General features: G+C 39.4%; 2 protein-coding genes across 8 annotated transcripts in view; both read left to right on the top strand.

The window, feature by feature from the left end:
- The first annotated feature begins 78,430 nt into the window (after positions 1 to 78,430).
- DEG7 (DegP protease 7) lies at positions 78,431 to 274,669 on the top strand. 5 transcript variants are annotated; one of them, XM_090014208.1, is made up of 26 exons: positions 78,431 to 78,986; positions 88,691 to 88,761; positions 91,889 to 92,023; positions 114,005 to 114,063; positions 116,043 to 116,079; positions 136,215 to 136,340; positions 161,113 to 161,202; positions 161,465 to 161,530; positions 161,715 to 161,771; positions 161,902 to 161,967; positions 169,958 to 170,065; positions 170,257 to 170,337; positions 184,506 to 184,555; positions 187,264 to 187,429; positions 188,893 to 189,208; positions 189,290 to 189,414; positions 194,250 to 194,432; positions 194,504 to 194,609; positions 198,603 to 198,773; positions 198,880 to 198,959; positions 199,483 to 199,611; positions 199,729 to 199,956; positions 270,829 to 271,044; positions 271,140 to 271,297; positions 273,359 to 273,470; positions 274,149 to 274,669. In XM_090014208.1, exons 1-26 carry the CDS (start codon positions 78,698 to 78,700, stop codon positions 274,311 to 274,313), a joined length of 3,390 nt encoding a protein of 1,129 aa, XP_089870334.1. In that variant the 5' UTR covers positions 78,431 to 78,697; the 3' UTR covers positions 274,314 to 274,669. The 5 variants fall into 5 exon arrangements, 4 of the variants coding, with proteins under 4 accessions (XP_089870334.1, XP_089870333.1, XP_089870335.1 ...); XM_090014207.1 differs by having other exon boundaries at positions 188,893 to 189,414; positions 199,501 to 199,611; XM_090014210.1 differs by having other exon boundaries at positions 78,439 to 78,986; positions 188,893 to 189,414.
- A 12,446-nt stretch (positions 274,670 to 287,115) lies between these two features.
- Positions 287,116 to 288,358, top strand: part of LOC149831905 (protein WVD2-like 7) — a 21,835-nt gene continuing 20,592 nt past the window's right edge. For 2 of the 3 annotated variants that reach the window (XM_090014214.1, XM_090014213.1), the window contains exon 1: positions 287,116 to 287,499. The gene's annotated coding sequence lies outside the window, so the exon portion shown is untranslated. The remainder of the gene's footprint in view (positions 287,500 to 288,358) is intronic. The other variant, XM_090014212.1, reaches the window with a different exon arrangement.

The raw sequence follows: 288,358 nt of genomic DNA, 5'->3' as shown, positions 1-288,358 counted from the left end.
AAAACATATATGCATGCTTGACTCACTATGACATTTTTTTGACAACCTTAGAACACAGATCTGCATGATTGAATCACTATGAATTTTTTTATCAGCCTTAGAACAAATATATAAATGATTGAATCAGTATGAACTTTTTTTGACAGACTTAGAACACATATATGCATGATTGAATCACTATAAAGTTTTTTTGACAACCTTAGAACACATATATGCATGATTGAATCACTATGAAATTTTTTTGACTGCCTTAGAACACATATATGCATGATTGAATCACTATGAAACTTTTTTGACAACCTTAGAATACATATAAACATGATTTCATCACTATGATTTTTTTTTTACAACCTCTGAATTCTGTTAATGTCCTTCACTTTATTGCTAGTCTATGTGTCATTCAGCCATGTTACTTTGATTGTCTTAGATTAGGTGCATTGCATATAATTTATTTCATTATATTTTGTTTATCAATACTAACATTTTGGTTCTCTTGTAGGATGCTGGAGATAATCAGTGTAGAGGAGTTGATGGTGGCATGGATGGAGGGGCAGATCGAGACAATGAAGAGGATGATGCTCTGCATCTTGGCGAGGATTAGCTTCATATATTGAATTTGTTCCACGTACTTGCTGTTTCAAACAAAACTCTTTGTATATGTTCACTTATAACTAATTAGAACTTGGCAAGGATTATACTGGATTGTTAAATTTGTTTCACTTATAACTTTTGTTAAATTTGTTTCACTTATAACTTGTGTTAAATTTGTTTCACCTACTTTGTATATGTATTTTTTATGTGTACTTTGTTTTTTCTACACAAGTTATATAAATTGTATGAAGAGAAATTTTTTCTCGATATTTATATTTCAAACAAAATTGTTTTATTTTTTTTATTTTGCAACGGATTAGCGATGGATATTGTCCATCGCTAATATTCAGCGATGGATTTTTAAAAAAAAAATCAGTCGCAAAATGGTGATGGTAGTTGGCGATGAATAATATTCGTCGCAAATTTAGCAACGAATTAGGGACAGATATTTATTTGTCTCAAAAACTGGATTAGCCGATGTTTTGCGATGGAATGTAATTGGCAACGGATATATATTAGAGACGGATACATATTCGTCGTTAAATTTTTGTGATGGATTAGCAACGGATCATGCCATTCGCTAATCTGTCACAAATTAGCGACAAAAATAGTGACAAATTAGTTCTGTCGCTAATTAGCAACCAAAAAATTGCAAGAGACGCTATCCATCGCTAAACAGTTCAGCGAGGGATTTGCGACGGCTTAGCGTCGGATAGTGTCCGTCGTTAATCCGCAAAATTCTTGTAGTGTGAGATTAATTTTGGCTAATACCCCCCATTGGTTTTAGGGGTTAATAGTTTTGAGGGATGTCTGACCCAACTCTGAGTTTAATACATGATTATACATTAAAATACATGGCTTAAAAACAGTGTATAAAACATCCAAGCTGGGTTTGTTGAGTTGGATCCAGATATACCAAAATGGGTTGGATATCAAACCCAGCAGTAGCAACCATCAAAAGCAGACCACACATGGGTCAGGTCGACCAGCCCATTAGGCCTAGTTAGAAAGTTTCTGGTAAATGAGCTGAACAAGATGAGCTTTAGGTATTCAAGCTTGGCTTATGCTTGCGAGGAGCCGAGCCAGGCTCGAGCTCATGACAAGCCCAAGCTAACAGAGCTGAGCTCAAGTTGGATCATTGGAAAAAAAACATTTTTTCAAAGCTGCAAGTAATAGGATTGGGATTATTGAGCCAAGTTTGGAGCTAACTCTTTTACAAAATAAAATCAATATTTCAAAGTGTAAGTAATAGGGTTGGATCTTACTGTTTGCAAGCCAAGCACTTCAACCATGTATTTCACCCTGTACTCTAGTGGTATAAATATATCTAAAATATAGATATTAGTACTTAACGAGCTTATACAAGCTGAGCCAAGACGAGCAACGATTGATCGCATTTGGCATGCCGAGCATATTTCACAAGTTCAAATCAGCTCATTGTGTGCCGTCTACACCAGCCAAGCTGCAAATGTCTCTGTCTCATTCCCCTGTCCTAATACTTACTAGTGGTGGTGAAAATGTGGTGAAAATGAAATGGTCTTTCAAGTCTTAATCAGAGAAGGATGTTTAGGCCATTTGGTAACTTGACCACAAGGGCTCGGCTCATCTGGTAGGGGCAACTTGTGAATGCCACTGAGTTAACAAGATGTCACAAGTTCAAAACCATGGTAGTGTCCCTTACTGCAAGGTCAAAGCTGGGTGTACTCCCAAGTTGGCAGGGGACCTCAAGGTTTTTATCAACTGGAGGTCAGTCAATGTGCGATCAGTGATTGGTTTTCTTGGATACTTCAAAATAATAATAATAAGAGTGACTTATAGAATGATTTAACCATATGTCAGCCACCTAACCTAACCAATTTCAGTTGGACTAATGGCTAATTCTGTGTATTTTGTTTTTTTTTTATAGGCAATCTGGGGTTAGGCAGACCCCAACCGGTTATACAATCATACCATTGGGTTTTGAACTTGCAACGTCCCAACACAAGGTGACGTGCATTCACTCCTCCTACCAGGCAACCAGAGCCCCCGTTGGTAAATCCTGTCTATTACTGCTAAAGGCAATCCGAATTTTTAGTGCCAGAAACGAATTAGAATGGGAGACCGGGTTTGTCGGCCCAACTCTCAAAACTATCTAGTGATATTTATAGAGAAAAAGAATCACAGGGCTCTTGCACTCCCTTCCCTTGTGAGCTTTGGTGATTTCCCTGCTCTGTGAGCAATCAATCCCTTGCCCACCAAAGTAGTCACAGTGAAAAAGGAACAACCATGTCTAGCAGACCAGACTGCATAGAGGAAGATGCTTCCAAGCTTGAAGAAGGATACAGTAGAGCTGCAGAGACATCCCAGAAGAAGGATTGCCTAAAATACCGATCTGTATATCTATTTATTTATGGGGTATGTTCCTTAGTGTCATGTTTATAGATCTTTTCAGTTTAGCAATCATCGTCATAATCACCATTACCACCGTCATCATCATCACCATCATCAGATATTGTTCCATCTACAAGGGGTTTGGCTTTGTCAGACTTATTTCTTCCATCTAAGGCCAAACCTTGAACCATGTTTGGATTATGTCCTACTGTAAAAAAATAGAAAGAAAAACACTTGATGAAGTCCTAGAAACATTAGACCTTCAACAGTGGCGAAGGTAATTTGGATCTTTCTGGAGTTGGTATTTTAGCAAGAAGTTTGAAACTGGATATTTTGGGTTTTAAGTGGCAATAGGTGTCATTCTGTGATACTTGAATTGGTAGAGTTGCACTTTCTTAGGGGTCTTGGGAACCCTCTTCGATTTTTTTCTAATAAAAAAGAGAGATACTAATCACTGTAATTGAAAAAAAAAAGAATGGCATTAAGTAAATCAAAACTCATCGTATCTATGGCTTTCTTTGCTTTAAAAATATAAAATTTCTGCATTCTCAACTTTCAAGATTAACAAAAAAAATAACAGTTTCAGTTCAAACATAAATTAGAAAGATTGTTAACCTTTACCTAGATTTATCATATACATTTGAAGGCTGAGTATCACACATTCTGCAATGAAGATCATCGTCACCAGTTTGTCTAAGTGGTTCCACATCATTGTAATGATTCTCTTATCATTAATTGTTGCTGATAGTGAGATGTTCGCCAGATGAGTAAGCTCAATAATTAGTGGATGAGATAGATGCACATTATCCACATGATTTTCAACACTCCATTTTTGTACATCACTTTCGGCCATGTCTTGTAGATCACTTTGAGCTGCCACTTGATGTTTAACTATGCATCATCCAACTTCTTGTTTAACTTCACAAACATTGTTAATTCGTGTAGCTTTACTAGCAACTAAATGTTGCCCCTATATAATATTGATTGTACATTATCGTTGTCTAAGATATGTATCCATATATCTTTACCATCTCATTTTAGAGTGCACATATATTGAAGGACCATTAACTCTTCTGTATGTCAATTTTTTTGATATATCAATGCTACAAATTCCTTATAGTTGTTATTTTTACATACCATTATAGATCTCCAAAGTGATTGCTCAGTGCTACATTAATTTACAAATATTATTTCATCAACCATTATAAATGCCTAAACCAACTGCACAACATATCACTCAGTTAACAACTCTTAAAACCAATAACCCACAATAAACCATAATACCCCCACAACCCCTATTCAATGTTTGGGCACAATCAACCCCAACCACATCTAACTAATTGAATGCATCATAGCCCTAATCAAATAGAGATAAATATTGACAAAATCATTGAATATTAACAAGAAAAAAAAGGTAACTATATGCGAAAATCTTTAAAGATCGTAAACCCTAAATGATAAATATAAAAAAAAAAAACATATCACAACCTTAATAGCTAATCAGATAAGTGAATGAGAAAGATACCACAACCTTGCACGAGGTGGAACAAACATCTTTCACATGAATCACTAGAAGGGTTGAGGTTCTAGAGGGAGGAGAAGGATTAGGGTTATTGCTCTTTCTAGATACAAACAAAAAAAATGAAAAAACCTAAACGTGTATTTATATGAGACAGAATTTTGCAAAAAAAAGTAATTGCGCAATACAGGTACAATTAAAATAAGAAATTTTACAATATTAGACTTTTGCAATTTTTCATAATTTTGCAATACTTCATTTGATACTCGTCTGCAATTCACAATTATTAGACTTTTGCAAATTTTTTTATTTTCGTTGGTGATTGTGAAACTTGTCACGAGTTTCGTAAATTGTTTGAAATTTCATAATATTTTTTGGAATTGTCAAACATAGTTTTGTTGACGAGTTCCGTGAGTGTATTATTTTAGTATCATGAAGTACAAAAATCAAAATTTTGCACTTGCGAAGGATAAAAGCATAAAAAAAATTTAAAAACCTACGATATTGTTCATTCACCTGATTTGGTAAATTGTAAGGCATTTTAAATTGTAAGGCATTTTTGAAAATACATCATTTTTGAGATACAACACCGTTGTTTCAGTCATTTTAGGTTAAAAAGAATATCCCACGTAGTTAAAGAAATAAGCTTCTTTTTTCATTAAGTCAAACCAGCCAACATAAAGACATCACAAAAACTAACGATTGATATATTTGATTGACCATGTATGACTTTCTATTATGCTCGTAAATTGTGTCTAACAAATATATATTCGACTGACGGCCATGTACGACCTTTTAATCGTCTAAACGGATCTTTATATTGGTAGCGGTAACCATCTATAAAATAGTTAATGTTTCAACCACTCAAAAATTAATTACTTTTTCTATACATTATTTATGTTTGCATTCTTTTATTCTTTAACCGATTTTTAATGAACTCATCTCTCTCTCTCTAAAAAAGAAAAATGCAGTTAAGAGATGGTTATATGCAGCAGGCTTACCATATTATGAATTAACGAGGGAATGCTTGTCTAAACAAGAAAAATTGATTTCATAGAGCCAGTTTTCTCTTTCTTTCAACCAAACATGGCAGAAGATGAGCACACATGCCAAAACTTACGAGCAAAAACATGAACAAAGAACAGTTGTAGTACATGAGACAAGTTGTAGGAGCAATAATGGTGAGTGACGTAGCAAACAAAGTCCCAAAAATTAAACAATTGCTTGTCACACCACAACAAAGCAGTAGATTAGCGACGACCACATTCCGTCGCTATGCCTGTTAGCGACGGATTAGAGACGACGAGGCGACAGTATGCTTACGTCGTGAATTTTTTGACGCTAACTGGCAACGGAATAAATTCGTCGCCAGGTCCATCGCTAATTGCGACGGACTAACGAGCGCTTTATTCCGTCGCCAATCCGCTGGTACTAAACGGTGACCTCAGCTTGGCGACGGATTTACGTCTGTAGCTAAGACGTTGCTAGATTTATATACATACCGACGGATGTTTTCGTCGCAAAAATGAAAAAAAAAATAAAAAAATTTATTTGAAAATTAAATACCGAGAACGATACAATTTATATTTCCTGTAAATAAAAAACAAACTACACTAAAAAATTCCATATAAAAGGAATCTACAACAATTAATCATTCCACCTTAAAATTAACAAGTTTAATTATTTACAATTCAATAATTACAATTAGGAAACATAAAAAAATAGAACTTCTTCAACATAGTTCTCTAATCATCGCCAAGATTTTGTGTGTCTTCTTGTTCATTGCCTTTATCTGTCCCTTCAGCTCCGCTACGCTGATTATCGCTAGCAGCCTACACAAGAAAAGAATAGTCAACATTGATAAACAAAATATAATGAAATAAATTACACACTATATGTGATTCTATCATGTGCTCATGTGTGTTCTAAGGCAATAAAAAAACTCTATATGTGACTCTATCATGCTCATATGTGCTCTAAGGCAGGCAAAAAGTTATATATGTGATTCTATCATGCTCATATGTGTGCTAAGGCAGTCAAAAAATTGAATATGTGATTATAGCATGTTCATATGTGTTCTAAGGCAGCTAGAAAAACTCTATATGTGATTCTACCATGCTCAGATGTGCTTTAAGGCAGGCAAAAAGCTATATATGTGATTCGATCATGCTCGTATGTGTGCTAAGGCAGTCAAAAAATTGAATATGTGATTATAGTATGCTCATATGTGCTCTAAGGCAGGCAAAGCAAAAAAAATTATATGTGATTCTATCATAAATGATATATGTTCTAAGGCAGTAAAAAAACTCTATATGTGATTTTGGCATGCTCATATGTGTTTTAAGGTAGTCAAAAAACTGAATATGTGATTATAACATGCTCATATGTGTTCTTAGGCAGTCAAAAAACTAAATATGTGATTATAGCATGCTCATATGTGTTCTAAGGCAGTCAAAAAAACTTTATATGTGATTCTATCATGCTCATATGTGTTCTTAGGCAGTCACAAAACTGAATATGTGATTATAGCATGCTCATATGTGCTCTAAGGTAGGCAAAAAACTTTATATGTGATTATAGCATGCTCATATGTGCTCTAAGGCAATAAAAAAACTCTATATGTGATTATAGCATGCTCATATGTGCTCTAAGGCAATAAAAAAACTCTATATGTGATTCTAGCATGCTCATATGTGCTCTAAGACAAGCAAAAAGTTATATATGGGATTCTATCATGCTCATATGTGTGCTAAGGCTGTCAAAAAACTGAATATGTGATTATATCTGAGAGGGATCTGCAATCGAAGATCCCCTATTCAGCACAATACTGGTGATCTCATCTCAAAGAAAGGGGGCGACGGTGTCATAGAAGTAGCCATTCATTGTGTCCTTAATGATCTGGCATACATCATCATCGAAAAGAATAGGCTGCTGCTTGGAGCTTATGTCGACGAAAGTAGCCTGTGAGCCATAACTGGAAGAAACAATAACTGGTGAAGTGTTCAGATTACTCCCAAACCCGAACACGCGACCTTTTTTGGGTTCACCTGCTGCAGTCACTCATGCTGCAGGATCAAATAATGGATCCTGAGTAGCGTCATCACCATTTCGCTCTACCATTTGTTGCTTATATGCCTCCTACAAAATAATGTTTAAAGTATGCATTAATAATTAATGATAACATTATGATAACTTGCATATTGCAATGATTATTAATAGAATAAATACATATCGTTGTCGTTCTCGCCTTCTCTGATACGAAGACTCTCGTGGTCTTTCGTTTATGTGTTTCAACAAACACATTCTTATATGGTACAATGCCACCTTTTTCTGCTTCCTACGAAGTTAAAGGACAAAAGATTTAGTACACAAGTTTGCAACAATACTTATAAAATTAATATTATATATTGATGAGTTACCATTTTCTTCAGGTGGCTCCCAAATGTCTTAGATCCATCTATGTGTAGATGGGCTTCGGGCATTTTCACTCGATTTTGTGCAGCCTTCACAGAGCGATTTCTAAATGCATCTCTTACCCACTTATCGCATATTTCATTTCAGTAATCTCTTCTGATAGTAATAGGGTCATGGCCCTTCCACTGTAGTGGATCATCCACTACGCCAGATGCTCTTTTTTTTGCAGTCTTCATAGTGTTCAGCATGTCTGCAAATCGATTGGCAGTCACCTTCCGCCACACCTTCCTTGCATCATTTTCTTCAACCGTAGTTGCGAAGCGATTCGAAGCCTGTAAATATTTTCAGAAAGTTAGTAGACATTACTTAAAAAAATTAAATATGAAACACATTAACTATGAGGAACAACTGTATACCGTGAATGAGGACCACAATTTGTCTAACACCTCCTTTGGGTAGTCTTTCCATTGAGCAATCAGTCCTGCTAAATGTTGAAAAAGTGAATTCATAATCTCCCGTACTACTTCTTGTGGCTCAAACCTCGTGCTGCACATGAATTGTTACACAGTAAATATCAATATAAAATATTTATAAGATATGCAATAATTGAAAACGAAATACTTACGGTCGCTTATCGATATACACTATTCGAATGAGTCTTCTTGTGCCAGACTGAGAAGACCCTGCTTCTTGTGTGATCAACTGGTGTAGGTGGGTTGTGTATAGGCGAAACATCATCTGTAAAAAAATACGTTAGAAGTTCTCAGAATGCGCATTTGAACTAATCAAGCATCCAATTAGTTAATCAATATACCTATCACAGGAGCCCGTGAAGATGAAGGTTGGGCCTGGCTACTACTGGATGAACGACCATTGTAACCTCCATGAACCATATTCTAACAAATAACATATGTCATACAATACATTCAAATAATTCACATCAAGTATTACAATACATTCAAGTCATTTGCATCAAGTATTACAATAATTCAAATCATTCATATCAGGTACTGTAATGCATTCAAGTCATTCACATCAAGCATTGCAATGCATTCAAATCATACGCATCAAGTATTACAATGCATTCAAATAATTCAAATCATTCACATCAAGTATTGCAATAATTCAAATCATTCATTGCATAAATTACAATACATTCAAATAATTCAAATCATTCACATCAAGTATTGCAATGCATTCGAATCATTCGTATCAAGTATTATAATACATTCAAATAATTCAAATCATTCACATCAAGTATTGCAATGCATTCGAATCATTCGTATCAAGTATTACAATGCATTCAAATAATTCGTATCAAGTATTACAATATATTCAAATAAAATTTTTAATCATTCACATCAAGTGTTGCAATACAACTCATGCATTCACATCAAGTATTACAATACATTCAAATAATTCAAATCATTCACATCAAGTATTGCAATGCATTCGAATCATTCGTATCAAGTATTACAATACATTCAAATAAAATTTTTAATCATTCACACCAAGTATTGCAATACAACTCATTCATTCACATCAAGTATTACAATACATTCAAATAATTCAAATCATTCACATCAAGTACTGCAATGCATTTAAATAGAGTTTTGTAGTACAAGATTTTGCTCACTAGCTTGAGAATTCTTCCTCGTCACTAGTTTGACTTTCTTCTTCTTCTTTTTCTTCTTCTTCTTCTTCTTCTTCTTCTTCTTCTTCTTCATTGTTTGCCCATCCACTTGGTACATCATTTGGATCACATTCCTCTATGAATGTTTTATCGGCCAATAGAGATATGACATGCATATCATGCACAACATCGTGACCATAAGCGAAGTCATAGACATCATCTGATTGATAGTAATCGTTGTCTTCAGCTAACTCATCTTCCTGTAACTGATCATACTCGGGGTATAGTTTGGACTTCACCTTGCAAACTGCCCACCATTCATTTCTATTTAACTTTTTTATACTCGGATATGAAGTATAATAAACTTGTTGAGTTTGTGAGGCTAATATGAATGGTTCATATGTTCCAAACCTGGATTTATGATTCACCTCCACAATGCCTGAAGCTTTGTCGAGTCTTGTTGCAGTTGGATCAAACCAATAACACTTGAATAAAGTTACCCTGTTATTTATGCCTAAGTAAGTCAACTCCATTATTTCCTCTATAACACCATAGTAATCATGTTTATTTTCACCGTAGTTGTTACCCTTGACACACACGCCACTATTTATCGTTGATTTGTTTATACTGTAATCTTTTGTATGGAATCGATAACCATTTATGATGTACCCGTTGTATCATTGCACAACTTTAGTCGGACCATTTTCTAAATCACATATTCCTTGATCTTTAACATCACCATGGCGGACCTACGCACAGACATAAACAATGATTGTGATCACGATCAATTAAGTAACTTAGTGTTGTTTATAAGTACAAAATTTATGTTAGCTTCTTTACCAATTGTTTCAACCACTCCACAAACTTAGTTTCACGTTCTTTTGTACTTCTGCATCAATGAGATGTGAAACTTCTATTTGCAACTCCAGATCAAATCGCCAGCAAACCACAAATACTTATATTACTGAGCCATGTATCCACATATAGAACATAAAAGAATTTATAATTGTGTTGCATCTACATATACTTACTCGATGTATGGGTCGATCGCTGAGCAATTAAAAAGAATATAGATGTGTGTTGTGTCTTGCTCTCGATCTGTCAATAGCCTTGATCGGCAACTACCAAATGCATGCCCAAGTGGTTGAAATATCGACAGCTTGTCAGCTACAGTTACTTGTTCTCCATCATCGTTACGGGGCGGACATGTGTAACGTGTTGGAATATGAGGTTCGAAGTACATAGATGAGAAATTTGAAATCTCTTCTAAAGTGTACGCCTCACAAATAGAGCCTTCTACTCTTGCTTTATTACGAACCTTTTTTTTTAGGTCGAATATGCATCTGACAAGAATATACATTTCAAATTTTAAATATCTGTCATTAAAGAGACAAATATAAAAAAACATATACCTTTCAAATGGGTACATCCATCGATATTGCACAGGGCCACCAACCCTTAGTTCATATGGCAGATGTATGATCAAATGTTCCATAACATCGAAAAATGCTGGCGGAAATATCTTTTCTAGCAGACAAACAGTGGTGATGACAGAGTCCTCGAGATTCTTTACATCTGATACTACGACCTCTGATGCACATAATGTTCTGAAAAATCCGCTCAACTCAGACAATACCCCCCATATAGGTTTGTCTAACATATTATGGAATGCTATGGGTATCAATCGTTGCATAAAGATATGACAATTATGGTTCTTCAACCCATATAACCGTCCATCGTCAATCTTCACAGCCCGAGCAATGTAAGAGACATATCCATCTGGAAATCTCAGTTGTCTCAACCATTGACATACATGTTTTATTTGATCAGGTCTGAGCACGTACTTTGCCTTTGGTTTCAGTACTTTGCCATTATACTCTTTGAGTTCCAATTTTGGTCTTTTACATATTAATTTTAAATCCATACGGGCCTTCGGATTATCCTTCATTTTTCCTTTAACATTCATTACTGTATTGAACACATTATCAAACACATTTTTCTCCACATGCATCACATCCAAATTATGTCGTATCAATAGGGTTGGCCAATACGATAGTTCTCAAAAAATAGATTTCTTCGTCCAATTGTGATCCTTCCCAAATCCACGGAAGGGTGTAAGACATCGGGCATCTGTTAATACATCTGGAAAATATCGCAATCTTCTTAGAATCTCTATGCCAGACAATCTTGAGAATGGACCTTCCATTTTAGTTGTGTCCGCTTTAAACGCATTCTTTTGTCGTCGGAATGGATGGTCGCTGGGTAGAAATCGACGATGGCACTCAAACCAGCAAGACTTCCTTTCATGCCTCAATCTAAAAGCTTTGAAATCCTCCATGCAGTACGGACAAGCCAACCTTCCATGTGTGCTCCAACTAGATAGCATACCATATGCAGGGAAGTCACTGATTGTCCATAGAACAACAACCTTCATGTTGAAATTTTGTTTTTTGTGGGCATCATACGTGGTAACACCGTCATCCCACAATACTTAGTTCATTAATCAATGACCTTAGATATACATCAAGATTTTGGCCAGGTGAGGTCAGACCAGGGATCAACAGAGACAAGAAAAAATTTGAACGTTTCATACACAAGCTTGGTGGAAGGTTGTATGGAGTTACAAATACTCGCCAGCATGAGTATAGAGTTGATCTACCCCCAAATGGATTAAATCCATCTGTATAGAGACCGAGTCTAACATTTCGCACTTCCATTGCGAAGTTTTGATGAGTACGATCAAAGTGCTTCCAAACTTCAGCGTCAACAGGATGTGATGTTGTTTTCATCGTGTCGAACTTTATTTGCATGTCAACTCATGTGTTTAGCTGTCCTTGAAGATATATACAATCGCTGCAATCTAGGAGTGATAGGAAAGTAGCGGAGCGACTTGTATGAAACTTCCTTTGATCTTGTGCTACCATTGCCTCTTGTCTTTGGCTTGAACCGAGGATGCCCACATGACAGGCATGATATGTTATTTTCCTACTCCTTGAAATACAACATGCAGTGATTTGGACAAGCATCAATCTTTTTTTAACCCATACCTAGAGTGTTGACCATAACTTTCGCACAATAGAAATTTTGTGGCAATTTCTCATTTTTGGGCAACATACTCTTCACAATCATGCACAAACGGTCAAAACATGATTGATTCAAATTATACTCGGACTTCAAAATCATTAGTTGAAGAACTGCAAACAAGATAATGTGACTCTCACAACCGTTCCAAAGTGGCTCATCAACATCTCTAAGTAAATCATAAAATCTACTAGCTGCATCGTTTGGTGATTCTTCATCTACGGCAATTCTTATATCACTAGAACTCATAGCAGAACCCAGTTTTGTTCCTGCGGCATCAAATATCAAATCCGTATATGGATTATCATGCACCACATTCACCCATGCATCAAAATCGTTTCTAAATTCTTCTCCATGAAACATCCAGTTCTGATAATCAGTCACAAAACCCTTCATGTATAGGTGATGTCTAACGCTATGAGGTTCTACAAATCGATTATTCTTACAAATCTTACAGGGACACCTAATCTGACCTGTGAGATCCACTGTACTGATACTTGTCATTGCAAATTCAATAAAACTGTCAACACCATCCATATATTTATGCGATAACTCATTGTCCACTATCCTACGGTACATCCATTCACGGTTTGCAGTCATTTTCTTATGATGTTACGAATAATAGCCTAACGAATTAAAAGAGAACAATCAGAATGCTACGATGACGAACATATCAAATTTATCATGCAATATATTTTGTCATACAATAACAAGAATTTTGATACATGCATTGATAACTTAATATTTTCATGTGCAAACTATTAATGACACAATACAATCATTTGAAACATGCTTTTATTATACAATTTCACATGAAAGTCATAATCAAATTGAAAGTAACTACATGCAAGCACGAATACAATTACATCAAACATTGCAATACATCGTAATCATTCATATCAAACAAATGACAAACATGTACCTGCAACAAACACACTTCAAAATCTCACTAACTACTACCATGCCTAGCATGGACTCCGTACTCAAAAAATAAGAACACTTCAATATTCATATATTAAAATCATGCTCAGCATGATCTCCGAACTCCAACGAAGCAACCCTAAATATCAACAACTAAGTGAGTGTGTGAACAATAAAGTATTGCATCTAATAAATTAAATAACATGTGATACACTTGCATCACTTACTCACCACGGGTATTTAGCCGATCTGCATTGTTTTTGACACTTACTTACCACAGGTGGCTGAGCACGAGCTGGTTCCGTTGAAAAATCTGCATAAAAAACACTATTTTAAAATGAAGTCACCACGAAAAAAAAAGTTGTTCTGGCAAGGGGTCGACTCCTCTGCTGTTCCGGCAGGGGGTTGACCCCGAGCCTTTCCGCCAATGAGTCGACCCCCTGCCGGAACAGCAGAGGGTCGCCCCCCTGCCTGAGCAGGAAAGACTTGACCCCCTGCCTGTTACTGCAGGTGGTTAAACCCCCTGCCGGGGTCGACCCCCCTGCCCGGGCCAACCCCCTGCCGGGGTCGACCCCCCTGCCCGAACCAACCCCCTGCCGGGGTCGACCCCCGCCGAAAAGGCAGGGGGTTAACCCCCTGCTGTTCCGGCAGGGGGTTTAACTCCTGCCGGAAAGGCAGGGGTCCCCTGTCGGAAATGGCAGGGGGTTAACCCCCTGCCGAAAAACGCAGGGGGTTAACCCCCTGCCGGAAAACGCAGGGGGTTAACCCCCATGTTTTCACGTAGGGGTGTGAACACCCCAAATTTTTCAAAATTTTGTAAAAATGACCCTTTTGCCTCTGACCTCCGCCCTCTGAATAATCGGGTAAATCCTTAACCAAAAAATTTCATTCATTCCTTGGATTCGTTAGAATTCGGACCCAAAGTCTTAGCTCTGACCCAGCTTTGATCCGAATCGGATCAAAACCCCTCTTTGAGAAAAATTTCAAAAATAAAAACCTGAATTCTCAGAAAATTCTCTTTTGTAAATATTTTACAAAAACACAAAAAAAAATTAGTTTAATCTTTGGTTTCTCATAAAACTTTAGGATTCTATTCTAAAAACGCCAAAAAAAATAAAAAAACCAAGAGAAAATACAATATATATATAGAAAAAAGAAAAGAACAAAGAAATGAAAGAAGAAAATACAAAAAAAGTGAAAAGCACCCTTTTGAAAAATCGAAATTTGTTAAGGATCCCTCTTTATGAAAAATCTCGAAAATGAGAGGGCCCCTTTTGCAAAATCTTTTTTTTTATTAGGGTTTGGGAACCCTTCATAAAAATCGGAAAAGGGAGACGGCGCCTCTCTCTCCCTCTACCTCTCTCTCTATCGTTCGCTTGATCCGGAACTTCTCCATCGATCGATCGATCGCCCTTCGATTGATGATCGCCCTTCATCTTCAACTGTCTCCCCTTCTCGAATCACCTCCTTCTTCCTTAAAAGGGCACGCAGGGAAACCTCCTTCGGCACCGCCTTCACCCCCGCACCCCTCTTTTCTTCATAAATCGACTGCTTTCATTCCACCGATTCTCTCCTTTCTCTCTTCTCTCTTCTTTTTCTCTCTTTTATTTTTCTCCCTTCAAAAAGGAGGAAAATAGAGGTTGGAAAAGGAAAAGAGAAGGAAGAGAGAGAATATTATAAAGAGGAAAAATTTTGCGATGATCACAGATTTGGCGACCGAGATGGGACTCGTCTTCGTTCGGTCGAATTTGATGCTTTTTCTTTTGCTTTGATATCATCTAAGTCTTTATTCTTCAAATGTCAGCTTCATTTTCATGCAAACCTTAGGAGCCCAGACTCTGTCCTAAGCTGACATCATTGCATATAGGATTTAAGTATGGTTTGGTAGGACCATATTGAGTAGATTATTCCATGCTCACATTAGACTTAGGTCTGAAATACAACTCTCCTTAATTTTATGGATTGAATGCAAAACAATGTATGCAAGTGTATGCTTCTCCTCATTTTAATCTATCTCTTTAGGACTTGCATTAGAGCCTTCTGATTTCTTGCATGTTGCACATATTTTGAAAACCTTCTTACCTATATTGTCCCGGTCTTCACGTTGTTGGGCTGTCTCACTGAACCATAGTTCGGGAGAGAGCCTCACAACTGGACCACTCATTTGGGTTCGCGCCCCCCTACCACGTACCTAAGGGCCATAGTCTGAGGTATATCGGTAGGTGCTCAAGGATGTTGGGAAGCCATTACCTTAGAACCGTAGGAATATTTCTATGACACGTACTTCGAGCTTCGGCTTGAATATATCGGCGTATCTTGATTGGAATCAGATGATCCGAACCCTAGAGTTAGGATTAAGGTCCTACAAGCCATTTTAAAATATTGTATTTAGAGTCAGCCTCTAGGGAGTGTTGTTTGTGCATTCTTGTTTGTATATCTATGATTGTATGATATTCCCTATATTTTTTAAAACCCTGGGTATATATTATTCAAAATTCCCTCTTTATTTTAAAAACCCAGGTGTATTTTCCTTTTTCTTAATTTCTTCTAATTCTTTTTTTTTATCCTGCCTGCAATTCTTCAAAATTTTGAAACCCTTTTCTATATTCTATTCCTTACCCTCATTTACAATAAAACATCTTTGTCAGGAGATGTCCTTTTCAAAATTAAACTTTTGTTCATATTTTACTTGTTTATCTTTTTTTCGGAAAAACAATGCGGTTGTCGCAAATTTTGGTGACAACCCGATCCCTCGTAATGGGATATTTTCATTGTCAAATTGTGATTTCATCCTTCATTAAAATTTCCTTCCTAAGTCTTTTTCTAAAAACCCTCCATTTATTCACAGTGAAAACGTCAACGTTTCATCATGGTTCAAACGAGAGCGAGAAGAAGGGCAGCTCAGCAGCACAATGACAGCGAAGTGGAAGAAATAAACTCTTCCAGATTGACTCGAAAACATAATTCAGAGAAAGATGATGTTGACCCAGCAATGTATAAGATCTTTCAAAAGATGATGGCAAAGATGATGTCTGAGCAAGGAGGGGCAAGTTCAAAAAAGACATCCTCTAAGAGCAAGACCAAGAGAAAGCCAGTGAAGAAGCATGTCAGGATTAACAAGAAGAGGGCCCAACAGGACAGCACATCTGAGGGCACAGAATCAGCAGAAGAAGATTCCGAAGAAGAACAATTTGTGTTCATCCCAAAACATCTGCGACAGCCCAAGAAAGTGGCAGAAGAACCTGAATCAGTCAACAAACCTAAAGATGGAGTCTCGGCAGAAGATTCAGTTCAAGCATTAACTAAAATGGTCAAAGATCTGCAGACTCGAGATAAGGGGAAAAGGGTATATACCAGACAAGACTTCTACCTTGGTTTAGATGGGGACAACAGCTTGGAAGATTTCCCCCGAAAGTTTATTAAGTTTGATGGGTCCGGCAACCCAAAGGCCCATCTCGCAATGTTCTTCGCCGAATGTGCCAGGTTCAGTGAAGACAATCGGGCCCTCTTCTTATGCTTTCCTCGTAGTTTGGAGGGCGTAGCAGCTAAGTGGTACGCAGAGCACATCAACCCTGTCGAGCTGCGAGATTTCGATAAAGTTGTCAACCTGTTTGTAGAGAGATTCATGTTCAATACTGAGGCACCGCCAACCCTCAATCACTTATGCAATTTGAGGCAGGATGACAACAAAAAGGCCATAGATTTTATCCGTAGGTGGAGAGATACCTGCAACAAGATGAGAACCCCCGTCTCAGAAGAACATGCCCTTCAACTCATTCTCAATAACTTCTCTCAACCCCTGAAAAGCCTCATTTTCCCATACCCTTCCAAGTCATTTATTGAGTTGACTGAGCGAGTTGAATGGCTCGAAATGGGAATAGATAACGGAGTCTATGATGGCACCACTATGGCAAGGGGCAATCAAGATGCAAAGAAGAAAGCCCATTTCACTCTTTCCGTTGGTCCCTCATCCGACAACAAGGGTAACAAGGATGATCATGTTAGCAATTCAGAAGGATTCAGGGGTCAAAAAGGAAGGTCTTCTAGCAACAATAAGCCTTCCCAACCTAATTCTCAGCAGCGGGAAAAGAATCAGGAAAAACCAAAGCGCAAAGACTGGGGTCCTGACCGCGAATTCATCCCTTTAGAGCAGACACTCGATGAGGTTCTGGAATATATGCTCACAAAGAATATGATTCGTCTGCCAAAAGCTGGCGATCCTTCAGTAGTCTTGGGCAGCTTCAAGGAACAATTTTGCAAGTATCATCGAGCAGTGGGGCACGACACAGAGCATTGCTTCGTTCTGAAAAATATCGTCCAGTACTGCATCGATAAACACCTTCTGATAGAGGAGAAAACTGAAGAGCATCCTACCGTCCTGGCATAACCTCTTTCAGATCGATCAAAAGGCTGATGACACTAGAGTCTTTTCTGTTATCCTCCATTTTCTTTATCGAGCCATCCTGTAAGGACAAGTCAGCCTGAGTCTTTTGCGACCTTTTGGTCAAAGATGCTTGTAAATATTTCAGTCTTTTCTATCAGTTTTGCTTATAAATGAAATGTCAATTTCCTTTCTTTGAGGTTCAATTCTTATTTCTTTTTGCAATATTGGGGCACCTTTTATTGTTTAAATTTTCATTTACACTTTAAGGTATTCTTTTGCCACCAAATTCTTATTCTTTTCAAAAAAAAAAAACGGGACAATCCTGACATCATTCATGAGAGAAATGATATTACCTATGAGGGTCTTTCAAAAATCATGAAAATTTTAGTTCAAAATATTTTTATTACAACCTTTTTTGAAGATCAACCCTTGCGTTGATCATATTTTCTGAAAAATTGATTTCGAATTATCGCATTTCAAAGATCAACCCTTGTGTTGATCATATTTTCCAAAGAATTGACTTCGAATCATTACATTCAAAGCTCAACCTTTGTGTTGATCGTATTTTTCTAAAAAATAGTCTTGAACCATTACATTCAAAGATCAACCCTTGTGTTGATCTCATTTTCCAAAATTTGATTTCATTACATTCAAAGATCAACCCTCGTGTTGATCATATTTTGCTACAAATTGATTTTGAATCATTGCATTTCAAAGATCAACCCTTGTGTTGATCATATTAATTTAGAATTATTGCATTTCAAAGATCGAACCATGTGTTGATCATATTTTCTAAAAATTTGGTTTTTCAAACCATTACACTTCAAAGATCAATCCTGGTATTGATTATGTTTTCTAAAAAGTTGATTTCAAATCATTGCATTCAAAGATCAATCCTAGGTGTTGATTATGTTTTCTAAAAAAATTGATTTCAAATCATTGCATTCAAAGATCAATCCTAGGTGTTGATTATGTTTTCTAAAAATTGATTTCAAATCATTGCATTCAAAGCTCAACCCTTGTGTTGATCATATTTTCTAAAAAATTGATTTTGAATCATTGCATTCAGATATCAACCCGCGTGTTGATCATATTTTCTACAAATTGGTTTTTCAGATCATTGCTTCAAAAAATTAACCCTCATGATGATCTCTCATGAATGATCCCCTTTCAAAGATTAGCTCTCGCAGATAATCTTTCTTTCCAAAAATGATTTTCTCATATTCTTCTCTCATTTTGAAGATCCCACATGCAAGCAGGATCAAATCTTTCTCAACTTTTTCAAATTTTCATTTATCAAATATTCTTTTCAGTCTTATCAGTTTTATTCATCTTTATCAAATCTTTATTTTATTCATTCATTTTTATTAATTCTTCTTGTCAAATTCTTATTTCAAAATCTTACCCTTTCAGGTTAAGGGATAAACCTAATGCCTCTTTCCCATGAGGTATTTCTTTTTCCTTCTTTTCTTTCTTTCTCCACCCCCCTTCAGGTTAAGGGATAAACCTGAAACCTCATCCTACGAGGTCTTTATTTCTTCAAAACAAGGAATAGTCTTGAATGTCTTTCCTCCTCTTTTAAAGCTTCATTAATCTCTGTCAAATCTCTTCTTTATCAAATTTTCAAGCTTTGCTGATTCTTTTGATTCTTTATCAAACCTTTTATCAATTCTTGAAAAATTTTTATTTTTGTTCTCATTCAGGATAAGGGGTTAATCCTGAAAAACCAGGCCACATACAGCTTAACTATGATGGTCTATTTCAATCCACAAGTTGAATCCTTTCTTTTTAAATTGAGATATTTAGTTTGAATTCCCATAAAATCAAAAGCCCGTAGGTTGAACCCCTGTCAAACCAATATGACTCGTAGGTCACATCCCTTCTCAAACCAAAATTCTTTCTTAACCCGTCGATCCTTAGGTTGAAACCCTACTGATCAGCGAGCTTTAGGTTGAAGTCCTACTGATTCGCAGTCCTTAGGTGGAAATCCCTTAGGACCTTCCTTCAATCTTTAGGCTGAACCCCTACTGATCAGCGAAGTTTAGGTTGAAGACCTTCTGATTCGCAGTCCTTAGGTTGAAATCCTTTAGGACAATTTCTTTCGATCTTTAGGCTGAACCCCTACTGATCAGCGAACTTTAGGTTGAAGTCCTACTGATTCGCAGTCCTTAGGTTGAAACCCCTTAGGACCATTGTTTCGATCTTTAGGCTGAACCCCTACTGATCAGCGAACTTTAGGTTGAAGTCCTACTGATTCGCAGTCCTTAGGTTGAAATCCTTTAGGACCTTTTCTTCCGATCTTTAGGCTGAACCCCTACTGATCAGCGAACTTTAGGTTGAAGGCCTACTGATTCGCAGTCCTTAGGTTGAAATCCTTTAGGACCATTTCTTTCGATCTTTAGGCTGAACCCCTACTGATCAGCGAGCTTTAGGTTGAAGTCCTACTGATTCGCAGTCCTTAGGTTGAAACCCTTTAGGACCTTTCTTTTGATCTTTAGGCTGAACCCCTACTGATCAGCAAGCTTTAGGCTGAAGTCCTACTGATTCGCAGTCCTTAGGTTGAAATCCTTTAGGACCTTTTCTTCCGATCTTTAGGCTGAACCCCTACTGATCAGCGAGCTTTAGGTTGAAATCCTACTGATTCGCAGTCCTTAGGTTGAAATCCTTTAGGACCATTCCTTTCATTGATCTTTAGGCTGAACTTCTACTGATCCGCGATCTTTAGTTCGAACACCTACTAATTCGCAGGTCTCATTTTGAATCCCCTTCAAATCATTTATAAATCAATATGTAGGTTGAATTCCTACCAATCTATATTCTTTTGCAGTTCCTAGGTTGAATTTCTATTTAACCAAAAATTCATTTTTCAAAAGAATCAATCTGAAGGATAATGTCCTGCTGACCTATATTCTTTTTCCTATTAAACAAAATTCATTTTTTTTTTTGTAGGCTGAATTCCTACTGATCTATATTCTTCTGTTGAAATCCTCTTAAACCAACATTCATTTTTCAAAAAATCCAATTTGAAGGTTGAATTCCTACTGATCCATATTTTTTTTGTTGTTCTTAGGTTGAAATCCTATTGAACCATATTCATTCTTTCGAAAATTCAGTCTATAGATAAATTCTTATTAGTCACAATTTCTTTTACAAAATTCTTGGGTTCAAATTCCTATTAAATTAAAATTCATTTTTGTCCAAAAAATTTCAATCTATAGGATGAATCCCTACGGATCCTGTATTCTTTACGGCTCTTAGGTTGAGTCCCTGTTGAGCCAATGTTGTGTGATAAAACCAGTATTTTCATGTTATTTCCTCCAAAATTTCAGCTAAAGGATGCATCAAAATCTTATTGAGTAACATTATGCCAATTTGCTAGAAACAGTTGTTGACTCCAATATTCTTGCTACAAAAAAAAAAAAAAAAGAATTTCCTTAGATTACCTCCTGTATTTCCTTCCAAAAGGGTGAAACTCTTTGCGAAAAAGAGGTAAAATTCAAATCTTTTTCCTGTTGATGAATCAAAAGGATGTAAGAAATGTCCTCGATATGATCAATGAAAGAAATCTTCAATGATGTTGAAAAGCCAAAAGCGAATTGATATTGATCTTGGCTATGACACATGTTTAAAAATGACTTTCTGGCAATCAGGCAGTGGAGATATCTTGAGCTATAAGAAGAATCCACTCAACCCATATCTTCTCATTTCGTTTAAAAGTTGCAATCAAATATCCGCAAAAGGGATCTCTCAATTGTCGTCAAGATGAAGGCGAATTAAGCGAGTGGACCTCCGGGGCCAAAGAAGATTCGAAACATCTTCAAGATGACGGAGTTTGTGACGGATCCTTCCAGGGAAAGTTCAGATCACCGTTAAGATGAAGGCGAGTGTGATGAACCTACCTACAAACCCTAAAAGATATTTGATTCCAGCTATTATCTAAAGACCTTTTGAGCCAACATCATCAATAGAATCCCTGAGATAAAAAAAGGATCGGAGCATCTACAAGATGAAGGAGTTTGTGACGTGCCCTTCCCTAAAAAAAAGAGAGAAAAGTCAGGAACATCCAAATGAAGGATGATGTAAAAAGCCCGAGAAAAGTGCAATGACTCAAAAAGAGTGCAAGAGAATCATCATGGGAAAACACCCAGATACCAAACTGCCAAAGTTGCCAGAAGTCATCTTTTCTCATGCAAAATTCCTTTTTCAATATCTTTTCACTACTTTTTCTATGAAATTGAGAATATTTCTTCTCTTCTCATATCAGGGAAATGGATAGCTTCCTTGAAGAAAATCATCAGCACTAAAGATTTGAATCTGACTCTTAGAACGGAGGAGTTAACCTCATTTGGGGGAAATACTCTAGGTAAAAGAGGGAATATCTTTTGCACATACATGCACATTTCCAAGCATTTGAATCTACTACGATTTTATCTTGTTGGCAAAATTTTCTAGCTATTTCAAGAATAAAATAAACATTCAATATCTATTCTGATGCAACCTAGCGTTGTTTATATCTTCCAGAAGAGTTGCCACATTCAGTTGAAGTATCCCTTCCTGTCCCATCGCAGTTTCTTCAGTCAAGGATTCCGTATGGTGTTCTCACTCAGGTTAAGGGTCAAAACCTGAATTTTCTGCGAGAGGTCATTGATTTCAAAAAGTTATTTCAGTCTCAGCAATGAGACGCCCAATTTCATACCCTTTTTCAAAGCTTTATGGAACCCTATATTTTCCTCCTCTCATAAAATCCCTTTCGGATTTGTTCATTCAAGTTTCGAAGGTCCCATTATGGTTTCTCCATTTGAGAAATCCGTATGGTAGATTTCCTATTCAGGTTAAGAGTTAACTCAGAACCTCGCATCGCGAGGTATTTTCCTTTCAGGTTTGGGTTAAACCTGAGTCTTGTTCCTACAAAATTCCTCGTTTTAACAAGATGATTTCTTCCAGTCCCATCATGGCTCCTCCCATCAAGGAACCCATACTTCATACATTCATCCAAGGAAGGATCATACTCGGGATTCATTTCACAAGGCATTTTCCAAAATGTCCCATCAAGGTCCTCGTGTATCCCTTTCCTCAGTTCAAATTCATCTTGATATATTTTTGTCCCATCCAGGTTAAGGGCTAAACCTGAATCATTCCAAAAAGTATATCTTACTTGATCAAAATTCTTATTCCACCATTTCGAGATTTTTCACCCAAAGTCCCATCACGATTTCCTCATTCTCTACTCAATCGTATCATTTTCGGGAATTTCATCTCCCCAAAACCATTCAGGATAAGGTTTTAGCCATATTTTCAAAATTAATTCTTCCACACCCAGTTCAGATCTGCTGACTGGGCATTTTCAAAATTTGGAGTGTTATCTTTGCCACTAAGCTCGGCTTTCAACCGGCTTACTAGCAAAGAGGGGCATCTGTGAACACCCCAAATTTTTCAAAATTTTGTAAAAATGACCCTTTTGCCCCTGACCTCCGCCATATGAATAATCGGGTAAATCCTTAACCAAAAATTTTCATTCATCCCTTGGATTCATTAGAATTCGGACCCAAAGTCTTAGCTCTCACCCAGCTTTGATCCGAATTGGATCAAAACCCCTCTTTGAGAAAAATTTCAAAAATAAAAACCCGAATTCTCAGAAAATTCTCTTTTGTAAATATTTTACAAAAACACAAAAAAAAAATAGTTTAATCTTTGGTTTCTCATAAAACTTTAGGATTCTATTCTAAAAACGCCAAAAAAAAATAGAAAAACCAAGAGAAAATACAATATATATATATAGAAAAAAGAAAACAACAAAGAAATCAAAGAAGAAAATACAAAAAAAGTGAAAAGCACCCTTTTGAAAAATCGAAATTTGTTAAGGATCCCTCTTTATGAAAAATCTCGAAAATGAGAGGGCCCCTTTTGCAAAATCTTTTTTTTTATTAGGGTTTGGGAACCCTTCATAAAAATCGGAAAAGGGAGACGGCGCCTCTCTCTCCCTCTACCTCTCTCTCTCGTTCGCTTGATCCGGAACTTCTACATCGATCGATCGATCGCCCTTCGATTGATGATCGCCCTTCATCTTCAACTGTCTCCCCTTCTCGAATCACCTCCTTCTTCCTTAAAAGGGCACGCAGAGAAACCTCCTTCGGCACCGCCTTCACCCCTGCATCCCTCTTTTCTTCATACATCGACTGCTTTCATTCCACCGTTTCTCTCCTTTCTCTCTTCTCCCTTCTTTTTCTCTCTTTTATTTTTCTCTCTTCAAAAAGGAGGAAAATAGAGGTTGGAAAAGGAAAAGAGAAGGAAGAGAGAGAATATTATAAAGAGGAAAAATTTTGTGATTTTGATGAATGTAGAAGGTGGTATGGTGTTACTGTGGTAGATAGCGCCATTCGCAGGGAATGAATCGATATTGACCTTTATACACATCAATATATGAATGTAATAGTCATATGTATTTGAGATCAATTGATAATGAGAACATCAACTCAATAAAAAATAAAAAATCAAGTAGATGAGATGGGTAAATGACTCGTACCTGATCGCTGCAACTTGACTTGCAATTTGGCCCTGGTAAAAAGGTTTGGTCAGATTGATAGCATAATGAATTTAATCTGCATAATATCTTCATGGGTTGGCTGAAATTACAGCAACTTTTGAAGTGCTGTGAAGGGGAAAAGTAAAGGTGGTTGGTGGTTGGCAGTAAAGGGTATATGCCATAAGTATAGGAAACGCAGGTAACAGGGTGATAAGAACAAAGAAAAAGAGGAAAGAAAATTATACCACTTTCCTATTGTTGTGCTAAATTCTGCAACTTCCTTATATACCAGTCTTCAAAATTGGATATCAGAATAACAAATAGATCTTATCTTTCAATTATCAATGAAATATGTAGAAAAGAAAAAAGAAGGTGTACACGATAAATTAGAATGAAGCAATATCAATTCACAATAAGTAGGTATACATTAATGCAAAATTGATGAAATTGGGTCAAGTAACTGTAAAAAAAAATCAGAACATAGTCATATTACCTGTAGGCATATGCATATACCCTGTCAATAACAGCCGTTGGATAACTGTTTTCATCGCAAAATTTTTCCCCTCCCTTGCGAGAGAAAACGAATTTCGCGAGTCAAACTCGACCAAAGTTTTAAAATGGTTTTGAAAATTAACTCGCCTCAGTTTTGAAAATTTGCGAAAAAATTCTGTAGAATGGGATCCGCCTGTCGGTACGAGGTTCAACCGTTCCTGGCGCCTTTACCAGGGGTGATTGAACCAAGGATCAATTACGTGCTTTAACTTGACTCAAATATCTAAATTATGCTCTATTTTCCTAGAATGCAAAAAGAATCAGGCTTGTGTTATGAAATTTTGAAAAATGCAAGTTTGAGAAAATATAATATTTGCTTTGGAAAATTGAAATGCATTTAGAAAAGGACTGGAAAATGCTTGAAAATGGAATTTCTGGGAAAATCATTTATTGGAAATCAAAATTTTGCATTGGAAAGTGATTTCTCAGGAAAATTCGTACTTTAGAAAATCGATTTTGAAATTTGGAATTGCTTTTCTGAGAAAATGGATTTGAGAATTTTGAGAAAATCTAAAAAATTCATTGGAAAATGACTTTTGAAATGGAAAATGAATTCTCAGGAAAACTGGAAAATATGATAAAATCGACTTCTGAAAACTTGGGATTTTGAAATTTGAGAATTTGAAAACATAGGAAAATCTTGATTTGAACTTGGGAAATGCTTTGAAATGTCATTTGAAAACTTAGGATTTTGAGAAAATCAGATCCTGAGAAAGACTTGGAAATTCTTGAGAAAACTGAATTTTTTTTAAATTGAAATTGGAAAATGAATTTGAAAACAATGCAATTTGAATAATATGAATGAATGAATATGAATTTGAAAAGGGAATTTCATTGAGGAATTGAGAAATCCTTTTGAAGTTTTAAAAAAAATGCAGTGCATTTTTTAAGTTAGCCTAAGTGTGTAGGCTGAATGAGGCTAATATGAAGATCATAAATCTTGGTTTTCTTCGTATTCTCACTATGGCCATAAATACGAATCCCACCGAGTTTATAAACTCCATAAGAGCTTGTGCACGTGTCATTCGTGTAATCCATAGTGAATTTGAAATAATGTGCATGAATCATACATCACATATTGAAATTTGCATAAATTAAACTATATGCAATGCAACCCAATTCTAAGCAGAAAAGTAACTCTTATTCCAAATTATTACATTTGAGGTTACATTAAATTGAAATAAAAAAAATAAAAGCTAAGTCTTCTTCTTGAATGTTCCTGCAAAACTAGAAAACAAGGTTAGCACAAAAATGTAGGTTTTTCTGAATTTATCCGAAAATATGGGAAATTATCGGATATTATTCATATATAAACCCAAATTCATACCCCCTTTGATATAAACATGATAAATAATGAATAAATTTCGAAAATAAACTTGAAAATTCGAAGTTGGGTTCAACATGACCAAAATACCCCTGATGACCTTGAAATCAGGGTTTTCTGAAAGAATTTTTATAAATTTTGGAATTTTGAAAATCAAATGAAATAAATCAAACATAATATGATAAAATATAATGATATGAATGAAATGTTGAAGAATTAGAAATTGAAATTTCGAAATTTAGGTCAAAATGACCAAAATACCCCGATAACAAGACTATAGCCTTGAAACCAGGGTTTTCTGAAATAAATTTTGCAAAATTGGAAAATATGAAATGCAAAGGAGATTGAAATTAACCCTAATATGATTATACATGCTTATGTACATGATAAAAACCCTAAAATGGCGAAAATATCATAAATATCAAATTTAACCTGATTTTTGCCTGATTTTCGCTTCTGAATTTAAAGATAAACTAACACATGGAGAAAATGAACTTAGAATTGAACCAAATTTGGCATGGACACCTAAAATAACCCTATAAACATAATGGAGCTCGAAAATCTAATTTTTTTATATTTTTAAATACGGAAATTCAAATAAAAACCCTAAATTTTGTGATTTTTGCCTAAAATGTTGATTCTAAAGGGGATTTAGGATATCAAATTTCCATAAAAATTTCCCAAATTTCATGGGGTGCCAGAGGACAGTAAGTCAAGGATTTTTGACTTTAACACTTTCTGGTTTTGACCTACGGTCGGAGCTGTACCACTCCGGCAAGTCGGATCGGAATCCGGCGACTCTAGGATTTAGGGGAAACAGACAAGTTTCGGTAGAAAACATGGGGGAAATGGTAGACTGATGGTAAAAAAGCTGAAATTATGGGCAAATGTCCCTGACAAACAGAGAAAGATTTCCTATTTTTACAGAATTGGGATTCGGGTTACGGTTTGGAAAAGGGCATGTTGTTATCAGAGACCCAAATCTCTGGAATTTCGGGATATTGAAATCTGTCAGACAGAAATGCAAATTTTGGAAAAAATACTGAAACAGTTTAAAAAATTCCCAAATTTTGGGCAATGACAGAACACTATGTGAGGAACAACTTTCATGTTAAAAGTGTTTGCGTACGGGCTATGGATTGAACGGATTTGGTGAATTAAGGTCTGTCTATACCCTGACGGAGGAAAATCAAGATTTTCCCAGGGGTCTGAGAAATTCGATTTTTTACACAGAGTAAAACTAACTGGAAAAACTTCAAAATTTTCCGATCATCAGTAGATTCAATTATGAATCTACTGTGATTTTTGGAGGACAATCCAAATCCCCCAAAAGGGTGGTGTCGGAGATGCTTTTCTGCTAAAACAGGAACTAGAAGTCCTGGAGATGTAAAATCACAGTTCGGGATTTGATTTATTAGAAGAGGTTACGAAATCCAAACGAATCTAGGTTTTTGGCAGGGAAACGCAGACAAGTAATATAACTATCTTAAATTTTTTAGAATTTTATGAACAAAAAAGAATGCATGAAATAATGATGGGACTAGATGTCTAAAACCAAGAATTACAAACCAATAACTTTATTTCAATGAGACGAACTAAATAAATAAAATACGTACAAACTGTTAAAGTAGGACTTAAACAACGACTAAAACATGGAGTCTACGCATTAAAATATCAAGTAAGATCTCAGAGAGGTATGAATAATATTTTTTTTTTTGCTATATAAAAAAAAATGAAATGAAGGATCCGGTCCATGGATTGGACGGATCTCTTTCATTTAATTGCATTGAAACACAAAAACCCATCAAATGCATATTCATCCAAATAAATCCAGGATTAAATCATGGACTTCTATCTCGAAACTGATTTCTTCAAAGAAAATGGCTATAGGATTTTTTATTTTTTATTTTATAGAGAGCAAGCACAAGGAGAAGAGGAAGTACCTTGGATCGGTTGAAGCAAAGACTAAAGAGGGTTTTCCTTGGTGTTTGCTGGGATTGACCGAAGGCGGAGCTGGAGCCGTTGATGGAGTTGGAGATGATGGACCAGCTGGTGGTGGCTGCACGTTGTGGATGGCTGAAGCAACGTTGATGGTTGCAGGAGGTTGAAGATGGTGGCTGCCTTGGTGCAGCTGAAGGTGGTGGCTGCCTTGGTGCAGCTGAAGGTGCAACAAGGTGGGCTGCTAGAAGGCTGGGAGTTGCAGCCAAGGATAGCTGCAGCCAAAAGAGAGAGAGAGAGAGAGAGAGAGAGAGAGAGAGAGGGAGGCGTTGAATCTTTTTTTGGGCAGCCGTAGGTTCCTCCTTTTCCCTTTTGATAACTTAGGTTTTAATAAAATTAAAACCTAAGTTTCTCATAATAATCAATGACCTTTTTGGGCAGCCTTACGTGAATGGCTTGGGAAGAAAAAAGAAGGAAGGAAGGAAGGAAGAAAGGGAAGAAGAAAAGAAAGGGAAGAAAAGAAAGGGAAGAAAGAAGAAAAAGAAAAGGAAAGAAAGGAAGAAGAAAGGGAAAGAGAAAGGGAAAAAGAAAAAGGAAAGGAAGGAAAGGAGAGGGGGCTGGAGGTTTGGGTGACCACCTTGTGGGTCCCACCTTAGGAAGAATAACATAATAAAAAAAATAAATAAATAAAATAAATTAAAACAAACAACAAAAAATAAAGAAAAAGATAATTTTTTTTTCTTTTCTTATAAATTAAAACAAGAGAATGCAAATGGATGGGCCATCTCAGAGCGGGTCCAAATTTTGATTTTGAAATTCATTTTGACGATTAGAGGGGTAAAAAAGTCTTTTCAAAAAGTTTCCAGATGAAACGAGCTATTTTTGGCAGTTTTTGAAACGAGCTCGGATTTTGAAGCTCAATACTCCGTTGCGAAGCAAATCCAGTGTACAATTTGAAAATTTGATTTTAAAAAGAAATCCAGATTGTTTTTCTCGAGAAAATATTTCCAAACGAAACGAGCTATTTTTGGCAGTTTTTGAAACGAGCTCGGATTTTGAAGTTCAATAGCTCATTGTGAAGCAAATCCAGTGTAAAATTTGAAATTTTGATTTTGAAAGAAATCCAGATTATTTTTCTTGAGAAAATATTTCCAAATTTAGACTCTCGGGGTGAAAATGTCAATTTTGGAAACCCGAGGTTTGAAATTGATTTCTGAAAACTTTTAAAACTCAATCTGGATTGAAATTTATAAAACTAGAGTTCTGGACTTCGAAAATAAAATGAAATGTGATGAAATGTTATGAAATGCTGAGAAATGATATGAAATGATGAGAAATGACATGAAATGTTATGCGAAATTGTAAGACCCGCAATTTTTCAGTATCTTTCTGAAGAAATTCACGAGGCATTTTCAAGTAAAAATAACATCTGAACCCGAAATACAAATCAGATCGATTTGTACGAACCAGTTATACTTGAGATATTCGTCGCTTTGCGAATATATGCTCAAACACTCTAGAAGCCATAACCTCTTAACTAAACAAAAACAAAGGATTTCCTCGAGCCAACTTTCTTAGTTACGTCAATACGAAGAGAATGGCGTACTCAGAATTTTTCGGAAAAAAATCGCCGAAAACCCGAAATTCTTGCGGGACCCACGGAAATATTGGTGGGACCCACAGAAATATTCCTCAAAAAATATCTTGTGGGACCCACAAAATATCCTATGGAAATATCTAGTGGGCCCCACCTCAAAAGGAACCTCCTGGAATTAAAATAAAGCTCAGGGGCAAAAGGGGGATAAGAATTCCCAAGAGGAGGTGGGCTTGGGCTATAAATAGCCCTCCCCACTCTCTCTCTTCTCATAAAAATCGACCCCCCCTCTCTCTCTTGCCTTCTCTCTCTCTCCTAAACCTCCCCTACCTAGCCTAGCCCACCTGAGCCCACCTGACCTGGTCTGAGCCTGCCTGACTTAGCCTGAGCCTGCCTGACCTGGTCCTAACCCACCTGACCTGGGTCTGAACCCACTTGACCTGGTCCAAACCCAGTTGACTTGACTTGAACCTAGTTGGGTTTAAAGTCAAAGTCAAAGTCCTTTTTTGTCCAGATTCCGGTTTGGATTTCTGAACCCAGACTTAGCCTACTTGAGCTGAGTTTGAACCTGCTGAACCCAGTTGACTTGGATTGAACCCTGTTAGGTTCAAACCACTTAGGTTGAGTAGCTTGACCTGCTCTACCTCTTTCTCAACTAAGTCAGCTTCATCTGACTTAGTCTGACCTCTCGAAGGAAGGCTCGAAGCCAAAGAAGCAACCCGGAGCCGTTTCTTCCACGATTTGAAGTAAGTTCGCTTCGTTGATCCATCTCTCTCAAGTATTTGACTGTTTGTATATAGAATATACTTTCTGAAGTAGTATCTTGCTTTAGTTCTTGGTTGAGCCCTCTAGGACACTTCGGTGTTCACGCGCTCGCCTCGTAACTATCGTCGGATATATATGTTCGAATACGCAGTATATGCGTTCTTCAAAATAGTATCTCACCCTAGTTCTTGGTTGAGCCCTCTAGGACACTTCGGTGTTCACTCGCTCGCCTCGTAACTATCGTTGGATACAGATCTAGGTGTATATCTGCTGATACTGCCGACGCGTCTTATATCGCACAGGCCATGTAATTTACCTTTGCCGTCGCGTCGTATGATGCCAAGGCTCCCTGCTTTCTGTACTTCCGATTACTGCACTTCCGATTATGCATTTACTTACGCCGTCGCGTCGAACGATGCCAAGGCTCCTGCTTTCTGCAATGTCTTTACTTACGCCGTCGCGTCGAACGATGCCAAGGCTTCTGCTTTGTTATATATGTAGAATATTTCGTTCAGTTACACACCCTGAACAATAGTATATGCATTTCTTTACGCCGCCGCTGTATAAAGCACAGGCTTCTGCTTATATTACATATATGGCGCGTAAGTGAGCGTTTAAACGGAGATCAACTCCAAAATCGCCCATGCGATTCCCTTACCGCTCCTCGTACAAGATTCTGCTTGACGAATGAAGCCCCTATTGGAAAGGCTTCGCCTTTTGGCAAAATGCTCTTTACGTAAAGACTAAATCAATTACGTATGGCCTAGCTATGGCCCAAGGTTCCTGCAACCTTGATGGATGCAAAGTACGCACAACGGTGCGCATCCATTTCCCGAGTTAAGCGTAGCGATTTCCCACCAAAGAGGGGAGATGCCGCTGAAATGGATAAAAGAAACGCACGCTTTCTCCGTAAAAGAGAGGAAGTGCTGCTGAAATTCCTGAAGGAGCTAAGAATGGCTCAGAAAGAACGTAGCAGAAGTGCTACCCAGTTATGAAACGCCTTCTACAATGTAGAAAGGTTCGTCGCACCACTGCCGGTAGAGCAGAGAAGGTGTTGACAGAATGGTTGGCAGAAGAGCTGCCAAAACCAGTTAAGTGGCACAATGATGTCCTTTGTTGGAACGATGTCAGAATGACTCGTCTCCCTGACACCTGCAAGGGCATCATACTTGTAAGAGCCGTTGCGCCAAAGTAGTGGTAGCGCCTTGACGAGGTCCTGAGCTCGTTGCGTAAAAATACGCCGAGTAGCCGATCCGTAGAGATCGAGTCATGTGCATGCTCATTGAGAATTATCAGACAACCAGACTCGTAAGGGCCGCTGAGCCGGAGTGTGTTGTTTCCACCGAAAGAGGTGAAGTGCTCGTCGAGGCCGAAGTGCTAAGAGCAGAGTTAAGCATGCATATGAATAAAACCTTTGTTCCACGGTGAAAACCGTGTGGTTGATTGGGGTCGGGTACATACTTCTCAAAGGCTGCCCTATAGGCATGCAATGTTCGTCAAGTAATTGTAAGACCGGCAGGCCCCTTTCAGAATTTCTCACCGAGGAAGACGGTGATGGCGCACCCTTGAGTGACATATATTTCACCCGAACCTGATAGAGTTCATTGATGGCCTTCGTCACTCAGAGGTATGGAGGTCGTGGTTATCCTTAAATATCTAAGGATTGAACCCAACTACTGCAGTAGCAGAATGCATTCGGATACCTAGTAAGGATCTCTTCCGGTATGCTGTACCGTCCTACTAGGGGGATGGGGTCAACAGGCCTCTGGGGTATCTAAAATACATAGAATAATCAACCCCCAGATCGTCGCGTTGTCGCCCAGATATGAGTCCCCTAAGCCCAGGGGGAGGTGCAATTATCGAAACAAAGCATTAGCTTAGGTACAGCGCTACTTTGAATGTATGAGTGGATGACGTTGTTGAGTCAGTCCTGCATAACCTTTGTGAAGGTGTCATGGTCGGTATACTACTGGACCGATTGGGAAAGAACCCCATTGATATCCGTACGACTAAGTGAAGCTCGGAGAGCTGTCCTTAGATTCGTAGGATACGGATGTGCCAAGCATAAAGGCTTGAGCTAGACATCCATTCGTGACTCTGAGGAAGTCAAGGCTAAGTCGTAGAGACTTGAGAGGTTATTCTAACTCACAGCCCTGAATAGGCTTATGCGAAGTCATGACGACTTGCGTGGATGTTCAACTCATAGCCCTAATGAGGCTTGTGCGATATACGCTAAGTCATGGAGGCTTGAGCGTCGTATTACGAACTGCGACCCTGAGTGGTCTATGCATTTACTTGAGTTGAATAGATAGGTGTTTGCCTACTTACCAGACCATCAGTGGTTCTGACCCCGTTTAATGGGGATTTCAGGTGTTGAACCTGCGTGGCGATATGCGGAGCAAGGCGGCATCAAGTTCCAGGGTTTCTCTAGACAGAGTTGTACTGCTTCTTTTTTATTGAACCTTCACTGCTTTTCTAAGCAGTAATGTTGTAATAAACATGTGCTTTCGATAAAATGGAACACTTTGGTGGTCAATGAGTTGCTTGGCCACATACCTGCAACGTGCTCGGAGTTTTCTAAAACTGACGACTCATTATCGTCTTATTCCGCTGCTAAAAGCTTTTCTAAGTTCCGCTGCAATGAAAAAAAAAAAGAAATTCATGAAAATTTTAACTTAGCTTTGTTTTGGAAATCCGGGGCGTTACAGAATTGGTATCAGAGCATGAGTCTGAGAAACCTGGTTCAAGATCCGTCGTGTTTGCGGTATCGCACTGTAAGTATAAATCTTATACTTTCCCTAATTTGGGTGTATTTATGTGAATAGATAAAATGACTCCTAGGACGAGGAGAACCATGCCGAGCGAGGAGTCCCATACGCAGGGCTTCCTGCTGGAGACACTCAACAGGCTTGTGTCTGCCATTCGTGAATCAAGGCAAGCACCAGCCCCACCTCGCAATGAGAACCTTGGAGGAATAACATATGAAAGGTTCCTCAAACTCGACCCACCTGTTTTCGTTGGCAGCGCCGATCCAGAGCTTGCAGAAAGCTGGATCGAGGAAACAGAGCGGGCATTCCTGGTATTGGGAGTACCAGAGGATAGAAAGACTAACTTCGGCACATATAGGCTGAAGGATAATGCACGAAAGTGGTGGGATACCACTAAGCTTATCCAGTTCTCACAAGTCGAAGTCATTCCTTGGACTGACTTTCGGAGAACTTTCTTGGATAATTACTTTCCGATACACTCCAGAAATAAGAAGAAGATGGAGTTTCTGGAATTGGAGCAAGGTGTTATGAGTCTGATGGACTATACCACTAAATTTCAAAACCCTGAACGATATTGCTCCACGTTATTCGATACTGACCAAGAAAGGGCCGATAAATATATAAATGGATTGCAAGAAGGGTTGCGATCTCGTGTAATAACAAGTATGCCCTCGACTTTTCAAGCTGCTGTGGCAGCATCTTCAAAGATTAGCGAGGATTGGGCGCGATCTAAGGTGATCATAGCAAAGAGGCCCATAGTTGATGGTGGGAATAATAAGAGGACGTTTCCCGGTGGCCAGGAATCACGACCAGCTTTTTATAAGAGGGATTTTCGGGAGAACAACTTCACTCCACCGACCGAGCAGCCATTACAAATGGTAGAAGCCAATCAGCCCTACCGACAGTCTAATTTTCGATGCCCGAGGTGTAGCTCAGATCACCCCGGAGGGGTTTGTCCTCGCGATACAGGGGGTTGCCTGTATTGCGGCAAACCAGGGCATCGTGTAACAGAATGCCGCAAGAAGGCCTCAGATCTTCAACGAAGAAATATGGGATCTGGAGGACCCTCTCAACAAATACAACAACAACGACTGCCACTACCCAGGATAGAGCAGAAACCTGTGGCAGGTCGTGTCTATGCGGTGACAGCCGAACAACTCACGGATAATGATCGTATCAAGGAATCTGAATACCTTGATAGATAGAGTTGTGTTGGGTAAGAAGCAATTGAAAGACAAGATCCAATGATCGCTTGAGACAAGTGGCTTATGACCTTGTGTACGGTCATCTGGATAGATATGTATCCTTGCTCTGTAAAGTAATTTTGGATTTGTCAAATAAAAATCTTAAGTGCTTATGCCCAAAATTTATGGCTATAGACCCCATGATTGAAAAATTAAGTTTGCGTAATTAGAACGTTAAAAGTTACTTAATAAAATAAACCATCGAGGAATTGTTCCCAAGAAGAGAGTCCTGTGAGGTTTTACATATTCAAGATCAGATCGTCTAGCCAGAGTGAGCCTGTGAGGGTATACAGCTCCGTGCGAGTGTATATGTTCCAAAACCAGTAGCTTGGCTAGTATGATTCTGTGAGGGTGTACTGATCCAATATCAGGTAAGTCTGATGAAGGCGAACCTGTGAGGAGGTACGTTTCCAATACCAGGTAGTCTGACAGGGGACTTATTCCAATATGGTTAATCTCTAGAAGAATGATCTATGTGTATGGAATAGTTACACAAGATGGCTATATTGATAGCCGGTTGGAAGAACATTGATTCAACAAAACTATCGTGGTTGTAGCATAATTTGAACTCAGATATGAGAAGCATACCTCAATTGATCGAGAATCATGATATGAGGTTATGATTGAAATAAATATGATGTTGAACAAAGTGAATAACATTATGAATCTAACATATGGGAGAAATATCCCGAGTTACGCACTTAATACACTTAACTGAATTTCGCGGACGAAATTCCTTTAAGGGGGTAATGATGTAAGACCCACAATTTTTCAGTATCTTTCTGAAGAAATTCACGAGGCATTTTCAAGTAAAAATAACATCTGAACCCGAAATACAAATCAGATCGATTTGTACGAACCAGTTATACTTGAGATATTCGTCGCTTTGCGAATATATGCTCAAACACTCTAGAAGCCATAACCTCTTAACTAAACAAAAACAAAGGATTTCCTCGAGCCAACTTTCTTAGTTACGTCAATACGAAGAGAATGGCGTACTCAGAATTTTTCGGAAAAAAATCGCCGAAAACACGAAATTCTTGCGGGACCCACGGAAATATTGGTGGGACCCACAGAAATATTCCTCAGAAAATATCTTGTGGGACCCACAAAATATCCTATGGAAATATCTAGTGGGCCCCACCTCAAAAGGAACCTCCTGGAATTAAAATAAAGCTCAGGGGCAAAAGGGGGATAAGAATTCCCAAGAGGAGGTGGGCTTGGGCTATAAATAGCCCTCCCCACTCTCTCTCTTCTCATAAAAATCGACCCCCCCTCTCTCTCTTGCCTTCTCTCTCTCTCCTAAACCTCCCCTACCTAGCCTAGCCCACCTGAGCCCACCTGACCTGGTCTGAGCCTGCCTGACTTAGCCTGAGCCTGCCTGACCTGGTCCTAACCCACCTGACCTGGGTCTGAACCCACTTGACCTGGTCCAAACCCAGTTGACTTGACTTGAACCTAGTTGGGTTTAAAGTCAAAGTCAAAGTCCTTTTTGGTCCAGATTCCGGTTTGGATTTCTGAACCCAGACTTAGCCTACTTGAGCTGAGTTCGAACCTGCTGAACCCAGTTGACTTGGATTGAACCCTGTTAGGTTCAAACCACTTAGGTTGAGTAGCTTGACCTGCTCTACCTCTTTCTCAACTAAGTCAGCTTCATCTGACTTAGTCTGACCTCTCGAAGGAAGGCTCGAAGCCAAAGAAGCAACCCGGAGCCGTTTCTTCCACGATTTGAAGTAAGTTCGCTTCGTTGATCCATCTCTCTCAAGTATTTGACTGTTTGTATATAGAATATACTTTCTGAAGTAGTATCTTGCTTTAGTTCTTGGTTGAGCCCTCTAGGACACTTCGGTGTTCACGCGCTCGCCTCGTAACTATCGTCGGATATATATGTTCGAATACGCAGTATATGCGTTCTTCAAAATAGTATCTCACCCTAGTTCTTGGTTGAGCCCTCTAGGACACTTCGGTGTTCACTCGCTCGCCTCGTAACTATCGTTGGATACAGATCTAGGTGTATATCTGCTGATACTGCCGACGCGTCTTATATCGCACAGGCCATGTAATTTACCTTTGCCGTCGCGTCGTATGATGCCAAGGCTCCCTGCTTTCTGTACTTCCGATTACTGCACTTCCGATTATGCATTTACTTACGCCGTCGCGTCGAACGATGCCAAGGCTCCTGCTTTCTGCAATGTCTTTACTTACGCCGTCGCGTCGAACGATGCCAAGGCTTCTGCTTTGTTATATATGTAGAATATTTCGTTCAGTTACACACCCTGAACAATAGTATATGCATTTCTTTACGCCGCCGCTGTATAAAGCACAGGCTTCTGCTTATATTACATATATGGCGCGTAAGTGAGCGTTTAAACGGAGATCAACTCCAAAATCGCCCATGCGATTCCCTTACCGCTCCTCGTACAAGATTCTGCTTGACGAATGAAGCCCCTATTGGAAAGGCTTCGCCTTTTGGCAAAATGCTCTTTACGTAAAGACTAAATCAATTACGTATGGCCTAGCTATGGCCCAAGGTTCCTGCAACCTTGATGGATGCAAAGTACGCACAACGGTGCGCATCCATTTCCCGAGTTAAGCGTAGCGATTTCCCACCAAAGAGGGGAGATGCCGCTGAAATGGATAAAAGAAACGCACGCTTTCTCCGTAAAAGAGAGGAAGTGCTGCTGAAATTCCTGAAGGAGCTAAGAATGGCTCAGAAAGAACGTAGCAGAAGTGCTACCCAGTTATGAAACGCCTTCTACAATGTAGAAAGGTTCGTCGCACCACTGCCGGTAGAGCAGAGAAGGTGTTGACAGAATGGTTGGCAGAAGAGCTGCCAAAACCAGTTAAGTGGCACAATGATGTCCTTTGTTGGAACGATGTCAGAATGACTCGTCTCCCTGACACCTGCAAGGGCATCATACTTGTAAGAGCCGTTGCGCCAAAGTAGTGGTAGCGCCTTGACGAGGTCCTGAGCTCGTTGCGTAAAAATACGCCGAGTAGCCGATCCGTAGAGATCGAGTCATGTGCATGCTCATTGAGAATTATCAGACAACCAGACTCGTAAGGGCCGCTGAGCCGGAGTGTGTTGTTTCCACCGAAAGAGGTGAAGTGCTCGTCGAGGCCGAAGTGCTAAGAGCAGAGTTAAGCATGCATATGAATAAAACCTTTGTTCCACGGTGAAAACCGTGTGGTTGATTGGGGTCGGGTACATACTTCTCAAAGGCTGCCCTATAGGCATGCAATGTTCGTCAAGTAATTGTAAGACCGGCAGGCCCCTTTCAGAATTTCTCACCGAGGAAGACGGTGATGGCGCACCCTTGAGTGACATATATTTCACCCGAACCTGATAGAGTTCATTGATGGCCTTCGTCACTCAGAGGTATGGAGGTCGTGGTTATCCTTAAATATCTAAGGATTGAACCCAACTACTGCAGTAGCAGAATGCATTCGGATACCTAGTAAGGATCTCTTCCGGTATGCTGTACCGTCCTACTAGGGGGATGGGGTCAACAGGCCTCTGGGGTATCTAAAATACATAGAATAATCAACCCCCAGATCGTCGCGTTGTCGCCCAGATATGAGTCCCCTAAGCCCAGGGGGAGGTGCAATTATCGAAACAAAGCATTAGCTTAGGTACAGCGCTACTTTGAATGTATGAGTGGATGACGTTGTTGAGTCAGTCCTGCATAACCTTTGTGAAGGTGTCATGGTCGGTATACTACTGGACCGATTGGGAAAGAACCCCATTGATATCCGTACGACTAAGTGAAGCTCGGAGAGCTGTCCTTAGATTCGTAGGATACGGATGTGCCAAGCATAAAGGCTTGAGCTAGACATCCATTCGTGACTCTGAGGAAGTCAAGGCTAAGTCGTAGAGACTTGAGAGGTTATTCTAACTCACAGCCCTGAATAGGCTTATGCGAAGTCATGACGACTTGCGTGGATGTTCAACTCATAGCCCTAATGAGGCTTGTGCGATATACGCTAAGTCATGGAGGCTTGAGCGTCGTATTACGAACTGCGACCCTGAGTGGTCTATGCATTTACTTGAGTTGAATAGATAGGTGTTTGCCTACTTACCAGACCATCAGTGGTTCTGACCCCGTTTAATGGGGATTTCAGGTGTTGAACCTGCGTGGCGATATGCGGAGCAAGGCGGCATCAAGTTCCAGGGTTTCTCTAGACAGAGTTGTACTGCTTCTTTTTTATTGAACCTTCACTGCTTTTCTAAGCAGTAATGTTGTAATAAACATGTGCTTTCGATAAAATGGAACACTTTGGTGGTCAATGAGTTGCTTGGCCACATACCTGCAACGTGCTCGGAGTTTTCTAAAACTGACGACTCATTATCGTCTTATTCCGCTGCTAAAAGCTTTTCTAAGTTCCGCTGCAATGAAAAAAAAAAAGAAATTCATGAAAATTTTAACTTAGCTTTGTTTTGGAAATCCGGGGCGTTACAGAATTGGTATCAGAGCATGAGTCTGAGAAACCTGGTTCAAGATCCGTCGTGTTTGCGGTATCGCACTGTAAGTATAAATCTTATACTTTCCCTAATTTGGGTGTATTTATGTGAATAGATAAAATGACTCCTAGGACGAGGAGAACCATGCCGAGCGAGGAGTCCCATACGCAGGGCTTCCTGCTGGAGACACTCAACAGGCTTGTGTCTGCCATTCGTGAATCAAGGCAAGCACCAGCCCCACCTCGCAATGAGAACCTTGGAGGAATAACATATGAAAGGTTCCTCAAACTCGACCCACCTGTTTTCGTTGGCAGCGCCGATCCAGAGCTTGCAGAAAGCTGGATCGAGGAAACAGAGCGGGCATTCCTGGTATTGGGAGTACCAGAGGATAGAAAGACTAACTTCGGCACATATAGGCTGAAGGATAATGCACGAAAGTGGTGGGATACCACTAAGCTTATCCAGTTCTCACAAGTCGAAGTCATTCCTTGGACTGACTTTCGGAGAACTTTCTTGGATAATTACTTTCCGATACACTCCAGAAATAAGAAGAAGATGGAGTTTCTGGAATTGGAGCAAGGTGTTATGAGTCTGATGGACTATACCACTAAATTTCAAAACCCTGAACGATATTGCTCCACGTTATTCGATACTGACCAAGAAAGGGCCGATAAATATATAAATGGATTGCAAGAAGGGTTGCGATCTCGTGTAATAACAAGTATGCCCTCGACTTTTCAAGCTGCTGTGGCAGCATCTTCAAAGATTAGCGAGGATTGGGCGCGATCTAAGGTGATCATAGCAAAGAGGCCCATAGTTGATGGTGGGAATAATAAGAGGACGTTTCCCGGTGGCCAGGAATCACGACCAGCTTTTTATAAGAGGGATTTTCGGGAGAACAACTTCACTCCACCGACCGAGCAGCCATTACAAATGGTAGAAGCCAATCAGCCCTACCGACAGTCTAATTTTCGATGCCCGAGGTGTAGCTCAGATCACCCCGGAGGGGTTTGTCCTCGCGATACAGGGGGTTGCCTGTATTGCGGCAAACCAGGGCATCGTGTAACAGAATGCCGCAAGAAGGCCTCAGATCTTCAACGAAGAAATATGGGATCTGGAGGACCCTCTCAACAAATACAACAACAACGACTGCCACTACCCAGGATAGAGCAGAAACCTGTGGCAGGTCGTGTCTATGCGGTGACAGCCGAACAACTCACGGATAATGATCGTATCAAGGAATCTGAATACCTTGATAGATAGAGTTGTGTTGGGTAAGAAGCAATTGAAAGACAAGATCCAATGATCGCTTGAGACAAGTGGCTTATGACCTTGTGTACGGTCATCTGGATAGATATGTATCCTTGCTCTGTAAAGTAATTTTGGATTTGTCAAATAAAAATCTTAAGTGCTTATGCCCAAAATTTATGGCTATAGACCCCATGATTGAAAAATTAAGTTTGCGTAATTAGAACGTTAAAAGTTACTTAATAAAATAAACCATCGAGGAATTGTTCCCAAGAAGAGAGTCCTGTGAGGTTTTACATATTCAAGATCAGATCGTCTAGCCAGAGTGAGCCTGTGAGGGTATACAGCTCCGTGCGAGTGTATATGTTCCAAAACCAGTAGCTTGGCTAGTATGATTCTGTGAGGGTGTACTGATCCAATATCAGGTAAGTCTGATGAAGGCGAACCTGTGAGGAGGTACGTTTCCAATACCAGGTAGTCTGACAGGGGACTTATTCCAATATGGTTAATCTCTAGAAGAATGATCTATGTGTATGGAATAGTTACACAAGATGGCTATATTGATAGCCGGTTGGAAGAACATTGATTCAACAAAACTATCGTGGTTGTAGCATAATTTGAACTCAGATATGAGAAGCATACCTCAATTGATCGAGAATCATGATATGAGGTTATGATTGAAATAAATATGATGTTGAACAAAGTGAATAACATTATGAATCTAACATATGGGAGAAATATCCCGAGTTACGCACTTAATACACTTAACTGAATTTCGCGGACGAAATTCCTTTAAGGGGGTAATGATGTAAGACCCACAATTTTTCAGTATCTTTCTGAAGAAATTCACGAGGCATTTTCAAGTAAAAATAACATCTGAACCCGAAATACAAATCAGATCGATTTGTACGAACCAGTTATACTTGAGATATTCGTCGCTTTGCGAATATATGCTCAAACACTCTAGAAGCCATAACCTCTTAACTAAACAAAAACAAAGGATTTCCTCGAGCCAACTTTCTTAGTTACGTCAATACGAAGAGAATGGCGTACTCAGAATTTTTCGGAAAAAAATCGCCGAAAACACGAAATTCTTGCGGGACCCACGGAAATATTGGTGGGACCCACAGAAATATTCCTCAGAAAATATCTTGTGGGACCCACAAAATATCCTATGGAAATATCTAGTGGGCCCCACCTCAAAAGGAACCTCCTGGAATTAAAATAAAGCTCAGGGGCAAAAGGGGGATAAGAATTCCCAAGAGGAGGTGGGCTTGGGCTATAAATAGCCCTCCCCACTCTCTCTCTTCTCATAAAAATCGACCCCCCCTCTCTCTCTTGCCTTCTCTCTCTCTCCTAAACCTCCCCTACCTAGCCTAGCCCACCTGAGCCCACCTGACCTGGTCTGAGCCTGCCTGACTTAGCCTGAGCCTGCCTGACCTGGTCCTAACCCACCTGACCTGGGTCTGAACCCACTTGACCTGGTCCAAACCCAGTTGACTTGACTTGAACCTAGTTGGGTTTAAAGTCAAAGTCAAAGTCCTTTTTGGTCCAGATTCCGGTTTGGATTTCTGAACCCAGACTTAGCCTACTTGAGCTGAGTTCGAACCTGCTGAACCCAGTTGACTTGGATTGAACCCTGTTAGGTTCAAACCACTTAGGTTGAGTAGCTTGACCTGCTCTACCTCTTTCTCAACTAAGTCAGCTTCATCTGACTTAGTCTGACCTCTCGAAGGAAGGCTCGAAGCCAAAGAAGCAACCCGGAGCCGTTTCTTCCACGATTTGAAGTAAGTTCGCTTCGTTGATCCATCTCTCTCAAGTATTTGACTGTTTGTATATAGAATATACTTTCTGAAGTAGTATCTTGCTTTAGTTCTTGGTTGAGCCCTCTAGGACACTTCGGTGTTCACGCGCTCGCCTCGTAACTATCGTCGGATATATATGTTCGAATACGCAGTATATGCGTTCTTCAAAATAGTATCTCACCCTAGTTCTTGGTTGAGCCCTCTAGGACACTTCGGTGTTCACTCGCTCGCCTCGTAACTATCGTTGGATACAGATCTAGGTGTATATCTGCTGATACTGCCGACGCGTCTTATATCGCACAGGCCATGTAATTTACCTTTGCCGTCGCGTCGTATGATGCCAAGGCTCCCTGCTTTCTGTACTTCCGATTACTGCACTTCCGATTATGCATTTACTTACGCCGTCGCGTCGAACGATGCCAAGGCTCCTGCTTTCTGCAATGTCTTTACTTACGCCGTCGCGTCGAACGATGCCAAGGCTTCTGCTTTGTTATATATGTAGAATATTTCGTTCAGTTACACACCCTGAACAATAGTATATGCATTTCTTTACGCCGCCGCTGTATAAAGCACAGGCTTCTGCTTATATTACATATATGGCGCGTAAGTGAGCGTTCAAACGGAGATCAACTCCAAAATCGCCCATGCGATTCCCTTACCGCTCCTCGTACAAGATTCTGCTTGACGAATGAAGCCCCTATTGGAAAGGCTTCGCCTTTTGGCAAAATGCTCTTTACGTAAAGACTAAATCAATTACGTATGGCCTAGCTATGGCCCAAGGTTCCTGCAACCTTGATGGATGCAAAGTACGCACAACGGTGCGCATCCATTTCCCGAGTTAAGCGTAGCGATTTCCCACCAAAGAGGGGAGATGCCGCTGAAATGGATAAAAGAAACGCACGCTTTCTCCGTAAAAGAGAGGAAGTGCTGCTGAAATTCCTGAAGGAGCTAAGAATGGCTCAGAAAGAACGTAGCAGAAGTGCTACCCAGTTATGAAACGCCTTCTACAATGTAGAAAGGTTCGTCGCACCACTGCCGGTAGAGCAGAGAAGGTGTTGACAGAATGGTTGGCAGAAGAGCTGCCAAAACCAGTTAAGTGGCACAATGATGTCCTTTGTTGGAACGATGTCAGAATGACTCGTCTCCCTGACACCTGCAAGGGCATCATACTTGTAAGAGCCGTTGCGCCAAAGTAGTGGTAGCGCCTTGACGAGGTCCTGAGCTCGTTGCGTAAAAATACGCCGAGTAGCCGATCCGTAGAGATCGAGTCATGTGCATGCTCATTGAGAATTATCAGACAACCAGACTCGTAAGGGCCGCTGAGCCGGAGTGTGTTGTTTCCACCGAAAGAGGTGAAGTGCTCGTCGAGGCCGAAGTGCTAAGAGCAGAGTTAAGCATGCATATGAATAAAACCTTTGTTCCACGGTGAAAACCGTGTGGTTGATTGGGGTCGGGTACATACTTCTCAAAGGCTGCCCTATAGGCATGCAATGTTCGTCAAGTAATTGTAAGACCGGCAGGCCCCTTTCAGAATTTCTCACCGAGGAAGACGGTGATGGCGCAGCCTTGAGTGACATATATTTCACCCGAACCTGATAGAGTTCATTGATGGCCTTCGTCACTCAGAGGTATGGAGGTCGTGGTTATCCTTAAATATCTAAGGATTGAACCCAACTACTGCAGTAGCAGAATGCATTCGGATACCTAGTAAGGATCTCTTCCGGTATGCTGTACCGTCCTACTAGGGGGATGGGGTCAACAGGCCTCTGGGGTATCTAAAATACATAGAATAATCAACCCCCAGATCGTCGCGTTGTCGCCCAGATATGAGTCCCCTAAGCCCAGGGGGAGGTGCAATTATCGAAACAAAGCATTAGCTTAGGTACAGCGCTACTTTGAATGTATGAGTGGATGACGTTGTTGAGTCAGTCCTGCATAACCTTTGTGAAGGTGTCATGGTCGGTATACTACTGGACCGATTGGGAAAGAACCCCATTGATATCCGTACGACTAAGTGAAGCTCGGAGAGCTGTCCTTAGATTCGTAGGATACGGATGTGCCAAGCATAAAGGCTTGAGCTAGACATCCATTCGTGACTCTGAGGAAGTCAAGGCTAAGTCGTAGAGACTTGAGAGGTTATTCTAACTCACAGCCCTGAATAGGCTTATGCGAAGTCATGACGACTTGCGTGGATGTTCAACTCATAGCCCTAATGAGGCTTGTGCGATATACGCTAAGTCATGGAGGCTTGAGCGTCGTATTACGAACTGCGACCCTGAGTGGTCTATGCATTTACTTGAGTTGAATAGATAGGTGTTTGCCTACTTACCAGACCATCAGTGGTTCTGACCCCGTTTAATGGGGATTTCAGGTGTTGAACCTGCGTGGCGATATGCGGAGCAAGGCGGCATCAAGTTCCAGGGTTTCTCTAGACAGAGTTGTACTGCTTCCTTTTTATTGAACCTTCACTGCTTTTCTAAGCAGTAATGTTGTAATAAACATGTGCTTTCGATAAAATGGAACACTTTGGTGGTCAATGAGTTGCTTGGCCACATACCTGCAACGTGCTCGGAGTTTTCTAAAACTGACGACTCATTATCGTCTTATTCCGCTGCTAAAAGCTTTTCTAAGTTCCGCTGCAATGAAGAAAAAAAAAGAAATTCATGAAAATTTTAACTTAGCTTTGTTTTGGAAATCCGGGGCGTTACAGAAATGCTAACCTTGAATAAAGAATTTTGGATGTCAGACCCCGATTGACACTTGTATCAGTTTAAAAAACATTAAAATTGATAAAATTTGCAAAATAGCTCAAGAAATGGTTTTTGGGACTCTACTGGGTCACAATGACACTGAAAATTGGGGTTCGAGCTGGATTGAACTGAGATGAGATAGATTAAGCTGGGTTTTAGAGTTTCAGAACTCAAATAAACTGACCAGGCACTGACTCAACCGACCTTTCCGACTGAATTTTCAAGAAAAGCTGTCATTTTTAGAGAAATGGTACAGAATGGTCACTGGAGTGAAGTGAATTATGAACTTGAGCTGACTTTGAGCTGAAACAAAGGTCAGTAATACTGAGGTGAACTAAAATCGAGGCTCAAAAACTAGCTCAACTGACTAAACTTGGCTCAATTTCAGCTAAAAGAGCTGAAATGGACTAAAATGGGCTCCTGGACACTTAGAAATGATTTTGAACTGAAACTGGAGCGCTTGAACTCCTGGTGAGCTCAAGTTAGACTCTGAGGAATATGACTGACTTGGAGACAATTGGCTTGGATTTGAGTGAGAAATGAGCTCATTTCTGAAGAAATGATCCCATTTTGGCAGGAATGGTCAGAAATGAAAATGGTTTATTCATTATGAGCTCAGATGAGCTTGAGATGACTGATATTCTAATTGTCTTAAACTGACCAATGAGCTTGGTTGACTCCGACTGACTCGGGTCTGGGATGACCTAGGGGTAAAATGGTAATTTTCCTAATGAAAATGGGTAAAATGGTGATTTTCTGAAACTGACTCGGGGTTTGACTCCTACACTGACCTAACAGGGTTGGCACTACACGAGGAGGGTTGTTTGAGAATGGGTGAGGAAAATTTGGGGTGTTTACAGATGCTCCTCTTTGCTACTAAGCCGGCTTGAAGACGGGCTTAGTGGCAAAGAAAAACACACCAAATTTTGGCCATAAAAATGCCCCAGTTTGAAGGATCTGACTAGGTATGAAGAAATTAGCCCTGATGAAAATGGTAGATATGAAGTAAAGAATAAAGAAGAAAATTTTACTTCAAAAGGAAGTGAGATTCAGGTTTTGCCCTTAACCTGGATGGGACAAAAAAATACCTCATGTAGAAACGAAGCTCAGGTTTAACCCTTAACCTGACCGGGGAATGAAATACCTCATCAAAGGAGGCTCAGGTTTGTACCCTTATCCTGATTGGGAGGAAAATGAAATACCTCATCAAAGGAGGCTCAGGTTTATACCCTTATCCTGACTGGGCAGAAAATGAAATACCTCATCAAAGGAGGCTCAGGTTTGTACCCTTATCTTGATTGGGCGGAAAATGAAATACCTCATCAAATGAGGCTCAGGTTTATACCCTTATCCTGATTGGGCAGAAAATAAAATACATCATCAAAGGAGGCTCAGGTTTGTACCCTTATTCTGATTGGGCAGAAAATGAAATGGATTCCTCGAAGGAAGAAACCATGATGGAACCTTCGGATTTCCGCACAATGAATCCGATAGGGGTTTTGCAAAAGGATGAAATTGGGGTCCCTAAAGCTTGAAAAGGGGTTTGATTTTGGGCGCCTCATTGCTGAGACTAAATAACTTTTGAAATTGGTGACCTTTTGCGAGAAAATGATTGGTGGCTTAACCTCAAGCCGAAAGTGGACTGTCTATGGTGGGACAGTGGGGACACAGGGAAGTGTGCGAATCTGAGAGCCCAGGCGCTCAGATTATACCAACAGAAGGGAAGGAATCTTGAAAACTCTCGTTATCAAGTCCTTAAAAGGGATAACAACTGATGTCAGGATGCGCCAAAGATGAACCTCAAGCTCTCGCTTCACGCCAGGATAGCTAGAAAATATTGTCAAAATATTAAAATTTATTGTTGATTCAAAATAATTTAAAATGATGCACATTGTTTTGTAAATATTCCCTCTTTTCTACCTGAAGTATTACCTCCAACTGGGCGTAACTTCGTAGAATCCAGATTCGAATTCAAATTTCTTGCAATTGACTTTCTTTCAAGGAGGCTATCAATTTCCTTGATATGAATAGAAAAGAGAGTATTCTTGATATTGTGAAAGCAATTGGTGAAGGAATATTGATAATAGAATTTTACAAATTTTAAAGAAGATTCTTGACAGATTCGGCAGTCTGATATCCTGGGATTCTTTTCTCATGATGATCTTTCTGCCCGCTTTTTTTTTTCTTTTTTTTTGGTAGAATTAGAGCTCTCTTAGGCTTTTGGGATTTTATTACATCATCCTTCATTTTGGAGATGTCCTGACTTTTCTCTCTCTCTCTCTCTTTTGGAAGGGTACGTCACAAACTCCTTCATCTTGGAGATATTTCGATCCTTCTTTTTCTCTCAGGGATTATATCGACGGTTATTGGCTCATTGGTTGGAAATCTCTTGATGATAGCAGAAATTAAATATCTTTTATGGTTTGTCGAGAGGCTCATCGCAGTCGCCTTCATCTTGACGGTGCTCTGAACTTTCCCTGGAAGGATTCGTCACAAACTCTGTCATCTTGGAGATGATTCAAATCTTCTTTGGCCCCGGGGGTCTACTCGCCTAATTCGCCTTCATCTTGACGACAATTGAGAGATCCCTTTTGCAGATATTTAATTGCAGCTTAGGTGATTGAGGAGATATAGGGATTTAATGGATTTTTCTGTATCACCCAGGATATTTCGACTGCTTTATTTTCCAAGAATGATATTTAAAAATGTACCATTTACTGCAATCAATACCGATCACTTATGGCTTTGCAACAACATTGAATTTCCTTTTGCTGGCCATATCGAGGATTTATTCTTCATCCTTTTGGTTGGCCAATAGAAAGAATTTGAATTTTGAATCCTTTTTCACGAAAGCTTTGACCTTTCGGAAATAATACTGAAGGTATTCTGAGGTAATGTTTTTGTGCAATAAAAAATTTTGAAATCAACAAATATTTAATGACAAATTGGCAAGATTTTCTTGAAATCCTTTGTGGAAGCGAGTATTTGAAGAACAACGCAACGCATCCATGACAGAAATTTTCTTCTCCTTTCCCCAAAGGAGAAGATTCAGAAATTGGAAATATGAATTACTCCTCTCTTCCCTGAAGAGGAGGTGTTTGCAAAACGAACTTTCGAAAAAAAATCAAGCTTTCGTCAAAACTTCCTAATATTAGGCTTCTCTTATGGAAAGGGGGCCGATAATGGTGAGGTCGGGGAATTGGTCATGAAGGAGCGAGTCCATCACACTCTCCCCGAAAAGAGGGTCCTTCATGATGAAATGGCCTAGTATGAAATTATGATTACAAGGAAAGCGAACTTCCGTCGAAGCTCTCCCTGAACTAAGGGTTCCTTGTATGAAATTGGAAATTTGTTTTGCAAACGGTTCACAAAGACACGAGTCCCTTCAAACTCTCCCTGAAAAGGGGCTAGGTGAACAAAGGATAGCATGTGAAAAGAACGAGCTCCCTTGAACTCTCCCTATAAAAAGGGTCTCTCGCAAGAGAAAATGATTGAAATTGATATTGAGTGACCAAAAGGTCGAAATTGGAATTTGGAAAATTTGAAATTTTGAAATTTGAAATTTGATATTTGAAATTAGAAATTTGGAATTTGGAATTTGGAATTTGGAAATTGAAAATTGATTGACCCGAAGGTCGAAATTGGAATTAATTGACCCAAAGGTCGAAATTGAAATTGGTTGACTCAAAGGTCGAAATTAGAAATTTGGAAATTGGATGGCCTGAGGGCCAAAATTGGTAATTGAAATTTGAAGTTTGATGAATGATCAGCACAAAGACTGAACCCGAGAGGTTGACTGATACGACCCACCAGTGAGACACTAACACAAGTGCTCAATCTTGAAAGAACACCAGCAAGAATACCGGGTTTTGAAAATATGTCAACATAGACATTGGATTTTAAAAATATATCAGTTCGAGCACTGGATTTTGGAAGTGTACCAGTTTGAGCACTGAATTTCAAAATTGTACCAGTTCAAGCACTGAGTTTTGAAAATATACCTTGTTTTTAATTTGAAATTTGAATTTTTAAAAGAGACCTATGCTCTTAAAGTATTTGGGAATTGTAACGAGAATGATTGTCGGGGTCTCAGGATTATCCCTTATCCTGAATGGGTAGCGAACTTGATGCAAATGCATGCCAATGAATGCAGATGTATGCAAATATGATAATGATATAAATGAATGCACATGCGTGCAAAATGAGAGATTTGTTTATCCTGCCTGCATACAAGATATTTGTAGATAAAAACAAAATTTTAAAAATGCCCCAGTATAACTGGGAAAGGAGAATTTAACCATTATTGAACAAAATTTGGAGGAATTACAAAGAATAAGACATGGTTTAAGTATAGAATTTTTTCAAATGCCGAGCATTGATGTGATCTGGTAATTCCACTATGTCGGCATTGATGAGTCGATATGAATTACAAGGTAGTTCCTCTTTAACAACATAGGGACCTTCCCAATTTGGTGACCACTTTCCACCTGGGCGGTGCTTGAGATAAGTCGTTGATCTGAGCACTAGATCATTGACTTGAAATTTTCTTTCAATGACTGATTTTGCATATTGTCTGACTATCCTCTGACGATATGATTGAGCGTACTCTGTTGCTCTGAGTCTTCTTTCATCTAGCAAATCAAGCTGTACTAGTCGCTGTTGTTGATACTGATCAAGAGGTAATTCGAGAAGTGATGCAAATTTCAGAGTAGGTTTCTGAACATGTAGAGGCAATACTACTTCGGTTCCGTAGACAAGTTCTGACGGAGTAGCATTAGTTGGAGTTCGAATGATGGTTCGATACGCCCACAATGCATCATGAATCTTCTCATGTAGTCACGGCCTGTTTCCAAAGTTCGCTCCAGGATTCGAATCAAAATCTTATTGGTGGCCTCTGCTTGGCCATTTCCTTGAGGATAATAAGGAGCGGAGAAATGATGATGAATTTTGAACTTCAAACAGAAAGTCCTCATTCTCTCATTCTTGAAATGTCTGCCATTATCTGACACAATATCATGTGGTATGCCGAAACGACATAGGATATTCTTATGGATGAATAAGACCACATGTCGACCTTCTACTGTGCGTAGAGTGACTGCTTCTACCCATTTAGTAAGATATTCTGTTGCAGCAAGAAAATATTTATGGCCATTTGAAGCAGAAGGAGTAATGGGGTCAACATCAAAAGCCCACATAGAAAATGGCCATGGCGAGACGACAGATTGCAAATATATCGCTGGCGCATGAATGAAAGGTGCATGCATCTGGCATTGAACGCACTTCTTCACAAAACGATAACAATCTTGTTGCATAGTTCTCCAGTAATAGCCTGCTCGGATGATTTGTTTGACAAGAGTTTGGTAGCCAACATGACCACCGCAGATACCTTCATGTGCTTCTTGCACAACTTCTTTGGCTTCTTCTTCGTCCAAACATCTGGAATATTCAGAGCTGAATCCACGACAATAAAGGACGTCAGCAAGAATAAAATATCGAGCAGACATGCGCTGAATTGCTCGCCGCTCTTTCTTTGAGAGTTCTGGAGGAAATTCGCCAGTTTCAATGAAATTCTTGATGTCATGATACCAGGGCTTCTTCTTTTGCTCAGCCTGGTTTATCTGCTCTACTGGGAAGAAAGCAGGTTGATCAAGTCTGCCAATTTCAAAGGAGCGACAAGATTCTTCGTTCTTGAAAGACATGATGGATCCCAGATTGGCTAAATTGTCTGCAATTTGATTGAAGTCTCTCTTGACATGGAAAAGTTGGAATTCTTCGAAATTGCTAACAAGAGCTGAGACGATCTTCTGATAAGGAAGTTTTGATCCTTCACTTGCCATTCAGCTAAGACTTGATTGACGATGAGCAAAGAGTCGCCATAAGCATGCACTCTTTTGACATTGAAGTCTTGTAGAATTTTCAGACCTTGTATCAAAACTTCATACTCGGCCATATTATGAGTGCACTGAAAGTCTAATTTGAGAGAAAAGGGGATCATCTCCTTCTCAGGTGTGATCAACAGAATCCCGATTCCTATGCCTGCCATATTCTTGGAACCGTCAAAGAATAAATTCCAAATTGGGGATTGTTGAATATTGCAGATCCGCTCATCGAGGAAATCATCCTCGACTTTAACATCCTCTGCTAGAGGAAAATCTGCTAATTGATCTGCAATTGCTTGGCCCTTGATAGATTGCTGAGAGACATATTTCAAATCGTATTGCATCAATAGAACCTGCCATTTGGCAATCCGTCCACTGAGGAAGGGTTGCTCTAGAATATACTTAAGAGGATTTAATTTGGATAGGATCTTGACTTCAGATGTCAACAGATAGTGTCTCAATTTCTGACACATCCAAACCAGAGCTAGACATGTCTTCTCTATCTGAGAGTATTTCTTCTCATAATCAATGAAGGTTTTGCTCACATAGTAAATGGCATGCTCTATCATACTGCCTTCTTCGTATTGCGCCAAGAATCCGCCACAAGCAACTTGATTAACTGAAATGTATAGTAGTAGGGGTTTCTCCAATTCTGGCGGCTTTAAAACAGGAGGATTGAGCAAATATTTCTTGATGCGTTCAAACGATTGCTGACACTCTGGTCCCTATTCGAATTTTACTCCTTTTCTGAGCAAATGATTGAAAGGCTCACATCTCATGGCCAAATTGGATATGAATCGCCGAATTGATTGCATGTGTCCCTGAAGGCTACGCAATTCTTTCAAATTAGTCGGGGGAGACATGTCAATGATAGCTTTGGCCTTAGCGGGATCAACTTCTATCCCCTTTTTGATGACTAGAAAGCCTTACAATTTGCCAGATTCGACTCCAAAAACACATTTTTGTGGATTGAGTCTTAGCTTGTAAAGAATGAGCTGCTTGAAAATGTGATTGAGAGCTTCGATGTGATCTTCCTCTTCTTTGGACTTTACCAGAATATCATCGACATAGGCATCCATGATTTTGTGCATCTGATCATGGAAAATGACGGCCATAGCACGCTGATAAGTGGCTCCAGCATTCTTAAGCCCAAATGGCATGACTGTATAACAAAAAGTGCCCCAAGGAGTAGTGAAAGATGTCTTGGACTGATCACGAGCGGCCAACTTGATCTAATTATATCCAGAATATCCATCCACAAAAGAGAACATAGTGTGACCTGCTGTGCTATCAATCAAAAGATCAATATTAGGAAGTGAATAATCATCCTTAGGAGTCGCTTTATTGAGATCTCTGAAGTCGATGCAAATTCGAACTTTACCATTTTTCTTGGGAACAACAACATTATTTGCTAGCCAATCTGGATAGTCAATGGTTCGAATGAACCCTGCTTTGAGTAGGTCTTCTAGACCTTCCTTAACTTGTTATTCCACTCGAGGATCCATCTTTCTCAGTTTCTGCTTAACCGGCTTGACATTTGGTTTTAGGATGAGACGATGCTCAACCAATTTGGTATCTAGACCTGGCATGTCCTCATACGTCCACGCGAACACTTCTTCATGTTGCTTGAGAAAACGGGTGAGCCTTTCTTTCTCTTCCGGGCTCAAACTGCTGTCAATCTTGAGAATTTTAGGATTGTCTTCTGATCCAATATTGATATCCTCAGTCGGATCCTGAACTAAGGATGATGGCTCATCTTGTTTCTGAATTGCTGCAAATTCTGGTAATTCTTGAAGAGCTGAATCAAATTTTGCAGGTTCTTCTGACTGCTTTGTAATTTGACTACATTCTGCTCTTATTTTAATCTGATGAATCACTGTTGGCTTTGAAAAGGCCTCTGGATTAAGAACGAGCTTCTTGATAGATCGGGAAGACATTCTGAAAATTGGAGAATAAATCGATTCAGGAAAATCGCCTTTCATAAAACAAATTACTTTTGTTAAGAAAATAATTTGAAAGATAAAAGAGCAAAATAATGGCAAATTTTCAAAGATTTGATAACGAGAAGTAAAGAGACAAATGGCATCCAGATAAACAAAGGAAATTTGCAACTTTATTGAAAGATTGAATTGAGGACAATGATTGAAATGAAACGGGATATTATCCTAAATGTGAAAACAAAAGAATAGAAATGAAAGGCAAGCAGATGCCCTTAGTGCGTCCCTTTGATAAAGATAGTGCCCTTCTGAGATCTTCTGCCACTAAAGCCCAATCCGGCCCTTTGAGGATAGTGCTGAGGAATTACTGGCTCAAGACGACCATTCCCATTTTTTCCCAGGCCTTGAAAAGGCTGATAACCATGCTTTACTAACAGATCAAATCCCTTTTTGGCCTTCATAAATTGGGAGAACAGTGGATGATCTTTGAATGTACTATAGTCAATTCGTCCTCCAATCTTGAAAAACTGTGGGCCTCTCCATCGAGTCATGGCCACTGTATGTGCTCGCTGTTCACCCGTCTGCAGTATTCCCGAATTTTCTTCAAAGCTGACCTCATTAATGCCCCTAATGCTAGGGATATCAGTAGTGAAAGTGGGCCTAGGAACCATGGGTTGTGCAAGCCTCTTCTTCGAATCCTCGCCCAAGACTGTTGTGATCATTCCACCTTTTGACCACTTGACACACTGATGCAGAGTAGACGGCACCGCGTTCGTGTTGTGAATCCACGGTCGTCCCAACAACAGATTATACGTTGGGGGTACATTGACCACATGAAAGAGGACAGAGTGGACCGAGTAGTCAATGAAAATTTTCAAGAAAATTTTCCCTTTAGCTGTCTGGCCATGATTATCAAACCCGTAGATGGTGATCGGGTCTGGGATATATTCCTCTTCTTTGATGCCTAAAGCTTTGGCTGTCATTTCTGGGCATATATTGAGGTTGTTGCCTCCATCTATCCGCACATGAGGAACAGTCATTCCTCTGGTTCGAATCACAACATACAAAGCGTTGTTGTGAAACACATGCGGCTTGGAAAGATCTTCATCTGAGAAAGTGATTGGAGCATTTGTCATGGCCTGATTGACTATCTGGGCCATGTCTTCAGGAGTTATGCTCGGTTTCACTTTGATTTTCCGCAACAGATCATTCAACACCTGCTGGTGTTTGGTGGAGGCTTGAGCTAAGTCCAAAATTGAGACATTGGATAATGCAGTTATCGGCTGTGGTGTGGATGTCTCATTTTTCTCCGGGGCGGGCTTAATAAAGTGTTTGGGGAGCCATGGCATTCTTTTAGCCACCTCAGGAGATACCCCAGCGGATTTGTCAGATACTTTCATTTTTCCAAAGGCTGCAATGAGGTCCATCTTCTGAGCTTTGAACTGAGCCTGTTGCAGCACAAGGACCTGATGTTGGACTTGTATATCCTTTTTAGAGCATGGCCTGATATGCTCCTGTGGCTGAAAAGGCTGTTCAGAATTGACCGTTGTAGAATGATGGGGAAAGGGTTTCTTCAGAATATCCATATTTTCATCTTCGACACCCTCTACCAGAAGATTCTTATCGATGAGATCCTGAACAATATTCTTGAGAACGAAGCAGTTCTCAGTATTATGTCCCACTGTTCTGTGAAATTTACAGAACTGATCTTTGAATTTTCCCATGGGAACAGGGGGATCGGCCAGCCTAGGCAGTTTGACCATCTCTTTGGTCAACATATACTCGAGCACAGTCTCGAGGGATTGGTCTAGTGGAGTGAATTTCCTGTCATAACTCCACCCTTCATGCTTTACTTTTTCTCGGGGCTTCGGTCTCTGTTCTAATTGAAGTGGCTTATTGTATTGAGGCACTGACTTGCCTTTCTGATCGTTCTTGTTGGAACTTCCTGCCTCATAACAGAAATCTTTGTTCTGCCCCTTACAGTGGTTCCAATTATTATTTCTGACAGAATGAGCGAAGTGAGTCTTCTTCTTCTGCTCATTCTGGTCGTTGTTCTTGGTGAAAGTGAAGCCTTCGTAGAAACCATTTTCCATGCTCAACTCGAGCCATTCGGCTCGCTCTGTCAGTTCAATGAATGTCCTTGATGGTGCAGTAGAGATGAGGCCGCTGAGAGGCAGTGAGAAGTTGCTTAGAATTAAGGATAGAGCATGCCCCTCTGATATGGGGTCTCTCATTTTATTGCAAGCTGACCTCCAGCGGTGAATAAAATCTCTTGCCTTTTCGTTTTCTCTCTGTTTGAGGCCACAGAGATGACTGAGGGTGGGAAGTGCCTCAGCATTGAAGAGGAATCGCTCGATGAACATGTTCACCACTTTATCAAATTCTTTCAATTCAATTGGATTTACAAGCTCCGAGTACCATTTAGCTGCGGTTCCCTCCAGACTGCGAGGGAAACATAGAAAAAGTGCCCGGTTGTCTCACTTGAATCTGAAGCATTCAGAGAAGAACATGGCGAGATGAGCTTTGGGATCGCCAGAACCATCGAATTTGATAAACTTTCTGGGGAGATTCTCGAGATTGTCATCCCCATCCAAACCATCATAGAAGTCTTCGCTGGTGAAGACTTTCTTGCCCTTGTCGCGGGCCTGCAGGTCTCGAAGCATTCTGACCACATCTTTGAACTGCGGGTGGTCAGAGTCATTGACAGACTGCTCTTTGAATTTGTGGGCTGACCCCTGCCCCTGAGTAGATTTGCGAAATGCCTGATGGGTCTCAAACTCTTCATCTGTGCCTTCTGTTGATTCTTCTTCATCAGTTGTATCAACATGTTGGACATGTTTCTTAGACATTTTCACCTCCTTCTTGACTGCATGACCCTTAGCCTTTGGCTTGACTTGGGTCTTCTTTATACTAGCTTCCGCTTGCTCTGCCAACAATTTGGCCATCATCTTCTTAAACATGGCATACATTTGAGGATCAATGTCATCCTCAACCTGTTGCCCCTGATTTTTGCCTGAGCGCGGGGAATCCATTTCTTCGTCTGAAGATGTCGAATATGCGATTCCCTCGACTGGTGCAGTCTTCTTCCCTGACCTTGTTTGAACCATTGACTGTCACGAATGCTCTCTGCAGGGCAAAATCGATGGTTAGGCTTTTGAGAGAGATTTTGATTGGAAGAAAATATTCGCTGAGAATTTTGGTAGACAATTTGAAAGAATATCCCATTACTAGGGATTGAGTCGTTGCTGGGATTATGACAATTGCGTTGTCATTCCTTTGCAAAGAAAATAAACAACTGAAAATCAAGCCTTGTTACCTAGGCGAGGTCGTCAAACCAAGAATTGAAGAATTTGCAAGATTTTTATTTATTGAAAGAAAACATTATTGCATCAATAATAAACTTGAGAAAGAGGGGGCGGACAGACAATTTGCCACCACTCTTTATAACTAGCAGAGACACAAGGACCGAGAAAAAGCGGAAGAGTAACAAAAGAGTCCCAGCCATATCTAGCAGAATGGTATGCTCCGGACCACTGTGCTGATGTAAGGTCGAACTTTGGCACGATTCCTGATAGCAGCCGCATCTCTATGTGCTTCTGTCTCTGAGAAAACTGTTGAACACACCGCTCCGGATGATAGTAAGCACAGAAGAATGGACCAAGCAACTTGAATCTCTTGCCATATGCATAGGTGTATCTGGGAGGCGATAATTCTCGATCAAAATAGTCTCACACCACTTCTTCTTCCTGCAGATAGTCGATCAGGAATCGGTACCGCGCAACTGGATGGAGCTCCTTGCCGTTGTATCTGAATGAACTAGCTCTGGTCGGTACATGCTGAAGGAACCAAGATTGAAGAGCATAAGTACATCCATCGACTAAGATGGACTCTCCAAGTGTGAAGCGGGTCAGTCCTCTGTATAGAAAAGCAAGCGCGGCCATGGCTATCGAGAGACGGCTGGTCTGTCGACTTCCCCATCTTCTCAAAAGTTGAACTATTCTGACATCCACATAATTTTGTCCATCTAGAAAGAAAGCAAGTCCCACAGTACACAAAACCATTGCATGCTGAATTCTCTCTCGAGCTGTTCTGGACAACGAGCTGACTTCTGCGAATTCTCCATACTGTCGGTAGATCTCGATCAGACTCACATATTCATTCTCATTTTCTTCAATCAGTGGCCAAGACTTGTGCCCTGTCATGCGAGCTACGGCATCTTTGGGGTCCAGACCCTTGACATTGATCAGAAACTGCTGCTCTAACGGATCTCCAGGCTGACCGGCTGGCTCAAGCAGTCCCATATTCTCTGAAAATTCATCCATCAGTAGTGTCATCTCGCCCCACGGGAACCAGAACGTGCAAGTGAGCGGATTCCACCGCTCTGCCAGTGCATGAATCAGATTGCCGTTGACTGTCAACTTTCCCACTGCAGATGCCAATTCCAACCCGCAATCGCTCAAGTGGTCCAAAAATATACGAGAGAAGTTTTTGAACCAGACATAGTACCACCGGGGGAAGAAGAGTCCGGTGCTAAGATATCGATGCTCAGAAAGACTTTGTCGCACCTCATAGGAGATGTGACCCTCAGGAAAAACAGAATCAAGCTGACTGGATGCCATTGGACTGAAAGACAAGAAGACTGAAATTAGACTTTGGAAAAATACAAGAAATTTGAAAATTGCAGGCAGGATAAAATGAAAGCTGGAAATTCGAAATCCAGAGGAACGAAAGAATGGAAAATCTCCTGGAGTTTTGAAGAAAAGGTGGATAAATTCGAAAAATTGTCCAGGGTTTTTGAGAAAAAGGAGATATTTCATAAAAGATGAAAAATGAGGTATTTTGGAAAATTGTTCGGTATTTTGGAAAAACTGAAAAAATAAGGGGAAAATGAATATCATACATTCAATTACAAACAATTATGCACATACAGCAATCCCTAAGAAGCCAACTCTAAATGCATTGATTTTGAAAGGGCTTTAGGACCCTAATCCTGACTCTAGGCTCAGATCAACTGTGTCCAATCATGCTATGCCGATATACTCGAGCCGAGGCTCGATGTACGTGGCATAAAACTCATCTCTGGGTCTAGGCTTGTGTTTTCCCAACATTCTTGAGCGCCTGCCGATATACGTTGGACTATGGCCCTTGGTACGTGGCAGGGGGGCATTAGCTCAAATAAGTGGCCCAGTTGTGAGGCTCTGTCCCGAACTATGGTTCTGGAAGAGAGCCCAGCAACGTGAAGACCGGGTAGACATAGGTGGGGTGGTTTTTGAAATATGATCACATGCAGGCAAACAGAGGACTCTAAGTCCTAAAGAGATAGAATTTTGAAAATTTTTGAAGAAGCAAACATTGTTTTCATACAAGTCCTAGATTGAGGAGTGTTGTATTTCAGACCTAAGTCTAAGTGAGCATGCATAATTCTCCTCAATATGGTCCTACCAAACCATGCCTCGTCTACATGCAATCCATGTCAGCTGGGTTCAAGTCTAGGCTCCTAGGTTCACATGATATCATGAATTAAAGCTGGCATTTCATAGAACATAATTTTGACAATTGGGCTAAGTTAAAGCACATAATTGATCAGGCGAGGACAGGTCCCATCACGGTCGCCAAACCTGTTTTCATCGCAAAAATTTTCTCCTCCCTTGCTAGAGAAAATGAATTTCGCGAGTCAAACTCGACCAAAGTTTTAAAATGGTTTTGAAAATTAACTCGCCTCCGTTTTGAAAATTTGCGGGAAAATTCCTTGGAATGGGATCCGCCTGTCGGTACGAGGTTCAACCGTTCCTGGCGCCTTTACCATGGGTGATTGAACCAAGGATCAATTATGTGCTTTAACTTGACTCAAATATCTACATTATGCTCTATTTTCCTAGAATGCAAAAAGAATCAGGCTTGTGCTATGAAATTTTGAAAAATGCAAGTTTGAGAAAATATAATGTTTGCTTTGGAAAATTGAAATGCATTTAGAAAAGGACTGGAAAATGCTTGAAAATGGAATTTCTGGGAAAATCATTTATTGGAAATCAGAATTTTGCATTGGAAAGTGATTTCTCAGGAAAATTTGAACTTTAGAAAATCGATTTTGAAATTTGGAATTGCTTTTCTGAGAAAATGGATTTGAGAATTCTGAGAAAATCTAAGAAATTCATTAGAAAATGACTTTTGAAATGGAAAATGAATTCTCAGGAAAACTGGAAAATATGAGAAAATCGATTTCTGAAAACTTGGGATTTTGAAATTTGAGAATTTGAAAACATAGGAAAATCTTGATTTGAACTTGGAAAATGCTTTGAAATGTCATTTGAAAACTTAGGATTTTGAGAAAATCAGATCCTGAGAAAGACTTGGAAATTCTTGAGAAAACTGAATTTTTTTGAAATTGAAATTGGAAAATGAATTTGAAAACAATGCAATTTGAATAATATGAATGAATGAATATGAATTTGAAAAGGGAATTTCATTGAGGAATTGAGAAATCCTTTTGAAGTTTTAAAAAAAATGCAGTGCATTTTTGAAGTTAGCCTAAGTGTGTAGGCTGAATGTGGCTAATATGAAGATCATAAATCTTGGTTTTCTTCGTATTCTGACTATGGCCATAAATACGAATCCCACCGAGTTTATAAACTCCATAAGAGCTTGTGCACGTGCCATTCGTGTAATCCATAGTGAATTTGAAATAATGTGCATGAATCATACATCACATATTGAAATTTGCATAAATTAAACTATATGCAATGCAACCCAATTCTAAGCAGAAAAGTAACTCTTATTCCAAATTATTACATTTGAGATTACATTGAATTGAAATAAAAAAAATAAAAGCTAAGTCTTCTTCTTGAATGTTCCTGCAAAACTAGAAAACAAGGTTAGCACAAAAATGTAGGTTTTTCTGAATTTATCCGAAAATATGGGAAATTATCGGATATTATTCATATATAAACCCAAATTCATACCCCCTTTGATATAAACATGATAAATAATGAATAAATTTCGAAAATAAACTTGAAAATTCGAAGTTAGGTTCAACATGACCAAAATACCCCTGATGACCTTGAAATCAGGGTTTTCTGAAAGAATTTTTATAAATTTTGGAATTTTGAAAATCAAATGAAATAAATCAAACATAATATGATAAAATATGATGATATGAATGAAATGTTGGAGAATTAGAAATTGAAATTTCGAATTTTAGGTCAAAATAACCAAAATACCCCCGATAACAAGACTATGGCCTTGAAACCAGGGTTTTCTGAAATAAATTTTGCAAAATTGGAAAATATGAAATGCAAAGGAGATTGAAATTAACCCTAATATGATTTTACATGCTTATGTACATGATAAAAACCCTAAAATGGCGAAAATATCATAAATATCAAATTTAACCTGATTTTCGCCTGATTTTCGCTTCTGAATTTAAAGATAAACTAACACATGGAGAAAATGAACTTGGAATTGAACCAAATTTGGCATGGACACCTAAAATAACCCTATAAACATAATGGAGCTTGAAAATCTATTTTTTTATATTTTTAAATATAGAAATTCAAATAAAAACCCTAAATTTTGTGATTTTTGCCTAAAATGTTGATTCTAAAGGGGATTTAGGATATCAAATTTCCATAAAAATTTCCCAAATTTCATGGGGTGCCAGAGGACAGTAAGGCAAGGATTTTTGCCTTTAACACTTTCTGGTTTTGACCTACGTCCGGAGCTGTACCACTCCGGCAAGTCGGATCAGAATCCGGCGACTCTAGGATTTAGGGGAAACAGACAGGTTTCGGTAGAAAACATGGGGAAAATGGTAGACTGAGGGTAAAAAAGCTGAAATTATGGGCAAATGTCCCTGACAAACAGAGAAAGATTTCCTATTTTTACAGAATTGGGATTCGGGTTACGGTTTGGAAAAGGGCATGCTGTTATCAGAGACCCAAATCTCTGGAATTTCGGGATATTGAAATCTGTCAGACAGAAATGCAAATTTTGGAAAAAATACTGAAACAGTTTAAAAAATTCCCAAATTTTGGGCAATGACAGAACACTATGTGAGGAACAACTTTCATGTTGAAAGTGTTTGCGTACGGGCTATGGATTGAACGGATTTGGTGAATTAAGGTCTGTCTATACCCTGGCAGATCGAGATTTTCCCAGGGGTCTGAGAAATTCGATTTTTTACACAGAGTAAAACTAACTGGAAAAACTTCAAAATTTTCCGATCATCAGTAGATTCAATTATGAATCTACTGTGATTTTTGGAGGACAATCCAAATCCCCCAAAAGGGTGGTGTCGGAGGTGCTTTTCTGCTAAAACAGGAACTAGAAGTCCTGGAGATGTAAAATCACAGTTCGGGATTTGATTTATTAGAAGGGGTTACAAAATCCAAACGAATCTAGGTTTTTGGCAGAGAAACGCAGACAAGTAATATAACTATCCTAAATTTTTTAAAATTTTATGAACAAAAAAGAATGCATGAAATAATGATGGGACTAGATGTCTAAAACCAAGAATTACAAACCAATAACTTTATTTCAATGAGACTAACTAAATAAATAAAATACGTACAAACTGTTAAAGTAGGACTTAAACAATGACTAAAACATGGAGTCTACGCATTAAAATATCAAGAAAGATCTCAGAGAGGTATGAATAATATTTTTTTTTTGCTATATAAAAAAAAAATGAAATGAAGGATCCGGTCCATGGATTGGACGGATCTCTTTCTTTTAATTGCATTGAAACACAAAAACCCATCAAATGCATATTCATCCAAATAAATCCAGGATTAAATCATGGACTTCTATCTCGAAACTGATTTCTTCAAAGAAAATGGCTATAGGATTTTTTATTTTTTATTTTATAGAGAGCAAGCACAAGGAGAAGAGGAAGTACCTTGGATCGGTTGAAGCAAAGACTAAAGAGGGTTTTCCTTGGTGTTTGCTGGGATTGACCGAAGGCGGAGCTGGAGCCGTTGATGGAGTTGGAGATGATGGACCAACTGGTGGTGGCTGCACGTTGTGGATGGCTGAAGCAACGTTGATGGTTGCAGGAGGTTGAAGATGGTGGCTGCCTTGGTGCAGCTGAAGGTGGTGGCTGCCTTGGTGCAGCTGAAGGTGCAGCAAGGTGGGCTGCTAGAAGGCTGGGAGTTGCAGCCAAGGATAGCTGCAGCCAAAAAAGAGAGAGAGAGAGAGAGAGATGGAGAAAGAGAGAGGGAGGCGTTGAATCCTTTTTTTGGGCAGCCGTAGGTTCCTCCTTTTCCCTTTTGATAACTTAGGTTTTAATAAAATTAAAACCTAAGTTTCTCATAATAATCAATGACCTTTTTGGGCAGCCTTAAGTGAATGGCTGGGAAAAAAAAGAAGGAAGGAAGGAAGAAAGGGAAGAAGAAAAGAAAGGGAAGAAAGAAGAAAAAGAAAAGGAAAGAAAGGAAGAAGAAAGGAAAAGAGAAAGGGAAAAAGAAAAAGGAAATGAAGGAAAGGAGAGGGGGCTGGAGGTTTGGGTGACCACCTTGTGGGTCCCACCTTAGAAAGAATAACATAATAAAAAAAATAAATAAATAAAATAAATTAAAACAAACAACAAAAAATAAAGAAAAAGATATTTTTCTTTCTTTTCTTATAAATTAAAACAAGAGAATGCAAATGGATGGGCCATCTCAGAGCGGGTCCAAATTTTGATTTTGAAATTCATTTTGACGATTAGAGGGGTAAAATAGTCTTTTCAGAAAGTTTCCAGACGAAATGAGCTATTTTTGGCAGTTTTTGAAACGAGCTCGGATTTTGAAGTTCAATACTCCATTGCGAAGCAAATCCAGTGTAGAATTTGAAAATTTGATTTTAAAAGAAATCCAGATTGTTTTTCTTGAGAAAATATTTCCAAACGAAACGAGCTATTTTTGGCAGTTTTTGAAACGAGCTCGGATTTTGAAGTTCAATAGCTCATTGCGAAGCAAATCCAGTGTAAAATTTGAAAATTTGATTTTGAAAGAAATCCAGATTATTTTTCTTGAGAAAATATTTCCAAATTTAGACTCCCGGGGTGAAAATGTCAATTTTGGAAACCCGAGGTTTGAAATTGATTTCTAAAAACTTTTAAAACTCAATCTGGATTGAAATTTATAAAATTGGAGTTCTGGACTTTGAAAATGAAATGAAATGTGATGAAATGTTATGAAATGCTGAGAAATGATATGAAATGATGAGAAATGACATGAAATGTTATGCGAAATGCTAACCTTGAATAAAGAATTTTGGATGTCAAACCCCGATTGACACTTGTATCAGTTTAAAAAACATTAAAATTGATAAAATTTGCAAAATAGCTCAAGAAATGGTTTTTGGGACTCTACTGGGTCACAATGACACTGAAATTTGGGGTTCGAGCTGGATTGAACTGAGATGAGATAGATTAAGCTGGGTTTTAGAGTTTCAGAACTCAAATGAACTGACCAGGCACTGACTCAACCGACTTTTCCGACTGAATTTTCAAGAAAAGCTGTCATTTTTAGAGAAATGATACAGAATGGTCACTGGAGTGAAGTGAATTATGAACTTGAGCTGGCTTTGAGCTGAAACAAAGGTCAGTAATACTGAGGTGAACTAAAATCGAGGCTCAAAAACTAGCTCAACTGACTAAACTTGGCTCAATTTCAGCTAAAAGAGCTGAAATGGACTAAAATGGGCTCCTGGACACTTAGAAATGATTTCGAACTGAAACTGGAGCGCTTGAACTCCTGGTGAGCTCAAGTTAGACTCTGAGGAATATGACTGACTATGAATGACTGACTTGGAGACAATTGGCTTGGATTTGAGTGAGAAATGAGCTCATTTCTGAAGAAATAATCCCATTTTGGCAGGAATGGTCAGAAATGAAAATGGTTTATTCATTATGAGCTCAGATGAGCTTGAGATGACTGATATTCTAACTGTCTTAAACCGATCAATGAGCTTGGTTGACTCCGACTGACTCGGGTCCGGGATGACCTAGGGGTAAAATGGTAATTTTCCTAATGAAAATGGGTAAAATGATGATTTTCTGAAACTGACTCGGGGTTTGACTCCTACACTGACCTAACAGGGTTGGCACTACACGAGGAGCATTGTTTGAGAATGGATGAAGAAAATTTGGGGTGTTTACAATAACATATGAAATCTAATGTATTTATTAGATCTACTGGAGCTTTCATCATAGTGGAAGAGCTTTATAGCTCAAGTCTGTAGCATGAAATCCTTCAAATATCCAAAGATTACAGACGGAACATTCAAGTTTGGGAGAGCATCAAACTGTTATGTGATCATACTCTGGTCTTCAAAATTTCATAGATAATCTGCACGGTGGAAGATGCTTTTGCAATATTCTGACCATCGTAAATACTAATTTGAAAGGGTTCAAAAATACATAACAGTGGGCAAGACGAATGGTGATCTAAAGAAGAATTTCAAAGATGGGTTTAGCCTGAATAATAGGTGAACACAAATGGCAATCAGCATATTGGGAATAATGAATAACAGTGAAAGTGATGTGAGGTATTTCTTTTTCCTGATGCCTCTTTCCCATGAGGTATTTCTTTTTCCTTCTTTTCTTTCTTTCTCCATTCCCCTTCAGGTTAAGGGATAAACCTGAAACCTCATCCTACGAGGTCCTTATTTCTTCAAAACAAGGAATAGTCTTGAATGTCTTTCCTCCTCTTTTAAAGCTTCATTAATCTCTGCCAAATCTCTTCTTTATCAAATTTTCAAGCTTTGCTGATTCTTTTGATTCTTTATCAAACCTTTTATCAATTCTTGCCAAAATTTTATTTCTTCCCCATTCAGGATAAGGGGTTAATCCTAAAAACCAGGCCATATACAGCTTAACTATGATGGTCTATTTCAATCCACAAGTTGAATCCTTTCTTTAGGTTGAATTCCTATAAAATCAAAAGCTCGTAGGTTGAACCCCTGTCAAAACAATATGACTCGTAGGTTACATCCCTTCTCAAACCAAAATTCTTTCTTAACCCTTTCGATCTTTGGGCTGAACCCCTACTGATCAGCGAACTTTAGGTTGAAGTCCTACTGATTCGCAGTCCTTAGGTTGAAATCCTTTAAGACCTTTTCTTCCGATCTTTAGGCTGAACCCCTACTGATCAGCGAGCTTTAGGTTGAAGTCCAACTGATTCGCAGACCTTAGGTTGAAATCCTTTAGGACCATTTCTTTCGATCTTTAGGCTGAACCCCTACTGATCAGCGAACTTTAGGTTGAAGTCCTACTGATTCGCAGTCCTTAGGCTGAAACCCTTTAGGACCATTCCTTCCCTCGATCTTTAGGTTGAATCCCTACTGATCAGCAAGCTTTAGGTTGAAGTCCTACTGATTCGCAGTCCTTAGGTTGAAATCCTTTAGGACCTTTTATTTCGATCTTTAGGCTGAACCCCTACTGATCAGCGAGCTTTAGGTTGAAGTCCTACTAATTCGCAGTCCTTAGGTTGAAATCCTTTAGGACATTTTCTTTCGATCTTTAGGCTGAACCCCTACTGATCAGCGAACTTTAGGTTGAAGTCCTACTGATTCGCAGTCCTTAGGTTGAAATCATTTAGGACCATTTCTTTCGATCTTTAGGTTGAACCCCTACTGATCAGCGAGCTTTAGGTTGAAGTCCTACTGATTCGCAGTCCTTAGGTTGAAATCCTTTAGGACCTTTTCTTTCAATCTTTAGGCTGAACCCCTACTGATCAGCGAACTTTAGGTTGAAGTCCTACTGATTCGCAGTCCTTAGGCTGAAACCCTTTAGGACCATTCCTTCCCTCGATCTTTAGGCTGAACCCCTACTGATCAGCGAACTTTAGGTTGAAGTCCTACTGATTCGTCGTCCTTAGGCTGAAACCCTTTAGGACCATTCCTTCCCTCGATCTTTAGGCTGAACCCCTATTGATCAGCGAGCTTTAGGTTGAAGTCCTACTGATTCGCAGTCCTTAGGTTGAAATCCTTTAGGACCTTTTCTTTCGATCTTTAGGCTGAACCCCTACTGATCAGCGAACTTTAGGTTGAAGTCCTACTGATTCGCAGTCCTTAGGCTGAAACCCTTTAGGACCATTCCTTCCCTCGATCTTTAGGTTGAACCCCTATTGATCAGCGAGCTTCATGTTGAAGTCCTACTAATTCACAGTCCTTAGGTTGAAATCCTTTAGGACCTTTTCTTTCGATCTTTAGGCTGAACCCCTACTGATCAGCGAACTTTAGGTTGAAGTCCTACTGATTCGCAGTCCTTAGGTGAAATCCTCTAGGACCATTTCTTTCGATCTTTAGGCTGAACCCTTACTAATCAGCGAACTTTAGGTTGAAGTCCTACTGATTCGCAGTCCTTAGGTTGAAATCCTTTAGGACCTTTTCTTTCGATCTTTAGGCTGAACCCTTACTGATCAGCGAGCTTTAGGTTGAAGTCCTACTGATTCGCAGTCCTTAGGTTGAAATCCTTTAGGACCATCACTTTCATTGATCTTTAGGTTGAACTCCTACTGATCCGCGATCTTTAGGTCGAACTCCTACTAATTCGTAGTTCTCATTTTTAATCCCCTTCAGATCATTCATAAGTCAATTTGTAGGTTGAATTCCTACTAATCTCTATTTTTCCGCAGTTCTTAGGTCGAATTCGTATTGACCCAAATTCATCTTTTAAAAAGTAAATCTATAGGTTGAAATCCCACTGATCCATATTTTTTGCAGGTTCTTAGGTCAAATCCCTACTGAACCAAAATTCATTTCTATCCAAAATTTCAGTCTGTTGGATGAATTCCTACCAATCCATATTCTTTTGCAGTTCTTAGGTTGCACTCCTATTAAACCAGAATTCATCTTTCCAAATTTTAATCTGAAGATTGAATTCCTACTAACCCATGTTCTTTTACGGTTCTTAGGCTGAACTCCTATCGAACCTCATTTATTCTTCAAAAAGTAAATCTGTAGTTTGAATTCCTACTAATGTGTATTCTTTGGCGGTTCTTAGGTTGAATTCCTATTGAACAAAATTCTTTTTTTTTTGGAGGCTGAATTCCTACTGATCTATATTCTTTTGTTGAAATCCTATTAAACCAACATTCATTTTTCAAAAATCCAATTTGTAGGTTGAATTCCTACTTATCCATATTTCTTTTGTTGTTCTTAGGCTGAAATCCTATTGAACCATATTCATTCTTTCGAAAATTCAGTCTATAGATAAATTCTTATTAGTCACAAATTCTTTTACAAAATTCTTGGGTTGAAATTCCTATTAAATTAAAATTCATTTTTTTCCAAAATTTCAATCTGTAGGATGAATCCCTACGGATCCAATATCCTTTGCGACTCTTAGGTTGAGTCCCTGTTGAGCCAATGTTGTGTGATAAAACCAATATTTTCATGTTATTTCCTCCAAAATTTCAGCTAAAAGATGTATCAAAATCTATATTGAGTGATTATTTCACAAAGAATTCATGAAAACTTTGCCAATTTGCTAAAAGCATTTGTTGATTTCAATATTCTTACTACACAAAAAGAATTTCCTCAGATTACCTCTACTATTTCCTTTCAAAAGGTGAAACTTTTTTGCGAAAAAAGAGGTAAAATTCAAATCTTTTCCTGTTGATCAACCAAAAGGATGTAAGAAATGTCTTCGATATGATCAATGAAAGAAATCTTCAATGATGTTGAAAAGCCAGAAGTGAATTGATATTGATCTTGGCTATGGCACATGTTTAGAAATGACTTTCTGGCGATCAGGTAGTGGAAATTTATTGAGCTATAAAAAGAATCCACTCAACCCATATCTTCTCATTTGTTTAAAAGTTGCAATCAAATATCCGCAAAAGGGATCTCTCAATTGTCGTCAAGATGAAGGAGAATTAAGCGAGTAGACCCCCAGGGCCAAAGAAGATTTGAAACATCTCCAAGATGACGGAGTTTGTGACGGATCCTTCCAGGGAAAGTTTAGATCACCATCGAGATGAAGGCGAGGGTGATGAACCTACCGACAAACCCTAAAAGATATTTGATTTCAGCTATCATCTAAAGACCTTTTGAGCCAATATCATATATAATCCCTGAGAGAAAGAAGGATCGGAGCATCTCCAAGATGAAGGAGTTTGTGACGTACCCTTACCTAAAAAAAAGAGAAAAGTCAGGAACATCCAAATGAAGGATGATGTAAAAAGCCTGAGAAAAGTGCAATGACTCAAAAAGAGTGCAAGAGGATCATCATGGGAAAACACCCAGATACCAAACTGCCAAAGTTGCCAGAAGTCATCTTTTCTCATGCAAAATTCCTTTATCAATATCTTTTCACTACTTGTTTCTATGAAATTGAGAATATTTCTTCTTTTCTCATATCAGGGAAATGGATAGCTTCCTTGAAGAAAATCATCAGCGCTAAAGATTTGAATCTGACTCTTAGAACGGAGGAATTAACCTCATTTGGGGGAAATACTCTAGGTAAAAGAGGGAATATCTTTTGCACATACATGCACATTTCCAAGCATTTGAATCTACTACGATTTTATCTTGTTGGCAAAATTTTCTAGCTATTTCAAGAATAAAATAAACATTCAATATCCTTTCTGATGCAACCTAGCGTTGTTTATATCTTCCAGAAGAGTTGCCACATTCAGTTGAAGTATCTCTTCCTGTCTCATCGCAGTTTCTTCAGTCAAGGATTCCGTATGGTGTTCTCACTCAGGTTAAGGGTCAAAACCTGAATTTTCTGCGAGAGGTCATTGATTTCAAAAAGTTATTTCAGTCTCAGCAATGAGACGCCCAATTTCATACCCTTTTTCAAAGCTTTATGGAACCCTATATTTTCCTCCTCTCATAAGATCCCTTTCGGATTTGTTCGTTCAAGTTTCGAAGGTCCCATTATGGTTTCTTCATTTGAGAAATCCGTATGGTAGATTTCCTATTCAGGTTAAGAGTTAACTCGGAACCTCGCATTGCGAGGTATTTTCCTTTCAGGTTTGGGTTAAACCTGAGTCTTGTTCCTACAAAATTCCTCGTTTTAACAAGATGATTTCTTCCAGTCCCATCATGGCTCTTCTCATTGAGGAATCCATGCTTTGTATATCCATTCAATAAAGGATTTTACTTGAGCTTCGTCTCACGAGGCATTTTTCAAAAATGTCCCATCCAGGTTAAGGGCTAAACCTGAATCATTCCAAAAAAGAGTATCTCGTCTCACCCATGAGACCTGATCAAAATTCTCATTTCCCACCATTTCAGAATTTTCGTCTAAAGTCCCATCACGATTTCCTCATTTCTATTATTACATCATTTACGAGGATTTTGTCTCCCCAAAAAACCATTCAGGATAAGGTTTTCAAAACTGAGAAGCCATGTTTCTAAAATAATTCTTCCACACCCAGTTCAAATCTGCTGACTGGGGCATTTTTTTTAAAAATTTTGGAGTGTTATCTTTGCCACTAAGCTCGGCTTTCAACCGGCTTAGTAGCAAAGAGGGGCATCTGTGAACACCCCAAATTTTTTAAAGATTTGTAAAATAACCTTTTTTCCCCTGATTCAATTTTTTGAGAAAATCAAAACAATTTCAAAACTAAATTTCCGTCATTCTTCAGATTTTCTGAATTAAAATCCATATTGGTATATTCGAAATCAACTCCGGATCCAAAACCAGTGCTTTAAATCCATATTTCCTCAAAATTCAGATCCAAACCCATTTCTAAAGAAATTTTCTCAAAATAGCTTTTAAATTCTCAGAAAAATTCTCTTTTGTAAATATTTTTGCAAAAACACAAAAAAAATAGTTTTAATCTTTATTTTTCTCACAGATTTTAGGATTTTATTATAAAAATACAAAAAATTTAAAAAAAGATAACGCAAAAACCAAAAAATTGAGAAAATTATGAGAAAACCCAAAGGAGTGTAAAAATCGATTTTTTTCTTTTTTTCCTAAAGACCTCGGAAGCCCCTTTTTTGTAAAAATTTTAAAACCGAAGGGGGTCTTTTGCAAGTAGGTTTTAGGGTTTTTCCTTCGTAAAGAAAAGAGAAAAGGATGGCCGCCCCTCTCCCATTTTTTCTTTCTTCACTCTCTCTCTCTCCCGGTTTTTTTTTTTTTCTTCACGAAACCCTCCTTCGCAAACCCTCATCCTCAGCCTCCATTTTTTTCTCCCGAACCACTCATCTCCAACGGCCACAAACCCTAACAAACTTCTCGAATCTCCTTCTCTCTCTTTAAAAGAGGGCACGAAGGAGAAGCTTGGACCACCGCCTTCACCCCCGCACCCCTCTTTTCTTCATACATCGATTGCTTTCATTCCACCGATTCTCTCCTTCTTCTTGACGATTTTCCTTCTTCGTTCCTTTAGCAGTAGATGGATTCCCCTCAAGCAACGAGAGATTGACAACAGTTACAACATTAATGTTGATCGATTGCCTCAGCAACTAGGAGTCTCTGCGAATCAGGAACTCCCAACAACTGGAAGTCGATCAGCCATTGCAGAAGCATCTCTTTCTACTGACCAGAGTACAGACCGTGATAGCAGAGAATATTGAAAGAACAAACCCATCCATCTGCAATCGGATTTTCATCAAATCACGATAGCATCTAGTTTCTCTCTTCCACATCCACAACCGGGCGTTCGTTTCTGATCTATCCAATATCACTCGTTCATCGAAGAGCCATTTTCACTTTGAGTAATATCAATCGGTCCTTCACCTCTCTGGAGCCTCTTCTTGCAGCAAAAAGAAGATCGACCCTTCCTGCATTATAGCTACGGTCAGTAATTCCCTTTTTTTTTTTACCGCTGATCTTCTCGATTTCATTCCTTTATTTTTTATTCCCCAACAAAAGCACCACTAGTGGTGTCGATCTGCTTATGGCAAGATCGATCCACATACGTGCAACAATAAGTGGAATCTCTGGTTCCCATATTTTCTTTCACTTTCTTTTATTTTACTTTGCTTTATTTTCACTGATTTGCTTTAACTTCATGCATTTATTTCCTGTGGGATTCACGGTGTAATTCTTGTTCTCTCTTCTCTTGTTTACTGTTATCAGCATAATATGTATAATACTAATGTACTCTGAGATGCTATCAGTCATTCAGAAATGGCTGAAACACCATTCACTGTGCACCTTTTGTTCCTTTCTAAACAATATAGCTCACTTCTCTTTTATTTTCATATGGCGTGGCTTGATTTTGCAATACTTCTATCCATTTTCTGAAGCACATCCCCACCCTTTCTGAAATTCATGGTTTAACTGATCCAATCTGCAGGATATTAAGCGGGGGTCATTTTGCTATCTGTTGAAACAACAGAAATCAATTCATATTTCTCGTAATTTTGTGCTAGCGTCTGATTATCTTAAATTTTTTTTTACTGCTGATAGCATCACCACATTGACGCAATCATAGTGGCTACTATGCTGGGCGTTCCTTAGATGTCATCTTAGTTAGCCTTATTACAGGCTAGATTCTCATCTACAAGCATGTTCAAGAATATCGATTGATCGTTGATACATTATGTTATGCTTTATTCTATCCATGTGTCTACCTTTCCCTACTGTAGCAGGCCTTTATTGCATGATTCCTGTCTTATTTACCTTTGTTGATATTATAAGTTCGGCTTGCATCTTTTTTTTTATTTACTTTATTTTAGTATTTTTTGCACCATCTTCCATTAGTGCAGTCAGTGAGAATGTAAAAAAAAAAATTTTTGAAGAGTATCATACGTGAGACCCCTTTAGGAGTCCACGTATCTTCAGTGCTTCAGTCAAATCTCTGTGAGATGTTGTCTGTTGAAAAAAAAAAACTAGATGTAAAATAATGAGGCCAAATATGGAACTAGGCTTAATGATTGTTGGAGTTAGCGGATCATCCCTGGATCCACGCCATAGTTTGGTCACTGGTTATGGAAAGAGGCATGGTAAAAACCGATCCCACCATTCTCTATGTAAGAAATTCTGCAGAAAATCTAGTTTCGATTGTAAAAAGAGGAGAAGGTAATTCCTCTTATGCTCAAATAAGCTGATAAGTCACCAAGGCATCAGTTTCTGCCTCGTCATGGAGGCCATGTCGTGTTAACTTCTGCAACATAAAAGTGTCTGAAGAAATCGATTGCTTCACTCTGCAATTCAAGTTTGGTTGCAAGGCAAAGCTGGAGATAACTTGAAAGCCAGTTTGTCCTAAGCTACCCTGTTTGCTTATGAATTTCAACAAAATTCATCAGTCTGAGGCACATTTTCATGGGCTTACATCCCAGCTTGCCCCTACATCTCAATTTACATTTTCAGCAAGAGTTTCTATTTCTCTTTATTGGAGCATCTAAAGTACTCTCTGTAAGATACACAGGTATGTTCCAACTGCAACATAAATTTACTGATTCTTTCTTAAATTCGCATTTCATTTTTTTTTCTATACATGTTTTGCTTGTGATTAAGCCAATGATGAATCAACACCATAATACCTACGTAGCTTCATATCATTGTACTTGTTAACTACTTTCATTATCACCTGCACATTATATTGCCATTTTAAACCTCTGCTAGAATACAGAGTGCCCTGTAGCTAGGCATATCATCCATTTGGATAGATAACCTAGGTTCAGTTGGACTCCAGACATTACATTACATCTGTATTTCCTGTTTTACCTTTTATCTCTTGTTTCACATTCACCTATCTTATTTGATCTCTGCTGAATTTACTGATTGGTTGATTTTATACCCTTAGTCAATAGTTGCAATGCTCATATGATTCCTGGTATATACAACATACCAAACCTCACCTCTACCTGTGCGCTTCCATACACTTAGGCATTTCACTCTATTCATTCCGTTTCTTTATATATATATATATCATATTGTCAGCCCATTTACACACTGCCCTTCGTTTTGCCATATCTTACCACCCTATCATCCTTTATCACTCATGCACCACCTGTACGTTACACATGTCATTTCCTGCATCACTCATTGGCTACCATTCACCTTCACAACCTATCCCTTTTAGAATTTTTTTCACCAACACTTGCTTCACTGCACACTTCATTTTCTGTTGTATATTCTCTAACCATCCATGTTTCAGCACACTTCAGTCATCCTTCACCTGGTTATGTCATTCCACACCCATAGCAGTCCCCATGACTGCTATACCCCACTTGTCTCACAAAAGCCACCAACACCCATAGCCTCACACCTTCTTTCTTGTAGCTCAGCCTTCGCTGCTGCTATCATCCACTTCATTCTATGCCCTGTTATACCATTTCCCTGCACTTACCCTACATGGCCCTCACCACCTTACTATGGTTGTCTCCAGCCTGTTTCCATCACACCCCATATACCCTTTCTATTTTATTTCATCACCTCATACCGACTTTTTCCATTAAAAATAGGGTATGGTGTATATATATTTCATTTGGTTAAAATATTACATTGGATATATTCATTCCTCCATCCGGAATGATACTCTCATAGCATTTTCAGATCTTCTTTCATATGTCATATTTGCCCTGAGCTAACTTAAATCTTGCAGGAATTAGGGAGAGAAGACTACATTTTTTTTTCTTCTTTTCTTTCCTTTCTTAGTTCAAGAATTTGAATTTCAATTCCATGTAAAACTTGTAATAGTTAGATCTAAATGAGAATTTACATTTCCAGTCCTAGATTAGAATGTATGAGCATGTATATATGCCAAACATTGCTTGTTTCATATTATTTTCTTTTTCATTTCAAAATCTCACAATGGTGAAACACGAATGGCACGTGCACCATTTTGTAAGAGGTAATTGATACTAAGTTGATGATCCACATCAATGGCCATAGTCAGGGTGTGGACAAAACTTAGCATTTTTATCTTTTACAAAATAATACCGGATCCACACTGGATCCATTTTCAAAGTTCATCATATTTCCCTAAAATATTTTCTTCTTTTATCAGAATTTAACTTAAAATTAACTCAAAATATATACCAATGGCTATAGTCAGGGTATATTGAAGGTTAATTTCATTTTAAATTCTATAAAAGCACCAAATGTATTTTATTCTTCTTTTGAATTTAAATATAGATCATTATATAATACATTCAATGACCATAGTCAAGGATGTATTATATCTTCAATCTTGTTCTAATTCATTTAAAGAGTGGAATAGCTTTTCGAAATCCAATTTCAAAAATTCTTCAAATTCATTCATCATATAGGATAGAATTGCATCATATTTTCAAAATTCTTTTTCAAAAATCCAAGTGATCTTGAATATCTCTCTTCAAATTTCTACTTCATCAAATTCTATCTCATTTTCAAAGTCCAATTTGACTCTGAAAATTAAAATTCATTTTATATTCAAAACTCCATTCAATTTCAAAGTTCAATTTAACTTTGAGATCTCTTTTATCTTCTAAAATCTAAATTCAAGTCCAATTTAAACTTTGAAATTCATTTATATATTCAAGATTCAAATTCTAAATTTCATTTTTCAAGTTCAAATCAAAACTTGGAAATCATTGATTCATCCTCTGAATTTAACAAACTCCAAAAACATTTTAGGATCCAGGATTCAACATTCATATCGGATCTCAGACTTCAGATCCAATTTCATCCTAGGACCCAGAATCCAATTCTACTCTGGATCTCAAATTACAGATCCAAATTCCATTCTAGGATCTAGAATCCAATCTACTTTGGATCTCAGATTCAGATCCAAATTCCATTCTAGGAACCAGAACCCAACTCTGCTTTGGATCTCTGACTTCGGATCCAAATCCTCCTTAGGATCCACAACCCAATTCTACTTCGGATCTCAGACTTCAGATCCAAAATCCATTTCTAGGTTTCATTATCCAATTCCATCTCAGACCTCCAATTCTTAAATCCAATTCACATTTTCAAACTCTAATCCAAATTTTGATCTCGATTTAAAATCCAGACTTTGGATTCAAATTCTATCTCGAATTCCCAACTTTCAAATCAATCTTACTTCTCAATCCTACCTTAATTTCTCACATTTTATTCTGATTTCAAAGCTTCAAAAGCTAGAATTCAATTCAATTTTCAAATACTCATCCAAAATTCTAAATTCAAAGTCCATTTATGACGTTGAAAATTCCTTTCTTCTTCTTTTATCTCAAACTTCAAAATCATCTCTTTCTAAATCCAGATTCATATTCCCAAGCTCTTGATTATTCTAAAACTTAGAACTTTAATTTTAAGTTCTAAGTTAAAATCATTTTTTCACTTTATCAGATTTCATCTCAGAAACACTTGGAAATTCTTCAAAGCGTTTTTTCAAAAAGAGCATACATCTCTGCATTTGCACAAGCATGATTCATTGTGCATTTAGACTTAGAATGATTTCTTAGATAATTTCTTAGCAAAGCAAAAAGGCATAAAATTCGACCCTTGGTTCGATTACCTCTGGTAAAGGCGCGAGGAATAGTCGAATCTCGTACCGATGAGCGGATCCCGTCTCCAAGTTTTCCCGCAAATATTTCAAAAACGGAGGTGAGTTATTTCAAAATTAAGGTCAAGTGAGACCCGCAAGATAATTCCTCTTCTCTCTTCTCTCCTTTCTCTCTTCTCTCTTCTTTTTCTCTCTTTTATTTTTCTCCCTTCAAAAAGGAGGAAAATAGAGGTTGGAAAAGGAAAAGAGAAGGAAGAGAGAGAATATTATAAAGAGGAAAAATTTTGCGATGATCACAAGGGGGTTAACCCCCATGTTTTCACGCAGGGGGTTAACCCTCTACGTTTTCGGCAGGGGGGTTGACCCCCGACAGGAACAGCAGGAGGTACCGACGGATGGTGGGACCGATGGACGGTGGGACCAGCAGACGGTGGGACCGTCGAACGACAGGAGTGAGACCGGCGAACGGCGGGAGCAGCGAAAGAATAAAAGGAAAAACTGTCTGGGATTAGGGTTATTCGAAACTTAGCGAAGGAAAAACTGTCTGGGATTACGTTGGCTTAGCGACGAAAGTAATCCGTCGCTAACTTTCGAATAACCCTAATCCCATGCAGCTTTTCCTTTTCTTCTTTCGCTGCTCCTGCCATTCGCCGCTCCCGCCGTTCGCCGGTCCCGCTCCCGCCGGTCCCACCGTCCGCCGGTCCCACCGTCCGCCGGTCCCAACGTTCGCCGCCCGGAGAAAGGTAAAGGACGCCCCCATGCCGTTTCCGGCAGGGGGTTAACGCCCTCCCGGTTTACGCAGGGGGTTAACCCCCTGCCGTTTCCGGCAGGGGGTTAACCCCCGTTTTCACGCAGGGGGTTAACCCCCTGCCGTTTCCGGCAGGGGGTTAACCCCCTCCCGGTTCACACAGGGGGTTAACCCCCTACCATCCCCCGTTTTCACGTAGGGGGTTAACCCCCTGTCGGAAATGGCAGGGGGTTAACCCCCTCCTGGTTCACGCAGGGGGTTAACCCCCTGCCGGAAAACACAAGGGATTAACCCCCTACGTCCCCTGCCGTTTCCGGCAGGGGGTTAACCCCCTGCGTTTCTTGCAGAGGGCTAACACCCTGCGTTTTTCGGCAAGGGACCCTTGCCCCCTGCCTTTCCGGCAGGGGGTCGACCCGGGCAGGGGGTCGACCCCGATAAGGGGTTAACCACCTGCCGTAACAGGCTGGGGGTCGACCCGCTGCCCGAACAGGGGGTCAGTTAACTCCCTACGTTCTGTAAGGGGGGTTAACCTCCTATGTTCCGTAAGGGAGTTGACCCCTTGCCAGAACAGTTTTTTTTTCGTGGTGACTTCATTTTAAAACAGTGTTTTTTTGTGCAGATTTTTCAATGGAACTCGCTTGTGCCCCGCCACCTGTGGTAAGTAAGTAACAAAAACAATGCAAATCGGGTAAATACCCGTGGTGAGTAAGTGATGCAAGCGCATCACATGTTATTTAATTTATTGAATGTAACACTTTATTGTTCACACACTCACTTAGTTGTTGATATCTAGGACTGCTTTATTGGAGTTCGGAGATCATGCTGAGCATGATTTTAATGTATGAATATAGAAGTGTTCTTATTTTTGGAGTACGGAGTCCATGCTAGGCATTGTAGTAGTTAGTGGGATATTGAAGTGTGTTTGCTGCAGGTACATGTTTGACATTTGTTTGATTGACGACGGAATATAGTGCTCGTTAGTCCGTCGCCAGTAGCGACGGACCTGGCGACGGAATAATTCCGTCGCCACTTAGCGTCGAAATATTCGCGACGTAAGCATACTGTCGCCTTGTTGTCGCTAATCCGTCGCTACCCATGTTAGCGACGAATTAGCGACGGAATGTGGTCGTCGCTAATCTACTGCTTTGTTGTAGTGTGAGGGTTTTGCAAGAGAAAAAGGAGTTGGATTCGAAAAATTCTGGACTTGGATCTAACGTGCTAAATATGGTGAAAAGGATCGCTTTTGAAGCCATCAAGTGCAGCCAATTGTTTAACAGAAGACTGTATACATGAAAACAATACACCACCTTGGACCAACCAGGGCTTAGTTTTTTTAGCAACTACTGCACGTCACCTTGTGTTGGGAAGTTGCAAGTTCAAAACCCAATGGTATTGTTGTATAACTGGTAGGGGTCTGTCTAAACCCAGCTTGCCATTAAAAAAAAAAAGATACCACCGTGGGGTCGCCCTGCATGGTCAGTAGCTTCTAGAGGTGGGCCATGTAAAGGAGGATGGTCGTGGGGTTCCACTCGGGGTTTTCCTACCTTCGGCCAGAGTTCTTTGTCATAAAAACAAAACAATAAGACAAGTTATTTTAAAAGAAAGACAAAAAAATGTTTATTTTGTATTAAGTGTCGGTAATTAAAATACATGCTTATAGAGCAAGCGCTTAAATATAATAATCCAAAGACTTCACATTATATGCAGCATCGCTGCATGGTAGGCATGCAGCGACTTGACTTATTTAAATATATGCACAACCAAACTAAAACCAACTTGACTTGTTAAAATGTATACAAAACCTAATATACAACCCACCCTGATGACTTGTTCGGGTCCGAAATAAAATTACCATACCCCAAACCGAAAGTGAAAGTAGTTCATACGAGTTTCAGGCTGGGGCCCATCTTCAAATGCTACTCCAAATTGGAACTTTGGAGCACAATGAAACCTGCCCTGAATCCATATGAATCAACCCACTTACACCCACACATTTTGGATCCATAACGCGGCAAAGATCTGTAGTCAGACCCAAAAATAAATTAGACTAGATCCATGATTTCAGAACTGAATCCCAGGGAATTACATATCAGAGAAGAAACGTTGAGTCTATGATGTAAACGGATGGATCTAGGCAATTCCCAAATCCGACTTATGGGTGTACTTAATCAGATGCGAGTTTGGATTGAGGGTCCGAAGTCAAAAAGCTGGTAATACCGAAACCAATCCAACTAGCTAATCTGATATATTTATGTAACTAATCAGGTCAGATAATCTGCCATAGTATGATTCGGTTTAGACTTTAGTCTCATATTTGGATTCAGATAATCTGCATACTGAATCCGAATCCGAATCCGATTATTAATTGGATCCTGTTTGCTTTACCGAATCAGACAAATCTGATTCGGATCTGGATTCGGTATAGTGTATCCGTTGACATCTACCATTGACTAACTTGAAAAACCTGAAGTAAACACTGTTTACCAAAGGTATCCTCATCCATTTACATAAACCCAAACAGGAAACTGTAAACATAAAATCATTACGGGATCAGAAAAGAGGAAGATAGTAATTAGCGGATTGGAATTTTTTAAATCACTCAAGCGCTAAAAGAGCACGATTTCAGTGGAAAACCAAACGAGGTTTCGGCTTCCATTCAAGAGAGCGAGCTCTTTCCCTCCTCACTGCCTCCGGTTCCCGGCCGGAATTCTGCGAGAACGATTTTACGGCCACTGGAAGGAAGTTGCAGCGGAAGGAAACCCTAGACTTGGGGAAAAATCTTTCCTCTTCCCCTTCCCTCGTATTCCGATCGCTAAAACCCTAGAGTTAGTCGTTCGTTCCTTGAGAATTTGTACGTCGTTCAACGAATCGAGGGATCCAGCTGAAGGGATGGGGGACCAGTTGGAGCGGTTGGGTTCGGAGGTGGCGGCCAGCGTCGAGTCGAGCATCATCAAGGGGGAATTGGGCATGGAGATCGAGCCCCCGTTCCAGCAGAACCTGGCGACGGCCGAGGATTGGAGGCGGGCCCTCAGCAAGGTCGTCCCCGCCGTCGTCGTGCTCCGGACGATGGCGCCCCGGGCATTCGATACGGAGTCCGCAGGCTCGAGCTATGCAACCGGGTTCGTCGTCGATAAGCAGCGCGGTATCATCCTCACCAATCGTCATGTTGTCAAGCCAGGTATATCTCATTCGCCTGTCTTCTTTGTAAAGTATCAACCTAGTGTTTTTTCCATGTTACATGATGACTATGGTAGTTATCGTTGTCAATTTCGTTGTCTTTCTTATTGTTGCCATCATGACCACTATCAAATTCGGCGTTTTTGCTTATATATAACTTTACTAAATCGAAAAAAGTACACTTTATGAGTATAGTTGGTAACCAAGATGATGAAAGCTAATATAGTGACAGGAATATTTCTTCCATTTCACAAATTATGCTAGAATGCTGGTCAAACTGTCCAAATAATCGATTTCATCAGCGTTTTTGCATGAATTTTCTTGATGAAGAGTGAAGAGTCAGATAAATAGGTAGGAGATGCACAAACCGCAGTCCTTTGTATACGCCAGGAATCCACTAATCTTTTACTATTTATTTTCTCGACACAACTTAGTTCTGATTAATTTGGACACAAATAATTCATCTTGTTTATATTGCTTGTGCTGTTGACCCCTAAGGGGTTGGTTGGATTGGTGGGGGTTCGTTGGATTAGAAGAAGACAACCAATTTTCCTTTGCACTTATCTTTGGTCTTCTTTTTTTCACCTTACTCAACTTGTTCTTCTTTCTATCAACCATCGTTGTAACCTTTAACATGCCCAGTCTCATTTCTCAACGCGCCTCAAATAATTTACACAACGATCTTTTGCTCTATCAACATCGAACATTCTTTGTTCGTGGGACTCCAGTATTTTCATACACAAGTCTTTGTCCGCACGACAAACTTGCCGTCAACTCACATTCGGAACCAGTATGCTGCAACTCTCATCCAGAGCTAGCAAACACGTTCTTGTAGGAACCAAATTAACGAGTCACGAACATCGACTTTTTCTACACACAATGCACAAAGGATTTTCCAAACTAAGAGACCAAAACAACGAACATTCTGCTCAAGATGACTACTCTGCTAACCCATAATCTCGGGAGAGAACATAAAAGTTCAATTGAGTCTCCTATCTCAAAGGTGTAAATCCATCCAGCCGAATCCAACATGCATTCTCTTCATGTATAAGGCAAACACCACGCTCCACCTGCGAGTGTAACACACAACTGATAAGGATCTTTAGCTTATATATATTATCTTAGCCAACTGAATAACAACATTACACTTTTGCTTACCATCAACAATATGACCCATACCACTTTGCCAACAATTTGCTTTCGCGCTCGGTCAACCATACTTCAGCTGCACAAATTTGCATAAACAGGACAAACCATCATGACTTTCATCAGTGTCATACTCAACGAATAAAAAGGTCTCCGTGAATCTTTTTGCTCTAATGCCAATTTGTCACGAGCATAGAATTTTTTGCAACCCTGCGTTGCATCAAACTGCCCAGTCTAGCTAGCCTAACGGCCAAAGGTTGCGCACCAACACTTTTTTATGTGCTGAATCATTTCATTGGCCCTGCGTACCACCTCGTGCACAACTGTCTAGCAGAAGCTGATCAAGCGCATCTCCAAATGAGTATTCTATTTGGCCCATGCCACTTATGTGGATAGCCGTTCCATACCGGCTAGCAAGTGCACAAATGCCTTAGCCTTGTGTGCCATGGAGCGTATTGCAACTCCATGGGCACGCCTTAGCATCACTCGTCACAGAAATGACAAGACTTTGTGACCCCCAGTTCGAATACCAATTGATGATTGTATGTTATAGCGAAGAGCACCACCCAGACTCGTTCGTCGGCTCCTAGGCATTCGCTCGCCTAGCCTCGAGTCACCATACTCGGTTGGAACCACCTAAGGTGATTCTTGGAGGAATTACCCCTAACCCACACGCACTCCCGAGTCACCATACTCGGTTGAAACCACCTAAGGTGATTCCTGGAGGAATTACTCCTAACCCACACGCACTCCCGTGCATCCAAACACTATGCGTGAAAAACTCATTCAAGTTGAGAGGTCCTTAACCAAATCCCTAAAAGCAACATCCTCTGATCCGCTGACACTAATTAACCAAACAATGCTCCACGTCTGAGCCGCCAGACATCGTTGTACCAATAACGATACCGTTGCCTATCGCATGCCATGCTACGACCGCACATTATCGATAAAGCTAACACATACCGCACGTTCCTACACTCGATGCATTTTCCACTTAGTAGAGCTCCGCACTGCACATGCCCTATTCCGAAGGCTCAGTTCGGGAAAAACAAACTCTCTCTCTATAACTAACATCAGTAAATTTGGGTTTCAGCCACTAGTTTTCAATAATGTGTTAGAATCTGCACCTTCAAGCCTTGGAGATCTGCCTTCAACCTGAAAATACAAATTAGGGAGAAGAGAAGAGAGAAGAGGGAGAGAGAAAGAAAAGGGATGCTGAATGGGAAAATAGGGTACATGATATCGATACCCTCTTTGCTGTATGTATTTATAATAAAACAACACAGAAATTACAAGTATGCCACATTCGTTTGGATCTGTTCGGATATGGATCCTGAAATCGGATCCATATCCAATACAGATATAAATCTAACATCCCCCCTCAAGTTGTGCATGATATTTCATCATGCCCAACTTGTTCTTCAAATACCAAAACTGTGATCCAGTAAGTCCTTTGGTGAAAAGATCAGCAACTTGTTCAGAAGTATGTATATACGCAGGGGAGATTTCCTCATCTTCTATTTTCTGACGGATGAAATGTTGATCAATCTCAATGTGTTTGGTACGACTGTGAAGGATGGGATTGAATGAGATTTTGATGGCACTTTGGTTGTCAACAAGCATGTTAGACTGAGCAATAGGAAGAGACAATTCCCCAAGAAGATGACGAAGCCAAGTAGCATCGGCTGTGCCAGCAGCCATGGCCCTATATTCAGCTTCTGTGCTGGATTTGGCAATGGCGCGTTGTCTGCGACTACTCCAACACACAAGATTAGAATTAAGAAAGACACAATAGCCAGAAACAGAGCGGCGTTCATCAAGATCGCTTCCCCAATCAGCATCAGTGTATGTAGAGATAATATGGCCATCCACAGTAGGAGAGACGCGTTTATAAGTAAGTCCATCGCCAATGGTCCCCTTGAGGTAACGTAAGATACGCTTGACAGCTTCCATATGAGCATCTGTGGGAGCATTCATAAACTGGGAAACCTGATTGACGGCATATACAATGTCGGGACGAGTGAATGTTAAATATTGAAGTTTCCCAACAATACTGCGATAAAAAGTAGGAACAGGATATGGAGGACTGCCATCTGAAACGTTCAACTTTGTATGCAAAACACTGGGTGTGTTAGTGGGCTTACAATCAGTCATACCAGAGGATGTAAGAATATCAAGGGCATATTTGTGCTGAGAGAGGGTAAGGGAATCCTTAGTCCTGTCTAATTCAACCCCCAAAAAGTATCTGAGGTCCCCAAGGTCTTTCATTTTGAAATGTTGTTCTAACACTTCTTTGATCTGGACAATATGAGAAGAAGTATTACCCGTGAGAATAATGTCGTCCACATATATCAATAACCAAGTAGTGATCCCTCCTTTGTGATAGATAAAAAGAGAATGGTCAAGGGCGCTCTTCTGAAAACCAGCTTCTTGAATGTGAAGAGAGAACCTTTCAAACCATGAACGAGAAGCCTGTTTTAACCCATATAATGACTTGTGCAACTTGCACACCCATAAATTAGGATCACTAGTAGCATATCCTGGTGGCTGTTCCATGTAAACATCCTCTTTGAGAAAACCATGAAGAAAAGCATTTTTGACATCAAGTTGATGTAATGACCATCCAAAAGTAACTGCAAGAGAGAGAATAACCCGGATTGTACTCATCTTAACAACAGGGCTGAAAGTCTCATCATAATCTTCCCCATGTTGTTGAGTGAAACCTCTGGCTACAAGACGAGCTTTATACCTATCAATACTTCCATCTGGTTTATATTTGATTTTATAAACCCATTTGGATCCAACAATATTCTTATCCTTTGGTCGAGGAACGACTTCCCATGTTTGACATTCATTCAAGGCTTCCATTTCTTCATTCATGGCTTCAATCCAACGGGAATTGTGAGAGGCCTGAGAATAACACTTTGGTTCAGTCTGTTTATGCAAACTGGTCATAAAAAGTTGAAAATCCAAAGTGAAAGAGTCATAGCTTATCCATCTATCCACGGGATGTCTTGCTCGAGTGGACCTTCGTGAATGAGAAGGAACAATGGCAGAGTCAATGGTAGGGGCAGGAGTGCGACGAGAATAAACCAAGCCAGAGAACCTGTCTAAAGGAGGATCATCCATCTGAGCATCAGACATGTCTGCTTCATTATGAGTACTATCCATCTGGGCATCAGACATATCTGCTTCAATGTGAGTACTGTCAGAAGAAACTGGAAAAACAGTCGGTTGAATTCCACCACTTAAGATATTTGAACACAGCCATGGATCATATAGTCTAGATGCTGAATCATGAACGGCCTTGGATGAAGTATGAAATTGCAATCTGAGTTCATCAAAAACGACATGTCTTGAAACATGTATACGACCTATAAGGGGATTATAGCATCTATAGCCTCGATAATGATCCGCATAACCCACAAACTGACACATTATAGCTCGTGTCTGAAATTTGTTCCGGATGCTGGAATCAACATGAACATAGCAAATGCATCCAAAAACCCGAAGCTCATCATATTTAGGATGCTCATTATTCAAAAGAAAGAAAGGAGATTTCCCAGCGAGAAGAGCTAGAGGCAGTCGATTTATAACATAAACAGCTGTGTGAAATGCCTCAGTCCATAGAGTCATAGAGAGATCAGTGTCATGAAGCATGCTTAAGGCAGTCTCTACAATGTGTCGGTGCTTGCGTTCTGCAATGCCATTTTGCTGTGGTGTGTGTGGACAGGATATCTGTCTAGTGATGCCATGATTCAGCAAGTATTCGGTAAATTCAGATGATAAATATTCACCACCACCATCACATTGAAAATGCACTATGTTGGATGAAAATTTATTTTGGATGAGGGCATGAAATTGGGTAAATAGATGAAACACTTCAGATTTGTGTTTTATGAAATGTATCCATGTATAGCGAGAAAAGGAATCAACGAAAATGACATAGTATCTACTGCCAGAAGGAGATGAGACAGGAGCTGGTCCCCAAACATCGGAGTATATCGTTTCAAACAATTTAGAAGCTCTTTTATTTATGGAATTAAAAGGAAGAGCATGACTCTTACAGAGTTGACAACTTGAGCACATGCCTGACTCACTAACAGATTTCAAACTGGATTTGTGTAACAATCCATTATTAACAAGACTGGCAATAAAAGAATGACTACAATGGCCTAATCGATTATGCCAAATGGTCGGCATATCAACTTGAGTCAAATTGACTTCATTCGGATCAACTGAAGGAGAAACAAGCGGACTGGACTTGGACACTGGAGGAGCTTCCTTAAGGACGTACATGTTGCCTTCACGAATTCCTTCAGCGAATATCGTCTTGGTGAGAGGGTCCTTGACAAAAACAGAGGAAGGAGTGAATTCAACTGATGTGGAAGAGTCATCAATGAGTTTAGATACTGAAATGATGTTTTTCTTAACATTAGGAACAACTAAAACATTTTGTAAAGGAAGAGAAGTATTTGGCAAAGACACATGTGCATTTCCAATGTGAGTGATTTTGTGATGGGTGCCGTCACCTGTAACTACAGAACCTCTTGCTAAGTATGGAGAAACACTAGATAGTTTACCTGCATCATCAGTCACATGAGCGGCAGCACCGGAGTCCACATACCATACACCATCATTGTTTTGCTTGAGATTCAGATTAGAAATCGCCGTCATTAGGAGTTGTTGAGCATCAGGTGTGAAGGAGGAGGAAGACGATCTAGGAATGGCAGAGGGGTTTGGCCTGTGATCACGTCGACCTCCCTTAGATTTGTTCTGAGGATTGTGCCAACATTCAGATTTAACATGTCCTCTCTTGTTGCAATAAAAACATGTAGGGATGCGCTTCGGCAAGTTAACATGAGTGCTGCCCTGAGGAGTAGGGAGAATACCCTTTCCTTGTCCAGATGTATGACCCAAGATGTGTGCCCGCTGCCCTGACGTACCATGTGTAGAGGTGACTAAAATACTAGCCGAAGTAGGAATAGAAGCATCATGCCTGTGAACTCTACTAGCCTCATGCTGAATCAGTTTTGCCTTTAAGTCTTCAAAAGAGGGTAAGACAGGGAGAACCTCTAGGGCAGTGCAAAATATATCAAACTCTGACCCTAGACCACTAAGGGCCTGCTGGACTTTATCCTTGTCTGAAATAGGATGACCTATAACAGCAAGTTGATCGCTTACATTTTTAATTTCATAAAGATACTCAAGTACAGATCTAGAGCCTCTATTGATACTTTGAAATTGACGCTTCAATTGAAGATATCTAGCTTCTGAAACTTGAGAGTATGTCTTTGCAAGTGTATTCCATAGTTGTAAAGCCGAGATATCATCATCAATGCCTGCAAGTACTTCTTCAGAGAGAGTAGAAGTAATATAAGCCACTAAAGCCTGGTCATGTGCCATCCATACAGCATATGCTGGGTTAGGGATATTATCTGTAGCGGTCCCTGAACTGGTAGCCTCCTTTGTTTCACCCAAGATGAATTCAGGCGGGACTAGGGTGGAGCCATCAATGTGACCATACAGACAATGGCTCTTAATGAAAGGGACTATCTGACGTTTCCACGTCAAATAGTTGGAATGGGTTAACTTTTGGGAAATGAGTTGGGAAAGAAAACTCGAAGAGAGGGTAGACATTATGATGCTGATATAATATTGCCCTTAAAAAAAAATAATACTCGGCCAAAAAAAAAAATGAGAAGTTCAATACTCAGCAGACGTGGACAGGCAAGGATGCTCGACTGCTAATGCTCAACTGGAGTGAGATAGTCAATGCTCAGCAGTCATTGACAGGTAAAAATACTTGACTGCGTGTCCACAGATGCTCGGTGGAACGAGGTTTGATCGTGATGTTGCTCGGTGAAATGAGATCTGATTGGCAGCTGCAAAGAAGAAAAACCAGCGAACCAGCGAGGTCTGATTGACAGGCGTGAAGACTATCTGATCGTGATCAGTCGTGGCTCGGTGGAGCGAGGTTTAATCGTGATCAATCGTGGCTGAGAGGCTGAAGAATGCTCGCTCGATCGCAACAGGCGTGAAGACTCGCTGCTCGATCGCGACGGGCGTGAAGGCTCGCTTGATCCTGCAGAATACTCGTTCGATCGTGAAGAGGACTTGCTCTATCGTGACAGGCGTGAATACAGGGAAAAGATCGATCACGGATGCTCTGATACCATGTTAGAATCTGCACCTTCAAGCCTTGGAGATCTGCCTTCAACCTGAAAATACAAATTAGGGAGAAGAGAAGAGAGAAGAGGGAGAGAGAAAGAAAAGGGATGCTGAATGGGAAAATAGGGTACATGATATCGATACCCTCTTTGCTGTATGTATTTATAATAAAACAACACAGAAATTACAAGTATGCCACATTCGTTTGGATCTGTTCGGATATGGATCCTGAAATCGGATCCATATCCAATACAGATATAAATCTAACATAATGATCACATCAATCACATGATGATTATTGCATACAACAACAACAACGCCTTCATCCCAAACAATTAGGGTCGGCGATATGAACCAAAAAGAAAATCATTTTGGGTCCTCCACATGAATTCTTCTCCTCCAATCATTTCTATCCAATGTCATGTCCTCGGTGACATTCAAAGCATTCATATCCTTTCTTATCATCTCCATCCAAGTCTTCTTAGGCCTACCCCGACCTCTTTTAGCTAATATATTTTCCCATTTCTCCATCCTTTTAACCGAAGCATCATTAGGCCTTTGCCGAATATGCCCAAACCATCGTAAACGATTCTCACTCATCTTATTTTCAATGGATGCAACGCCTACCTTGTTACGTATTTCCTCGTTCCGAATCTTATCCTTTAGTGTCTTTCCACACATCCATCGAAGCATACGCATCTCAGTTATACTCATTTTTTGAATATGATGTCTCTTGGCAGCCCAACATTCCGTACCATATAGTAAAGCAGGTCTAATTGTCGTCCTATAAAACTTCCCCTTCAACCGCAATGGCATTCTACGATCGCACAATACTTCAGTTGCACTTTTCCATTTCATCCACCCAACCTTAATCCTATGATTTACATCTCCATCAATTTCTTGATTCTTTTGAATTATAGATCCCAAATATTTGAAACAGTCATCCACCGTTATTTCTTGCTCACCAAGCTTCACTATACTCTCCTCACTACTTCGTTGCTTACTAAACTGACATTCCATATATTCTGTCTTACTCTTACTCAATGTAAAACCTCTTGCTTCCAAAGTCTGTCTCCATAATTCTAACTTAGCATTAACCCCAGCTCTAGACTCATCAATCAAAACAATATCATCAGCAAACAACATACACCACGACACATTTTCTTGAATTGATCTCGTAAGTTCATCTATCACTATAGCAAAAAGTAAAGGGCTAAATGCAGATCCTTGATGTAACCCAACCGTTATAGGAAAATTGTTTGTCACCCCTCCACAAGTGCGGACATTGGTTACTACTCTTTCGTACATATCTTTAATTATATTAATGTACTTGAGAGAGATACCTTTCTTCATCATTGTCCATCAGAGAACATCCCTAGGTACTCTATCGTATGCCTTTTCCAAATCAATAAAAACCACATGCAAATCTTTGTTCCCCTCTCTATATCTCTTAATAAGTTGTCTAAGAAGATGTATAGCTTCCATAGTTGATCTTCCAGGCATAAAACCAAATTGATTCTCCGATATCATATCAACCTTCCTCAACCTATACTCAATCACCCTCTCTCAAACTTTTATAGTATGACTCATGAGTTTTATACCACGATAGTTTGTGCAATCTTGTATATCACCCTTATTCTTATAGAGAGACACTAAAGTACTCTTCCTCCACTCATTAGGCATCTTATTTGTCCGCCAAATCTTGTTAAAAAGATCTGCCAACCATACTAAACCTTTCTCACCCAAGCATTTCCAAGCCTCGATAGGTATACCATCCGGGCCAACTGCCTTTTTGGATTGCATTTTCTTCAAAGCCTCTGCAATTTCTTGCTTTTGAATCTTGCGCATGAAGTCACGATTCATCTCATGATTGCATGCACATTCATTATTGCTTTTAACACTTCCATATGACACATTTTGTACTGCCTGTGTAGGATATCAAACTAAATTATTATCATTTGATTAAGCTCATAGCAATCCTTTTTGGAAACCTTGCCCGTGTCCTAGAAACTGTAAAATTACTTCGATCTTTTTTCTGGATTAAGAAGTGTGTTTCCATTTCTTAGGTGTCAGCTTCTTTGAAGTTTATCACATTTTTCATAATGAACTTTATAAGCTCTTATGCACTTTAACTTTTTAGCATGTTGTTTTTTGAACTGTAGCTGAAACATGCCAAAGATATGATCTTTCTGTGATCATTAATGTAAACAGTTCTCATAGTCTGAACTTTCTTGCAAGTATTGGCATCCTTTCTAGCCCTTTGTAGTTGCACTTTAGTTGTTTGCAGCTCTCTGGAGAAAAAGCAGTTCTGACTATCGTACTTGCATGGATATATTTTCTTTACTTGCTTTGTATAATTGACTGTTGTTGATTCTGTTATTCTGGTAGGACCTGTGGTTGCAGAAGCTATGTTTGTCAACAGGGAAGAAATTCCTGTTCACCCTATTTATCGAGATCCTGTAAGCCTTTCTTTTGCTTGACATTTTTTTACTCATAATGTTTCATCATAAAAGAATACTAGCAACATGCGCAACCATAATACAATAAATTGAGCAGTTATCCCATGTTAAAATGAGCAGTTATTTTGACTCGAGGTTCATTTTTTAATCATCCATCACAAAGTTGACCATTATGTGCGTGCTCTTGCATGATGCTTTATTCACTTATAGCATAAAATACTAATGCCATCTTTCGCTATTTCTTATGGCTATTAGTTACGCATCTCTTCCAATACCTTAGAATGGTGACTTTGTTCTATGCATCTTCTATTCCATTGTCAAATTGATAAGCTGGCTGATAAACAAGTAATCCCATGAGGCCAATTTAATTGGTTAATCACTAGAATGGTCTTCTTTCGATGATCTTAACTAGAATTACAATGACAACACAATGCTGTTTTCCTTAATGATGCTGGGAACTAATCTGGTTAATCTTTTTTAGTTGTAATATTTTCTTGCATGATGTTTGCATTATTACAACAGAAACCACTATGCAGTCTGCATGTATGTTTCTTTTTTTAAGTTTTGTCTTACATGACTAAGAATAATTTCTTCAATAAGAAAACCTTAGGAGGTGGGCATATGGTTGGTTTAGACGAGGAGCCCCTAGGAGCGTGAAACATAATATTTCTTTTGGATGATGGATAGAAAGTATGCTCTGTCTAGCTTCTGGATGTGGTCATACCTTTACAACTCATGTTCCTCATCTTGGTTTGTCCAATATTGGTTATTGTGACCTCTTGCTTACAATTACGTAAGTTGTTTCCTACACCTTATTGCCTACTAACATCAAATGCGGGTACCATCCTTAGTTGTCAAAGGCGATAGGCGGAGCCTAGGCGGACTAGTCAGTACCCCAATTAAAAAAAAAACTACACAAAAATATGTAAACAAACAGTTAAAATTAATAACAAACATGTATACAACATAAAATCAATCAACAATAAGCAATAGATAAAGCAATAAACACACACACACACACACACACACACACATATATATATATATATATATATGAAACACACAAACACAGAATATTTATAATATACATATTATAATAACTAAAATACAAAATATATAATATATAATAATAAGTGTGTGTGTGTGCATGTGAAGTGTGAACTGTGAAAAAGATAACAAAACAAATTATATATGAATTACACACACACACACACACACACACATATATATATATATATATATATATATATATATATATATATATATATATATATACACATGCGTGCATCAACATCTGTTTGTGTGCATGTGAAGTGTGAACTGTGAAAAAGATAAGAAAACAGATTATATATGAATTACACACTTACATGTATATATAGCTCAGAAATATGACTCAGAAACAGTCAACCAGAAATATAAGTTATATCACTCAGAAACAGTCAACCAGAAATATAACTCAGAAACAGTAAAAAAAATTATATATGAATTACACACACAAAAATAAATAACTCAGAAACAACCAACCAGAAATATAACTCATAAATGTAACTCAGAAACAGTCAACCAAAAATATCTCAGAAACAGTCAAACTGATTATATATGAATTACACACACAGAAATATCTATATAAATGAAATACACAGACACAAAATATATATAATATACATATTATAATAACTGAAATACAATAAAAAACAAGAAGACTGAGAGATAGGAAGAAAAAAAAAACAGATAGAAGAAGAAAATAAGTAAAAAAGAAAAGAGAAGAAGTAAAAAACAGGGAAAAGCACAAAAAAAAAGAAAGAAAGGAAAAAACAGGAAGAAGAAGAAAAAAAAAGAGAAGAAAAAAAACAGGAAGGAGAGAGAGAGAGAGAGAGAGAGAGAGAGAGAGAGAGAGAGAGAGAGAGAGAGAGAGAGAGAGAGCAATAATAAGCAGCAGCCTAAGCGAGCTAGGCGACTCCTAGGTGGTAAAATAGGGCCCCACTGCCGAAATTCAAAAGCCCAGGCGGTGGGGATGGGGCTAGGCTGCCTAGGCGCCACCTTTGACAATCAAGGTACCATCTAAGTCACACGGACTCGACTAGGGAGGCGCCGCACCCAATTGGACATGCCCCGACATGGGTGCGGACACGGGCGCGGCTTAGGACACTGTCCGGACTCGGTCAACGAATCGAGGCCGAGTCCATCCTCATTTTGGACTCGGTCAACGTTGACCGAGTCTATATTCGTTCATTTTTAAGGTGAAAAAACTAAAAAAAATGATTTTCTATTATATTTTTTAATATATATATATATATATAAAGTGACTATGCTGTGCACTGTGCACTGTGACTGTGCTGTGACCATAGGCGGAGCTGGGGGGGGGGCGCAGAACTGGGCTGTAGCCCAGTCCTAGCCCAGCCCTGACTGCAGCAAATAGTTTGATTTGTCCATATGAAATAGATTTTTATTAATAATTGTAGCCATTTTTTATTTTATCTCAAAAAATTTTTTTTTTGGGGCACTGCCCCCAAACCCCAGACTATCACACCATTTTTTTTTTTGCACTCACATGAATCCTAGCTATGCCCCTGGCTGTGCACAGTCTGTGCACTTATATATATATATATATATATATATATATATATATATATATATATATATATATATATATATATAAATAGCCGAGTCCCCGTGTCCAAAATTTTTAAAATTGCTTCGCACCCGTGTCTCACCCCCACCCGCACCCATGTGACATAGGGTACCATCCAGTTTTGACTTTCTAATTTCCTTTTCAAACATAATTTGTTTTATTGTGTGATGGGAATGCGAGTTTTATGTTTAGTTTTTGAACTAAACACAGTTTTGTCAGGTAAGCAACCTTGAATGCCTTTAACATGCATAGTAACATGATAACATCATATTTGTTTACCACATGAGCACACTCATACTCTTTTCTTATGTTTGCTTCTATCAAGGAGGAAGCAAACTGGTATTAGCTTCAAGATGTATTCTCTTTTAGTTTGAAGTTCTTGGATTATTACATTATAGGCATGGTTTGCATATATGAGCATTTGCATTCTTACTATCTACATTGCACAACTAACAGCGAATCATGCTTATATTGCATTTATGTCCAACCTTTCAGATTCATGATTTTGGCTTCTTCCGGTATGACCCTTCTGGAATAAAATTCTTAAGTTATAAGGAGATTCCTCTTTGCCCAGAAGCTGCATGTGTTGGACTGGAGATTCGAGTTGTGGGCAATGATAGTGGGGAGAAGGTGCATAACCTAAACTATTCAAATAGCTCTTTCAAAATTGGTTTCCTTCACATATGTGTGTGTGTGTGTGTGGACACATGCATGTTTCCTGTACTGTATGAATGATCACCTATGTGGACTCTGAAGAAGTGCATGATGACCAAGAGAAAAAAATCGAATTATAATCATCTTGTGTCCCATATAAGCTTCTATATAAAGTGGTGCAACATAAAGTTGTATAGACTTAGCTTGAAAAAACACAAACTGCTTCAGTATTCTCTTACTCTTTGTTATATGAGCACTTGGATCAAGTTTATACCAATAAATATGAATTGTATTGGCACACAAGATGCATTGATGATATCAACAAATAAATTGTGATCTATCATAGACTGAACTAATAAGCAACAAGGCTGGTAGGCTGTGTCATTAGCTGTAGCACAAGATTACGTCTCTTAAGTAAACACAAAAAGGTGCTGGACCATGCAACATTTCTCCTATTGGTTTTTGAGGCTAACTCCCTATAGGTTACTCAAATAGGCCCTATGTGAAGAGAATTTGGAATAATAAGTTGACAGCTGGTGCTTTGGCAAATGGCTTTCTCCTAAATGATAGAGACAAAAGAAATGATTGACCTACATTAGTGCTGGGCCTTCAAGAATGGGTGAATGTCTGGTCAGAAGGTTTCAGTAGGTTCACAGATAAAGACTTCCACAATTGTGGTTTAGCATAAATTCTTTTGCTTTTAGAGTAAGAGCTTATATTTCAAGCAGTTTATTTTGGCCAATAAATCTGTTTGCCATTTTATCATACTCTAGCGTTTTCACATCTAGTGCTAATACCATAACTTATTTGGACTGTCTGAGTTGATACTGAAACCTAAAGATCAAATGGGTTGGATATGAGTTAGGTCATTCTTGAACTCATACTTTGTCAGAATTTTGAAGAGTGGTCCCTTTGGTATTCCAATCCAACTTGGATCTCATAACAGAGTATCAGATCCAATTAGGCTCTGAGAGTCTGAATCTTCATGGGGAATTGTTAAGTTGTATATATATATATATATATATATATATATATATATATATATATATATATATATATATATATATATATATATATATAATACCCATTAGGGGTATTTTGGTCTTTTCTATTTATGTATTAGGCTGTGTAATTAGGGGCACTTTAGTCTTTTTTGTGTATATTTTTTATTACTTTTTCTCTCTTTTATTTTTGTATTGTCGGCATAATGGTAAAATACCATTATAGCCGTCGGGAACATCCCAACAACTCTTTATGTAACAACTCAAAAAAAAATTTGTATTGATTCGGGCCGGACCCAACCCGGACCACCGCCTCTCACTGTCATTAAAGACAGTGAGGCAGGCGGGAGGAGGGTTACGAAACCCCCTCACCGCCTTTCCCCTCTGCTCTCTCGTCTCTCTCCCTTACCCTCTCGCTCGTCCACTGTCACAGACACCGGCGACCCCCGACAACCCGCCGCCACCAACGTCGGCGACCTCCCGTCTCCTGCGAGCTTCTCTCCGGTAGCCTCCCCAGGTATGCTCCTCCTCCTCCCCTTCTTCTCCTCTTTCGTCCGTATTTCTCTCTCTCTTTCCCCCTCGTTTCTCGGTTGCGCAGGGAGGGTGGCCAAGCCGCCTCCCTGCTGCCTTAAATCACAGGGGAGGGGCAAAGCTCCCTTCCTACGACTCTTTTTAGCGAGGGAGGGGCGGAGCCCCTCCCTGTGCCGTGGTTGGTAAGGGTGGGGCCGAGCCCCTCCCGATACCCTCTTGTTGCAGGGGAGGGGCCCAACTCCTCCCTGCACCCTTGTAAGTAGGGGAGGGGCTTAGTCCCCTCCCTGCTTCTTATTACGGCAGGGGAGGGGGTCGGCCCCCTCCCTGTTTCTTGTTATGGCAGGGGGAGGGGGTCGAGCCCCTCCCTGCTCCTTGTTTCGGCAGGGGAGGGGCCGAGCCCCCTCCCTGTGCCTCTTCGCTCTTTAGGCGGGGGCATCGCCCCTGCCTCTGCTGTTTTTCGACAGGCAGGGGAAAGCCCCCTCACCTCGTTCTTCCCTATCATCAGGCAGGGGCTTCGCCTCCTGCCTGTTCGCATTTCATTAGGCAGGGGCCGAGCCCCTGCTTCTGTGCATGTTCGACAGGTAGGGGCGAAGCCCCCTGCTGAAAAGAAGTCATCATTATGTATATGCAGGACCCGACCCGATCTATATACTGGATCGGGTCCAGACCCAATCAATGTATAATATAAATTACAATGTTATTAAGGGGTATTTCTGTACCCTAGAATTACATACTCAATATATATATTAATAGACTGAAAGGCGCAACCACAAGGGTCTGACGCACTTTCTCTAGAATCTCTCTCTCTCTCTCTCTCTATATCTCGGTGACAGGTCTGTGTAGAGATCAAGGACCCCTTTCTCACATGGTATCAGAGCAGCGTGACGTCTGGGAGTGAAGAGCTGCCTCGTTTTCATCCTATCAACGTGAAAGTCGACAGGCGTGTGGATCTGACCAACTCTGGGTGTGCAAGCTCAATCTTGGTTTCACTGTGACAAACCTCGATTTTGGTTTCACGGTGACAGGCACGTGAATCTGTGAAAAACTCGACCTCTTGTGTTTCTCGGTCACAGGTCGTTCTTCTCTCTTTGTCAACTTATTCACCTTTAATCTGAAATCATACATCTGTTTTTACTTCAGATCACTGTGGTTCTTCTGTTTTTCTACAATTTGTGCTTCTGAAATCTCTGTTAACCTCTGCTGTTTCGTGGGTTCTGAAATCACTTTTGATTGCATTTTCTAAAATCGCATTATTCTTTTTCTGTTTTTCTCTTTCTGTTTGCCGAAGTACAACCACGTGAAATTGATCCAACACGTGAACCTGTTTCTCCTGCTTTTCTGTTAGCCGAGACATGTTTCTACTATCTATTAGCCGAGTGCTCTGTTAGCCGAATCCAACCACGTGAAATTGATTACCTTTCTGTTATCGAAGTCCAGCCACGTGATTTTGATCAAACACGTGAAGCTGATTAGCCAAGCCCTTTATTTTGTCTCTCATACCTAAGTGTCAGTTCATGTTTTCTCTTAAATGGATTTCACTCACGCACAGTCATGTCTGCCTTCCAGCTTTCTCGGTCAACTAGTCTCTGAAAAACTGAATAACTCAAATTTCTTAACCTGGAAAAGACAGATCATCCCATTTATAAAGAGTCGGGACCTCTCTGGTCATCTGGATGGATCGGTTCCACCGCCTCCAGAATTCATTTCGCAGGAAAAAGCGGATGATAAAGGAGAACAATCTATTGTTTTTCACAAGAATCCAGAATATGTTGCTTGGATGAAGAGGGATCAATCGCTAGTGACATACATCACTTCAACTCTCTCACAGGAGGTCCTTGTTGCCCTTCCTGATGATTGTTCGGCCAAGGAACTGTGGGGCAAGTTAGTTCAAACATATTCATAAATTTCTGAGGCAAGAATTATGTTTCTTAAGCGAGAGTTTCATATGTTGAAGAAAGATTCCATGTCTATTATGGAATACCTGAACAAAATGAAAGGCATCACAGACCATCTGGCTATTGTTGGGTGTCTTGTCAGTGAAAAAGATAAAGTGCAACAAACCTTGAGTGGATTGGGGCCAGACTATCATGTTATGACGACAACCTTACTATGTTTACCAGAACCTCCAAAGTTTGAAGATCTTCGTGCGAAATTATTGCAATATGAAATGACTCTGAAAGGATCTTCTGAAGATTCTCATGGACATTCAGTAACCCAAGATGTGCTAGCTACAAGAATGAGTTATGGTCGAGGACGAGGAAGTTTCTTTCGAGGAAAGGGAGGCCAATGGAGAAATACCTATGGAGGTCGTGGTATACTTCCAACACCCAATATACAAAGACAAAGACCCATTCCCACCTGTTTTCTATGCAATAAGAAAGGACACATTAAAGCAAATTGTTGGTTTAATCCTCAAAACAAAGGGAAAGCCCCACAAGCAGAGGCTAGGAAGGATGGAGAAGTAAAGGAGTTGCTGTTGGCAGCCTTGGCAGGATTGAATATGAAGCAAAATGACAAAGGCATTTGGTATGTCGACTCCGGAGCAACTACTCACGTCACGAGTGATGTAGGTAAACTCTTGACTCTTACTTCTTATGTTGGTAAGAATAGCATAGTCACAGGAGATGGATCTCATCACTCTATCTCACATATTAGAAATGCCATTATACCCATGTCAAAGTCCTCTCTTAATCTTCCAAGTGTCATCCATGCACCTAATATTCAAAAGAACATTGTTTCTGTCTCAAAACTTGTTGATGATGTTAATGCTTCAGTTGAATTTACTCCTTCTTCTGTTTATGTCAAGGATCTTCGCACGAGGAAGACATTCGCTGAAGGAAAACGATGGGGCAACATGTACATCTTTCAAGAAGATTCTTCCTCTATTCATTCCGACTATTCATCCTTGAAGCCTCACCAACGTCAATTTTTTGATCCTGATTTTGTGTTTACTATTTCTGAATGTAATAAGCCAAGACTTTGGCATAGTCGTCTTGGCCATTGTGGTCGCCATTTTATTGAAAAACTTGTCTTGAATAATCTCATTCCTAAGTCCAGTCTGAGTTCAGAGGTCATTGATACAAAGTGTTCTAGTTGTCATTTATGTAAGAGTCATGTTTTACCATTCACTTTCATTAATAAAAGAGCTTCAAGGCCATTTGAGGTCATTTGTTCAGATGTCTGGGGTCCTGCCCCAATTACTTCTCTTTCTGGCAGTAAATATTATCTTATTTTCATTGATAGTTACTCGCGTTATACTTGGATATTTTTTATGAATCACAAATCAGAAGTCTTTGGATTGTTCCAGAGATTTCATTATTTTGTTCAAACTCATTTCTCTACCAACATTCTCAATTTCCAGTGTGATGGAGGAGGTGAATTCTCCTCGAGTGACTTTGTTAGTTTCCTTCAACATAATGTGATAAAGAGAAGAGTGTCTTGCCCGCATACACCTCAACAAAATGAGATTTCTGAGAGGAAGCATCAACACATTGTTGAGACTGCAATCAGCATGATGCACGGGAGAAATCTCCCTGTATCATTATGGACTGAGGCTTTTCACTCCACAATTCATGTGATAAATCGTCTGCCCATGAGTATTTTAGAAAATAAGTTACCATATTTCTCTCTATTTGGCATACAACCTGATTATCATGAATTACGTGTGTTTGGGTCTGTTTGCTATGTTCACATTGACAACTCACTAAGGCACAAGTTCCAAGATAAAGCCTTAAAATCAGGTTTATAGGATATGCAGAAGACTACAAAAGGTATAGGTGTTAGAAAGTGACTTTGAATATTTTAGGTTCGATAATGAACCCATACACATGCACATTAAGTGCGAATATACCCACTTAAGGGAACAACACAAGCACATCAAGTGCTAATACATAAACCCATAAAAGGGATAAATATGACTTAAAGTCATAAGTTGAATATTATTGAAGAAATAGGAAGAAGAGGGTAAAAACCCTATACAATGGAGCATAACCTCCTCCAAGGAGTGAAGGAATTACAAGGGGGAGACCCCTATTTATAACACAAGAGAGGAGCCACATAGGGGGCTCCCAAAGGAGTCGTTGGGAGCCCCCAACGACTCTTTGGGGAGCCTCCCTAGGTGGCGCAAACCACAAAAAAAAAAGAAAAATAAAAAGAAAAATTACAAAACATATTCCAAATGGAATATGCGTAAAATTGTGAAATGTCTAAACTACCCCTATGCCTATAAATAGAGAAATATATATTTTATATATATAATTAGGATAATACATATGCATATATACCATATATGAATATGTATTATCCTTTATATATATAAAATATATATAATATTACAAAGGTTGAATGATACATTTTCCTATAACGGTTGGGTTACATCAAGGATCTGCTTTAAGCCCTTTCCTATTTGCTATAGTGATGGATGAGCTTACGAGATCAATTCAAGAAAATGTGCCGTGGTGTATGTTGTTTGCTGATGATATTGTTTTGATTGATGAGTTTAGAGCTGGGGTTAATGCTAAGTTAGAATTATGGAGACAGACATTGAAAGCAAGATGTTTTAAGTTGAGTAAGAGTAAGACAGAATACATGGAATGTCGATTTAGTAAGCAACGAAATAGAGATGAGAGTGTAGTGAAGCTTGGTGAGCAAGAAATACCGGTGGATGATTCTTTCAAATATTTGGGATCTATATGGAGAAATTGATGAAGATGTAAATCATAGGATAAAGGTTGGGTGGATGAAATGGAAGAGTGCAACTGGAGTGTTGTGCGATCGTAGAATGCCATTGCGGTTGAAGGGAAAGTTTTATAGGACGACTATTAGGCCCGCTTTACTATATGGTACGGAATGTTGGGCTGCCAAGAGACATCATATTCAAAAAATGAGTGTAGCTGAGATGCGTATGCTGAGATGGATGTGTGGAAATATAATAAAAGATAAGATTCGGAACGAGGAGATACGTAAGAAGGTAGGCGTTGCACCCATTGAAAATAAGATGAGAGAGAATCGTTTACGGTGGTTTGGACATATTCGACGAATGCCTAATGATGCTCCAGTTAGAAGGATGGAGAAATAAGAAAATATATTAGTTAAAAAAGGTCGGGGTAGGCCTAGGAAGACATGGATGGAGGTGATAGGAAATGATATGAATGCTTTGAACCTCACCGAGGACATGGCATTGGATAGAAATGAATGGAGGAGAAGGATTCATGTGGAAGACTCAGAATGATTTTCTTTGTTGGTTCATATCACCGACCTCAATTGTTTTGGGATGAAGGCGTAGTTGTTGTTTGTTGTTGTTGTTGTTTGAATGATACATTTTAACACCCCCCCTCAAACTTTGCGTGGGGGAACAAAAAGATTGAAGAAAGCAGGAGGAAGATTCTCAAGGCTTCAAGAGCCTTCCGTACGAATGCCATTGCAAATGTCTTCCTCCAACGTCTTTAACGATGAACACCTTCCATGATCTATCCACGGTACTTCTTTTCCTCTTATCTTCAAGATCCTGAGGAACAACAACAAAGAACAAGTAAAAAATATCTTTGCACTTTACTCAAATGGAACATTCCTAACAAGGTGCAAAAATTTATGCATAATAGGATAATTACTTTAGCATGAAAAAAAAAATTTAGAAAACCAAAGTTTCAAAAATCAAATATCATGTTAAATAGTGAGCGGAAACGAATTACAAGAATTCATAATGCATTCATAAGGTCCAATATTGGACAAATACAACCCCATAATGAGAAATAACAAAATGGTCCACTAAGTGACACCACAATAAGCCTACGAAGAGGCATAAGCTACATATACGAAGAGGCATAAGCTACATAAGCTACATATGCTTTATAGAAAGTGATTTTGAATATTTTAGGTTCGATAATGAACCCATACACATGCACATTAAGTGCGAATATTCCCACTTAAGGGAACAACACAAGCACATCAAGTGCTAATACATAAACCCATAAAAGGGATAAATATGACTTAAAGTCATAAGTTGAATATTATTGAAGAAATAGGAAGAAGAGGATAAAAACCCTATACAATGGAGCATAAGCTCCTCCAAGGATTGAAGGAATTACAAGGGGGAGACCCCTATTTATAACATAAGAGAAGAGCCACATAGGGGGATCCCAAAGGAGTCGTTGGGAGCCCCCAACGGTCACATTTTTCCTTCACTCCTTGGAGGAGCTTATGCTCCATTGTATAGGGTTTTTACCCTCTTCTTCCTATTTCTTCAATAATATAGGGGTCTCCCAAAGGAGTCGTTGGGAGCCCCCAACGGTCACATTTGTGACCGTTGGGGGCTCCCCTCCCTAGGTGGCGCAAACCACAAAAAAGAGAAAAATAAAAAGAAAAATAAAAGGAAAAATTACAAAACATATTCCAAATGAAATATGCGTAAAACTGTGAAATGTCTAAACTACCCCTATGCCTATAAATAGAGAAATATATATTTTATATATATAATTAGGATAATACATATGCATATATACCATATATGAATATGTATTATCCTTTATATATATAAAATATATATAATATTACAAAGGCTGAATGATACATTTTAACAATAGGTGCTATGATCCCCTGAGTAAGCGTGTCAAAATATCGAGAAATGTAGTTTTCGATGAAATAAACTTTGATGATCAGCCTGTTAATTCAAGCTTTCATGCTGATAACTCAAGCCCCAGCGTTGAGGTATACTACCCATGGTTAAATTCAAAACTCTTTTCCAATGGTAAAGCAGACTGTCCAGCAAACTGTAGTCAAAAGGAAACACATGAGGAATCAGCCAATGAAACTCAAACGGAACAGACTGTTACACAGGACTTGGAGCCAACAAGGTATAAGGGTGTTGTGTACACCCGACGAGAGAAAGAGCCCTCATTCATTCCTTGTACAAGTACAAATCCATCTGATCCCGCTTCATAGATGATGGATATCAGAAGATCCTCACGGATTTGACATCCGCTTGACAAGTGGGTACGTTATAAAAATTTTTCATTGGATTTTCAGTTATTCTTGACATCCATAAGTAAAGAGGATGAGCCCCTCATGTTCTATCAAGCTGCGAGCTCTAGAAGATGGGTAGAAGCAATGAATGAAGAAATGAAGGCCTTACATGAATGTGGGACATGGGAGATTGTACCTAGACCACTAAACGGAAATGTTGTTGGGTCAAAATGGGTGTGTACAAGATAAAGTATAAACTAGATGGGAGCATCGAAAGGTACAAGGCTAGACTTGTAGCCAAGGGATTCACATAAGAGGAAGGACAAGACTTTGATGAAACCTTTAGTCCTGTAGTTAAAATGGGGACCATTCGCATCGTGTTGAGTCTAGCCATTGGACATGGATGGATATTGAGCCAGCTGGATGTAAAAAATGCATTTCTGCACGGGGATTTAAAAGAGGAGATCTACATGGAACAACCCACTGGATATGCAGAACGAGACACCAAAAAATATGTATGCAAGTTAAAGAGAGCACTCTACGGTTTGAAACAAGCTTCTCGTTCTTGGTTCGACAATTTTTCTCTAGAGATACAAAAGCATGGCTTCTCTCGGTCCCTTCTGGATCACTCATTATTTATTCACAATGAACAAGGCGTCACTACTCTTCTATTGATATATGTAGATGACATCATCATCACAGGGAACTGTAAAAGTCACATTGAGTAGGTGAAGAAGTTATTAAATCAGACATTTAAGATGAAAGATTTGGGAGAGCTGCGATATTTTCTTGGGGTAGAAGTTGATAAAAGAAGTGATACACTCACACTTACTCAACACAAATACACGTTGGACATTCTCAGCAGCGCAGGCATGACAGATTGTAAGCCGTTAACAACTCCAAGTGTCATTCATCTGAATCTGAGTTCAAAGGAAGGGGATATATATGGAGATCCCACTAAGTATCGCAGTTTAGTTGGCATGTTGCAATACCTGACTTTTACTAGACCTGATATAGTGTACTCGGTTAATCAGGTGTCCCAGTTTATGCATGAACCTCGTATGTCACATATGGAGGCAGTCAAACGAATACTTCGTTACCTGAAGGGTACAGTTGGTGATGGGCTGGTATACAAGAAAAGAGAATTAGATCCAGGCGGGGGCCATGAGATCGTCATTTATGCTGATGCTGATTGGGCGGGTGATCCAGATGAACGACGATCAGTATCCGGTTATTGCAACTTCATTGGATCAAACTTGGTATCCTGAAGCAGTAGAAAACAAAAGGCGATTGCTAGGTCAAGCACTGAGGCTGAATACAGATCGATGGCTGCTGCTACGACTGAGGCTACATGGATAAGACACCTTCTGACAGAAATGGGAGAACCGATCGCTCGGTCACTGCTACTGTGTGACAATCAAAGTGCCATCAACATGTCCTTCAATCCCATCCATCATAGTCGAGCAAAGCATATTGAAATAGATCATCATTTTCTTAGGAAAAAGGTTGAAGATAAAGAGATTGAGCCCATGTATGTGCCAACTGAAGAACAAGTTGCTGACATTCTCACTAAAGGGTTGACAAATGACAGATTTTGGTTTCTGAAAGGCAAGTTGTTCATGGTTCAGGACCATGCACAACTTGAGGGAGGCTGAAAAGAAGTCGTCATTATGTATATGCAGGACCCGACCCGATCTATATACTGGATCGGGTCCAGACCCAATCAATGTATAATGTAAATAACAATGTTATTAAGGGGTATTTCTGTACCCTAGAATTACATACTCAATATATTAATAGACTGAAAGGCGCAGCCACAAGGGTCTGACGCCTTTTCTCTAGAATCTCTCTCTCTCTATCTCGGTGACAGGTCTGTGTAGAGATCAAGGACCCCTTTCTCACACCTGCCTCTCTTTTACTTCGTCAGGCAGGGGCGCAACCCTGCCTGCCCTCTCTTTCTGAGGGCAGGGGTACAACCCCTTGCCTCCTCGTATTTTGCTGACAACAGGTCAGCAGGGGCTCGCAGCCCCTGCTTCTTGCGCTCATAGCAGGTATGCAAGGGCACGATGCCCCTACTTCTGCTTCCTTTGCGTTAGGTCAGTCGCAATGACTCCGACATTCTGTTTTGGTGTTAGCGTGCTAAGATTGTCGCTTTTGCAGCTCGTACGACGGATCCCGCTCGCACTCCGCGACCCGAGCCGTCCATCGCGTACAGCCTCAGACGTCAGCAATTTCGCAACTCTCCAAGGTAGAGGAAGATTGCACGAAGGACTTGGATAATTGAATTAAGTTCAATTAAACTAAAAATGATCATTAAATAAATATCTATACAAATATATATATATATATATATATATATATATATATATATATATATATATTTATACGAGTATGCACTTAACTCAAGGACGCGGTTTCGCGATCCTTGCCCTTTACTTTCTGTCGTGTCTTTTACCTTCTGTCAGTCTTTACTTGCCGTCACGCATCACGTCGAGCTTTTTCGTTGCACTCCTGCTTACAGTTTTTAACTTTTTACTTGCTGTTGCGCGTTGTGCCGAGGTTTTGCGTTGCACTTCTGCTTACCGTCTTTACCTTGCCGTCGCGCTTTGCGCTTAAGCTCTTGCTTTTGCAAATGTGTTGTTATTGCCTTGCTATTGCAGATGACGTGCAAGTTTTCGCTCTTTGCGTATACCTTAAAGGCATCCTCGTGGAGGATGCAAGGGGCATTCACCACTCTCTCTCTTGCGATGAGAGTTGAGTTGGGAGCTAGCGTTATATCCTCGTCTAAGGAGAGCGATACCTCGCAAGAATCCTGACTCTTCGAGTACGCAGTCCTGCAGACGAGTTGGGGTTCGAGCGAACTTCTTAGCAGGGGTTCTGTTGAGAAACCTGTATCTCGTCTATCGAGACCGGTATCGAGTCATGCGAGGCATGTAGATACCCCGATAGCGGATGAGATTTTAGAAAATCTCATGCATAATGTTGGCACAAGCTACTGGCTGTTTCACAAGATAAAGAATGTCAAAAGTAAAGTTGATAAACATTACATCTTTTTGAAACACTTTTGTTGAGACTTCTATTGAGGAGCTATATCGCCTTCATCCTAGACTACTTGTAGTCGTGCACTACACGTTAGTACTTCAATAATCGGATGAGATGGTCGTGCGACTTCAAATAGTGCTAAATGCACAATGCTGTAATCACTTAAATTGTGACTGATTCGCCTTCACAGGCAAGATGCTCATGTGGTTTAAAGACCACATCATAGAATAGGTCGTTAGTTAAGCAACCCTAACGCACCCATTCGCTTCTTATTGTCTGTTAAGGGAGAGGACAGAGCGGTACAAAACTGCAATAGACAGGTTGTTAACAACTACCTTACGGGCAATGATCCGCCCTTCCCAATCATTGGAGTTAGGGAAAAAGGGCTACAATAGTAAGCTCAACACTTCTGCAGAAGTTGGATGCATCCGTGATACTGCTTATCAGCCTTTGGGGAATCCTCTCTCGGCTAAAGCCGTCCTTTAGGAGTGGACTCAACTAGCTATTCGGGTTATTGAAAATACATAGAATAACAGACGCCCGAACTAGTCTGAGTTGTTTCTACGTTTTGCCTGCGCATACCCGCAGGCCAGTAATATCGAAACGTTGTTGGGTCGTGAGACGCGCTTGCACTACTTACGCGCTTGCACTACTTACTCGCTTGCACTACTTACGCGCTTGCACTACTGACTCGCTTGCACTACTTACACGCTTGCACTACTTACTCGCTTGCACTACTTATTCGCTTGCACTACTGACTCACTTGCTCTACTTACCCGTTTGGACTGCTTATTCGCTTGCACTACTTATTTGTTTGCACTACTTATTCGTTTGCACTACTTACGCGTTTGCACTATTTACTTGCTTGCACTGCTTACCTGTTTAACTGCATATCTGCTTTAAACAGCGTTACCTGCTGAATTAAATGTACATGATTCAGTTTTCTGTAGTCTCTCTTGTGCATCTACTAGTTTTTCGCGAAACTAACCCATTCTATGGGTACAAGTGATGATTAGGTACACCACGGGCGATGGTAAGATGGCTCAAAGACTTTCTTCTTCCTGTTCTTAGCTCGGGTCCTGGACGTTTGGGGTTTTGTAACGGATTTTTCTTGGGATATCCGAATTTTGTACCATTTGAAAACTTCTTTTAATGGAAGTGGCTTTTCCAAGTGTCTTGCAAGTAGCATGGTTTGTGCGTTTTAGTTGTTTAGCTAACGCGCCCAAAGTTGTCAGCTTGCCTTTCTGAATTTAACAAAAGAATAATCTTTCGCTGATTTCATAAACAAACTCTGAAGGAAAGAGATATTTCTAGTCTCTTGCCTGTTTTTCTGAAAAGGTTCGCAAGTTGAAATTTGGGGCGTTACAACTTGGTATCAGAACTAAGGGAAGCAAGGATTCTTGACCATTGAGCATCCGTATCGCGCTGTGAGTATACCTTTCCTCTTGCTTAGCAAGTGTGTTTTGCATTGTTAAGTTAAGTAGCTTTACACGTTCTGCTTATGTACCAGCATTGCTGGGTTTTTATAAACTACTCATGTTAAGAATGAATAGTACTTATGTTTTGGCTTCTATTTTGAGCTCTCTAAAATTTCTAATTATTGGTATTCCTTGTTTACTTCAAGGATGACAAGGAATTCGAAAGAAGAGTCTACTGACGAATGGTCAGATCAACGGGGATTCGTGATGGATTCCCTAAGTTCCTTGGCAACGGCTATGCGAGACCAGATTCGTTCCCAAAGGGAACTAGCGCCCGTTCCTGAGCCGAGCCCGCATACCACAGTGATGTATGAGAATTTTTTTAAAGCTTGCCCTCCCGACCTTCGACGGCAAGCCCGACCCAGACATTGCCGATAACTGGGTCAGGGAGGTGGAACGAGTGTTCGAGGTCTTGTCAGTCCTCGACGACAAAAAGACGTTATTCGGGACCTTCACGCTGAAGGACAATGCCCGCAGCTGGTGGGACATGGCTCGCAGTGTGCAATTTTCGGGAATTTCACCCATTCCTTGGGAAGCTTTCAAAAAGGCTTTCTTGGAGAACTACTTCCCGCCTCATGCGAGGGAGAAGAAAAAGGTGGAGTTCTTGGAGCTCAGGCAGGGCAATTCGAGTTTGACGGATTATATCGCCAAATTCCAGAGCTTAGAACCCTAGTGCCCCAACCTGTTCGCGGATGATCGCGAGCGAGCAAGAAAGTTTATTCGGGGGCTGAAGGAGGGGCTCGTGTATTAGGTCCTAACCAGCATGCCCTCGACCTTCTCTGCGGCAGTTGCTGCTGCCACCCTCTCGAGTGAAGCCTGCGAGCGCACTAGGAGTACTCAGGGCAGGAAGCCACCCGTTGCGGGTGGTGAGCCAAAGACACCTTCCAACGGCCCAGGCAAACGACTGTTCTTTCCTATAAAGAGCGAATGAGGAAGGGAACAATATCCTCCTTCGAAGCGTCAGCGGCCTCAGGGCAACCCTCCAGCCAGACAGCAGACTGGCAATGTATGACCCAGATGTCGACGATCTCACTATGGGTAGGCGTGCCCGCTCGACACAGGCGGATGCCTGTATTGTGGCAAGATGGGCCACTACGCCCGCGATTGCCGCAAAAAGGCGGCTGACGACTCTAGGTAGAATAGCGGAGCACCTCTGCTTCCTCGGCCACCACAGTCGCAACAGCAGTATCAGATGCCACAACCGCAAACGAGCGGTCAGAGGAGGGCGCCAGGACGCGTCTACTCAGCCAAGGCTGAGCAATTCACCAAGGGCGACCTTGTGCAAGTTACCCTTTTTGTCGCTAACCAAGCGACTTTTGTGCTTTTTGATTGTGGTGCCACACACTCTTTTATTTTGGTAAATTTTGCCGAGTTTTTGCACATATTTGTAAAACCCTTGCATAATACCCTTGAAGTGCATAACTTGATTAGGAAAAACACTATTTGTGCGGCCTACATACCAGAGTTGGACGTAGTCTTGGCAGATCGTTATTTACCTGCTTGTGCTATCTTGCTAGTGATGACGAAATTTGACGTCATCCTAGGCATGGATTGGCTGCACAAGTATCATGCCAAGATTTTCTGCCAAGATAGCAGGATTGTTTTATCTCCACCAGGAATGCCCAAGGTGGAATTCAAGATCGTGAAACCCGTTCGGGCAAGCAAATTGATTTCGTCGTTGAAGGCACAGAGCTACCTGAGGAAGGGATACACTGCCTTTTTGGTTAGTGTCATCCAGTTTGAGCCGATGCGAGTCTCGATGGGAGACTTGGAGGTTGTTCAAGATTTTCTAGACGTCTTCCCGGAGGAACTGCCAGGCCTTCACCTCGCGAGGTGCAGTTCAACATCGAGTTGCTGCAGGGTACTGCGCCAATTTCTAAGGCTCTATATCGGATGGCGGCAGACGAGCTCGAAGAGCTCAAGAAGCAGTTGCAGAAGTTGATGGATCAGAGATTTATCCGCCCCAGTGTCTCGCCTTGGGGAGCTCTTGTCTTGTTCGTGAAAAAGAAGGATGAATCATTGCGTTTATGCATCGATTATCAGATGCTTAACTAGGCGACAATAAAGAATTAGTACCCATTGCCACGCATCGCGGATCTGTTGGACCAGTTGCAGAGGGCCAAGATCTTCTCAAAGATTGATCTTAGATCTGTGTACTATCAACTCAGAATTAAGAGAGATGATATCTCCAAGACGGCCTTCTGGACCAGATACGAGCATTACGAATTTACGGTCATGCCCTTCGGAATCACTAACGCTCCTGCAACGTTTATGGATCTTATGAATAGGGTGTTCAAACCCTTCTTGGACACCTTCGTGATCATTTTGATCGACGACATCCTGGTGTATTCAGACAGCTGGGAGCAACATCGTGAGCACTTGAGAGTAATTCTCGAAACCTTACGAAAGGAGCGTTTGTTCGCTAAGTACTCTAAGTGTGAGTTTTGGCTCGAGAAGATCATGTTTTTGGGACATGTCATCTCCAAGGAAGGTGTGTCTGTGGATCCCGCGAAGGTAGAGGCTGTACTTAGTTGGTAGCAGCCGAGGAATGTTCGTGACATCCGAAGTTTTCTTGGATTAGCTGGGTATTACCGAAGGTTTATCCAGGACTTTTCTAAGATCTCTCTACCCATGACGAAGCTCCTGAAGAAAGAAACTAAGTTCGTGTGGGATGACATGTGCGAGAGTAGTTTTCAGACATTGAAGGAACGTCTTACGACTGCTCCTATTTTGACCCTACCTTCGGGTCAAGGTGGTTTTGTGATTTACACCGACGCTTTCAGGACAGGTTTGGGTTGTGTCTTAATGCTGAATGATAGAGTGATCGCCTATGCATCGCGCCAACTTAAAATACATGAGAAGAATTATCCGACTCATGATTTGGAGTTAGCAACGGTGATCTTTGCATTGAAGATATGACAACACTATTTGTACGGGGAACGGTTCGAGGCTTTTACAGATCATAAGAGCCTAAAATATTTGTTCTCGCAGAAGGAGCTGAATATGAGGCAGCGACGATGGCTGTAATTCTTTAAGGATTACGACTTTACCTTGTCCTACCACCCAGGAAAGGCGAACGTCGTGGCCGACGCTCTGAGCCTCAAGTCTCCCAGCATTTCCGTTAACTTATTATTCGTGGGCTGGAAGCTGATCGAGGATCTGATATCGTGAGAACCGTTTGCGGTCACTCAAGATTCGATCGGTCTTTCCGGCATGGTAGCTCAACCTGAGCTATTATCAAAGATCTTTGTCAGTCAGAAGATCGATGCGCAATACGAAAAGCTGAAGGCTCTAGCGCAGCGGGCCGATACCCCCTTCTGTCTGAGTGAGGAAGGTGTATGACATAAGGATCGTCTGTGGGTGCCAGAAGATCTTATTTTGAGAGATGAGATTCTCGCGGAAGCCCACAAGTCCAAGTACACGATTCACCCGGGCGACATGAAGATGTTTAAAGATTTGCAGCGCAGGTATTGGTGGAGCAAAATAAAGCGAGACGTAGAGTACGTTTCAAAGTGCTTGACTTGCCAATAAGTTAAGATCGAGCACCAACGATCAGGTGGAGTGTTGCAGCAGATGGAGATTCCCCAATGAAAGTGGGAGGACATCACGATGGACTTCATCGTCGGTTTGCAGAGGACGTGGAGGAAACACGATGCGGTTTGGGTGATCGTGGATCGACTCACTAAATCGACGCATTTTCTCCCTATCCGGCTCAGTTAGTCACTGGACAACTTGGCAGACCTCTATGTCAGGGAGATTGTGAGATTGCACGGTGTTCCTGTGTCAATCATCTCCGATCGTGACCCGAGGTTCACCTTTAGGTTCTGGGGGCAGCTGCAGTTGACCTTGGGCACGAAACTGAATTTCAGCACCGCCTTCCACCCTCAGACCGACGTACAATCTGAACGCACAATTCAGACTTTGGAGGACATGCTGCGAGCGTGCATGATAAACTAGAAGAGAGAATGGGACTCTCATACCGGGTTGGCAGAATTCACGTACAATAATAGTTATCATGCGAGCATCGGTATGGCCCCGTACGAAGCCTTGTACGGGAAGCCTTGTCGATCACCTATTTACTGGGACGAGGTTGGTGAGCGAATGCTAGATTCACCTATAATGCTATAGCACTATACTCAGCAAGTGCAGATGATTAGGGAACGTCTGCGTATCGCGCAAAGTCGGCATAAGTGTTATGTGGATCGTCGACATAGAAAGCTCGTGTTCTCAACGGGAGATATGGTTTTTGTTAAGGTATCTCTTACAAAGAGCGTTTTCCGTTTCGGGAAGAAGGGAAAGCTGAGTCCCCGGTTCTTTGGACCTTTTGAGATCCTGGATCGGATCGGTGAGGCGACTTACCGTGTTGCGCTGCCTCCTCAGTACGCTCAGATTCACGACGTCTTTCACATATCTATGCTGAGAAGATACGTTCACGACCCATCACACATCATTCATTATGATAATGTGGATATCAAAAAAGACTTGACGTTCGAGGAAAGGCCAGTGGCAATCATTGATCGTCGAGACCAAGTGCTCAGATCGAATACGATTTCTCTTGTAAAAGTACGTTGGCAACACCATGGAATAAATGAATGTACATGGGAGCCTGAGTCTGATATCAGGGAAAAATACCCTGACTTGTATTTTGACCAATATATGCAATAGAAATTTCGCGGACGAAATTATTTTAAGGAGGGTAGGATTTAACAACTCAAAAAAAAAATTGTATTGATTCGGGCCAGATCCGGACCCGACCCGGACCACCACCTCTCGCTGTCATTAAAGATAGCGAGGCAGGCGGGAGGAGGGTTACGAAACCCCCCTCACCGCCTTTCCCCTCTGCTCTCTTGTCTCTCTCCCTTACCCTCTTGCTCGTCCACTGTCACCGACGCTGGCGACCCCCGACAACCTGCCGCCACCGACGTCGGCGACCTCCCGTCTCCGGCGAGCTTCTCTCCGACAGCCTCCCCACGTACGGTCCTCCTCCTCCCCTTCTTCTCCTCTTTCGTCCGTATTTCTCTCTCTCTCTTTCCCCCTCGTTTCTCCGTTGCGCAGGGAGGGTGGCCAAGCCACCTCCCTGCTGCCCTAAATCACAGGGGAGGGGCAAAGCCCCTCCCTGTGCCGTGGTTGGTAAGGGAGGGGCCGAGCCCCTCCCGATACCCTCTTGTTGCAGGGGAGGAGCCCAACTCCTCCCTGCACCCTTGTAAGTAGGGGAGGGGCTGAGTCCCCTCCCTGCTTCTTGTTACGGCAGGGGAAGGGGTCGGCCCCCTCCCTGCTCTTTGTTTCGGCAGGGGAGGGGCCGAGCCCCCTCCTTGTGCCTCTTCGCTCTTTAGGCGGGGGCTTCGCCCCTTGCCTGTTCGCATTTCATTAGGGAGGGGCCGAGCCCCTGCCTCTGTGCATGTTCGACAGGCAGGGGCGAAGCCACCTGCCTCTCTTTTACTTCGCCAGGCAGGGGCGCAACCCTACCTGCCCTCGCTTTCTGAGGGCTAGGTTACAACCCCCTGCCTCATCGTATTTTGCTGACAGCAGGTCAGCAGGGGCTCGCAGCCCCTGCCCCTGCTTCTTGCGCTCATAACAAGTATGCAAGGGCACGATGCCCCTGCTTCTGCTTGCTTCGCATTAGGTCAGTGGCAATGACTTTGACCTTCTGTTTTGGTGTTAGCGTGCTAAGATTGTCATTTTGCAGCTCGTACGACGGATCCCGCTCGCGCTCTGCGACCCGAGCCGTTCATCGTGTACACTCGCAGACGCCTGCAAGCTCGCAACTCTCCAAGGTAGGGGAAGATTGCACGAAGGACTTGGATAATTGAATTAAGTTCAATTAAACTAAAAACGATCATTAAATAAATATATATATATATATATATACAAATATATATATATATATATATATATATATATATATATATATTTATATTTATACGAGTATGCACTTAACTCAAGGACGCGGTTTCGCGATCCTTGCCCTTTACTTTCTGTCGTGTCTTTTACCTTCTGTCAGTCTTTACTTCCCTTCGCGGATGGCGTCGAGCTTTTGCGTTGCACTCCTGCTTACAGTTTTTACTTGCTGTCACGTGTTGTGCCGAGGTTTTGCGTTGCACTCCAGCTTACAGTTTTTACTTGCTGTTGCGCGTTGTGCCGAGGTTTTGCGTTGCACTTCTGCTTACCATCTTTACCTTGCCGTCGCGCTTTGCGCCAAGGCTTTTGCTTTTGCATATGTGTTGTTATTGCCTTGCTATTGCAGATGACGTGCAAGTTTTCGCTCTTTGCGTATGCCTTAAAGGCATCCTCGTGGAGGATGTAAGGGGCATTCACCACTCTCTCTCTTGCGACGAGAGTTGAGTTGGGAGCTAGCGGTACATCGTCGTCTAAGGAGAGGGATACCTCACAAGAATCCTGACTCTTCGAGCACGCAGTCCTGCTGACGAGTTGGGGTTCAAGCGAACTTCTTAGCAGGGGTTCTGTTGAGAAACCTGTATCCCGTCTATCGAGGCCGGTATCGAGTCATGCGAGGCATGTAGATACCCCGATAGCGGATGAGATTTTAGAAAATCGCATGCATAATATTGACACAAGTTACTGGCTGTTTCACAAGATAAAGAATGTCAAAAGTAAAGTTGATAAACATTACATCTTTGTGAAATACTCTTGTTGACTCTTCTATTGAGGAGCTATACCCCCTTCATCCTGGACTACTTGTAGTCGTTTACTACACGCTAGTACTGCGATAATCAGATGAGATGGTCGTGCGACCTCGAATAGTGCTAAATGCACAATGCTGTAATCACTTTAATGGTGACTGATTCGCCTTCACAGGCAAGATGCTCGAGTGGTTTAAAGACCACAACATAGAATGGGTCGTTAGTTAAGCAACCCTAACGCACCCATTCGCTTCTTGTTGTTTGTCAAGGGAGAGAACAGAGCAGTACAAAACTCCAATGGACAGGTTGTTAACAACCACTCCACGGACAATGATCCGGCCTCCCTAGTCATTGGAGTTAGGGGAAAGGGGCTACAATAGTTAGCTCAACACTTTTGCAAAAGTTGGATGCATCCGTGACGCTGCTTATCAGCTTTTGGGGAATCCTTTATCGGCTAAAGCCGTCCTTTTAGAAGCGGACTCAACTAGCTATTCGGGTTATTGAATATATATAGAATAACAGACGCCCGAACTAGTCTCAGTTGTTTCTACGTTTTGCCTGCGCGTACCCGCAGACCAGTAATATCGAAACGTAAAGTTTGTTCACACTGGTTGTTGGGTCGTGAGACTCGTTTGCACTATTTACGCGCTTGCACTACTTACTCGCTTGAACTACTGACTCGCTTGCTCTACTTACCCGTTTGCATTGCTTATTTGCTTGCATTACTTATTTGTTTGCACTACTTGTTCGCTTGAACTAATTACGCGTTTGCACTATTTACTTGCTTTCACTGCTTACCTGTTTACTTGCATATGTGCTTTAAACTGCTTAACCTGCTGAATTAAATGTACATGATTCAGTTTTCTGTAGTTTCTCTTGTGCACCTACTAGTTTTTTGCGAAACTAACCCATTCTATGGGTACATGTGATGATTAGGTACACCACGGGCGATTGCGCGATGACAATATGGCTCAAAGACTTTCTTCTTCTTGTTCTTAGCTCGCGTCCTGGACGTTTGGGGTTTTGTAACGGATTTCTCTGGGGATATCCGAATTTTGTACTATTTGGAAACTTCTTTTAATGGAAGTGGCTTTTCCAAGTGTCTTGCAAGTAACATGGTTTGTGCGTTTTGGTTGTTTAGCTAACGCACCCAAAGTTGTTAGCTTGCCTTTCTGAATTTAACAAAAGAATAGTCTTCCACTGATTTCATAAACAAACTCTGAAGGAAAGAGATATTTCTAGTCTCTTGCCTGTTTTTCTGAAAAGGTTCACAAGTTAAAATTTGGGGCGTTACACTTTATCGGCCATTATGTCTATATAAAGGAGCTTACACCCCTTGTTTATTATGTGTGTCTCAAACACTCCATCCTCTATAAGATTTATATTTTTTATATGTGTTCTAGCCTCTAAGTGGCTCTTGTGCTTGTGTTCTTGTATTGACCCATAAGTGGTCTTTGGTTGTGCACATTCTTGTGTGTTTGTAAGCCCATAAGAGGCGTCTATTTGTGCCTTTTCTATTTTATTACAGTGAATCTCTTGAAAATATGTACAATTTATAGATTTTATATGGTAAAAGTATTAATCGGTCTGTTAATCCTAATTCTGATCCAGATTTGAACATATTTGCAGACATAACTCTTTTCCTGGTTCTGATTTGACCTGATTGTATTTGTTCTGAATCTGACTGTGATTTGGAATACATATACTATTTTCATCCAACACTAGGTAGGATCCAGTGTCATGAGGATCTGAGTTGTGCATGTGCTCCAATCAATTTGCATCCTTACTGAATCCGTGTACCTGTATATTGGCAGATGGAAAACCATGCCAATTGTATTGTATCTTGATTAGGCTTTGTGATCTGATAGTTTTTTGATTCTGTTACAGATCCTAGCAAATGCAGAAGATTGAAGCACATTAATCTTTTATAAAGGTTGTTTTTCATGATATCAACAAGTTCTAAAATGGTCCCTTTTTGTTTCTATCTGCATCAAGTAAATGCCAAAGATAGCTGATATAATTGTAAAATATACCAAATTGAGGTGAGTTCTATATGGAATGAATAAAAAAAAACAAATCTGTGTATCTTTTTTTGTCTATTTATCATTAAAGTAGAGTCTCTGTGCCAATCAACCAATAGATGAATAATATTCCGGATTGCTTTTGTTTGTTGTCCTTTATTTTTGAATGAAATGAATTGGAATTGGCATATAACTTTTGCCATGTGCAACTCTATATCTAGTTTCTCAATTTTTTCCCGTTTGTGTACACTAATTGTTTAATCATCTTTTTTCACTAATCCAGGTTTCCATATTGGCTGGGACCCTTGCTCGTTTGGATAGAGATGCTCCTCACTATAAAAAGTATGTGATGGATGTTTGCACTTATAATAGTATGGACTAACTGAATATAATTGGTATTCATTATTTGCTTGTTAAATGTTTATGCCTCCTATATACGTAAGGCGTGTGTGCCTAAGGAAAGTGAGGAAAAAAGAAAGAGAGAGAGAGACTAAAGCAGAAAAAGTTGGTGAAATATAAAGTAGTTTTGGCAGCAAGGGGGTCATTATGTATGTGGATTGAATGATTGAAATAGCTCTGATGTCTGAACAAGTTAAAAGAAATGCAAACCAATTATATTGCCCCAACTGACTCATTTTTCTTTTTTTTCTTTTCATTAAAGCTGTAGGGAGCTGCAAAATGAGCATAATTGTATAACATGAACATTTAACCATTTATGAAGACATCTTAATTTCCTTAGAAAGTTTAAGCAGCATGAGAGGAGGCTTGTCTACAACTTCAATGATATGGAAATAGTCTAATAAACCAAGGACCAAGTATGAAATATTCAAATAGTCAATCTCTTGGTTGTCAAATTCTTGTAGATGATGACACTGACTTCACCCTCTCTCACGAAAGCTACTCATCATTTTCAGAACGTGCGACTGGTATGAAGGTACCAGGACAACATTCTCTATTAGCGATAACCTTGGCAACATCGCATAGGGGGAGAATTTGTTACAATGGATCTTATTTAACTATAAACAAATGTGTTAGACCACATCATCAAAGAACTTTCAAATGAATGCTGACTTTGATTTAGATAAACTGTAAAAAATGGACAGCTGCTATCAGGAGATAATAAAAGGGTGTACCGGCAAATGCTTGTCTGACATATTTGGCCCTTGATAGATGCCTGTAGCTAACATGCAGCAGAGAATCTTTTGATCCTGGGGAAAATTGGATATGCATATTTAACAAAAATCCTAGATAAACTTGCTAATGAATCAGAACTTCAATGAATCTTGGGAATGCTAGAAATAAATCTTCAAATCATTATCACAATGTACCCCATTGTGTGGAAACCGGTAAGTTTTCGCAGAAATATTCAGCAGCGTTTATGTTTCTGCAGGTTCCACTGCATGACACAGTTGTTGGAGCCATCTTTCATGAGTAAATGAGCCCCAAAAATCAAAGCGTCCATCCTTGCATCATGTTTGCCTGGGGGCATGGCGTAATTGTTTCTGCAGAAGATTGGGCTCCATGCTGATTTTTGCACAGAGCCCTCTTGTGCGTGAGACAATTGCACCCTAAAATTTGTCTTTGAAAACTGTTTAATGAGTTTTCACGCTTCTTGCATTTACTGCAATATTCCTATAGTTGAAAAACCAATGTCATCTACAACAATGATTGGAATTGGAATCCTGTCTACTGCATAATGTAGCTCTGCTGCTAGCCTATGTCACATGGGTGCCGGTGCGGGTGCGGGGGTGCGGAAAAAATATAAAAAATTATATATATAAAGTCCAAAAGTTGGACATAAATGACCCTGGGTGTGTTGACTGCACCCAGGGTCAGGTTGACTGCATCGGGTGCGGGTGCGGCACCCAGTTGAAGAGTCCCTGTGACATATATAAAGTTAAAGTCCAAACGTTGGACATAAATGACCCTGGGTGCAGTCAACACACCCAGGGTCAAGTTGACCACACCGGGTGCCGCACCTGCACGCGTTGCATCGCGTCGACGCGGGTGCGGCACCCAGTTGGGCGAGTCCCTGTGACATAGCTGCTAGCCAATGTGTCGTGATATAAGGACTACACTTTCTTATTGTCCCTAATGTTTGGGGTCATCATAGATTTCTACTATTGTTTAATTCTTGATATTTCTATAATAACCTTCTTTGCCAATGTCTTCGTTTGCTTCTTTTTTTAATTTATTTTACACCAATTATTTATAATTATCAAAGAATCACTTTGGTGAAGTATGTCTTCCTTTTTGGCTTTATTTTATTTTGAACATTGTTTTTGCTGGATATTTACTTGTTGCATATTGATGTGTTACAGGGATGGATATAATGATTTTAATACATTCTACATGCAGGTAACCATCATGATCATATATGCTTGAATGCTTCTTCATTGACTGTCAAGTTGCTGTCTTGGATTGACACAACATTGCTTGTTTTGTTCTCAGTGCTTACGTGAACTGTATCAAATCGGAGCTTTTATGGTCTACCATACTGTGTACAAGGATAAAATTAGTTTTAAAGACAATTTATTTAGAATGACTGTGTTATGAAGGTTTTACCCTTTGTTCATGACGAAGTTAATATCTTGAATTAGCTGACCTTGGCATACCGAATATAATATCTTAGGTGAAACTGACACGGAATAATCCATTGTCTTCAGGCTGTTAAAGTAATCAAGTTGCATTGTCAAACTAAATTGCTACTTTGAATCTCAAACTACAAAGATTGAGGTTTATAATATTTCCTTTGCTCTAATGTTGGCCTTAGACTAGAAGGTCAAATAATTTGGCAGCAGACAATACTAATGCATTTTCAATTGGAAAATTAATTTTGAATTCTACCTTATCTGAAAAGAATCACAGATTGTAAATGCAGTTGTATGTGGACAAAGCTGGAAAGGGCTATTTAATTTTAAGCAACATAAAGAAACTCTGAAAAATAATAGTTGTTTTTGCTTACTAAGGGGGCATTTGGAAAATGCTTCAAACACTGTTATGAATGGTGTTAGGCCTTATAATGAGGCTGGGATCATGTTTGGTTACAGGCTAACCTGGGTTGGCAAAAAATTTATCCTAAAAAAACCTCACTTTGAGAAAAGATGGGCTTTGAAAGAAGACGGGATATATGGATTTTTTCTGAGGTTAACCTCATCAATTAGGGTTGACCCATTGCCGTTGTTGTCTCCGACCCTCTCCATCCTCACTCTCACTATTGATGTGGTTATCTCCCATCCAGGATGGTGATTGGACTTTGCATTTGTCTACCAATGTTTAAAAAATACTAGAAAATCTGGAGCATTTGCTGGATTTTTGGCCATTTTAAGGCCTTCCATGGCTTTGAAATGGTCAAGATGGTGCCATTCTTCACAGGTGGTACTAACCCAGCCACTTCTTCAGACAAGCCATGACGGAACTATGAGAAATGGGGCAATAGGGCTATTATTGGGAGTGAGATAATGATGATGGTGACAATAATAATGGGAATGGTGGTGTTAGATATGGTGGTGGTGACAATGATAAGGACAATCATATTGAATATGACTGACAATTATGATGATGGTGACAATGATGATGATGTTGATGGTTTAATAATGATGTAAGAGTTGGGTAGTAATGATGATTTAATAGATCAAAAAATGACATTGGAGATGATAAGAAGATGATGATATTCCTGATGTTGATATGTACAATATGATGATGATATTGGGAGAGCTATATGATATAATGGTGGTGACAAAATAATATCACTAAAGGAGATGATGATGATGAGCAAAAGTGTGAAAAAATTGGTGAAAATAATAATAAAGTGATGACGATGATGGTGTTGATGGATAAAGGATAATAATCCGACAAAAGACATGGATGTTAATAATGCATATACACAACAAAGAGAGAGATAGAGGCCACAAAACATGGCTAATATGTTATATGGTGTAAGTTTTATGAAAACACTTTTTAAAACAATATTTTTATTCAAAATCAAGTGAAAGCCAGACACCAAAAATATAAAAACCGGCTCGCACGAGTGGTGGAGTCCGGGCCGATCTCAGAGAGCGGGAAACACTTCATATTCAACACACAATTTACACTACTCTTTATTGCAAAAAAGAAAGAATTAATTAAATAAAATAAACAAGCGAGTACTGCCCTACGCAGAGGGCTTAAACAAATAATAAAATGCCTTATTACAGACCCACATGAATTGAATTGAATTAAAAATAAAAACCTAATCTAAAAATAAAGGCAAAAGTCTTCAGTGCTTGAGTTCTTGTGTCCCTTTATGTCCTTTGTAGGTTGAATACTTTTCTATGGTTTGATTAAGGGCCATTTGAGGGCACTTTTGAGGGCTTGAGGGAACCTCAGAGGGTATTTTGAGGCCATGAAAAGGGCTCTACTGCACGTTTTTCAACGCTTCCCTGCAAAACAAAAACAAGAAACAAAGAGTAAGAGGAAAACTGAACAAGAATTTACTAACTAACGACTAACAAATTCAGCAAAAACGAGATTTGAATTAACTAAACTAAACTATAAACTAACTAATAACAACTTCACTAAAAGACAAAATAGCAAAATAACCTAACTAACTATAATTCAAGAAAGTAAATGTAACAAACTAAGCTTAACTAATTCAAGAAATCAAGAACTTAACTAAACCTAATGATCAAGAATACACTGAGCTGAACATGACAAACTAATGATTAATTTAATCTAACATCATCAAGTTAAAAAAATTAAGCTCGATAATTAACTAATACTATATTAATTGACTACAAGAATTAATTAAAACTAATTATTAGGCTTTATGCAAGATCAAAACGACTAACTAATGACAAAATAGACTAACTGAACCTGCTAAAACTCTATGCCGTACGGATTATGCAGGTAAGCTAATGAATAAAGCTGAAAACATAAAATTAGCCTAAACTATGCTAAAAAAAAAATCAAATGCAATGATAACATAAGAATCGGCTACCCTACTTTTAACTACCTATGCATGCTCAATAAAAATTTAACCTCTAAAGCAAATCACGTGAATTCAATATGATTTAGACTAGCTAATATAATCAAGGCTAGGCTAGCTATAGCCAACACGACACCTACTAAAGTGAAACAGCTAAAACAAATATCTGGTGTTGAATCACAACTATTGAAATAAATTACTAAACAATCAATGACTAATGAAATAAAACACGGCTGAATGAAAGAACTGAAACCAATACTAACTAATCAAATTAACGTCTAATGCTGAAATCAAACAATGCCTAATGCTGGAACCAACGTCTAATGCTATAATAACTAATTCTAAAAAAACGTTAATGTAATACCTAGCTAATGAAATAGCTGAACGTCTAACAAGAAAGCAAATTTAATACCACCTGCTAACTAATGTAAATAATGAAGTCAACAAAATAAATAACCAAAACAATAAACAACTAATCCAATACTCTAATGCAGCAAATACTTACTTAACTAATGAATGTCTAGTGCAACTTAGATACCGATTTCTAATCTAAAAGAAAAAAAGAAGAAAACTAAGCTAATTGCAACAACTAAACTAACTCAATAAAAGATCAACAATCTGATTTACACTAACTACGAACCTGACATTGAAACAAATAGCAAAGTACTTGGCGTCAAAACCAGATTTTAGAAAAAATGATAGAAACAATAATCGGTTAATAAAACAAATCTGTTTATATGATTTAAAAATGATGACAAAAAAAAATATGCTGCAGATTATCCTAAACTAAATCTAATCCTAAGGTAATCAAGATTCAAGAAGACAAAACCTAAATCCTATAATAAAAATAACGATGTAACTAAATCATGATTTTTCACTGTTTAAATCAAGAAAACGGCTAAATTGCTTAAAACAAAATATATTTTTTTCTTTTTATTCTTTTTTACAGATACAAAACATAAAATAAACTAGATGAATTATGCAGATCTAGATGCAAGATGCAATTATGAAAAAAATATAAAATAATGAACTATTGAGATGCAATGCATTCTACGCAAAATGAAAAGAGAAAAGAGAGAAGAGAGTAGAGAAGAGCAAATTGTAACGTTTGCTTCGACGATGTGGGTGTGGTGCTTCCCGGCTGAAAACCAAACTCCTCCCCAACGATGTAGGCAAGAAAGACCGATGAAGAACAAGTTTAGAAGATCAATGAAATGAAGAATAAGAAGATGAAGAAGAAGGAGAAATAGATCAAAAGGAGAAATCGACCAAGCTCGAAAAAGAAGAAAGGGAGAAGGGAAGATGGAGGCAAGAGGCAAGGGAGGGGGGGGGGGCGTGTTTTTCAAGAAGGGAAAGACGCCCCCCTATGCTAGAATGCTACTATTTAATCAGCCCTAATTAGGTTAAAACCCCATTTTTCATAAAAAGTCCAAAAACTTTCGATAATTTCCAAAACAACTTTTTATGAAAAATGTGTTTCCAAAGACCTCAAAACTAGCTAAATTGCAATTATTAATTTCATCATAAACTAAACTACATCTAATAAAATCTAAAGCTAAAAACTAAAAATGCAGGGAAAGCTTTGAAAAATATAATTTTCTGATAAAATTCAATTCAATGCGGTTTCTCAAAACTAATGATAAAACTGGGTTTTTAAGTCGATTTTCCATTGGATCATGCATAAAATAAGATGAATAAACGTGTAAAATGTATGCATGATCATTATCCAAACAACGTAATCACCAACACTTACAAAAAATCTAAAATATACCCCTAAACAATTCCAAAACTATGGTTTCAATGACACAGCTGGATGACTAGGCCATACTTGTTAAAATACATGTAATTCATATATATATATATATGTAATTGTCTAAAATACCCGATAGGGGTATTTTAGTCATTTCACAAGTACCCGATAGGGGTACTTGTTTTTCTTCTTTTATTTTCCTTTTTATTTTTTGTAAATTATATTTTTCTTTTTTATGTTTTTTGCTCACACAAAAGGGGCCCCACCATGTAGTAGATGGGGCCCCCAACGGTCACATTTGTGACCGTTGGAGGCTCCCAACGACTACATGGGGAGCCCCTAGGTGGCTCTCCTTTTAAGGCCTCTTGGCCATCCCCCTCTCCTTCTTTTGTGTATAAATAGGGGTGAATTGAACCCCTCTTGTATTTTCCACTCTTGAGAGCTCTCTCTTTTTCAATAAGAGACATTTATATTTTTATGTTGTGTTGTCTCTTGTGGGTTTGGGTGTTAGCCCTTTTTTGTTTGTTCATTAGTGGATGTTGTAAGTGCTTAATGCACTCTTTGCTTTTCCGCTTATTTCATTACATGGTATCAGAGCCTTGTGTATGCTCTTCTTCTTAATATAGCTAGTTGTGTAGCTATATTTTTTTTCCTTGTTGTATCTCTCTTCATTTATTCTCTTGTGAGTGATTAATTTGGAAGGGGAACAAAAGATTGATCTCTCCTTCAAGCTCAATGGCTCCAACTACATGATGTGGGCCGCCGCCATGGAGAACAACCTCAAAGGAAAAAAACTTTGGGGATACGTTATGGGCACCATTCCGGAACCACAACTCCAACTAACTAAGATGGATGGTGATCAAGAAAAAGCTCTTGAAGGAAATGCCCGCATGAAGGCCATTGAAGATCACCAATCTAAAATAGAAGATTGGGAAAGTAAGCATGCCAAGATTCTTGCTTGGTTCATGAACAATGTGGAGCTCAAGATTTGCGCCAACATTGCCAAATTTCGGATGGCGAATGAAGCATGGTTCTTCATGAAAGTATGTTTACCCAAAAAGACCTTGCTCGTCAATTCTTTCTTCAAGAAAAAATCCGGACTATCAAGCAAGGAGAAATGAGTGTAAGAGATTACTTTAGCACTCTTGGTCCTCTATGGGATGAACTATCTTTACTAGAACCAAAATGAGTTTCTAGTGTGGATGTGGAATTAAGGAGAGAACAAATAAAAAAAAAACACTTTTTCCAATTTTTACATGGGCTTAGGCCCGAATATGAACAAGTTAGATCTTCCCTCCTACATAGATCTAAGCCTCTTCCCTTGGAAGATGCCATAGCCGAAATATGCCAAGAAGAAACCCGTCTTGGCATGATTAAAGGAGGAGATGATGTCTTGGCCGTATCAAAACCCGACAACCATATGAAAACTTACAAACCTCCACATTTTGAAAGGCAAAATAATTATAATGGCAACTATAGAAAAGCCATTTGCCATCATTGTCAAGAACCGGGTCATATAAGACCTAATTGCCCTAAGTTGAATGAAGCACCTAAAAATAAGGTTACTTCCGTTAAAGAAGCTACTCAAAAGAAAGATGAAGCAATCAAAGGAAATGACTCTTTTTCTCTTGCTCAACTATCGGAAGCACTACAAACTCTACTCAAGATACCATCAACTTCGGGTGCCGCCATAGCTTCTTCCTCTCCTCCAGGTATGTCGTATTGGATCTTTGACTCTGGAGCTTCCTTTCATATGACCCCCCTTGAAAATGAGCTTTCCGATTTATGTAATAATTATAAAAACTCCTATGTTTCAACTGCCGATGGTACATCTTTACAAGTAAAACGTTTTGGAACCTTAAACTTTTCAAAAGATTTCTTTGTGCCAAACGTGAGAGTTGTACCTCAACTTAATTTAAATCTCCTCTTTGTTGCTCAAATATGTGATCATGGATGTGAAATCTCCTTCTTAACTAAGGATTGCTCTATACAGGATCTCCGGTCCGGGAAGCAGATTGGGCAAGGCCATAGGAGGGGAGATCTCTATTACATGAGCAACTTGAAACTCCCCACTAACTCTTTTTGTAACCATGTCCAAGATAAAAATATTGATATTTGGCATCAAAGACTTGGACATCCAAGTTTCTCAAAAATGTACTCCTTTCCATTTGGAAAGAAATTTTGTAATGAGAAACATTTTGTTTGCAAGGATTGTATTTTTGGCAAAATGAAATCTACTCCTTTTCTAAACCGAACTTTTGTGTCCAAAAGACCTTTTGAGTTAGTCCATTCGGACGTTTGGGGTCCTTCCCCCGTCATGTCTAAAGGAGGGTACTCCTATTACGTCACTTTCATTGATGACTACATTAGGTATGTATGAATCTACTTTCTCAATTTAAAATCTGAAGTCTTTGACTTTTTCAAAAAATTTCATATGATAGTTAAAAATCAATTTTCAAGTAATATCTCTACTTTTAGATCCGATTCGGGTGGAGAATATTTATCAAATGAATTTCAAAACTATTTAGAAGTAAATGGAATTTGTCATCAAAGATCGTGTCCTAGGACTCCCCAACAAAACGGCTTGGCCGAAAGAAAGCATAGACACATCATGGAAACCACTAGGACACTCCTTATTTCCAAAGAAATTCCAAAGAGATTTTGGGCCGAAGCGGCCTTAACCTCAACTTACTTAATAAATAGAATGATATCTTCATCCTTACAAAATACATCTCCATATGAAAAACTATTTGAAAGAACACCCGATTTCAATAGATTAAGAATTTTTGGATGTAAATGTTTTGTCCTTACTCATAAATGGGACAAATTATCTCCTAAAGCTATTGAATGTGTTTTCTTGGGATATGGAGAAAATCAAAAGGGTTTTAGATGTTTTGACTTGAAAAATAACAAACTCTATGTATCCAAAGATGTAACATTTTTGGAAAATGAAAATGGTTTTGTGAAAACTAAAGATATTGACAAAAGTGAATATGCTTTTTTATTTGATCTTCTATCTCAAGAAGATGAGACTCCTCAAGAAGAAGAAATCTCTAATGAGTCTTTGAATGACCTAGAGGAAATTCCTCTTGATAATGTTATAGATGAAAATAATAGACCAATCCAAACCTATGTTAGGCGTGGTCAACAAACTCAGATGAGCGCCTTAGAAAAATACTCTAAAGGATACAACATAGAAGAAACCTCTTTAAGGAGATCCGGTCGGATCTCCAATCCTCCTAATAGGTTTGTTTCCTATGAGTCCCTAACTCCAAGATATAGAGCGTGTCTAATTGCGTTGCATTCATTTCATGAACCCTCACACTATAATGAGGCCAAAGATATTCCCCAATGGGTTGAAGCCATGAACTTAGAGCTTAGTGCCCTTAAAAAGGCAAAAACTTGGGAAATAACTTCGTTACCCTGTGAAAAGAAATCAATAGAATGTAGATGGGTCTTCAGAATTAAAACTAAGAGTGATGGTTCATTAGAACGTTATAAAGCACGGTTAGTAGCTAAAGGATATGCTCAGGAATATGGTATAGATTATGAAGAAACCTTCACACCTGTTGTTAGAATGACTGGTGTTAGGACTCTTATTGCTATTGCGTCAGTGAAAAAATGGCCTATCTATCAACTCGATGTTAAGAATGCATTTCTAAATGGCGAATTAAATGAAGAAGTTTACATGGATCCCCCACCAGGAGTATGTATTGGTAAAAATAAAATTCTCAAACTTAAAAAGGCATTATATGGTTTAAAACAAGCCCCAAAGGCTTGATATGATAGATTTAGTAATGTAATGACAAGTTTGAATTTTCGTTCATGTTATACTGACACTGCTTTGTTTGTGAAAAGTGCAGGGTCTTCAGTAGTTATTTTACTACTTTATGTTGATGATATGATCATCACAGGAAGTGATGAGCAAGGCATTAATGATATTAAGAAGGTTTTGAAAGAAAATTTTGATATGTCTGACCTTGGTTTCTTAAGATATTTTTTAGGAATTGAAGTGGCGTACTCTCCTCGATGGTACATTCTCTCTCAGATGAAACTTGTTGCTGACATCTGTTCCAAATCTGGTATCTCCGATGATAAGAAGACAGAAACCCCAGAAGTCATCAATGCAAAATTAAGGTTGGAAGATGGAACACCTCTCGAGGATCCTACTCCCTACCGACAACTTGTTGGGTCTCTAACCTACTTATCCATCACTCGGCCAGACATTGCTCATGCCGTCCACTCAGTCAGTCCGTTTCAACATGCACCTACAACCGTGCACATGAGTGTAGTCTTAAGGATCGTCAGATATATCAAAAATACCATAACTAAGGGAGTTTTTCTTTCATCTGCCTCGTCACTTGATTTAATTGCTTATACTGATGCAAATTGGGGAGGAAATCCCAATGACCGAGTCTCAACTACCGGATTTTGTGTTTTCTTAGGTGACTCTATGATTTCTTGGAGATGCAAGAAGCAACACAAAGTATCTTTGTCCTCGACGGAAGCAGAATATCGTGATATGACCACTACAACCATGGAACTTGTGTGGCTAAGAAGCCTTCTCAGTGATATGGGCATTGGCATCTCTACTCCTTCGAAGATGTGTTGCGACAACAAAAGCGCAATCTATATTGCAAGCAATCACACCTTCCATGAGCACACTAAGCATATTGAGATGGACTGCCATTACGTACGTGATGAATACCTAAGAGGAACCATAGCACTACCTTACGTCACATTAGAGTACCAGTTGGCGGACTTCTTCACTAAGGCTCTTGCTGCTCCTCGGTTTTTGTTTCTCCTTAACAAGCTTTCGGTTATATCCCCGTAAATCTTGAGGGAGGGTGTTAAAATACATGTAATTCATATATATATATATGTAATTGTCTAAAATACCCAATAGGGGTATTTTAGTCATTTCACAAGTACCCGATACGGGTACTTGTTTTTCTTCTTTTATTTTCCTTTTTATTTTTTGTAAATTATATTTTTCTTTTTTATGTTTTTTGCTCACACAAAAGGGGCCCCACCATGTAGTAGATGGGCCCCCCAACGGTCACATTTGTGACCGTTGGGGGCTCCCAACGACTACATGGGGAGCCCCTAGGTGGCTCTCCTTTTAAGGCCTCTTGGCCATCCCCCCTCTCCTTCTTTTGTGTATAAATAGGGGTGAATTGAACCCCTCTTGTATTTTCCACTCTTGAGAGCTCTCTCTCTTTTTCAATAAGAGACATTTATATTTTTATGTTGTGTTGTCTCTTGTGGGTTTGGGTGTTAGCCCTTTTTTGTTTGTTCATTAGTGGATGTTGTAAGTGCTTAATGCACTCTTTGCTTTTCCGCTTATTTCATTACATATCATAATCGGGTCTTGGCCTCAAATTCCACAGGAGCTTTCCCCCAACTTGTCCATAAAAACATAAGGGATCAAATGAGATAGCTGGGTGGTTAGGGTGTACCAACGTAATTAAGGGGTCCTTGATTCAAATTCCATGAGGATTATCTCCCAGCTCGCCTAACCAAAGAAAACATAATGATGTGAACTTTTTGTCTCATCAATTAGAGGCCTCAATAGGTTTAGAAAAATTTAATTTTCAAATATGTTATCTGTTCAAAAATTGAACTAAGTCAATCCCACAATAGCATAGTTTAATTTATTTACTTGTAAAAGACGAAAAAAAAAATACATGCTAAGATTAAGATTACTAGAAACCCATATGGCATGGTATTAAATCAAGTCATTTGATTATGCATTAATCACTTTATGATGGTAGTTTGACCCTATCCATATAAAAATTAAAAATTAAAGTTCACCTTTTGATTGCTATAATGTAACATGCATAGCCTCTCTCCCTCTAATAATAAAATATGTTGTAGTCTAAGTATTGAGATTGGTATATTGTTCCCATTCGGGTCTGGGACCCGATCCATATGTGTGTATGTTATTGTTAGGTGTGTGCGTTTATTGTATTTGGGTCTGATGTAACATACCAGACCCGACCCACATTATATATATATTGAGAATATAAGGCACGAGACTGCATAGAGAAAACAATCTTCAGTCAGAGCCCCTTCCATAACGACTCCTCTCTCTCTTCTGCGTAAATACATTCTGGTGTGATTTCTCACATGGTATCAGAGTAGGGCTTCGTCTGATCTCTGTTCAAGGGCGTGAAGTTGATCCCAGAAGGTGTGTCTCGAGAGATCGGCCTTCAAACTCCAGGTTAACGTGATTCTGCTCTTTATTCCAACTCTTTCTATCGTCTTTCATCGTGGGTTTCATTCTTATCATCTTTTCTTTCTCAAGACAGATTTTGTCAGTTTTTTGTTTGCATCTTTGTCCTATCTTTCAGATCTGTGTCATCATCCTCTCTTTCGTTTTCAGACCTGATTTCATAATTACTGGCATGTTTTTTTCTCTTCAGCCTTATCTGATTTCATACCCTGACTTTGAGAACATATTTAATCCTGTTTTTTCCAGATCAGATTAGTTCGTCAAATTCTCTTTTGTCATTATATATTCTTTCCAGAAATACGAAATCTGTTTGTTTTTTCTAGATCTGCGTTACTTTCCCAAACACGAGATCTGATTATTCATCTCAGAAATATAGATATATATTTTTATCGTAAATCAATCTTTGGCCTTTTCTTTATCATGATCATTCACATCAAATTTTAAATTTGTTCTTGTTACACCTTTTGGAATTCATCACAAGTCTAATCATAATCGGTGCAAATTGGAACCATCGTTTGTGTAATCTTTTCACTACAAGAAAGGGTTCATTGCTGGATGCCTCTCACGTAACGTCTGAGCAACACTTTACATTTGACGCCTAAAAAAAAGAGTGAGATCGACTACTGCTGCTGTGTCAGACTGCTTGCTGCGTCGGCCTGATCCCTACTATATTTTATTATCCGTCTCCAAATTTCTTTCTTTATGGATTCCCCTTCTCTTCCATCGAGCTTTCTTGGCCAACTCATTTATGAAAAACTCAATAATTCAAATTACTTAACCTGGAAGAGGCGAATTTTGCCTTTTATTAGAAGCTTGGATCTCTCCGGACACCTTGATGGGACAATTCATGTCCCACCAAAATTTGTTTTGCAAGAGGAGCGAGATGGCAAAGGGGAAGTTTCCAGCAAATTAGTTCGAAATCAAGATTTTGCGACATGGAGGAAAAAAGTTCAGGTACTTGTGGCCTACATTACCTCTGCTTTATCTCAGGAGGTATTGGTGGCCATTCCAGATGAGTGTTCGACCATGGAGCTTTGGCAGACATTGGCACAAACGTACTCTCAGATCTCAGAAGCTCGAATTTTACATTTGAAAAGAGAATTTCAACTTTTGCGAAATGACTCCCTAACTGCCACAGTGTATATGAATAAAGTCAAGACCATTACGGATCAGCTAGCCATGGTGGGTTGCGAAATTTTCAACAAAGATAAGGTTTAACAAACACTAAATGGACTTGGCCATGATTATCACATGTTAGTCACATCTCTTCTGTGTCTACCTTCATTGCCTAGTTTTGAAGATCTTCGTACAAAGTTGCTACAACATGAAGTCTCTATCAGAGGCGAGGAGATGACTTTAAATTCAAACAACCATGAAGTACTAGTCACAGGGATGCTGTCAGGAAGGGGACAGGGAGGTTTTCGAGGAGGATGTGGACAAAGAAGGATTGGTCAAGGGGGTCGTGGACTACTACCTACCCCTAACATGCAGCCTAATTCTTTTACGGGGAACCAAAACTCCAGGAATGTACCAACTTGTTTTCAATGCAACAAATTGGGACATATTAAATCGAATTGTTGGTTCAACCCACAGAATAAAGGCAAATTCAATGATGCTGGGTCTTCTGCTCGAGGAAAGCCAAGGGAAGCATCTAAGGATGATGAAAAAGACAATATGAAGAATCTTCTCATATCTGCACTTTCAGGATTAAGCTTCAAACAAAGTGAGCAAGGGACTTGGTATATTGACTCTGGGGCTGCCGCCCATGTCACAGGAGACGTTGGTAAGATTTCAAAACCTGTTCCTTATCATGGGAAATACAATATTAAAACTGGAGATGGTGCCCTCCATCCTATCTCTCATGCTGGAAATGTTGTTCTTCCATTACCTAATTATTCCCTTTGTTTATTTGATGTTTATCATTCTCCCAGTATTGTCAAAAATATCCTTTCCGTTTCTAAACTTGTTGACGATACTAATTCTTCTGTCGAATTTACTCATTTTGTATGTGTCAAAAACCTTCTCACAAAGAGGATGCTCGTTGAAGGAGGACGACATGGAAATATGTATGTCCTCAAGGAAGCCTCTTCTGTTCATGATAATTTTCCAAGCCCGCAAAGAACTCAATTGGCTGCGTCATTATCAACTAAAAATGTTTTTAGTCTCTCTCAGTCTAATAAGCAAAAAATTTGGCATCATCGTTTAGCTCATTGTAATCGTTCCTTTATTCAAAAACTTGTGTCAAGAGCACTTGTTCCGCAGTCCGTTTTGAGTCTTGAGTTAGATATTTCACTTTGTTCTAGCTGTCAATTGTGTAAGAGTCATGTTATCCCCTTTAATTCAATAAATCAAAGAGCTTCTGTTCCTTTTGAAATTATTTATTCTTATGTCTGGTGACCTGCTCCTCAAGCTTCTTTATCTGAAAGTCGTTATTATGTTACTTTCATCGATAGATGAAATGAAATGGGGATCTTCGAAACACGAGCTTAGATTAACAAGGGCAAGTGTCAAGAATGACACTAAAGCATAACCCTTAAAAAGGGTATAACTGGAAACAAAATAAAAATAAGAATGTATTCTTTATTGATATGAAAAACCAATTGCTTAAGAAGCATTGGAGTAAAATACAAGAGGGGCTGCACCCCTTTATATACACAACTGAAAGAGGACTCAATAGAGCTGTTGGGCACAGTCCAACAACTCTATTTAGAGCTGTTGGAATGTGTCAGTCCAACAGCTCTATTAAGAGCTGTTGGACTGTGTCAGTCCAATAGCTCTATTGCTAGTCAAGTCTGGACAGGACTTGACTAGCAACAGTCATTCTAGTTCAAACTGAACTAGATGACATAAAGACAAAAAATAAAAATAAAGGAAAAAAATTACAGAAAAGAAACAAATGAAAAATGTATTTGTATATATAATAATATAATATTATTATATATACATATATGTACAGTTTTACATTTTAACAATAGCTACTCCAGATATACCTGGATTTATTTTATAAAACATAAATCTGAAGTGTTTAAGCTCTTTTGCTCATTCTATGCTCTAGTTTGTAATCAATTTTTGTCTAAAATACAACATTTTCAATGTGATGGTGGGGGAGAGTATTTATCGAAGGAATTTACTAAATTTTTTCAAGATAATGGAATCAGTCGTCGCATATCTTGTCCACACACACCACAGCAAAATGGTGTAGTGAAAAGAAAATATCGTCATATTGTGGAGAGTGCATTGAGCATGATACATGATAGTCGTATTCCTCTCAGTTTGTGGACAGAAGCCTTTCATTCTACCGTGTACATCATAAATCGCTTGCCAATGAAACTACTAGAAAATCAATCTCCCTATTTTACATTATTTAAAGTTTATCCTGATTACAATGAATTACAAGTGTTTAGTTGTGTGTGTTATGTTCATATTGACAGTTCCCAGCGTAACAAGTTTTAGGATAAAGCGTGCAAATGTAAATTTGTGGGATATGCTAAGTCACATGGACTCGGCTAGGGAGGCGTCGCACCCGAGTCGACACGCCCCAACACGGGTGCGGCTTAGGACACGGTCCATACTCGGTCAACGAATCGAGGCCGAGTCCGTCCTCGTTTTGGACTCGGTCAACGTTGACCGAGTCTATATTCGTTCATTTTTAAGGTGAAAAAACTAAAAAAAAATGATTTCTTTATATATATATATATATATATATATATATATATATATATATATATAAAGAGACTGTGTGTTGTGCATAGTTTAGACTGTGCTGTGTGCCCAATCACAAACTGTGCACTTTTTTTAAATATATATATATATATATAGCCGAGTCCCCGTGTCCAAAATTTTTAAAATTGCGCCGCACCTGTGTCGCACCCGCACCCGCACCCATGTGATAGGGGATATGCTGATCAATACAAAGGAAATCGTTGTTATGATCCCGTCACTAACCACATCAGGGTCTCGAGGAACGTTGTGTTTGATGAGACTAATATTGAGGTCTTAATGAGTACATATGAGCCCAACAAAGATGTTGAAGGATACCAGCCATGGCTTGTTGCTGAGCTATTTGATCATACAAAAACACAAGGTACTTTGCCAAGCCTTATACAACCTATTGAGTAAAATGAGACTAATGTACAAGCACAAAGGGAAGAATTGTGAGACAAACAAATCATTACAAAATCTGTCCAAGATTTCGCAAAATTTCAAGGGATTGTCTATACACGGCGAAACAAGAATAATGATCAGAGACTTGATGTGCTACCCAGGAAGTCTGAAAGGGTGCGTCATCCCATTGAAAGGTGGGTCAGTTATGATAACTTCTCCATGGAATTACAATTATTCATGTCTCAAATTGAAAAGCAGGATGAACCTATCAACTTTTCACAAACATCTAACTCAATCAAGGGGGTGGAGGCTATAAATGAGGAGATGGAGGCCTTACATGAGTGCGGGACTTGGAATGTTGTCCTTAGACCTTTAGATAAAAATGTTGTAGGGTCTAAATTGGGTTTATAAAATAAAGTACAAACCTGATAGATCTATCGAACGTTATAAGGCGAGGCTAGTAGCTAAGGGCTTCACACAAGAATACTGACACGACTACGAAGAAACTTTTAGCCTCATGATTAAGATGAGAACCATTCGGTTAATCTGGTCTTTGTTTGTCAATTATGGATGGCCTCTCAGTCAACTAGATGTCAAAAATGCCTTTCTGCATGGCAGTCTGAAAGAAGAAGTGTACATGGAGCAGCCTCCCGGTTATGCAGAAAATAGTTCTGGCACACATGTTTGTCAGCTACGAAGGTTAATTTATGTGTTAAAGCAAGCATCTCACTCATGGTTTGATAGTTTCTCTCTTGAAATTCAAAGGCATGGATTCATTCAGTCTCATTTGGATCACTCTCTCTTTATCTTTCGAGATCATTAGGTATCTACTCTCCTACTTATATATGTGGATGACATTATCATCACTGGGAACTCGAATGACCACATAGAACTCACAAAGGTTCTATTAAATAGGAAGTTCAAGATGAAAGATTTGGGCGGTTTGCGATATTTCTTGGGAGTTGAAGTTGATAGACAGGGTGAACGTCTCTTACTAACCCAACATAAGTACACCTTGGACCTATTCGATAAGGCAGGCATGAAAGATTGTAAACCTCTCGCTACTTCTAGTGTGCTCAATCATATGCTCAATTCCCAGGATGGGAAAATATATGGAGATCCCACATAATATCGGCGTCTTGTAGGTATGCTTCAATATCTCACATTTACTAGACCAGACATTGTATATGCAGTAAATCAAGTTTCGCAGTTTATGCATGAGTCACACACAGAGCATATGAATGCCGTTAAGAGGATTCTTCAATACTTGAAAGGAACTCTTGGGGATGGTCTAGTTTATTATCAAGCTAAAACTAAAGGTGAACGACACCAACTAGTTGTGTATACAGATGCTGACTAGACTGGAGACCCGGATGACAGGCGGTTGGTGTCAGGGTACTACATTTTTATTGATGGGAATCTTATCGCCTGGAGCAGTAAGAAACAACGAGCTGTTGTACGGTCCAGCACCGAGACTGAATATCGGTCTATGACAACGACCACAACAGAAGCTACGTGGTTGAGACATCTCTTAACTGAAATAGGAGAAAATGTTCTTCCCACTACCCTCTTGTGTGACAAGCGTGACAACCAGAGTGCTATACAGATCGCATTCAATCCCATTCATCACAGTCGCACGAAACATATAGAGATTGATCAACACTTTGTTCGACAAAAAATTGAAGATAAGGAAGTTGAACCAGCTTACATTCCGACAGCAGATCAAGTCGCTGACTTATTAACCAAGGGACTTACAAGTGTAAAATTTTGGTTCTTAAAGAACAAGTTGTCTATGGTACAACACCGTGCACAACTTGAGGGAGGGTATTGAGATTGGTATATTGTTCCATATGTGTGTATGTTATTGTTAGGTCTGGCTCTCTTATTGTATTTGGGTTTGATGTAACATACCTGACCCGACCCATGTTATATATATATATATATATTGAGAATATAGGGCACCAGATTGCATAGAGAATAATATTTAGTTAGGGCCCCTTCCATAACGGATCCTCTCTCTCTTCTGCGTAAACACATTTTGGTGTGATTTCTCACACTAAGTTCATTTATATTGTAGTGATATGTCATACGACTAACATATCCGAGAAACAAAGATGTAGCACAAGTCATGAAGACCGTCTTATGGCCACTTATGGGGTCTAACCACTTGGGTGTTTGGGCGGGGTCGGGGGGGGGGGTGTTGACTACAATTTGAAGCCCAAATCTCAAAAGTTCTTTTTCTTTTAGCATTTTAGAACTACCTTAAAATTAAGGATGTGGCTAAAACCGAGATCTGTAAGGTATTATTTTGAAAAACCTACTACCATTTACCCCTGGGGAGGTTTGAGCCCTAAAAAGTAGATTTTTATGAGAGATCTACCTTCATCTGCTCCTGGATGCTTTGATGCTCAAATCTGTGAGATAAGAGGTTTGATGTACTATATTTTAAAGGGTTTTCTTTGTTAATCTCTTTCTCTTGCTTCTTCTTCCTTTTGTTTGAGTCTTGACTTTTATTTTCCTTTTATCTTTTCTTTTATTCCATAAACTTGCATCTTGGGGGTGGTTAGATCTATCAATGACAAGAACAGAGACGATTTAGCATGCCAATACGACAAACTTGACTTTCAGTGGGGATTACTGAAATGCCATTTTTGTGAATCTATCTATGTAGTCAAAAGTGCTAGGCAGTGCCTAGTTGGTAGACCCCTAAAACGACTAGTCGAGGACTAGGCGGGACTAGTCGGACTGGTCAGTACCTCAATTAAAATATAAAAAGTGTACATAATATACATAAAAATATCTTTAATTCTTTTAGTAACAATATGTTTTCATCACACAAGTACAAAATTACACATGCTTTCACAAAATATACATAATCAAAATATAAATATATATGACTGTACATACACACACATATATATAAATAATATTCAATAGTTCATAACATATTCAGTATAATCAACAAAATATGCTTTTAGCCTTTCACATCATACTTTCACCCTTTCACAGAAGCACAATAGGACATACATATATAAATAACATATTACATAATCAGTAATACTAAACATGCTTTCAGGCTTTTATAGAAAAATTCATTAGAAACAAAGTAACACACACATATATAAAAAACATAATCAATTAAAATTAACTGTGCATGCTTTCAATGTTTCATATAAAAAATCCAAAAAGAAAAGTAATACAAACACACATATATATATAAATAATCAATATATATAATTAACTAAACAAGTTTTCATCATTTCACAGAACAAATCACAAAAATACACACCTATATATAATTATATATATACAAAGAGTAACAAAATACATAGAATAATAATAAAATTTACTAAATTGCCTTCGTGCGTAGGCGAGGGCAGCTTAGTTATTGACTGGGCATCATAGTCGTAAAATTGGTACCTTTTAAAGCACTCACCTAGGAATTGGAAAGGCCTAGGAGTTTTGGTACTCCGAAGCATATCTTGCAATAAAATATGATATCCCAGGCATAGGCTCCTTGGCACTCCTAAGCCGTAGAATTGCACCTAGACATCCCAGGCATCATTTTAACTACATAGGTAACTTTTATCTGCCTACTTTTAGGTGTATTTGATGTTCTAAACTTTTAGTGCTTAAATTATATATATTTTTGTACATATATTGTCATATTATAATTTTTTTCTTTTCAATTTTCATTTTATTGAATTTTTAATAATCTTTTGAAAGCATATCTTGCAATAAAATATGATCTGTCGAATACACCCATATCTTAGACCCTTCCAGTATGTTTTTTATAACATTAATCTAGCTGGTGTTTAATGAATTCTAAGACCCAAAAACTTGGACAACATTGTTTGAGGTCAACATTGATTGAAACCAAAAGATAGATAAAATTGATCTAGTCAATGCTGATTGTGTGTGAAAACTGGATTGATTGGACTCTTTGTAGATTGTACCCTTCCACACCCATACCTGTACTGTCTTGCACCGTGCCCACATGGGTACTTGGGTCTTATATAAGTACCTATTGGAGGTCAGGACTTGATCGATGCATTGTCCCAATCTTGGTCAAGACAGACAAGTTTACTAGCATAAGCTATGAAATCGTCCAAATGAGTGGTGCATAGTAGGTTTTTGTTGGAAAGAGAGAAAGCTAAGTACCTATTGGAGGTCAGGACTTGATCGATGCATTGTCCCAATCTTGGCCAAGACAGACGAGTTTACTAACATAAGCTATGAAATCGTCCAAATGAGTGGTGCATAGTGGGTTTTTGTTGGAAAGAGAGAAAGCGAGAGTTTTAATCTGGACTGGTTTAAGATTGAAATGGCTACAATAATTGGATATTTTCAAGTAACTGAAGAAACAAGGCCTAGCTCATTGAGAAGTGACCTATAGATATAAAGAGTGGATATTTTCTTGGGAGGGAGATAATCCAGCTGCATTTAGATCTTAAAAACCTTTATTTCTGGTACATTAAAAGAAAAATAAATCATGTAGTTCCATTAATTCCATAAAGATTGAAGGGCCTTTTTCCATCCAAGTTTTTTCAACCTAAAGCTCGAGTCTTGACTCATCTTGTTTTATCTTAACTAGGGATTAAGCTAAGCTTACGCTTTGTTAACTTCTATTTTATGTATAAAACTAGTAAAATTATACCAACAAGCATATAATTGATATCTTATGCTACCTGGACACTGAGAATGCAGATTTTGGCCACAAGTGCAACAGTTTTGGACCTTGAGAAGTTGGATTTGCAATACTTATGAAAATCAACTTATGTTTCAAAAAAATAGAAAATACCAAAAGATCAACTTCAAAATTTGAATTATGAAGCGAGGATATTGAACTATTTATGCTCATAAATTTTATTCTCTAATTGTTTCATTTTATCATAGGTGATTCTTATGAATCATCAATGTATAATTGAAAAAACCGATTAACAAGTGAAAATGCATTAGTTCTAGACAAAAGTAACAATATCTTATACTTTTTACCTATAAACTTTCAATGCAAGAAATGATTTTCCCTGAAAAGAAAGCTAAAGTCAACCTGTAAAACACTGAATCCAAGTTAGACTCATCATATGTCATGCTTGCTTCTTTCAAGCATGAACATCCATCTCATTACCTACAGTATTCTATTATCAAGAAGGCGTTCTTGTTTTCAGCAAGTGAATATTTGAGTGAACATAAACTAAATCCTCAACCAACCACAGTTCGTGCCTATATTGTCTTCCTAGTCTATACCTCTGTGACACTCCCTTTATTTTATGGAAATAGTATGATGGAAATTTATTCTTTCAAGTTTCTTTACGTGCTCTTAATTCACATTTTCAACTTCTATTCTCCAATATATTATGATTATGCTTTCAGAATGTTGTGATCTTGAATTTTAGTAGATCAAATATTGTATTTCACCATTGGCTATGTTTTGCCAGGCAGCCTCTGGGACAAAAGGAGGTTCTAGTGGATCACCAGTGATTGATTGGCAAGGAAGGGCAGTGGCTTTGAATGCAGGAAGCAAGTCGTCAAGTGCTTCTGCTTTCTTCCTTCCTTTAGAACGAGTGGGTTTTTTCTATTCTGCATCTAATCCATCTGGATGACTTTCATATATATATTTTTATTATCATTGTTAATTTAAAAGGAGGCAGGTTATTATTTCAAAATGATGGATCAATCATCTTCCTGTATCATAAGATAGGTTTTGCTAGTTACTTGGGAACATTGAAACATCAACTCCAAAAACCTTGCATTTCATAAGCAGAAAATCTCCATAGATTTAGCATTCTGCTGATTTATCAAAATGTTTTTTAGTGATTTAGACTTCCTACAATATCTGAGGATTTGGCTTTATCTTGTTCTTGAACCTTGTTACTTTGAGACTATGTTGTCAAAAGCGCTAGGCGGGGCTAGTCGGTGTACCTTCGAAAAGTCCTAGGAGGCTGACTAGGCGGGGCCTAGGCGGGCAAAAATAATTAAGAACAAACAATGTAGAAAAAGATAAACTACACAATATTGAGATAAATAAAGCATGTATGAAGCATAACAATTAATATTAAAGGGTCAAAACATAAGAGTGAATGACATTAAACATCGAACAAACAATTAATATTACTTGGGTTTGCATCTTCCATTGTTCTAATTAAACATTTCAAAACAAACAATTATTAATCAATAAAGTAGATAAACAAAACATACACAATATATATATATATATATATATATATATATATATATATATATATATATACTGAACCGACTAGGTAGCTCGCCTAGTCGAGCTGGGTGGTGCCCAGCACCTAGGCGTGCCTTTGACAACATAGCTTTGAGACCCTTCCTAGTTCTACAAACAGTTGTTTACTTCTGTGTCACAGGACACGTTATCTAGGCCTGTGTGTAGGTGACACAACATGGCACGTGGATATGCGATGTGACACGTCGTTACATCTTCCATATTATTTTTGTATTACTTTAATTATTATATAATATTTTCAATGACAAACAAAATTTTATATACTAAAATATCTAGTGTATGTTTTATCAGTTAAAATAACAAAACCATGTTCTTGTATCCTCTTTTCCCATTTTTTTTTCAGATTTGTGCTTCATATCTGTGTCCAGTCAACATATGAGTCTCTCTGTCACCTGGGTATGGGTGCAGGTGCGGGCACGAATACGGAAGGTACAACATGGCAATTCCAAAAAATATGGGTACGTGGACACGGCTACATATATTTGTATATATATTAAATATCACATAAATGCAAAATAAATTCAAAATAAACTGAATATAGTCTAAATATATATGCTATATCTAAAATATATATTATGTACTGAAAATATAAAGTTATAAAGTGAAAATATAATATATTATATACTGAAAATATAGGACACACAAAATGGTCTGTCCGGTACTCACCCCTGTGTCGACATGTGTCGACCCAGGTACACCACCTAAAATGGCATATACCGGTAACATAGAGATGCCTGTATCCTTGTGGCGTAGGTATATGGGATATCTTATTCATTTTGCGGGTGCCCATGTTTTGATGAAGACGCTTTTGTTCAAGGTATTGATTTTGCTAGCCTTCCTGTATAACTGAGAAACTGAAAAAGAAGCCCTCCCTTTACTTATATATGACTGGAATACATGGATCTTTTTGCCTTAGGATCTTTTGATGAATAATTTGGAAGGATTGCATGAAAAGTTTATCTTTTCTTATCTGAATATTTTTTGTGATTTAGTTACCTTAAATAAATTAAGTCAGTATGTGTAAAAACTTGAGAATACTGGGACACATGTCATGGACTGCGACATGGCTGAGTGGTTGAGAGATGTTTGGACAGTCTCTCTCTCAAAAAAAAAAGTTTCAGAGAGATGTTTGGACGGTGACCACTGGGAAAACTCTTTCATTAAAAATAGTAAGTCTATTTCTCTTATATAATTAGGTATACCTCATCTTAATTTTAAATTCTATTAAGGAACTCCCTCTCTCTCTCTCTCGGATGAAAAAAGGTCTCTGGAAGATTGTGGTTTCCATTTTGTACCTTTCCAATTCAAGATACTTGTGAGCCAACTCTCGGTGGTTGTACTATCTCTATCATTTCCTTGTGCTTGTTCTTTTCTTTTTGGAATTCTTTTCTTTTTCATAAATTGTAACGACCCCAACTCATCCTTGTTGAAAAATGATTTTTTTTTTAAAACAATTGCGGAAACTAAACTAAGAGATCCGGGGACTTACAAACATAACACAATCCAAACCACAAGAGATCTTACATTAACCCAACAATCAACTAATTAACTTTATTCATTAATAATTAAAGTTTAAGAACATAATCAAATAAATGTCCAAAATTATGGAGTCACATTGTCGCAAACAAAATATCATGAAGTAGTCACGTAGCCTCATAAGCCCCATATAGCAGACATCCTCATCATTGGGCTGAGCGCAGGGTCAGAATCAAAGGTCCTGTGTACGAATTCCTCTAAAGATCCCAATAGGCAGGAAAAACATAAATCGAATCCATGCAATATTTTTAAAGGAACATAACTACAACTATCTCATAATCTAAGTAACTATTCATACATTTAATAACAATTATTATGCAACAACAATTCTCACATGGAAAAAAACAGGTAAGGATGCGTGAATTAATGCAAAATAGTAAATATGCATGATTTTAATGCTCATGCATGAATACATTATTAAGTTATTATTAAAGTTTTATTTTTTATGCATGTTTCTATTAAATGCACAAAAGTTTAGTTCTACTTTTTCATTAAAAACCGCGGATACTAAAAAATGTGCACAACAATTTTTGAAGTTCAAGATATGATTCCAGTTATAGCTTAACACATAATTTGTATTTTATTACTGGGTTCTACACTTGTTCCTCGACCGATATCAGGAATTAACACCATCCATCGGAATATTAGAAATCAACATCCACTGATGCCACTTTCTTGGTATACCAATAACAACAGCTGTGTCTATGCACCACTCTAGGAAAAATAACAAAAACTCTCTAAAATCGTGGTCGGAAAGCGAACCACCATATCGTGTTAAGGAGTACAATCACACACAGAGTTTTAGTATCCTCATGGTTCCTCAAAATCGTCATCCAAGATTCCCAAACTGTGGAAGGGATATGCAAGAAGAAAACATTAATTACACTGTTTTATCTCTTTTATCTTTTTATCAAAAGATAGGTTCTTTACAAAAGCTTCGTTTTGCAAATCAACATGCAAAATACATCATGAGACATTTGCCCGCTACAATATTTAACAATGCAATTAATTTAGAAAACCAATAAATTTTATATAATTTTTTTTGTAAGGCATTCAACAAAACTCACAACAAGACCTACTCGTGGCTCACATGGCCTATAGTGGTTCACATCAGACCACTTATGCATCTCATACAAAAACCACAATTAACATGTAATCACAATAATTCAACATGTCCACCAATGCACGTCATTCACACACAATATGAATGTACATGAAAAACATATTACATATGCATATGAACGTATGCTTGCAACATACATCGTGTCTCATGATTCATGTCATGCATAATATTCAAACATGCACATGATCATGTTAATTCAACAATATTATAACTTCAAAATTCACGTATTCATAATATGCATATCTATGCTCACATTTTATTAAATCTCACGAGTATATGCAAATAACAAATATTTTTGTCAATTCGGGCAAGCTAGGGATACAATACACACCCATCGAGCCCGAAACAATGCTGCCCTGCACACGGGACAACACTAAGACACTATTGGCAATCGGCTGGGTTTAGACAAAACAATTGCAACCCCAGCCGATGACCATATTCAGTCCCATGTTATTTTCTGCACATATGTGGTGCCCCTTTACAACACTAGTGAAATTTTATGACTCATCAACAATCACATAAAAGCATGCATAACAGTTGTATAAAAACATGCCTAATAATTACATGAAAGCATGCATAACAGTCACATAAAATCATGCATAATAGTCCGATCATAAGTGGAAATACATAATCTGGACATGGGTAGCAATACATAAATCTGAACATTAATCACATACATAAATCTGAACACTAATCATAAATGCATGAATCTTATCAATTTAAATGTTTCTTCGTGGCCAACTTGCTAGGCCGATTGTGCAGGGAATCGGGCAACCTATGTGCTCAACCCGTCACTGCTTAATGGGTATGGCTAATTGTTGAAGTCAGCCTCATGAACTCATTATTATTTTTCTGTCACGCTATAATCTTCAATTCATGTATAGATTATTATTATTATTATTATTATTATTATTATTATTATTATTATTTTGTTTGAATCAACACCCAGCTGACTGCAGTCGGCTGGGATTGAACACCTTGGAGTTTGCTCAGTTGGCTGGGCTTGATAGTGTTTGGAAATCCCTAAAAAAAGGGGGACAGATATACCCAGCCAACAAAGACTGCTATGCCCAGCTGACCACAGTCGGCTGGGCTTTTATATATTTTTGAACTGCCCAGCTGACTGCAGTCGGCTGGGCTGTTCACAATCCACAAAAAAAATTAGTTTTATGTTAAAACCGAAAACCAGTCCAAAAACCAGAATTTACAAAATTTGTGACACTGTGTGAAACATGAACAATCTTATATCATGCATTAAACAATCATATAAATATGTTATATAACCAGTTCGAACCATGGTTGCCAGTTGAGGAAGCGGGAGCGGGAAGCGATACGGGAAGCGAGGCACTTTCAAAATTTTAGGAAGCGGGGAAGCGTGGGGCCACTTAGGACCGATTCGGGAAGCGTCTCGGAAGCGACCTAGGAAGCGTCTAGGAAGCGACCTAGGAAGCAAGGGGGAAGCGAAAAAATAAAAATAAAATAAAAAATACAATTTTTTTTAAAAAAAAAAACAGGGGAAGCGTGGGGAAAGCGAGGGGGGAAGCGTGATGGGAAGCGCACTTCCCATTAAAGGGAAGCGCGTCCCCCATTAAAGGGAAACGCGTCCCCCATTAAAGGGAAGCACGCTTCCCAAAAAAGGGGGACGCTTCGGAAGCACGACGTTTCGCGCTTCCGAAGCGCGCTTCGGGGAAGCACGCTTCCCCTTTTAGCTAGGCGCTTCCGGTAACCCTGGTTCGAACACTTGTCATGTCAGAGGCCAAAAATTAGTCATACAATAGGCCAAAAATTAGTCATATAACAGACTAAAATTCTACTCATGTGCAGACCAAGAATCAACCATATAACTGGCTGAGATCTTAATAATGTAACAGGCAAAAAATCTAGTTATGTAACAGGCTGAAAATCTTCCGTGTATCAGGCCGAAAATTCAGTTATGTACATGCCAAAAATTTAGTTATGTAGCAGGCCAAAAATAAGCTATATGACAGGCCAAAAATTTAGTTATGTAACAGGCCATGAATTAGCTATACGACAGGCCAGAAATTTAGTTAGGTAATAGGTCAAAAATCTGTCTGGTAATAGGGCAGAAATTCAACAAATCTGTCCATGGGGTTCGGCAAATCTGTCCAGATTTGTCCGCACGCACGGTGGGACATATCTGTCCAGATCTGTCATTGTGAACAGTGGGAATGATGCACATAAATTAAAACAACATACATGATGCAGCGAGGAAGCCGAAACCTTCTCGTAAAGGTTGCTGTCGTTGATGCTCTTTACAACAGCGAGGGAGTCGACGCTGTCACGCTATGGGTTGACGTTGATGCTGGTCTCCTAATGCATAGTCAGTCGAGCAGCCACGAATATTCAAAGGAAACGTGAAACCAGAAAATCTGATCAATCGATCCGAGCGATACTTTATTATGAGATCGGTACAGACTACAATGAATATGACAGGTAACAAGCAAAAATGAAACTTGCGGCTGGAACAAAAGAAAAGCAAAGTGAAGACTTGAGCAAAAGAAAACTGCAGCAAAACAAAGAAAAAAAGACTCAAAAAATTCAGTGTTCTCCCCCGCACACAACCCTAGAAGAGGGTATTTTAAGGAGTGCAACTGGATCCGGGTCTCGGGTCCGGCCCTAGACCCGAGACAACTTCTCTTTACTACTAGATCTGGGATGCCCGGGTCTTTGGCCGTCTGGAGTAGGTACGTAGGGGTACCTCATCCCTGCGTCTCGGTACCGTGATCTGGTTCAGATCTACTACTTGGGTCCGATCCTTGATCCCATCGTGCAGGTTCGGTCCCTTGCCTTGGTCAGGTTGTATGGATCTGGGTCGATCTTGCTCTGCATCATTCTCCCCTAGTAGGGAAGAAGTCGGCTATGACGACTTGTTGTCTCCACAGTAAGCATATAGATCAGACACATTGAAGACCGACGAAATGTGCCAATCTTCGGGCAGCTCAAGGTGGTAGGCATTCAGACCCAATCGCCGAAGAATCTTGAAAGGGCCATACTTCTTAGGACTCAGCTTGCCATAAGTACCTACTAGAAAATGCTCAGGACGCAGGTAAACCCCTACTAACTGATCGACTTGAAACTGGACATCTCGGCGACCCTGGTCTATGAAAGCCTTGTAGGCTTCGTAGCTTTCAACAAGTTTGGCTCAGACCTGTTTGTGGATATCACGCATGTACTCAACGGCATCAAATGCGTCTGGGGCTGGGTCAAGAAAACTGGACACATGTGCTAGATCTACTACATGGGTGGGTGACCGACCATAAACCACTCGAAAAAGAGACTTGCTCGTGGACCGATTCATGAAACTGTTATATGCGAACTCAGCTTGCAGCAAGACTAGGTCCCATGTTTTGACATTTTCCCCAACTAGACTCCTTAGCAAGTTTTCTAGGGTGCGGTTCACGACTTCGGTTTGGCCATCGGTTTGTGGGTGGTATGCACTACTGAATCGAAGCTTGGTTTTCAATAAGTCCCATAACGATTTTCAAAAATGGCTTATAAAATGCATGTCACGATCTGAGGTGATCGTGTGAGGCAATCCATGAAAACGGGCCACGTCCTTGAAGTAGTATGAAGCTACTAACGAGGCATTAGTGGCTCGCTTACACGGGACAAAAATAGCTATTTTGGAAAATCGGTCAACCACAACTAAAATGAAATAAAAACGATGCGAGGTTCTGGGGAGACCCAAAATAAAATCCATGGAGACATGTTCTCAATGTCGCTCAGGGATGGGCAACGGAGTATACAAACCACTATTCTGACGTTGCCCCTTGGACACTTGACACACTCTACAACTCTGAACAAACTTGATAACATCTTTGCGCATTTTGAGCCAAAAGTAGCATTCATCTAATAGAGCGAACGTCTTATCATGTCCAAAATGCCTAGCTAGTCCCCCTTCATGTAACTCGGAAATCAACTGGAGTCTAAGAGAGAATGCAGGCCCACATAACTTGTTACCGTGAAAGAAGTAACCGTTATGTATACTAAACCGTGGGTCGGTTGTGCGATCCGAAGAGAGGCACCCTTTCCAAACTTGCTGAAAATCAGGGTCTGTCGGGTACAACTCCTTGCACTGTTCAAACCCAATGACCTGCACTGACATAGTCATCAAAAAGGCTATTCTTCATGCTAATGCGTCAGCTACCTTGTTCAGAGTACCTGATTGATGGCGAATAGTGAATGTGTACTCTTGCAAGAAACTGACCCACTTGGCATGTCGAGCGCTAACTTCTTTTGACTATTCAAATACTTCAATGCCTCATGATCCGTGTACAAGACAAATTCTTTATAAATGAGATAATGCCTCCAGTAACGAAGGGCTTGTACCACGACGTAGAACTCGACATCATAAGTGGAGTACTGACATCTGGCCTGAGTCAGCTTTTCACTAAAGAAAGCAATGGGCCTGCAATTCTGACTCAAGACTGCACCAATTCCCACTTTAGAGGTGAAAGCAATATTCACACATTTGAGGTGGTCATACGTAATTTAGAACAATTACGTATGCCTACTTGTAATTCTTCTCTTTACTAATCACCTATTTAAATAGGTGATTAGGGTTAATGAAAGTCGTGCTCTCTCTCTCTCTCTCTTTTCTTTTCTTCTGTTAACTTTCTTGTCTCTCTAAAATAGAGAAACATCTGGTAACGTCAACATGGTATCAGAGCGGGTCTCCCTTCTGGGATGACGCTGCTGTTGCTCGAGGATGTTGCTGGTCGTGAAGGGTAAAGAAGTGGGTGATCGGCTCGTGGACAAAAAAAATCTGATCGTGGATCGTGATCAGGCTGCTGGTCGTGAAGGGTGAAGAAGTGGGTGATCGTGGATCGTGATTAGGTTGTTGCCAGTCGTGAAGGGTGAAGTAGAAGTGGGTGTCGCTGATCATCGTGATTTGCTCGTGGATTAAAAAAAAAGGTATTTTTTTCGGATTACGTCTGATCATTGTGAAGCATAATAAAAAGCACACAAATCTGAAGACTGTGATTGGATCTGAAATAAAGAGAAGATCTTGATTCAGATCTGAGTGGTGTCGTCTTGAAATTTTTTTTTGATCGTTGTTATATGTCTGCGATTAGATCATTACCATGGAAATTAAATGGTAAGGATCTCAGCCTTGAAGTTGGTAGTCTTGCTGAACATTCCAGTCGCGAAGTTGATAGTCTCACCTTAATTTTTTTTTATATTCTGTGGTTATGGAGATGATCTGATCGCTATTCAGATCTAGAAGCAAACTGCGCAAGAGTCTCTTTGTTGTGCAGAAATATCTGGGTGGTTGGATTTTTCTTTGTCTAGTTGTTGTTCTTAGTGAGCAAGCATTTTTTTTATTATCATGGCTCAATCACATGCTCAAGATAATGACCAAAAAGCAGAGGTTATTGGTGAATATAAAGCCTTTGCAAATCCATTTTTGTATGGATCTTCAGTTAAGCTAGATGATATTAATTATGCACGGTGGTCTCGCACCTTCATGATGTCGGTTTCTGGTCATCGAAAAAAATGTCTTGTTGGAATTGGAGCCCACTGAAAGAACCGAAAAATATGTCACCTGGGATGAAGATAATGACATTATGATGTCATGGATAATGAATAGTGTACAACCTTATATAGCTGATGGACTGATTTATTATACATCAGCTAAACAAATGCGGGATAATCTTCGTGATACATATTCTCATGAAACCAATGTGAGTCGTATTCTACAAGTTGAGCAGAAAATTTACCAGTTGCGCTAGGAGAACAGACTTTGGCAACCAGTTCTGATGTTCCTACTCTTGCAGAAGCCTACAATCGTCTGAGTAGGCTTGCCATCACTCTTCCTCAGTCCCAATCAGAATCACAGGCATCAGCTCTAGCTATCACCTCAGGTCATGACAACGGTACTTTCTTGAATTTTTGAGGGAGAGTTCGCGGTCGCAGTATAGGAGGAAGAGGAAGGCTTCAATGTACATATTGTGGTAAACTCGGACATCTTGAAGATAGGTGCTGGGATAAGACTGGTCGACTTCCTATTCCATTGCCCAAACCAAATGTGTCTAAGGCTCAAGTTGCTAAACTCGAGGCAGAGACTCCCACTACATCCTCGTGCAGAGTACGATGAATTGTTGTCTCACCGGCTTCCTAGTTCGAGTGCTCCTATGCCTGTTGCTGATGTTGCATGCTCTACAGGTGATAGCCTGAGTTATCAAGGTAGTAGATGGATTATAGATTCAGGTGCCTCTAGACACCTGTGTGGGACTCCCTATAATTTTTCGAAGTTACATCATATTGCTAAACTTCGCAATGTTATACTTGCGGATGGGAGATATTCTCCTATTATAGGCCAAGGAAACATCTCTATATCCCCCACACTTCAATTGACTAATGTCCTTCATTTTCTCAGAATTTACTGTCTGTCGTATTGCTAAGGAGCATAACTGTAAGGTGATATTTGATCCTATGTGTTGTATTTTTCAGGACTTGCTGACGGGGAAGAGGATTGATGGAGGCCATGAGGAGGGTGGTCTCTATTATCTACATCAGCCAGTTGGATCTATGAATTCTGTGTTCGAGCCATCTTCCAGTACCTATCAGTGGCATCTCCGTCTTGGTCATGTTCCTTTGCCAAAGCTTCATTGACTTATTCCTCAGATTTCTCCGTCTGACTCATTCCAGTGTGACGCCTGTCAATTGGGCAAACATCACAGAAGCTTCTTTCCATCTAGTCAGAGTCCATCGAGTCAATGATTGTTTGAGATTTTGCATGCTGATGTATGGGGACCTAGTAGTTCCTAGTAGATCTCAATGTCGTTATTACTTAGTTATTGTTGATGATTTTTCTAGATTGTCATGGGTTTTCTTAATAAAAGAAAGGTCAGAGGTTGCCTCCATTCTTATCTCTTTTGTCATTGAAATAAAGACTCAGTTTCATTCTCTTGTCAAGATTATCCGTACTGATAATGCTCTTGAGTTCAAGTCAAATGAATTGTTACAATTTTATCGAAATCGTGGCATCCGCCCTCAAACCACTTGTGCCCATACATCTCAGCAAAATGGAGTCGCTGAGAGGAAACATAGACATCTTCTAGGTGTTGCTCGCACCCTTATGTTGCAATCAAATATGCCACCTTCATACTGAGGGGATGCCATTCTCACTTCTTGCTATCTTATTAATCGTATGCCTTCTTCATCATTGGAAGAGCAAATTCCTTTTCAAATTCTCTATCCTAATGCTCCACTTTTCCCGATTTCTCCCAAAGTGTTTGGATGTGTGTCCTTTGTTTATAAACTTGGACCTAACCGTGATAAATTATCTGCCCAAGCCATCAAGTGTGTCTTCATTGGATATCCAAAGAATAAAAAGGATACCAGTGTTATGATCCCATCTTACTTTTCTGGCGATGCAGGTTGAGATGGATGCCTTGCTCTCATGCGACATATGGGACTAGGTTGTTCCACCTACTGATGCAGATATCGTCGGATGTAAGTGGGTCTACACCATTAAGTATAACTCGGATGGCTCCATTGAAAGATACAAAACCCGATTGGAGGCTAAAGGGTATACTCAAGCATATGGAGTTGACTTTTTTGAGACTTTTCCCCAGTCGCCCGTCTTGGGACTATTCGTTTGGTCATATCTGTCGCTGTTCATTGTAGGTGGAGTTTATGTCAGTTAGATGTGAAAAACGCCTTATTGTATGGGGATCTGTCTGAAACTGTGTACATGCAGCAACCTTCCGGGTTTGAGGTTCAAGGGGAGTGTAGCAAGGTGTGCAAACTAAAGAAGGCCATATATGGCCCTAAACAGAGGCCTCGTGCATGGTTTCAGAAGTTATTTGAAATTATGTCTGCATTTGGCTTCAACAGGTTAGCATCAGATCATTCCTTGTTTATCAAGAAAACCTCCGTTGGTATTGTGGTTATGGTTGTGTATGCGGATGATATTATTCTTACAGGGAGCAGTGAAAAGGACATCTCAGACACTAAAATTCATCTTCAGAAGCACTTTGTCACAAAAGATCTCGGTTCTCTTAGATATTTCTTGCGCATAAAGGTGGTTAGAAACAGTGAGGGGTTTGTTTTATCACAGAGAGTGTGTGTACTTGACCTACTGCAGGAAACAGGGATGTTAGGTGCCAAACCAGCCAATATACCAATGGATCCTAAACTTCATATGTATGATGAACAAGCAGAACCAATTGAAAGTAGTAGTTTTAGATCCTTGGTTGGTAAACTTTTATATGTTACTATAACAAGGCCAAATATCTCCTTGGCTGTGAGCAAAATAAGCCAATTCATGGACAGACCAACCGAGTGCACTGGCAGGCAGCTATGATGATTCTCAGGTATTTGAAATCCTCTCATGAAAAGGGATTGCTATATAAACAAAGCTCTAACCTTGATATACTTGCGTACTCAGATGCAGATTATGCAGGGGCCATTGATGATAGAAAGTCCACCACAGGGTTGTGCGTGTTCGTAGGAGGAAACTTAATTACTTAGAGAAGTAAAAAACAAACTGTGGTAGATCGTTCAAGTGCTGAATTAGAATATAGAGCTATGGCTCAAACAACTGCTGAAATGACGTGGGTTAGGTCCATTATAAGAGATCTACAAGTGATGATTTCATCACCAATGTTGATGTGTAATAATAGAGCAGCCACCCATATAGCCAAGAATCCAGTTTTTCATGAGATACGTGACTTAGTGCAGTCGGGGCATATTTCTACTAGTCATGTGACTTCTGAGGACCAAGTTGCAGATGCCTTCACCAAGCCTATTGCAAGTGCAGGTTTTTCAAGATGTTGCAGCAAGCTGAGCATGATAGATGTATATGCTCCAGCTTGAGGGGGAGTGTTAAAAGCAATATTCACACATTTGAGGTGGTCGTACGTAATTTAGAACAATTACATATGCCTACTTGTAATTCTTCTCTTTACTAATCACCTATTTAAATAAGTGATTAGGGTTAATGAAAGTCATGCTCTCTCTCTCTCTCCCTCTCTCTTTTCTTTTCTTCTTCTGTTAACTCTCGTCTCTCTAAAATAGAGAAACATATGGTAACATCAACAAGAGGCATCGCACTCAACCTCAAAGACTCCTCTAAAATCAGGAAGGCTTTAAGACATGGGCACTAGTCATTTTCTCTTTAATGAGCGTGAAGGTTTTTTTCGCAGCAGACGTTCAATGGAAACTAGTACCCTTTAGGCACTCCGTGATAGGGGCCACGAGGGTGCTGAAGTTTCTCACAAAATGATACTAGAAAGTGGCTAACCCGTGGAAACTACAGATCTCTCGTATAGTCTTTGGGATAGGCCATTCTACAATCGCACAGACTTTGGCGAGATCCGCCTTAACTCCATCAGACGACACAATAAAACCCAAAAATACAACACTTGACGTCATGAACTCACACTTTTTGGCATTGACATACAACTTTTTCCTCCATAAAATCTGTAAGAGCTGACACAAATGATCAGACAAAGATGAGCTATGGATCAAAATGTCATCAAAATAAACGACAAACTTCCCTATACACGGACGCAACACTTGGGTCATCATGTTCATGAAAGTACTCGGGACATTTGATAAACCAAATGGCATGACTAACCACTCATAGAATCCATCACGTGTCTTGAATGTCGTATTCCACTCATCCCCATCCTAGATACGGATTTGGTGGTACCCACTTTTTAAATCAATTTTGGAGAAAATAGAGGTACCAGCCAACATATCAAACATATCATCCAAACAAGGAATGAGAAAACGGTATTTGACAGTGATGCGATTGATCGCTTGACTATCAACACACATGCGTATGGACCCATATTTCTTAGGGGTGAGCAGGGCGGGTACTGCGCAAGGGCTCACACTCTCACGAATAAACCCCTTTTGCAGTAACTCCTGAACTTGCCTCAACAACTCGGCATGCTCGGATGGGTTCATGCGATACGCGGGGAGGTTAGGGAGACTTGACCCTGGGACAAAATCAATTGCATGCTGCACCACCCGCGTCGAAGGTAGACCATTAGAAAGGTCGCCTGGCATAATGTCGCGAAACTCCTCAACAAGGGGCGCGATGTCCGCGGGAACGAGCAACGACGTACTCATGGACGGCTTAGCCACTAGGGCATAATAATAACCATCCTCCCAACAATGGCTCAAGAAAGACCCGTAAGATAGGCCCGCAAGCCGGGGAACTCGCTGAGGCTTATCCACAGTGGGAAAGCCGGTCTCCTTGATAGGGAGGACTATTTTATGACCCTTAAAAATAAATGAGTATGTCTTCCTACGGCCATCGTGAATGGTCTTGCTATCAAACTGCCAGGGATGTCCCAAAAGAATCTGACACGCACTCATAGGGGATACATCACACCACACCTCGTCGTGGTAATGCTCTCCCATGGAAAACCAAACTAGATAATGCTGGGTGATGGGAACCTCGTTTTCTCTTTTGAACCATGCCATCTTGTATGGTTGGGACAATTTCTCAGTTTTCAGGTTCAAGGTGGACACGACACTCTCGGACACCATATTCTCACACGCCCCAATATTAATTATAACATCACATGCATGCCCCTCACAGTTGCATTGGGTTCTAAAAATGTTATTCCGCAACCATTTTGCAGGCGTTGACTTTCAGGGTGTGGTCAAAACATGACGGATAGACAACAAATTTTCGACGTTGCCGTCGAACTCTACGACCTCCCTCTCATCATCTCCTTCAACCAAGGACTCACCCTCAGTCTCACTCTAGACGCTGACTCAACAATACCCTCAATGAAATGGGCGTTCTTGCTCATTGTGGGGCACTTGGACACGACATGTCCTAACTCTTGACACCTAAAGCAACGGATGGTAGACTCACTAGGCTTGGCCTTGGATCTGGTATGGTACGCAGGTCCGGATTGGTCAGGTTTGCTAGGGTCTACCCTAGGGGTGGACTTTGAGTCTTCCTTCCTAGGGGAGCTCGCTCCCTTGGTAGGGAAACTCAATTTGGGTCGACAGGACTGGTCACTACGGGTGACTCTATTTCCTGCATCCTTTTCAATTTTTCCTCGACATTCATGGCATAACTGTTTGCCTGATCTAGTGACTCGACTGTGACACAAATGAAGTCATCAGAAATAGCAGGACGAAGACCAAAAATATACCTCGTGACCTACTGGTGGGCAGTCTTCTCGATCTGCACTCTCAGGGATAGATGATGAAACTCAACAATGTACTCCGCCACAGTATGGGTGCCTTGACACAGGGTTAGGTACTCCTTCTAGGCTCTCTCAGCGTGGTCTGACGACACGAACTTCGACTGTATCAACCTCTGCATCTCCTCCCTGTTAGAAATCCACCCGTACCTACATTTAGAAAGAGAGAGAGAGAGAGAGAGACGAAGAGGCGAAAGCAAGAAGGGGTCTGCGGCTGTCACGATTTCTGTATCAAATCGTGACCTAAAATAATGCATTTATCACTTTACTTTACATGATATGGATCCGGGTCTGGTGTATCCAGACCCGATTAAAGGTAAACATATACTCTGTACACAATCTTTACAATCTTTACATGGATCGGGTCGACTCGGGTCGGATTCCGGGTCAGATCCTTTTTCACCTTTTTCACCCCCCCTCAAGTTGATCATGGTTTTGGACCATGAACAACTTGCCTTTAAGCATTCAAAAATGATCCTTGGTTAACCCTTTGGTAAATATGTCTGCAACTTGCCTTTCAGTAATGATGAATTCACGCTCAATCTCTTTTTCTTCAACCTTCTGTCTCACAAAGTGTTGGTCAATCTCAATGTGCTTAGCACGACTGTGATGTATGAGATTGAATGACATGTTGATAGCACTTTGGTTGTCACATAGCAAGGTAGTGTGGGAGATCTTTTCTCCTACTTCAGTTTGTAGATGCCTGATCCATGTGACTTCGGCAGTAGCAGCATCCATGGATCTATATTCAGCCTCAATGCTTGATCTAGCAATAGCCTTTTGTTTTCTGCTGCTCCAAGAGACTAAATTTCTTCCAATGAAGGCACAATATCCTGATGTAGATCTTCGTTCGTCAGGATCTCCTGCCCAGTCTGCATCACAATATACAGTAAGTTCGTGCTTATCTTTGCCATATGACTGTGGTGAATATATCAATCCATCCCCAATAGTCCCTTTCAGATATCTAAGGATTCTCTTGACTGCTTCCATATGTCCAGTACGTGGCGCATGCATAAATTGAGATACTTGATTGACTGAATAAACGATGTCAGGTCTAGTGAATGTGAGGTACTGTAACATTCCTATTATGCTTCGATACCTGGTGGGGTCATCACACAAATCTCCATCATAAGCGCTAAGTTTCTGAAGAAGCACACTCGGAGTTCCTAGAGGTTTACAGTCTTTCATGCCTGCCTTGCTGAGAACGTCTACGGTGTACTTATGCTGAGTGAGTATCAAGCCATGAGCCTGGTTATCAACTTCTACGCCAAGAAAATAACGTAGAACTCCAAGATCTTTCATTTTGAACCTCTGACCTAGTAAGTCTTTGACTTCTTGAATGTGGGCTGCAGAGTTTCCTGTGATGATAATATCATCGACATAAATTAATAATAGAGTGGTCACAGTCTGACTTTTAAAAATAAATAACGAGTGGTCCAACATGGAACGTGAAAATTCATGTTTCTGAATCTCTAGCGAGAAGCTATCAAACCAAGAGCGAGATGCTTGCTTCAGACAATAGATAGCTCTGTTTAACCTACACACATGGGTTTTACAATTTTGTTCTTGATATCCAGGAGGTTGCTCCATGTATACTTCCTCCTTCAAATCTCCATGCAAGAATGCATTTTTCACATCAAGCTGACTCAACTTCCATCCATGTTCAACAGCCAAAGAAATAATAATTTGAATTGTTCCCATTCTTACAACCGGACTAAAGGTCTCATCATAGTCTTGCCCTGCTTCTTGAGTGAATCCTTTTGCCACAAGCCTTGCCTTATATCGTTCAATGGTTCCATCTGGCTTGTACTTTATTTTACAGACCCATTTACATCCGACAACATTTTTGTCAAGTGGTCTGTGAACAACTTCTCAAGTTCCACATTCATGCAAGGCTTGCATTTCATCATTCATGGCTTCTACCCATTTGGTAGAAGTGGCTGCCTGATAGTACATAATGGGCTCATCTTCCTTATTGAGGGCAGTTAAAAAGAGTTGAAGATCCAAGGAAAAGTTGTTATAGCTAACCCACTTGTCAATAGGATGTCGTATGCAGTTTGATTTTCTGACCTCAAGAGTATGAGAAGGAGTTGGATTGGTGTCTGAGACATGATCTGAATGACTTGATGCTATCGGTCTCTGTCTGGAATAGACAATGCCTTTGTATATACTTGGTACTTCCTCTGCATTCTGTGATCCCAACGTCCCAGTGTTCTCAAACATCTTTTCTTCTTGTTGCACGCAATCTGAGGAACACGCTTCATTGGGGCCAGCAAAAAGTTTTGAACTCAGCCAATGATAGTAAACTTCAGTTGACATGTTTGTTGCGTCAGCTTCGCGATCAAAATTTTGTTCATCAAAGAGAACATTTTTTGAGGTTCTGATGTGTTTGTTGATGGGATCATAAGACCTATATCCTTTATAGTCATCTGCATATCCCACAAACCTACATTTCTTGGCTTTGTCCTGAAACTTGTTTCTCAGGGACTGATCAATATGCACATAACAAACACATCTAAAAACACGTAGATTGTGATAACTAGGATGAACTCCAAAAAGACAGTGATAAGGAGACTTATTTTCCAGAACAACCATAGGTAGTCTATTTATCACATGTACGGCAGAGTGGAAGGCTTCTGTCCATAGGTTGATGGGAAGATTACTGTCATGAAGCATGCTTATGGCACTTTCAACGATATGCCTATGTTTTCGTTCAACAATCCCATTTTGTTGGGGGGTGGAAGGGCATGACACTCTTCTTCCTATTCCGTTATTTCGGAGAAAGGAAATAAAATCACGGGATGAGAATTCCTCACCTCCATCACATTGGAAAAATTGAATGGACTCAGAAAATTGATTTTTGACCAAGGAAAGAAAACTTTGAAACAAAGAGAAGACTTCTGACTTAATTTTTTATGAAATATATCCAAGTGTATCAGGAATAGTTATCAACAAAGATTAGATAGTATCTGCTCCCAGATTCAGAGGCAATCGGGGCAGGTCCCCATACATCAGAACAAATTATCTCAAAAGGTTTTGAAGCTCTCTTATTAATGGAATGGAAAGGCAATACATGACTCTTTCATGAAAGACAACTGGAACACTTATGACTGCACTCATTCCCATTGAGACTTTCTTTTGGAATGAGATTATTAAAGACAAGTTTTTCAATAAAATGACTCCCACAATGTCCTAATCGACTATGCCACAAAAATGACTTATTACATTCAGAAATACTAAAAGCATTGGCATAAGAGGATGAACATGACTCTAATGAAGGCTTCAAATTCAGATGAACAGGGCGAACAACATGACATGGAGCTTCTTCAAAGACATACATATTGCCTCGTCTTTTTCCTTCAGCGAATGTTTCTCTCGTGCGAAGGTCCTTGACCTGCACAGACAAGGGAGTGAATTCAACTGAAGCATATTATTATCAATAAGTTTGGAAACAGAGACAATATTTTTCTTGATGTCAGGAGCATGAAGAACGTCAGAAAGAGTAAGAGTGGAATATGGCATGGGGATGACAGTTTTTCCAACATGAGAAACAGGATGGTGGGATCCATCTCCAGTGACATTCTTACTTTTTCCAAAATAAGGAATAGGGTTAAAAATTTTACCTGCATCGCCTGTCACATGAGTTGCTGCCCCTAAGTCAACAAACCAAGTGCCTTCATCACTCTGCCTTAATTTCAACTCTGACAAGGCAGATATTAGCAAATCTTTAATCTCTCCACTGTCTCTGGTATTTGTGAACTTTCTTTTGGTTTCCGTTTGTGGACCCTTTCCTTTATTCTCTAGATTATGCCAGCAATTTGCCTTGATATGCCCCTTTTTGTTACAAAGAAAGCAAGTAGGGATGGATCTTGATTCCTGCGCATGAGCTAACATGTTTGGAGTGGGAAACAGACCACGCCCTCCGTGTCCACTTCAGCCTTGTCCTCCTCGTCCCCGTCCTCTACCATAAGTCACTTCTGTGGCAAAAACTTCTTGAGAATTTGGGTGAATGTGAGTTTCTTTGGAGAATCCCTTAAGAGTTATTTCATACTAGATCAATTTGGCTCGTAGCTCATCAAAGGTAAGAAGAACAGGAAGGCACAATAGTGAAGTGACTATCATATTGTAGTCAGATCCCAATCCGCTCAGAGTTTGTTGCACCATGTCATTGTCGCTAACGACACATCCTATAACTGCAAGCTGATCTGTGATGGTCTTTATCTTGTTCAAATATTTCATGATGGTCATGGAATCTTTTCTTAGCAACTGAAATTCTCTTTTTAGAAAAACCATCATGGCTTGTGAAACCTGTGAATACGTCTGAACCAGTCGCTCCTAGAGTTGCAATGCTGTACAATTGTCGGGAATGACAATAAGGACCTCTTGAGACAGGGTTGTGGTGATGTATGCAACAACAAATTGATCTTTCCTTTCCCAATTGAAAAATTCTATATTTTTGACATATACGATCGAACTCGCACATTGATCATCTTTCTCTTCTCTCAGAACAAATTCTGGTGGGACTGGGATGGTTCCATCCAAGTGACCTAAGAGACCTTGGCTCCTTATAAAAGGAATGATTTGTCTCTTCCAAATCAAGAAGTTTGAGGTATTCAACTTTTCAGAAATGAGTTGGTTGAGAAAACTTGAAGAAATATTTGATTGAAGGGAATAGGGATCCATAGAGAGTGAATTTCAGCAAGTGTGTTCACGAAATGCTCATTTTTTTTGCGGTTGTCAGATTCAGAGAATAAGAATAGAGAGACTGAACCTTTTTCTATGCTCTTTAGAAAACTGATATTAAAAAAACTTTCCCACGTTAGATATATTTTCAAACGAGTAGCAATAAGAGAAACAAAAAAACTACACGACAAATATATATTTGAATATATAGAAATGGATGCGTAAAAGGGATTGGACAAAGGGAGATCGGGCGTACGACAACAGTAAAAAGGAATCAAGCAGGCAATGTCAAATAGAAACTGAAATAGGGTACACAATTGGTCTGATGTTTCACGTGAATCGATTTCAGCGATTCACGTGAAATACAACCCCTCGTTTTTCACGATCTGGGTTCACGTGAACATGATTCACGTGAACAGGATTCACGTGAACAGGGTACACAGAAAAATTCAGAAGAAGAGGGAAGAACGAGAGAAGAAAGAAAATGAAGAAGAGTAGAAGAGTTTATGTAGACAGAAATAGCACAAGTATTAACTTTAGCAAATAGAATATTCAGTTTGAGGGAGGGAAAACTGGTCTGCGTCTCTTCACGTCGGCAGATCCAACTGAAAGTACACTTTGATTCCAGAGAGAATTAGATCTTAAAGAACAAGGAAGAAAAGAGGAGATCTTGACGGAAGAGAAGGAGGAGACGTTATCGATCTTACCAGAACATGAGAACACGAAGAAAAGGAGGAAGAAAACAAGGAGGAAGAAGACGCACGCAGACGAGAAGGCGATCTCAGGCCAGGCTTCAACACCGCTTTGATACCATGTTAGAAATCCACCCGTACCTGCATTGAGAGAGAGAGAGAGAGAGAGAGAGAGAGAGAGAGAGAGAGAGAGAGGCGAAAGCAAGAAGGGGTCTGCGACTGTCACGATTTCTGTATGAAATCGTGACCTAAAACAATGCATTTATAACTTTACTTTACATGATATGGATACGGGTCTAGTGTATCCAAACCCGATTAAAGGTAAACGTATACTCTGTACACAATCTTTACAATCTTTACATGGATCGGGTCGGATCCCGGGTCAGATCCTTTTTTACCTTTTTTCACTCCCATGTTTGTATGCGCTCTAGTCCCTGCCTCTCCCTCGACCTCTGCAACTCAACCCATCATGTCTGTGCTAGGCCTCTTAACCGAGTGGACGATAGAGAGACACGTGCTCAACGACTGTGGTAGTCGAAGAAGAACTGTACGACATAAGACCAGTCGAAGAATTGCTCCACATCGAATTGTCATGCGAACTCCAGAAGGTCTAGCTTCAACCCGTATGTGGAGGGGTGCTCGGGTGTTCTGGTGCTCTCTGCTGACGGGTCTCCACCATTCCTGTGGGGTACTCATTCCAGAAAGCGTCATCATCCATCACAACCTCATCTCCTTCTCCACGGTACTGCTCGTCTGGTAACTGATGCTGATGAACTCCCACGACGTGTGGTCGACGCTCAGGTCGCGCCGGCCCCTGCTGAATCTGCATAGGAATCGGTCTTTGTCTGGCCCGCTCGTGAGTGAGAACCATCTGCGGCCGGCGTTGAGACATCAGTATGACAGGAGGTCCTGCTAAAGGTGAAAGGGCTGGTCGGGTCTTAGGCTCTAGGTGGGTAGAAACAAGATAATAAGGGTTTGGGTTATGGGTTTGGCTAGGATAGGGGTGATGGGTCGGGTATGGTACGAAGTTCTGGATCTGGATGGGTTAATGGATTGAGTCTGGTATGGGTATTGGGTTTGATTGGTATAATATTGGGATAATTCACCCGATTAGATCTGGATCGGGTCAAGACCTAAGCTATTCGTCAGACCCATAATGGGATAGGTAGAATCATGGATCGAGTTGTGGTGTGAGAAGGCCTGGTTTGAACTCGATCCTTGATCCATAACAAGATGGGTCTGGTTTTGACCCGACTCAAATTCAAACTGGATCTCCGTCCGGGTCCGATATAGGTTTGGGTCGGTACTGGATCTATTTTGGGGCTCAAAAACAGTGGGTTGGGTTTGATTCGGGGCGAACCGAACCCAACTGGGTAGGTCGGGTACGGGGCTTCTAGACTTGGACCCGCTTCTTGGGACCTAAAGGATGGTCCCCGAGATCTGGGTTTGGGTCCCGCTGTCACATAGTCTGGTCCGGACCCCCTCGGGCTCGGACCCATCCACAAGGACCCATTACCCCCTGCACGTTGGTGGGCTGCAGCAGCGCCTCCACGCGCAGGCTCGGGGAAGTGGGCCTGATCAGCCCCTGCTCTAGCTGACGCTGCTGTGCCAACAGCTTGGCCCAGCGTCATGCTGGGGCCTTGCGAACCAGGCCCGGGCTGATGCTGGGGCACCATAGCACGAGGCTAGGCTTGCACACCCGTGATTTGGCTGGCAAGCACATGCGGCTAGATTAGCAGCCGTGACAAGGTCCCTCGTTAGGGAAGGTACCGGATTCGGGGCGGTGGCGCGACCACGAGAGATCGGCTGGCCTGGTTTGGCTGCGGTAGCATATACTTGACAGTCTGCGCCGTCACCCAATCCCTCTCCCGTTTTCAGCATAGAAGCCGCGCCCGCCTCCCCGGACGACTCGTTGACCACGATCCGATCTTCGATTCCATAGAGTCGTTTCGACATGCCGGCTATGTCCTTGCTTACGTGTAGCATGTTTTCTTGGATCTTGGTCATGTTGATCATCTGCATCATCGAATCCTTGTTGTCGGTTTCCTCCCGCTCTTTCCCGCTTGTAGGATCGTTTCTCGCTTCTTGCGCCATGTCGTTGACGAAGGAGGGCTGGTGCTCTGATACCACTTTGATGCAGCGAGCAAGCCAAAACCTTCACGTAAAAGATGCCGTCGTTGATGCTCTTTACAACATCGAGGGAGTCGACGCTGTCACGCTATGGGTTGACGTTGATGCTGGTCTCCCAATGCACAGTCAATCGAGTAGCCACGAATATTCAAAGGAAACGTGAAACCAAAAAATAGGATCAATCGATCCGAGCGATACTTTATTATGAGATCGGTAAAGACTATAATGAATATGACATGTAACAAGCAAAAATGAAACTTGCGGCTGGAATAAAAGCAAAGCAAAGTGAAGACAGGAGCAAAAGAAAACTGCAACAAAACAAAGAAAAAAAAGACTTAGAAAATTCTTTGTTCTCCCCCGCACGCAACCCTAGAAGAGGGTATTTTAAGGAGTGCAACTGGATCCGGGTCTCGGGTCCGGTCCTGGACCCGAGACAATTTCTCTTTACTGCTGGATCTGGGATGCTCGGGTCTTTGCTCGTCTGGAGTAGGTACGCAGGGGTACCTCATCCCTGCGTCTCGGTACTGTGATCTGGATCAGATCCACTACTTGGGTCCGATCCTCGATCCCATCGTGCAGGTCCGGTCCCCTGCCTTGGTCAGGCTGTATGGATCTGGGTCGATCCTGCTCTGCATCAATACATAAGCCCAAGTAAAGTTTATTGGCTGATTTAACATTACCTATATATACATATATATATATATATATATATATATATATATATATACACACACACACGGTGACTGGAAAAGGTAGTCACCACATAAATCTCTATATATATGTATATACATAATCGATATAACATTATGTATATACACATATATATATACATGTCGGATTTTCGTTTTTCCTTTTTCCTTCTTTTTCTTTTCCACTAAAAACATTACATGACGTTTCCTTACGCTATTCCTTCCCATTCGAATCAAGAGAGAAACCCGTACCTTTGTTTGGAGTTTGAAAAATATCGAAAAATATATGATGACCGAAGAGGAAGAAGACTTTCTTCTCCTTCTCTTTTCTTCTTTTTCTTTCTCTCCCACGGTTTTCTCTTCTCTCCCTCTCTTTCTTTCTTTTTTTTTTTTTTTTTTGAGTTTTTATAATAGAGGGGCCCTCTAGAGGGTGACGCCCCCTCTTTGGATTCTCATATGGGCCGGGAGATGGAGTTTCCCCATATGGGACTCTATCTTTAGCTCTCCCTTTTCTAATCCCTTTGTTGACTTTTTCTATTTTTTTTTCTTTCCTTTTTTCTTTACTTACTTTTTGTTTAGTTTTTACTCAACTAAATTGGGCTCTTCTAGCCACCCCATTGTTTGATAACTACTATATCTAACTGAAATTTGGAATTTAATTATTTTTAATATTAATATTAATTAATTATTAATTAATAAATATCCAAAAAATTTTAGAGGGTGTCTTACCCCTTTGGGAGCCTTTTTAACTTTAAATTTCCTTAAATTAAACCTTTATACTGAAATTAAAGCTTTAATTTCGCTGGCCTAGATTTTGGATATGGATCTAGATCCAAATCCAAATCCAATATCCATATAGGTCTTGAACTGGATCAGATCTTAATTAATATGGGTCTTGGACTTAGTCCAAATCCATATTAACTTGAATCATACGGATCAGATCCTGTTCGATCCAATCCAGGCCCGGTCTCATCGAGGCGGGCCTTTTTTGAAAAAATGTGATTTTCGGGCCAACCGTAGCCCGAATTCAGAAAAGTAAAATGTCGTTGAATTCATAATTTCAAGGCGCATCTAATGATATATAACTTAATTTTGCCTTCGAATTTCGCTTGAATTTAACTCGAATTTTGCCTGAATTTCGCTTGATATTAAAGGTCAAAAATAAAAGTTTTTATCATATTGAATTTAACTCGAATTTCGCCAAGCCCAGATTCATTTGACACCACCTAATATCGAGTATTTATCAATTTTTCTACAACACAGCCAAAGTTTCAAAAAGCCAGAATTTAACTTAGTGTAAAAGCACACGATATTACATAAATGTTCTCTTCTGTGTCATTTTCTGTAAGAATTTTCTTACATTGTAACTGGATCAGTGTTGTTACTATGGAAGATGCTTTCCAATTCATGATACTTGTGAGCCAACTCTCGGTGGTTTCACTACCTCTATCATTTCCTCGTGTTTGTATTTTCCTTCTGTATTTCTTTTCTTTTTTCATAAATGTTCTCTTCTTTGTCATTTTCTGTAAGAATTTTCTTACATCTTAACTGGATCAGTGTTGTTACTATGGGAGATGCTATGTCCTGGCTTAAATGCTTCGCTTGTTAGGAGCATTAATTCTTGTGTACATTTCTCTTCTCTTTTCCTTATTCGCAAGTTTACATTTTTGGCTACTATTTTTCTCATTGATACAGCCATTCTCCTAATCAGTTAAAACTACATAAGATCATTTATGTAAATTGCATCCAAAATTATAAAATGTAAGTAGACCAATCAATATGGGAAAAGATACATGCCAGCTTAGATAAAATTTTGTACCTGCTATTATGAGTAACCATTCTACTTCGAGCTTATTGTTCTATCTCCTCATGTAGAATGATTCACTGTTATAACAATCATCCAAGTCTGAAAAGTCACGTGTTTGGGTTGTTAAGATTGAGAATCTAAAAAATTATCTACTTACCATAATTAATGGATGGATGTATGCCCTCTAACCGCTAAATAAAAAAATTGATTTTCCCTTTTCAGGTTGTAAGGGCATTAACTTTTCTACGAGAGAGTAAGGATGCATCTGGAAGCAGATGGCAGATGGTAACTATTCCTCGTGGCACGCTCCAGGTTTGTCTGATGCGGTTTTCATTCCCCTAATTTTATCTTCATGTACTTCAAATGGAACTTTTCCATTGGTGCACATAAAAGAAAAAAATAAGAAAGAAAAGCAGATAAGTATTTGTTTCCAAGAATCATTCTTTTGCATGTAATCATGCAAATAAATTGCCTACATAGTGCTTCAGTTATTTGTCACCGGCTGGTCTGTCCAAGTGTCCTTTTTCAATCAAGATCAATCATAATGTTCTTTTCACTTACGAATGTGTCATAGATGACATTTCTTCACAAAGGGTTTGATGAGACACGCAGACTTGGACTTCAACATCAAACAGAGCAGGTAAGTGACATCTTGGCAATAAATTTTCTATCATGAATGTCGTTTCTCTTTTTTTCTTTCCATTTCTTTGACAATGTTCACTGCTTTATCAACTCAGGATCTTTCATTTTCTGCGAGATATTCAACTTCTTATTTTTAATTGGTGGATGTTATTGATGTTTGTTGTGGTTATTGCACCAATTAGATTGTGAGACAGGCGTCCCCTCCTAGTGAGACTGGAATGCTTGTTGTTGATTCTGTTGTAAGTCCTCTATATTCGGGCATTTAGTTGTCTTGATATTTCTAGATATGGCCTTAATTCTTTAATGATTATAATATGAGGCATATATATATTCTGGTAAGCGAGTCTAACTTGGAGACCACTGTTATAGGTGCCAGGTGGCCCTGCACATAAACATTTGGAACCAGGTGACATACTTGTTCGGGTGAATGGGGAGGTAATACATCTTGACTGGGATGCTTATTGGAATTTAAAGATTGAATTGGAAAGTGTTCGCAATTTGATAAATTTAGTGTTTTTGATGTTCTATAAAATTTTTTCTTTAATTTTTCCATTGAAAAAATACATGGAGTTGAAAGTGGCTTTCTCAAATAATGCTATTTGTCATCCATGGTTGTCTTATGGTTTGCTGCATTTTGTAGTCTTGCCTCTTCTTGCAAATTCATTTGTCTTGTTTTAAGTTCCTTTTGTAGCATGCTGCATAGACATGACTTTACTTCTCCATCCTTTTGAAAATTTTAGCTCTTAACTTATGTAGGTGCAGTCATCTTGAGATTTGACTATCTGGAAAAATTATTTTCAGATATTAAAACTTCTACCAGCATGAAAAGTGATGACTAGCTGACCGATTGTCTTATGTATAAGTGTATTGGAATTGTGGTCCTTGCAAAGTAACTTGGGAGTTGGGATAGCCATCATAGCAAAACAAATGTCCTTTGGAGCCTCCTTTTCTGGCCCATGATTCTGGAGTGAGATTTTGAATAGATCGAGTGATTTAATATAAATGTCTTACTGGCTGTTAACTGAAATATTTCTGGAATGCTTTTTTACCCAATGAGCCTTGTTAGCCGAAGGATTCCAACTATGTAATATGGTTCTTCTATAGGATCCCATACCCATGTTTGTGTAATATGACTTTTGGGGCATGCTTGCAAAGCCTGTGAGCTTCTTTCTCATCTGAGATAGTAGACCTTTTCTTATCAAGCAAGAAAGTTCTTTAGAGGCTTAGAGCTTTACAAACATGTGATTCATTTCTTAAAGCAAAATAACCAAAAAAGACATTATTTCCACGTGAGAAAATATGTATGGGTAAGTTCTTCCCACTATTGGTCTTGAGGAAGCAAATCTCGATACTTTCCCACTTGTAAACATGCAATTGAGCATTGGTACTGTAGAATGAGAAGAGATGTACAGTCACATGTGTGGAGAGAGAGAGAGAGAGAGAGAGAGAGAGAGGAAGAGAGAAACTGCACAATAGAACTCGTTAACCACGATTAGGGCTTCTCTCTATATTAAATAGAGAGAGGCAAAAACTGAGAAATTACATCTAAGTCCTTATGAAAAAAGTATTTCATAAAACCTCTAATAAAGAATAACTTAACCTAAAAAACCACCTATTCTCAACACTCCCCCTCAAGCTGGAGCATAGATATCTATCATGCTCAGCTTGTCACAGCATCTCGAGAAATTAGGCCTAGCAAGAGGCTTTGTAAACATATCTGCAACTTGGTATTCAGACTTTAGGTATTTTGTAGTGATATGACCAGCTTGAATCATATCTCTTACATAGTGACAATCAACCTCAATGTGCTTTGTTCTCTCATGAAAGACAGGATTGTTTGCTATATATGTTGCCGCTTTGTTATCACACATCATGGTGATTGGAGAGGAAACCTTCACCTGGAGATCATTAAGAACAGTGCGAACCCATATCAATTCAGCAGCTGTTTGGGCCATAGCCCGATATTCTGATTCTGCACTCGACCTGGAAACCACATTTTGTTTCTTACTTCTCCATGAAATCAAGTTGTCTCCCAGAAACACACAGAATCCTGTGGTAGACTTTCTATCTACTACAGATCCAGCATAGTCAGCATCAGAATAAGCTACTATCTCCAATGTTCCACCTTTCTTGAACAGTAACCCCTTTCCAGGAGAGGACTTTAGATATCTGAGAATCATTATGGCTGCATTCCAGTGTACCTCAGTTGGTTTGTCCATGAACTGGCTAACTTTGCTTACTGCTAAAGCAATATCTGGTCTGGTCACAGTTACATATAGTAACTTCCCTACTAGTGAGCGATAGCGTTTGCTATCAACAGGTTTTGACCCTTCTTCAACCAACTGAACTTTATGGTTCATGGGAATATTTGCTGGTTTAGCTTCCAACATGCCTGTTTCCTTTAATAAGTCAAGAACATACTTTCGTTGAGACAGAACCATCCCTTCACGGCTTCTAGCAACTTCTATACCCAGAAAATACCTGAGTGAACCAAGGTCTTTTGTAACAAAGTGTTTGTGAAGATGAGCTTTTGTGGCTTCAATAGCTTTCACATCATCTCCTGTAAGAATGATGTCATCCACATATACTACCATAACAACTATGCCAGAGCTAGTTTTCTTTATAAAAAGAGTATGATCTGCTGCTGATCTGTTAAAACCAAAGCTTGACATCACTTCAAACAACTTTTGAAACCATGCACGAGGACTTTGTTTCAAGCCATAAATCGCCTTTCTCAATTTGCACACCTTATGACACTCCCCCTCAACCTCAAAACCTGGAGGTTGTTGCATGTAAACAGTCTCAGAGAGATCCCCATAAAGAAATGCATTTTTCACATCTAATTGACACAAGTTCCAGCCATGCTGAACAGCTACTGAGAGAACAAGACGGATGGTACCCATCCGTGCAACAGGAGAAAACGTTTCAAAGAAGTCAATTCCATATGTCTGGGTATATCCTTTCGCAACTAATCTGGCCTTGTACCTTTCAATAGAACCATCAGATTTGTACTTTATTGTATATACCCATTTACAACCAACAATGTCAGCATCTGCTGGGGAATCAACTAGATCCCAGGTATGCTGAGATACCAAAGCTGTCATTTCTTCTTGCATAGCCATCTTCCAGCGATTATCAAGTGCTGCCTGCTGATAGTTCAGAGGAATGGTTTCAGCAGACAAGGCTGAAATAAAAGACTTCATCTTATGTCAAATTCTGGCATGGGAGACAAAATGAGCTATGGGATATAAGGTGCATTGTCTTGTCCCTTTTCGTAGAGCAATAGGCCTGTTATCATCATCCTGAAGAACACTATTGTCAGTAGAACTTACCTCAGGAGAAGAAGAAGATGAAGGCTCTTGCGGAAGTGGAGCTCTACGCACATATACCAATGGAGGATTATTAAATCTGGAAGAGGATGAAGTTTGGTTCGGTAAGGAGGGCACAAATTCCAAAGGAAAAGGAGGTATAGGTAATGGAAAAGACTCAGCTGGATCAACCTGCAGTGGAGAACCGGAACTAGAGTAATATGGAGAGGATTCCAGGAAAGATACGTCCGCACTGACATACTCTCGGCGAGAAATAGGATCATAACATCGATAGCCCTTCTGATTTTTCGGATAACCAATAAATATGCATTTTGTAGCTTGAGCTGCTAATTTATCACGGTCAGGGCCAAGTTTATGAACAAAACAGACACATCCAAATATTTTTGGTGAGAAAGAAAAAAGTGGGGCATTAGGTTTTAGGATATATAATGGAATTTGATCACCCACAGAAGACGAAGGCATGAGGTTGATCAGATAACAAGCAGTGGTAATCGCATCACCCCAGTATGACGCAGGAACATTGGATTGAATCATAATTGTCCTTGCAACATCAAGGAGGTGTCGATGTTTTCGCTCAGCCACCCCATTTTGTTGAGATGAATAGGCACAGGAAGTTTGTGGTTGGATGCCATGATCTTGGTAAAATTGTAACAAATCTTTTGATTTAAACTCAAGAGCATTATCAGTGCGAACAATCTTGACAATAGATTCAAACTGAGTTTTTATTTCAAGAATTTGGGATTTGATAAGACTTGAAACTTCAGATCGTTCTTTTATTAAAAATACCCATGATAACTTAGAGAAATCATCAACAATAACAAGATAATACCGACACTGAGTCCTAGTAGGAATCTTACTAGGACCCCATACATCTGCATGAAGAAGTTCAAAAACTTTATTACTAGACTGACTCTGACTCAAAGGGAACGAACTTCGATGATGCTTGCCCAACTGACATGCTTCACACTGAAATGATGTGGTGGAAGAAATCTGAGGAAAGACCGACCGAAACTTTGACAATGAAGGATGACCAAGACGACGATGCCACTGAACAGGGCTGAATGAATGGTCCAATGCAGCATGAACAGAACCCATTGGATGATGTAGGTAGTAAATTCCATTTTCTTCATAGCCTCCACCAATCTTCTTCCCCGTCAGCAAATCCTGAAAATGACAACCCATTGGATCAAATATTACTCTACAATTTTGTTCTTTTATAAGGCAACTAACAGAAAGTAAACTTTGAGGAAAGTTTGGAGCATGAAGAGCATTTTTCAACTGTAATGAGGAGGATATAGAAATATTTCCCTGACCAACAACCGGGGAGGAGCTCCCATCGGCTAATGAGACTCCAAGTTGAGCCTTAATGACCTTTAGATCTGAAAAAACACGAGAGTTTCCACACAAATGTCTGGATGCACCAGAGTCAGTAACCCACTTACTATCATTCGGATGGAGATGATTCCCGGTTGAATAGGCAATACCAGCTACAGGAGAACTGGAACTCAAAGGTCGGAGAGCAATCAACTCATCATATTCCGCACGACTAAGGGTGATACTACTTTCATTTGTAGTGAGATTCTCTTGTGCATTAGTTGCCTCAATAGTAGTAACATGAGCTTTAGGATTATATGACTTTGATGCAGAAGAGATTGGCCGACCATGCTTATCCCAACAACGATCTTCTAAATGTCCAGACTTTCCACAGAATGTACATTGAAGCTTTCCTCTGCCTCCCATACCACGTCCACGTCCACGTCCTCGTCCTCTGATATTCTGAATATTTCCACGGCCATAACTAGATGGGGCAACAAGAGCAGATGTCTGAGTCACAGGCTGAGATTGTGGCAGAGATATCGCAAGTCTACTCAGACGATTGTAAGCGTCAGCAAGAGTCGGAACATCTGAACCAGTCAACATTTGAACTTTTGCAACAGAAAAATATGAAGAGAGACCTGTAAGAAAACGAGCAACCATGGTTTGTTCTTGATGATCCTTTTGCTTCGAGCAACACAGAGGCCGGTGAGCATTAAGTCTTTCAAACGCAGCTTTGACAGAGGCATAGTACTGGGCCAAGGTCTGATCTCCCTGTTGCAAGTTATATATTTCCTGTTCGACTTGCAAGATACGACTAACATTCGTTTCTTGTGAGTATGTATCACGGAGATTGTCCCACATCAGTTTGGCTGTATTATAGTAGATCAATCCATCTGCAATATGGGGTTCAACACTATTCATGATCCAAGACATAACTATGTCACTATCTTCATCCCAAGTAGCATATTTTCCCAATTTCTCAGTGGGTTCGACTTCCAACAAAATATGTTTTCGACGATGTCCAGACACTGACATCATAAAAGTTCTGGACCACCTGGCATAGTTGGTTTCATTCAACCTTACGGAAGAGCCTTACGAGAAGGGGTTGGCAAAAGCCTTATACTCCCCAATGTGTTCCATTTTGGAATCACATTTCGAAGTTTCAGCCATATTGAATATGTGAACCAAAAAAGAATAATTACCTCACTTGAACAACAAGTGTTCAAGAGGAATTTTCCAACTCTGCAGAAAATCACACCTGCTGTTTCCACAACAAACAGCAGCCCACACATAAAACAAAAAATCAACACAGCAGGATATCACACCTGCTATTTTCCACGACAGAAGAGTACCTTAAGCTACCATGCTTCCAAAAAAAAATTCAGTTGCTGTTGATACCACAGGAATCACGAACACTGCTGCACCCAACCACATCACGACAAATGATAGAATGCAGTCGCAAAAAACTAATATTCACTACACCTGCTGTTCTCCAACATGTAAGGCACGACATCCAGTAAATCTTCAGGGCACAGTTAGACAGATCAAGTATATTTCGATCACAAGCAATCACCACAGGGAAGAACTCACCAATCACGGCAACACAAAAAATGAAGATTTTTGTTGTTCCCAAACAGCAGGAACACCCTTCGACCAGAAGAGAACTCAGCAATCACGGATCTGTATTCATGGCAACACAGAAAATGAAGATTTTTGCTGTTCCCAAACAGCAGGAACACCCTTCGACCAGGAGAGAACTCAGCAATCACGGCAACACAGAAAATGAAGATTTGTGCTGCTCCCAAACAGCAGGAACACCCTTCGACCACTCACGAACCCCAAAAAAAAATTCACGTCATAGCAGGAACTGGACTCGGCAACACTAGGTCGCAGCAGGAGATCCCGACGAGGAGAACAGATCTAGATCTTCTCCTTAGATCTGACGACATATCTGGGTAACATCCCAGATCTGTTATCAGATCTTCCCCCAATCAACCAGATTCAAACCTGATTTTTAAGAAGTCGTAGGAAGATTTTTCTGTTGATCACGCTCCCACGATCACGATTCCACGATCTCGATCACGATCCACGCGCCCAATCAACCAGTTCCTGTTGATCACGCTCCCACGATCACAATCACGATCCCACGATCGGAAGCTCTGATACCATGTAGAATGAGAAGAGATGTACAACCACCTGTATAGAGAGAGAGAGAGAGAGAGAGAGAGAGAGAGAGAGAGAGAGAGAGAGAGAGAGAGAGAGAGAGAGAGAGAGAGAGAGAGAAACTGCACAATAGAACTCGTTAACCACGATTAGGGCTTCTCTCTATATTAAATAGAGAGAGAGGCAAAAACTGAGAAATTACATCTAAGTCCTTATGAAAAAAGTATTTCAGAAAACCTCTAATAAAGAATAACTTAACCTAAAAAACCACCTATTCTCAACAGGTACTAGGAACTCCTGGCTAGGAGTCAACTGGGTTTTATCCATTTTATTAATATGGTAAACATGTGGTTTGTGTGGGATCAAAAGTGTCCAAGGTTGACTATATTTGTAGATTAGTAGTTGATGATCGAGGGGTAAGCCCTCAGAGTTTTACGCCTACAGGACAGTGACCCTACGTACGGCAGGCTGAGCCAGCATGACTAGGTTTCTGCGCCTGGGGCAGTTTCTCTGAGTAAAATATCAAAAATATCCCAGTACCCATCTTGCACTTGTGTTTATGTAAGAGGAATTGCCAAGGGGTCGAAAAACATCAAATAAGAGGCAGCCGGGAGTTTACTTGAGGAGATGCATCTGAGTCTAGATTGTGTTGAGCGTCTTTTGTCTTGACAAGGTCTTGTGGAGACTAGTGTGTGTCTCTAAGCATGTAAAATAGTGTTAGAGCTGTAGGTTAGCTAAGAGTCATGTTCTCTTGTTTCTGTCTAGGGGGCTAAAGTCGGGTGATGCCTTTCATCTTGTACATTTTAATGTTTAGGGACCCTCACCTATTTTTTCACTTTGATAGATGATTGTATAAGATATTGAATATAATTTATGAAAAATAGGAGTGAAACTCCCTAATTTTTTCAGAAAACTTTGTGCAATGATTGAGACCATTTTTTTTCTAAAATTAAAAAGCCTGTGCTCAGATTCACAGGGAAAATACATTGGAAGTATGTTTCAAGATTTTTTTTGCAAATAAAAGGGAATTATACATTTACCCGCTTCAGCTGGGAACTTTGTCGTTAAAAAAGGGAATTATGCATCAGAAATCATGTCCTTCAAATCAGAATCGAGTTACTGAAAGAAAAGATAGACATATATTATGGTTATTGGAACTTAAAACTTAGTCTCTTGCTTCAGCTTCTCGCATCATTTCTCTATTCTTTTTCCTTGTTAGCAACCCTGCTATGGTCACTTATCTTCACGTGTTTATTTTTATCATTGGAAGTTAAAACCTGGATCCTGAACCATCTACATTTCTTGGATGACTTCATTCTTTTGTGGGCCTCTACTAAGATACACTCATTTCTTTTAGGTTTTTCTATTTCTGCTTTGCCTATTTCATCTAAGCATTTCAGACTGAAATTTTGCTTCATAGTGGTATTTTCCTTTTTCGTTTATATTTGTTTACATGTCCTATGTACGAAGGTCATCTGGCGTGTACTTGGTTTGTGGGAATCATGAAGACAGTCTTCATTCTATAAATTGGATTCATGTTATGATCAAAGTGCTTTTATGTATTACTTAGATGGGTCAATAAACTCTTTTGTACAATGCGTTTTGTATGATGGTAGGTTAACACACAATTTTTGAATCTGGAGGAGATATTAGATGATAATGTTGGCCAACAAATTATTTTGGAAATTGAAAGAGGTGGTGCTCCCATGAACATAGAGTTGCAAGTAAGTAAAATTATCCAATTTTTAGTTTGTCAACATTCTTTTTTTTTGTTGTCTTAGAGTTGAAATTTCTTTTCATTGCAAAACTATTCAGGGGTGTTTGTTTTAGGCAATTGTTTATTTAGATAGGTGCTTTCTTGCTTTTTCATTTTAAGCAATTTAGAAGTTTGACAATTAAATTTGAAGCAATTCAGGTCCAAGATCTGCATTCTATAACTCCTAGCTACTTTTTAGAAGTCAGTGGTGCTGTTATCCATCCTCTCTCATATCAACAGGTAAGTGTTTTTTTTTAATTGTATTTTTTTCCGGAGCACAAAACAGAGTATTTTATGTGTGGCTTGTCATTGTTTTCAGTCACTTCAACTTTTAAATGATGAGATACCTGTAATAGTCATGACGATAATCCTGTGCTGCATATGGTGCTTATGCATGTCTTTAATATCCTCTATTTTAGGTTTCACAGGAATGAGACATAAAAGTGATCAACATTTGAAAATATCATGGGCTAAAGATTTTCTGTTTTTATTTTGAAAAGAACTATAAGTTGTTACCTAGTCAATTGTCAATCTAACTCAATATTTCTTTTTTCTCAAGAGAGTAAATGGTCAATCTAACTCAATATGGTTTTTTCTTCTCTCGAAAGGTTCCATTGCTACCAGTAGACATTATTTTGTTTGTCACTTTTTAAGTGGCATGTAAATCCTTGGTTCCAGTATTGCTGTAGACACACAATTTAGCTTATTTGTCTAGGCTTCCGCCATGGGACTAGTACCACCAGCACCGCTGCTTCCAACAACTTCCTTGACCTTTTTATTTTGAAGCGTTTCGATGGTTATGACGTCTGAAGCACATTCTTGCAATATTTTATGAGCACTGTCATCTGGATTTTTATGGAATTGAAGAGATACTTATGGGTAGAAGGCGCTATATTCTTTCTCTTCATCAAATGATGTTCTATGTCACACGGACACTCCATTTTTCCCTTTGTACCTGGTCGACGCACGTGTCCTTGTGTTGACACGCGCCGACACCTGAAGAAGCCGTTTTACCCTCCGTACATATAAGTTTTATTCAATTTATAATTTATAATTATATTTTCAGTTTATAACTTTATATTTTAGATATAATATATATATTTAGATTATATTCAGTTTATTTTGAATTTATTTTGTATATATATATATATATAATCATAACCACATTTTTTGAAATTGCCGTGTTGTACCCTTCCTACCCGCACCCGTACCGTACCCATGTGACATAGATGGTGCTTAAGTTGGGATGTGTCTCCACTCTCTCTTTTTGAAATATTTGTATTTCACTATTTAAAAGCCATAAAAACTTTTTTACCATATCTTCTCCTTCTCTATTGTATGTGCCTATTCTCATTGAGCACACTTCATGAAGATAATAATTCTTTATTCATCATAGATTTAGCTTGCCCTTGCATGTTGGGATGTTGCACAATTGAGTTACGTAAAATACAAAGCTATAAAAATTTGAAAATGTTGTAAACCCTATCATGTAGGGTCAATTTTGGTTTTGTGCTTCATTGTAAATGAGTCAAGGGCTTAGTTGTCAAAAGCTGCACATAGGCTCCGCCTAGGCGGGCTAAGCGTAAGGCTACCACCTGGGCTTATGGGTTTAGGCGAGAGACCCTATTTTTCGACCTAATATGCCTAGGCAGTTCTTAGGCTGTCCCTGCCTAGGCCGCAGAGACTTAGTTATCATGTTTTTTAAAATATTTTTGTTTCCTTTCTTTCTTTTTTTCTTTTTCTTTCTCCCACCCCCAAAGCTTTTTTTGTTCTCTCATTTTCTTCTTCTTTCTCCTCCTTTCACCCCTCCGACTTCTTTTTTTCTTCCTCTTCCTCTTCTTCTTCCTTTATTTTTTCTTTTTCTCCTTATTTTTTCTTTTTTCTTCTTCCTCCTCTCGCCCCTCCACTCTTTTTTTTTCTTTCTTTTTCTCCCTTTTTATCTTTTTTTTTTCTTTTTTCTTTTTGTTGTTTACGCCTATGCATTGTAATGAAATAGCAAAAAATACAAAAATAATGTCACTAAGGATTTTACAAGATCACAATTACAAGAGTGCATAAGCACAAACCAATGTCACTAAGGGCTTACAAGATCACAAGTCTACTATAAGACAAAACAATAGCCAACAAGGGGCAACAACACAAGCACTAAGTGCATATAATACATTAAAAAACTAAATAGAAAAACATAAAATATAAAAAATATTTATCTTTATTGAGCATAAATGTTTAAGAAAAGCATTGATTACAAGAGAAGGGTTCAACCCAGAGTTATCAGTCGAGGAAGCGGGAGCGGGAAGCGATACAGGAAGCGGGAGCGGGAAGCGGGAGCGGGAAGCGAGGCACTTTAAAAAATGTAGGAAGCGGGAAAGCATGGGACCACTTAGAAGAAAATTCCGAACCGTCTCGGAAGCGACCTAGGAAGCGAACCGGAAGCGACCTAGGAAGCGAACCGGAAGCGAGGGGGAAGCGAAAAAATGAAAAATGGGGAAGCGTGGGGGGAAGCGCGCTTCCCATAAATGGGAAGTGTGTTTCCCATAAAAGGAAAACACACTTCCCATAAAAGGGAAGCGCACTTCCCAAAAATGGGGGACTCTTCCCCTCACGCTTCGGAAGTGCGACGTTTCGCGCTTCCAAAGCGCGCTTCCCCCTTTACTTAGGCGCTTCCGGTAACTCTGGTTCAACCCCTATTTATACACAAAGGGAGAGCATGGGGCTCTATTGGGGATCTCCCAACGACTCTATGGTCTTTTGACCATAGAGCCCATGCTCTTTTCAAAAAAGACTTAAAATAAAAAAGTAAAAAATAAATAAGAGAAACTGTTCCTAATCAATAGCATTGTTACACGAGTAAAATGACAAAATACCCCTAGAGTTATTTACCTCTTACATCATTATGTACACACACACACACACACACACACACATATATATATATATATATATACAACTTATCACTCCCCCTCAAATTTACGGTGAGATATACCGAAAGTTTGAAAATACAACATAGATTTAATCCGAAGGATATGCTTAATACCTTATGCACGAATAAACAATCTTATTCATCATGTAAGGCAATCATAAGTGCATAAGGATCAGATATCAATATAAAAATTATTTTTCATAAGTTAGATCATAATTTGTAATACTTCATATGCTACTTTTAATACACCAAGAGTAAAAAGAAAAATTAAAAACAAGTTTAAGCAAAATTTCATAAGATCATACTTATGAAATACACAACACCATTATTTTAAAATTTCTTAAGTTATTTTAAAATATGACAAGTTTTCAAGAAAGAACAAAACATAGTTCAATAACAGAACAAAAGCCAACAAAATTGTATACACATATATCAAATAAAGCAAGTTTTTGAAAAATTAAGATTCAAACATGATTTAAAAAAACATACATATATCTATTTTCATAAGATTAAACAAATAAACCTTATAAGAACAAGTCCAACAAAATATAAAAAAAACATTCAAAGCTTTTTTTGTTTTAATAGAAAAGGCAAACATATATATATATTTTTAAGATTAAAGAAAATAAGTGCTTCTTCGTGCATAATGCATGAAAAAGATAACACAAGAAGTACTTAAAGATATAAGATACATACCAGGTGTAGTTTTCACTTGAATCCAAGCCACACAATGATCATGAATCCTTCACAAAGCACAAACTCGAACCAAGGAATCCCAAGACCCAAAAGAGGCAAAATGTTAAGAAGAAATTTTTGGCTCTGATACCATGTAATGAAATAGCGGAAAATACAAAAACAGTGCCACTAAGGGATTTACAAGATAATGATCACAAAAGTGCATAAACACAAACCAAAGTCACTAACGGCTTACAAGATCACAAGCACAAATCAACTAGCCAACATGGGGCAACAACACAAGCACTAAGTACATATAACACATTATGAAACTAAATAGAAAAACACAAAATATAAAAAATGTTCATCTTTATTGAGCATAAATGCTTAAGATAAACATTGGTTACAAGAGAGGGGTTCAACCCCTATTTATACACAAAGGGAGAGCATGGGGCTCTATTAGGGAGCTCCCAATAGAGTCGTTGGGAGCTCCCAACGGTTACAAATGTGACCGTTGGGGAGCCCCCAACGACTCTATAGATTTTTGACCCCATGCTATTTTCAAAAAGTCTTAAAATAAAAAGTTAGAAAATAAATAAAAGAAAACTATTCTTAATGAACAATACTATTACACAAGTAAAATGAAAAAAATACCCTCAGAGTGTATTTACCTATTACATCATTATATATATATATATATATATATATATATATATGAGAACAGGGTTCATCCTGTCCCCTTTTTCTTTACGTTATCATTAAGACCCTTCAAATATCAATGTTTTAGGTGTTTTATACTCAATTTGAACCATTAGATGCGTTTATCAATACTTATTTATTGAGAAATAATCTTTGTTTTAAATTGATTTGATATAAAAAAATGTGAACATTTTATCATGAAATTTTAGTAAGATATCAACTAATGATTTTTTTACCTCTTTAAAATACACATCTGAGCATAAATATGCTTAATCAATTACATGTTCTCCGTTCAATAACAATCATAAATGCATCTAACGGTTCAAATCAAGTATAAAATATTTAAAAACTATTATTTTTTGAAGGGTCCTAACAGTGACCTAACGTGTAACACCCCAAAATTTCAAACTTTGCGAACCTTTCAGAAAACTGGCAAGAGACTAGAAAAATATCTTTCATTTCAGAGTTTGCTTATGAAATCAGTGGAAGACTGCTTTTTTGTTGAATTTAGAAAGGCAAGCTGACAACTTTGGGCACGTTAGCTAAAAGAACCAAAACTTACAATCCATGTTACTTGCAAAATACTTGGAAAAGCCACTTTCATTAAAAGAAGTATCCAAATACTACAAAATTCGGATATCTAAAGGAAAATCCGTAACAGAACCCAAAACGTCCAGGACGAGAGCTAAGAGCAGGAAAAGGAAATCTTGAAGCCATCTTGCCATCACGCCATCACCCGTGGTGTACCTAATCATCACCTGTACCCATAAAATGGGTTAGTTTCGCGAAAAACTAGTAGGTGCACAAGAGAGACTAAAGGAAACTGAATTAAGAGCATTTAATTCAGCATGCTAAGCAGTTTAAAGCAGATATGCAGTTAAACAAATAAGCCGTTCAAAGCAAGTAAGCAGTATAACTATCAAATGCAGCATGACGATTCATTTGATCGTAAGCTGTGAACTACCACGCAACAAGCAAGTCTCATGACAAATCAACCAGTTTGAACGAACTTTATGTTTCGATATTACTGGCTTGCGGGTACGCGCAAGCAAAATGCAGAAACAACTGAGACTAGTTTGGGCGTCTGTTATTCTATGTATTTTCAATAACCCGAATAGCTAGTTGAGTCCGCTCCTAAGGGGGCGGCTTTATCCGAGAGAAGATTTCCCAAAGGCAGGTACTTGGCAACGAATGCATCTAATTTCTGCAGAAGTCCACGAGATCTACCACCTAGGATAATGTCTGTTAGTCCCTTTCCCTAACTCCAATGATTGGGGAGGCCGGATCTTTGCCCGTGGGGTGGTTGTTAACATGTCCATTGGCGTTTTGTACCGATCCATCCCCTCCCTTGACAGAAACACAAGGGCGAATGAGTGCGTCAGGGGTAAATTAACTGACGACTTATTCTATATGCTCTGGTCTTTTGACCAAATGAGCATCTTACCTGTAAAGGCGATCTCATTTTTATGTGTTTACAACATTGTGCATTTAACACTATTCGAGGTCGCACAACCGTCTCACCCGATCATCGCAGTACTAACGTGTAGTGGACGACTACAAGTACTCTAGGATGAAGGGTATAGTTCCTCAATAGGAGCCTCAACAAAAGTGTTTCACAAAGATCTAAGTCACAGGGACTCGGCAAAACAGGTGCCGCACCTGCGTCGACGCGACGCGGGTCCGGCACTGGGTGCAGTCAACGCACCCAGGGTCATTTTTGTCCAGTGTTTTGGCGCTAAATTTTTTTTTTCCCCCGATGAAAAGGAGGATTAGGGCAATTTTTTTTTGCCCTAATCTCTCATCTCCTCTCTCCTTGAGCTCGAGCTCTCTCCTATCGACGCCCCAACTCCACCTCCCAGGCTCCTCCTCTCCTTTCGCAGGTATGTACCCTCTCTCACTCTGTTCTTGGGTCGCAGGGGAGGGGCTGAGCCCCCCCTGCTCCCTCTGTTTTCGGCACAGGAGGGGCCGAGCCCCCCCCTCTGGCTCTCTTTTTGGGTCGGCAGGGGAGGGGTCGAGCCCCTCCCCCCTCTGGCTCTCTTTTTGGGTCGGCAAGGGAGGGGCCGAGCCCCTCCCCCCTCTAGCTCTCTTTTTGGGTCGACAGGGGAGGGGCTGAGCCCCCTCTGCTCCCTCTGTTTTCGGCAGGGGAGGGGCCGAGCCCCCCCTCTCGCTCTCTTGTTGGGTCGACAGGGGAGGGGTTGAGCACCCCCTGCTCCCTCTATTTTCGGTAGGGAAGGGGCTGAGCCCCTCCCTGTTTTTGGAAAGGGAGGGGCCGATCCCCCCACCCTACTCCCTTTGATTTCAGGGGAGGGGCCGAGCCTCCCCCCCCCCCCCCCCCCCCCCCTGCTCCCTCTGTTTTCGGCAGGGGAGGGGCCGAGCCCCCCTCGCTCTCGCTCTCTTGTTGGGTTGGCAGGGGAGGGGCTGAGCCCCCCCCTTCTCCCTGTGTTTTCGACGGGGGGAGGGGGTCGAGTATAATTGATTTGAAAATTTTAATGTATTTTTTTGTGTGTTTTCAGGATAAAAATGACGGATAAAGGGAAAAGACTTGCGTCATCCTCATCCCAACATGTGAGTTCTGCTGCTAGTTTTGCTGATAGTTGCAGTGGGATTGATGATGTGGGGCCACTATGGGTACATGTAGATAAAATTGCAAAAACTGGAGAAGGAGGTGGTGGAAACAAGAGATTTCGATGCAAGCTTTGCGAAAGAGATTTTGTTGGGTCTTACACAAGAGTGAATGCTCATTTGTTGAAGATACCATGACATGACATTTCAGTTTGCAGAAAAGTTGATGAGGCAATGCGAAGACAATACAAGAAAATACAAGAAGAATATGAGAAGAGAAAGGCAATGGCCGATTCTTCTGCAGTCAGTGTGCCATTTGCAAGCCACCAAGAAGATGCTGAAAAAAAAGAAAAGTCAATGTAGGAAGGTAGAGGAACGATACAAGCAACATTCAATACATATGGAAGAAAAGAATTAGATAGAAAAGTTGGGAGGTATTTTTTATTCTGGTTCACTCCCATTTAATGCGGCTAGAAATCCTTATTGGAAGGATTTAGTAACATCCTTGCCAAATTGTAATTTGAGTGGTTATGTGCCTCCACGTTCAGAAAAAATACGAACCACACTTCTTGCAGAAGAGTGGGCAAATGTGGAGAGGTTGCTAGAGATTAAAAAATATTCATGGGAGCAAAATGGAGTTTCTATTGTGTATGATGGATGGACAAATATTCAAAGGCGTCCATTAATCAATTTCATTGCTTGTTCGCTTAGTGACCCAATATTCTTGAAAGCAGTTGATGCATCTGGGGAATATAAAAATGCAGAGTATTTGAAGGTATTGTTTATAAAAGTGATAAAAGAAGTGTGTGATCAGAAAGTGCTACAAATCATTACAGACAACGCTCCAGTTTTTAAAAGTGCATCATTGAGTTTAGAGAGTGAGTACCCTCATATTTTTTTGGACTTTCTGTGTAGCACACAGCTTAAATCTAGTCCTAAAGAGCATCTGCAACCCCCAAAAAGAAGAAAATTCAGAAGCATATGCTTTATGTTCATGGATTGAACATTTAGAAAGAAATGTCAAAAGCATTAGGAATTTTATTGTTAACCATCATCGTGCTAATGTTATATTTAATAGGCATTCTGATTTGAAATTGTTGAAGGTCGCTGAAACACGTTTTGCGTCCATCATTGTGATGATGAAGAGGATTAAAAGAGTGAAGAATGCTTTGATTAACATGGTGACTGATGAAAATTGGACATTCTATCGTGCTGATGATGATATCAAGGCTCAAGAAATTAAAAAATTCATTCTTGATGATGAGTTTTGGGACAGAGTGATATACTTCTTTCAATTTACGCAACCTATTTGAGAAATGTTAACAGAAGTTGATAAGGATGAGCCCATGCTTCACAGAGTTTATGAAATGTAGAATAATATGATTGAAAAAATACAAGCTATAGTTTTCAAGCATGAAGAAAAAAAATCCTGCATTGGATGATTCAGATTTTTTTAATCATATTCATTCAATTTTAGTCAGAAGATGGGATAAGAGCAACACTCATTTGCATTGCATGGCACATTCTCTTAATCCAAAATATTATGCAAATAAGTGGCGGGCTGGTGGTATTGGTCGTGTCCCTCCAAATTTAGACCAAGAGCTATCAAGACATAGAAATATGTGCATGACAAGACTTTTTCCAGAAACATATCTTCTACATCAAGTCACACAAGAGTTTGAAAAATTTTCATCTTCGAGATTATATGGACCGACATTATTCGCGAGAGAAGAAGATAATATAGATCCTATCACATGGTGGTCAACATTTGGATCAGAAACACCTCTTCTCCAACGTCTTGCATTAAGATTGCTATCGCAGCCTGCTAGTTCATCTTGTTGTGAAAGAAATTGGAGCACATATTCTCAAATCCACAATATGAAGAGAAACAAACTCACCAGCAGGCATGCAGAGGATTTAATATATATTCATTCAAATCTTCGATTACTTTCGCGAAACAATGATGAATACAGGTACTAATTTGCTCTCTTAGTTATTTGATTATTTCTTAGTTTTCATTTAAATATACTTGTATTGTATTTATCATTTTCAAATTGGGTTTATAACGCAGACAAGAAACATCCAAATTTTAGGATGTAAACCCAGAAGAGTGTGACTTCGAGGGAGAACATGATTTCAATATAACAAACATGGATTTAGCTGAGCCCAATATTCTTTCTAATGATGCATTTGATGATGAAGAAGAAAATTATTAACATTCATTACTTCATCAGGATATACTTTGGTATGTAATTTAGTTCTTTTATACTTTATTTATTTGATTGATATTTAGGTCGATTTATATAATTGCTTTACTTATTTGATTGATAATTTGATATTTAGGTTGATATACTGCATGCATGATGAATCATATTATGACAATGTTAACTGTTAAATGTTAAACTGTTAAAACTTCAAAATTTTATATATATATATATATATATATATATAAATAATTTTTTTTTTACATTTTTGCCCCTGCCGCACCCCCTCACTCGGGTTTTTTGGAAGTGCCGCATACCCGCACCCGCACCCATGTGACATAGACAAAGATGTAATGTTTCTCAAACTTTACTTTTGACATTCTTTATCTTTTGAAACAGCCAACAGCTTGTGCCAACATTTGACATGCGATTTTCTAAAATCTCATCCGGTATTGTGGTATCTACATGCCTCGCATGACTCGATACCGGTCTCGATGGACAAGATACATGTTTCTCAACAGAACTCTCGCTAAGAAGTTTGCTCAAGCCCTAATTCGGATTTACCCGAGATATGTCAGATAGACGAACAGAACCAACCAATCACATCCTTCCAAATACTTCGATTTGGGCAGTCTTTGATGCTTTTGCACAACTTCCTAAAATATCAAGTCTACTCTGAAAGACTGCTTACTCGAAGAGTCAGGATCCTTGCGAGGTATCCCTCTCCTTAGACGAGGATGTATCGTTAAGCTCTCGACTCAACTCTTGTCACTAGAGGGAGAGCAGTAAATGCCTTTGCATCCTCTATGAGGATGCCTTTATAGTACATGCAAAGAGCGAAAACTTGAGCATCATCTGCAATGGCAAGGCAGTAACGAGACATTTGCAAAATCAAGAGCCTGGGCGCAAAGCGCGACGACAAAGTAAAGACATGACAGAAACTAAATGACAAGGATCGCGAAACCGCGTCCTTGAGTTAAATGCGTACTCATATAAATATATATATGCATATATATTTATTTAATTGTTTTTTTTAGCTAATTGAACTCAATTCAATTGTCCAAGTCCTCTGTGGAATCTTCCCCTACCTTGGGGAGTTGCGAGCTTGCTGGCACCAGCGGGTGTAAATGATTGACGATTTGGGTCGCGGAGTGCGAGTATAATCCGTCGTACGAGCTGCAAAAACGACAGTCTTAGCAAGCTAACACCAAAAATAGAAGGTCAGGGGCACTGCCGCTGACCTGACGTGAAGGAAGCAGAGGCAGGGGCAACGTGCCCCTGCGAACCTGCTGAACGCGAAAGAAATAGGTGCAGGGGCTGCGAGCCGCTGCTGACCTGCTGTTAGCAACCACAGGGAGGCACATGACTGCACCCCTTTCTGATGAAGGCAACGAGGGAGGCAGGGGTTTCGCCCTACCTGCCGAAAGAGCAAAGAGGCAGGGACCAAGCCTCTACCCGTTAGCACAAAGGGAGAGGCAGGAGGCTTCGCCTTTGCCTGCCGAATACGCAAAGAGGCAGGGGCTTGGCCCTTGCCTGTCGAACACGCAAATAGGCAGGGGGCGAAGCCCCTGCCTGGCGACAGCGAAGAGGGAGAAGGGATGGGGCTCGACCCCTCCCCTGAACAACGGGGGTGCAGGGAGGGGAGCTCGACCCCCTCCCTTGCCGTAACAGGGAGCAAGGAGGAGGTTGGGCCTCTCCCCTGCTAAAGATGGTGCAGGGAGGGGGTTTGACCCCTCCCTTGTCCGCAGGGAGCACATGGAGGCCTTAGCCCCTCCCCTGCCAAAAGGAGACACAGGGAGGGGGACCGACCCCTCCCCTGCAAATAGAGACATCGGGAGGGGGCTGGGCCCCTCCATCGCAAAACACATCGCAGGGAGGGGGATGTGCCTCTCCCATGCGATTTAAGGCAACAAGGAGGGGGCTTTGCCCCTCCCTTACGATCGAGGGAGGCAGGGAGGTGGCTCATCCCCTCCGTGCGCAAACGAAGAGTGAGGGAGAGAGAGAGAGACGGAAAGAAAAGGAGAAGAAGGACGAGGGGAGTGTACCTGGGGGTTGCCGGAGGGAGGGTTGCCGACGTGCGAGCGTCGCCGGTGGCCTGGTAGTCTGGAGGTCTCCGACGAGCCGACGAGAGAGAGAAAGAGTCGGGGGCAAGAGAGAGTGCAGAGAGAACCGAGAGAGCGAGAACGGGAGGGCAAAGGGGAAGGAGGTTTCAAGAAACCTCCCCCCTTTTGTCTCGCTGTCTTTAAAAAGCGCGAGGGAGGCGGTGCATCCATTGGGTCCGGATCCGACCAGAATCCAAGTTATTTTGTTTTTCAGGTTTTACATAGCGAAACAAGGGCAGGATAATCCCCATTCTCTCTCTATATATATATATCTATATATGTATGTATGTGCCCCAAGTGTTGGTGTATATTTGATATTGTGCAATTTCTTGAATTTTGAGATATGTTACACTGAATTACACACTTCATCCATAGTTATAATCATATGTTTGTAAATTTAACTATTTATTATAATATTTTTGCTTTTCTCGATGTTTTATTTTTTTGGTCCCACCTAGGCCGATTACCCCCACCTAGGCCTTTTAGGTGTCTTCTACCTAAGCTCCGACTAGCGCTTTTGACAACTAAGGTCAAGCAACTTTTTATCATCTTAGCTCCAGCAGAGCACCTAGAAATTAAAATGTTTCATCTAAGATGCTCAGATCTGATGAGGGTCTACCTAATAATGATAATGTTATTATATGACATTATGACATGGCATGATACCAAATTTTTTGATATGGATGGCTGTATCGTGTCATCTAGAGGGTGAAAGAACATGGTGAGTGCATACAAGAAGGCATTCATGATTCATTAAAGTAAATATGGAACTGTAATTGTCAACTCTAGGGAGATGTCTTCTGAAATTGCTACAGGAAGAGAAAAATTCACTGAATTTCTTAGGTGATATCTCCTTTAACAATACTATTTCTAGAGTATTTGTGTTAAATAGTCATAGTCACTCTTAACATGATATAATCCCAAGTGAGGAGAATAGCTGGTGGAACAAGTATAAACGGTTCACCGGAGCTGCCGGCCCATTGAAAAATCTTCGGCCAACGGCCCGCGGGCCTAATTGGGCCGGGGCCATATCTATATATAAGTAATATATATTTATGTATGTATATAAAAATATATTATACATATATATTCGGGCTGGGCCGGGCCGGCCTGGTTCAGGCTGAGCGAGGGCCAAATTTAAAGGCCCAGTGCCCACCTCTAGACATAATCATCAAATATTGCTACAGGAAATGACAAGAAACATCATTTTTAATCAAATCTTCCACCAGAGACTATGTGAAGCTCTGAACAGTTAGTTACTTTTACAGTTTTATAGTTGTCATTGTTAGCCAAGTGATAAATTGGATTTTTGGTACAAAAGCATCTAGGCAAACAGAAAATTTATCCATGATGAAATTCTATTTGGCTTTAACTTTTCTTATAAAGTGGACTGACAAGGATGAAATGGAGGTCTCTAGGAGTTGAAGCAGGCAATCTCAAGGATAAAAGAGGATATTTATCTTCAGTAAATGTGCATATATGTCTCTAACATATACATAAATATGTATATAAACACTGATATGAATCTTTACATGTAACTCTTGCTTTAGAGGAAAGCCTATGTAGAGTTTGCTGATATTGCTTGTGATTACAATTTAGATATAAATCAAAATATTCATTTTTGGCTGAGTATATTTCATGGGACCATGCTTCCATTTAGGTGGAAGCAAGGTCCTATTTAGTTATATGCATGCTTTCGGTTCAGCAGTTTGGTTACAAGCCATTATCTGAGCCAAGCTGATGAATTTGTGAGTGTATGCCTGCCCGTGTGCATATGCCTACCTAGTACCTGTATGTGTCTGAATATGGGAGGGTTTTTTCTCTTTCAAATCCTTGCTGTTTTGTCCCTGTTTGGGAGCTATGTGGTATTACTTTTTTACACTATCTTGCTAAGCACCCTACGTATAAGATTTACATGATATCATGAGATTGCATTTTATCTTTAACTGAAAAATATGATTAACTTGTACCAATACCTGTGTCACCTTATTCATTTTTCTGTTTCTGCTGATGCCTCTTCACCAATTTTATATTGGAGTTTTTGCATTCTTATCAATATTCTTGTTTTTCGTGGTGTTAAAGTGCAGTTCATAATAAAATAAAGATATTATGTTTCTGTTCATTATTACGTATTGCAATGTTAGTTAAACATATCTCTTGTTTATCATCACAAAAGAGGTCTTGTTCCAAGAGGTTATTTCTTCATCTCAATCGTAAACTTGGCAAAATAGTATATGTCAATTTCAATGGCAATCTGAAATTTATATAAGTGCTATAGTACGTAGGAGAAAACGTTGGTAGTATTTCATGTATCCTGATAAACTTAAGTTTGTCATGCCGTAGTTGCATTTTGGAACCATGTATTTCTGGCATCCAGAGAGAAATGTCTACATGATCTTGCAAAGAAATTTCCAACATGATTTTGCAGAACTTTATCTCGAGTGTCACTATGTTGAACTGTTTATAATTTTATATAAATTGTAGTGCCCGCTGGTTGTTTCTAATTTTAGCTTTGGCTTCCTCTCAATGTGTGCTTCCTGGTAAGATATGCAGAAGATCATGCATAAGAATATATAAAAATATGCGTAAAATATGCATGATCAATGCACAAAAGTTGACTTAAAAACCACTGTTGGGAACTCTTTATATTTTTTCCCTGATATATATTTTTAATTGTTTGGTATCCAAGAGAGGGAATGGTTCATTATAGAATGCGAACCGGTGGCCCATTAGATATTGCAACTCTTCACAGTCCTGCTAATCTTATTTCTCGATGTGCTTTGAAGTTGATTTGGCAGTTGGACAGTATGTGTTGATGAAAACAGTGAATTTCCATTCAAACTGGATCATCAACATACCTTTTGACAAATTTTTAATGAGAAGTCAATTTTTGTGTTATTGTTATTATGAGCCTATCACACTTAATTAGTTAATTCTATTTCTATATACGTCTTATATTTGAAGGCATCACCTGGCATCCATTGCTTTCTGATTTGAAACTCCTGTTGCTAAGTTGCTAGTCGTCTAGAAAGCACAAATGAGAAGTTCAGTTTGTGGATTCATATCTCATAGTTGGCTTGGTTTCTGCTATAACTTTTGTGGTTGGTTATTACATGTTTGAAGAAAATAAGCGAAGAACTTGATTCTGTTTTTTCTGCGATTTAAAATCTGTTGATAATCGTCTTTTGTGTCATGTGATTCAAATGGATCACTCTGATGCTTTCTTGTTGTAACATCAAAACACAGGCTCGGAATTTCCGTTTCAAGTGTGGACTTGTTTATGTTGCAGAGCCTGGGTAAGCTTTTAAAGTTTCCCTTTCAATTCAGACAATTTGAATACCTTCTGACTTCTGAAGCAGTATGTACCCATGGAAATTGTTACATTTGATGTGTAATTTTGCTTTTCATAATAAAACATGAATACCAGCTCTTGTAATTTTGAACGTCTTTTGATGTTTTGGTTTGACTTGTCATTTCAACTTTGAAACCATGTTTGCTATGAACTATTTAAACCAATAGAAAAATCTGTAAGTTTTGATGGTATACCTGCCAAGATATAGTTCATGAAAACCTGTATATTCTCTGACTTCTCATGCATAAATGTATTTTGTGCATTGTGGTTAAGGCTGTGCTGTTGAATATAACCTTTGCTCACTACTTTCCTATGTACCTTTATAAGTTTCAGTTTGATTTATATTTAATTTTTATACACCAACTTGCAACTTCATTTCTGTTCAGTTTCTTTAAATGAATGAACTAACTCAAAATAGAAGTGTTCTTATTAATTTGAGCAAATGAAAATTGAACATATTTTCCAAGTTGACACACGCATAAGTTCATTGCATAGTAACATCATTGATCTATTATAATCTCTCAACTGATTAAGCAAAATATCTACACTTCATTGGTGTCAGATGCAACAAGAACCTAGGGTTTTTCATGCCATGAACCCCTGCACACGATTCCAGTTTAATCTTTCAAAACATATATTTAGAGTAAATAATAATGATATGTTTTCTCCTTTACATTTGAGGAACAGGATTGATATTTGTAAAAAGTTGGAACGAAATCAACATTCTTTATTGTACTGGGACCTTACAAAAATGATTAATTATTTGGCGAATAATGCCATCTTTAGCAATTATTGAACCACTAACCTGATACTTGTACAACCTCCATCCAAAAAAAAAGAGGAAAATTTGATACTTGTGCAAAATTGGGTTGCTTGTTACATGATTTATTGCCTGCTGTCAACATACCACTTAGATGCTGAAGCAATATCAGGATTCTCTATTGAAATATTTAGACAAGTGACTTTGCCTTGGTTGCTATGCCTCTATGCTACTCTCAGAAAAGGATGCTAGGATCTTGTCAAAGATAATGAAAATTAGAAGTCTTGCCAGCATATTCAGAATGCTGCCATATGCTTCTATTGATCTGCTTTTGTTGTTTGGCAGAAAATACCAACCTTTCTTTCTGAAGCCAAATTCATGACCATATTCTCTACCAAATCTTCATTTTTCCTATATTGAGATCCATTGTTGGCAGCCTCAATGTCTGTCACATAGGTATGGGTGCAAAGGAGTGGGACAAGGCAATTTCAAAAACTTGGGTGCAGAGTGCAGGTGTATATATATATATATAATGCATTTACATTTTACGAATGCATAATTCAATAAGAGCTTAATAATGTAATAAATCAAAGTAACAATTGCTCTTTACTAATTAATAAAAAGCTATTTACACAATTACATCATATCTTAAAACATCATGGCTTGCACCAAGTGAATTAACAAATGTGAAAGAAGCCCAACAGCAACGAATTAAACTATACTACTAAAGTTTTAATAATCAAAATGAAAAGAAATTCAGAAACAGGAAGCAAACAGTGCATATTTAAAGTATGCCATACAGAATGTACATGAGAATGAGCTAATGAACCTATGACATATTTCTTGCTTCATCATCAAGTGTATCAAAAGAAGAAGAAATGTTAGGATCAGTTAAGTCCATGTTGAGGGTCTTCAAATCATGCTCCTCCTCCAACTCACTATCCTTTGGTTTAGATCCCAAAATTTGGATGATCCACAACTAAAATACAATTAGAATCTGAAAATCTTAAACGTATGTACACTTAAATGTAACAGTATCTAATGTAAAGCAAAAGAAATAATTGGATAACTACTAAGAAATAATAACTAAAAGGTAGTCAGCGATTAGAATAAACAAAAACCGAATCCTCTTCATGGTTGCTAGTATGTTTTCCTTGATGTTGTGGATTTTGGCATACATGCTCCAGTTTCTTTCACAGCATGATGATGTAGCAGGCTAGATGACAATCTCAATGCAAGACATTGGAGAAGAGGTGTTTCTGATTCATATGTTGCCCACTGAGTAGGATCTATATCACAAACCTTACTGTACCTATGTGACATAGCATATGGGAGGAGAACATGGTTGTGTATGCTCGTTAAAGGTGTATTTCTTAGTAATCTAAATAGTGCTCTAATCATGGATCCCCCAATTCTTCATTGTTTGGTTACTAGATCTATAGATTCTTTGCAGGGACATCTAGCTGCCTTTATTTTTCTTTAGTTCTTTCTCACTGAAAAGATGTATACCTCCTTGCCCCCTTAGGCTTTGAGAGGAGTTAGAAATCTTTCCCATGCAAGTATTACTCTTTTAAATTGTACCATTCACAGACCTACAGATTTACGAAAATATCTAATGCATTTCTCAACTCGAGAGGTTCCTTTTAGGTAATATGTGATCCAATGACCACTGAATTGAAGCTAGAACCAGATGACATGCATATGCATGCATGCTTGCATGTAAGGCATAAAATTGTATCATTAATTTAAGAGTTTCAGAAATAAATGCATGGGTTTGCAGTCTTATGTTATGGGGAGTTGTGTTACAAGCCAGTCTTGCTATGAATTTATTTTACATATGTTGTTGCTATGAGGCCCATCTGATGTTGCTCTTATCAACATTCAAACTGCAGTTACATGCTTTCCCGGGCATTGGTTCCTCGCCATGCCATAGTAAAGAAGTTTGCTGGAGAAGAGATAACACAAGTGGAGGATCTAATTTCAGTATTGTCCAAATTATCTAGAGGTGATCGAGTGCCTCTAGAATTTGTCAGCTATACAAATCGTCATAGGAATAAGGTGTTTTTTTCTGATTCACCATACTATTCCCTTTTTTTCCCTCTTTTGCAGAAATTTAGTTTTATCAGATTCATCTGGATATTATACACTTTTCTGGTAGTCTGATTTACTGAAGTTTGTTGATGCATTTGAAATTTAATTTTAAGCCGAGCAAGATTTTATGCAGGCTATTTATTGATCAAAGATTAAGCAGAGGGTATTTCTCACTACAAACACTTCATCATCCATTGTTGGATAATACACATATTCCTCTTTAATCAGCTTTATGCTTTGTTCTCTAGATCTTGTTTTGCAGATAAGACTTATAATTGAGGACTTGATAGACATGCTGGAATTAGAAATTTAGTTCATGGCCATGCTCCAAGTCCATTATTTGCCATTGTGTTTATGTTTTCGATGATTTGATCCGGATATTTTTGAGTAATAAAAATGTAGATGTGCTTGATTGAATTTATCATTTTATCTACTTGAACAATAATGGATGAAAGAAAAGCTTTGCAAAGAATGGATTTAATCTCAACCGTCTCTTGCAGTTGTATCCACATGACATATTATCTCCTATGTTTTATTTGGACCATTAGTACGCCATTGCAATAGTACCATTACTCCCAGAAAAGGAGATCATATCCCAAATTAAGTAGGACATTGAAATTGCTCTGTTTTTGTCGATAGAGTTTCTTCCAGAACACTCACTTCTTTTCATTTGTGACTGAAACATATATAATAGCAAGGGGTTACTTAGGACAACTCATGAAAATGCTGATATTGAGAAGTCCGTGAATCTGAATCAAGATTTACTTAATTGACTATTCCACATGTAGTTGTCCTTCTTGGCCCTTCCCCGTGCCAGTTTATCCATGAAGTCACAACCTATGTCACATGGATATGGATGCAGGAGTGGGAAACTATGCGGGTAAGCTTAGTACGATACAATAATTTTCAAAAATTAGGACACGGGGATATGTCCGCACACACGTAAATGTATTTATGTGTGTATAAAACAATAATTTAAATCACTACACTTAATGAAACTAAGTTGAAATTGAAATGTAATGTAATTGATGACAAATTTTAAAAGAAAAATAACTCAAGTGAATTTGAAATAAATAGATAAGATCTTAAAAGAAAATAGATAAATCTAATGACACAATGTTGTCATGAGTGAAACTGGTTTGACTATGTGAATGAAGTGTCCAAGTGTGGTATTGTGTCGATATGGGATACACATGCTAAGTGAAGTGTCTGTGTGAAATAGGTCACAACCCCTCTAAATGTCATTAAATGGTGAATGATTTGTGAACAATCTGCGCTGTCTGATAAATGTCAATATCTGTTGTTCAGTCCTCTTTATCACTCTTCATTTTGTGGGGTTGGGGGGTGGGGAGCTTTTCCATGTTTTCAGATTTTATCCAAACAGAACTTTCAATCTCCATGGTAAATTGATTCTATTTTTCTCTTTTCAGTCAGTATTGGTCACAGTTGATCGGCATGAATGGTATGCTCCTCCTCAGATTTACACCCGAGATGATGCTACTGGTTTATGGACTGTAAAATATGCACTTCATTCTGGATGGATCTCACATGTGGTTAATGCCCATGGGGATGTAAAACAAAAAAAATTCCAGCAACTTTCCTCAATCCCTGGTGAAACTGAGACTCTAAAAGCAGTTTCCGAACATAATGACAAAAGGTGGCTGAATGGTAGTTCCAGGCTGTATGATGGTGAGGAAACCGTTCCTGATCGATTGATCACTCAAGAAGAGTCTGATGATCATGAAGGTGCTGAAACAAAGAGGCGGTGTATGCATGATGAATCAGCTGACCAAAGTATTGTCGTTTCTGACTTTGTTAATGAATCAGGGGAAGAAATGTTGAGAGACCAAGAAAACTTGGAAAATGCAAACTCCGTAGATTTTCGAGCTGGAGCAGCAGCAAATGCATCAATTGCTGAACAAGTGATTGAACCAGCACTTGTCATGTTTGAGGTACAATGTGTGATTACATGTTAATAGTTTCATATTTTGAGCCTGAAGAATTTATTTTGCCTTCTGTTGACGATTTGTTTTATCAATGGATCATATTGATGGCTTTATTTCTCTAAATGATAGTTGAGCATTTGTAATTTGGCTGTAAGTACCGATTTTAAGTCAAGTTTCACCTTCAAACATAAAACCTGGTCATTAAATTTATTTATGCATTGGCGATTACATTTTGTGGGATCAACTTTGTGAGTTATTGTTTGCCTTGCAAATGATGGATGTGTTTGAATGGAAAAAGAAACCATTACATTATTGATCTACTTGTAACAATTCATTGTGGGCAGCTGCATGTTGCAGTCCCATGCAATTAATAGGACATTGGGATTTGTTTCAACTCTGAAGTTCAACTGCTGAAATACCGTTCTATGGCCATTCATCCCATTATACACTAATCTGGAAATCTGTGTATGTTTGCAGTTTAATTTTATGCATTTGCTATTGTTTCTTGTCCTCTTTTTTAAGACTTTGCTGCGACATATTGTTCTCTAGGACAATAAGCAGGACTGTGGTATGATGAGTTAAATAAAAATAGATATCAACTAGAGTTGGAGTAAAAGGAAGAAACATCCGAAAAAAACACAATTTGTTGAGGAATGTGGGAATACTAATTTATATAACTTTGTTTCTAAAGGTTCACAACTGCCAGCATGTGCAATCTGTTCCAACTTTGTAAGTGAAACACAAAGGACAGATCATGTTAATTGGCCAAAATCATTTTGCTGTCCTATCCTTATCCTAGAGTACCTATGAAGGTATTGAAAATCATATCGGCAATAATGAATGGATCATAATGTTCAAAGCCATAATTGAAAAAATATAGCCGTAGTGTATTAGTTCCATTTGTCTGGACAAGTTCTTGTTCATGGAAAATAATCGTAAGATTGGCAAGGAGGAATGACATGGAAACTTGATTTCCTAATTCCTAGCTTAAAAGCCTTTCTTCAGCCAAAACCTCATGAAAATGTTGTAGAAAAAACTGCTGGTGAAGAATAGCCTTTGATTAATAGATTGCAGTTGCCAAACTGTCAGAATCAACAAAAAATAAAACGGGTCCCTTTTCCTACTGCCTTAAAATTCTTATAGCTACAGTGGACTTTCATCTATCTACAGTTTTTATCTTCTCCTGAACTTATTTCTAAACATCCTTTTTAGTTTTCCTCAGCGGGGACTGTTACTATGGGTTGCCAGGAATATATACTTAGATTTGTATATTGCAAACCAAATAAAAGAAAGCAAATACTGGTTACCTTTTTGTAATTGTTATTACATCTATCCACCTTTGTTACAGCAATTCCAAAATTGATCACCTGCGAACTAAACTATTGTGCTTGTGAAGCTATGAAAAGTTTGAGCTTCTTATGAGATGAAGAAATAAGATTTCTTTAAAGACTAAGAACCAGAAAGACATTATTAATGATAAGGAGAATTGAAAATTCAAGATTTACAGCTCCCACGTGTAAACCAACCCTCATACGCTGAATTTGGGACCATAAAGACCTGTCTGCCTTTGCTTCAACCTGAGATATGTACTCCAATGGTGGCATCGTCCCATCTAAGCTATGTAGTCAAAAGAGGTAGTTGGTACCTAGTCAGTGGACCCCTAAAAAGACTAGTGGGAGACTAGGCAATTTACAAATGCAGTGCTAAAAGCCTAAAACTAATAGCAAACAAGTATGAAACATAAGATTAATCAACAATGAAATACACAAAGTATAAGATATTACTACTCGTCAAACATAGAAACCTGTTACATTACCAAACCTGCCCAAAAATTAAAAACTATTGAATAAACAAAGCAAACAACCACCAATATCAACAAAAGCTAAATAAAAGGTCTTAAAATAAAGCCTAGAAAATTCATAGAAACTTACACAAGTTGTAGCCTCGAATCTGAGAACATGGACAGAAACTTACACAATTTACATGAATTGGTACCCCAATTAAAAAAGTTATAAAATACGTGATTTACAGGAAAATCCACAGAAAAATACAATACAAATGAACATCACACTTTCAGTTTCAGCCTTTCACAGAAAAATTTACCGAAAAACAATAACACACACATGACATAATTAGTAATACAGAAAATCACACATTACCTATGTCACATGGGTGCGGGTGCGACACGGGTGCGGCGCAATTTTAAAAATTTTGGACACGGGGACTCGGCTATATATATATTTATTTATTTAAAAAAAATCCGTGACTGTGCATACAGCACAGTCACTGTGACTGTGCACAGTCACTGTGACTGTGCACAGTCACTGTGACTGTGCATTGTGCACTGTGCACAGCAGTCTATATATATATATATTTAAAAAAATATATAAAAAATAGTTTCTTTTAGTTTTTTCACCCTAAAATAGATGCATATAGACTAGGTCAACATTGACCGAGTCCAAAACGAGGACGGACTCGGCCTCGATTCATTGACCGAGTCCGACTCCTCGTTGATCGAGTCTGGGCCGTGTCCTAAGCCGCACCCGTGTCGGGGCATGTCGACTTGGGTGCGGCGCCTCCCTAGCCGAGTCCGTGTGACATAGCACATTACTAATATTAAACATGGTTAAGATTTTTTATAGAAAAATTCACATAAACACACACATAATCATCTCTCCATCTCTCTCAGTCAACCACGAAGAAGAAGGCGAAGGAGGAGATACAGGGGATGAAAAAGAAGAGGGAGGAGGAGGAAGAAGGCAGAGCAAGAGAGACAAGGGAAGACAAATAAAGAGGGAGGAGGAAAGACAGGGAAGAAGAAGAAGAAGAGGGAGGAGAGACAGGGGAAGAAGAGGAGAGAGAGAGGCATACCTTGACAAGGAGAGAGGCATACCTTTGAGGGTGAGATGCGAGAGGCGACAAACACTTGAGAGAGAGTGAGAGAGGCAATGAAAAGTAAAAAGATGGGGTGTTAGAGTTTTTAACCCCCCGTTCGTAAAAACAAAAGTAAAAAAAGACTAAACTGTCCTCGCATCTAGGCGAGGGCAGTATAATCGCCGACTGGGTGCCCTAATCGGCGCCTAGTTGCCAAAAGGGGGTTACCTAGGAATTCCGCTGATTCCAAGGTTTTTTGGCGATTAGCCCGACTATGCGCCTCGTCGGCACTTTTAACTATATTGCATCTAAGTGATTGGGTAACTTCATATACCTTATGTAGTCAACCTCTTTCCATACCAATAAGTTGTCAGTGTCAATTTAATTTTGAACTTTGTGAAGTTCAGAAGTTGATATTAGAAGAAGATGAAACATGTATGATCGTGCAAGAGGAAGCAAAGAAAATGAAGATAGAATAACCAAGGTAATAGGACAAATTAACTAACTTTGTCAGAAGAGTTGTTAACATCAACAATATACAGACGTATCATGGACTTCAGATCAGTGACCAGCCAAAGGGAAAAGGAAGGCAAAAAGGGCAGAAGGAGAAAGGAAAGCAAATAAAGTACAAAAAGTGGAAAAAAGAAATGGAAAATAGGAGTGCAGAAGGTAAAGAAAAGATAAAAAAAGGGTAACTAAAGAAGTTGGGAGGAAATAGAGAATAAAGATAAATATTTGGGTCAAGAAATAGCTTGAGAAGAAGGATTTCAATCATGACGAATGGATGTGTATGGCTCTAATACCAAGAAGATCTTCTATGATGGTTGAGGAGTTAAAGTCGCAACACATGATCCAAGTTCTCTAGCAGGTGAAGGGAAAAACATTCTCTCATTTATATATGAAACCCTAAGTGGATACAAGAAGGGTATATTAGAGTGTAACAAATAATAAGAATTCCTTAGTTTATTTATACATGAAATCCTAAAAGGGTATAATCACATGAACAGTGCATTACTATGCAATGAATTTCAAGATTGCCATAAATAAAAAAAATGAGCAGTAAAGAACAAAAGCAGTAGAATAATACAAATATGTCCATGATGGGTGACAGCAAGTAGAGATGCAAATGCCCCTGTGCTCGGCTTTAGTGTAAAATGATGAAAATCCTGTCTGATCCAACTGTATCCAAGTGCACCCTTTGTTAGGACTGAGAAATGAGACAAGCAGCTTGCTGTTTGGATCGGCTTGGCTCATGTAGGTTTTTTTTATATATTAGATAATTATATATTATATATTTTACACATATATATGTTATGTATTATATATATATATATTTTCAATTTTTTAAAAATACTTAAAAAACATTTTTTTCTCAAAACAAGCCAGTTCATGATCAGCTTGTAGAGCTTGGCTGGTAACAACCTCGGGCTCGCCTCGGGCGTGGCAAGTTCACAAACTGAGCCCATGCAGGGGTTTGCCCTTAACAAGCCAAACCTGAATAGCCAGAACTCGGCTTGTTTACCAGCCCTACCCTTGGTGCCTTCCAGTTTGTCAGGACTTCATGAAAAAGTGTTTTATTCTTGTTTTGCAGAAACTTTATGCACTTCTTACTGATGCATTTTCTCTATAACCATTTGTATGATTTTGGCATGTTATTTTGCATGCCAGCATGAGGTACAGATTTTATATTGAACACAAGTATCGTTCAATTATCAGATGTTTCCCCTGTTGCAAGCATTTTTGTTTGATGCCCTACAAACATTCTAAGGAGTACTCAATTGATATGAAAGATTGTTAGTAATCCTATCAATATATAATTCTGTTTGAATCATCAAAAAGATCCTTTGTTCCGACTTTCCTCCATGATTTTTGTGGAATGCTTCATGCTAGATCTGTTTTGAGTAAATCCAAACTCCTCTTTCCTGAATTATTTCATTTGCTATTGGCCTCAATGGCTACATTTGCAGGTCCATGTTCCACCTTCATGTATGCTTGATGGCGTGCATTCACAACATTTTTTTGGAACAGGCATTATTGTCTATCATTCAGATACTATGGGTTTAGTAGCTGTTGACAGAAATACAGTTGCAATTTCTGTTTCTGATGTGATGCTCTCATTTGCTGCATTCCCCATAGAAATTCCTGCTGAGGTAAGCTGCCATCTGTTCACTGGTTTGTTCCATCTGAAACTGATATATAGGAATTTTAACTCAATTCACAGGTTGTTTTTCTCCATCCTGTTCATAACTATGCCATTATTGCATATGATCCATCTGCCCTGGGTGCAGCAGGTGCTGCAGTTGTTCGAGCTGCTGAACTTTTGCCTGGTTTGTCTCCACTTTAATACATTTTGAAGTTTCCAGTTTTTCACATTTTCATTTTTAGACAATTTGAAGTTACATTTGTTTAATGAATTGTCATACCTTCATGATCTCCATGTGATGTGTACATGAGAAATCCTACATGGTAAAATAGCTTCATATAAGTTCTTTCGTGATATAAAATGCATACGGTTGAAGTTTTCTTGATAAGTAAATGCTGGATTCTTTTGTTTCACATTATAATATTTACAGATGATTATAACATTTGTTCTGAATCTAATAAATAAACTTGCAGAATTTTGATATAGGTAAATATGCTTTTCTTTGTTCATCTTTTCCATTTATTGTTTAATTTCCCCCTCCCCTCTTTTTATTTTTGTATCCTATTCTTTTTCACATGTAACGCCCCAAAATTTCAACTTGTGATTTCGAAAACATTGATGAAAAACCTTTCAAAAATTAAAATTTTTACTTTTAAAAATCGACAGCAGAAGCAATTTAGAAAGGAACATTAGTTAACAATTTCTGGGCACGTTAGCGATAAAATCATCATCATCCATAAAACAGTTACTTAGAGTAAGTGCGGAACAAAACTATAAATTATTAATAAAAATTGCAGTTTATTACAAAATGAACATTTTTCCACAATCCAATAATTTAAAGAAAACCCAAAAATAGATCCAAGATGCCACCTGAAAGAAAGAAATCTCGAGCCATGTTGCATCGCGCCATCGGTCATTTGCAAAGTCCTACTCGTCACCTGCCCATGAAATGGGTCAGTTTCATAACAAACTAGTAGGTGCACGAATAGACAATGTAGGATAAAATAAAGTAGGACATTGATGAGATAAGTAGTTTATTTCATTAAAAGTAATAATTATAATGTGTGATCTATTCTAGCAGGTGCAACATATCCAAAGATCTACTGTCCTGAAAGAGATATTCTTCACACGATATAAACAACATTGTAAGTAGTATGGATCTCAATCATTTACAGCTATTGTGAACGGAATATTTTTTATGTTTTGATATTAACTGGCCTGTGGGTACGCACAGACGCGAAACGTAGAAACAATCGAGACCGATCCGGGGGTTTATTATGTCAAGTGTTTTTCATTAACCCGGATGACTGACTGAGTCCACTTCTAAGGGGACGATCAGTGACAAATAGAGTAAATCTCTAAAGGCATTCATGGCCCATGGATGCATCCAACTTCTGTAGAAGTACCTGAGAGTTACCACCTAGGATAATTTATGGTGATCTCAATTTCTCTAACTCCGATGACTGGGGAAGTCGAGTCTTTTGCCCGTGGGGTGGTTGTTAACAACCTGTCTACGAAGTTTTTGTACCATCCATCATCTCCCTTGATGAACCGTGAAGGTCGAATGGGCACGACAGAGGTTTTTTAACCGCCGCCTCATTCTACATGCTCTGGTCTACTATACCCACTCGAGCATCTTGCCTGTGAAGGTGAATTGTCACCATTTATGTGATCTCAACATTGTGCTATATGCATGCTTCGAGGTTGCCACAACCTCATCATCCAAACATCGTAACACCAACGTGACGTACTTGTTCAAAAGTATGACCGTACCTATTTAGAGGTACGACTACGATGAGAGGGTGAACCTTTAATATGTTGCAATTCATTTATTTCAAACTTAACATGCATTGTTATTTGAGTATTTGGCCTGTGGAGGCAAACAATCATTATTTTCATTTATTTCAACAGAGTGTTCTTTGCACACTTTGAGGTACTCAACGACCTCTCATACTACTTATCATAATGTATATACCGTACCTGTCTCAAGGTCTGACCACGATAGTAGGTCATGGGTCTCTCAAAGGATAACCCAACACAATATTTTGTATGACTTATGCTCAATCACTACGAAACCGAAAATCTCAAATAAGTCTTGGGATCGCTGTGGATCCAATCATTTCTTCCGAGTAACCGACTCGATGTACAATTAGTTGCATCTAGCAATGCACAAATGGAACACAAGCTTTAGGATTTTATGCTCGAGAAGTTGAGCCTTGTACAAGGAAGATCCTCTTCTCGAGCTTGTAACGCCTACACACATAATTTCGCACCTTTCCGAAAGACACGAAATATGGTACACACACCTACACGTCCCGCGAGGCTTGCCTAAAGGCAGCAGTTAGGACAAAAATGTAATAGCAAATCTAAGCATATTCAGTACAACCACAACAAGAAGCAAGTAAAGAAGATTACTGGCAGAAAACTAATTGCAAAACTAATACTATGCATGTAGGACATGGCGGCTACATGAAACATATAATTTCAGAGAAATAAGGACAAGTAAAGAATAGGCCATCACCAGTCATATTCATCTATATGTGCGCATGCATGAAAATATCAGTTGTTCTTATATCAGGATTTAACTACTTTATTTAATTTATCCAGAGTCATCGTGCGACTTTTCCCTACCTCAGGAGGTTGCGTCGCTGTGAGCGCCTATGAGTGTAGGCGATGCAGGGCTCTGGCAGCGGAGCACGAACGGGATCCATTGCGCGAACTGAAAAAGCTAAGAGTACTTAGCATGGTATAGCCGTAATAATGTTAAAAAAGGGGCAGGGGTATAGCCTCTGCACGCCATTCTGATTGCAATTGAAAAGGAAAAGGGGCAGGGGTGCTGCCCCTGCCAACCTAAGGACAACAAAGGGTAAGGCGGCAGGGGGTGCACCCCTGCCTGCCGAGAGACCAAAGGCAGCAAGGGCGATGCCCCTGCCTGATGGGAAGATCTGCGACAACAGGGGCGTGCCCCTGCTTGCCGGGAAAACAAACAGCAACAGGGGCGTGCCCCTGCTTGCCAGGAAGAGCCACAACAACAGGGGTGTACCCCTGCCTGGCGGGAAGAGCCACAACAGTAGGGGTGTACCCCTGCATGCCGGGAAGAGTCACAGCAGTAGGGGCGTACTCTTGCATGCCAGGAAGAGCCACGGCAGCAGGGGCGTGCCCCTGTCTGCCGGGAAGCAACGGTGGCAGGGGCGACTACCCCTGCCGAAGCCATGAACAGGGCACAAAGAGAGGGAGGGCACGACAGGGGGTCGTCGACCTCCTGTCGGCCCTCCGGCAACCGAGGGAAACAAAGGAGGGGAAAAAGAAGATAGAAGAAGAAGAAGAAGAAGAAGAAGAAGAAGAAGAAGAAGAAGAGGGAAAGGAGGGCATACCTGGAAGAGGGGTCGTCGTCGTCGGCCGGCGTCACACGCAGGGAGCGAGAGCGCACGTGCGCCCGAGAGAGAGAGAGAGAGAGAGAGAGAGAGAGAGAGAGAGAGAGAGAGAGAGAGGCGGCGATGTGAGTCTTGCCTCCCCTCAGCGTTGCTCTTAAAGGGGGGGGGGGGTTGCGATTCCGAAAACCCTCAAAGGGTTTCCCTTTTCAGTAGAGGGAAAGCGGCGCAGGGGAGAGGGTTTTAAAATAAAACCCTCGCCCCTGCGTCGGGTGTTATAACCCTACTAGGTTATTGGATCCGGGTCCGAAAAGATTTTTTTAAAATGTGGGTTTTACATCACATGTTAAATAGAATGCTGAACACGGAATATGCACATTAGAGCAAATTGACAAGATAGAGAAATTGAGTTTAAATTCAACTGATGAATTGCCCTCTAAACCAAGCGGAAGATTTTTCTTTTTTTTTGGCATAATATTGTTATCCTATTTGTACAAAAGAATTACACCCAATGCTCGGATGGGCATTGCTTGTTAGCATGTGAATTGGTGCTTCCATTTTCTTGTCAAGGTGTCAAAATGAATGTCAGAGGCAATACTGCTGATATAAGTTCCTTGATTAAAACCCAATTGTGATTGAATATCCCTCTTTTGGCATGGTACTTTCTTCCCTACAGTTGTAGTCTTTTCTGTCTTTGTATTTTTTTGCTGTCAATATTCCTCTCTTGTTTCAGAAATGTCAATGAAGTGGGCAAACAGTTATATTTCTGTATGAGTTGATAATGTTTTAATTCCTTTTTACAACAGAACCTGCTTTGCGCCGAGGGGATTCTGTATATCTTGTGGGATTGAGCAAGAGTCTTCAAGTGACATCAAGGAAATCCACTGTGACAAACCCATGTGCTGCCTTGAATATTGGTTCTGCAGACTGTCCACGATACAGGGCGACAAATATGGAAGTCATTGAGCTAGATACTGGTGAGCTGTTCATTTACTTTCAGTTGTTACAGTCTTTGTCTAATATTACTTTATTAGAGCATGCATTCCTCTAGCCTTTATTTATTTATTATTTTGGCTGTGCCAGACTTTGGTAGCACATTTTCTGGAGTCCTTACAGATGAACATGGAAGAGTACAGGCGCTCTGGGGCAGCTTCTCAACCCAAGTATGAGTTATGCAATTTACCATTCCACTTTTCTTTTATCTGCAGTAATCCAGAGTCAATTACTATGTTACCTGGACACAGCTATTGGTTGGATGTGAGACAAAGTGTTGGATATGCTAAGCCTTTAAAAGCTAGACATACAGAGGCCCTAGTGCACACTCTTATTGATGATACATGAGTTGATAGTTTGGGAACAGTTGGGAACTATATTAGCAACACGTCAGTATTATGTACTTATAAGAAGTTTTAAGACATGCAAGGGACACACACACACACACTCTCTCTCTCTCTCTGTGTACATGATGCTTGTACTTACACTTTGAACTATCGATTGACAGAGGGTATAAGTAAAATATTCTGTCAGACACTAAAAGTCATTAAAGAACTAATATTTCATCACAAATTCTTTATTCATCATTAATATGACAACATGAGTATATGATTTCAAGATTTCAAAACTAAGTAACAGACATGCTTGTAATTGTATCTTATATCTCATGAACATATAACTCATTGCGAGAAGAGCATACTGAAATTCCAGCGAGCTTTGGCAAAAGCCCGACGATCTGCATCACGATTGTGGCATGAACATGGTGAAGAAAGGTGCTACCACGAGAATGAGAATTCCTTTGCAGGTAGTTTCATCAAGAAGGTAAGTCTGACCCATCTAAAGTGTCGTTCACTGATAAGGATCACAAAGAATGTCCAGGTAACATAGATTAGATGTGTTAGCTTGTAAAGCTCAATCGTTATCTTCTCTTATCTGCAGCTGAAATATGGTTGCAATTCTTCGGAAGACCATCAATTTGTTCGTGGTATACCAATTTATGCAATCAGTGAAGTTCTTGATAAGATCATTCATGGTGAAAATGGACCATCTCTGCTGATTAATGAGACAAAAAGGCCAATGCCTCTCATTCGAGTTCTTGAGGCTGAACTGTATCCCACTTTGCTTTCAAAAGCAAGGAGTTTTGGACTGAGCAATGATTGGATCCAGGTGAATTTTTTCTGCTTGCATACTTTTCATCTAGATGATCATTATCTCAGAAAACCTGAATGTTGCCTTCTCAACATGTACTATTATGACTTTACTATTGCAGCATTTTAGTGCTTGAGTGATGTAGAGAATTGTGGAATCTCCAATTTTTTTAGATATGATGGTTGTGTTGGAATGATGTCCTTTATTAACCTCTTGTCACACTTTGTAACACGGGCTCTTCTAAAAGGTCAATGCATCCGTGTGCAGTTGTGACACTTGGTCATGACTTCCGTAGTGTCAGGCGCGTTCAACCTTACCAGGGTCCATTTCTGTCCAAAACTGGACTCAGTTAACCCTAACGGAGTCCAGTTTTACCTATAGTATATATTGAAAGTTTATATAATAGTGTATTATAAAGATGTGTAAAGTAACTTATTAGGCTACTATGTATGTACCCTATAAAGGATATACTAGTCTTTTCATTCTTTTACTTTTTGATGTCTCAAGGGGGGCAACCCTTTAGTTGTATAAAGACCTCATTCACGACAAGTAAAGCAGTGAACTTGTGTTCCCTCCTCTTGATGTTGAGTTTCCTCTAACCCTAACATCTTTTCCTCTTGTTTCTTTGTTTTACTAACATGGTATCAATGCCATATTGAAGACAAGAGATTGTTGATTGAAGATGTGATCTGCTGACATCATCATAGATTGTGAGTTTTCTATTGATTGAGGTGGGGTTTCGGTAGAACGTGATTTTAGAAGATGAATGAACCTAAAATCATGTTATTTGGTTAAGATTTGAAATTTTGGAGAATTTTTCTTTGATTTTCTATGTATGTCGGTGAACAATAACCGGATCTTGAAAAATTCTTGCCCCAAATAGGTTGTACTCAGGTCTTTTTTTGAGTATAGAACCTGTTGATACTGGTCTTGGGTTCTATTTGGTTGATTTGGCTGAGTTTTGATTTTTGGGCATCTAAAACAGGATGTAAATGTTCTTTTCAGTTCTTTGGTATTGACTGATTATTGTTATATGATACAACAGAGCATCATGTTATTTGGGGTTCTTTTTGTGGATCATGTTACCTTGGTTGGTTTTCGTGTTTCATTGGAAAACCTTGATATCATTTGTTGAGATTTTGGGTATCGTGAGGCCTGTTTGTGAAAGGTTCTTCACTGCGTTGTTTTATCTTGAGTATCCTCTTATTGCAATAGTGGTGCATATTGCACCTAGATAGTTTGTTTGTTGTGCATTGTGTGTTTGTGCAACTTTTTGGCATTGTAGTTGGGGGTTGGTGAGTTATAGAGAATGAAGAGATTCAAAATATCCCTGTCAAGTTAGCTGGGACAAACAATGTATATTGGGTTGATTTTTTGGAAGTGGTGGTTGTTGGAAAAGGATTGGGAGGCTATTTGGATGGTTCAAAAGCAAAACCTAAAGCCTCCGATGAGAGCTTTGATAAGTCTATTGAGGAATGAGTTATGAATAATGCGAGAGTCAAGGCCTGAATTCTTGGGTCCGTGGAACCAAGAATTGCTATGAACATTTCAAAATTTCATGAGGCAAAAGAAGCTTGGACATATCTCAGTCAAGTATATAAACAAGAAAATTGGGTAACACATTATCAACTCATTCAAGAGTTGAGAAGTATGCAATAGGCAAACAAGTCAATTGAAGAATTCTACTATGATATGCAGAGAGTTTGTGATGCTCTTGCACTATGGATGGGTAGAAGAAATGTAAGTGTACGAAATGTGTCTTGCACTTCATGTCAAACTTGTTAGGGGATTCTTGATCAGCACAAGGATACTGATAGAGTTATTGAGTTTTTCATGGCTCTCAGACCAGAATTTGATGGGACAAGGAGTGCCATCTTGTATCGTTCTCACTTACCACATGTGACCCAAGTCATTGCTCAGTTAATTGCATAAGAGACTAAGATAAAGTCTCTTGAATCATTCTCTTCTGGGGATAATGTCATGGCTATATCCAGACAGATGTGTGGCAGAATGAGTGAAAGAGGTGGTGGTAGGACTGGAGGACGAGGGTGTTAAAATAGTGTGTATATATTTATACCTAATTGATATATGTATATTTATGCAATATACATATATCAAGGGTATTTTGGTCATTTAACAATATGTAATTTAGTACAGTCTAATAGGGACTGTAAAGTCTTTTTAGTTTTCTTTATTTTTTGTTTTTTATTATGTATATTTAATGGACTGTTGGGGAGACAGTCTAACGACTGTTAGAATGCCTCCCTTCACCCCTCTATATAATACATGTTTTTTCTAAAGCATTTTGTGTGTTAATACAAAATTTATTTCTATATTGTGCTCTTGTGGAATTCGTGCTTTTGTATATCTCTTTTATGAGATTGTCATCGGTCCATTAGAGACCATAGTATATTTGTGCACTTATGTAGCCCTTCGTTGTCATTATTGTGCACTCTTGTTTCATTACATGGTATCAGAGCTAGGCTCTTGAATTGGTGAAAGCTATCTTGGGATTGCTTTCTTTGTGGTGGTGCTCTTCAACCTTTAGTCCTCAAACACAAGTCTTCTTCATTATGGGACAAAGAGATTCCGCCTTCGTCATCTCCTACAAGCTCAACGAAAACAACTATTTAATGTGGGCGACCACTATGAAAAATTACATCAAAGGTATAAAGCTTTGGGGGTTTGTTAATAGAACCACTAATGAACCTCAACTTAAATTGACAAGAAGAGAAGGAGATAAAGTGAAAGCCCTATCCGAAGAAGAAAAAAAGAAGGCTTTGCAAGAATACTGTTAAGATTAGTTAACTGAATTCTTTTTTATTCTTAAAAGTGTTTTTGATCTGAGACAAGTTTTAAATTTAAAAAGGTACACGAATTTCCACACAAGTGTTTGGATGCTCCTGAATCAATGATCCACCTACCACCTTGGCCAGAAAGGCCATCACCTGCCGAGCCTGCAACCTTCGCAACATGAGGCTTCAAAGTGGATGAACATAAGGCAAGGAGCTCATCATATTCAGCCCTGCTAAGAGTTACAGAGTCATTGGAATAATTTTCACCTGATTTAGCCCCTTAGCCATAAGATAAAATGATGGGCTTGATTCAAAAACTCAAGTACAACCACACGCGCACACAATTTGCTGAAAATCCAGATATGATCCACAACCAGCTATAACACTGACTATATCTAGTTTTAATTTCACAGATAAACTCTGAGATTCACGTCCACCGACTGTAACACGACTATTCAGATCCAATCTATCACATCCACCTTAACAAGAAACTGCTATAGGCTGCATATCACAACTACGACAGACAGCATACCACGACACCATCAGAGACGTCACTAAAGATCTGCTTCACACTTCGCAGATCAACGATAGTTAATGGACTTTACCGAAACACCTTGAAGTCTCTGCACAACTTCCTTCCAGACTTGACGTCAAACCTAATTCCAGATCAACGTCTTCACACGACTTCAACCTTCACGCGATCTCCTTGTTGGGTCTTCAAACAATTTTCATATATGGCAGCAGACGACTTCAACTACAACATAAAGAATATCAGATCTAAATATGATCTGATTTTGAGAAATCTGACCTTGACAGAAAATATCAGATCTGAATCTTTAAACAAAAACCGACGATAGAGGCTTCACAGCACCATAAACATACGATCAGATCCAAAGGAGTATGCAGGTCCACGACTTATATAAGAATCCCTATAAATTTTTTCGTTCTCGACAACCAGAACATTAAAAGGAATGGCAATATAAGCCGATCTGTGATCAGATCTGAATCAGCCATGACCTAAAATAAAGACCATAGGCAGATCCAAAAACACATGATGATATAAGCTTCACAACACTAATCTGATCGCAGGCATTCAACAGTGATTTATCACTAATTTTAGACCTAATCACCGACTACAATGATTCAACAGTATCCAAAAAAAATTTATTCTACCCCAAAATAATATCAATTTGATCTAACTGATTTAGACGATGTCTTTAGATCTGAAATATCTTCTTCTTATGCTTCACGATAATCAAACATGATCTACGATCTGCATCAGCTGCTCCACGATCAGCAACACAGCGACTTCAGGATCCACGAGCAGTTCACGATCCACACATTTGATCCTTCATGATCTACAACCACCAACAACTGCGTCTTCAAGCCACAAGCACACGATTTTAGAAGCTTCTTCACGATCAACGACTGCAACATCTACAGAATCCACGAGCAGTTCACGATTCAATATATCTGATCCTCCTTCACGATCTGATCCTCCTTCACGATCTGTGATCAACAACAGGATCACCGTGATCGTCAGCAGCAGCATCATCCTAGAAGGGAGACCTGCTCTGATACTATGTTGAATACGTAGGAACCGAGAGAGAGAGAGAGAGAGAGAGAGAGAGAGAGAGAGAGAGAGAGAGAGAGAGAGAGAGAGACTAATTTTCTTCATACCTTAGGGCTACTCTCCTCTAGTTTAAATAGAGGAGGTTAGTCTCAAGAGGAAATTACATGTGGGTCTCTTATTATGAATGAAATATCAAAAAGACACTTTTAAGAATAAAAAAGAATTCAGTTGACTAATCTTAACAAATACCAAAACAAGTTGAAGGATTGGGAAGCTAGCGATGCTCAAATTCTCTTATGGTTCATGAATACTATAGAGTTCAAGATCGCCACCAACATCTTCAAATTTAAAAGGGCATGTGATGCATGGATTTTCCTAAAAAGCACCTTCATTCAAAAAGATATGACTAGCTTATACTAGCTTCAAGACAAGGTACACAATATCAAACAATGAGATAAAAGTGTAAGATACTTTTATGGTGTTTTATCTCCTATTTGGGATTAACTAGCTATGTTAGAACCAAAATGGGAATGTTCGGCTATTGAAATGAGAAAATTATAAGTTGAAAGAAAAAACTTTTTCTCTTTTTTTTATGGTCTCCGATCGAAATTTGAGCAAGTTAGGTCCTCTTTGCTTCATAAGACTTCGATTCCTTCTACAAGTGAGACTCTTGCTCAAATTTGCTAAGAAGAAACAAGACTTGGAATGCAAGTCTAATGATGAGGTTCTTGAAAAGAAGACATTATTATCTTCATTGTATGTCTGACCCGATCCATTTGTATAATGGATCAGGTCCAGATCCAGTTCATGTATTGTAAATTATTATTTTGTAAAAGGGTATTTTCGTACCCTAATGTTTACACTTTATGTTAAATAGAATGAGAGGGCAGTCACGATGGACTGAACCCTCCTTTCAGCTGGAAATTTCTCTCTCCCTCTCTTCTCTTCTCTCATCGTAGATTAGGGTTTCATTCTTTCATGGTATCAAAGCAGGGCGTGGATCTGCGTGAATCTGCGTGAAGAAAGCAAGGCGTGGATCTGCGTGAATCTGCGTGAAGAAAGCACAACGTGTGCATCAACGTGGATCTGCATCAGCTATCTGCGTGAATCTGGGTGTGAATACCCAGCGTAAATACCCAGTGAAGAATGTCTGGTCGTGAATCAGCGTGATTTCAGCCTGCGTGAAGAAAGAAAGCCCAGCCTGCGTGAAGAAAGTCCATCTGCGTGAATCTGCGTCTGCGTGAAGAAAACCCAGCCTGAGTTTGCGTGAGCAAATCCCAGCGTGAATCCACCAGCGTCAGCAGAGTGAACTTATCAGCCGTGAATCCCAGCGTGAATCTGTGTGCCGTGATTTGAATCTGTGTGGTAAATCTCTGTGAATCTGTGTGGTATTGTGGCCCTCAAATACCTAGCGTGAATCTGTGTGAAGAAAATCTTTGTGAAGAAAATCTGTGATTTCTTTCAGCCGTGTGTTACAGCATCAATCTATGTTTTCTTTTCAGCCGTGATTGCTTCTTTGTGAAATCAGGTTCATCAGGTTTAATCCCTGCTGTTTTCCTGCTGTTTTTCCTACATTTAATCTCTTGATCTGTGGTTTAATCCCTGCTAACCATTGTTAATCTCTTGATCTGTGATTTCCTTTTCCTTTCTGCTGTTTTTCCTGCTAATCACTGCTAATCATTGTTAGCCATCTGTCATATCTTATCTGTCTTTTTCTGTTAGCCGAGTTCTTTGTTCTTCATACCTAAGTGTCAGTTCAAGCATATTCATCAAATGGAATTTACTCACGGGCAATCATGCCTGTCCTCAAGTTTTCTTGGTCAACTAGTCTCTGAAAAATTGAATAACTGTAATTTCTTGACCTGGAAAAGACAGATTATTCCGTTTATAAAAAGTCAGGACCTTTCTGGTCATCTGGATGGATCGGTCCCACCGCCTCCAGAATTTCTCTCGCAAGAAAAAGTGGACGATAAAGGCGAACAATCTGTTGTTCTTCACAGGAATCCAGAATATGTTGCTTGGATGAAGAGAGATCAATCGCTAGTGGCATATATCACTTCAACTCTTTCACAAGAGGTCCTTATTGCTCTTCCTGATGATTGTTCGGCAAAGGAACTGTGGGATATGTTAGTTCAAACATATTCACAAATTTCTGAGGCAAGAATTATGTTTCTTAAGCGAGAATTTCAAATGCTGAAGAAAGATTTCATGTCTATTATGGAATACCTGAATAAAATGAAAGGAATCACAGATCAGTTGGCGGTTATTGGGTGTCTTGTCAGTGAAAAAGATAAAGTACAACAAACCTTGAGTGGATTGGGGCCAGATTATCATGTTATGACGACAACCTTACTATGCTTACCAGAACTTCCAAAGTTTGAAGATCTTCGTGCAAAACTGTTGCAATATGAGATGAATCTGAAAGGTTCCTCTGAAGCCTTTCATGGGAATTCCGGAACACAAGATGTGCTGGCTATGGGAATGAGTTATGGTCGAGGTAGAGGAAGTTCTTTTCGAGGAAAAGGAGGACAAGGGAGAAATAACTATGGAGGTCGTGGCATACTTCCAACACCCAATGTTCAGGGACAAAGACCCATTCCCACCTGTTTCCTATGCAACAAGAAAGGCACATTAAAGCGAACTGTTGGTTTAATCCTCAAAACAAAGGGAAAGCTCCACAAGCAGAGGCTAGAAAGGATGGAGAAGTAAAAGAGTTGTTGTTGGCAGCCTTGGCAGGATTGAATATGAAACAAAATGACAAAGGAACTTGGTATGTCGACTCTGGAGCAGCTACTCATGTTACAGGTGATGTAGGTAAACTCTTGACTCTTACACCTTATGTTGGAAAGAATAGCATTGTCACAGGAGATGGATCACATCATGCCATCTCACATACTGGAAATGCCATTATACACATGTCAAAGTCCTCTCTTAAACTTCCAAGTGTCATCCATGCTCCTAATATTCAAAAGAACATTGTTTCTGTCTCAAAGCTTGTTGATGATGCAAATGCTTCAGTTGAATTTACTCCCTCTTCTGTTTATGTCAAGGATCTTCGCACGAGGAGGACATTCGCTGAAGGAAAACGATGGGGCAACATGTACATCTTCCAAGAAGATCCTTCATTCATTCATCCCAACTATTCATCCTTGAAGCCTCACCAAGTCTTTGATTCTGATTTTTTATTTAATGTTTCTGAAAGTAATAAGCCAAGACTTTGGCATAGTCGTCTTGGCCATTGTGGTCGCCATTTTATTGAAAAACTTGTCATGAATAATCTTATTCCTAAGTCCAGTCTGAGTTCAGAAGTCGTTGATACAAAATGTTCTAGCTGTCATCTATGTAAGAGTCATGTCTTACCTTTTGCTTCCATTAATAAAAGAGCTTCAAGGCCATTTGAGGTCATTTGTTCAGATGTCTGGGGTCCTGCTCCAATTACTTCTTTTTCTGGCAGTAAATACTATCTTATTTTTGTTGATAGTTATTCACGTTATACTTGGATATTCTTTATGAAGCACAAATCAGAAGTTTTTGGATTGTTCCAAAAATTCCACTTTTTCGTTCAAAATCATTTCTCTACCAACATTCTTAATTTCCAGTGTGATGGAGGAGGTGAATTCTCCTCGAGTGACTTTGTTAATTTTCTTCAACATAATGGGATAAAGAGAAGAGTGTCTTGCCCTCATACACCTCAACAAAATGGGATTGCTGAGAGGAAGCATCGACATATTGTTGAGACTGCAATGAGCATGATGCACGGGAGCAATCTCCCTACATCATTATGGACTGAGGCCTTCCACTCCACAGTTCATGTGATAAATCGCTTGCCCATGAATATCTTAGAAAATAAGTCACCATACTTCTCTCTTTTTGGCATACAACCTGATTATCATGAATTACGTGTGTTTGGGTCTGTTTGTTATGTGCACATTGATAGCTCACTCAGGCACAAGTTCCAAGATAAAGCTTTGAAATGCATGTTTATAGGATATGCCGAAGATTACAAAGGGTACAAGTGTTATGATCCCCTGAGTAAGCGTGTCAAAATATCAAGGAATGTTATTTTCGATGAAATGAACTTTGCTGATCAGGATAATAATTCAACTATGGTGGATACTGATAACTCAAGCTACAACATTGAGGTATACTACCCATGGTTAAATTCAGAACTCTTCTCCAATGGTACAGTAGAATGTCCAGAAAATTGCAGTCAGAATGAGCCACATGAGGATTCAGCCAATGAGACTCAAACGGAGGAAACTGTCACATATGACTTGGAGCCAACAAGGTATAAGGGAATTGTGTACACTCGGCGAGAGAAAGAGCCCTCATTCACTTCTTGTTCGAACACGGATATCAGAAGATCTTCACGGATTCGACATCCACTTGACAGGTGGGTAAGTTATAAAAATTTTTCAATGGATTTTCAGTTATTCTTGACATCCATAAGTAAAGAGGATGAGCCTCTTATGTTCTATCAAGCTGCGAGCTCTAGAAGATGGGTAGAAGCAATGAATGAAGAAATGGAGGCCTTACATGAATGTGGCACATGGGAGATTGTGCCTAGACCACTGAACAGAAATGTAGTTGGGTCAAAATGGGTGTACAAGATAAAATATATACCAGATGGGAGCATCGAAAGGTACAAGGCTCGACTGGTAGCCAAGGGATTCACACAAGAGGAAGGCCAAGAATTTGATGAAACTTTTAGTCCTGTTGTCAAGATGGGGACTATTCGTATTGTGTTGAGTCTAGCCATTAAACATGGATGGACATTGAGCCAGCTGGATGTGAAAAATGCTTTTCTGCACGGGGATTTAAAAGAAGAGGTCTACATGGAACAACCCACTGGATATGCAGAACGAGACGTCAAAAAATATGTATGCAAATTAAAGAGAGCACTCTATGGTTTGAAACAAGCTTCTCGTTCCTGGTTCGACAGTTTTTCTCTAGAAATACAACGGCATGGCTTTTCTAGGTCTCTTCTGGATCACTCATTATTCATTCACAATGAACAAGGAGTTACTACTCTTCTGTTGATATATGTAGATGATATCATCATCACAGGGAATTGTAAAAGCCACATTGAGCAGGTGAAGAAGTTATTAAATCAGAGATTTAAGATGAAAGATTTGGGAGAGCTGCGATATTTTCTTGGGGTAGAAGTTGATAACAAGAATGATACACTTACCCTTACTCAACACAAATATACGCTGGACATTCTCGGCAGAGCAGGCATGACAGATTGTAAGCCGTTAACAACTCCAAGTGTCATTCATCAGAAATTGAGTTCGCAAGAAGGGGATATATATGGAGATCCCACTAAGTATCGCAGTTTAGTTGGCATGTTGCAATACCTGACTTTTACTAGACCTGACATAGTATATTCGGTTAATCAGGTATCCCAGTTTATGCATGAACCTCGTGTGTCACATATGGAGGCAGTCAAACGTATACTTCGCTACCCAAAGGGTACAGTGGGTGATGGGCTGGTATACAAAGGCAAGGAAGAATTAGATCCAGGTGGGGGCCATGAGATTATTACTTATGCTGATGCTGATTGGGCGGGGGATCCAGACGAACGACGATCAGTATCTGGTTATTGCAGCTTCATTGGGCCAAACTTGGTATCCTGGAGCAGTAAAAAACAAAAGGCGGTTGCTAGATCGAGCACTGAGGCCGAATACAGATCAATGGCCACTGCCACGGCCGAGGGTACATGGATAAGACATCTTCTGACTGAAATGGGAGAGCCGATTGTTCGATCACTGTTGCTATATGACAATCAAAGTGCCATCAACATGTCATTCAATCCCATTCACCATAGTCGAGCAAAGCACATTGAAATAGATCAACATTTTATCAGGAAAAAGGTTGAAGACAAAGAGATTGAGCCCATGTATGTGTCAACAAAAGAACAAGTTGCTGATATCCTCACTAAAGGGTTAACAAAGGATAGATTTTGGTTTTTGAAGAACAAGTTGTTCATGGTCCAACACCATGCACAACTTGAGGGAGGCTGAAAAGAAGACATTATTATCTTCATTGTATGTCTGACCCGATCCATTTGTATAATGGATCAGGTCCAGATCCAGTTCATGTATTGTAAATTATTATTTTGTAAAAGGGTATTTTCGTACCCTAATGTTTACACTTTATGTTAAATAGAATGAGAGGCAGTCACGATGGACTGAACCCTCCTTTCAGCTGGAAATTTCTCTCTCCCTCTCTTCTCTTCTCTCATCGTAGATTAGGGTTTCATTCTTTCAGTTCTTGCCGTATCAAGACCCAAAATTTTTGTAAAAACTTATAAACTACCTCACTTTGAAAGAAAATTCAATGGAGGACATAATGGGAGAGGATACAAAGGTAAAATTACTTGTCATCATTGTAAAGAATAGGGGCATATAAAACCGGATTGTCCCAAGCTCAAGAAAGTGGCCGCCTAAGTGAAGAACCTCAGGAATCAAATAAAGCGGGCAACTTCAATGATTTAACAATTGCCCAAATAGAGGAGGGTGTCTCACAAATTCTTAAATCTACTCCTACATCTGGCATCGCCATCTCCTCTTCTTCTCCTTCGGTTAAGTCTTCTTGGATTTTGGATTCAGGAGTTTCTTTTCACATGACTCGTAACGAGTTTCTATTATCCAATTGCACTAATTCATATTTTTTATGTGTATCAACTGTCGATGGTACTTATTTGAAAGTTAAAAGTATAGGAAACCTCAACAATATCTCATTTTTTTTGTTTCAAATGTGAGGGTTATTCTAAAATTAGATTTAAACCTTTTTTCGGTATCTCAATTTTTCGATTATAGGTGTAAAGTATTCTTCTCATCTAAGGCTTGTTGGGTAGTGAATCTCTAGTCAGGGAAGCTGATTGGGCAATGCCATAGAAGAGATCTTCACTATATGGATTCTTTATGCTTACCCCAAAACTCTTTTTGTAATCATATCAAAAACATTAATTTAGATCTTTGGCATAAAAGATTATGACACCCAAGTATATCCAAATTATCTCATTTTTCATTTTTGAAAAAAATTTGTAAGAATAAAGTATTTGTATGTGAAAATTATATACTTGGAAAAATGCAAATGATGCCTTTTGGGTTTAGAACTTCCTTGACTAATGAAATCTTTGAATTAGTGCATTCGGATGTATGGGTTCTCGTTCTTGTCATATCAAAAGGTGGTTATTCATATTATGTTACATTCATAGATGATTTTATTAGACATACTTTGATCTATGTCACATGGGTGCGGCTGCGGGGGTGCGGCACTTTAAAAAACCTAGGGTGCGGGGGTGCGGCAGGGGCATATATATATATATATATATATATATATATATATATATATATATATAAAGGGGGGTCCAAAATTGAAACTTCTAAATAAAATAATTTAAAACTTCAAAATATGGGTTTAATTTACATGTTGGACTTTAGGAGACCTTTCCTATTCTCAACGAAAGCTTTTAATTTCCAAGAATCTAAATAAAATAATTTAAAACTTCAAAATATGGGTTTAATTTACACGTTGGACTTTAGGAGACCTTTCCTATTCTCAATGAAAGCTTTTAATTTCCAAGATAGATTTTAGGAAACCGTTTTCTATTATCAACACTTTCCAAAGCTGCCTTGTTGAGAAACTTGTTTTATGTTTTTGGTGGATGAGAGGAAGTTTTTTTACTATTAAATGAGAGAGAGAGAGAGTTTAATGAGAATTTATTCACTTGAAAATAATGTTGTTCAATGCATTTTAAATGAATTTAAAGCAAGGGTCTCTTTTTTTTATTTTCCAAAGTAGATTTTTTTAATCCAAAAAATGGACCAAAATGACTCTGGGTGCGTTGGCCGCACCTAGGGTTGGGTTGACCGCACCAGGTGTCGTACCCGCACCCGCACCCGCGTCGCCTCGACGCGGGTGCGGCACCTGTCTTGGCGAATCCCTGTGACATAGACTTTGATCTATTTTTTTAAACTCAAATATGAAGTTTTTCGTGTTTTAAAAACTTTCATAATCTAGTTAAAAATTAGTTTAAAACAAATATTAAAGTTTTCCGCTCTGACTAAAGGGAAGAGTTTCTTTCAAATAAATTTTATTTCTATCTAAAAACTCATGGTATTTTATAATAAAGATCTTGTCTTAAGACCCCCCAACAAAATGGTATTTTCGATAGAAAGCACCGTTATATTATTGAAACTACTAGGACCCTACTCATTTCAAAAGAAATTCCAAAAAATTTCTGGGTCAAAGCTGCTCTCACCACGGTATATCTAATAAATAGAATGCCTTCTGAAATTTTGGAAAACAAATCACCTATTGAAAAGCTTTTTAAAATCTCTCCCGATTTGAAAATGTTGAGAATAGGTGGTTTTTAGGTTAAGTTGTTCCTTATTAGAGGTTTTCTGAAATACTTTTTTCATAAGGTCTTAGTTGTAATTTCTTTGTTTTGCCTCTCTCTATTTAATATAGAGAGAAGCCCTAATGAGAATTAAGTTTTCTGTTTTCTTTGCACAACCGTCTCTCTCTCTCTCTCTCTCTCTCCCTCTCTCTCTCTCTCTCAGGTTCGGTTCATCTTCTACATGGTATCAGAGCCACAGCCGATCGTGGGAACGTGATCGACTGTGAAGTGGGAGCGTGATCGAGATATCGACTGTGACGTGGGTGTGATCATGCTCTACCAGATCTCAGTCGATTCATGGAGGCTTTCATGATCATGATCAAACTTCGATCACGCTGAGTAATGATCTAATCAGGTCAGCACTTTAAATATTTTTTTTGGCATTCTGCTGGTCGTGGATGCCTGCTGTGGGTGTCGTATCATCTGCTGTGGGTGTCGTATCATCTGCTGGGTGTGGATGCCTGCTGTGGGGGTCGTATCTCCTCGTGCTCGTCGTGGATGCCTGCTGTGGGTGTCGTATCTCCTTGTTTTCTTTTGTTTTCTCTCCTCGTGAATACCTACGCTGTTGCGACCTGGTGGTGCCGAGTCTTCCTGCTGCTATGACGAGTTGTGTGTTGGTTCATAAGGTGTCGAAGGATATTCCTGATGGGTGGAAATAACAGAATTTTTTTTTTCCTGTTGTCGTGAGTGCTGAATTCTCGTCGAGGTGTGTTCCTGCTGTTTGGGAGCAACATAATTTATTTTTTTTTGTGGCCGTAAGTGTTGAGTTCTTGCAGAAGCTGATTTTGTGTGATATTTACTGGATGTCATGTCGTATATGTTGGAGAACAACAAGTTTTGGTTAACAGTGTGTCTTGCGACTGCATTTTATCATGTGTGGTGATGTGTTTGGGTGCAGCAAGGATGGGAATTTCTGTGGTAACTACAGCAACTGAATTTTTTTTTTAACTCCCTGTTGTGTCGAGTGTTGAAGTTACTCTTCTGTCATGGAAAATAGCAAATGTGATTTCATGCTGGATTGATCTTTATGTTGTGGAACAGCAGGAGTGGTTTCCTGCTGAGTTGAAGAATTTTTTTTTGAACACTTGTTGTTCAAGTGAGTTTTTTTTTGGTATGGCTGAAACGTCGAAAGGTGATTCCAAAATGGAACATATTGGGGACTATAAGGCGTTTGCCAACCCCTTCTCGTATGGCTCTTCTGTTAGGTTGAATGAAACCAACTATGCCAGGTGGTCCAGAACTTTTATGATGTCGGTATCTGGACATCGTCGAAAACATATTTTGTTGGAAGGCGAACCCATTGAGAAATTGGGAAAATATGTTACTTGGGATGAAGATAATGACATAGTTATGTCATGGATCATGAACAGTGTCGAACCCCATATTGCAGATGGATTGATCTACTATAATACAGCCAAACTAATGTGGGACAATCTTCGTGATACATACTCACAAGAAACGAATGTGAGTCGTGTCCTACAAGTCGAACAGGAAATATATAACTTGCAACAGGGAGATCAGACCTTGGCCCAGTACTATGCCTCTGTCAAAGCTGCGTTTGAAAGACTTAATGCTCACCGGCCTTTGTGTTGCTCGAAGCAAAAGGATCATCAAGAACAAACCATGGTTGCTCGTTTTCTTACAGGTCTCTCTTCAGATTTTTCGGTTTCAAAAGTTCAAATGTTGACTGGTTCAGATGTTCCGACTCTTGCTGACGCTTACAATCGTCTGAGTAGACTTGCGATATCTCTGCCACAATCTCAGCCTGTGACTCAGACATCTGCTCTTGTTGCCCCATCTAGTTATGGCCGTGGAAATATTCAGAATATCAGAGGACGAGGACGTGGACGTGGTATGGGAGGCAGAGGAAAGCTTCAATGTACATTCTGTGGAAAATCTGGTCATTTAGAAGATCGTTGTTGGGATAAGCATGGTCGACCACTCTCTTCTGCATCAAAGTCATATAATCCTAAAGCTCATGTTACTACTATTGAGGCAACTAATGCACAAGATAATATCACTGCAAATGAAAATAATATCACTCTTAGTCGTGCGGAATATGATGAGTTGATTGCTCTCCGACCTTTGAGTTCCAGTTCTCCTGTAGCTGGTATTGCCTATTCAACCGGGAATCATCTCCATCCGAATGATAGTAAGTGGGTTATTGACTCTGGTGCATCCAGACATTTGTGTGGAAATTCTCGTGTTTTTTCAGATCTAAAGGTCATTAAGGCTCAACTTGGAGTCTCATTAGCCGATGGGAGCTCCTCCCCGGTTGTTGGTCAGGGAAATATTTTTATATCCTCCTCATTACAGTTGAAAAATGCACTTCATGCTCCAAACTTTCCTCAAAGTTTACTTTCTGTTAGTTGCCTTATAAAAGAACAAAATTGTAGAGTAATATTTGATCCAATGGGTTGTCATTTTCAGGATTTGCTGACGGGGAAGAAGATTGGTGGAGGCTATGAAGAAAATGGAATTTACTACCTACATCATCCAATGGGTTCTGTTCATGCTGCATTGGACCATTCATTCAGCCCTGTTCAGTGGCATCATCGTCTTGGTCATCCTTCATTGTCAAAGCTTCGGTCGGTCTTTCCTCAGATTCCTTCCACCACATCATTTCAGTGTGAAGCATGTCAGTTGGGCAAGCATCATCGAAGTTCGTTCCCTTTGAGTCAGAGTCAGTCGAGTAATAAAGTTTTTGAACTTCTTCATGCAGATGTATGGGGTCCTAGTAAGATTCCTACTAGGACTCAGTGTCGGTATTATCTTGTTATTGTTGATGATTTCTCTAAGTTATCATGGGTATTTTTAATAAAAGAACGATCTGATGTTCTAAGTCTTATCAAATCCCTAATTCTTGAAATAAAAACTCAGTTTGAATCTAGTGTCAAGATTGTTCGCACTGATAATGCTCTTGAGTTTAAATCAAAAGATCTGTTACAATTTTACCAAGATCATGGCATCCAACCCCAAACTTCCTGTGCCTATACATCTCAACAAAATGGGGTGGCGAAAACATCGGCACCTCCTTGATGTTGCAAGGACCATTTGTTAAATATGTATATGTAAATGAATATATTTCTGTACTGTATTGTACCACTTGTACAACATACTGTACTGTATTGTACTACTGTACTGTATTGTACAGCATACTGTACTGTATTGTACTATTGTACTGTATTGTACAACATACTGTACTGTATTGTACTATTGTACTGTATTGTACCACTCGTACAACATATAAATATCAATGGAAAAGGGAGAAGATATCATTGCTGCCCAACATTTTTTTCTCTCTTCCCTCTTACCTCTCTCTCTATCTCTTGCTACGATAGTAAGGTGACTCCCACATCTGATTTCTCACATGGTATCAGAGCCAAGGGCGTGGTAATCACGATCATCTGGAAGGCCCCTAAGGACCTTGACGTGCGTTTTTGGGCGTTCTCAAGGAAAGTGTTTTTTTTTTTTCATCTTTTCTCTGTTGTTTCTCCGTTGAATCACTATATTTCGACGTCGTTTCTTCATTTCCTCATATCGTGCATCTTTTCCTTCTTACATATTCTGTTATCCCCAATTTTATCAACCCTAATTTCTGTTTTCCCCAAATTTGGGAACCCTCATTTCTCAAAAGTGCCTCTTTTCTCAAACTTCTTGTGATTTCTTATCTATTTCTTGCAATATAGTTGATAAATCGTACATTCTGCACGATTAACTAAAAAAAAAAAAAATCGTGATTTCCAAAACTCAAAAATTTCTGTCCGTACGGTTCTGTCCGTACAACCTACGAATTTCTGTCGTGCTGTTTGATTCATCTTTGATCTTCTTCCTTATGGATTCTAAAATCAGCCCCGGATTTCTTTCTCAACTTGTTTCTCACAAATTAACTCATGATAACTACTTACTTTGGAAACGCCAAATTCTGCCGTTTATCCGAAGTCATGGTCTTTCCGGGCATCTGGATGGGGGATCACCCGCCCCACCTATGACTATTACGCAAGAGGTAACTGGTAATGATGGGAAGGTGAGTTGCATTGCTATTCCAAATCCTGCGTATGATGTTTGGTTTCAGAAAGACCAATCTGTGGTTGCCTATTTGACTGCCACGTTATCTGATCGTATATTACAAACTATCTCTGACCATTTTAGTGCTGCAGAACTATGGAGACATCTTGCTCACTCTTATTCACAGGTTTCTGAATCACGTGCACTTCAACTGAAATGGCAGTTCCAATCTATGCGAAAGGGAACTAAGACCATTACTGAATTTCTAGGGGATATCAAAATTATCATTGATCAGTTGGCCGCTATTGGATATCCTGTTTCTGACAGAGATGTTGTTCAGCAGGTATTGGGAAGCCTTGGGCCCCAATATCGTATGTTTTGCACTGCATTACAGGTTGCCTCTACACTTCCATGCTTTGAGGATTTACAGGCCAAACTCCTACAGTATGAAGTTAGTTTGACTCAAGATCATCTTATTGATGATCCTCATCCTGTCATGTTTACATCTGGGTCTACCTCATTTCGTCCACCTGCTGCTCATATGGGCCGTGGAGGACTCCTTCCTACTCCTACTGCTCCACCTGCCACTAGAGGTACCCGTGTCCCTACTTGCTTCCATTGCAACAAGCGTGGCCATGTGAAAGCAGATTGTTGGCACAACCCACAGAATCGCAACAAGGCAGGGAGGCCAGGACCAAGAGCTGGACAGATGAATGTTAGACAGTTTCAGGGGCAGCCGCAGGGAAATTTTCGAGCACATCAGGGTACTGATCAGTGACAGAGTGCAGGGTTGCCACATGATGTGCAACAAATTCTGATGACTGCATTTAACAACATGAATTTGCGTCAGAATGATGATGGAGTTTGGTATATTGATTCTGGAGCAGCCGCACATGTTACTTCTGATGCAGGTAAACTTTCCAACATGGTTCCTTATATTGGCACTGGCACTATTGTCACGGGAGATGGTTCCCACCACCCTATTTCTCATACTGGAAATGCATCTCTCTCTTTGTCACAATCTACACTACCATTGAAAAATGTCTTACTCACTCCTGCCATTGAGAAAAACATTTTATCTGTTTCTAAATTGGTTGATGAAACAAATTCATCCATGGAATTTACTCCGTCTTCTGTTTGTCTTAAGGACCTTCGAACCAAGAAGATGCTCGCTAAGGGTGAACGACGCGGAAACATGTACGTCTTCGAAGCAGCCCCCGGGACTTTGAAGACGTCATCTACCGTGTCTCCATCTTTTCCTGCTTATTTGAGTCAGTCTTCTTCTGTTATGCAATGTAATAAGCCAGTTTCTTGGCATCGTCGGTTAGGTCATTGTAGTCAAGGGTTCCTTGACAAATTGTCTTCTCAGGGTTTTATTCCCAAAGTCAAATTAGATCATAAGTGTCCTAGTTGTAATGTCTGCAAGAGTCATGTACTTCCCTTTCAAAGTATCAATAAAAGAGCTTCCAAGCCATTTGAAATTATTCACTCTGATGTTTGGGGCCCAGCTCCTGTTTCATCTCTATCTGGCTCTCGTTATTATGTGTTATTTCTTGACTCTTTCACTCGTTACACTTGGATTTACTTTATGAAATCTAAATCTGAAGTGTTCAAACTTTTCAAACAATTCCATGCTCTTGTTCAGAACCTTTTCAATTCAAATATCACTTATTTCCAGTGTGATGGTGGTGGAGAATACATATCTCATGATTTTAGTGAATATTTAAAGGACCATGGCATCACACGTAACTCCTCTTGTCCTTACACTCCACAACAGAATGGAGTAGCAGAACGTAAGCATCGACATATTGTTGAAACCGCGTTAAGTATGATGCACAATATTGATATTTCTTTCTCTCTTTGGACTGAGGCCTTTCACACTGCAGTGCATATCATTAACAGGTTGCCTATGGAATTATTAGGAGATCAGTCTCCTTATTATTTGCTTCACGGTTCTCACCCTTCTTATGATGATTTGCATGCTTTCGGATGCATTTGTTATGTCCATGTGGATCATTCTTTACGTAACAAGTTTCAGGACAGAGCAGTTCAGTGCAGATTTCTGGGATATGCCGATGGGTATAAAGGATATAGATGTTATGATCCTATTTTGGGTAAGATTAAGGTGTCTAGAAATGTTGTTTTTGATGATGACCATTTCAGCACTTGTGATACTTCTCAGGTATATGAGCAAACTACTTATGATCCATGGCTTTGTGATACTTTGCTATATGACTCTATCAGAGATCCTGTTGTTGATGAACCAATTCAGTTTGAAGCAGACAACTCCATCATCCAGGATGCACCTTCACGGTTTTCAGGTTTGGTTTATGCCCGTCGAGGAGCCCCTTCAACTCCATCTCACGAGGCTCCCCCTCTTCGACGATCCACACGTGAAAGGCATCCTATCCATCGTTGGGTTAGTTACAACAATTTTTCTCTTGACTTTCAGTTGTTTCTAACCAATGTGGCCAAAGAGAAAGAGCCGTCTACTTTCCATCAGGCAGCCCATTCTCGAGCTTGGGTTGAAGCTATGAACGAAGAAATGACAGCACTTCATGAATGTCATACATGGGATATTGTTCCTCGACCTGTTGATAGAAATGTTGTTGGTTCCAAATGGGTTTACAAGATCAAGCGTAAACCAGATGGTAGCATTGAAAGATATAAAGCTCGCCTTGTTGCACGCGGATTCACACAACAATATGGGCAAGATTATGAGGAAACTTTTAGCCCTGTTGTCAAAATTGGCACCATTCGTGTGATCCTCACTTTGGCACTTCAGCATGGTTGGTCTCTTAGCCAGTTGGATGTCAAGAATGCGTTCCTACATGGGGACTTGAAGGAAGAGGTGTATATGGAGCAACCTCCTGGATATAGTGAACATGATGCGGCTACATGGGTTTGTAAATTGAGAAGGTCTCTTTATGGTTTAAAACAGGCATCTCGGTCTTGGTTTGAGAGTTTCTCCATGGAAATTCAACAGCATGGCTTTTCTTAGAGTATACTTGATCATTCTTTATTTATGTATAAGAATGATCATGTTACTACTTGGGTTATTATATATGTTGATGACATCATTATCACTGGGAGTGATGATGCACATATTGCCTTGGTCAAGTCTTTACTCATGGCCAAATTCAAGATGAAGGACTTAGGACCATTGCGATACTTCTTGGGAGTTGAAGTCGATAGACAAGATGATCGACTCACTCTAAGTCAACACAAGTATACTCTTGACATTCTTCACACCACTGGTATGATTAATTGTAAACCTCTCAGCACCCCATCTGTCTTAAATCATAAGTTTAGTGCAAAAGAAGGCCAATTATATCATGATTCCACTTTATATCGCCGCATTGTTGGTATGTTGCAATATCTTACATTTACAAGACCTGACATTGCTTATGCTGTAAATCAAGCATCTCAGTTTATGCATGCTCCCACTGATTGTCATATGGAATGTATTAAGCGTATTCTCAGATATCTGAAAGGGACTATTGGAGATGGATTGCTCTATCACAAAGATGAAAGCTTCACTACAGGACACCGTTTACTTACATATTGTGATGCAGATTGGGGTGGGGACCCTGATGAGCGTAGGTCGGTTTCAGGATATTGTGTTTTTATTGGCCCAAATATTGTCACTTGGAGTAGTAAGAAACAAAAGGCCATTGCTAAATCCAGCACTGAGGCAGAGTACAGGGCAATGGCAGCAGGGACAGCTGATGTCACTTGGGTACGGCATCTTCTTCAAGAGTTGAATGAACCTATCTCTTCCTCTCTGCTTTTATGTGATAATCAAAGTGCCATTAATATTTCTTTTAACCCTATTCATCATTGTCGCACGAAGCACATTGAGATTGATCAGCATTTTGTTAGACAAAAGATTGAAACAGAAGAAATTGAGGCTTCGTATGTCAGATCAGAAGACCAAGTAGCAGACATCTTCACCAAAGGATTGGTTAGTCATCAATTTTGGTTACTTAAGGGCAAGTTGAGCATGATTGAAGATCATCCTCAACTTGAGGGAGGTTGTTAAATATGTATATGTAAATGAATATATTTCTGTACTGTATTGTACCACTTGTACAGCATACTGTACTGTATTGTACTACTGTACTGTATTGTACAGCATACTGTACTGTATTGTACTATTGTACTGTATTGTACTGTATTTTACTATTGTACTGTATTGTACCACTCGTACAACATATAAATATCAATGGAAAGGGGAGAAGATATCATTGCCGCCCAACATTTTTTTCTCTCTTCCCTCTTACCTCTCTCTCTATCTCTTGCTACGATAGTAAGGTGACTCCCACATCTGATTTCTCACACCATTATGATTCAATCCAATGTTCCTGCGTCATACTGGGGTGATGCGATTACCACTGCTTGCTATCTGATCAACCGCATGCCTTCGTCTTCTGTGGGTGATCAAATTCCATTACATATCCTAAAACCTAATGCCCCACTTTTTTCTTTCTCACCAAAAATATTTGGATGTGTCTGTTTTGTTCATAACCTTGGCCCTGACCGTGATAAATTAGCAGCTCAAGCTACAAAATGCATATTTATTGGTTATCCGAAAAATCAGAACGGCTATCGATGTTATGATCCTATTTCTCGCCGAGAGTATGTCAGTGCAGACGTATCTTTCCTGGAATCCTCTCCATATTACTCTAGTTTCGGTTCTCCGGTGCAGGTTGATCCAGCTGAGTCTTTTCCATTACCTATACCTCCTTTTCCTTTGGAATTTGTGCCCTCCTTACCGAACCAAACTTCATCCTCTTCCAGATTTAATAATCCTCCATTGGTATATGTGCGTAGAGCTCCACTTCTGCAAGAGCCTTCATCTTCTTCTTCTCCTGAGGTAAGTTCTACTGACAATAGTGTTCTTCAGGATGATGATAACAAGCCTATTGCTCTACGAAAAGGGACAAGACAATGCACCTTATATCCCATAGCTCATTTTGTCTCCCATGCCAGAATTGGACATAAGATGAAGTCTTTTATTTCAGCCTTGTCTGCTGAAACCATTCCTCTGAACTATCAGCAGGCAGCACTTGATAATCGCTGAAAGATGGCTATGCAAGAAGAAATGAAGGCTTTGGTATCTCAGCATACCTGGGATCTAGTTGATTCCCCAGCAGATGCTGACATTGTTGGTTGTAAATGGGTATATACAATAAAGTACAAATCTGATGGTTCTATTGAAAGGTACAAGGCCAGATTAGTCGCGAAAGGATATACCCAGACATATGGAATTTACTTCTTTGAAACGTTTTCTCCTGTTGCACGGATGGGTACCATCCGTCTTGTTCTCTCAGTAGCTGTTCAGCATGGCTGGAACTTGTGTCAATTAGATGTGAAAAATGCATTTCTTTATGGGGATCTCTCTGAGACTGTTTACATGCAACAACCTCCAGGTTTTGAGGTTGAGGGGGAGTGTCATAAGGTGTGCAAATTGAGAAAGGCGATTTATGGCTTGAAACAAAGTCCTCGTGCATGGTTTCAAAAGTTGTTTGAAGTGATGTCAAGCTTTGGTTTTAACAGATCAGCAGCAGATCATACTCTTTTTATAAAGAAAACTAGCTCTGGCATCGTTGTTATGGTAGTATATGTGGATGACATCATTCTTACAGGAGATGATGTGAAAGCTATTGAAGCCACAAAAGCTCATCTTCACAAACACTTTGTTACAAAAGACCTTGGTTCACTCAGGTATTTTCTGGGTATAGAAGTTGCTAGAAGCCGTGAAGGGATGGTTCTGTCTCAACGGAAGTATGTTCTTGACTTATTAAAGGAAACAGACATGTTGGAAGCTAAACCAGCAAATATTCCCATGGACCATAAAGTTCAGTTGGTTGAAGAAGGGTCAAAACCTGTTGATAGCAAACGCTATCGCTCCCTAGTAGGGAAGTTACTATATGTAACTGTGACCAGACCAGATATTGCTTTAGCAGTAAGCAAAGTTAGCCAGTTCATGGACAAACCAACTGAGGTACACTGGAATGCAGCCATAATGATTCTCAGATATCTAAAATCCTCTCCTGGAAAGGGGTTATTGTTCAAGAAAGGTGGAACTCTGGAGATAGTAGCTTATTCTGATGCTGACTATGCTGGATCTGTAGTAGATAGAAAGTCTACCACAGGATTCTGTGTGTTTCTAGGAGACAACTTGATTTCATGGAGAAGTAAGAAACAAAATGTGGTTTCCAGGTCGAGTGCAGAATCAGAATATCGGGCTATGGCCCAAACAACTGCTGAATTGATATGGGTTCGCACTGTTCTTAATGATCTCCAGGTGAAGGTTTCCTCTCCAATGACCATGATATGTGATAACAAAGCGGCAACATATATAGCAAACAATCCTGTCTTTCATGAGAGAACAAAGCACATTGAGGTTGATTGTCACTATGTAAGAGATATGATTCAAGCTGGTCATATCACTACAAAATACCTAAAGTCTGAAGACCAAGTTGCAGATATGTTTACAAAGCCTCTTGCTAGGCCTAATTTTTCCAGATGCTGTGACAAGCTGAGCATGATAGATATCTATGCTCCAGCTTGAGGGGGAGTGTTGAGAATAGGTGGTTTTTAGGTTAAGTTGTTCCTTATTAGAGGTTTTCTGAAATACTTTTTTCATAAGGTCTTAGTTGTAATTTCTTTGTTTTGCCTCTCTCTCTATTTAATATAGAGAGAAGCCCTAATGAGAATTAAGTTTTCTGTTTTCTTTGCACAGCCGTCTCTCTCTCTCTCTCTCTCTCAGGTTCGGTTCATCTTCTACAGAAAAGACTAAGGGTCTTTGGATGTAAATGCTTTGTATTTCTTGAAAAATATAACAAACTCTCTTCTAAAGTTATAAAATGTGTTTTTCTTGGATATGCCAAAAATAAAAAAAGGCTATCGATGCTATGATCCAACAAATGATAAACTTTATGTCTCTAGAAATGTAACATTTCTTAAAAATGAAAATGAATTTGATCTTGAAAAACCTAAGAATCTGAGTATACCTTCTTATTTGATTTGTTACCTAAATCAAATAATGAATTATTGATAATTTTGAGTTTATTAATGAACCAAGTGAAGAGTGAGAACCAACTCATAACCTCTTACAATACTCTAGACGAGATAATGGGGATCATCTCTGTGCTTTTGAAAGGTATAATCAACCAACAAATGTTGAAGAATTTAGTGTTAGAAGATCTGAACAGATACATAGGCCTCCAAATATGTTTGTCTCCTATAAATCTTTTTCTCAAAACTACAGGGCTTGCTTTTTAGCAATTCATTCGTATCATAAACCATTTAACTACAAAGAAGCTAAAAGAATGGGTAGAATCTATGAAAATAGAATTAGATGCATTACATAAGGTCCATACTTGGGCAGTCCGACCTTTTCCCAAGGGAAAGAAGACAATAGGATGTAGATGGGTATTTAAAGTCAAAACAAAGAGTGACAGGTCCTTAGAAAGATATAAAGCAATATTAGTTGCGAAAGAATATTTGAAGAATATGGAATAGATTATGAGAAAACATTTGCTCAAGTAGCGCGTATGACCACAGTTAGGGCTCTAGTTGCAGTAGTATTTATTAGAAAATGACCTATATATCAGTTAGACATTAAGAATGCTTTCTTAAATGAAAATTTAAATGAAGAAGTGTACATGGCTCCTTCCCTTGGTCTTACTATTGAAAATGGAATGGTTATTCGTCTTTAAAAAGCTTTATATGGACTTAAACATGCTTCTAAAGTATGGTATGATCGGTTTAGTGGAATTGTGTTAGAATCTTGGATTTATATGGTGGCACGACAGGGAGAGGCGAGAGATGCACCCTCTTGTCGGAAACAGGGGAGGGTGGTGCCCTCCTATCGAAAACAGAGGGAGATGAGAGATGCAGGAGGACAATGCCCCTCCTACCGATAAGAGAGAGAGAGAGAGAGAGAGAGAGAGAGAGAGAGAGAGAGAGAGAGAGAGAGCACTCAACTGTGAAGGCCGATGAGGCTTGCCGGGAGGTGAGAAGGGGGGGAAAGGAAAGGGTTAGGGAGAGACAAACCAGAGAGAGAGGGACCGTGAGCGTTCAAAGAGAGATGAAGAGCTCAACATAAAAAAGAAACCCCCCCCGTAGGGGGTTTAAATACGGGAGAAGAGGGGATGTCGACATCCTTGTTTGGATCCAGGTTGAGTCCAGTTGGACCCAACTCAATCCTTTACTCTATTGTATAAATATATTTATATATATGGATATATCCACATAAAGCAAAAGTTGTGTTTTGGATTTGGATCTTACAAAGATCCAAATAAAAAACAACCTTAAAAAGAATTCTAAAAAATGGTTTGCAGTTGGATCGGATCACAATTGGATTTCGATACAAACTCATGTATTGGTGTTTGTGTTTTTAATTGGTTTGGGTCCGAAAGGATTCAAACCCTAAACATTTTACGCGAAGACCCATATTTGTCTTGATTGGATCTTGGATGCAAACATACGTATTTGTGCATTAGTTTGGATATATATATATAATCAGGTCTTTGCGTGTTTTGAGCATGGATCCTTATATCTGGATCCAATTCTAGACTCCAAATCAATATGGATCTCCTTGGACCCAAGTTATTTTGAGGTTGGATCCAATTCATGGATCCAAACTTATGTCTATTTGGTTTCAAGTGATCCGGATCTCCCCAGAGTTCTGTTCTTTTTGAAATACTCTGAACCCGGATCGGGTCCACTTTAAATGGATATGAATCCTTGTTATACGCTCTATATGCTCGGATCCATATTGGATCCGTATATAATAAATTCAAAGATTCAGTGAATCTCACAAGTGTTAAATGTACCGTCTGAACTGAGTTTCATGGATGTCGATCTGTGTGGATCCTCTATCGAGATCTTGATCCATAATGCGTTTGATTATGCTCTATGCCTTTTTAACATCTAAAAGTTCATCGATTTATTCATGGTCGATGAATTTTCATAAAATACTAGAAATAAACACAGAAACTTTGCGGAGTTTACAATTTTGTTAGGAAGTTTTATGACAAGATCTTTGATGAATAATGACATTTTGTTTAAGGTAATTTTGAAATTCATTTGACATGTATTCTCCTATGGAATCATGTCTAAAAATTGCTATATTATTTTGAAATTGATTTTGAATAAGGATATGAAATTCTTTAAAAATAAAAAAAACATCGGATTTGTTCTTAATAAAGTAAACCGAAGTGTATCTAGTGAAATCATCAATAAAAACAACATAATATGAATATCCTCCTTTAGACAACAACCGTACATCCGAATGCAGTAATTCAAATGATCTCTTAAAAATAAAGTTGCTATGTTGATAAGGAAGATAATGCATTTTTCTAATAATACAATCATTGCATGCAAATTCTTTTTCATTATAAAATTTTTCCAAAAAAAAAAGATACAACTTAGAGTCACTAGGATGGCCAAGCCTTTTGTGCCAAGTGACAACATTTTTGGATTGAACATGATTACAAAATGATTTGGATGATAATACCAAAAAATTCGTATAATATAGGTCTCTTTTTCTATGACCTTGTCCAATCCGCTTCCGTATCCGCTTCACGGACTGGAGATCCTGTTGGTAGGTGAAAAAAATACATTACATCAAAAATTGGTTATTTGAGAAACAGAGAAAAAATTTAAGTTAAGTTTTGGAATAATTCTAATTTTTAGAACATGAAATTCTTTGTATTTACTTAAAATTTTTTCAAGGTTTTCCATTCCTTTAACATCTAAAGATGTTCCATCGGTCGTGAAAACAAATGATTTAAAAGAGTTTAAGACTTAATTTGAATAAAAGAGATACATTTGGAGTCATATGAACGAAGGCACCCGAATCAAGGATCCAAGAGGGCATACCAAAAGTTGATAAGATGGCGGTGTGAAAGAGTTGTTTCTCATAAATCATTGGAGAGTTTCTGTAAGTTGAGCAATCGAGTCCTTTATATCTCCATCTCTTCTTGATTCTTCACTTGAATTGCTTGGACTATCTTCAATGGAAGACACCTTCTTTTTAAGCTTAGGACAATCGAGTTTAAGATGTCCCAACTCATTACTGAAAAGAAGTGTATTCTCCTTGTTACGGGTCACGGGTCTGGAGATCCAGACCCGTGATCATTACCTTCTCATTAATGGTATTGTGTAATTTATTCTCTTGTAATAAGGGTACTTTAGTACCCTAATCTTTGTAATAGTATGTTATTATAAAGGGGTTTATACAGCATCCGACCCTGTGAAAAAAAAGAGGGTATCAGTTTTCTCTGCAGTTTCTCTCCCTTTCTCTCTCTCTCTCTCTGTTTCTCAACTCTCACGCGTGGAAGGATTTGAACATTGGAAATCTTTCATGTTATCAGAGCCACGCTACAACTGAAACTGGAATCGATCTCAAAGGTACGTTTGAAAGATCTATCTCTTCTTGATTTTCTCTTCTAAGTCAAGAATTTTTTTTTCCCTGTTTCCCCAATCTCATTTGAATCTTTTTTTATTCCTCCTTTTTTCTTCTCGATCAGATCTGACGTTATTTAGATCTGACGGTAATCAAATCTGTCTCTTATTTTTTTTTCTGTCTCTTGACCTCGATCAGATCTGACGTTAATCAATTCTGACGTTAATCAGATCTGATCAAACTTTCTTCTCTAACTAATCTGAGTTAACTCAGAGAGGACTGGGTAACTCAACTCAGGTTTTCGATCTCAAACCCTTCGTTGAATACACATTTTTCATTCTTCATTCTGTCATCAATATATATTGTTCATCGTTTTGATCACAGCGTGATCTAATCACGCAATCAGGGTCTTATTTTGATCCAGCTACATCCCTGATCAGATCTGACCAAGCTGATCTGACGTTATCCTCATTTCTACCATTTTATCTCCTTTAGCTTGAAAGCATTGCGTCAATACCGAGTGTGAATTCATATTCATATATTTTTGTGGTTTTCATATTCAATATTCATTCTCTTCTGAAAATCAGAAATCTGATAGATGTTCAATTTCTGTTTTAAATTCAGCCATTGATCTGAATTAGTTTCTGCAAAAAAAAAAGTTACAGAAACTGTAGACAGATTGTGCTGGACACACTCTTAATATTGTTAAACATGGATTCACTTCCTAGTCAGTCGGTTCTTTCTTCAAGTTTCCTCAGTCAACTAGTGTCTGAAAATTAAACAATGGTAATTTCTTGACTTGGAAGAGGCAAATCATACCTTTCATTAGGAGTCAGGATCTTGCTGGACATCTGGATGGATCTATTCCAGTTCCTCCCGAGTTCATATCACGAGAAGAAAGGGACAACAAAGGGGAATCTACTACGGTATATGTTAGAAATCGTGAATTTGTAGCTTGGATGAAAAGGGACCAAGCGCTAGTTGTTTATATTACATCTATACTGTCACAAGAGGTACTTGTAGCAATTCCAGATGACTGCACTGCCATGCAACTTTGGAACAGACTTGTTCAGACATACTCACAGGTTTCTTAGGCCAGGATTATGTTTCTTAAACGGGAATTTCAAATGTTTAGAAAGGATTCCATGACCATCATAAATACTTGAACAAAATAAAGGTTATCACAGATCAACTAGCAGTTGTTGGAAGTACAGTAACTGATAAAGATTTGGTACAACAAACTCTCAGTGGATTGGGACACGACTATCATATGATTGTTACTTCCTTGTTATGTTTACCTGAGCTGCCAACTTTGAAGATCTGCGTGCAAAATTGTTACAATATGAGATGAACCTAAAGGGATTTTCTGAAGAATCATCTATGCATACTGGGGCACAAGAAATTCTTGCTACAAGGGTTACTTATGCACGAGGACGAGAAAGCTATGATATCAAGGGAAAAGGAGGACAAGGGAGAAGTGGTCAAGGAGGTCGTGGATTATTGCCTACGCCCAACACATATACCAATCCACAAAGACAAAGGCCAATTCCTACCTGCTTTCTATGTAATAAAAAGGGGCATATCAAAGCTAACTGTTGGTTCAATCCCTTAAATAAAGGAAAATCAACACAAACTGAAGCAAAAAGAGGCATAGACAGTACAAGGACCAACAAAGAAGTAAATGAGTTATTGCTGTCAGCTTTAGCAGAATTGAATCTGAAACAAAATGAGCAAGGTACTTGGTACGTGGACTCTGGCGCAGCGACTCACGTTACTGGTGATGCCGGTAAGCTCCTAAAACTTGTTCCTTACATTGGTAGTAGTATAGTTACTGGAGATGGATCACACCACTCTGTCTCTCATATTGGAAACTCCATTATACCCTTGTCTGAATCTTCTATCAACCTTTCAAAAGTTCTTTATGCTCCTAATATCAAGAAAAACATCGTTTCAGTTTCTAAACTTGTTGATGATATCAAAGCCTCATTTGAATTTACTCCCTCTTCTGTTCTTGTCAAGGATTTCTGCACGAAGGAGACGTTCGCTAGAAGAAAACGACAAGGCAATGTATATGTCTTTCAAGAAGATCCTTCAGCACATATTCGCTTTGCAAACCCAAACTTGAAGCTCCACTCACCGTTGCCTTCTGAAAATTCTACCTGTGTTTTCAATGTCTCTGAAATCAATAAGCCAAATCTTTGGCATGGTCGTCTAAGTCATTGCAGTAGTAGTTTCATTGAAAAGCTTGTTTCAATTAACCTCATTCCCAAGTCAAGTTTAGGAATAAATGTCAATGACAACAAATATTCTAGTTGTCTCTTATGTAAGAGTCATGTCTTACCATTTCATTCTATCAATAAAAGAGCTTCAAGACCTTTTGAGACTATCTGTTCTGATGTTTGGGGGCCTGCCCCAGTTGCTTTCATATCTGGAACTAGATATTATCTTTTATTTGTTGACAATTATTCTTGGATATTTTTCATGAAACACAAATCTGAGACTTTCAAGTTTTTCCAAAACTTCCATTCCTTTGTCAAAAACCAATTTTCTGAAAACATCCTTAGTTTCCAATGTGACAGAGGAGGTGAATTTTCTTCCATTGACTTTACTAACTTTCTTCAAAGTAACGGGATAAGGAAAAATGTGTCTTGCCCACACACACCTCAGTAGAATGGGATTGCTGAAAGGAAGCATCGCCATATTGTTGAGAGTGCGATGAGCATGATGCATGACAGTAGTCTTCTGATCACTTTATGGACAGAGGCCTTTCATTCTGCAGTTCATGTGATAAATCGATTGCCCATGACTATTTTGGAAAACAAGTCTCCTTACTTGTCTCTTTTTTGTGTACATCCCAACTACCATGATTTGCATATGTTTGGTTGTTTATGCTCTATTCACGTTGATAGTTCAATGAGACATAAGTTTCAGGACAAGGCCCTGAAGTGCAGGTTTGTGGGTTATGCTGATGACTATAAAGGGTACAGGTGCTATGATTTGGTGAGCAAGGGCATCAAAATATCAAGAAATGTCATCTTCGATGAATTGAATTTTGATTGTCGATGTACTAGTTCTTCAGAATCAAAACCTAAAATCGAGGTTTATTATCCTTGGTTGAATTATGAACTTCTCTCCGGAGCTAGTGATGTTTGCTCAAATTGTACTCAAAAGGATAAGGAATCTGTGTCTACTGATGAAATGATTGCCCATGAAAATACAGACTCAACTTTGAATCCAGAAAGGTATAAAGGCCTTGTCTACACTCGACGAGAAAGAGAGCCGCCCACCATAGTTAATTCAAACATGGACACATCTTCTACATCCAACATCGTTGATACTAGAAGATCCACCCATTCTCGCCATCCAATTGAAAGATGGGTCAGTTATGAAAATTTCTCATTAGATTTTCAACTCTTTCTAACAACCTTGATGAATAAAGAAGATGAACCCACAACGTTCTCTCAAGCATCAAATTCCAAAAGATGGATTGAAGCAATGAATGAGGAGATGGAAGCTCTACATGAATGTGGTACATGGGATGTCGTATCAAGACCACCTGACAGAAATGTTGTTGGTTCGAAATGGGTGTACAAAATAAAGTATAAACCAGATGGGACTATAGAGCGATACAAAGCGAGACTTGTAGCCAAAGGTTTTACACAGGAGCAAGGACAGGACTATGATGAAACCTTTAGTCCAGTGGTGAAGATGGGGACAATCAGAGTCGTACTTTCTTTAGCTATTGAACATCAATGGACTATTAGCCAACTTGATGTGAAGAATGCTTTTCTTCATGGAAATTTGAGAGAAGAAGTATACATGGAACAACCCACTGGTTACGCAGAAGGCAATCCTACAAAATATGTATGCAGACTAAAAAGGGCAATATATGGATTGAAGCAGGCATCTCGATCTTGGTTCGACAATTTTTCTCTTGAAATACAAAAATGTGGTTTTAAGAAATCTCTTCTTGACCACTCCTTATTTATATTTAAAAACCAAGACACAATTACTCTGTTGTTGATATATGTAGATGATATCATCACTGGTAATTTCAATGAGCACATTGAAGAAGTCAAACATCTCTTGAATCAGAGGTTCAAAATGAAGGACCTTGGCAAACTACGATACTTTCTTGGAGTTGAAGTCGGTAGTACTTCTGAAGAGATGACTCTCACTCAACATAAGTATACCATTGATAATCACAATAAAGCAGTTATGAAAGACTGCAAGCCCTTGGGCACTCCTAGCGTTCTTCATCAAAAGCTTAGCTCTCAAGATGGGGATCCATTTGATAATCCCACACAGTACCGTAGCATAGTGGGTATGTTACAATACCTCACTTTTACTCGCCCTGATATAGTCTACTCGGTGAATCAAGTATCTCAGTTTATGCATGCACCATGTGAAGGGCATATGGAAGCAGTTAAACGGATACTTCGATACCTGAAGGGAACGGTTGGAGATGACCTCATATATAAGAGAAAGACCAATGGGCAAAATACACATGAGATCACTGTTTATTCTGATGCGGACTGGGCAGGAGACCCAGATGAACGCAAATTAGTATCCGGCTGTTGTGTGTTTGTTGGGATGAATTTGGTTTCTTGGAGTAGTAAGAAACAAAAGGCTGTTGCCAGATCCAGTACAGAGGCTGAATACAGGTCAATGGCCGCCGCCACTGCTGAAGCTACTTGGATTAGACACTTACTGACAGAAGTAGGAGAATCGATCTCTCGATCACTTCTTTTGTGTGACAACCAGAGTGCCATTAGTATGTCTTTTAATCCAATCCATCACAGTCGTGCCAAACATATTGAAATAGATCAACATTTTGTGAGACAAAAGGTAGAAGAGAAAGAGTTTGAGCCTAAATTTGTACGAACTACAGATCAAGTGGCAGATATATTTACAAAAGGATTGACAAAAGACAGATTTTGGATGTTAAAAGGCAAGTTGTTCATGATTCAAGATCATGCATAACTTGAGGGAGGGTGAAAAGAAGTGTATTCCCCTTGTTACGGGTCATGGGTCTGGAGATCCAGACCCGTGATCATTACCTTCTCATTAATGACACTGTGTAATTTATTCTCTTGTAATAAGGGTACTTTAGTACCCTAATCTTTGTAATAGTATGTTATTATAAAGGGGTTTATACAGCAACCGACCCTGTGAAAAAAAAGAGGGTATCGGTTTTCTCTGCAGTTTCTCTCTCCCTTTCTCTCTCTCTCTCTCTCTCTCTGTTTCTCATCTCTCACGCGTGGAAGGATTTGAACATTGGAAATCTTTCAATTACAATAATAACAAACAATTTTTTTCCTCACCATAGTTATTTTTCCAAAAGTGAGGGGAGTTTATATGTCCTCTTGTTGTTTTCCAGTTTAGATACCGCATGGACCTCATCAATGTCTTTTCTAAGAGCCAAGTGAGTTTCTTCTTGGCATAGATCGACAATAACTTCATTAAGAGGAGTAGATGCCTTATGAAGAAGGGATCCTTTTCATTGTTTAAATTCGGGTCGAAGCCTATGAATTAATTGAAAAAATCTTCTCTCTTCACTTGCTCTTGCCTCGTGGCAATATCACTTCCTTTCTATTGTGGTTCAAGGAGAGTAAGCTCATCTCATAAAGGAGATAGAGTACTATAATAGTCTCTAATGCTCATATCTTCTTGCTTGGTTCCTCTTACTTTTTCTTATAAAAAGAAATGCTTTACAAGGTCCTTTTGAGTATACGTACATTTCATGAAGAACCATGCTTCATTTGCCTTCTTAAATTTCGCTAGATTAGCATAAATTTTGAGCTCCACATTATTCATAAACCATGCCAATATTTTGGCATGCTTACTTTCCCAATCTTCAACCTTGGATTGGTATTTTTCAATAGCTTTGAGTTTTTTTTTTCACCCAAAGCTTTTTCTTCATTTCTTTTCTTCTTGGTGAGCTTTAGTTGTGGTTCCGGAACGGTACCATACACGTATCCTCAAAGTTTCTTGCCTTTGAGATTATTTTTTATAGCGGACGCCCACATTCTATAGTTGGTCCCATTTAATTTGACTGAGAGGTCAATCTTTGCATCTTTGTTGGCAATTGTGGAAGAGTTGAAGAAGAACAAGTGTGTGAAGCTTAGACACACTAAAATATAAAAGAAAGAAGTCTCAAAAGTGTTCAAATACCTAGGGGCTCTGATACCATGTAATGAAATACAAGTGCCAAGAATAATGCCACAAAGTTACTACAGGAAGGCACAAACACATAAGCAAGTTGTCTCTAATGGACAAGATACAATATGCCACAAATGGCAAACACCAAACACACTCACAAAGAAGAAGAGAGAGAGAGCTTAAAATAAAAACAGATTTATTAATAAAATGCTTGAACAAGCATTGACAAAAGTAAGAAAGGAAGTCCCCAATTTATCTACACTTTTAGGGACCAAAGGGAGCTCCCAAAAGAGACATTGGGAGCTCCCCAATGGTCACTTTTGTGACTGTTGAGAAGGATCCCAACCGCTCTTTTGGGAGTCCCCTTTATTATCCCTTAAGCTAATAAATAAAAAACAAAAAAAATAAAAATAAAGGATTACAAAAATGTCTCTAGTGGACATGCCTACATGTTAACAAAAAGACTAAATTGCCCTTAGTGAGCATTATAAAAGAAAATACATAAAAGGTATATCTCTTATCATATATATATAGATATATATCATAAATACACAATATATACGTAAACACACACACACACATATATATATGTGTGAGTGTGTGTGTGAGATCCATATATATGTTAACAATAACTTGTTTCTTTTAATTTCATGACATCTATACCCCTTTTGGTTTTTAACATAGCTTAGAAAAACACAAGGAATAGCTTTTGGTGAAAGTTTGTCATTTTTGCGGTAAGGACAAAGCATTTACAACTAAAGACTCAATCTCCTGTAATCGGTAGATGTTTTAAATAAATTTTCAATGGGAAAAATATTTTTGATAGTTTTTTACGGCATCCTATTTATCAAATAAACTGCCGTAAGAGAGGCTTCGGCCCAAAACATTTTGGAACATTTCTTGATATAAGAAGTGTTCTAGTAGTCTGAACAATATGTCTATGCTTCTTCTCGGCTAACCCATTTTGTTGCGTTGTATAAGGACATGATTTTTGGTGAATAATCCCACGTAAGTCAGGATAGTTTTTGAAATCCTTTGATACAAATTCTCCTCGAGAATCAGTTTTAAAGATTTTAATATTGGTTTTAAATTGATTCTTTGTATAACAATGAAATTTTTGGAAACAGTCAAATACTTCAGATTTGTGCTTGAGAAAATATATCTAAGAGTGTTTACTATAATCATCTACAAAAACAATATAATAAGATACTCTTCTTTTGGATATAACCGGAGTCGGTCCTCACATCCGAATGTATCAACTCAAATGGTTTTGTTTGATATAAAATGACTAAGGCTCAAAAGGTAAATATTTTATTTTACCAAGGATGCAATCTTCATAAACAAAACCCCGTTTATAAATTATAAAAAATGAAAACAAATGTAATTTTGACACACTAGGATGTCCTAGTCTCTTGTGCCAATTTTCTATATCTTTATTTTTCACAAAATTACACAAAGTATGTTTTGATAATTCAAGATTGTCCATAACATAGAGATCTTCTCTTCTATGGCCTTGCCCAATCGGCTTCTTGGACTAGGGATCCTGTATCAAACAATCATTAGATGAAAAGTAGATTTTGCATCCATGATCCACAATTTGGGAAACAGATAAGAGATTTAAATTTAATTTTGGTACTTCTCTAATATTTCGTATAAAAAATTTTTGATGTTTTTGTAAAGACTCAAAAGCTTTGATTTTTAAAGATGTTTCATCAACGATTGAAACATAAAAATCATTTGGGTTAGTATGATATTCAGATAGTGTGGATTCATTTAGGGTCATATAAAAAGAAGCATCGGAATCAAGAATCCAAGAAGCTTTACCGGGGTCAATGCATGTGGATACAACCGCATCCAAGAGGGAAGAAGCTTGATTCTTGAATATCGGTTATAGTGCCTCCATAAGTTGTGCCAAGGATAATTAGCCAATGCATTTGGAGTTATCTACACCATTTCTTTCATTAGATTGTCTCAATTAACCCATCTTCTTATCATCTCTTTGATCTTCTTTCCTTCTTTTAGGACAAAAATGCTTGATATGACCCTTCTCATAGCAATGATAACATATTAGTTTTCCACTCTTCTTGTGTTCATGATCGCCTCTTTTATTGTTTTGGCTCCTTCCATAGTCATTGAAATTTCTTCCAAAGTGGGGGCTTGTAAGCCCTTGTGTGATTTTCGAGCCTTGGCATAGCGAGTATAATTTTTTTTTCTTTTGAAAAGGATGATTTTTCAACCTATTTTCCTCCATAGTTAATTCTTCAAGCGTTTTAACTATGATACGTACACCTCTATGAAGAAGGGCCGATTTGGTCCCTTTAAATTCGGGTATAAGTCCATTAACAAATTGGTAGAAATGCTTCGTTCTAATTTGTTTTTCACAGAGTTCTACATCTTGGGGGCAATGTCACTTTGGCTTTAAAGGATCCAATTCATCCTAAAGATGAGAGAGAGAGAGCATTGTAATATTCCCTAATGCTCATCTCCCCTTGGGTCATAGTTCTCACCTTATTTTGCACATTGCATGTGAGCAATATCTTTGAGATTATACATATCTTTGAGATACTTCCACGCACCACTAGCAAAATCAAATTTTGCTAAGCTAGAGCATTTTTTGATGTCAACACTATTGATGAGCCATTCAATTATCTTATAATGACCCATCCTTTATTCTTTTCATTTTTTCTCGTATTCGGTGACGGTCTTAGACATCTTTTATCTTTGAAGAGCCACTTCCTTTGCATCTTCCATTTTGGTAAGTATAAGTTTAGGCTCTCTTTCGGTGTCATCAACTAAACCCCATAGATCCTTTTCCTATATTTTATGTTTTACTATGGATGCCCAAAGCGCATGGTTAGTATTATTGAGTCTCACGAGAATGGAGACGACCACTTCTTTTTCATCTTTCACTTTTACAATGATGAGAGAGAGAAGAGAAAAAGAAGGTAGCAAGAATTTTGTTGAAGATAACTTTGATGGTGCACTTCCCAATACAACGATCCCACAAATCGTTGCTCCACCAATCTCACGATCATCATCTTAGCCTTTTCGAATAAATCACACTCAAAGACCACCAAGGCTCTGATACCATGTAATCAAACAAGAATAAAAGCAAATAAAAGCCTCTTATGGGCTTACAAAAGTATAATCAACCCACAAAGAACTGTAATGAAATTGTGGTCTTCCACAAAAGCACGAGAAATTTTCAAGAAGTGTTTATTGGAGACATCTCATACACAACCCCATAAAAGGGTAAAAATGGAAGAACACACTAAAATAATAAATCTTTATTTCTTCATAAGAAATGCTTAAAAAACATTGATACATTATTAAGGGGGATCGCCCTTATTTATATAAATGGGAGAGAGATGAGCTCTCCTTAAAGAGTCGTTGGACCTAGTCCAATGACTCTAAATATAGCCATTGGACTAGGTCCAACGACTATATTCTAGTCAAGTCCTAGTTGGGACTTGACTAGATTATAAAATCTAGTTCACAATGAACTAGATAATAAGACAAAAGAATAAAAAAGAAAGAAAAGAAAAAATAAAATATATATAATAATAAAATAATATATTATTATTATTATATATGTTACATTTTATATTTTAACACTCCCCCTCAAACTTACGGTATAATGAGCGAAAGTTTGTTTAAGAAGAAGTGAAATCTGGGAGCAGCAAGTGGTTTGGTGAAGTCTGCTAATTGATATTCTGATGTAACATATGGCAGTGTAATGAAAAGAGGCGGAAGCACCAATAGAGCAAAAAGCACTCTTTAAGAGTGACCACTAGAACCAAGAGCACAAACACTAAATGTGCACATACAAAACTCTCAAAAGTAGAAAATGACTTAAAGTCATAAGTTGGATATTATTGAAGAAAAGGAAGAGAAGGGTGAAAACCCAATACATTTACAAGGGGAAGCCTCCTCTATATATAGAGGAGGAGAGCTTAAAGGAAGACCATAAAGGGAGCTCCCTTCTAGTCGTTGGGAGCCCCAACGGTCATAAATATGACTGTTGGGGCCCCAACGACTAGCTAGGTGGGGCCCCTTATGGTCCTTTAAAACAAAAACTGAAAAAGTAAAAAGAAAAAGGAAAAAGGGGAAAAAGAAAGAAAAAGCAAAAAAGCAAAAAAGAAAAGGTACATGTGGATTTACCAAAACACCCCTATCGGGTTTTTGGTTTGTACAGAAAAATAAAAAGAGATATATTATGTATATATACATATATACATATATATACTTATATATATACGAATGTAAATATATAAGTATATGTATATATATATTTATATATACATAATTTAACATGCTCCCTCAAACTTTCCAGGGAGAAGACCGAAAGTTTGCCAAGAAGAAACATGAATCGTGGAGTTGGGAGCGCCTTGGTGAAGAAGTCAGCCAGTTGATATTCTGAAGTGACATATGGTAATGTGATGGTCCCTTTGAGATATTCGTCTCGAACATAATGGCAATCCATTTCGATATGCTTGGTCCGCTCATGAAAGGTGTGATTGCTGGCAATGTATATCGCACTTTTGTTATCACAACAAAGCTTGGTTGGAGTGGAAATGGGAACACCCATGTCACCAAGGAGACTTCTGAGCCATACGATTTCTGTAACGCCCGAAAATTTCGACTTGTGATTTCGAAAACCTTATCGAAAAACCTTTCAAAGATTTAAAGTTTAATATTTAAAAACAACAGCGGAAGACATTTAGAAAGAAACACAAGTCAACAATCCTGGGTACGTTAGCTGAAAAACCATCATTCACATGTACAACATCTTAAAGAAATTTAAGAAATAAGGCAATCGATTAAAATCTGCAGTTTATTACAAAATGAGCCTTTTATTCCAAAGTTCAATAAATCTAAGAAAAACTCCAAAAAGTCCCAGAGCCAAGCCGCCAGCAGAAAGAAAATGAATCTTGATCCACATTGCACCACGCCATCGGCCGCCAGAGAAGTCCTACTCCTCACCTGCCCATGAAATGTGTCAGCTTCATAACAAACCAGTAGGTGCACGAACAGATAAGTAGAATGAAAATAAAACAGGACATTCATGAGATAAGCAGTTATAATATTTAAGCAATTAAAGCAGTTGTAGTCTATTCTAGCAAATGTAATAAGTGCAAAGAGAAGCAGTGTAAGTCCCAGTCATCTATATCTATTCCTGAATATATTCTTTAAGTTCTGATATTAACTGGCCTGTGGGTACGCACAGACGCGAAACGTAGAAACAGCCGAGACCGATCCGGGGGTTTATTATGTCAGGTGTTTTCATTAACCCGGATGGCTGACTAAGTCCGCTCCTAAGGAGACGGTTAGTGACCAAGAGAGTAAATCCCCAAAGGCATTCGTGGCCCATGGATGCATCCAACTTCTGCAGAAGTGCCTGGGAGTTACCACCTAGGATAATTTATGGTAATCTCAATTCCCCTAACTCCGATGACTGGGGAAAACCGAGTCTTTTGCTCGTGGGGTGGTTGTTAACAACCCGTCGATCGGAGTCTTTGTACCATCCATCCTCTCCCTTGATGAACCGTGAAGATCGGATGGGTACGGCGGGGGTTTCTTAACCGCCGTCCCATCCTACATGCTCTGGTCCATAAGACCCACTCGAGCATCTTGCCTGTGAAGGCGAAATGGTCACCATTTTATGTGATCTCAGCATTTTGCTAATAGCATTCATCGAGGTTGCCACCACCTCATCATCCCACCATCGTAACCCACATGGGACGTACTTGTCCAAAAGTACGATCGTACCTTCCTAGAGGTACAACTACGATGAGAGGGCAACATAATGGTTTATGATTCTTTTGTTTCCTACATGACATGTTTTGCTTTTCTGAGCAATTGGCTTGTGGAGGCCGATATTATTAAATTCGGTAAAATATAGATTTCACCCTTCAATACCCTCCATGATCTTACATAAAATTCATATTGTACCTGCCTTAAGGTTCGGTTATAATGGCAATTGCAGTGGTTTTGAATCTCTTCACAAAGTCTATCTCAAGTATGCAGTTTCAAAGGAATAAGCATGCATAATAGACAATTATGAGTTAAGCACTCGTACACGTAAACAGGCATGACAAGTAAACTACTTGATTCTTTCTAGAATGAGTCTACCTAGAGGATTTATATTATGAAATAAAAGAATCACAAAGAGTAAAACATGGATCAACAAATATTTCTTCAGAGTCGCAAATATGCAAAATAATTATTCTATCTCAGAAGTCTTATTTCATTTTGTTCATACACACTATTCGTGCGACTTTCCCCTACCTCGGGATGTCGTGCAGCTGCGTGCGTCTACGCGTGTAGATGATACGAGGCTCGGGCCGCGGAGCTAGAGCGAGGGGTCTGATGCGAGGTCTGCAACAATGCTACGTTAATTATCATGCGGAGCAAAAAGAAAGACAAACCTGCCTATAGGAAAAGAGAGGCAGCAGAGGTGTGCCCCTGTTGGCCGAAAACAGACAAGCGGCGGGGGAACAAGCCCTGCCTAAACATAGCGTAGCGGCAGGGGGCCAACCCCTGCCGACAGCCACCAAGTGGCAGGGGCTGAGCCCCTGTCAACGGCACACAGTGGCAGGGGCTGAGCCCCTGCCGACAGCAATGGATGGCAGGGGGCCAGCCCCTGCCGGAAGCAATGGATGGCAGGGGGCCAGCCCCTGCCGGAAGCAATGGATGGCAGGGGGCCAGCCCCTGCCGGAAGCAATGGATGGCAGGGGGCCAGCCCCTGCCAGAAGCATAAGGATGGCAGGGGGCCAGCCCCTGCCGGAAGCATAAGGATGGCAGGGGGCCAACCCCTGCCAGAAGCACATGGGTGGCAGGGGGCCAGCCCCTGCCGAAAGCACAGGTCGGCAGGGGCCAACCCCTGCCGCCAGCACGAAGTGGCAGGGGCTGAGCCCCTGCCCACAACACAGGTCGGCAAGGGCCACCCCTGCCGACAGCACCAGACGGCAGGGGGCCCATCCCCTGCCGAAAGCACAGGTCGGCAGGGGCCAACCCCTGCCGACAGCACGATGTGGCTGGGGCTGAGCCCCTGCCGACAACACAGGTCGGCAAGGGGCCACCCTTGCCGACAGCACCAGACGGCAGGGGGCCAGCCCCTGCCGAAAGCCACGAGGTGGCAGCAAAAAGGGGTGCCGCAGGGGCCACCGGTCCCCTGCCGGCACTCCGGCGAATCGCAGAGGGAGACGGGGACGACAGGGGCCGCGTAGGCCACCTGTCGGGGCCCTGGCGACACAGAGAGGCGGTGGGAGGCCGCGGCAGTGGCTGTGAGCCACCTGCCGGCCTCCCGGCGAGGTGACAGGGAGGGGGTGAGGAGGAGAAGAGGGAGGAGAAGAGAAGAACGGCGTACCTGGGGGGGGTTCCCGGCGTCGGCGGCGGCGGCGGGCGCAGCAGGGAAGGAGACCGGCGCGGGGGAGGAAGCTCGAGAGGGGAGGCGTGCCTCCCCTCGCCTTCCAGCACTCCTCATAAAGAGCTCGGGGGTGGAAGATAAAAGGGGAAACCTCGGTGGGTTTCCCCAATCAACCCGAAAACGAAGGGGAAGAAGAGGGGGGGGTGCGGCGCTCGGGACCCTGCGTCGGGTTACTTAAAACCCTAAAATAAAAAGGGGCCCGGGTCGGGTCCGGACCCGACCCGGCCCGGGTCCAAACCGATATTATTTTTTTTTTTAAATGGGGTTTTTACATCCTACCTCTCTTAAAAGAATTTCGTCCGCGAAATATCTATTACCTTGAAGAATCAAAATACAGGTCAGGATATTTTTCCCTGATATCGTTCTCAGGTTCCCAAGTACATTCGTCAATCCCATGATGATGCCACCGAACCTTTACAAAGGAAATGGTCTTTGATCTAAGCACTTGGTCACGACGGTCGATGATCTCCACTGGTCTTTCTTCGAAAGTCAAGTCCCCTCTAATGTCCACATCATCATAATGAATGATGTGCGATGGATCGTGAACATACTTCCTCAACATGGATACGTGAAAAACATTATGGATCTGAGCATACTGCGGAGGTAACGCCACGCGATAAGCTGCTTCTCCAATTCGCTCCAGGATTTCGAACGGTCCGACGTATCTAGGACTCAGCTTTCTCTTCTTCCCGAACCGAAATACGCTCTTCGTCGGAGATACCTTAACAAAAACCATCTCACCAATATCGAAGGTAAGCTCTCGTCGGCGTCTATATGCATAGCTCTTCTGCCGACTCTGAGCGGTATAGAGTCATTCCCGAATCATCTGCACTTGTTGAGTATAGTGTTGCAAGACTATAGGTGCCTCCAATTTTCGCTCGCCAACCTCGTCCCAGTAAACAGGTGATCGACATGGCCTCCCATACAAAGCTTCGTATGGGGCCATCCCGATGCTCGCATGATAGCTGTTGTTATACGCGAACTCCGCCAAACTGATGTGGGAGTCCCACTCTCCCTTCCAGTCCATCATACAGGCTCGAAGCATGTCTTCCAAGGTTTGAATCGTACGCTCCGACTGCCCGTCCGTCTGAGGGTGAAACGCAGTACTAAACTTTAACTTTGTGCCCAACGCCAACTGAAGTTGTCTCCAAAACCTTGAAGTGAATCTAGGATCACGATCGGAGATAATCGAGACCGGAACACCGTGCAATCTCACAATCTCTCTAACATAGAGATCAGCGAGACTATCTAACGATTGGTTAAGACGGATAGGTAGAAAGTGAGCCGACTTGGTGAGTCTATCGACGATCACCCAAATCGCGTCATGCTTTCTCCGCGTCCTCGGAAGACCGACTATAAAGTCCATGGTAACATCTTCCCACTTCCATAGAGGGATCTCTATCTGCTGCATGACCCCACCGGGTCTCTGGTGCTCGATCTTGATTTGCTGACACGTTAAACACTTCGAGACATAGTCAGCCACGTCTCGCTTCATACCGTTCCACCAATAACTGCGTTGCAGGTCCTTGAACATCTTCGTGCTACCCGGGTGAATTGTGTACCTAGACTTGTGGGCTTCCGCAAGAACTTCATCTCGAAGAACCGGGTCATCAGGAACCCAAAGGCGCTCCCTCAACCATATACTTCCATCCTCCTTCAGACGAAAAGGTGTATCTGCCAATACCGCTTGAGCCTTCAACTTCTCGTAGCGCGCATCAGTCTTCTGCCCATTGATGATTCTCGCTAGTAGCTCAGGTTGAGCAACAAGGTGGGATAAACCGATTGAACCTTGAGTGATTGCGAAAGGTTCCCAAGAGGCTAGGTCTTCGACCAACCTCCATCCAGCGAATAAGGCATTAATCGAAACTTCCGGTGCTTTGCGGCTGAGAGCGTCAGCCACGACGTTCGCCTTTCCTGGGTGGTAGGAGAGGGTGAAGTCGTAATCCTTGAGGAATTCAAGCCAACGCCGTTGTCTCATATTCAATTCCTTCTGTGAAAATAGGTACTTAAGGCTCTTATGATCGGTGAATGCTTCAAACTGCTCCCCATACAAGTAATGTCGCCATATCTTCAGTGCGAACACCACCGCAGCTAACTCTAAATCGTGAGTTGGGTAGTTCTTCTCGTGAATTTTAAGTTGTCGAGAAGCGTAAGCGATCACCTTCCCATTCTGCATCAGCACGGCCCCTAGGCCTGACCCAGAGGCATCGGTATAAATCACGAACCCGCCCTTACCAGAAGGTAAGGTCAAAATAGGAGCACTGGTAAGTCGCTCCTTCAATAATTGAAAACTCGCCTCGCATTTCTCGTCCCATAAGAATTTAGCCTCTTTCTTCAGTAACTTTGTCAGGGGTAACGTAATTTTAGAAAAATCCTGAATGAATCTTCTGTAGTAACCCGCTAGTCCAAGGAAACTCCTGATATCACGCGCGTTCTTTGGTTGCTGCCAACCAAGTACAGCCTCCACCTTTGCAGGGTCCACGGACACTCCTTCTTTAGAAATAACGTGTCCCAAAAACATGACTTCCTCGAGCCAGAATTCACATTTAGAGAACTTGGCATACAAACGTTCCTTTCGCAAGGTCTCCAACACAACTGTTAGGTGCTCTCGATGTTGCTCTCGACTTTCTGAGTACACCAAGATGTCGTCGATGAACACGATCACGAAGGTGTCCAAAAATGGCTTGAACACCCTATTCATCAAGTCCATGAAAGCTGCGGGGGCATTGGTCAGTCCGAACGGCATGACTGTGAACTCGTAATGTCCGTATCTCGTCCGAAAGGTTGTCTTAGGAATATCCTCATTCCTAATTCTGAGTTGATGGTATCCGGACCTAAGATCGATTTTCGAGAAAACCTTGGCCTTCTGCAACTGATCGAACAAGTCTTCGATACGCGACAATGGGTACTTGTTTTTTATTGTGGCCTGGTTGAGCATTCGATAGTCGATACACAACCGCAAGGTCCCGTCCTTCTTCTTCACGAAGAGCACAGGAGCTCCCCAAGGAGAAACGCTGGGGCGAATGAATCCCTGATCCAACAACTCCTGCAACTGCTTCTTCAGCTCCTCAAGCTCAGCTGGCGCCATTCTGTAGGGTGCTTTGGAGATTGGTGTCGTACCTGGTAGCAATTCAATATTGAATTCTACCTCACGAGACGGTGGAAGTCCCGACAGCTCTTTAGGAAAAACGTCGGGGTAATCGCGAACAACATCTAGCTCACTGATGGGAATGGGCATTGGATCTGACTGGATAACACTAACCAAAAAGGCAGTGCATCCCTTCCGCAAGAAGTTCTGTGCCTTAAGCGCCGAGATCATCCGGCTTGCTCGAACAGGTCTGGGAATTCTGAATTATACTCTCGAAGAGCCTGGAGGTGATAAAACGATCTTGCCATCACGGCAAAAGATCTTAGCATGATACTTGTGCAACCAATCCATGCCTAGGATGACGTCAAATTCAGTCATTTCCAGCAGGATAGCACAAGCAGGCAAGTGCCGCTCTGCCACAACTACGTCCAATTCAGGTATGAAAGTGGTGCAAACCGTGTTCTTCCCAACGGGGTTATACACGTCTAATGCATTATCAAGCGTTTTTACCGTTATATGCAATTGTTTTACGAATTTTTCTGAAACAAACGAATGTGTGGCACCACAATCAAAGAGTGCAAAAGCTGCTTGATCAGCAACAAGAATGGTACCTTGAACGAGATCCCCTTTGGTCAATTGATCGACCGTGGCTGCATAAACTCGACCCGGCTCTCTGCCACTGCTTGGTTGTGCTCGCTGTTGTTGCTGATGAGGTGGTCAAGGAGACTGAGATACGTTGCCGGTTCGCTTGAGGTCATCTGCTGCTTTCTTCCGGCAGTCGCGTATGAAATGGCCCATCTTGCCACAGTACAGGCATCCGCCAGTGTCCCGCGGACAAGATTGTCCCACATGAGGCCTCTTGCACCTGGGGCAGTTATCACTCGACGGTTGCCTGGGTGGTGGAGGGCCCTGTTGTCGCTGGCGTTTTACTGGAGGAAACTGTTTCTTCCCTGCTTTAGTCTTTACTGGAAAAGGTGGTCGTTGCCCTGGGCCGCCGGAAAATGTCTTCTTTTGCTCACCACCTGACGCGGTTGACTTCTTGGCTTGCACACTTTTTGAACGCTCCCAATCCTCGTTCAGTAGGGTGGCTGCTGCTACTGCCGCCGAAAAAGTCGCGGGCATGCTGGTGAGAACCCTATGCCTGAGTCCTTCCTTCAGTCCGCGAATAAACTTCCCGGCCCGCTCATGATCATCCTCGAATAGGTGAGGACAATAGCGCTCCAACCGTTGAAATTTGGCGATATATTCGTTCAAACTTAAGCTGCCTTGGCACAGCTCCAGAAATTCCACCTTCTTCTTTTCCCTCGCATGAGGAGGGAAATAGTTTCCGAGAAAAACCCTTCGGAAGGCCTCCCACGGAATCGCCTCAGCACCCGGAAACTGCACCTCCCGCGTAGTGTCCCACCATTCGCGAGCGTCGTCCTTCAAACGAAAGGACCCGAACATTGTCTTCTTATCCTCAGGAACGGACAACACTTAGAACACCCGTTCCACCTCTTTAACCCAACTCTCCGCCAAGTCAGGATCAACCTTGCCCGAGAAAGTAGGAGGGTCCAGCTTCAAAAATTTTTCATATGTGGCGTTTGGTGCATTCCCAACAAGGGAACCTGGATCCTGATGGGGGCGACCTTGGTTACGAATCGCCTCAGCTAAGGAGTTGAGGGTATCCATCATGAATCCCCTCTGTTCACGCAACTCATCGGCCATGCTGTGGCTTGAGTTTCCCGCCATCCTTAAAAAGCAACCAAGATAAAAATAAAAAACACTGAAGACGTACCAGTAGGCATAAGTATAAAAACAAAGGCAAGAACATAAATCTTTATTCCGACAGTCAAATATTTAGAATCCAGATGTGCTGGTACATAAGCAAAAGTTATATTCCGCAGTTATAAATGAGTTCACAGACTCCAACAAAACTGGGTGCGTGCTACCTCCCCTTAGGGACGACTAGAATACTTCCTAAGATATTCCCTTCTATTGCCTGTGCGCCTGAATCTGCGCTTAGGGGTGAAGGGAAGTGGTTCATCGTAGGAGGGCTCCTGCCCGTAAAGGGGCGTCGCCGGAGTATATTCCGGTGAGCCAAGACTATAATCTGAAGAATCCGTCGCAGGTGTATATGTGGGTGATACACCGCCCACTGGGTCTGCCGGAGGTGGCGGTTGCTCGCCGGCAGTCGAAATTGCGATCTTGTCGTCATGCTTGAACTTGTGGAGGCAAGCATCCACGGTGTGCCCAATTTCTCCGCATAAACCGCACTCCTCTGCTAACTCAGGGGGAACAAAATCTCCCGATGACTCCTGTGGTGTCTGATGGTGCACCCGAATGTGTGAAGGCGCGAAACCACCTTCTCGAGCATGCACTTCAGCCCACGCTGTTGCCAAGGGTATCTGGTAGGCGATCGGTAGTGCGAAGCCTTGCTCATCCGTAAAAATGGGTAGAGAAGGGCGGTTAGCCCAGTAACCAGCCCCGAACATCTCACGTCCGCCCCTCCCCCTTACGGAACGACCACGTACACTACGCGTGCTCCTACCGCGACTACCATTAGAACCAGTAACCGGATCCATATATCCAACGATACTACGAATAAAACAAGAATATAATTTAGTCTAAACATGCTATGAAATATCAAAGACTTACTTACAGCGCGATGGGATGCTCAATAGTCAAGATTCACTTCTTTCTGATCTTGCTCTGATACCAAGTTGTAACGCCCCAAAATTTCGACTTGTGATTTCGAAAACCTTATCGAAAAACCTTTCAAAGATTTAAAGTTTAATATTTAAAAACAACAGCGGAAGACATTTAGAAAGGAACACAAGTCAACAATCCTGGGTACGTTAGCTAAAAAACCATCATTCACATGTACAACATCTTAAAGAAATTTAAGAAATAAGGCAATCGATTAAAATCTGCAGTTTATTACAAAATGAGCCTTTTATTCCAAAGTTCAATAAATTTAAGAAAAACTCCAAAAAGTCCCAGAGCCAAGCCGCCAGCAGAAAGAAAATGAATCTTGATCCACATTGCACCACGCCATCGGCCGCCAGAGAAGTCCTACTCCTCACCTGCCCATGAAATGTGTCAGCTTCATAACAAACCAGTAGGTGCACGAACAGATAAGTAGAATGAAAATAAAACAGGACATTCATGAGATAAGCAGTTATAATATTTAAGCAATTAAAGCAGTTGTAGTCTATTCTAGCAAATGTAATAAGTGCAAAGAGAAGCAGTGTAAGTCCCAGTCATCTATATCTATTCCTGAATATATTCTTTAAGTTCTGATATTAACTGGCCTGTGGGTACGCACAGACGCGAAACGTAGAAACAGCCGAGACCGATCCGGGGGTTTATTATGTCAGGTGTTTTCATTAACCCGGATGGCTGACTAAGTCCGCTCCTAAGGAGACGGTTAGTGACCAAGAGAGTAAATCCCCAAAGGCATTCGTGGCCCATGGATGCATCCAACTTCTGCAGAAGTGCCTGGGAGTTACCACCTAGGATAATTTATGGTAATCCCAATTCCCCTAACTCCGATGACTGGGGAAAACCGAGTCTTTTGCTCGTGGGGTGGTTGTTAACAACTTGTCCATCGGAGTCTTTGTACCATCCATCCTCTCCCTTGATGAACCGTGAAGATCGGATGGGTACGACGGGGGTTTCTTAACCGCCGTCCCATCCTACATGCTCTGGTCCATAAGACCCACTCGAGCATCTTGCCTGTGAAGGCGAAATGGTCACCATTTTATGTGATCTCAGCATTTTGCTAATAGCATTCATCGAGGTTGCCACCACCTCATCATCCCACCATCGTAACCCACATGGGACGTACTTGTCCAAAAGTACGATCGTACCTTCCTAGAGGTACAACTACGATGAGAGGGCAACATAATGGTTTATGATTCTTTTGTTTCCTACATGACATGTTTTGCTTTTCTGAGCAATTGGCTTGTGGAGGCCGATATTATTAAATTCGGTAAAATATAGATTTCACCCTTCAATACCCTCCATGATCTTACATAAAATTCATATTGTACCTGCCTTAAGGTTCGGTTATAATGGCAATTACAGTGGTTTTGAATCTCTTCACAAAGTCTATCTCAAGTATGCAGTTTCAAAGGAATAAGCATGCATAATAGACAATTATGAGTTAAGCACTCGTACACGTAAACAGGCATGACAAGTAAACTACTTGATTCTTTCTAGAATGAGTCTACCTAGAGGATTTATATTATGAAATAAAAGAATCACAAAGAGTAAAACATGGATCAACAAATATTTCTTCAGAGTCGCAAATATGCAAAATAATTATTCTATCTCAGAAGTCTTATTTCATTTTGTTCATACACACTATTCGTGCGACTTTCCCCTACCTCGGAATGTCGTGCAGCTGCGTGCGTCTACGCGTGTAGATGATACGAGGCTCGGGCCGCGGAGCCAGAGCGAGGGGTCCGATGCGAGGTCTGCAACAATGCTACGTTAATTATCATGCGGAGCAAAAAGAAAGACAAACCTGCCTATAGGAAAAGAGAGGCAGCAGAGATGTGCCCCTGTTGGCCGAAAACAGACAAGCGGCGGGGGAACAAGCCCCTGCCTAAACATAGCGTAGCGGCAGGGGGCCAACCCCTGCCGACAGCCACCAAGTGGCAGGGGCTGAGCCCTTGTCAACGGCACACAGTGGCAGGGGCTGAGCCCCTGCCGACAGCAATGGATGGCAGGGGGCCAGCACCTGCCGGAAGCATAAGGATGGCAGGGGGCCAACCCCTGCCAGAAGCACATGGGTGGCAGGGGGCCAGCCCCTGCCGAAAGCACAGGTCGGCAGGGGCCAACCCCTGCCGCCAGCACGAAGTGGCAGGGGCTGAGCCCCTGCCGACAACACAGGTCGGCAAGGGCCACCCCTGCCGACAGCACCAGACGGCAGGGGGCCCAGCCCCTTCCGAAAGCACAGGTCGGCAGGGGCCAACCCCTGCCGACAGCACGATGTGGCAGGGGCCAACCCCTGCCGACAGCACGATGTGGCTGGGGCTGAGCCCCTGCCGACAACACAGGTCGGCAAGGGGCCACCCTTGCCGACAGCACCAGACGGTAGGGGGCCAGCCCCTGCCGAAAGCCACGAGGTGGCAGCAAAAAGGGGTGCCGCAGGGGCCACCGTTCCCCTGCCGGCACTCCGGCGAATCGCAGAGGGAGACAGGGACGACAGGGGCCGCGTAGGCCACCTGTCGGGGCCCTGGCGACACAGAGAGGCGGTGGGAGGCCGCGGCAGTGGCTGTGAGCCACTTGCCGGCCTCCCGGCGAGGTGACAGGGAGGGGGTGAGGAGGAGAAGAGGGAGGAGAAGAGAAGAACGACGTACCTGGGGGGGGGGGGGTTCCCGGCGTCGGCGGCGGGCGCAGCAGGGAAGGAGACCGGCGCGGGGGAGGAAGCTCGAGAGGGGAGGCGTGCCTCCCCTCGCCCTCCAGCACTCCTCATAAAGAGCTCGGGGGGTGAAGATGAAAGGGGAAACCTCGGTGGGTTTCCCCAATCAACCCGAAAACGAAGGGGAAGAAGAGGGGGGGGGGGTGCGGCGCTCGGGACCCTGCGTCGGGTTACTTAAAACCCTAAAATAAAAAGGGGCCCGGGTCGGGTCCGGACCCGACCCGGCCCTGGTCCAAACCGATATCATTATTTTTTGTTTTTAAATGGGGTTTTACAATTTCCATAGTTATCATTGCCATAGCCCGATATTCAGCTTCAGTAAATGATAGTGAGACCTTTTGCTGCTTCTTGCATCTCCACGAAATGAGAGATTCACTTAAAAAATGCAAAGACCCGTAATTGAGATACGATCATTGGGATTTCCTCCCCAGTCAGCATCAGTAAAAGCAGTCAATTCGAGAGATGAGGAAGAGGATAAGAAGAGCCCCTTGGAGAAGGTATTTTTGATATATCACACAATTCTCATTACGGCCGCTATATGAACCGAAGTAGGTGCATGCTGAAACTGGCTTGCTGCATGAACCGCATGAGCTATATCTGGACGTGTGATGGATAGATAGGTGAGGGATCCGATTAATTGTCGGTAGGGGGTTGGATCCTCAAGAAGGACACCATCTTCAAGTCTCAGTTTTGCATTGATAACTTCGGGAGTCTCAACTTTCTTTTTATCAGATATTCCTGATTTGGTACAAATTTCTGCAGCTAATTTCATTTGAGATAAGATGTATCCTCGTGCGGAATAAGCCACTTCAATTCCTAAAAAATATCTCAAATATCCAAGATCAAACATATCAAAAGTTTCTTTTAACATAGACTTAACATCATTTACTCCATTTTTGTCATTCCCAGTGATGATCATATCATCAACATACAGCAGAAACATAATAATGGAGTCACCTGTCCTTTTAACAAAAAGCGCAGTGTCAGTATAGCAAGAAGAAAAACCTAAATTGATTAATACATTACTAAACCTGTCATACCAAGCTTTAGGAGCTTGCTTAAGTCCATATAAGGTTTTTTTTAATTTCAAAATTTTTTTATTTAAATTCATAACTGGAGGCGGTTCCATATAAACTTCTTCATTCAAATTACCATTCAAAAAGGCATTTTTGACATCAAGTTGAAAGATTGACCATTTTTTAACCGAGGCTATAGCAATAAGCGCTCGAATACTAGTCATTCGAGCAACTGGGGCAAAAGTTTCATCATAATCTACCCCATACTCTTGGGCATATCCTTTGGCTACCAACCTAGCCTTATACCTTTCCAATGAACCATCACTCTTAGTTTTTACTTTAAAAACCCATCTACATCCAATGGGTTTTTGCCAATGGGAAGATCAATGATTTCCCAAGTTTGCGCCCTTTTAAGAGCATTAAGTTTTAGTTCCATAGCTTCATTCCAATGAGCATATTGTTTAGCATCATTGTAATGAGATGGTTCATAAAAGGAGTGAAGAGCAAGTAGGCATGCTCGAAAGTTAGGGGAAAAAGAATCATAAGAAACAAATCTATTTGGTACTTTGGAAATACGATTTGATTTTCTTTGGGAGGTCTCTTCGATTGACTCACTTTGAGAGAATTTTTCAACGGCACAAGGAGGATTCCTTTCATTTCTTCTAGAGTAGACTTGTATTTGACTTGAAACATTTTCTTCTAAGTTTTGATCATCATTTGGATGTTCAAAATGATCTTCGCTAAGGGATTCACTAGGATCAATATGATCATCTATGATGTTTTCTTGAGGCAAGTCAAATAGAAAGGAATAATCAATATTTTCATTTGGTTGGTGCGAAAAACCATTTTCTTCTTCAAAGAATGTGACATCTTTTGAGATATAAAGTTTGTTCTTAAGCATGTCAAAACATCGATAACCTTTTTGTTTTTCGCCATATCCCCAAAAAATACATTCAATAGCCTTAGGAGAAAGTTTATCATTTTTGTGAGTTAGAACAAAGCATTTACATTAAAAAATTCTTAGTCTTTTATAATCGGGAGACATATTGTAAAGTTTTTCAAATGGAGAAAGATTTTTCAAGAGGATGAAGGAGTTCTATTGATAAGATATGTTGAGGTTAGAACCGCTTTGGCCCAAAAGGATTTTGGGATATTTTTTGAAATTAATAACGTTCTTGTAGTTTCTATTATGTGTCTATGCTTTCTTTCCGCAAGACCATTTTGTTGCGGAGTGTTGGGACAAGAGCGTTGGTGACAAATTTCATTTTCTTTTAAATAACTTTGAAAATCATTGGACATATATTCGCCTCCCGAATCGGACTTAAGAATAGATAGATTTCCCAAAAATTGATTTTTAACCATTACATGAAATTCTTTAAAGAAGGAGAAAACTTCGGATTTGCGACTTAGGAAGTAAATCCACGTAAATCGAGTGAAGTCATCAATAAAGACCACATAATACGAAAATCCTCCTTTAGACAAAATAGGGGAAGGTCCCCACACATCGGAATGAACAAGTTCAAATGGCCGAGTGGTAAAGTAACTTCTTTGAGGAAATGGAGTAGCTTTAGATTTCCCAAAAATACAATCTTTACAAGTCATGTGATTGTCTTTACAAGTATTGTTCAAAAACGGAAAAAGAGACATTTTTACAAAATTTGGATGACCAAGTCTGTCATGTCAAATTCCAATACTTTTGTATTTTACAAGATTACAAGATGACTTAGATGGAAGAGTCAAAAAGTCCATAAAATAGAGATCACCCCTTCTATGGCCTTGCCCAATCAGCTTCCCTGACTGGAGATCCTGCATGGTGCAATCTTTAGGTGAGAAAGAGACTTGGCATCCATGATCGGTGATTTAAGAAACGGAAAAAAAAATTAAATTAATTTTTGGAACGATTCTTACTTTAGGAACGAAAAAGTTTTTAAAATCAAGTGTTCCAATACTTTCAATTTTCAATGATGTTCCATCGGCCGTTGAAACACAAGAGGATATAGGTTCGGAAAAAACATTTGAAAGAGAGTTTTTATGAGATGTCATATGAAAAGAAGCACCAGAATCTAGTATCCACATACCTGGAGGTGATGAAGAATAGGCGATGGCGACTCCGGAAGTTGAAGAAGAAGTCTTGAGAAGATGTTGGAGAACTTCGGAGATATGATTAAGAGTTTCTTTGATATCTCTCTCTTTGACACTTTCTTCTTCCTTCTTTAGAGAATTTTCTCCAACCGTGGCTACTTTTCCCTTAAGTTTGAGACAAACTGGTCTAATGTGCCCCAGTTCATTACAATAATGACATATTATTCCCTTTCTAGGCCCATTGCTATTTTTGTTAAAGTGAGGAGGTCTATATGATTTAACATTTTATCCGGTCCTAGTAACGGCCAAAACTTTATCACTCTTAACACTTAAGCCAAGTCGAGTTTCCTCTTGGCATATTTCGGCAAGGACGTCTTCAATAGGTAGAGCTTTGCTTCTATGGAGAAGAGATGCCCTAACTTGTTTAAATTTCGGGCGAAGACCATGAAGAAATTGAAAAAAGTGCTCCTTTTCAATTTGTTCCCTTCTTAACTCAATATCTTCCGGAACCACCCACTTAGGCTCAAGAAGAGCAAGTTCATCCCAAAGAGGGGTTAGAGAGCTAAAATAGTCCCGGACACTCATATCCATTTGTTTGGTGGAACGGATTTTTTCTTGACAAAAAAATTGTCGAGCAAGATCCTTTTGGGTATACATACCCTTAAGGAAAAACCAAGCCTCATTGGCCCTTCTAAATTTGGCAATATTAACACAATTTTTAAGGTCTACATTGTTCATAAACAATGCCAAAATTTTTGCATGGTTACTTTCCCAATCCTCAATTTTGGATTGATGGTCATTAATAGCTTTGATGCGCTCATCGCCATCTAAAGCTTTTTCAACCTCATTTTCGATTTTGGTGAGAACAAGAGAGGTTTCAGGAGTAGTTCCCATAACAAAACCCCAAAGTTTCTTACCTCTTAGATGATTTTCCATAGCGGAGGCCTACATGAGATAGTTGGACCCATTTAGCTTAAAAGAAAGCTCCACTTTAGAGTCACGTTCCATCGGCACCAAATATCCTTCCTTTCTTCAAAAATTTGAGAGGCACACGTTCCAAGATAACAAAGAAAAGCCCAATCACCAACCGAGCTTTGATACCATGTAATGAAAAGAGGCGGAAGCACCAATAGAGCAAAAAGCACTCTTTAAGAGTGACCACTAGAACCAAGAGCACAAACACTAAATGTGCACACACAAAACTCTCAAAAGTAGAAAATGACTTAAAGTCATAAGTTGGATATTATTGAAGAAAAGGAAGAGAAGGGTGAAAACCCAATACATTTACAAGGGGAAGCCTCCTCTATATATAGAGGAGGAGAGCTTAAAGGAAGACCATAAAGGGGGCTCCCTTCTAGTCGTTGGGAGACCCAACGGTCATAAATATGACTGTTGGGGCCCCAACGACTAGCTAGGTGGGGCCCCTTATGGTCCTTTAAAACAAAAACTGAAAAAGTAAAAAGAAAAAGGAAAAAGGGGAAAAAGAAAAAAAGCAAAAAAGAAAAGGTACATGTGGATTTACCAAAACACCCTTATCGGGTTTTTGGTTTGTACAGAAAAATAAAAAGAGATATATTATGTATATATACATATATACATATATATACTTATATATATACGAATGTATATATATAAGTATATGTATATATATATTTATATATACATAATTTAACAGGCAGATCAATGGTTCCATATAGGTATTTCTCTCTGACATTAGTGACAGTCCATCTCAATGTATTTGGTGCGTTCATGAAATGTCCGGTTGCTGGCAATATAGATCGCACTCTTGTTGTCACAGCACATTCTTAAAGCTTGTGTTGCTTCAACTCCCATGTCCGCGAGTAGACGTCTGAGCCAAACTACTTTCATTGTCGTGGTGGCTATGACTCTATATTCAGCTTCGATAGATGAGAGAGAGACCTTCTTTTGTTTTTTGCATTTTTACGAAATTAAAGATTCACCTTAGAAAACACAAAAACCAGTGATTGAGTGTCTATGATTGAGATCACCTCCTCAGTCAGCATCAATATAGGCAATTGAATCTAATGACGATGAAATAGACAAGAAGAGTCCTCGTGAAAGAGAGGACTTTATGTATCTAATACAACAACTACGCCTTCATCCCAAAACAATTGGGGTCGGCGATATGAACCAACAAAGAAAATCATTATGGGTCTTCCACATGAATCCTTCTCCTCCATTCATTTCTATCCAATGCCATGTCCTCTGTGAGGTTCAAAGCATTCATATCCTTTCTTATCACCTCCATCCATGTCTTCCTAGACCTCTTTTAACTAATATATTTTCCCATTTCTCCATCCTTCTAACTGGAGCATCATTAGGCCTTCGTCGAATATGTCCAAACCACCGTAAACGATTCTCTCTCATCTTATTTTCAATGGGTGCAACGCCAACCTTCTTACGTATCTCCTCGTTCTGAATCTTATCTTTTATTGTATTTCCACACATCCATCTCAGCATACGCATCTCAGCTACACTCATTTTTTGAATATGATGTCTCTTGGCAGCCCAACATTCCGTACTATATAGTAAAGCGGGCCTAATAGTCGTCCTATAAAACTTTCCCTTCAACCGCAATGGCATTCTACGATCGCACAACACTCCAGTTGCACTCTTCCATTTCATCCACCCAACCTTTATCCTATGATTTACATCTCCATCAATTTCTCCATACTTTTGAATCATAGATCCCAAATATTTGAAAGAATCATCCACCGATATTTCGTGCTCACCAAGCTTCACTACACTCCCATCACTATGTTGCTTACTAAAACGACATTCCATGTATTCTGTCTTACTCTTACTTAACTTAAAATCTCTTGCTTCCAATGTCTGTCTCCATAATTCTAACTTAGCATTAACCCCAGCTCTAGACTCATCAATCAAAACAATATCATCAGCAAACAACATACACCACGACACATTTTCTTGAATTGATCTCGTAAGCTCATCCATCACTATAGCAAATAAGAAAGGGCTTAAAGCAGATCCTTGATGTAACCCAACCGTTATAGGGAAATTGGTTGTCACCCCTCCACAAGTGCGGACATTGGTTACTACTCCTTCATACATATCTTTAATTATACTAATGTACTTGAGAGAAACACCTTTCTTCATCATTGTCCACCAGAGAACGTCCCTAGGTACTCTATCGTAAGCCTTCTCCAAATCAATAAAAACCATATGCAAATCTTTGTTCCTCTCTCTATTTCTCTCAATAAGTTGTCTAAGAAGATGGATAGCTTCCATAGTTAATCTTCCAGGCATAAAACCAAATTGATTCTCCGATATCATGACAATCTTCCTCAACCTAGACTCAATCACCCTCTCCCAAAGTTTCATAGTATGACTCATGAGTTTTATACCACGATAGTTTGTGCAATCTTGTATATCACCCTTATTCTTATATAGAGGCACCAAAGTACTCTTCCTCCACTCATTAGGCATCTTATTTGTCTGCCAAATCTTGTTAAAAAGATTTGTCAACCATTCTAAACCTTTCTCTCCCAAGCATTTCCAAGCCTCGATAGGTATACCATCTGGGCCAACTGCCCTTCTTGATTTCATTTTCTTCACAGCCTCTGCAATTTCTTTCTTTTGAATCTTGCGCATGAAGTCACGATTCATCTCATGAAAAGGAATTGAAAAGTCTCCAAGATCCTGAGCATGACTTTCATTAAATAGCTTATCAAAATAATCTTTCCATCTCTCCTTAATCTCCTCATCTTTGACCAAAACCCTTTGCGTTTCATCTTTGATACATCTAACCATACCCAGATCCCTCGATTTCCTATCTCTCATCTTTGCAAGCCTATAAATATCCTTCTCACCCTCTTTGGTATCCAACTTGTCATAAACCTCCTTATATACCTTATCCCTCGCGTTCTGAACTACTTTTTTAGCTTCCTTCTTTGCTATCATATACTTCTCCAAATTCTCATTATCACGATTTTTACTTAGATTTCTATAACTCTCTTTTAACCTTAATAGCTAATTTGACATCCTCGTTCCACCACGATGTATCCTTACCTAGCGGTGCACCGCCTTTAGACTCACCCAATACCTCCTTAGCCACCTTTCTCATGCCACCTGCTATCTTATTCCACATAGATTCTGAATCCTCTTCGAGACACCAATCAACTTCCTTAACTACCCGCTCTACAAACATTCTTTGTTTAGCTTCTTTCAGTGCCCACCACTTAATTCTAGGATCTATCATATGTCTATCCCTTTTGCGGTATTGTCTAATTCTAAGATCTAAAATTAAGACTCTATGTTGTGTAGCTACACTTTCTCCTGGTATAACCTTACAATCGATGCAACAACCCCTATCTCTCTTTCTAAGTAGGAAAAAATCTATCTGACTCATATTAACACCACTTTTAAATGTTATTAGGTGAGACTCCCTCTTCCTAAACCAAGTGTTTGCTAAGATCATATCATTGGACAAATCAAAATCTAAAATCCTTTCTCCACTTTCGTTTCTTTCTCCTATACCATAGCCTCCATGGATACTCTCAAAACCATCCCTACTAATGCCTACATGCCCATTAAGGTCACCGCCGATGAAAAGTCTTTCTTCATAAGATATCCCTTGTACTACTCCATCTAAATCTTCCCAAAATTGACGCTTAATGGAATCATCTAAACCTACTTGAGGTGCATAAACACTAATAATATTAATAATATTTGTACCTAATACTAATTTAATAAGTAAAATCCTATCACCCTTCCTACGGACCTCAACTACATTATCTATAAACTCACGACTCATAACAATCCCTACTCCATTCCTATTCCTATTTATTCCTGTATACCAAATCTTATATCCCCAAGGTTCTATCACTTTTGCTTTCTCACCTACCCATTTGGTCTCTTGTAGACATAAAATATCAATCTTTCTCCTACACATAACATCTACTAACTCTACCAACTTACCAGTTAAAAATCCTATGTTCCAAGTGGCTAACCTAATTTTATGGTCTTGGACTAACTTCTTTACCCCCACCCGTCCAACAAAGTGAGGGAACCCTTGCCTATTTGACACCACACCCGGGTGCCGGTGTGACGCGTCGCTTCCGGGCGACACCTAGCAACCCTTGCCCATTTATCACTGCCTCCGGGCCTATAGAGTACAACGCGTCGCTCAGTAGGGAACGCCCCAACGAAATTCTCATATTGGTTCATATTCATAGGGTATGACTAAGTTTTTATGTTGGCTGTCACAGGCCAACCGCAACCCTCCTCCTTTATCCGGGCTTGGGACCGGCAGTGTATAACTAAACAGTTATACACTTTATGTATCTAATAATACGCAAAATTGCTCTCATGTGAACAAAGGTGGGAGTATGTTGAAATTGACTAGTTGTATGTACAACATGTGCTATATCTGGCTTAGTAATGGAGAGATAGGAAAGTGTTCTGATAAGCTGTCTGTAAGGAGTGGGATCATCAAGAGGTTCTCTATCATCAATTTTAATTTTAATGTTAACAACTTTTGGAGTGTACTTTCTTATCATCTGTAATTCCAGACCTGAAAACAATATCAAAGGCAAATTTAGATTGAAATATTATATACCCACGAGGGGAATAAGCAACTTAATATCTTAATAAACCTAAGTCAGTCATTTCAAAATGAGTTTTAAGAAGTTTTTGGATGTTTTCAAATCCCTGTTTGTCACCTCCGGTGATGATCATATCATCCACATAAAGAAGGAGAATAATAATTCTTGCATTAGAATTCTTAATAAACAAAGTTGTATCAGTCAAATAAGATTGAAAACCAATATCAAGTATAACATGACTAAATCTGTCGTACCAGGCTTTTGGTGCCCGTTTAAGACCCTAAAGAGCCTTTTTCAAACAAAGAGCTTTACCCTTAGTGATACTATTACCTGGTGGAACTTTCATGTACACTTCTTCTACTAGATTTTTATTGAGAAAAGCAATTTTGACATCTATCTGAAATATGAGTCATTTTTTAATGAAGGCCAAGGCTATTAATGTTCTTACAATAGTCATACGAGCATCTGGGGCAAAAGTTTCTTCATAATCAATGCCATATTCTTTGGCATACCCTTTGTTCGCTAATCGAGCTTTATACCTTTCAAGAGTTCCATCACTCTTGGTTTTGACTTTGTAAACCCATCGACAACCTATAGGTTTCTTTCGTGAAAAAATATCTTGAATAGTCCAAGTGTTAGCCTTTTCTAATGCATCCAATTATGCTTTCATGCCGTCTATTCATTCTTTATGATTTTTGGCTTGAGAATAGGATGACGATTCTACATATGATTGTATTAATGCAATAACTGCACAGTATGTGGGTGAAAAAGATTTGTATGACACAAATTTTTCAGGTCTAGAAATTTTGGATGACCTTCTGGTTGGTACTTCGAAATATTTTTATAATGCACATGGAATATTTGACTCTTTATGTCCTGAATATTGTAGACTAACGTCCCTATGGGTTTGCTCTTTATTATCAACATTATGTTCAAAATCAACAGTACTTTGATCATTGTCAAAATCACATTCATTAGATTTTGAAGTCAATTCTATTAAAAATGAATATTCAGTAACTTCCTTGGGTTTTTCAGATTCAGAAAAACTTTCTTTCTCTAGGAAAGATACATTTCTTGATATATATAATTTTTCATTTTGGAAATTAAAACATCTATAACCTTTTTTATTATCGGCATATCCTAAGAAGACACAATGAATCACACGAAGAGAGAGTTTGTCATTCTTGTTGGTGAAAACAAAACACTTGCATCCTAAGATTCTTAATCTAAAATAATCAGGAGATAAGTTAACAAGTTTTTTAATTGGAGTTATATTTTTCAAAGAATATGGCATTCGATTAATAAGATAGGTAGCAGTTAGGGAAACTTCTATCCAAAATTCTTTTGAAGCTTGATTTGCTATTAACAAAGTCCTAGTGGTTTCCATGATATTGTTTGAATTTAGAGTTCCAGCCACGTCTTCACTATCAGCAGAAGGTAGATGGGAGGAGGCAAGGGGCTGCGCAGAATGGTCATCAATCGTGACCTAGAAAACTATGTTTATATACAACACTTTACAAATATTATGGATAATAATATCCCTGGTTATAAACATAAAATACAGGCATGTACAAAATACAAAACATAATATATGGATCTGGACCAGACATGGATCCAAAACCATATCATGTCATCTTAATAGCCTCCCTTAAGTTGTGCATGATATCGAATCATGAACAAGTTGCTTTTTAAGAACCAAAAATTATATTTGGTCAGCCCTTTTGTAAACATGTCAGCCACTTGATCTTCAGTGCGAACATAATATGGCTCAATTTCTTTCTCGTCAACCTTTTGCCTGACAAAATGTTGATCTATCTCGATATGTTTAGTGTGACTATGATGAATGGGATTAAAGGAAATATTTATCGCACTTTGATTGTCACACAATAATAATGATCTTGAGATAGATTCTCCCAATTCTGTTAGCAAGTGTCTAACCCACGTAGCTTCTACTGTGGCCGCTGCCATGGAACGATATTCAACCTCAGTACTAGATCTAGCAACAACCTTCTGTTTTCTACTACTCCAAGACATAATGTTGCTGCCAAGAAATATACAATAGCCTGAAACTGACCTTCTCTCATCTGGATCTCTTGCCCAGTCCACATCAGTATAGATAAAAATTTTATGAGCCCCATTATCTATAAGATTCCTCTTATAAACAAGTCCATCTCCCACCGTACCCTTTAAGTATCTCAATATCCATTTAACTGCATCCATGTGCCCAGTTCGAGGTTCATGTATAAATTGAGACACTTTATTTACAAAATAGACAATGTCAGGTCTAGTGAAGTTAATATACTAGAGCATTCCGACTATACTTCGGTATCTGGTGGGATCATCATGTAAGTCTCCATCGTGGGAACTCAACTTCTGCTGTAAAACGCTGGGAGTAGCTAAAGGCTTGCAATCTTTCATTCCCGCTCTACTTAACAAGTCAAGAATATATTTATGTTGTGTCAGGGTCAACACATTGCCTTTCCTGTCAACTTCTATTCCAAGGAAGTATCTCAGTTCTCTAAGGTCCTTCATTTTAAAATTCTGACTTAAGAATTCCTTGACTGTCTGAATATGACTGCAAGAGTTTCCCGTGATAATTATGTCATCTACGTAAATAAATAAGAATGTGATTGTATGCTCGTCCTTGAATATAAAGAGTTAGTGATCAAGAGGGCATCTGTGGAAACCACGATTCTGAACTTTGAGAGAAAAACTATCAAACCAGGACCGTGATGCTTGTTTTAAACCATAAAGAACTCTCTTCAATTTGCAGACATACACCTTAGGATCTCCTTCCGCATATTCAGGTCGTTCCATATAAACTTCTTCTTTAAGGGCCCCATGAAGGAAAGCATTCTTCATATCCATCTGGCTCAATGTCCATTTGTGGGGAACAACTAGAGATAATATGATGCGAATTGTCCCCATCTTGACCACAAGATTAAAAGTCTCATCATAATCCTGACCGTATTCTTGAATGAAAGCACGTGCAACAAGTCTTGCTTTATGTCGTTCAATGCTCCCATCAGGTTTATACTTGATCTTATAAACCCACTTAGACCCTACGATATTTCTATCATTGGGTCTGGGAACAACTTCCCATGTTTGACATTCATGTAACGCTTCTATTTCTTCATTCATTGTTTCTATCCACTTGTGTGACTTGACTGCCTGATAGAAGGTAGTAGGTTCATCTTGCTTTTTAACTTGTGACAGAAATAACTAAAAATCCAGAGTGAAATTATCATAACTAACCCATCTTTGAATTGGGTGTCGAATTCTTTCAGATTTCCTGACAAAGGAATAATTTTCAGGTTCATCAACAATCACATCAGTAACGGTGGGAGCAGTTTTTTCTTCTCTTCTCGTATAGACTGGTGCTGAAAACTTCTCAATCTCCTTGTACGGCAAATTGTCAATCTCAATTTGAGTTGTGCAAGAGGCTTCATCTGGAACAAGAATAGACATGGGAGCACCACTGCAATCTGATGAACACTCTCCGTCGATGTTAGGAAACAACTTGATATTCAGCCATGAAGAATAAACTTCAACACCATGACTCGAATTTTGTGAAGAATGCCCATCTTCAAAATTTTGCTCATCAAAAACCACATTCCTGGAGATCCTTAACACGCTTGGTCAGAGGCTCATAGCAACGATATCCGTTATAATCATCCGTATATCCCACAAATCTGCACTTAGAAGCTTTATCTTGAAACTTATTTCTTAATGATTTGTCAATGTGTACATAACAAACACAACAAAAAACACGTAAATTATCATAATCTGGATGCTGCCCAAAAAGGGTATAATAAGGAGATTTATTGGATAAAATGACCATCGGCAAACGATTCATAATATAAACCGCCGAGTGAAAAGCTTTTGTCCATAACTCAATAGGAATATGACTGTCATGCAACATACTCATCAGACTCTCAACAATGTGCCGGTGTTTCCGTTCGGCCACACCATTCTGTTGCGGTGTGTGCGAGCAGGAAACTCTGTGACTTATACCATTGTTTCGAAGAAAAGCAATAAAGTCATTTGAAGTGTATTCACCTTCCCCGTCACACTAAAAATTCATAATATTTGACGAAAATTGAGTTTTGACAAAGGCACGAAACATTCTGTACAATTGAGGAACCTCAGGTTTATGTTTCATGAAGTATATCCCGGTATAACGAGAATAACTATCAATGAAAACAATATAGTATCGGCTACCCGAAAGGGAACAAGTAGGTGCAGGACCCCATACATCAGAGTAGATAATCTTAAAAGGTCTTGAAGCTCTTTTATTAATTGAATTAAAAGGAAGAACATGACTCTTGCACAATTGACAACTTGAACATTTCTCATTGCTAAAAGTAGGACTCAAACTATATGAGGAGATAAGATTATCTCTTACAAATTTTTGAATAAAAGAGGAACTACAGTGACCAAGTCGACTATGCCAAATATTTGACTTATTACATTTAGACAGACTAAAAAGATATTTAGAAGAGGATTCATTGGACTCCAACAAAGGCTTCAAGATGGACTCCAATGAAGACTTTAAGACGACAGGAGCAGAAACACGAAAGGATCTTCCTTGAAGATATATATATTTCCTCGTCGCTCCCCTTTAACGAACGTCTCCCTCGTTTGAAGGTCCTTAACATACACAGAAGAGAGAGTAAATTCGACAGAATGTGTATCATCAACAAGTTTGGAGACAGAAATAATGTTCTTTTTGATATTAGGAGCATGTAGAACATTGGACAATTTTATGGATGAATTTAAGAAGGGTATTATGACATTCCTAGTGTGAGAAATGGAATGATGAGTTCTATCTCCAATGACAATACTGTTGTTATCGAAATAAGGAGATAAGTTCGAGAGTTTACCTGCATCTTCCGTGACATGGGTGGTTGCTCCAGAGTCTATATACCATACTCCCTGGTCATCTTGTGCTATCATCATCTTTGAAAGGGCTGGCAATAAAAGTTGTTGCATATCTCCACTAGATTTTACTCCCATCAGTCTGCCTGTTTGATTGAATAATGGAATTCTTGCCTTTGCTCTGAGGGTTGTTCTGAGGGTTGAACCAACAATTAGCTTTAATGTGTCCCTTTTTATTACAGAAAAAGCATGTGAGAATATTTCTTGGATTTCCTACATGAGCATTAGGAGCCATGTTTGGGGTAGGAACAGTGTTGTGAAAAGCGTTGAGGCGTAGCGAGGCGCTCCACCAAAATCTGAGGCGAGGCGTAAGCCTCGAGGCGCAAAGCGTAAGCCTCAATTTTTTTTTTAAACTTAAAAAAACTATAAAAATTATCTAAAATTATAAATAAATAAGAAATGCTTTATTGATGAAGCACCAACCAACACGAAATAAAAAATCTCAAATAAATACGGAAAAAATATGAGATAATTAGTATAAAGAAAAATAATGTCTATATTTTTTTATAGAAAGAAAAATTTAGACAAAACCTTAGCGTATATTAGTATCTTTTCTGGGGTACATTAATTCACGGGAAACAGAACCCTTATGGTAGTCTTTTCATGATGCACGTCAACAAGAATGCTACTTTTTTCATGATCTTGTAAACTAGGAATGAAGTTTTTTTTCAAGAAGAAAAGAAAAAGAAAAAACGAATACAAAGATCAGGATCACAAACTGACCTGAAGGTAGACTTGGTATATGAGATCATCGTAGCTCCCAACCATCCTTCCTTCAGCATTCTCAAAGGGGAAGAAGTCGTAGGGAAGTGAGAAATTCAGGAACTTCAATACTGCCTTGAACACATCTATGGAGTATCCTTCTACCTTGATCTCATTAGTTACTTTATCCCTTATCACTCCCACAAACTGTCTGTAACCATCTTTGACTGGAACTCCAATTCTCAACCTCTTCCCCTTTGTTGGAATCATCCAACCTCTTGGAACATCAGTGGTGCCGTCGGGCCAGACGACGGATTTAAGAACACTGGCTGGACATGAATAGTTTGTGGTCGTATTCATGTTTTGCTTGTTCAAACTTTGCGAGAGTCCGAGATCCAAACTCCAAAATCCAATCTCTCTTGCTCCCTTCTCCATGACATTGATAATTTGGAAAATTCTGGTCTGTAGCTGACCATCTACAAGCCGGAATTCACCACTCAATCCTCTGAATCTAGTCCCCAGCACTGCTTCCAGCAGTTTCGGACCCGAAGGGGAGATCCCCAACATCGAAAGGTCGGTCGAATCCCCAGTCATGTTTGGATTGATGAACTTGGAATTGCCAGCACCATTGGCTTTCTCTACTGCAAGAGCCAGTGCATATGCTGTATCATAGGCCCATACCCCGAACACGTTGAGTTATGGTGGAGCTTCTATTGCAGGATTGTTCGGCCGGAATCTGCGCCTCCATCTCTTTGTGAAATCTCTCAAGGCTTTCGATGGGGGCACATATGTTTTCACTCCAATGACACCTCTCATGGATGCTATCACCGAAGCATTCATGGAGCCCAACAGATTCCCTAGTGAGTTTGTGATGATCCAGACATAGTCTTCACTCATCATGCCATTGTTATTAACTAAAGTGAAGAACTTGGCACCAAGAGACGTTAAGGCAAGTGCACAACAAAGACCCGGGTCTGCATTGAAGCAAGCTGGTTGAGTTCCTCCTTGATGAAGTCATTGGTGGTTGAAGGTGGAAGAAGAGACTTGTAAGGAACTGCAACACCAATCTGCTCAAGCGCATCGGTTAAGAACAGGATCATCCCCATCCCGGAATTCGAGTCTTCGTAGACGGGTACCACTTGTCGCCATCCATACGCTTTAATCATTGCGGCGATTGCATCTACTTGGGACAAATCGATCTCCACAGTCCCTACGAAGTGAGGAGTCTTAGTTGTTGACAACGAAGGGCTTGTAGCAGAGAAGGAAATGATGGGAACTTGAGTGCTATCTCCCAATCGAGCGACAAACTCTGCATCTCCCGATCTCTGTGGTCCTATGATGGCTTCCACCTCCACATTCTTTAATAGATCGATAGCTAACATAGAGTAAAAAAAGAGGATTAAAGAGGGAGAGGGGCTGCGAGAGAGAGGGAGAGAGAGAGACTGTGAGAAATGGGAAATGGGCTGCGAGAGAGGGAGAGAGGCTGCGAGAGAGAGGGAGAGATTGTGAGAGACGAGAGAGAGAGAGGCTGCAAGAGACTATTTAGGGCCCCCGACCCTCGTTAGGGTCGGGGGAAAGATTTTAATTATGGTCAAATGAGGGCTTTGACCCCCATAATTTGACCATAATCATAAGGTGTGTGCGCCTCACCCTGAGGCGCGCCTCGCCTCGAGGCGTACGCCTCAAGGCCTCTGAGGCGTACACCTCTGTGCATTTGCGCCTCAAGCCTGCGCCTCAAGGCACAAAGGCCCTCGCCTTGAGGCGAGGCGCGCTTTTTGTGCCTTGAGGTGAGACGCACTTTTTACGCCTTGAGGCGCGTTTTTAATAACACTGGGTAGGAAGCAACCCACGTCCCCTTTGTCTACCATATCGTCCTCGAGCTCTACCTCCACGATGATTATTTCTTCAACCACGACCTTGTCCATAAACCAGCCCAGTAGCGAAAACATTTTGTGAGTCAAGTTGTTCACTGTCACCATCAGAAAGGTTCTTCAAACTGATCTCATAATGTAAAAGTTCAGCCCATAAGTCTTCAAAATTGGGTAAAACAGGGAAGCATGTGAGAGACGTGACAAGAACATGATAATTTGCTCCTAATCCGCTTAAAACTTTCTGCACCTTATCTCTCTCTGAGATCGCACATCTAACAAGAGCCAACTGATCTGTGATGTGCCCTTCTTTAATGATTGAAATTCTCGCTTGAGATATAAAATCTTTGCTTCCGACATTTGAGAATAGGTTTGAGCCAACATATTCCATAATTCAGCGGCTAAACAATCGTCTGAAATTGCAATCAGTATTTCCTGGGATAAAGTAGAGGTGATGTACGCGATTAGTGCTTGGTCTCTTTTCATCCAAATCGTGAAGTCAGGATTTTGAAGAATCCGAAATGAGACAACCCCTTTATCATCCTGTATTTTCTGCATGATAAATTGAAGCGGGGCTGGAGTTGATCCATCTAGGTGCCCAGAAAGATCTTGGCTTCGTATGAGGGGAATTATTTGCCGTTTCCAGGTTAAGAAATTTGAATGATTGAGTTTTTCAAAGACAAGTTGACTCAAAAAGCTAGAGGAAAGACCAGAATGATTAGAGGGCGAATTCATATCTTTCAATTATGGATTGAAAAAAGAGAAACTTTCAGATGTCTTTAATTTCAGTCCCTGTGTTGCGCACCTTTTTTTTTTTGCGAATGAGTTCTGGTTACTGGTTATGTATCAGAACCATAGCACAGGTCTTTATGAAGACCCAATATACCAAAATGATTGATGACGTGATTCCAAAACAAAAATAATTGACGTCAAACAGTTTATAATATGCAAGCTATAGAAAATTTCAGTCAACAATAATAATATGCAGAATCAAACAGTTTATACGGAGATAAGAAATATAAAGGGAGAAATAGAGAATAAAGAATAAAAGATGATTTGACTATTAGTTTTTAGGATCTGGTTGTGCGCTGAGTTAGGGACGAGATTAGAGAGATTGAATGATTATAGAAAAGGACCTGCTTCAAGGGTAATCAGATGTTTTTGAGAAGAAAAACAAATTAGATTTAACGTGATCTGATTTTAGGACGATCCTTTAGTTAGAAGGAATAAGGACGATAATAGGAACAACACCAGATCTGACGTGATCTGTTCTTTAGACAAAAAACAACACGTCAGATCTGTTCTTTAGACAGAAAAACAACACCAGATTTGACGTGATCAAATCTGTCCTTTAAAAAAAAATGAGAAGAATGAGAGGTAGATTAGAAGGGACCCAGATCTGAAGAGAAAGCAGATCTGTCGTGAAACAGAAAAGAAGAGAAGAGAGGAAGAATAAGCAATAGAAGAAAGGAAGAGAAAATGACCAACCTTCAATGGGCGTAGATCAATTCAACCCGCTCTGATACCATGTTTGAATTCAGAGTTCCAACCACGTCTTCACTATCAGCAGAAAGTAGATGGGAGGCAGCAAGGGCTGCGCAGAATGGTCATCAATCGTGACCTAGAAACTGTGTTTATATACAACACTTTACAAAGATTATGGACAATAATATCCCTGATTATAAACATAAAATACAAGCATGTGCAAAATACAAAACATAATATATGGATCTGGACCAGACGTGGATCCAGAACCATATCATGTCATCTTAATAGATATGTCGATGTTTACGTTCGGCCAGACCATTTTTTTGTGGTGTGTGTGGACAAGATCTTTGATGTGTGATGCCATATAAGTTGAGATAGTCTTTGAATTCTTTGGACATAAATTCTCTCTTTGAATTAGTGCGAAAAATGAAAATATCATTTTGAAATTTATTTTTAACCATTTTATGAAATGTTTGAAAGTGTAAAAAAAACTCAGATTTATACTTAAGTAAATCCAAGTATGCCCAGAAAAGTCATCGACAAAAATTACATAATATGCATATCCACCTTTTGAAATAACTGGTGCAGGACCCCAAACATCCGAATGTATTAATTCAAGTGGTCTAGAGGAAACAAACGTTTTATTATGAAATGGTAATCTTTTCATTTTGACAAGTATACAATCTTTACAAGTAAAACTTTTAGAATTACAATTTTTTTCTAAATTTGAAAAATGTTGGATTTTAAACATATGAGAATGACCAAGTCTTTTGTGCCACAAATCCAACTCTATTTTCTGAATATTATAACAGAAAGCATTCTTAGGCAATTCCAAAAAATCTTAATAGAGTCATCTTTCTCTATGTCCTTTTCCAATCAACTTTCCTGACTGACGATCGTACCCAACAATCATGAGAATAAAATGAGATATTACACCCATAATCCGATGTTTGAGAAACGGATAAAGGGCTTAATTTTAGTTTAGGAATATATCAAACTTCTAAAATAAAAAATTTCTTTGTTTTATGAAGTTTTTCAAAATTTCATATTCCTTCTATTTCAAGAGAAGTACTATCAGCTGTGAAAACTTTTGACACACTTGAGTTATTTTTAAGACAGTCAGATAAGCTATTGGCATTTGGGGTCATATGAAAAGAAGCACTAGAGCCAATGAAAGTTACCGGGATCAGTGAATGATGAAACAACTGCTCCAGTTGAGGCTTCAGTTGAAGAGAATGCTCTTTTGAGAAGAGGTTGAAGGATCTCCATTAATTGAACCATAGATATCGGTGCATCTTGATCTTTTGATTTTGATCTGACAGATGCAACTTTCTTTTCTTCTCTTCTTTTTAGCTTAGGACATTGAGGCTTATAGTGCCCTGACAAATGACAATAGTGGCAAATGACTTTTCTTTTGTCAAAATCACCATTTTGTCTATCGAAATGAGGTGGCCTATAAGTGCGCACATAGTTACTTGGTCTAGACACAAAACTAAAATGTAATCATCTTTAGGTTTTGGAGTATTCTTTCTAAGTCTGTTTTCCTCCATAGTCAGTTCCTCTATAATATCAATGATAGAGGGAACCTTTCCTCGATGTAAAAGAGCCAATTTGGTCAACTCAAATTCTGGTCTTAAACCGTTTATAAATTGATAAAAGTGTTGCATATCGAGTTACTTTTAGCGAAGCTCGATATCCTCGGAACAATGCCATTTTGGCTCAAGAAGAGCCAATTCCTCCCAAAATTCGGATAACTCATTGTAATATTCTTGAATAGTTTTGTCCTTTTGAGTCATTGTCTGAACTTTGTCATGCAAATTGCACATATGTGCAATATCTTTAAGGGAATACATATTTCTAAGATATTTGCAAGCTTTATCGGCATGCTCAAATTTAGCAAGACAAGCATTTCTTAATATCAACACTATTTATTAGCTGACATAATTTTGGCATGCCCTATTCTCCACTTTTTCTATTTTTTTTCATAGGTTGTCAACGCCTTATTCTTCTCTCCTTTCGTGAGAGGTACTTCTTTGTCATTTTCAATCTTTATGAGAATTAATTTTGGTTTCAAATCAGAATCATTCACTATGCCCCACAACCCTTTTCTCCAAATGTGGTACTTCATGATTGAAGCCTACATCACATAATTGTCGTTTAATTTTATGGGCATGATGATGATCTTATCGTTGTCATCCATCTTTTACCAGGGTGAGAAAAAAAAAATAGATGAGAAAAGAAAAAAGAGAGAAAAAGAAAGATAAGAGAGGAGAATAATGAACACAATCACAAAATTCTGTAGCCAAGCTTCCTTTAATTGCTTTCCTTCTTCAAAAAAAGTCTCTTGAGTCACGAACAAGAGGATAAATCACTCTTTGCAAAGGAGGCATGGAAAATGAGGTAGAAATCTTCAAGATCTAAAGGTCTTCAAGGCTTTGATACCATGCAATGAGATGGTGGTCTTCCACAAAAGCACGAGACACGAAGTGTCTATTGGAGACACCTCATATACAACCCATAAAAGGGTAAAATTGAAAGAACACACTAAAATAATAAGTCTTTATTTCTTTACAACCCATAAAAGGATAAAATTGGAAGAACACACTAAAATATTAAATCTTTATTTCTTCACAAGAAATGCTTAAAAAACATTGATACATTATTGAGGGCGATCACTCCTATTTATACAAATGGGAGAGAGATGGAGAGCTTAGAGCTCTCCTTAAGAGTCGTTGGACCTAGTCCAACGACTCTAAATATAGCCATTGGACTATGTCCAACGATTATATTCTAGTCAAGTCCTAGTTGGGACTTGACTACATTATAAAATCTAGTTCACAATGAGCTAGATAATAAGACAAAAAATAAAAAGAAAAGAAAAAAGAAAAGTAAAAATATATATAATAATATAATATTATATTATTATTATATATGTTACATTTTACATTTTAACAAGAACCACTTATGTATCAATCCACGCCACCCACACAAGGGCCAAGAGAGTAAAAATAAATGCTTTTGTATTACAAGGTGCTTGAGAAAGCATACAAATATACAAGGGGAGAACCCCTATTTCTAACAAGAGAGATAGAGTTGGGCTAGCCTCCATGGGTCATATTTGAAACCGTTGGGGGCGGCTCCAACAGCTAGTTGGAGCTGTCCCATCATCATTAAATGACAAAAATAAGATACAAAAACAAGGTCAGCCCCTAATGGACGACCATTAGTACAATGTGAAATAACCGAAATACCCTTGATGGGTATTTTGGTTTACATACATTTAGACACACACACACACACACACACACATATATATATATATATATATATATATATATATATATATATATATATATATATATATATATATATATATATATATATATATATATATATATATATATATATATACAATCTTAACACAATCCTCCTTAAGTGAAAGTATGGGAATGCCGGTGAGGGGGATCTGACAACCCCTTTTGAGGTTGGCATGGACTTTGTTTAGAGCTGAAAAAGTTACAGCCTTGGTAGTGTCAGATATCAATCAAGAAGAGGGAAATGTAGCAGTACATCAAGATGAGGGAAAGAGAGAGAAGGGAATGGAGAGAAAAGACCAAAAGAAACCCAGATAATGGAGCTAAATGCATGAAGTTAAGGCAGATATTCCTGCATTTGGTTGCTACCTAATAATTGGGTGAACGTTTTCGGTCACACTTAGAAATTTGTGCTGGTTCGACCAGTAACTAATGCTGAGAACTCAAAAATCCACGGTTTCATGTTAGATGTACTCGAGATATCTTTAATGAGAATTTACATGATCTGTTTTTCCATCTTAATATGACTGGCCAATATTGAGCTGTTATTGTATATCATCACTTTCCAAATTTTTTTCACTTTTCACTTTCTTCTTGCTTTTCAGGCTCTATCCAAGAAAGATCCTGTCAGAAGACAGGTCTTGCGGGTTAAAGGTTGCCTGGCAGGATCCAAAGCAGAACACTTATTGAAGGAAGGTGATATGATTCTATCAATAAAAAATGAACCAGTTACATGTTTTCGTGACATAGAAAATGCTTGCCACCAACTAGATAAGCTGGTAGATGATGATGGAAAACTTGAAGTGACCATTTTCCGGCAGGTTCTCTCTATCTCTCTCCCCCCCTTTCTCTCTCTTACATAAATGTTAATAGATACACATGCACATATCAAGTTGATGACATTAATCTTTAGCAGGGTCTAGAACTTAAATTTATGGTGGGGACAGATGTCAGAAATGGCAATGGCACGACACACATGGTGAATTGGTGTGGATGTATACTTCAGGATCCTCACCCAGCAGTGCGTGCTCTAGGTTTCCTTCCTGAAGAAGGTCATGGAGTCTATGTAGCAAGGTGAGTATATGCAGCACAAGCATACACACACAAACACACACAAACAGGCAAACTTTCTGTAGACTGCATGGTCAATTCCATTAGTGGAGTATGGATGAAAATGTTGTCCTACTGTTTGTCACTTGTTAGCTTAGGTGTCCATCTGAATTTGTAGTTTTTCTACATTATATTTCCTAAATCCATCTACTTTTACTTGAGGAAAAATGTACGTTTGTTACCAGCTACTTACTATTCCATAATTCCTTTTGTGGTTCCTCAAACCGAAAGATGCTCCTACAGTTTGAGCACTAGCTCCAAGTACACCCCCAACCCTCACAGGGTTCTACACGGAAAGACTTAATAGAGAAAAGACAGACAGGATTTGATTTTTCTGTTAGGACCTTCATTACCTTTTTAATCTATTAATTTTAGGAAAGCTGGTCAGTAATTCTGAATCAATACAGCGATCACAGGTCATTACCTAAGATTTGTCAGACCTTCGAGTGTTCTGAGAGTACGGCCAATAAGTAGGGTGAAGTAAATTTCCTTTAAGCTATCGTCATCTTCATAATGGGCTTTGGTTAGTATCCATTGCAATGTTTAATATAACTTTCAGTTTTCTAGTTTATTATCTCAAAGGTTTTTTTTTTTTTTTATTTAAGACACGGAGAATTTTTTTTTAAGACACTGGAGAATATTGTGATAAATTGGAAAATTCAAAGGGTTCATTTCAATTCCTCCAATCTCATATACGAGGATATGATCTTTTAGTCATGTATTACAGATGCACAAATCTTTGGTCTGACCCACCCCTCTCAATACGTGTATCTCAGCTAAAAGATGAATCCCAGATCTCTGCGGGGACCAGAGTTTCAGTGTGTTGTTGCCAAATCAGATCCAAAGTAGTCAAACACTCTCAAGATGAATTTGCCATGATAGTGCCTTTGTGATAAAATTGCATTGGACAGGAAGCCTTCATTATTTCTTTCCAAAAATTTATGGGAAATCTGATTCTTTTTGTTAAGAATGATTTATTTCTCAAATTTCTTGCACGTTTTTTAGTTCCCTATATTTTCCTATACATTGACTTTTTCCAAGTTTTTTTCTTTTTTTTGCATTTTTGTACATTCCAGAAATTTGCCTGAGGAAAACCAGTTTTTTCTTGAATAGCTACCAAGAATAACTCTTGCTGATTGATGGCCGAAATCTATGCCACATGAATACTCTATTTTGCCCCCCATATTGTCCTCTTATATACTAGTTATATTGAAAACTTCGTAAAAATGGCCATATCCCCATATCCACGGCCATATCCCCATATCCACAGCCATATCCATGTGACATAGGCTGGAATATTTTTATGAGTATGATATCTGTATGTAAAAGAGTCTTCTAGATTCATGATGTATATGAAGTCCACTGATTTCCTTGTGGAATTCATCTGAATAGGGCTAGTCTTAGTCCAGATTTGGTTTGGACTGATGGAATGTGGAACAAGTTTGCGGCATGCAAACTGTTTCATCACATGTTTTAATGGGCCAAGTTGTGCTGCGCTGATTCAAGAAACATCTCTGTTTTAAGATTTTTTCTTGTATGGATTCAAGAAGCATCTCTACTGAAAGTGTCTTTTAGGTGCAGTTGCTTTGATGGAGTCAAATGTAATGGCCAGAATAGTTGAGTTTAAGCATCTTATTTAAGTGGTATGTTTGGTGTGCATAAACCTTGCTTGTCTAGAAAAGATTATCACCTTCTAGAAGATTGTTTGTGTTTTTATATCTATATTCATTTTCCTTTTCTCAAAGCATGTAGATGTGATTGTATATCTCCTTACTGCAGTTATGGCATAATTACTTGCCGTAAATACCATCACTCTGATGTTTATATGCAGATTATCTATTATGTGTGGTAGTTCATATGCACTAAATGTTGGACATTTTTTCTGCTGATCTGACCTCTATAGTTTTTGTTTTTTTCTTCACACAAAGATCCTCGCAGATGGATTTTATGATGCTTTATATTGTCACTGAATTGATAGATGTTCTTTTGCATTGTAAAGGATGATTAGCATTTCTGTTATGGCAGATGGTGTCATGGTAGTCCAGTACATCGATATGGGTTGTATGCACTTCAATGGATAGTTGAAGTCAATGGAAAAACCACTCCTGATCTTCAAACATTTGTTGACGTTACTAAGGTTTGCCTTTTTCTTTTTGTGCCCTGTTAAGGTGTAGCTTTGTCTCTTCATATTCTTTGCTTGTTGCATCACCAGCATCATATAGTTTCCCAAGATCCATGCAGCCATGCCATAGTTTTACATGATTAAATGCTTTGAATATGTTGCATGATTTTTCATCGTGTCAACTGGTACTTGGATTTATCATGCTCGTGAGTATGATGTCTTGTTTCATTAGTTCATACCCTTGTGAAGCCTGTCAGGTTTGCTTTCTGTCTGTTGGGACTCAATTTGATTGTCTATGTAAAGCTTGTAGTCATGGGAAAGTTCATCATTTAATGAGTTCCTAATAAGGCCCAGTAGAGTTTCATATTTTTCTTTTATAATCTGTACTGATCACATTTGATTTATGCTGGTTCTTTCAAGTGCTTGTGTGGCTACAATAAATTGAAATAGACCCACTGGGAAATGCGCTTCCAAATAGTAGTTTGGTTATGTTCTTGGTTTAAGCAAATCACCATCAAAGCTGAAAATCTAGTTTGGTGCATTTGGAAGATCTTCTGTCCTTATCTCTTATGAGTATTACCAGATTGAATACTTCATTATCATGTTCTTGATTATTGTATCTTGTGATCGGAGTTTGTTTTATATTGGGAAGCCAAATTGGATTTCATCTTATATATTAGTTGTTGCCTGTAGGAATTAGAAGATGGTGTGTTTGTTCGGGTTAAGATAGTTCATTTGAATGGAAAACCTCAAGTGTTGACACTGAAACAAGACTTGCATTATTGGCCAACTTGGGAATTAACATTTGATCCAGAGACTGCGACGTGGAGGAGAAGGACAATAAAGTCGTTGGAATGATGCATTGCTTAAACTCCTTGTGCACTTTATATCATGTTCGTTTTGGTATGCAGTCTCCATTTCTTTGCAGCCAAGTAAATGCTGGTCTTGGTGGATCGCGCTGTCTCTACAAAAAGCATTGGTCCCAAGCTCCTCTGTAAATTTATGAAACTACCTTCTCCTAATAAATGGAAATGTCATTTAAAAGAAAAAAGGAATGACATCAGATCCTCCACAAGAATGTAGAGCATGGATTTTATGACCATGCCAATTTGTTGGATACAATGAAGAATGAGATAAAACCCATGCGTGATGATTGTTCTTTTGTGAACTGAGTGCTATAAATATAAGTCACTGTAGACACTTGACCGGCGTAATTTTTTGCGTGATGTTTTTCTAAAGGCTTTTAATTTGTGAAGGTACAGTGTCTGATAAAGAGTTGATGAGAACTTGTTTCAATCCCATGAGAATCATTATCTCATCCAAGCGCAGAAATGTTTCTTCTCTCACATCAAAATCAACTTAAGAAAATGGAGCATGAGTGACTCATTTGCAGCGGCAAACGATTCCTTTTCTCATTTGCATAAAAATGTATTAACAAGGGGCCACTTATCTGGTGGGGGGCGGGGGGCGGGGGGCAGACTAAAAATTTGTCAAAAGTTTGTCTTTTGAAAACGCCTGGCACTTGAATTAAAAACAAAGAGTGGCAAGGCTCGTATTGATGGGTTATACCGTGTATCGGTTGCTACCTTGGTGGAGATCACGTGATGCTAGCTGAGATGAAGCGTTTCAAGACAAATGAAAGTTGGTTCAAGCATGATGAATAAGTTGCGGGAACTGTTCCTAGCAAAAATTCAATCCCAGCTACCAATAAAATAACTTGGCTATTAAACATTGATGAGTTGTGGAGCCTGATTCACTGTTTTTGCCCCTGCAGGAAGGGGGTCCGGGGGCTCCCCCCGGCGCGGGTCCCCCAAGAAGAAATTTTTTCTGGGGCTTATGTTTGGGACCCGGTTTTCAGTGGATCTGACCCGATTTGGTTAGGGTTAGGGTTGTCGCCCTTGCCTTGTTTATATTCTCGCTTTTCTTTTCAGAGCTTGTAACTGTCTGTTAAGAGTAATAATATTTCTCTCTGGGCGGTCGTGGTTTTTTACTCTCTCGGATTTGAGGAGAGGTTTTTTCACGTAAATCTGTGTTTTTCTTGTGTTTTGTTTGATCGTTCATGTTCTTTGTTTCCTTTTGATTGTCTCTTGCTCGTGGTTTTTCCTAACACTTGACACATGGTAGCCCATGATTTGAACTCCGATCAAGTGGGTTGCTTTGGTGGTCAAGAAGGTGCTAGGATTGGAAGACCACTTGAGGAGATCCTAGAAACTAAGGGGAAGTTTTCTTGGCCCTTTCGAGGGATTCTCATGAGATAATTCTCGGGAGAATCGGAGTCATGAGCTCCACCCCATGACTGACTCACATCTTACTAGAAAATGAGTCACGTCGTTCATTGTCACAGCCTCATTTTCTCACGTTTTTCAATGACTTGAGAAAATGGGCTTGTGAGAATTAGTCTCTCGGAAATGTGAGAGAATGTTTCCTGCAAGGAGCCTACCAAACGTGTCCTAAGTCTCGTCTAAACAAGTTTAGAGAGTCGCTTCCGTCTTTCAGCAAGTTAGGTCTGTTGAACGAGCTTATCTAATCTGACAATTTTTTCTACTATATAAGTAAGCTACAATTAATACATCTGAATTTGGATTAAAAAAACACTTAAAACTGTCATCTCGAGCTGTTTAAGACAATTTAGATTCTACTCATTATATATATATATATATATATATATATATATATATATATATATATATATATATATATATATATATATATATTGAGAGAGAGAGAGAGAACCGAAAAGCAATCAACGTTACTTAAAAGTGAAACTCAACAAAGTGTGGAGACCTACAAGCACAAACACAACAGCATAACATGAGAACACTAATAACACAAAAAAAAAAAACAGAAAAAACCTGAACACAAAACAGAAAACTCATCCAGGACCACAAACATCTATATGAGGATCGATTGGTGGCGGAGGCAGGTCTTTGAGATATATGCGTAAGATAGCATACACATCAGCCAAGACCCTATGGGTCAAACGGTTAAGGTTGAATGGGACATCCTGAAAAGTAGCATCATTTCTGGCCATCCATATGAACCACCACATTGTAAATAACCAAACTCTCCAAATAGTCCTCCACTTCTTTTCAAGAGAGAGAGAGATTAATATTTGGTGCCTTTGAAGGCACCACATTATATGAAACTATCTAGTTAAAAATCATTGGTTCAAGCCTTATCAACTCAATCTGACAACATAGTTGTATTCAGGAAGCTTTGTTTGCTAAGGATAAAGCCTTTTATTGTGTTATTTTGATTCAAAAATATGATTTTTTAAGTCAAGAAATTTTTAGTGTATTGTAGGCCAATGTTGTCAGTATCAGTATTGGCCATGTATAGTTTTGACAAATGATTCAGGTGAATCGGCCAATATCTATTTTCAAGTGAATCGTTTTGAATTGACCAAAAAATATAACATGTCAATGACACATGTTAAAGCCACTGAAATAATATTAAAAATGAGTTTATTTTTTACATTTATTAAAAAATAGCTGATTCAGGGGTGAAGCGTATCGGTAAAACCGATACGATACTGCTGATAGGTACCTATACGGACAACATTGTTGTAGTCCGTACATTTTAAAGCCCTTGTGAAACTGTGTCACAATCATATGATTCAAAACTCATTTTCCAGTAAACAAACATTGTAGATTACATTCATAAGATTTAATTTACCAAAAAGGACTAACAGTGGCGGAGCCACATTGAGGCCAGGGTGGGCACGTGCCCACCCGGACCAAAAAATCCCCCCAATTAGGGGGTTAAGGTTAGGGTGGGAATTGCCCACCCTAACTTAGTGAAAGTTGGGTCAGGGTGTGTAATGCCCATCCTGATTCGACTGCTCATCTAATGAGAGATCCGGTCGCGAGGGTGGGCACCACCCGATCTGGCTTTTTTTGCCAGAATAATGAGTAGGAGAGTTTTTCATGCCATAATGACCATTTTAAATCCAGATTCCTCTTTGTCATCTCAGATCTAGTTCGGATTCGAGTCCAGACTCAGATCTGTTGCACAATGTTCAAATATTAACTAAGGCATGACATGGTCATCTTGTTAAAAGAACTTCATTCTAGATACCTGACATGATTAGCATGAACTTTGGATCTAGGGTTAAGTTCAGGTCCAAAAACTGAACCGAGACTGTCATTTGTTTGGAGCAGTTGTAAAAGGGTCAGACATGTTCATTTCATAGGTCAACCCACTTAAAAGTGGGTTGATCAGGTCTTACTGTTAAGATCTGACCAAAATATGGTTAACCAGTTTACTGTCTGACTTGATCATAGCAGATTAGATCCAGAATGGTGAAGATCCATCTGGAAGCATACATGCATGGGTTCCATCAAGGGTTTGGACCATGACTCTACTAGCATATGCTTGATCTGTGTTCAACCTATTGGATCTAGTTCAGAACTATTCACTAGATCCCGAAACAACCTTAACCCGGTCAGAATATGTGACCAATAATGACAATTCTGTGCATTGCTAAGGAGGAGGTAGGTAGCACGAAGAGTAGGCCTTCTACTGAGAGTGGCATTTTCATTATATTTGAAAAAATGCAGTGCATTTAATTTGCTTTTCTAGAATTCAAATTGGGGAAGCTTGTCTAAATTAGCATATCTATGGATGATGTTTGTTATGATTTATTTTTTTATTATGACATAAATGTTTAATTATAATTTTAGAGTTTTTTGTATTTTTTAATTACTATTAAGCATGAATTCATGAATAATGAATGCTTAATTTTAGTGTAATATTAGGGGCTTTATTTTTTTATCAATTAGCATAAATACAAAATTTATGATGCTTGTAGGAATTGGGGTTTATAAATTATCATGAACATTTAATTATGGTTTTATGGTTTATATGCATTTTTATTTTTCAAGTAGCATTAAACATGAATCCATGAATAATAGATGCTTGATTTTGGTTAGAATATTAAGGATTTCATTTTTTTATCAATTAAAATATATGAGCTTTCCATGATTTTTATCAATTTGATAAATTTTTAAATGAATTAGCAATGAATCATTTATGAATTATTTTCTAAATATAGAAAATTGATGTTGTTAATTGTAAAAGGTATACTTTAGATATCTATTTGATTTTTTTTAAATATATTATTATAGTTTATTAATAATTATTTTTTTCTTTTACTATATATTTATGCCCACCCTAGTTTAGATTCCTGGCTCCACCGCTAGTGAGAGAGATTTTATAGTAAAAATATCAGATGTGTTGAATTTTGAATCCACTGAAAAACTAAATAGATCGTTAATCTTGTTTGCGTTAAATCATTGAAAAGAACAAAATGTAAACTTGATGCGGAAGCGTACCTGAATCTATTGGTACTCTGGTAGATCTGTCATGAGTATGATCTTTCAGAACCTCTATATGTGACATTGCCTTTTCTCTAGACCTAATGAGAGAGGGACAATTTTCTCTTGATAATGATGAGTAGCCAAAATAGAATAGCCACTATATATGGTTCGAGGACCATAGCCTAATCGTAATCACCTGAGGGTCTGTTTTCGATTTAGCCCATCATAAAATTGAAAATTGACAGATAAAGGCACATGAGGTTTCTATACATAATAAGACCATACCATATGAGATATCATATGGATGAACCGTATGAGATCACATAATACGAACCTTAACCTTAGACAACCTATAACATATGATTAAACATATGTAGGCCCACACAATTTTTTCTAACAATTTGTCACTTGGGGTACATATGTCACCTTATAATCACACCTTATAACCTTATGAGCTCAAAAACACTATCTTATCAAATGATATCTCTAATAATCTGGTTCATTGATCATGTCAACATAGAACCAAAGCGGTCTTTATTACAAATATCGTAATTGAACTCATCAATGATCATGTATATTGACATAACCAAATGACATAGATCAAGTATGAATGTGAAGCATGAAAATTACATGTGATGTGATCCAAACATGCCTATTTTCAACTGGTCCTGCCTTAATCTTTAGTGAGATCACAACAAATGAGTACAGAATGAAACTAAAACCTGAACTTTATACTGAACCAATAAAATAAAACTTTATTATATCATAGAATGTCAAATACAAACTCTCACTAAACCAGCATATCATTAAATGTTAATACACCCATTCGAGCAGTATTCTCGTGAAAGACCTTGGGTGACAAACCTTTTGTAAGCAGATATGCAATTATAGAGTTTGTGCCAATATGTTTTATTGATATCTGACCATTCTGCACTTATTTTTTAACAACAAGAAACTTAATGTCAATATGCTTTGACTTCAACGAGCTCCTATTGTTATTGGAATATAGCACTGTCGAATTATTGTTACAAAATAACTTTAGCGGTCTCTCAACATTATCCAAAATCTGCAGCTCTGTGACAAAGTTACATAACCATATTCCATGATTGGATGCCTCGTAACAGGCTATGAACTTTGCTGCCATATTGGAAGGAGCAATGAGTGTCTGCTTGAGACTTCTCCAAGAAATAGCTCTTCCGACCAACAGAAAAATATAATCTGACATGGATCTGCGACTGTTTTGGCATCCAGTAAAGTTAGAATCAGAATACCCAATGATCTCTAGTTGATTTGACTTCATGTATGTGAGCTTGTAATCTTTTGTTCTTTGCAAGTTCCACATAACCCGCTTGGCTGCTTTCCAATGATCCATACCTGAGTTACTAAGATATTTGCCTTATATCCTAATAATGTATGCTATATCCGGATATGTACACACCTGAGCATACATAAGACTCTCCACAACAAAAGCATAGAAAATCTTTTCCATATTTTTAACTTCAGACTGGTGTTTGAGGCAGTAAACGAGACTATACTTGTCTCCCTTAACAACAGAAGTATCACCTAGTTTACAATCCTTCATGCCATATCTATACAAAATCTTTTTGATATAGCGCTTTTGCGATAATCCAAGAATGCCTTGAAAATGATCTTGATGTATTTGGATCCTTAATACAAAAGAGGCATCACCAACATTTTTTATTTCAAATTTCTTTATCAGAAATCTCTTGTTTTTGTGCAATATGCCTATATAATTACTGACAAGTAACATATTATCGACATATAAAACCAAGAAAATATATTTACTCTCACTGAACTTATGGTATATGCATTCATCAACCACATTCATCTTAAAACCAAATGAGATGACAACTTGATGAAATTTATGATACCATTGACAAGAAGCCTGCCTAAGTCCATAGATGAATTTCTTTAATTTGCAAACCATTTTCTTGGCATCGCCTGAGACAAAAAAAATTGGTTGCACTATATATATTATCTCATCATTATCACTATTAAGGAATGCAGTCTTTACATCAAGCTGATGTAGCTCCAAATCATAATGAGCCACAAGTACCATCATAATTCTAAAAAAGCCTTTCATAGAAACCGGAGAGAAAGTCTCTGTGTAGTCAATGTCTCTTTGAGTAAACCCTTTTGCAAGAAGACGTGCCTTATATCTTTTCACATTACCTATTGAATCCCTCTTGGTTTTAAATATCCATTTGCAACCAATGAGTTTCACACCTTCAGGTAATGGGATAAGATCTGACATGTCATTGTCCTTCATGGATTTAATCTCCTCATGCATGACATTTATCTACTTTTTAGAGTTTGAACTCTGTATGGTTTGATGGAAGTTGATTGAATCACCCACCCTTAAGCCAGTATCACCCTCATGTTCTTATAGAAAGACAATATAATCATCTGAAATTGCCCTTCTCTTCTCTCTAGTGGATTTTCTTAATGATACTTGTTCTTGAGTTACTTGAGGTTGTTGAGTTTGTACTTTAGGAGTAAAAGTTTGATTTTGGATAGAAAAATCTAAAACATTGCTTTGTTATGGATTTGTGAGAACAATGTCAAGAACAAAAATTTGATCATTGTCAACCACAATTATAGAAAGAGAAACATATTCTTCTTCAAAAGCAATGTCTTTTACCTTATCACTCCCTCCAAACTCAGCATCCTCAAAGAAACATGATTTTCTCGTATAAAAAAAAGACTTATTCACAGGGTCATAAAATTTATAGCCCCTAGATTTTTCAGAATACCCAACAAAATAACAGCTAACCGTTCTTGAATCCAATTTCTTTGCATGTGGCCTGCAGGGCCTAGCCTCAACTGGACATCCCTAAATATGAAAATGCTTCATACTAGGCATTTTGTCTGTCCACATGTCACTGCTTTAGATGGTACCTTTATCAATATATAAGCTATAATCTTTAATGCCTCTCTCCAGAATGACTTTGGTAAGGTAGAATGAGAAATCATACTCCTTACCATAATTTTTAAGGTCATGTTTCATCTCTCAGCAACACTATTTATTCTAGAAGTGTTTGGTATGGTATAGTGATGGATGATACCACATTTTTCTAGAAATTTAGCAAAGTGCCCTGGACATTATTTACCTGATCCATCATATCTACCATAGTATTCACTACTACGGTCAGATCTGACGGCCTTAATCATTTTGCTAAGTTGGTTTTCAACTTCAGCCTTAAATAATTTGAACACATCTAGGGACTAAGACTTTTTATGAATTAAATATAAGTACCCATAATGAGAATAGACATCTATGAATGTAATAAAATATTGTTGACCATTCTAAGAAGCCGTAGAGAATGACCCGAAAATATTTGTATGAATTAGTTATAAGACGTTTGCTCTTCTTTCGGCACCTAATTTCTTTATGTTTATTCGTTTTCCTTTTATACACTCAATTCAAACATGAAAGTAAGTGAAACTAAGGAAATCAAGAATTTCACTCGTCAAAAGCCTTTTAATTCTTTGTTTGGAAATATGACCTAAGCACTTGTGCCATAATAAAGCAGAATTCTCATTTGTTAATTTTTGTTTTGTACCACGAAAACTTAAATGCAAGGTTTCATTGCTAGCACATTCTTTCTCTGGACCGGGCTTTGAAATGTGAGGTACTAGGGTTCGTCTCTTGGTGGATTCACCTATGCTAGAACTGTCTGTCTTATAACCCGCATGGAGTCTTTTACACGATTGGTGAGGGTGTTGTTCATTGGACCAAGCTTTGAACTTGGATGATCTAGAGATTCGTCTTTTGATAGACTCATCCATGCTAGAACTACCTGTCTCATAACCCACCTTGGAGACTTTACAAGACTGATAATGATACCGACAGGAGCTGGACTTAGGTAACATTGGGGCCTTTTCTTTTTTTTGATTGTCCATATACTCATCAGAAACGTCAGTATGAGTCCTTTCTTTAGAATCCACATCGAATATGATATTTTGCATCATATGGGGTGACATCCCATACGTGAGATTCTTCAAAGGTGGTTCCTTTGGGATGAATTAGATTTTGAGTGTTTGGGCTTTGTATTGGGTATTCATTATACCTCAAGTAATTGGTTCACACATACCTAAACAAGTAATGCGAGATTTTTGAAATTGATGAGTAGCTTAGTTTTTCTTAAAAGTTGTATCTACAGAGGTCTCATTGGGTTTTAGAGTTTGGGGTTCTCTTCCGAGTCTACACCAATATACCTAAGCTAAAAACTTAAGAGTACTAATGGGAGATCTGAAAATCCAAATGATAGAACAATGATTTTTTCAAAATTTTGAATTAAAGAAAGCTCTTTTCCTAGGAGGAAGATAAAAAATGATGAAAGCATAATTAGATCAAGCAGTGTCCCAAACAAACTCTAGCTTGCTAGATGCTGTATTTTTCTTATTTATATGTGGCATGAAAATCTCCAGCAAAGGCATCTAAAATGTAATAGGCCTATACCTAATCTTTATGCATGAGATTAATGCAGGACAACCTATACACAACATAAATTTGCTAAAAAAAACTAAACAAAATATTTACAAAAATAAAACAAAACAAAACAACGATGATCTGCACCACACTGGTACGAATGATTGAGTCGTCTGGATTGCGTAAGCTACTGGATAACAAATCTATTAGATGGCAAGACTGAACAGACAACAAAAATTATTGAGACTGCAGACACAATGAATGACATTGTCTGTGGACGACACTGTCCTTAAACAGTGCAATCTGTGGACACAAAAGCCTGACAACCACCTTCTGTCGATGCTGTAGAAAGAGTGTACGGTGTTGTCTACAAGACGGCGTTGCCTACCAAATGACTAACCTACCAGATGGCAAAACTACAAACATGTGGGTTTGCGAATGGCGAAACCCAAAAAAAAAACTATAGACTTTGGGTCTACGAACGACAAAGTCTTGTTGGATGGCACAACGTCGGATGACAGAAGCTTTATGGACGGCGAAAGCCAGCCAGTAGAAGCTAGATGACAATCTGCCAATGGACGACGAAGCCAGATGATAATCGTCCAACGGACGACAAAACAAGATTTGTCATCCGAACAGAGACAAAAAGCCCCAAAAATGCAATTCTAGCTACGAAAATAAAAAACAATATAATGTCCCACCGTGTTCATCTAAAACTGTTGATAAAAAATTGAAGGTTTGGAAGAATGACTCACCCGAATTATGCAAAATCTTTTTGAAAATGTGGGGACGCCGTTTATAGATCTTGACTGTCCTTTGCCTGACGGAAAGGTAAAGCCCAGACTAGTTTCTTGATACCATAGCTCAAAGTGCTCCATCGCAGATTCAAATATGAAAATAAGATCAAAATATGTATGTCTCTACTGAATGAATTAAATAAATTAAAAGAAAGAGTAGAGGATCTGAAGAAATACATTTTTTGGACTCGGGGATCTGTTTAGATTTTACGCTCATTTTCATCCATCAGCACATCCGTGTAGGTTCAATGGTTCTTCAATGACTTCGAAATAAAGTGTCGACAAGGTTTTGAGTAAGCTTGTTCTTTAGGGCTATCACTTTCGTATCTAATTTTCAGATGCTTGGGTCCTAGGGGTCATCCCCTATTTATAGGACTCAAAACAGGATACAGGTCATAGGATCTTTTTGGATTAAAACCCTATTTCAGTAGATCTAAGTTTATCCTACATGAAGATAAGATTCATCCAGAAGAGTCTTCTCGGATGAAGACTCATCCGAAACCCTAGAAAATGTGCAGGGCGGTTGAAAAGAGATAAGGATAAGCCAAATGACTTATCCACACATTCAGTGCAGCAAACAACAAAGTAGTTGTGTCGTCCCGTAGCAGATGATATTTCATTCTGTCGTCCTCAATAATAGACAGCAGTCCATTTTGTAGTCCAATAGCGAGCAACATTCCTTTTTGCCATCCCGTGGCAGACGGCTGTTAGGTGAGCCGTCCCCTAAATGGATGACAAAATCTCTTTTGTCGTTCGAGCTTTGAGGGGTGCTGGATTCCTGCTAGGTACCTCTAAACACTTGTTTCAAAATATATTAGTAATTGGGCATCATAAAATTTTAGTGTCCACACCTCCATGATTTATGATTTGATACTGGTTTGCTCTTGCAGAGGTCTATCGTCGTTCGTGTTTGGTGATCCACAAGCATATCTGATCCTAATTAGCAACAAAGAAAATCTTTGTTAGGATTCCCTTTTTTTTGTTTCATATGATCATACACTTCATCCCATAGTTCCAGCAGGCCATTCTCACTCATTTTCCAAACATCCAAAAGAAGAAAGACAAACATGATGCGATAAACTCAAAAGACATCATCTGTTTAACATGCAAACCGTTCCTTCTATCAAAGCGAGGATGAAAGGAAAACAAGATTTGGACACTGACAAGAAAATATATGAAGTAAAATGAAGATGGAAAGGAATGAATTCCTGTGTAAGTAAATCCTCTAACTGTGTGGTGCCTAATATATAGGAAATTGACGAAGCAAATATGCTAGGATATGGATGAAGCAAATATGAAAAGATTAGAGCCTATCTCCACATTCTCTCCCTTTCCGTGCATTGCACCGGTTAAATACATGAACGTCCATGGTAATCAAAGCCTTCACAAGAAAAAAACAAATTTCAGTAATAACAAAATTCTCATAAGATCTATTATCATTTCAAAAAATGCTGCAAAATAAAAACACAAAAAAACATAAATCCACATCTTAGAGTTACTCTCTAATAAAAAAAGGTTGATACTTGATTACTTATTGGTGTAAATTAGTTCAAGTTATTAAGCACATACACGGTCTTGCATAAAATTTACTGCCATCTTAGAGTTAAAATTGGGAGTAGAGCGTAGGTGCTTAATGATAGGTGCTTAATGGGGTTTTCAGGTATTTTTCATTTTATTTTTAAATTCTGATCATATTGATTTTATAGGGATCAGCTCTTGAAGTATTCAATTCGGACACATGGGTGGGTTTTGATATGGTTCGAATAATCAACGGTCCAAAATCTTTGTAAAATTTTGAGGCTTCAAATATCATTTTTATAGCGAAAATACATGATCCAGGTGTGGATTCCTAGTAAATCGACCATGCCCAACACAATTATGGGGTCCAAACTGCGAAAAAAAAAATACCAAAAGATTAGAAAACCCCATTAAACACACTGTAAAATTGAATGCAATGTGATTGCACAATTAAAGTGCACCTGATCACCCTCCAATCTTTGGGATACAACGAGTTGCAGGATCCCCATTGGATTCTGGGCTCAGCCCAATTTTTATCGGGCCCATCTTCCCAAAAAGCCAGCCCGATCCTACCCGTTTCAGGCCGGATACACGATCAGCTGCGGGTTGTTATGACCTGTCTCTTATTGCATGTGACCACAGGGCTCTCAGATCCGTGTTCAGAACCCTCTGGATCCAACTATGTGAATAGGATTCACATGAGAAATGATGGGTTGGTTCTGGGTTAGATCGTATCCATTAGGCTAGCTCTAGGATCCAGTTTTGCTGCTCCAGAACCTAGTCGTAAGTCATGGGTCCAGGTGGAGTAGGGTGAACGTCAAACCTTGGGTTTGCTCACGTCGACCCAAGTCCATTTCGGAATGAATCTGGTCTAACCGATCTCATATGTTTAGATCAAGACATAGTAAAATTAAGTCCAAAAAAAGTATGCTGCCACGTAGGGATGTCAATGAATTGGATTTCTATCGGATATTTAACTGAATTTGATTCCATTTAGTTGCATTTGGTAAGCCAAAATAATACCGGATTACAATTGGATGTAGATATGATTTTGATTTTTTTATACTTATTGAGACAAATATTTGAATTTGATGGTTTTTCGAATCCCTATATGTAAAAAAAACGCATCTAGTATGAACTATTCACAATCCAAATTTGAATCCGTTTAACCAACATAGATCTGTTGAATATGGCATTAGCTACATCCGATCCGAATCTGAACTGTTTAATATGCCTAGGCCATAGCATTAGGTGTGAGGGCTCCAACGAGATAGCTGGATTGTCAGATCGCACTATCATACCTGATGGGTCTCGGATTCGGATCCCGAGCCATTCCCCAACTTTATTGAGAGAAAAAAAAACAAAACAACTAGGCGGCAAGTCAAACTCAGGCGTTTGTGATCCAACGGAGGAAAACGTGGAGAGAAGGCCACGTGAAGGCGAGCTTGCTGTTCGATGGGGACGAGTTCTCTCCTCAAGTGGTGGGGCTAAACGTCGCTCTCATTCTCAAGCGTAGTCGACGGCATCGGAGCAGACCACGTGCCTAGAGATCGCTCGAGTGGCCGTCCCATCCCATGGATGGAAAAGAGACGCTGCAGTGTGCACAGAGACAAAAGGTGATGAGAGATGGTGGGAGTTGTGGCCTTGTGGGTATCTTTTTATTCAGAGAGAGAGAGAGAGAGAGAGAGAGAGAGAGAGAGAGTATCCGCCTCTCTCTCTCTCTCTCTCATCATTGGTGGATTGTACCAATTATGGTAAATGACTGCAGAATCTGGGTTGGGTCTTATCAATGAGCTTTTTTTTGGGCATTTATATGAGGAATTTAAAAGATTTCTTCGAGAGTAATTGGATGTTTTTGATCCAATAAGTGTCGGTTTTTTTGGTAGGGGAGAAGAGATTTTAGATGGGTATTGGGTGGAACTCTTGGTTTGGGTCAGTCCTTGTGAATTTTTGAGCAGGTAAAATTAAGATACCCTGTTTTCTATTCATGTGGGTGGATGGTAATTTACACAAAAATGATGCGATGGTTGGTTGTTTGTTGGTTTATATCTTTGAGTGGGAATGGTGGATTTCTCTTGATATGCAACTTTTGAACTTGATTATCTGATGTAAGTTGCATTTTTAGTAGATTTTATGTGGTGTTTTCTCTGATGCAGAGTCGCCGCATGGGGAGATATTTTCTTCGGTTTCGATTCTAGTTAGACTTTTGATGTTGTGGAAGTTTTCTTAGAACCATCTTAGGTTTAGTTTGCTACTTTCTTTTTTTCCTTTTTATTACATTGTTTTGTGATCTTGAATTTCCACGAGTTCTTTTTTTTTTTGGAGTTTGTTGGGGAGGTTTCTGTTCTAATCATTGATGCAAAACAAGTTGAAAACTTTAGATCTGTATTGGTATTAATTGTAGCGTAGATTTTTAGATCTGAGATTTTTTGCTTTGCCCAAGTTTGCTCAGATTGCCAATTGTATTTTTCTTGTTTGATGGATTGGTTTTTTATCCTTTTCAATTGGAAGTTGCTATCCTCGGATGAGATTCTTCTGATACGTGGGCGCTAGCGTTTTTTGGTCTGTTTTTGGACTACTTATTTAGTACTCTTTTTGTAGCATGTCATTAGTTATGATTTTCAGAGATCATGTTAACACCTGCATCATTTTCCATCTTTTCTCCCACTTTTATCTGTTGCATTTTTCTGAGATTGAGTTAATTCTGTAAATGGCAGATTGCTTGATATTTTCTTTAGGTGCTCTACGTTGCAGTCCATTCATGCACCACTGAAGGCATGTTTTATAGTTCATGTTCGATGTAGCCATAACCATACA

The sequence above is a fragment of the Nuphar pumila genome, chromosome 7 (genome assembly GCF_984573655.1).
Source record: "Nuphar pumila chromosome 7, dmNupPumi1.hap1.1, whole genome shotgun sequence".
Lineage (NCBI taxonomy): Eukaryota > Viridiplantae > Streptophyta > Magnoliopsida > Nymphaeales > Nymphaeaceae > Nuphar > Nuphar pumila.
This window is presented reverse-complemented; position numbering and strand designations above follow the sequence as displayed.

Bases quoted from the DNA above. Each gene is read 5' to 3' on its own strand.
- DEG7 (XM_090014210.1), top strand. From the start codon at position 78,698: ATGGGGGACCAGTTGGAGCGGTTGGGTTCGGAGGTGGCGGCCAGCGTC. The intron at 170,338-184,505 runs GTAAGTGTTTTT...ATCAAAACACAG, and splicing joins ATCCTCTCTCATATCAACAG to GCTCGGAATTTCCGTTTCAA. The intron at 271,045-271,139 runs GTTCTCTCTATC...AATCTTTAGCAG, and splicing joins AAGTGACCATTTTCCGGCAG to GGTCTAGAACTTAAATTTAT.